The sequence below is a fragment of the Rhinopithecus roxellana genome, chromosome 2, assembly GCF_007565055.1.
Source record: "Rhinopithecus roxellana isolate Shanxi Qingling chromosome 2, ASM756505v1, whole genome shotgun sequence".
Lineage (NCBI taxonomy): Eukaryota > Metazoa > Chordata > Mammalia > Primates > Cercopithecidae > Rhinopithecus > Rhinopithecus roxellana.
This window is the reverse complement of record NC_044550.1, coordinates 45,374,370-45,662,727: the sequence shown is the minus strand read 5'-3', so window position 1 is coordinate 45,662,727 and position 288,358 is coordinate 45,374,370. Positions and strand designations below refer to the sequence as shown.

The 288,358-nt window shown below is 41.5% G+C and overlaps 2 protein-coding genes and 2 pseudogenes across 9 annotated transcripts; 2 read left to right on the top strand and 2 right to left on the bottom strand.

Annotated features, from left to right (window-relative positions):
* Window positions 1-44,934: 44,934 nt before the first annotated feature.
* LOC115893935 lies at window positions 44,935-45,311 on the bottom strand (annotated as a pseudogene). The gene has a single exon (XR_004053968.1). The product of XR_004053968.1 is annotated as a 40S ribosomal protein S15a pseudogene (transcript).
* A 4,994-nt stretch (window positions 45,312-50,305) lies between these two features.
* CCKAR (cholecystokinin A receptor) lies at window positions 50,306-59,395 on the top strand. The gene is made up of 5 exons (XM_010367996.2): window positions 50,306-50,647; window positions 51,320-51,571; window positions 54,890-55,151; window positions 57,501-57,628; window positions 58,619-59,395. Exons 1-5 carry the CDS (start codon window positions 50,536-50,538, stop codon window positions 59,149-59,151), a joined length of 1,287 nt encoding a protein of 428 aa, XP_010366298.1. The 5' UTR covers window positions 50,306-50,535; the 3' UTR covers window positions 59,152-59,395.
* A 44,874-nt stretch (window positions 59,396-104,269) lies between these two features.
* On the bottom strand, window positions 104,270-211,533 carry RBPJ (recombination signal binding protein for immunoglobulin kappa J region). Of its 4 annotated transcripts, XM_030915917.1 has the most exons (12): window positions 211,190-211,431; window positions 175,747-175,929; window positions 151,450-151,488; window positions 132,670-132,765; window positions 123,045-123,210; window positions 118,521-118,695; window positions 114,694-114,831; window positions 114,431-114,543; window positions 110,307-110,447; window positions 109,117-109,272; window positions 108,652-108,755; window positions 104,270-108,483 (listed from the first exon to the last, which is right to left on the bottom strand). In XM_030915917.1, exons 2-12 carry the CDS (start codon window positions 175,761-175,763, stop codon window positions 108,168-108,170), a joined length of 1,461 nt encoding a protein of 486 aa, XP_030771777.1. In that variant the 5' UTR covers window positions 175,764-175,929; window positions 211,190-211,431; the 3' UTR covers window positions 104,270-108,167. The 4 variants fall into 4 exon arrangements, with proteins under 4 accessions (XP_030771777.1, XP_030771764.1, XP_030771774.1 ...); XM_030915904.1 differs by lacking the exon at window positions 175,747-175,929 and having other exon boundaries at window positions 211,423-211,533; XM_030915914.1 differs by lacking the exon at window positions 175,747-175,929 and having other exon boundaries at window positions 211,190-211,432.
* Window positions 211,345-220,132, top strand: LOC104666020 (annotated as a pseudogene). 3 transcript variants are annotated; one of them, XR_004052927.1, is made up of 2 exons: window positions 211,345-211,527; window positions 219,605-220,132. The product of XR_004052927.1 is annotated as a non-histone chromosomal protein HMG-17 pseudogene, transcript variant X2 (transcript). The 3 variants fall into 3 exon arrangements; XR_004052926.1 differs by lacking the exon at window positions 211,345-211,527 and adding an exon at window positions 218,359-218,415 and having other exon boundaries at window positions 219,601-220,132; XR_748490.2 differs by lacking the exon at window positions 211,345-211,527 and adding an exon at window positions 218,394-218,415.
* The last annotated feature ends 68,226 nt before the right edge of the window (window positions 220,133-288,358 follow it).

Genomic DNA, 288,358 nt, shown 5'->3' with positions numbered 1-288,358 from the left:
TGGCTTTGGATCCTGTTTTGAGCGAGATGAGAAGCGACTAGAGAGTAATGGCAGAAAGACCATTTAGGAGACTTTTGCAATGATACTGCTGAGAGGCAGTGAAGGCTTAGATGATGTGGAAAGCGGCAGAGGTGGAGGGAATGATCAGACTGTGGGTAATTTTGAAGGAAGAGCTGACAAAATCTCCTGACAGACTAGATATGGAGTATGGAGAAAGCAAGGGGTCAAGAATGATTCAAATCGTTTTGGCCTGAGTAACTGAAAAAATGAGTTAAGAGTTACAGAGACAAAGAGGAACAATTTCGAGGTTGGGGTTAGGGTAGGGTGAATAATCAAGAGTTTGGTTTCGGCCGGGCGCGGTGGCTCAAGCCTGTAATCCCAGCACTTTGGGAGGCCAAGACGGGCGGATCACGAGGTCAGGAGATCGAGACCATCCTGGCTAACACGGTGAAACCCCGTCTCTACTAAAAAAATATAAAAAACTAGCCGGGCGAGGTGGTGGGCGCCTGTAGTCCCAGCTACTCGGGAGGCTGAGGCAGGAGAATGGCGGGAACCCGGGAGGCGGAGCTTGCAGTGAGCTGAGATCCGGCCACTGCACTCCAGTCCCGGCGACAGAGCGAGACTCCGTCTCAAAAAAAAAAAAAGAGTTTGGTTTCAACATATCAGGCAGGGCCAGGATCGGGGTAAAGCCAGTGAGGTACTCGCCTTAGACACAAAATACAAGAGGCCACCCAAAACTCAGTAACCGACATAAGTAATATTTGAATGTAATAGTTTTAAAAATCAAAGTTAATGTAAAAAAATTGATGTTGCACAAACTATGAAAATTTAAAATAAAGAAAGACTAGGGTTGGTTTGTTTTATGACTCTCTATTATTGCACAACAGGAACAATCATTTCTATCAGCTTGAGCTTCCTGGGCCGTGAGGTCATGAGATCTCCTCAATCTTTTGTGAGAATTGACCACGACATGTCAATAGGTTAGGCAATACAAGGCTTTACATATAGTCTTTACTTTTTTTTTTAATGTAGAGCTTTATTGCCTTTTTCCACCTGGTTTCAAATACCTGAGGATATTAGGATAAGGGAATATAGGAGCTCACATGCCTTCTTTTGTCTCTGGCTCCAATATAGCCCAGAAGGGCACTGCGTCCAAGCAGGATTGTTGAATTTGGATAGAGTGTGGAGCGCAGGAGAAAAGTTGGAACAGGAGAGAGAAGGCAGGAGCGTGGGCACATAAATGTGGTATTTAAGACCTGGTTGAGATCAGATGGAGGCAAAGCATGAGGACAGAGGAGATAAGAGGTCTGAAAAGAAAACCCTTGGGAGGAACATGAAGACTAAGGAGAAACCAGCAGATGTGATGAAGGAGCAGCCAGGAGAGAAAACCCAAGAGAGGGATGTCACAGAACTCAAGAGACAAGAGTATTTTAAGAAGTGAGTATAAAACTAGAGTTGACCCTTGAACCATACGGGCATTAGGGACGCCGCCGCACTGCACGGTAGAAAATCCTCATATAACCTTTGACTCCCCCCCAAATTAATTACTAATAGCCTACTATAGATCGGAAGTGTTACTGATAACATAAACAGTCAATTAACTCATATTTTGCATATTTATTATATACTGTATTTTTATAATAAAGTAAGCTAGAGGAAAGAAAATGTTATGAAGAAAATCATAAGGAAGAGAAAATATATTTACTCTTTATTAAGTGGGAGTAGATCATCATGAAGGTCTTCATCCTCACAGACTTCATGTTAAGAAGGCTGGGGAGGAGGAGGAAGAGGACAGCTTGGTCCTGCTGTCTCAGGAGTGGCAGAGGCAGAAGAGAATTTGAGTGTAAGTGGACTCATGCAGTTCAAACCTATTGTTCAAGGGTCAACTGTATACAGAGATACCATCTTTGAGTTTTAAGATTAGTAAAGATCTTTAAAAGTTTTAATAAGCTTGCAGGGTGTTGAATGGTGGGCTCCCACAAAGATATGTCCATGTCCTAATCCCCAGAACATGTGAATGTTATCTTATAAGAATCTTGAGGCCAGGCATGTAATTTCAGCATTTTGGGAGGCTGAGACAGAAGGACTGCTTGAAACTAGGACTTTAAGACCAGCCTGGGCAGCATAGCGAGATCCTGTCTTTATGAAAACTTTAAAAATTAGCTGAGCCTGGTGGCTGAGGTGGAAAAATCCCCCGAGCCCGGGAGTCTGAGGCTGCAGTGGGCCCTCAGTCCAATGACCAGTGTCCTCCTTAGAGTGCACAGAGGGAGATTACACAGGAGAGGGCACAGCCATGTGAAGACAGAGACAGAGATTGGAGTGACAGAGCCGCAAGCCCAAGAAGCCCAGGAATGATGACGGCTGCCAGGAGCTGGAAGGGGCAAAGAAAGATTCCCCCTAGAATATCCAGTGTGAGTGCAGCCCTGCTCGCACCTTAGTTTTGGACTTCTGGCCTCCAGAACTGTGAGAGAATCACTTTCTATTGTTTGAGGCCACCAATTTGTGGTAACTTGTTACAGCAGTCTCAGCAAACTAATATAAAACTCTATGATGAGAGTGTGGGGAAACCAATTCTCTCACACACAACCACAGGGTGCTGAATTGGAGGGCAACCTCATGGAAGGCAATGTGGCAATAATAATCAAAATTTCACACAAGACATATCATTTGAACCAGCAGTTCCAATTTCAGGAATGTATACAGTTATACTCAACATGCCTATAAAAATAAAAATATGTATATTCAAGATTATTCACTGAAGCATTATTTATAACAAAAAAACTGGAAGCAATCGAAACATGCTAACCTTTATGTTACATGAGCTTGATTCTATAGGGTGCCATAAAAACGTTATTTTTCCTCTCATTGTGGAGCCAGCTCTTTTCTGTCCTGGATAAAAGTGTAAGCTACTCTCATAATTTTTTCTCCAGACGTTTAAGGTAATAAAAAGCTTTTGGTCATTTTAATTACAAGATTGATCTTATTGTACTAGCCCAAATATCTAACCCAGAGTAATATTAAAATTGTCATATTCTTATTTTAATTAAGCTCTCTCCTCCTCACAACCTCACTGGAAATCTGCCTTGGGGGAGGGGGCATGGCTAGTTGCTGCTTCTTTTCTCTGCTAGTTCTTCTTCTGCAGGCCCCACACAGTCTACCTCTGACTTCTCCATGATTGGAGGGCTAGGTCTAAGGAGCAGCAAAGGCTTTAGCTGTTTGTCACAGATGGAATCTGACAATGGTAGGTGTCAGAGTATATTAATCAGATTCACACTAATGTAATAACAATAACCCCAAATTAGAGTGACTTCACAGTGAAAGTTTATTCTCACCCTTGTCACAGGCAACATGCATCAGTCTTTGAGTGGGAAAGAGGACACAGGACTCAGCTACACTCATTCAAAACCCAGCCTGTGGTGTCTTCCTGCTCTACTGTTGGTGGGGAAAGAGAAAAGGCATGGAGGATCCTGTAGAATGATCTACTTGAAGGCCAGGCCAGGTAGGAAGGCACCTGTCATCTCACTTCCACCCATCCCCCATTGGCTGTCACTCAGTTATGTAGGCCCACCGAACTGCAAGGGCACCTGGAAAATGTGGACTTTGTGTCTGGGATTTGGAATGCATAGCATTGTCTCCACTGTATGGAGATTCCCAAAGCTGATTCTTTCTTTTGTTAGGGTGCTTTCGGGGATTCTCCGAATACGCCCCTTGTGATTGCAGCTTCCTTAATGTGGAGAATTCCCCACTCTGGCTGGCTACTTATAATTCCTCCAAAGCCTGTAGGCATCTGACCATCCACTCCTTCTGTTGGGGTCCATTACCCTTCCAGAGAGTCAAGTGGAGTTCAGGCTGACCCCAAGCTGAATTCTCCTAATTTGTCTCCCAGGAGGCTCCCATCAGTGAGGTACAGCTTGCTGCCAGTATGGGCCTTTCTACTTTAACCACATCTGGCTACTTCATCCAGCCACCTGCCTGCAGAATTTTTCAGAAGTGGAACAAATATAAATCCCTGTGTTTCTTTTACTCCATAGGGTACATGCCAAACTCTCACATTTGGCTTGAGGTGGGAAGGCAGTCCTCTCCTCCCCATCATCGTGGAAGGAAGACGGATGCAAACATATGTGACTCTCTCTAAAGATCTTCAATCTCGACTCTGCAAATCATTCACTGTGATGTCACATAACAGGTTTTTTGAAGTATCCTTTGTAAGTCTTGCATAGATGGTCTAGCACCTCATGTTGAAATGTGGAGATTCTGGACACGTTGTTTTACTTAAGGTGTTTTGTAAAGTTTTTTGTATCTTTTAAAAATGTAGTCCAATATGTCATTCTTTTGAAGGGGTTAAAAAATTTTCTTATTTTAGGCTGGGCACAGTGGCTCATGCCTGTAATCCTAGCACATTGGGAGGTTGAGGCAGGTGGATCACTTGAGGTCAAGAGTTCGAGACCAGCCTGGCCAACATGGTGAAACCCCCCCTCTCTACTAAAAATACAAAAATTAGCCAGGTGTGGGCCAGGCGCAGTGGCTCACGCCTGTAATCCTAGCACTTTGGGAGGCCAAGGCCGATGGACCACGAGGTCAGGAGATCGAGACCATCCTGGGTAACATGGTGAAACCCCGTCTCTACTAAAAATACAAAAAATGAGCTGGGCATGGTGGCTTGTGCCTGTAGTCCCAGTTACTTGGATGGCTGAGGCAGAAGAATGGCATGAACCCAGGAGGGGGAGCTTGCAGTGAGTCGAGATCACACCACTGCACTCCAGCCAGGGTGACAGAGCGAGACTCCATCTCAAAAAAAAAAATTTTTTTTAAATTAGCCAGGTGTGGTGGCAGGTGCCTGTAATCTCAGCTACCTGGGAGGCTGAGGCAAGAGAATTGTTTGAACCCAAGAGGTGGAGGTTGCAGTGAGCTGAGATCGCACCACTGCGCTCCAACCTGGGTGAAAGAGTGAGACTCCGTCTCAAAAAAAAAAAAAAAAAAAAAAAAAAAATTCTTATTTTACTCCTGGTCTTAGAAACTTTGAGTCTCCTTCCAGTTCTCCCATTCCTAACTGGGCAGCTGTGGGCAGGTTACATAATAAGTTTGAGCCTCAGTTTCTTTATCAGTAAAATGAAGTAAGACTATGCAATTCACAGAGTTATTGTGGGAGTTCAGTGGAACATTATTTATGAAAGCACCTGGCATAGCACCATGCACAGACAGTTTAAAATGTTCCGTAAGAAAGATCTGCCTTCATTTCTATTCTAGAACAGAGATGTTCAACTTGTTTCCAAACTGCAAATGAAGAAATAAAGTAACAGTTTTAAATTTATGTTTGCAATTAACAAATGACTTTAAAGAGTAGCTTGAAAAGAAGATGAATTTGCTGGAAATCTAGCCCAATCTTTCCCTTTCATGTTCTGTGTTGGATGCTTTTACTGTGTAGGCAGCATATCACTTATTTAAGGTAAACTAAGAGCCAGGAACAAAAGTGAGATTTAGATTTTACTTCATTTCAGCCACTTCCAAATCCAGTCCTGTATAAACATAACCAAAATGTAAACGTTGCCTACAGCTTTCTGGGAAGATCCTTCTGAATATAAAGTATCCTGGGTAGACTGATAATACATTCTGAAATAAAACAAAGAAAATATACCCAGCTTGCAACAGGCAATCATCTTCCGTGTCATTGTTTGGATAATACTTTGCCCTGACATAACCAGGGAGCCCTGTCAAGTCTGCATACTCGAGGACAGTAAAACAGGTGGTCCTGATGTGCTAAGCCAAACCCTGGTATATGCAGTTAATATAACAAAAATCCTAAGCCAAGCCTGAATGATGACTGGGACCTAGTGAGTGGTTTCTTTCACACTCTTTTCCGTACAAAGCATGTCTTTTTGCTGGGAAACTGGATGTGTTTGAAAAATGGGCAGCTCAGATAATGTCAGGGATGGGAATTTCAGCTGTTTCAGATTCCAGTGGCTTTTATCAGCTCCTGTCCTGTGTCAGGGTACTAAAGTTCTGAACTAATTGAGAAATGAGACAAAAGGGCCAGGTGCGGGGGTTTACGCCTGTAATCCCAACAATTTGGGAGGTGAAGGCGGGCAGATCACTTGAAGTCAGGAGTTTGAGACCAAACTGACCATATTGTGAAAGCCTGTCTCTACTAAAAATACAAAAACTAGCTGGGCATGGTGGCGGTTTTACAGAATCCCAGCTACTCCAGAGACTGAGGTAGGAGAATCGCTTGAACCCAGGAGGCAGAGATTGCAGTGAGGCGAGATTGCACCACTGCCCTCCAACTTGGGTGACAGACTGAGACTCTGTCTCAAAAAATAATAGAATAGAATAGAATAGAATAGAATAGAATAGAATAGAATAGAATAGAATAGAATAGAATAGACAAAGGAGACAGGCAGATTGAGCCCAAGTACAGCCTTTATTGCTGATAAACACTAGCAACTGATGAGCATGGTGGCTCATGCCTGTACTCCCAGCACTTTGGGAGGCCCAGGAGGTCAGATCACCTGAACCCAGGAGTTCAAGACCAGCCTAGGCTGCATGGCAAGACCACCCCTGTCTCTACAAAAAAAATTTTTAAATTAGCCAGGCATGGTGTTACACACCTCTAGTTTCAGCTACTCAGGAGGCTAAGGCGGGAGAATCACCTGAACCCGAGAAGTTGGGACTGCAATGAGCCGTGATCATGCCCAGGTGACAGAGTGAAACCCTGTCTCAAAAAAAAAAACAAAAAAAACTAGCAACATGTCTGCAGGTAGGTGGATTTCCTAATTCTGAACCACAGAATTAGATACACCTCCTCAGCCCTAGATGTCCCGAGACCACCACCTGCCTTCCCACTTAAGGGAGAAAGCCAATAAAATGAAGGTGTGGCGTAGCAGAGGGAGTGGGAGGAGCTCAGCAGAGCAAGCACAGTTAATTGTTCCCAGTTTACTAATCTGAGGCGTGCTTCTCTGGGGTGGAGAGAGGCCAGTTTCCTCAATCAGGGGAGGGAAACAGCAAGGGCGAGAAAGAAGCCTTGAGAGCACTGTGGTAGAACAAGAGATGACATAAGTAAAGTATGTGAGCAGACACTCCAGCCATCCACCCCTGCCTCCCAGGCCAGCCAAGGACTAAGATTAGTAACAGGTCTCAGCTCCAGAATCCTCAGGCAACTGCTACCAGTCTCCTGGAGCTGTCTGGTGAAGAGGAGCCTCTTTCTACCCTGGTGCTGGCTGCTTCCACTTACACAATCTCATTCGATCTTCCTAGCAACCTTACAGGGACAATATAAGGAGTTTTCTTTAGCTACCATTTAGCTAGTGAGGAAAAAGAAACTCAGGCAGTTTATAATAAACAACACGTATTCCTTCCCTGAAAACTGACCAGTGTCCCTGGAGGTGGTCTCCAAGTGCCAGTTCCTTCACACTATTTAAAGTTTTGAACCCAGAACACCAAGTAAGAGTGATTGGAACTGAGTCATATTAATGGTGATTCTCTAGAAAAAAGAACCCCAAATATTCAAGGGTAATGGCTGAATCACAACGTTCCTCAAGTTGCCTTGGATCCTGCCTTTCCAAAGTATTAGATGTTGATCTCTTCACCGGATTATATGAGCCAGCCATTATCTCTTTTTTTTTTTTTTTGAGATGGAGTCTTGCTCTGTCGCCCAGGCTGGAGTGCAGCACCATATTAGCCAGGATGGTCTCGATCTCCTGACCTCGTGATCCGCCCGTCTCGGCCTCCCAAAGTGCTGGGATTACAGGCTTGAGCCACCGCGCCCGGCCCAGCCATTATCTCTTAATTATCCTGCTTACTTAAGGAGGATAATGGAGTTGCTTAAGGATGTTTGAGTTGCACTTCTGTTGCTGGCCACAAGAAGACACTGATGAAAAGAGAGGCTGTTTACTCAAAGCTACATTCACTCAATGATACAATCGAGATATGAAGCCAAGTGCTCTGTTTCCAAGCCTTGATGCACTTTGCGCCATATCCACTGCCACTCAGCATGAAGGTCATAGCCTGCGGTTACCCATTTACTGATCTTCGGCAACCCTCTTCTCACCCCAATCCCCAACACCACCATGCTGGACTGTGTCTCACAGTGATAAGCCCGTGGTCCTCAGAGTCAGCCACAACTGGGTATGGATCCTGCTTGGCCATGTGTTAGCTGTACATCTTGATAATGTCATTTAGCCTACTTAAGATTCAGTATCTTCATAGATAAAATGGTGATGACGAAGCAGGAAAGATTCCCTGACTCCTTTGTGGCCAGAACTGGAGTCCATGGACACTAGAACTAGCCGGCTGCTTCAGCGATGGCAGGGGTGGACTCCACTCACTCAGTCCCACTGCATTCCACCCTTCGCAGGAGGAGAAGCACGGGTGAGTGGGTACAGGAGGCAGGGCAAGCACTTTTGGGTGCTGGCAGGAGCAAAGCTCTGTGTGGCCACATGGCAGCATCTATTTGGGTGCATGCAACCCCTGGAAGCCTCAGAAAGAGTGTAATAGTCAGCACTCTTTTAGTTTGCTGTCCATGAACAGCTTAAGTGTTAACAACTCAGTGTGACAGTCTTTTGCTCCTGCACCTGAGTTCTTGTCTGGTGTCCAGGAGAAATGAGGTTGCATGAACAAATTGAAGATGCTAAATGTGGGGGATTTTATTATTGATGAAAGTGGCACTCAGCAGGAAGGGGAGCTGAAAAGGAAATGGAGTAGAAAGATAATCTTCCCCTGGAGTCTGTCCATCTCCAGCCGGACTCCTCACTGAAGCTATGCTGTCAGGCTATCCCTCTGAAGTCAAGCTACTTCTCTCTGAAGTCCAACCATAGTCTCCCATGTCCTACTGCCTCTGCTCTTCTCCTCTCCTCTTCTCTCTGCTGGCAGAGCCTAGGGTTTTTATGGCCACAGGATGGGGTGGGGCAGGCCATAGGTAGCTTTGGAAAAGGCAACATTCAGCAGGGAAACAGGAATGTATGTTTTCACTTTGTGGTGTGGTTCCAGGCTTGAGGATAGGGCCCTCACCAGGGACTCGTCCTAGTCTGCCTAGAATTTCCCTGTCCTCTGTCCCTATCAATGACAATAGCACTTCCCTAATGGGGTTATTGTAAAGGTTTAAGGAGCAAATGTGCATGAAATACTTGACATAGCACTTACCCTATAGAAAGTGTGAAATAAATCTTAGCACAAATCGTATGCAGTGGATCTTTATTATTTGCAGATTTCTTATTTATGAGTTTACATACTCCCTAAAATTTATTTGTAATCCCAAAATAGTACTCCCAGTGCTTTTGAAGTCATCCATGGACACACACAGAGTGGCAAAATATTGGTGTCACTCCATGTGCACATTCACAGTTGAGGTGGAACAAAGCAATGCTCTGCCTTCTAGTTTCAGCTCTCATGCTGATATGAACAGGAAAAGGGAAATACTGGGTAAAGGAGAGTGGTTTCCCAGTAAAGGCCCCGCCCTCAAGCCTGGAACCACAGCTCTAAATGAGTACGGTTATCCCTGTTATCCTGTCCAAGCGTTACTTTTTTGGCCTACCACACTCCCCAATCCTGTGCCCATATAAACCCCAGACCCCAGCTGGCAGAGAGACAAGCAGTTGAACACTGAGAGGAGAAGAAGCAACTGAGTATCGGAGTCTATGGATAGACACAGCTTAATTTTAGACGGCCCGGCTTTGAAGAGGAACACAGCTGTAGACAGCCTGGCTTAGGGAAAGATCACCTTCTTTCCGCACCATCCCCTTTCCTGCTCCCCTTCCTCTGAGAGCCACTTCTACTGCTTCATAAAATCCTCCACTTTCATTATCTTTGAAACTGTTCATGTGACCTAATTCTTCCTGGACACCGGACAAGAATTCAGGATGCACTGTGTGCAGGAATCCAAAAAGGCTGTCACACTGACTCTTCACTAAGCTGTTTAACACTTAAGCTGTCTACGGACAGCAAAGCTAAAAGAGCATTAATTGTAACACACCCCTAAACGCTGCTGTGGGGCCAGAGCCCAAAAGTGCTCACCCTGGTTCCTGCACCCACTCAACCGTCTGCTCCCCCTCCCACAAGGAGCCAAATAAACAAGCTACACATCTATTGCAAGTCCTGCAACAGAGTCAAGAGAACTCTCCCGTCTCAATACTGTAGACAACAGTCCTTTTCATGATCTGTTTAACACCGCATTATTCCACATTTTTGTGCGTGTTTTTTGTTGTTAATTTTGCTCTTTACACTGTCCCCCATGCATAGTGCTGAAATCTTCCTCAGCACAAGAAGGCTGTGATATGCGTTGTGGAGAAAGAAACATATGTCTTTGGGAGGCCGAGACAGGTGGATCACGAGGTCAGGAGATGGAGACCATCCTGGCTAACACGGTGAAACCCGTCTCTACCAAAAAAAAATATGAAAAAGCTAGCCGGGCGAGGTGGCGGGTGCCTGTAGTCCCAGCTACCCGGGAGGCTGAGGCAGGAGAATGGTGTAAACCCGGGAGGTGGAGCTTGCAGTGAGCTGAGATCCGGCCACTGCACTCCAGCCTGGGTGACAGAGCGAGACTCCATCTCAAAAAAAAAAAAAAAAAAGAAAAAGAAAAAAACATATGTTAGCTGAGTTTCATTCAGGCATGAGTTCTACTGCTGTTGACTGTGAGTTGAATGTTAATGGATCAACAATATATATTATATAAGGCATCTTTAAACACAAACACACGTAAAAAAAGGTTGTATATTGATCAATTGATGAAATTGTTGTGACCAGAGGCCTGCAGGAACCTAACCTTGTAGTTCTCCTAAAAATAGCAGTTCAGGATTTGCTAATTCAGTGTTCATGGGAATTTTATAGAACACAACGATGGTGAATAATGAGAATCAACTGTAATAATAGTAATAATAATATGACAATAGTTATTTTGTATTATTAATGATATAGCAATCAGAACAATTATTATTATTATTATTGTTATTAAGGCAGGACAATTTGATTAGGATCATTGGCTTCCAGGCCCCAGGTCTTGTGATATAGAAGTTAAAGCTGCCTCTGGGTAAGAGTTGCAGCCATACCTGAAGGTGTGGATAAAGATGGAGCCATCGCCACAGGCTTCCAGGGTCCTTTTTGGTCATTATGCCTTATGCTGTCCTTTCTCAGATACAAGTGATCCGGCAAGCTTTTATTTCAGACTGTCAAAATGTCTATTGCAAAGTGTAGTTAACCTGCTTTGATGGAAGTCAGTGAGAAATAATTTTTTTTTTTCATAAATAGTGGGGTTGCCAATGGGAAATGTTAACATGATGAAAGGGTTGAAACGCCTCTAGGAGAAAAGACCAACAAAATTGGTGTTATTTTCCTCAAGGAAATAGAAAGAAACATGAAAATAGCCTTCCAATAAGTGAATGGACTGTCTTTGGTTGAGCTGTTGGTATAGCAAAGATTATTACCGGAGTTGAGATTTCTGGAGGAGTCCATGAATTCCAAGTTAATATTGAGTCAATTACATCACTTTTCTTTAAATGACTATATTATTTCTATTGACAGTAAGAACAACACATGTCCTTGTCTTTTATTTTAAAAAGGTAGAAAAGTATAAAGAAAAAAGTTAAGCTTGCCTGTCAACCCATCACTCAGAGACGACAACTGCTACTTTTAGAACTATAAGGTTAGGTTCCTGCAGGCCTCTGGTCACAACAATTTCACCAATTGGTCGATATACAACCTTGTTTTATGTGTGTTTGTATTTAAAGATGACTTATGTAACATATATTGTTGATCCATTTTGGATTATTGATTCAATATTTTGATGAATTTTTTTCTGGAACTTTTTATCTATACATTTCCTCTTATGGGGAAATTCTTGAGACAAATCCTCAGATTGCATCTGATACTTTGGCCTGAGAATCTAATACTGGTTTCTTCTCACAGAAACAGATGAGCAAGGTATGCCAGCCCAAGTCACTGCCTCTTTTTCTTTAATGAAAGAAAACTAGTATCAACCACAAATCTCTAGTTGAGAGTTCTTGTTTAGCAAGCCTGTTTATTTGTTCTTCTGAGGGGTATGTGTCTCCTTAAATTAGGGAGGAATGTATTTCTTTTCATCCGAATGGGAAAAAGGAGGTTTTAAGGAGATTTCTGCATGGCTGCACAGTTGCTGTCCTGGGACAGAATTCCCTCTCCACTTGTTGGAGGCAACTTGACCATTGTAGGGAGAAGAGACCCTGCCTCTCATTTCCAATCCAAACCAAGAATACCAGCACCATACTGTGGGATAATGAGATAACTGATAAAAAAAAAATAGTTTCCCATCATCAGGCAGGGAATGAAACAGTGCAGGGAACATAATCACAAGAGTGAATACTTGTGTAGCATTTACTGTGTGCTGGGTACCGCCCTAAGAACTTTAGGCATTGACTCATTGAAACCTATCAGCAAACCAAAGAGGTTAAAAGCCTTATTCCCATTTAACAGATGAAGAAAACAGAGGCATGGAAGGTTTAAGGAACAAGGAACTTGCCCAGTCTTACAAAGCTAGCAAGTGATGGGGCAGAGCTTTGCACCGAAGTAGTCTGGCTCCAGAGTCCAGACACACAACCATTAAGCAGATCCTCAAACAGCATCTAAATATATACATATATAGATGTATATGTATGTGTGTGTGTGTGTGTGTGTGTGTGTGTGTGTATCTATTTTTATTTATTTATTTTTGAGAAGGAATTTCGCTCTTGTTACCCAGGCTGGAGTGCAATGGCACGATCTCAGCTCACTGCAACCTCCGCCTCCTGGGTTCAAGCGATTCTCCTGCCTCAGCTCCCGATTAGCTGGGATCACAGGCATGCACCACCACGCCTGGCTAATTTTTTGTATTTTTCGTAGAGACGGGGTTTCTTCATGTTGATCAGACTAGTCTCAAACTCCCAACCTCAGGTGATCCACCAGCCTCGACCATCCGAAGTGCTGAGATTACAGGCATGAGCCACCGCGTCTGGCCACATCTAAATATTATTTGGGCATTGCGTTTATAGAGAATGAGAGGCTTGAGAAACCCAGGTATATAAGGTATGTGAAACCCTTGTTTAGGTCTTGAAGATTGATTATCTGAAAAGTAAAGGATGAGAAGGAGCACAGGGTACAAGGCAAGGTGGAAAGAATTCAAGCACTGGCATTAGAGGGACCTGGGTGTGAATCTCAGTGCTGCCACCTCTAAGTTGCCGTGCTTTGGAAACAGCACTTCACATGTCTAAGCCTCAATTTGCTCATCTGTCAAATGAGCATAGCAATGCCTGTCTTGGAGGGTTGCTGGCAGGATGGAACATGACATAGATGTCTGTGCCCTGTGCTTTGCCTTCTTGTCCTTTGGTCCCCGTGTAACCATGTGCAGTCACTGTGTCCACTTGCCCTCCATTCACCCATATTTTAGTCACTTCTTAGTGATCACTTTTTAGTTTTCCCCAAAGAATACACTTGCTCAGAAGCATCTGTAAGTGATATAGACTATACTGAGAATTGTGTAGAGGAGATGAGGAGGAATTTTACCTATCCTCTGCCACAGCAATGACTTAGTGTTTCTTTCCCCAACTCCCCTTCTCTGCTAACCTGCTACAGAAGGGGATGGAGTGAGTGGGCACTTGAAACTCAAAATCGATTTCTTTTTCTTTCTCTCCCTTAACTTTCCCCCAACTCTACACACTCTCAGCTTTCAGACTCCTCCTTTTCCCCCCAAGATTTTTCACCCCAAGCAACTCCATCAAACCATATTGCTTTGGCTCTAAGCCTGCTCTGAATTCTACGCTCATATATGCATATTTGACACACTACTTAGCAAACAAAGGGTCCTCCAGTTATTCTGTCGAAGCCCACTACCTTGGTTACTACTGCTCCATTTAAAACAAAAACAAAAACAACAACAAAAAACAAAAAAACACACACCACAAAATGTAGGGGCTTCACCTAACAAGAAACCTTTATTTTCTTTCTCACAGTTCCTTGGGTGGGCTGGGTTCAGCCTGGTGGTTCCTCGGTTGCACATGGGGTAAGCTGGTGTTACAGTCATTGGGAAGCTGGAATGTCCGAGATGGCTGACTCGCACGGCTGGCAGTTGGAGCTGGTTCTCTGCTGCAAGCTGAACGGGAGCAACTTAGTTCTCCAGGTGGCCTCTCCACTTGGTTGGGCTTTTCATAGCTCGGCAACTGGGTTCCTTGAGGGAGCATTCCAAGCACTTGAAAACAGAAGTTGCTGCTCTCTTAAGGCCCAGGGTTGAAAGTTCTACAGTAAAAAATTTCCACCACTTTGTATTGGTCAAAGCAAAGACCAGCTTAAATTTAAGAGGAAGAAGGGTAAAGTATTTGCACTATCTTCAATCCACCACACCCATCATCTTGAAAAAGGGGCTCATACCTATAATCCTAGTGACCCAGAAGGCTGAGGCAGGACGATTGCTTAAACCCAGGAGTTCGAGACCAGCCTAGGCAAAAGCAAGATCCCATCTCTAAAGAAAAGAAAAGAAAGGGTTATAAATAACAGAATTATTTTTCTGTTACCCATCAAAGTACTTGACATAAATGCAATAATGAGATTTTCTGACTTTTACTGTTTTGTGGGTTGAAACATGAACACTGAAAGGTTTACAGCGATGAGAAGGCAAAGAATGGAAAGTACAGGTTAAAAATAGACTTTAATTTTCATATCTGCTTACAAGTGCTCTCTTTGGCTAAATTCTAAATCACAAACCCCAAAACAATTAAGATAATGTTTTTCAGACAGCGCTTCTTTATCTGCTCGCCTTCCACGGCCTATTTCTCCTCCCTTCACTCACCCTGGAGTGAGCCAGAGCAGGGATGCACCCGAGTCTGCACCGCTCACTGGCTCAGTGCCCCCAGCATCATACTCATCAGCTCATCTCTGTACCAAGACCCTGATTTGCTCTTCTTCTTTTCTACATTTTCTTTGCAGATTCAGCTTATTATTAGCTGAGGGATGCATTTAAAATGTGACAGGAAATCAAAAAGCAATATATTTTGTGTTGCCAGTGAAGAGCAATTGTCAGACCCTAGCTAGCCATAAGAAGCAAACTCAAACATTCTCCAGTAGCTGTAATGAAAAGGAATAAAGAGGATTCTTTTTAACTGCCCTGCGTCTGCACCCACTTTAGCAATAAAACATTCAGCAATAACCTTGTAAACAGAGCTGAGGGAGCTGGGGGGTGGGGGAATCTACTTTGTGACCCAAATCATTCCTCTTTCTAATTAAAAGAATCTCATAAGTCTAGACATGGATTAACTTAAGTTCCTCTAAAAGACAGAAAGTAATTTGGACAATAAAAATAATTAAACTTTCCAAATATGTAAGAGCAATTCTTAAGAGACTGGGAAAAACAAAAAGCTTCTTCCTTTGAAATATAAATACTCTTCTGGAGTAGATCAGAGCTGAGTTTTAGGCAATTTTGAGAGAACTGAAATCCTGTCATTTTGGACTCAAATTTGTGATCCCTGATGACCTTCCAAGCAGATTTTATTCCATTGACTTTGGCCTTGTATGTGCAGATTTTAAAGGGGGCAAACGACACCAGAGGGTGATCAGTCACACTGTACATGGTTTGCTTGATGGAAGGAGGATTGGTCTTTCAAGTAGTCAAATCTATGGATCTGTTGCATTGTGATTACTTCTATTGCTTTTATGCTCAGAAAGTCCTTCCTCATCCCAGGATTGATTCAATATTCACCCACATCTTGTTCTAGTCCGTTTAGGTTTCCCTTTCATACAGCTAATTCTTTAACTCTTCAATGGCTAGAATATATTTTAAAGTATTGTAATGAACATGTATTACCTTTTTGGTGGGCTAACAACTTTGATACATCCTTCGTGTGTATGTGTGTGTGTGTGTGTGTGCGCGTGTGTGTGTGCCTGTGTGTGTGTCATAGAGGATGTCCTCACTTTATTGGTTTGTACTTAACTCCACAGTAGATGCCAGAAACTGGATGTCCCAGCTGCCTTTGCATAGAGGGCACAGGCCTGTGACCAAGGCTCCACCAATCAGATAGTCCCATGTGAAATTTTAATTTAGAAACCAGTGATGAGCAGAAGCAAGGGCCTCCAGAAATCCATTCTGTGGAGGGTGGTGGCACAGGTCTCCAGATTTCAGACACAATCATAGCAGTAGTTTCATGGCACCACCCTTTGCCTGGCTACAAGAGTGAGTGGAGGCTGGTATTTAGAAGGGAAGCTTTAATATTTCCACTACAGCTGACCTGTTCTATAATTTGGGCTTTGTTCCTGCCTGCACAGTCCTCGGATCCAATTGCTGTCTTTCCTAGAGAGTTTCAGGGCTACCCTATCCTTTAGTAATTTAATCATTTCCTTTTTCACTTACAGTAGCTAGGGAGGTTTCTGTTGTCTGCAGCTAAGAACACTGATTCAAGCGCACATGAGATAAGAACTTATGTTTTTCCAATTGATTATGATAGCTAATCAATTGCCCCTACATGACTCATTGAAAAATAATAATAATAATCTATTTTTCCCACAACTAACTTGAAATGCCATCGTATTCTCTTAAACACACAAGGGTCAGTTTCTGGGCTCTTGGTCATGTTTGATTGATTAACAGTCAGTTAAATTGTCTGGAAAAGGAAGGAGGGCAGACGACTACAAACCTTGTTCTGAGCTGCGACAGTCAATCTCTGCTTTCTGATTCCAACCACAGATAATTGTGTTCTTGCCTTGACTGCTATTCGTATCGTTTAAAGTAATGTGATTTTTACATTCTGAGTCATTACTCTAATGTTTGTCTTTAAACAAAGCCAACTGTGGAGATGTCTAATCTTCTCCATACCTGTGCCAAGCAAACATCTTGATTATAGTTGGAGAATTCTATTATTTAGCAATTTGAGGCTAGCAAATAAAAATTTGGGTGATGAATACAGTTTTTCTATTTCATTGAATAGAACCGGTGGTGTAGACAGCTCTCTCTCTCTTCCTTGTAGGAAGGGTGGAAATTAAGGAACAAGTATATTTAACCAGTAACCCTGTGATAAAGGGGATAATGGTCTCGGTTGATTTCCAGCAAGGGGTTCTTTGCTCCCAGCTGTCCCATTCTCTTCTTTAATCAGGTGTTCCCATGTAAACTTGCTCTTGCAAGCCTCAAGCTCAAGAGGTAGGAAAAAGGGTCTTAATTTGTGCATCATAAGAACCAGGTTCAAATCCCAGTTCTACCACTCACTGACTGTGCAACCTTAGGCAGCAGGCTCTGTATATGAAACAAGAGCCATAGCAAGGTCTTGAGGGGTACATTAGTGTCCTAGATGCTGCCATAACAAATGACCACATCTGGGTGACTTGAAACAATAGAAATGTATTCTATCGCAGTTTTGGAGGCTAGGAATCTGAAATCAAGGTGTTGGCAGGATTGGTTTCTTCTGAAGGTTCCGAGGGAGAATCTATTCCATGCCTCTCTCCTTAGCTTCTAGTGGTGGCCGGCAATCTTTGGCACTCCAGTCTCTGCTGCATCTTCACATCACCTTCTTCTCTGTGTCTCTGTGTCCTGTCCAGTTCTCATGAGGACATCAGTCATTGGATGTAGGGTGCACCCTAATTTTCCAGGATGATCTTGTCTCAAGATTCTTAATTACATCTGTAAAGACTCTGTTTCTAAATAAAGTCACAGTTTGAGGTTCTGAATGGACATAAATTTTGGAGGGACACTATTCAATCCATTACAATGAGCAAGGACAAATCTAAGACTAGAGCCTGGCTGAAGTCAATGCCTCATCCCCCCATTTTCGTCTGGATTCCTGGAAGGCAAAACAAGCTATGGGTCAGACCAGAGAGTTAAATCAGGTGAGCAAGAAATCCAGCTCATCACAGAGGAATAAGGCAAGAGGGAGATGTTGGGAGCTCTGCAAGACCAACAGAGGGGCAGGGATCCTTGGAGAAGTATGAATATAACCAGAGGAGCAAGAGAGTTCGAGCAGAGGAGAGAGTTTGCTGCGCTAGCTACCTGCAACTCTCCTCCCACTTCCATGAGAATTATTACTGAATCAACTGGATCAGTTCCCAACCTCTTTGACTCCAGAGAAGCCAAGTCTCTCACTCCCTTGCAGCCTCTGAGTTGATGCTGACCAGACAGTCAGCTCACACCCACCGGCAGCTGGAGTCTGGAACTGGTTTGGCGAAACAGGTATCTGTTGTGCCTGGGAAAGCTCTGACTCACCAGGCCAGCTTCTGGTCCAAAAGCCCCCTCTGTTTGCTCCATTCTCGGGTCCCTTCCGCATTACCTCCTTGATTTTTACTGTGGTTTCCCCTTGGAACTAAACCCTGGCGCATCTGCTGAGCTAGCCTCTCTTGTCTCTATGTTACTCCATCACTGGATTTTCCAGACAATAGTGATGTAGTTAAGACAAGTAACTCTAGTCGGTCACATCTCAGTGACTTAACAACAACAAGTTTATTTCTAGCACATAAAAACTCCGACATTGGTCAGATGACACTACATGGCAGTGTGCTTTCAGCAGTGACTCAGGCTCCAAGCTCTTCCCATCATGTGACTCCATCACCTTTGGAGATCTTTGCCATGTAGATGGAGAACAAAACAGTATGGAGAATGGCAACACGCATTAGGGTTCTCCAGAGACACAGAACCAATAGGATGTATGTATAGAGAGAAACAAAAAGATTTATTTTAAGGAGTTGGGTCATGTGATTACAGAAGCCGGCAAGTCCAAAATCTGCAGGATGGGCCAGCAAGGTGGAGTCCAAGGAGGAGCCAATGCTGCAATACAAGTCTGAAGACTGTTTGCTGGCACAATTCTTGCTTGTGGGAGGCCAGTCTTGTTTCAACCAGGCCTTTAATGGATGAGGCCCACCCACATTATGAAAGGTAATCTATCTGAGTCCCCTGATTTTAAGGTTAATCTCATCCAAAAGCTCCCTCATGGAAACATCCGTAATAATATTTGGCCACCTTTCTGGGTGCCACGGCACAGCCAAGTTGACACATAAAATTAATCATCACACGTGGTATACTTTATTGTCAGTCCTGAAATTGGCAGATATTACTTCTGACCACATTCCACTGGCTAAAACTCATCACAAGGCCATGGTCTGTCCACAAGCAAGCTAGGTATATAATCTTCACATGTGTTTAGGAAGAGGAAATTAGGTTGCTGAACACCAGCTAGTGAATTTTCAACACGAAGAATCCTGATCTGGGAAGGAACCACCCCAGAAGTGCTGGAACTGAGTGAGGAGGATGCCCAACAAATCGCCAAAGAGAACAGAGGGTGGCAGACGTAGGGGGAGCTGGGAACTCGGAGCAGAGGGCAAACCAAGGTCACACTGAACAAACCTGTTGCCGGGAATCTAATTTCTAAAATTCAGTAGAATTACAATAATTTCAAGTTTTGACCAACAGCCTACACAGTATATTCTTTTTGGATGACACAGTTGTGAAAATCACCAGAGTAGAAAATATATTACTATGTTTTAGGGTTTGTTTTTCCCAAATTCTTAGAGTATGGGAAGTTCCTTTTGAGAACCAACTATGAAACAGGCATCCTTCCTCAGCATGGAAGCCAGGGAGTTAAGAGAGCATCAAAAGCGATGGTTTCTGGGTAGTAAGAATATGATGGTTAGAAAATGTAAGAAACTGAGTCACAAATTACCACTATTGCCTAGTGCTTGTTATTTAAGGAGAGAATAATATAATGAAAAGAGCACATGTCTTGTAATGAGTCAAATAGAACTTAGAAGCATGGTTCCACCCCATCACACATCAGGCAAGTTAGTTAATATTTCTGAATCTTATTTATTATCTTTTTGAAATGGAGATTAAAAAACAAAAATGGCTGGGCACGGTGGCTCATGCTTGTAATCCCAGCACTTCGGGAGGCCAAGGTGGGAGGATCACCTGACGTCGGGAGTTCGAGACCAGCCTGACCAACATGGAGAAACCCTGTCTCTAATAAAAATACAAAATTATCCAGGCCTGGTGGCATGGATATTCCAGCCATGCCTGGAATCCCAGCTACTCGGGAGGTTGAGACAGGAGAATTGCTTGAACCTGGGAGACAGAGGTTGCAGTGAGCCGAGATCGTGCCTTTGCCCTCCAGCCTGGTCAAGAAGAGTGAAACTCCATCTCAAAAAAAAAAAAAAAAAAAAAAAAAACCCACAAGCAAAGTGTGTGACGCATGGTAAGTGCACAGACTTGAAGTTACGTAGGAATGCACCAGTTAGAATGAGCCAGGTCGTCTATCAAATGCTCAGCATGTCTTATTTCACTGAACCATCACAACAGCATTATGAGACTGGTACCATTGTTGTCTTCATTTTCCAGATGAGAGAAATAAGCTCAAGGAAGATTTAATGACTTGCCCAAAATCACACAGCTAAGAAGTGTTATGACTGCGATTTTTACCCAGGCAGTCTGATTCCAGAGCTTGTGCTTTCAACCGTACGGTACCTGTAAGATGTAAGGTAGAGCAAACATGTATTGCAATGCTGGTTTGGATGCACAAATATATTATTGTTGGAAAGAACAGGGAATCCAGAAGTGAAATAAAGACAGGTTTAGGAAATATGATAAAGGTGGTATTTCAGCTTAGAAGAAAAAGGATGAACTTGCTATTGAATACATTTTCTTGGGAGGTATTAGCTACCAGTTAGAAAATTAAAATTTAGTTCCTACTTTACATCATATAAAGAAAAGTAGCTAGTCGCAGTGGCTCACGCCTGTAATCACAGCACTTTGGGAGGCGAGGTGGGTGGATCATTTGAGGTCAGGAGTTCGAGACCAGCCTGGCCAACATAGTAAATACTAAAGATACAAAAAATTCCCCGGGCGTGGTGGCGGGCACCTATAATCCCAGCTACTCGGGAGGCTGAGGTGGGAGAATCGCTTGAACCCAGGAGGTGAAGGTTGCGGTGAGCCAAGATCACGCCACAGCACTCCAGCCTGGGTGACAGAGCAAGACTCTGTCTCAAAAAAAAAAAAAAAAAAAAAAAGAAAAGTAAAGTAAACTAAAAAGTATTTAAAATGTATGGGAGAAAACTCAATTATTACCTGGAGAAGATTTTCCTAATCATGAAGTGAAATCAAGAAGATCTCTGTATAAGGAAAAACTAACAAACCCTACTACATAAATGTGGAGAGAAATCTTCTATTTGGTCAATTAGAGTTAAATGAATTACCACAGTATATATAACAATATAAAGAATTTCTACAAAATCAATAAGAAACATTCAAACAAACTGATTGAAATATGGTCAAATGCTATGTTAAGACAATTCACAGAAAAAATATTTTTGGCTGATGAGTAGTAAAAAGGAGCGAACTCTTCATAATAGTGAAAAGAAAGGACTTAAAATAGCAACGAGATTCCCTTTTCCACCTGTTGTCTGGTAAAAATCTTTAAAAAATGGACTACCTCCAGTGTTGGCAAAAACGTTGAGAAACACGCACTTTTTCTTTTTCTTTTTTTTTTTCTTTTTTTGAGACGAAGTTTCACTCTTGTTGCCGAGGCTGGAGTGCAGTGGCACAATCTCGGCTCGCTTCAACCTCTGCCTCCTGGGTTCAAGTGATTATCTTGCCTCAGCCTTCCGAGTAGCTGGAATTACAGGCGTCTGCCACCATGCCCAGCCAATTTTTTGTATTTTTAGTAGAGATGGGATTTCACCATGTTGGCCAAGGTGGTCTCAAACTCCTGACCTTAGGTGATCCACAGGCCTCCGCCTCCCAAATTGATGGGATTACAGGCATGAGCCACCGCACAGGCATGAGCCACCGCACCTGGACGAAACAGGCACTTTTCTACACTTTCAGTAGTATAAACTGATACAGCCTTTTTGAGCATTATTTGACAATATCAATAAAAAAAAAAAATGTGTATTTGTATCCTATGACCCAGAAGTGCCACTTTTGGAAATTGAATCTTCAGAAATACTAATGCCAGCATGTAAAGATATGTGTATGAGGATATTTATTGCTGTATTGTTTATAATCATAGAAAATAAGCACAATTTAAGTAACCATCATTGGAGAATGGATAAATAAATAATGGTATAACTGACTATAAAACTATTATGCAGCCTTTGGAAAGAATGAGGCAGAGCTATATATGTGGACCTGAAAAGTGTTTATCACATGCTTTTAAGTAAAAACAAACTATTGCAGAACAATATAAAAATAGTCCCAATGACTACCCTAAGGTAGAAACATTGAGTAAGGGTGGAGGAAATATTTTCTTTATACATATATACCGGTTTTTTTCCCCAAAAAGTATGTTTGAAATGCTTTTGAAATTATCTAGAAAGATTCCATTGTAATTTGTTAACAGTGATTATTTCTGGAGAATTGGGCCAAAAAGAGTGGGTTAATGGGAGGTAGGATTCTGTTTTTAATTTTATGTTCTTTATTGTTCAAAATAATTTACAGTAAGTATGTATTAATTTTATGATAGTAAAAGCATAGAGAAAAAATAGAAAACAAAAAGCAAAAGAAATAGACAAAAAATATCATCTCTAAGGTCAGTAGCTTTTACTGTTTTTTCTTTCATCTCTGTCTCTCCAAATAGAGAGGATGGCTGAGAGTATGTAAAAGCTGAACCTACTCTGATCAACCAGGCTTGATGGTATTTATTCTAAGGTACTCAGGGAATGAGAAGATATTACTGCAAAGCCATTAACTATTATTTTTCAGTTCTTTGGAAGAATAAAGGAAGCCCTCAAAAAATGAGAAAAGGTCACCATTCTACTGGAAATGAAAAAAAAAAAGTGGGGGTGACCTTGGTTCTTACAGGCTGGACATTTTTTACCCTGTTTTTAATCACTGGAAAGATACCAGAGAGATCCTTAAACAAGTAAAAATGCAAGTGCTAGGAGAAACATGAAGTTCTTGGGGGAGGGGAAGGGGTAATATCGTAATGAGATGTGCCCTTAGTCTTTCTTTCTTTTTTTCAATAGGTTTGGAAATACGTGGGGTTTGGTTACATGAATAAGTTATTTAGTGGTAATTTCTGAGATTTTTTTGTTCTCATCACCTGAGCAGTGCACATTGTACCCAATGTCTAGTCTTTCATCCCTGTCTTTCTTATCACACTCAGACAGGTGGAGTTGCTGGCCTTTTGAAGGTGGCTCTGAGCAGAGTCAAACACCCCAGTCCTGGAGTCTGGTGAGCTGGGCGACATCCTCTCTGCTGCTTTTGAGAATGTGGGGGATGATTAGGGCTCGGTGGTAGAAACCCAGTTTGTCTGGCGAAAGCCAGAAAGGAAATGTTTTGGCTTTCTCTGGTGAAACTCCCAGCCTGATCCAGATTCTGACACGATAACTTTGTATAAGCTCTGCATTCTTTTGCAACAACTCCATCTTCACTCTTCTCCTGTGGCCCGTCCTCAAGCTTCACATCCAGCTTTGTATAAGCTCTGCATTCTTTTGCAACAACTCCATCTTCACTCTTCTCCTGTGGCCCCTCCTCAAGCTTCACATCCAGTAGAAAGACAGCCCTTCTCCAGATCCTTGTCAAGATGTACTGTGACTGGCTCTGATGGGAAGTGGTCACTGAATGATTTTCACTGGTGGTGTATTACTCTAATATCCACTTCTGTAACCAGTGGTTGGCTCAACTTCACAAGGACCTCACATATCGAGAGTAGAGAAATTGACACTAATAAATATTGAGATGGTACCAGCAATAGGGGGGATGGATGCAATAAGTATATACAACAAGTATATACAATAAGTGTAATAGACACAATAAGTGTCTTCTACAATCACATGGGACAAATTCCCAAAAATACCTGAGTCTCTGTTTTCTCATCTGTATAGTGGGGGTAAAATGCATATCTCATGGAATTACTGAGAAGACGACAGTAATGTAAATGAGATCACTGTAATTCAGAAGGCACTACCCAAGTAGAAGATATTAATATCACTATTGACCTTGAATGATAGGAAGCAAAATCCAAATACACAAAGGAAAAAATAGAAAGACAGGGAAATGAATCCAGAAAAAACCTATGTCATTCCAAAAGAAATGAACATGGCAGTGGAAATAAATTAACCTGGGCCACAAATTTAAAACTGAAGGGATAAAAAGGCAAAACTATGGAGGCAGTAAAACCATCAGTGGTTGCCGGGGGTTATAGAAGGAGTGAGGGATGAATAGGTGGAGCACAGAGGGTTTGCATGGCAGTGAAAACAGTGGTGGAAACGTCATTTCACATTTGTCTAAACCCATAGAATATACAATACCAAGAGTCAACTCTAAGGTGAACTATGTACTTTGGGTGATAATGATGTGTGAAGTAGGTTCATCAATTATAACAAATGTACCACTTTGGTGGGGGAATGTTGATAATGGGGGAATAGATGAAGGGTTAGAATGACAATTTGCTGAGGAATTATTCCTGACATTGGCATAGGAAATGTCTATCTGGAACCAAGAACCAGGGAAGTCTCAGTATGGTGAGAATGAGGGGAGCACTCAGTTTTGGCAGCCATAGATTAGAAACAGCACTAGCAGCAAACAGCAGCAGGAACGCAAAATGACTTCTAAAGACAAATGTTAGTGTTACTCTGTAGGCAAGAAAAATGCTGAACTCTCTTCTCCAACTGTAAATAAAGACTTACGCAGCCTGCCTCTGTTCCCTGGCTCCCCGAATAGCCTTGGGTTGGCTCTACGTACATTTGGAACGATAAAGGCATTAAGGTTTGTTTTATGAAAAGCAAACATTTGTCCGACATTTACCTTGTTAAGGGCTGCGTGGACAGGGCCATTAGATAATACTTATTTCTCCAGAGGCAATCAACCTTTTTCACTCCAGTGATAGAATGGAGCTTCCATTAGGAGTAGCAGCTTGGAAGACCAACTTCTGGTTTAAATCCCGCCTCCATCAAGACCTTGGCAAGTGCTCCAAAACCATCTCTGGGCTTCATTTTCCTCATCTATACAATGGGGGTAATGCATATATTCACTTTATAGGTGTGGTATGAGAATTAAATGAATTCACACCTGAAAACTCCAAAGTACAAGCGAAAATATTAGCTAAGATCATTATTACTACAACAAATCAATATCATTTCAACTATGAGGAATTGCCCATCTAAAATCAGGATTGCAATGAGACTAAACTGGGCTTTTCTATTGCATTATTTTCTACACTGAAAAGCTTCCTGAGATTAAGAAAAGGAAAATTTAAAAAGTTACTCTTTATTAAGACCCATAAGGACCAGGACTATGCCTTTCTTAGTTATTCCTTCGTTCTTACCACACAGAATAGTGACAGACACATATTAGCTGTTCAGTGTGCTGTGTGTCAAGCAATTCTAGCTGCATTGCTTCATTTAATTGTTACAATACTGGAAGGTAGCTGTTATAGCCATTTAACACATAACCCAAATAAAAGAAAGACACCTTAAACACAAATCACAATATGAAAAAATGCTCAATATCATTAATCGTCAGGGAAATGCAAATCGAAACCACAATCAGGTATCACTTCATCCCGGTCTGAAAAGCTACCATCAAAAAGACAAAAAATAACAAATACCAGTGAGGATGCAGAGAAAGGGAGACTTTAATACAGTGTTTGTGATAAAGTACATTAGAATAACCTCTATGGAAAATAGTATGGAGGTTTCTCAGAAAGCTAAAAATAGAACTACCACACAATCCAACAATCCCACTACTGGATATTTACCCAGATGAAAGGAAATCAGCATACAGAAGCCATCTGGACCCCATATTTATGGCAGCACTGTTCACAACAATGAAGAAATGGAATCAAGCTAAGTGCCTATCAACAGATGATTACAGAAAATGTGATGTGTACAAAAACAAGGGAATACTATTCAGCCATAAAAAAGAAATCCTGTCGTTCATGGTAACATGAATGGAACTAGAAGACATTATGTTAAGTAAAACACGTCAGGTACAGAAAGATAAGTACTGCATATTCTCACTCATATGTGGGAACTAACAAAGTGAGCCCCTAGAAGTAGAGAGTACAATTATGATTATTAGAGGCTGGAAAGGGAAAGGTGGAGGGGAGGATGGGGAGAAGTTGATTAAGGGATACAAAATGACTAGATAGGAGGCATAAGTACTAGGGTTCTGTAGCACTGCAGCATGATTATAGTTAACAATGATTTATTATATATGTCCAAAAAGCTAAAAGAGAAGATTTTGAATGCTCCCAAAACAAAGAAATAATAAATGTTTGAGGTGATGGGTATTCTAATTGCTCTGACCTGATCATTAAGCATTGTATGCATGTATCGAAATATCATTCTGTACCCTATAAAAATGTAAAATTATTATATGTAAATAAAAAATAAATATATATTTTTTTAAAAAAAAAAGAAGAAGAAGAGCCGGGCGTGGTGGCTCACACCTGTAATCCCAGCACTTTGGGAGGCTGAGGCAGGCATATCACGAGGTCAGGAGATCGAGACCACCCTGGCTAACATGGTGAAACCCTGTATCTACTAAAAATACAAAAAATTAGCCAGGCGAGGTGGCGGGCGCCTGTAGTCCCAGCTACTCGGGAGGCTGAGGCAGGAGAATGGCGTGAACCCGGGAGGTAGAGCTTGCAGTGAGCCGAGATCACGCCACTGCACTCCAGCCTGGGCGACAGAGCGAGACTCTATCTCAAAACAAAAAAAGAAGAAGAAGAAGAAGAAGAAGAAGAAGAAGCACAAATTAGACTTCATGGCACTTAACATAACATAAATCTTTATGGAAGGTTGTACTGGGGTGGGAGCAGGATGAGAAGGTTGAGTAGATGATGGGAAAGAGGGAACTACCTCGCAGAACCCACCCAGACCCTCTTTCCATGACTCAAGATTCCACTCATCAAGGAGCTACCCAGCTCATCTCTCCTCCCTCTTCACATTGCCAAACTTTCTCAGCCACCTAAAATTCTGTCTCTCTCTCTCTCTTCTCCACTCCCAAGTCTTTTTTTCCCTGTGGAAGTCAAATATCTTCCCTCTTTGCTCTGCTCCCAGCCAGTGACAGCGTGATGGGGCTACCAGAACCCAACCATTTCTGTTCATAAGCCTGCGTTTGGTCTGGGCGCAGCCTTTGGTCTGGGCGCCCCAACAGCCTAACTGACTTCCTCAGAGCTGCACCGTAGCCTGAAGCTCTTCTTGTCCAGTCCTCCTTCCTTCTCACTCTTTCTTCACAGATATCAAACTCCCCTCCTGCTCCTCCTGTTCCCTCGTCCTTTCAACCTACAGATACTTCCCCCAATAAATCTTTGTTCTCCTAATTCCATCTTGGCATCTGCTTCTTGAAAGATCAAAAATGACACGTCTTCTAAGGCCTAGCTTCATGATCCCATGTCCTTGTATTTTTCAAGGAAAGGAGGCTCCCACTTGCTCCTGTCTGCCTTATCACCTCCCTCTATATTTTTCTTAAATAGTACAATCCAGCCTCTCTTGGTCTATTTAATTCTCCTCTTCACCTCTCTCACCCTGATGAAACCCAGCCAAACTCCAATAAATGATCAAGCAGGCAAAGAATCCTTGCTCATGGTAAGTGTGTTCTATTGTAGTGTGTGTGTGTGTGTGTGTGTGTGTTTAGAAAACTGCAAGTATTCATAATCTCATATCTTTTCTTCTTTCTCTGTCACACGAAGATAAAGGACCTAAGACTCCAAAGGGTCAGATAACTTGTCCAAGGTCACACACTAAGCACATGATGAAGCCACTTTCAGTTCCAGATCTGGCTGACCAAAAAGCCCATGATATTTTAACAAAACCATGCACACCCTGTGTATGCAAGTGTGTTTTTTGGGACATCAATTGGTGTTTAGGATTCAGATGCATCTAGAGGAGTAATGGGGAGAATCAGACCATGACCTTATTTGCATAAAGAACTGAGGATTCTCCTGGGACAAAATGTATCCCATGTTAGAGTCAAGTGCACAGGTATGATCCAAATGTAGCTGGATTAGCACTGAGGAAAAGTTTGAGTCCTGCAGGGGGTTCCATAGTCACTTTCACAATCTGACCTTTGACCTAGCCTTTAAAGACTCCTATGAACCTGAGTCCTAGGAAGAATGAATTCTAATAACAAGCCACTTTTCCATATATTAACAATTATGAAAATTGTTCAGTATTAGCACAACTAGTTTTAATAAGGCAGAAGAAAACCATCCCAAGCACAGATACAGTGTGGAAAATATTAATCACGAATACAAGTTCCTCTCAGTCTAGCCAGAAGCAAGAGCAGGCTGGGATAGTCTGAGGAGCCGGTGCCTTTAAGTAAGGGAAATTGCCAGTGAGACAGGAACTGGAGGAGGGCAAAGAGGATAGCAAGGTAAATATTCTGGAGATCAGCTGCCCACATCCCCTGTGGTGCCAACAATACTGAGGATACGCTCAGAATATTCAGTGCCCTATAAAATGTTCTCCATGTGGCCAGACACAGTGGCTCACACCTATAATCCCAACACTGAGAGCCTGAGGCAGGAGAATCACTTAAGCCCAGGAGTTCAAGACCAGCCTGGACAACAAAGTGAGACCCTGTCTCTACAGGAAAAAAAAAAAAAATTAGCTGGGTGCAGTGGCTCACACCTTCAGTCCCAGCTACTTGGGAAGCTGACGTGGGAGGTTCACTTGAGCCTGGAAGTCTAGTCTACAGTGAGCTGAATCACACCACTGCACTCCAGCCTGGGCAACACAGCAAGACCCTGTCTCAAAAAAACAAAACAAACAACAAAAAAAAGGTGTTCTCCATGATCTACAAGCAACAAAGAGCATTCTCTGTCAGTGATTTCCTCCTTTTTTTGTTTTTCTCATTTAAAAGGGAGGTGGTGGCCGGGCGCGGTGGCTCACACCTGTAATCCCAGCACTTTGGGAGGCCGAGGTGGGTGGATCATGAGGTCAGGAGATCGAGACCATCCTGGCTAACACGGTGAAACCTCGTCTCTACTAAAAATACAAAAAATTAGCCAGGTATGGTGGCGGGCGCCTGTAGTCCCAGCTACTCGGAAGGCTGAGGCAGGAGAATGGTGTGAACCCAGGAGGCAGAGCTTGCAGTGAGCCAAGATCACGCCACTGCACTCCAGCCTGTGTGACAGAGCGAGATTCCATCTCAAAAAAAGAATAATAAAATAAAATAAAATAAAAATAAATAAATAAAAGGGAGGTGGTACTTCCTAGCTTTTGAGAGCCTTGTCTTTGAATTCAATCCCCAGCTTAGCACAGTCCTGGCACGTGGATGGTATTTAGTAAATGAATGAGAGCTAGTCTGTTTAATATAAAAGAAGCCCATGCATACTCTAAACAATTTGGAAATTAAAGGAAAGAAGAGAACACCTGTACCCCCTTCCCCAAGCTCCTAAGCTAAAGGAAAGTGTAACATTTTTTCAGTCGGTCTGAAAACCTGTGCATATGCTTTTGTTATTCCCTGGCTAGGGTCATCCTCCGGATTCCATGTTGATTGGTAAGAACAGCAGGCAGTTGGCATCACTGAAGTAGGAACAACTCCAGAGAGAGGCCCGAGCCCTTTCCCTGGTCCTCAGTTTATAGAAGTCATTCAGAAGGGCTGGGGATTTAAAGCGTACTGTAAATTCTGAGACCTCCATTCCCCTCACTCCACCCTCCCACAATAGAATGCTTACATGGTAGCCCCATCAGACTCACCAACCCTAGAAATACACTCATCCCGCCCGTAGTCCTCCTTCTTCACTGCTCTCTCTAATCTACAAGCCCCAGGGGAAAGGTGCTGAGGCCCAGCTCTGGGAGAAAGGGAGCTTCCTGTGTGACTACCGCCCGGTTAAGGCAAGAGAGACTGACATGGACTCTCTGAGCTGTAAGCCTGCAAGCAATTTACTTCTTGAAATGAGAAAATTCCAGCAGGCCAGTTGGGGAGGAACAGTCCAGCCAGAAGGGAGGAGGGGACAGAGAGCATCAGTGACGTGGTTTTCCTGAAATACCACCTCCAGCAGGAAACGCCAGCGGGCCCCAGGCCACAAGTCCCTCCCGGCTTTACCCAGATTGAGGACTTGGGTGGGCTTTGCTGACGGATCACACCACTGCTGAGCTGGCTAAAGGCTGTTAGAAAGACGTGGATCTGCATTGTGTCAAGATTCCACAGAGAGAAAGACAAAAAGAGCCTTTTCTTCTTATCCCTTGCATTTGGGAAGTTTGTCAAGAATGAAGCAACTCAAATAACATCATGAATTGTGGCTACAAAGTCTGGCATAACCACATTTCATTGACAGAGCTGTGTTTAAAATCACAGATAAAAGGAAGAGCATGAGGCTTGAAATATTATACATAGATTATTCTAAGAGGCAGTGTGCCTCTTCCAAAGTTGCAGAGGGGTGGGCAAGAAAAGTGTCTAGCCTGGTTCTCTGTACACACAACAGCATGCCAGCTTGGATGAAAGGAGCCAGTGGTACCATGTTCATCATGGTGAAATGAGAAGATCATTGGTAGAAGTGTAGGAGGAAAGAAGGGAAGAGAGAGGATCACCCTGACGCATTACTAACAGTCGGAGTATAAGTGAGCAAAGCGGCGCCAGGACATAGACAAACAGGGTTAGGTGCCCTCTGTTTTTTCTTTCAGGGCCTCTGTTCCTAAGTCCCTCCGGATGGCCAACTCCCTACTGGTTGTTCTACTTCCTATACCCCAGTCTATACTCCAATGGCCTTAAATGTGGTTTAGTCTAAGTAGAATATGTAAGAGCCCAATATGTTCTCAGTCCCTACCATCTGCTGTTTGTTTGTTTGTTTTGAGACTGAGTTTCACTCTTGCTGCCAGGCTGGAGGGCAATAGAATAATCTTGGCTCACTGCAACCTCCGCCTCCTGAGTTCAAGTGATTCTCCTGCCTTAGCCTCCTGAGTAGCTGTGATTACAGGCATGCACCACTGCGCCCAGCTAACTTTTTGTATTCTTAGTAGAGGTGGGGTTTCTCCATGAAGGTTAGGCTGGTCTTGAACTCCCGACCTCAGGTGATCCACCCGCCTCGGCCTCCCAAAGTGCTGGGATTACAGGCATGAGCCACCTCGCCCAGCCAGTCCCTACAATGTGTTTTTTAATACGGTGGAAAGAAGGAATCTGGTGCTGTGGAAGAGAGGCCATTCTGAAGTCAGGAGGGAAAGACCTGGAGGGGGTGTGCCTTGCAGTACCCCCTGACACATACCGTGATTGATAGCTGTCTTCTTGGTTCTGGAGGTCAGGGAACCACTTGGCACTATAAAGGGTGCAGGGAGGGGAGTTAGATGAAGGGAAGCCTGGGAAAGGGATCCTGTCTCAAGAGAGAAAAAAGAGAAGAGGGTTTTTTAAATAGGGTCCATAGTATCAAGGTTAGCATGCTTCATATGGCCTTGCTGGAAACCAGTTTGACAACTCCTTGAAAAGTTAAGCATACACTTATCATGAGACCCAGAAATTCTACTCTTTGGACTATCCTAGAGAAATTAAGGCTTAGCTTCTTACAAAAACCTGTACAAGATTGTTCATAGAAGCTCTAATTCATACTTGCTCACAACTGGAAACAGCCCAAATTGTCTTCTATAGGGGAATGGATAAAGGCTCCGGGGTACATCACCCACGGGAATACAGCTCAGTGATAAAAAAGAAGCTGTGGACACACACAACAACAGGGGTGGATCTCAAATGCATTATGCTAAGTAAAAGAAGCCATTCTTAAAAGTCCACATATTGTTTGGTTCCATATAAGACATTCTTGAAAGACAAAGAGAGAGTGATGAAAGGCTGGCCACAGTGGCTTGTGCTTGTAATCCCAGTGCTTTAGGAGGCCTACTTGAGGCTAGAAGTTTGAGACTAGCCCAGGCCCAAACATAGCAAGACCCCATCTCTATAAAAATTAAAATAAAAAACATTAGCTGAGCATGGTGGTGTGCCTGTAGTTCTAGCTACTTGGGATGCTGAGGAAGGAGGGTCGCTTGAGCCCAGAGGTTCGAGGCTGCAGTGAGCTGTGATTACGGCTGGGTGATCCACTCCAGCCTGGGTGACAGAACGGTGCCCTGTCTCCAAAAATAAATAAATAAAATATATTGATGGAGAACAAACAGGTGGTTGCAGGGGTTGGGGTAAGAGAGGGTGTGACTCTAAAGGGTAACATTAGGAAGTTTTTGTGATGATGGAACAGTTCTGTATCTTGATTGTGGAGGTGATTACATGAATCTATGTGTGTGTTAAAATTCATAGAACTCTACAAACACACTTCCCAAAGTCTATTTTCCTGTATGATGATTTGAAACATTATTTTAAAATTTTGACTACATCTGAAAAAGGAGTTCTTGATATGGTTTATGGAGACCCGGATACCATTTCTTACCAGATATGGTTTTGACTAAGTTTACCCATCCATCCACTCATCCATCCATCTATCCACCCACCCTTCTTCCCTCCATCATCCATCCCTCCATCTTTCTCACATGCATCCATGCATCCATCCCTCCCTCTTCCATTGATTTATCCATCCATCCATCCATCCATCCATCCATCCCTCCATCCATCCATCCCTCCATCCCTCCATACTTCTTCCATCCATCCATTCTTCTCTCCATGCATTCATACTAGGCAGGCGTTAAGGATGCAAAGACAAAACTTAAGGCTTCTGCTCACAAGGAACTCATGTAATAGAGGAGACCAAGACATATACACACGACTTGAGCATGGTTTGATAGAGGTTTATATATGGTGGGATGGATGCTTCTACAAGGAGACCCCATTCAGATGGGGAAGGTCAAGAATGTCGTTGCCCTCAGAGCCTCTGTTTCCTCAATTGAAAGTTTGGAGGAAATAGTTTTTCTTGCCCTCACCTGTTCTGGAGGCTTTTGGGGAGAATCAAGTTCATAAGGAAGGTCTGTGACCTAGAGAGCATGGTTGGTTACATAGGCTTATGATCATTCCAAATCAGAAGCTGTTTGGCCTCTCAGAACAAATGGGTGTCTTTCAGAACAATGATTTGGTAGGCAATGTTACAGGGGGAAGAAGAGGACAGAATGTTTCTCCATCTCCCCAGGCTGAGGCCATTATGAAAAAAAAATGAGACGGAGTCTCGCTCTGTCGCCCAGGCTGGAGTGCAGTGGCGCGATCTCAGCTCACTGCAAGCTCCGCCTCCCGAGTTCACGCCATTCTCCTGCCTCAGCCTCCCCAGTAGCTGGGACTACAGGCGTCCGCCCACCTCGCCTGGCTAATTTTTTGTATTTTTTTAGTAGAGACAGGGTTTCACTGTGTTAGCCAGGATGGTCTCCATCTCCTGACCTCGTGATCCGCCCGTCTCGGCCTCCCAAAGTGCTGGGATTACAGGTTTGAGCCACCGCGCCCAGCCCCTATGAAAAATATTTCTATAAATTTGCTTTAAAAGTTTTTTTGAATGAAAACAGAATTTTACTTCTATTCAGGCTTTCCCCTGGTGTCCTAACAATTTGGTTTCTATAAATTTGGCTGCAAATGAAAATAAAACAGGTCTATTGTAGAAGTTATAAACTAAAATCAGATGTGATCTTTTTCTACTATTTATCCTAAAAGATCTCTCGAACTTTCATTTTTGTTTCCCTGTAGAAAATAGATCTATAACCAACAGATAGGAGTTATTTTGGCTTATACATGGAAAAATCTTCTAAAAATTAGCAATGAAGAATAATAATGACCTTTAAACACTTATTATATGTCAGGCACTGGGTTGAACACTTTATAATCATTGTCTCATTTAATCCTAACAACAACCCTAAAGGTAGATACTGTTACTACTTCCACATTGTGAAAAAGGACTCTAAGGCTCAGAGTGGTATTTATGCAAGTCATCTAGAATGTCAATGTTAGTGCCAGAATTCCAGTCTAGGTGTGTAACTTACAAGGACAAGGGATAGACGGAGAGAAAATATTTGTAATATAGCTAGTAAATATTTGGTCAGAATATAATAAATAGTGCACTCATAAATCAATAATGAAAAGAAAATGCTCAGAAAAAAATGAGCAAAAGAAATAAGCAAGTAATTCACCAAATAAAAAATACAAATGATCAATAAAATACAAAAAATGCTCAACCTCACTAGTAACCAAAGAATGCAAACTAAAGTAATGAGATATCATTTTTTATCCATCAGTTTGGAGAAAAGTTGAAAAGATTGATAAAAGTCATGGTTTAACATGCATAAATTGTGAGTTTTAGGCATTGTTAGAGAAAATACAGGTCGGCACCACTGTTTTTAACAAAAGTTTGGTACATTTACGTTTTTTAAAATGCACATATTCAATGTCCCAGCAATTCCAGTGCTTTGGTGGTTCTTCTGGAGAAACACCTGCTTAAGTACTGGAGAAGGGTGTACAGAAGTGTTCACCGTGGCTTTGTTTGTGAGATCAAAAAGCTATTAGGTTGATGCAAAAGCAATTGTGGTTTTCACCATTACTTCCATTAAAACTAATGGCAAAACCCGCAACTGCTTTTGCACCAACTTGATAAAAACAACTTAAAGTCGTTTAGTAAGAAAACGATAATAGTGTGGTGCATCTATATTATGGAATACTACACAGTAGCTTAAAAAGGATATGGAAGATCTATATAGGCTGAAAACCTCTAAAATGATTCTTAAGTGAAAAAATGAAAGTTGCAGGGGAAAAAAAGATGTAATGAAATATCATTTGCGTAAACTCCTCATTAACACACAACCACAGCAAATAATGTCTGTGGATACAAAATTAGATCTTTAATGTATAGAAAAAGAATATAAAATGAAGTGGTAACAATGGTTACTTCTAGGAAGGCATCTGGAAATCATTGGTCAAAAGAAATTTAGACATTGATTTAATGTTTGAATTTTAACTAGAGAAGATGTAGTCCTCTATTACTTATAACTAACAACAAGTACTTTTCTTTTTTCTTTAAATTGTGACAGAGTCTTACTCTGTCACCCAGGCTGGAGTGGCAGTGGCGCGATCTTGGCTCACTGCAACCTCCACCTCCCAGGTTCAAGAGATTCTCCTGCCTCAACCTCCCAAGTAACTGGCAGGCACCTGTCACCAAGCCTGGCTAATTTTTTTAATTTAGTGGAGACGGTTTCATCATGTTGGCCAGGCTGGTTTCAAACTCTTGACCTTGGGTAATCCACTCCCCTCAGCCCCGGCCCCCTCCCCGTCCATGTCGCCCCCCACCCCAAAGCGCCCCCCACACCCAAGCCTCCCAAAGTGCTGAGATTACAGGCATGAGCCACAACGCCCAGCCAATATTTTTTTAAAAAGAGAAAGAAACAAGGTGTGGCTGACTCCAGAGCCTAAGTATGTTGTTATATTGATTCTTAACCTGTAGTTTATGGTTTATGGTTAGGTTTTTAGCAAGTTCATGAACTTATAAAATTGTGCACACATTGAATATATGTTGGGGTACAAATATCTTTTCTTAGATTTCCTTTGGAATATTGGATTCCAAAGGAAATCTGTCTTAGTCAACTTGGGTTGCTATAACAAAATACCACAGACTGGATGGCTTATAAACAACAAACGTTTATTTCTCACAGTTCTGGAGACCAGGAAGTCCAAGATCAAGGTGCTGGCCGACTCGGGTCTGGTGAGGGCTGCTTCCTGAATCATAGATGACTGCCATCTTGCTGAGTCCTCATGTAGCAGAAGCAGCAAGAAAGCTCCGTGGGGTCTCTTTTATAAGGGAACTAATCCCAGTCAAGAGGACTCCAGCCTTATGATTTAATCACCTCCCAAAGGCCCCACCAGCAAATACCATCACCTTGGGGGTTAGGATTTAACATGAATACTGGACAACGTAAATGTTCACTCTATAGCAGGATCCAAGACCCTAAAAAGGTCAAGGACAATTTTGGTGGCAAATGTTCCTGTTCTGTTGTGGCCTTAGGAAAGCTACTCAGCCTCTCTGGAAAAAGAGGATCATAATAGTATTTACCTCATGGGGTCAGTGTGAGGATTAAGTGCGTCAGTGTATATAAAGCATGCAAAATAGAAGTTCATAAATATTAGCTATTATTATTCCTTTTGTTGTTGCTGCTATTTTAAATAGCTTGGAAAGAACATGACATTCAAGAGACTTGAATTCTTGAAATGGTTATATCATAAGTAAAATGGAGGGATAACTCTATCCAGTTTGAAAAATCCTACAATTTCAGACTCTTACATTTTCTTCCATATATAAAAATGATAAAATGACATTAAATGACATCAGTCCACCCATTTGCTCATTCTTTTACCCCACAAACATTTAGCAAATGCTTACATGCACTATTGCAGAAATAAATGGAGATACAATTACAGCAAATGTGGTTGACAGGGCACTGCTCTCAAGGAGCTCAGGGTCCATCGTGGTGACAGATCGACCCTGCAGGCACAATGACATCACTGCATAGTAGGCTCTGAGACTGTGTGCTTGGGGCTATAACTACTCTGTGATCTGTAAATGCCTGTCTAAGACCAGTTACTTTCAAATCCAAGCTTTTATTATTGACAGGAGTAGAAATAATGTTTTCCTGACATTTCTCCTTTAATTGACTGGTTCATGAAAGGGTTGAAATCAAGTGTTCCATTCTGGCTCTCCCTTCCCAGTAATCAGGCCAGATAAGCATTATGGTGTTTAAGCATTTCAAGGCACTTGTGTTTCCAATTGCTTTCACTTTTAAACCAGTTAATGGATTTGGTAGCTGTTACAATCCCAAAATAGCAAGTAGACTTGTGGGTGGATCAGATGCCACTGGGCACAACTCTAAATGGTTCCTGTAAAAGCCACGAAGTTTGTTCCCCACGCCTCTGAGGAATGTGATCCTCAGGGTTTTAGTGATCCAGTGGTGCCTAGCAGCCTCCTCCTGACATGATGGGAACATAATAACAGTGGTATAGTGGGGCATTGGGCTGGCTGAGCTGGGACATAGACCTCCCACCACCCCAAGAAGACTCATCCATCTCTTTGCATCCTCTGATATTCCTGGGGGCTTTTATCTCTTAATTTCCAGGGGGAAAAAGGGTTTGGATGGGGCAGTGCAGCAGGATAGCAGAGAGATGGAGGGCCACGGTGGGCCTTGGACTAGATTTGAGGGCTGGAGTTGATGGGACTGTTTTCCCAGGAGGCTTTCTAGGGTCTAACGCAGTGGGGCTCCTTGGGTGCTCAGTCCCCACTGCTGCACACTGGTGTGGGAGGATGAGCCACTGCAGGACAGTTTCCTTTCATGAGAATACATGAAAGGTAGAGACAGTGTCCTTCCCATGGTTCATGGCGTTCTCATGATGAGATTCCAGTGGTTCAAGGTAGAAGTTTTCCGCAGTGGGATCCAGGGCAGGGGATAAAGTCATGGGTGGCATGAGGTAGCAATAGTTAAGAGGGTGACTTGCAGGTGTGTACATGAGGCCTGCCTTGAGGACTCCCACAGATAAGTGGAGGATGCCTCATACTGGGGCAGCACACTGTTGTGTGAGAAATAAGACATCTGATGGAGTGTTTGTGCCCAAAAAATGGTACTTTTTTCCCTCATCTCTCTAGAACTCAGATGGAACTTTCCCTCACATGCACCATCTCATGGGTTCCTAATGCAACCCTGTGAGGTTAATATTATGATCTGCACTTTGTGGAGGAGGAACTGGAAATGCAAAGGGATGAAGGTCAATGGTAGAGCCCAACTGAGGTCAGGTCAGTGAAGACGGCCCAATAAAGTGGCACACTGGAGTTCCATGTGCTCACTGCATAGCAGTGCCTCTTGGCTTCCTTCTCTGAGTGGTCCCGGAGAGCCTAAGAAAGGGTGAGAAAATTCTAAGCTAATTCTATATTGGCTTTGTGTTGACTCCCAAGTTAAGAGAACCTCCAAATACCTCCCCGAGGGTCTGCCATATATTGTGAAATTTTATTCAGAGATTCATGTCCTTGAATCTTAAAGACTCACAAGCCTCCTCCTCAATTGTGCTGAAGACCAGATCAGAGTGGGAACCAGTTTTTGGCCTCCGTTCCCAACCGACTCTGGAGTTTATTATGGTGATACTTTGTGCTGTTGGAGTTGGCATCAAGCCTACTTGGGTCTGAGTGCTGATTCTGCTATTATCATCTCTTTGAGACTCATTTTCCTCATGTGCAAGAAGAAATTATACTACCTTCTTTCTAGTGGCTTGGGGAGGAATACTAACTGACACTTACATTGAGGAGTTACTGTAGTGACATGCAAAGTACAGCTCCTGTCTTCATGGAGCTTCTAGTGTGCAGACAGGTGAGCCAACAATCACACAAATTGTAATGGTGAATACTGAGTGTCAACTTGACTGGATTGAAGGATACAAAGTATTGATCCTGTGTGTGTCTATGAGGGTGTTGCCAAAGGAGATTAACATTTGAGTCAGTGGACTGGGAAAGGGAGACCCACCCTTAATCTAGGTAGGTACCATCTAATCAGCTGCCAGCACGGCTAGAATGTAAACAGGCAGAAAAATGTGAAAAGGTTAGACTGGCCTAGCCTCCCAGGCTTCATCTTTCTTTTTTTTTTTTTTTGAGGCGGAGTCTCGCTCTATCGCCCGGACTGGAGTGCAGTGGCCAGATCTCAGCTCACTGCAAGCTCCGCCCACCGGGTTTACGCCATTCTCCTGCCTCAGCCTCCCGAGTAGCTGGGACTACAGGCGCCTGCCACCTCGCCCGGGTAGTTTTTGTATTTTTAGTAGAGACGGGGTTTCACCGTGTTAGCCAGGATGGTCTCGATCTCCTGACCTCGTGATCCGCCCGTCTCGGCCTCCCAAAGTGCTGGAATTACAGGCTTGAGCCACCGCGCCCGGCCTAGCCTTCATCTTTCTCTGGTGCTGGATTCTTCCTGCCCTCAAACATCAGACTCCAAGTTCTTCAGTTTTGGAACTTGAACTTGCAATCCTTGCTCCTCAGCCTGCAGATGGCCTATTGTGGGACCTTGTGATCACGTGAGTTAATACTTAATAAACTTCTATATATATATACACACACATATATATACATATATATATACACACACATATATATGTATATATATTCCATTAGTTCTATCCCTCTAGAGAACCCTGACTAATACACAAATACACAAATCAATATTACAAACCACAGTAAGTACTGCTAAAGAAAAGACCAGGTACCTGTGTGGGCAGCCAATGGGGAAACTTGTTTTAGTCTAAGTCCAAAGACAGATTTCCCTGGGGAAGGGCATTGGTGGGTGGGAATTCATGAGGGTAGGGCAGTCCAGACAGAGAGAAAACATGTGTGACGATTCCAGGCGAGAGGAAGGGAGTGCGCTAAGAGCATGGCACGGGGGAGAAGCAAGTCTATAGCACACACAGAAAGGAAATGGGATGGGGAAGGGTGTAAGGTGAGGCCACAGAGGGAGGCAGGGGACATCCAGGTCATTGAGGGACTCACCGGAAGTGTCTGCAAAGTCAAGTGGGGAATAACATTCTGGCTTCTATTTTGAAAACACCACACAGGCTACTGCATGGAGGAGGGGTTGGAGGAGTCATAGGGAAAGCAGGGAGCTCCAGCAATTCCCCCTGGGAGAGGTGAGGGTCACGTGCACTAGGACAACAGCAGCAGAGATAGATAAAAGTGGAAAAATGAGGCAGAAATTTATCTTCAACCCATGAAAGGACGAGACCACTTGATTAAGTCCCAATGAGTGGAATTCATGGTAAGGGCTGTGGAGGTTGAGAGAAAAAACCCAGCAATGAGGGCTGTAAACCGGAGAAGGCTGCTGGGAGGTAGATTGGAGTTGGGTCTTAAAGAATAGTAGACTCTGGGCCGGGTGCAGTGACTCATGCCTATAATCCCAGCACTTTGGGAGACCAAAGCGGATGAATCACTTGAGGTCAGGGGTTTGAAACCAGCCCGGCTAACATGATGAAACCCCATCTCTACTAAAAATACAAAAATTAGCTGGGAGTGGTGGCACGTGTCTGCAATCCCAGCTACTCAGGAGGCTGGGCCAGGAAAATCACTTGAACCCAGGAGGTGGAGGCTGTAGTGAGTAGACTCTGGGCCAGGTGCAGTGACTCACATCTGTAATCCCAGCACTTTGGGAGGCCGAGGTGAGAGGATCACTTGAGGCCTGGAGTCCAAGACCAGCCTGGGCAACATGATGAGATCTTATCTCTACAAAAACAAAATTTAAAAAGGAATAACAGACTCGGATGAGGTGGTAAGGAATCAGACAGGCACACTGGGAGTTGGGGAAATATCACCAGTGTTCCAACCAATGGAAATATCACCAGTGTTGATGCGAAAGCTACGGTGATGTATCTGGACTATATTAATGGCTATGGAGTAGTGTGAGGAAAAAAAGACTAGAAACTAAAATTTGCAGACTCTCATTTACAGTGTTTCTGTTCAAATTAGGCTGAGAGTGGCAGAAAATCCATAACAGCATTGGTTTTTTTTGAATAAAATCCATTTTTCTTTCTTACATAAATGAAGTTTAAAGATAAGCAGTTCAGGTCTAGCTAATATACCAATTCTAAGATCGTCAGGGCTGGACGCGGTGGCTCACGCCCATAATCCCAGCACTTTGGGAGGCCAAGGCAGGTGGATCTCTTGAGGTCAGGAGTTCAAGACTAGCCTGGCCAACATGGTGAAATCCTGTCTCTACTAAAAATACAAAAAAATGAGCTGGGCAAGGTGGTATGTGCCTGTAATCTCAGCTACTCAGGAGGCTAAGGCACGAGAATCACTTGAACCCAGGAGGTGAAGGTTGCAGTGAGCCGAGATCACGTCACTGCACTCCAGCAGTGAGACCCTGTCTCAATAAATAAATAAATAAATAAATAAATAAATAAATAAATAAATAAGATTGTCAGGAATTCAGGCTCCTCAAGTGTCTTGTTTCGTTACATCCAACACAGGCACCCACCTCATGGTACAAGACAGCATCTCCAGCTCCAGCACTCACATCTTCATTCCAGTCAGAGGAAAGATGAAAAGGAAAGAAAAGGACATGCTCCCTCTTTGTAAAGATGCTTTCCAGAAGCTGCACGTTCCTTTCTGCCTGCTTGTCAGTGATCAGAACTTAGTCACATGGCCCTATCTAGCTGCAAAGCAGGCAGGAAAATATTATTCATGCTAGGCAGTTGTGTACCCAATTAAAAATGGGAGACCCGGCCGGGCGCGGTGGCTCAAGCCTGTAATCCCAGCACTTTGGGAGGCCGAGACGGGCGGATCACGAGGTCAGGAGGTCGAGACCATCCTGGCTAACACGGTAAAACCCCGTCTCTACTAAAAAAAATACAAAAAACTAGCCAGGCGAGGTGGCAGGCGCCTGTAGTCCCAGCTACTCGGGAGGCTGAGGCAGGAGAATGGCGTAAACCTGGGAGGTGGAGCTTGCAGTGAGCTGAGATCCGGCCACTGCACTCCAGCCTGGGCGACAGAGCGAGACTCCGTCTCAAAAAAAAAAAAAAAAAAAAAAATGAGAGACCCTATTACTATGTAAAAAGAGAAGGGAAAGAGTTTCTGCCACACACACACACTGCAGTTTATGACAGTGATTTGCAAATTAAACATCATTCTCAGCTTTTTAGAGCTCATACCAGGTGATGAGAAAAACGTTAAGACCACAATAACTGCCCTATCTGGAATGGTCTTCTCCCAGACTGTCCTGAGACTCTTTGCCTCAGAAAGGCCTTCCTAATGACCCATCACTGTCTATCCCCAAACCTGCTTTGTTTCCCTTCACAGCCCTTTACACTCTGACATAAAACTCTATTCAGTTATTTGTTTATTGCATGTGCCTCACAGAATGAGAGCTCGGTAAAGGAAGGGAATTTGTTTTGTTCACCACTGTGAACAGCACCTGCCCCAGTTCCTGCTACAGAGCAGATGTTCAATAAATATTTGTTGATGGTATAAAGAAATGAGCAAAGCACAGAATTCCTAAAAGATGCTCTGGCTTACCTTAGGTTTTGGTAAAGAAGAAATACAACTAGTAAACAAAGGTGGGAAATAGTGAGCATCTTTGATCATAAAAGACCTGCACATTGGCCTTGCACGGTGGCTCACGCCTGTAATCCCAGCACTTTGGGAGGTCAAGGCGGGCAGATCACATGAGGTCAGGAGTTCAAGACCAGTCTGGCCAAGATGGCGAAACCCTGTCTCTACTAAAAATACCAAAAAAAAATTAGCTGAGCATGGTGGTGCACGCCTGTAGTTCCAGCTACTCTGGAGGCTGAGGCCGGAAAATCACTTGAACTCGGGAGGCAGAGGTTGCAGTGAGCCGAGATCATGCCACTGCATTCTAGCCTAGTGATAGCAAGACTCCGTCTCAAAAACAACAACAACAACAACAACAAAAATTAACCAGACGTGATGGTGGGTGCCTATAATTCCCACTATTCGGGAGGCTGAGGCAGGACAATCACTTGAACCTGGGAGGTGGAGGTTGCAGTGAGCCGAGATCCTGCCACTGCACTCCAGCCTGGGTGACAGAGCAGGACTCTGTCTCAAAAAAAAAAAAAAAAAAAAAAAAAAAGGACCTGTGCAAATTAAAGCAATCATGAGTACCTTTTTCAATTATTAACAAAATGAAAATGTTAAATTTGGATATAAGTGTTAAAATGTCCAGTGCTGACGAGAGTATAATAAACTAGCCAGGTACAGTGGCTCATGCCTGTAATCCCAGCTATTAGGGAGGCTCAGGCAGGAGGATCACTTGAGGCCACGAGTTTGAGACCAGTCTTCAAAACCCTGTCTCCAAAAACATTTTTTAAAAGTCGCCAGGTGCATGCCTGTAATTCTAGCTACTCAGGAGGCTCAGCCAGGAGGAGAACTTGAGACCAGAAGTTTAAGGCTACAGTGAGCTATGAATGCACTACTGCCTTCCAGCCCGGGGAACAGAAGGAGACCTCATCTCTAAAAAAATGAAATAAAGTGGGCCAGGCACAGTGACTCATGCCTGTAATCCCAGCACTTTGGGAGGCCGAGGCAGGTGGATCACTTGAGGTCAGGAGTTCAAGACCAGCCTGACCAACATGGTGAAACCCCATTTCTACTAAAAACACAAAAATTAGCCGGGCATGGTGGCAGATGCCTGCAGTCCCAGCTACTCAGGAGGCTGAGGCAGGAGAATCTCTTGAACCTGGGAGGCAGAGGTTGCAGTGAGCCAAGATCACACCACTGCACTCCAGCACTCTAGCTTATATAACAAGGTGAGACTCCGTCTCAAAAAAAAAAACAAAAAAAAAAAAAAAAAAGGAAATAAAGCAGTACTATTAAATAGCAGCCTTATAAAATAATATGATTTTTTTGGAAAGCAATTGCCCAGGCCTGCCAGGTGACCAGCTCCAGGGGATCATGCACCTTGCGTGGACAACTTTATGAGGTTACATTTGCATTGCATTCAGTGTGAATGCTGTGATTGTGCTGATGGCAGCCCTGAAGTTACCAATGTACATCAAATGTCACAAAAACATGTGTGCATGTGTTCACTTATGAAAATAAAAAGCTAACAATAAAACCTAAATATCGGCCGGGCGCAGTGGCTCATGCCTGTAATCCCAGCACTTTGGGAGGCCAAGGCAAATGGATCACGAGGTCAGGAGATCAAGACCATCCTGGCCAACATGGTGAAACCCCATCTCTACTAAAAATACAAAAATTAGCTGGGTATGGTGGCACGAACTTGTAGTCCCAGTTACTCAGGAGGCCGAGGCAGGAGAATCGCTTGAACCTGGGAGGCAGAAGTTGCAGTGAGCTGAGATGGCACCACTACACTCCAGCTTGGGTGACATAGTGAGACTCTGTCTCAAAAAAAAAAAAAAAAAAAAAAACCAAAAAGCAAATAAAAAACCATAATCATGGAATAATGTTAAGTGAAGAAAAGACATATGCAAAATAAATATACAAAATAGGATGTATATAAAATGTTTTTTAAAATTCTCCAGATAATGGGGTTATAGATGTTTTTACCTTCTTGTCTATCTAAATATTTTTTTAAAAATACGTTTTTCCATTATGCTGCAAAAACCGTATTTCTCATTTTGAGAGAAATTTTATCTTAAAATTACATTTTCAAAAAGTGGTAAGTAGAATAATTATGGTATATAGAGTATTATACCAATTATCTCTTTTTTAAAGAATGTATGTAGAGGAAAAGGCTGAATGGATAACCACCAAACCATTAACAAAGGTTATCTTGAGACAGTGGTATCAGGGTTGGTTTTAATGTTCCTATGAATATATTTTTTGCTTGTTATTATCATTTACTGAGCCCCTATGACATGCAAAGTGCTCTCCTGGGTGCTTTACACACATTGTGACAAGTAAGGTCCCAACAGCCTCTGAGGTGTGCATTATCGCTGCGAATCCATTTTACAGGTGAGGAAATGGAGACTCAGAGGCAAAGCTGCTTGCCCAAAGCCCATCTCCAGTTTGCTAAGTGACATCTTCAAGCAGACACAATACACTGGCTTTCCTCTGTTCAAGCAGAAGGGATCTATTCATCAGCAAAGGTCCACTGTGCTTTTTCCAAGGAGGGCAGCCTTGGGGGAAGAACTTGAGAGGGTGGTTGCAAGCTGCCTTCTGCGGGCACCAGGGATGTGCGAGAGCCTCAGAGCAGGAACTCTTCCCACAGTAGCCCAGCTCGGCCAGCGTGCAATGAGGAAGAGAAGTCCCGGTCAGCCAGTGGCAGAAGGCTGAGAAGGCCAGAGGGAGGAAAATAGAAAAACCCTAGCAAACGGCACTCTGAGTGAGTCTGGGACTACAGTGAGGAATGAGGAATTCAGGGAATGACAATCTGAGCAGCAGAGTGTAGGGAGAAACGGCAGAGGCAAGAAGATTTTAAGAAATGTCAGGCTGCCCTATGAATTGAGTCTCCCAGAATATGAAATTGCCTGTTCACTACCTCTGAGTGTCTGAGTTTCTCTGAAAGTGGCACCACATTGAGAATGAATCATGCAGGGCCCCCAAATGTATTTGTGTTATATTTATACCGATCTATTTTTCTTTATTATTTATTTGTTTATTTGAGACAGAGTTTCACTCTTTTTTTTTTTTTGGAAGCACCAGAGTCCATGAGGCATTTTATTTGTAAATGTATGTATTACATCCCTAGAAAAAGAATCCCAGGATTTTCCCTCCTGTGTGTTTTCGTCTTGCTTCTTCATGGTCCATGATGCCAGCTGAGGTTGTCAGTACAATGAAACCAAGCTGGCGGGATGGAAGCAGGTTATTCTGCCATTTTTCTAGATCTTTGAGTTGCACATCAAATCTGGGGCTGATCACTCCACACTTGTTTAGCCTGCCATGCTTCATCATCACAGTGAGAAACCGGACGATGACTTTGGAGCACGGCCTAATAAGCACCTGGTGTTTGCCTCTCTTTTCGGCATTGTTGATGCTCTTGAGAGCATCAGCCAGGACATTCATGCGCACTGTTGTGGCTTAGATTGCAGGATTGCGCCCATGGCAGACGGATGAAATTGGAGCTCTCCTGGAGTTTCACTCTTGTTGCCAGACTGGAGTGCAATGGCGCCATCTTGGCTCACCGCAACTTTTGCCTCCGGGGTGCAAACGATTCTCCTGCCTCAGCCTCTCAAGTAGCTGGGATTACAGGCATGCACTACCACACCCGACTAATGTTGTATTTTTAGTAGAGACAGGGTTTCTCCATGTTGGTCAGGCCGGTCTCCAACACCCGACTTCAGGTGATCCACCCGCCTCGGCCTCCCAAAGTGCTGGGATTACAGGTGTGAGCCACTGCACCCAGCCTATATTTTTCTTTATTTTTTAAAAATGTGCAATAAGCGTATGATTAATGTCATAATGGGGTGGGGGAATCCATATAAATCCTTTAGGTGTTTTAGAAGAATTGTTTCTTAACACAGAGAATAGCTTGGAGAACAGTTAATAGTTTTATCAACCAGGAACCCATGGAGATTGCTCATGTCTTTTCCTTCCAGGGCAGGGTTTGACAGAGAAGAGAGTCCCCAGTACTGAAAGGGTTTTGTGAACTGCAGGAGGCACTTAGGCTTATGCCCTGTGTGTCTGTGTGTGTCTCAGAAAGAGGAGAGGCATGTATGCCATTCCAATTCAATTTAGTCCATTTGTATCAATTCACCTGGCACTGTGCCTAATCACAGGTTAGGTCTCCAAGGTGAAAAGGCATTTCCACTTTGCCCAGGTTACTCATCTTCTGTGTCCCACAGAGGACAGCAATTTCATGAGGACAGAAATTCCATCCACTTGGCTCACAAAATCCCTAGCACCAAAATACAGCACCTGGCACGTATGAGACGCTCACTATCACGTATGTTGAAGAATGAAACAAGGGCTGACACTCTGGAAATGCATCAGCTTTTCCCTTGAAAGCACATTGGAATCTTTCATTGCAATTCTCTTTTGTTAGTTGAACTCTTAGGTAATACGAGGTTTTAGTCTGTTTTCATGCTGCTAATAAAGACATACCCAAGTCTGGGTAATTTAAAAAGGAAAGAGGTTTAATGGACTCACAGTTCCACATGGCGGGGGAGACCTCACAATCATGGTGCAAGGCGAATGAGGAGCAAAGTCACACCTTACATGGTGGCAGGCAAGAGAGCATGTGCAAGGGAACTCCCCTTTATAAAAACATCAGCTCTCATGAGACTTACTCACTATCACAAGAACAGCAAGGGAAAGACCCATTCTCATGATTCAATTATCTCCCATCCAGTCCCTCCCACCACATGTGGGAATTATGGGAGCTACAATTCAAGATGAGATTTGGGTGGGGACACACCCAAACCATATCACATGGGCTCACAAATTCAAAGTAAAAAATCCAGAGATGGCCAGAAAAGGAATCAATGTAATAGAATTATCAATGGGTGTAATAAGCAATGAAATATTGGCTCCTCTAATTTTTGCTGTTTATTCATTCATATTTACCAAGCACACACTATATGCCAGATATTGTGCTAGGGTATGGAAGATATTAATACAAGCCCTTAATCTGGCCATGATAATGGGATAAATAGAGCATCCCTAGAATTAATCTTACCCATTAATAATAACAGATAGTATCCAGCACTATGTTCCAGGCATTGTTCTGAGTTGTCTCCATGTATTGTTTTATTTATAGTAACATTATTTTATCTCTATTTTACAGACGAGCAAGCTGAGATTCAGAAAGGTTAAGTAATTTCTTTGTTCATGCTTCCCAACCAGCCAGGGATGAAGATCAGGCTTCAACTTCTGCCTTCTGATAGCTCCCCTCACCCTCTTAACAGTTCCCAGGGAGTTTTCCCACAAGTGATCCTGAGATCACAGGTCTCCAAATCCCCAGGGATGCTGGATAAAAATGCAGATTTCCAGGCTCAGGGCTGAGGAATCAGAATCTCCAGGAGGAAAGTCTGGAAATCACCACTAATCCAGGTGATTCAGTTATGCAGTAAAGTTTGTACAAAATAGAACTCAAATATGCTGCCATCCCCCCAACGTGAGTTCACAAAATCGCTAGCATCGACCACATCTCCCACTCCCACTTCCTACCAAACAATGAGCAGGAGGAAGAAACAGAATAGGAAGAAGGGAAAGGGAAGGGAAGGGAAAGGAGGAACTTGCCCCAAATTGGGCTCCATTTTGGTTTAGGGCAGATCGATGCTCAGTCCTCTGCTCTTCTGGTTCTTGGACTTACAGAACTACTGTCCCCCCAGCTTTAGAAGCAGCTGCTGATGGGCCTGACAAGCCTCAGCAGGAGGCACCCTGAATGGCTGGTGACATCTGCCCAGCTGGAGCAGCTGAAGCAGCAGCCGAAACCCTAGATGCTCATCCCTTCTCACGTCGGAACACAGCTGCTCTGGGTCATCGCCCAGTGAGCAGGGTCCATCATCTGTAGTCAGGGAGGATTCAGCCAAAAGGACTCATGGAAGGAAGGGGGAGTAGAGACGACAGCCCTGGCTCCAAACAGGCTACGTGATGCTAGAATGGGGATGCAAAGCTCCATGCCATGGGAAGTGGTGTGAGGATAGGGTCTGCAAGGCCCTCAAGGGGAAATCCACCACTGGTTCTCACCAGCAAAGCATGTGGCCACTGTGAGCCCCAGCCTTCTCATTTGTAAAAGGAAAATAGCCATTATTGTAGGAAGCTATGAATACTGCTGCCTGTGATTTATTGAACATTTTTTGTATGTCAGACACTGTCTTGAGTCAATCGTTCAATCTTCATAACAAATATCTATTAAATCATTCTGATCCCCATTTGACAGATGGAAATGAGTCTTAGGTTAAGAAACTTGCCCAGGCTGGGTGCAGTGACTCACACTTGTAATCCCAGCACTTTGGGAGGCCGAGGCGGTTGGATCACTTGAGTTCAGGAATTTGAGACCAGACGGTCCAACTTGGTGAAACCCATCTCTACTAAAAATGCAAAAATTAGCTGGGTGTGGTGGTGCACGCCTGTAATTCCAGCTACTTGGGAGGCTGAGTCATGACAATTGCTTGTGACTGGGAGGTAGAGTTTGCAGTGAGCCTAGATCATGCCACTGCACTCCAGCCTGGGCAACAGAGCAAGACTCTGTCTCAAAAAGAAAGGAAAGGAAAGGGAAGGGAAGGGAAGGGAAGGGAAGGGAAGGGAAGGAAAAAGAGGGAGGGAGGAAAGGAAGGAAGGAAGGGAGGAAGGGGGGGAGAGAGAGAGAGAGAAAGAAAAGAAAAGAAAAGAAAAGAGAGAGAAAGAAACTTGCCCAATATTTCCTAGCAGGTAACCAGTGAAGACAGGATTTGATCCCAAGTCTGTCTGAGGCCAAAGCCTGTCCTCCTAATAACATCCACAGCTTCTCTAGTGTCCCTTCCCCTTCTTGTTTCTGTGACTAAATGCCCTGAACCATGTGGTCTTCATGGTTTCAAGGAAAAGAGGCATCACTGTCTTTCCAGCCCCACATTGACAGTAAAAATGCATTAGTTCCTCTGTGTCTGGCAGAGACTCAGCAAGATGTAGCATGCAACCAGCGGAAGCGCTGTCAGTACACAAGGAGCCCCATGGGTATCTAGCAAACAGACCAAGTCTCAGCACGGCCAAGTAGCACGTCAGAAACGTTTGTCTGCTTTCCAAAGGGTCTGAACTGAGGAGATAATCTGTGCAATGGAGGCTGAAGGGCTTTCCAGCACCACAGAGCTTCATGGAACACCCAGGCCCCTGAGTTGGTCCCCCACTCTGATCTCATGTCCTGCTGTTTGCCCCTCACTCACTCCTGCTTCTATCTATTTGTACCTCAATGGGGCCACCCTCATTCCCACCTCAGGGCCTTTGCACTTGCTGTTACCTCTGCTAAAAATACTCCTCCTTTTGCCTTGGAGAAGCTGTCCCTGGATCTTCACAAGACTTTGTCCTTCTTGTGGTTCAGGTCTCAGATCACAGTCCCCTCCTTGAGAGACCTCTCCTGACTACCCCTTCTAAATTAGCAGCCCCAGGCCAGGTGCAGTGGCTCACAACTGTAATCCCAACACTGGGAGGCCAAGGCAGGAGGATTGCTTGAGCTCAGGAGCTTGAGACCAGCCTGGGCAACATAGCGAGACCTCCTCTCTTCTAAAACTAAAAAAATCAACTAGGCTTAGTGGTGTGTGCCTGTAGTCCCAGCTACTCAGGAGGCTTGCTTGAGCCAGGGAGATGAAGGCTGCAGTGAGCCATGATCGCACCACTCCACTGCAGCCTGTGGGACAGAGCAAGACCCTGTCCCCGCCCCCCAAAAAATCAGCCCCTAATCTGTTTGTATACATCATGTCTCCCTGCTTTACTTCCTTCGTAGTACTTACTACCTGAAATAATTCTGTTCATTATTTGCTGACATGATAGAAAAGTGCCTGGCAAATGATTGACTCTCAATGAAGATGTGCTGAACACAAGACTTCATGAATGATGAGGAAATCTTACTAACATCTTTTGTAATAAGGACCCAGGTACCTATGTTCAAAAGTACCTCAATCCTTCTAGTTAACAAGGGCAGAGACCACGAGAAACAACACTGTGTTTAGTAGCAACTTAACAACCAGCCAGCAGTTCTATCCACAGACACACACCACCGGGCATGGTTCCAAAACTAAAAAGGCACTAATTGCTTTTCTATAAGGAGGTAGAACACAGTCCCTCCGTGTTCTTTAGGCCTGATGGTCTGCATTATCGGATCTGTTACCGTGTTAATTGTTCCCGTCTCATACAGCCAGTTTGGGCTTTCTTCTGCATATGTCTGGGATGGTGACCGGTTCCTATATAGAGGAGTACTGGGGAAGCCTGTGTGTGTGTGTGTGTGTGTGTCTGTGCATGTGTACACATGTGTGTATAAAAGCAGCCACACTCTGAGAATGGTTAATGGGCAGCCAGGCTGTCTGTGCTCAGGGCCCTAAGACTGGCCCAGGAAAGGGCCAGGGGGGTGGGGGGTGAAGGTGGAGCAGGCTTCACTTGCGCTCACTGCCTTTTCCACAACAGGAGTGCAAATGCTTGCCCAGCTGGAGTGAGTGTGGTGAACTCAAGTCGCCTTTAGGAATGGCTGAAAAAGCCCACACACACCTGGAAATCACTCCCTCCCTGCTCCTCCCCGGCAGGTTGCATTTGGGAGACGCTTCAGTCATTAGAGAAATGAGCCGGGAGTGAGCAATTCACCAGCTCTCCAGCACTTGGTGGAAAGCAGCAGGCGAGGATGGATGTGGTTGACAGCCTTCTTGTGAATGGAAGCAACATCACTCCTCCCTGCGAACTCGGGCTCGAAAATGAGACGCTTTTCTGCTTGGATCAGCCTCGTCCCTCCAAAGGTAAGTGTCGGAAGCTGTTATTTTAATCCAGGAAACTACTGAGTTGTGGGAGAAATCAGCAAAGGCAAGGCTGATAAAAAAATATACATAACCAAGTCATTGTGAGACAAGGCTGGATAAAGTCATATGTTCAGAAGTTTGCAGAAGAGATTAAAAAGCAGAATAGAGTCCAATATTCTTATTGTCTCCCATGGGAGAGTTGGGCATTCATGAATAGGACTTGAGGGAACAAAAGCAGGGGAGGAAAAGCTGAGTGAAGCAAGAGAGAGTACAAGTGTCAAAGCCTGAACTTACAAGCACAGCAGAAAAGGTGTTGTCACCATGCAGCCGTTTTCTTTTCTTGGGGGGAAACCAGCATGAAGTGGTTACAGTGAAATCATGCTTAGCAGCCAGGAAAGAAAGTGATCACTATTCACTTGAGGAGCTTTGTTCTTAAGAAAAAGTGGTTCCCTGAGTGATCCTTTAACAAACCAACCTTCTAAAAACAAAATAATTCAGTCTCTGCTTTCCTCAGTTTGTTCCTGCAAAATGTTGTCGGGACAGGAATGGTGGGTCCAGTGATGTACATCCCGGTAAGGGGGGAAATCGGCAGGAAATCACCCTTGGCTTCGGGCTTAGCATTCTGTTCTCATCACCTCCATCCCTCCCTCTTGCTCCTATTACTGTCTGCAGAGTGGCAGCCAGTGGTGCAGATTCTCTTGTACTCCTTGATATTCCTGCTCAGCGTGCTGGGAAACACGCTGGTCATCACCGTGCTGATTCGGAACAAGCGGATGCGGACGGTCACCAACATCTTCCTCCTCTCCCTGGCTGTCAGCGACCTCATGCTCTGCCTCTTCTGCATGCCGTTCAACCTCATCCCTAATCTGCTCAAGGATTTCATCTTCGGGAGCGCTGTCTGCAAGACCACCACCTACTTCATGGGTAAGTTGCTGCTGGTGACTCTTTCTGGAGCTTGCCCCAGACCCCACTCAGCCCCAGACCTTCCCAAACCTCTGACAATCACAGCAGAAGAGCTCTGCTGAGGGCTGAATCACAGAACATTAGGCTGTGCACGGCTGTGTGCAAGGACATTGGTGCTGACTTGACGGTCATCCTTATACGTTCCCCGTAAGTCGGTCCCCATCATCCATGTTGGAGGTCTGTTTCTAAGAGTGAAATAAATTGATAGGAAAACACAGGGGCAGTTAATTTTGCTTGATTCTATTTGAAGGGAAGAGGGACTTGCTTCCTTATGTTTGAAGTCAAAAGTGACTTTAAGCTGCTCTATCCCTTTCAGGAAGCTGTTGACTGTGTCCTGAGCTATACCCAACTTGAGTCCTGGCTTCTAGGGAGGGTAAGGATTATGGAGGAGGGTTCTTTGCCATTGTTCCTCTTGTTTTCTTAGGGAACAGGGGCTATTTGAAAACCAGTTCTATCACAGTTCCAGATTCTCCTGTCAGGATTCACTTCTCAGCCTGTTCTCCCCAAAGCTGGGACCATCTCTGGCAGAGAGAGAGAGAGAGGTCTCTGCCCCTAGATGAGGAGTTGAATTTGCTCCTGGGGGCTGTGGGGTCGCTAAACTGACCCTGATTGGCTGAGATATGTAGCTGTTTCCCTATGCCAAACAAAAATGATGATAATGAAAATCATAAGAGCTAAATTTTTTGTGCTTTTATGCACCCCATGTGGTACTAAGTGCTTTGACTTCCATGATCTTACCTTATCTCCCAACCACCCTATGAAGTAAATGCAATGATTCTTCCTTGTCTCACTAAGGAAGAAACAGAGGCACAGAGAGGTTTATAATGTGCCTAAAGCCACACAGATGGTAAGCAACGGAGCTGAGATTTGAGTCCAGATTAGTAGCCACACAGTGGAGAGCATGCTACCTCTGTTTGCCAACTGCTGTGGTTCTCCTGGAGTTGAACAAAAACACATTTCTTGGTCCTCTCTGGGTGCCAGATTGCCTAGTCCCTTGCCTTTTCTGAGAATTAGTTGGGAGAGGGGCAGAGGTGGGAAATAAGTAGGGAGTTATTTTTGTTCTGACCCAAGCCTTGAAGAATATGCAGAAGTGAGTTGGGCTAGGGTAGTCTTCAATGACCGGAAAGCTTTAAAAGTCTTTGTTTTTCCCAGTTGAGGAAGTGGGATTCCGCACTGACAAAATGATGATGAATTTCTGACCCTCGTGCCACCAAAAACCAAGAATGTGTCAATCCGTGTCCAAGTCCTCTGGGAAAAAAAAAAGACGAAACTTACAAAGGAAAAAGATCATTGTTAAATAATGAAGCAATAATAATAACTAGTGCTGTAGACGTCCGAGGCCCATCCATATATATCTTATGGTAATGCTGTTTGGGAACCTTAACCAGAGAATGTGAACCAAGGTTTAAAACGAGTGTTTTCATGGTGGCAAAACACTCTGAGTGCCACAGAGTTGTTCAGTTTGAAATGTTTAATTTTATGTTATGTAAATTTCAACAGCAGAAAAACAATTTTATTGGCCAAAAGAAAAGCAACATCATTCTGAAAGTATTTGCAATACCATAATAATTTTGTTGGATTTTTAATTCCAATAATTTAGGTTCTTCTCTTAATTTTGCAGTCTCCTCAATACTAATAATTAACATTGATTAGCTCCTAATTTGTAGCAAAAAGAAAAAGAATGCTTGCCTGCCAGTGAGTTTATAGTTACTGAGGATCCATTACACAGAACTGACTCTTAGAGAGTTTTGGGCTATACTCTCGACTCTAAATGTCATCAACTCTTTAGGGTAAAATCCAGTAAAACACAGCAAATCCTATCCTCAGAACATAAGTTTTTAGTTAATGGTTTGGGGATCATAGACTTCTTTAAGACTCTAAGGAAAGCTAGAGCTAGGCTCCCCAGAAAAATGACGTTTTTGGGTATAGTTTCAGAGAATTAGTTTATACCCATAAGAATAATGAGAAGCTAAGGACCTCAGTTTCAGGACCTCTGCTCCCAAATTTATATTAATTCTGAGGTTTAAGAAATCTTGGTAAGAGATATTCAGAAGAATTGACAGAATTTATAGCAGAAGGACTCTCCAGGGAATTTTAAGGGAATAATAGGACATTTTAATAAGTATGCATATACAAATACAAAAATAATGGAAATTCAGCTTTTTGGACAATGTTGAAGCACATATTTTTATTTATTTTTTATTTTAATTTTTATTTTTTCCATAGGCCATCTAAGACCAAGAAGTACATGATTTATTTTATTTTATTTTTGAGACAGAGTGCCTCTCTGTCACCCAGGCTGAGATGCCATGGTGCGATCTCAGCTCACTGCAACCTTGGCCTCCCAGGTTCCAGCGATTCTTCTGCCTCAGCCTTCCAAGTACCTGGGATTACAGGCACATGCAGCCATGCCTGGCTAATTTTTGTACTTTTAGTAGAGACAGGGTTTCACCATGTTGGCCAGGCTGGTCTCAAACTCTTGATCTCAAGTGAGCTGCCTGCCTCGGACTCCCAAAGTGCTGGTATTACCAGCATGAGCCACCACACCCAGAAAAGAAATACATTATTTTAAATGAGGTGTGTTTGATATCTTTCTCACTGTAATGGTGATGCTTGCTCATTCTACAAAATACAGAAAAACAAAAACAACGAGACAGGAGACTTTATAGTCCCCCACCCAGAGAAACCTTTAGTTACCATATGGGGCATTTTCGCTTGTCTTTTTACTACTTACTTTTTTCAATGAGCTGCATTTTGAAATATAGATTGTTTCACTATTAAGAACAGTATGTACTCAAAATTTTTAGAAAAAGCCTTCATGCCTCCAGCTCAGGTCACAATGACCTTTCAGGGTCACAGAACCCTTGAGAATCTTGGGTTTTTAAAGTCAACTTAACTATGCAGACCATACTCAAAATTAGAGCTTTTCTTCAGATTTTAGAGAAACCTCTTCTGTGGGGGCAAGAACAAATTTCATCCCCTTGGTTATTAATTAATGAGCCTAAACAGGTGTTAGGTGATAATCAAAGCTCAATAAACTTATTAAAAATTGGCAATGAGATGTATTTACAAATCCATTTCTTTAACTGCCTTAAACCCTTTCTGGAACAAAGCTGAGAATAAATCGTCTTTTAAAAATATACATACACAATATTTCTTTACCTTCTAAGAGTTTTCCTTTGATATCAAACCTGTGCGGATCAGATATATTCAAGCTAATGTGCAAATAAACTTTGGATTTCAGAGTCAACATAACCGGCTTCTTTGTTCCTTTCCCAGGCACCTCTGTGAGTGTATCTACCTTTAATCTGGTAGCCATATCTCTAGAGAGATATGGTGCGATTTGCAAACCTTTACAGTCCCGGGTCTGGCAAACAAAATCCCACGCTTTGAAGGTGATTGCTGCTACCTGGTGCCTTTCCTTTACCATCATGACTCCGTACCCCATTTATAGCAACTTGGTGCCTTTTACCAAAAATAACAACCAGACCGCGAATATGTGCCGCTTTCTACTGCCAAATGATGTTATGCAGCAGTCCTGGTAAGGTTGCATTGTTTATTTTTAAAAATACAGCTTGATGTAATTTTGCAATATTATGAAAAACTGAGATGCCTTGTCCAGAGTGGTTGGGGGATCAGTTTCCTGGAGACTTTTTGAGGAATTCATTCTAGCCTTGTTCTAGGATAATCACGATAGCAAACACTTAGCTGGGGAGCCCTGTTATAAATGCCATGAGTATGTTAATTCAATCAATCCTTTGAAAAAACTCTAAGATAGGTATTACTGTTACTGTGCCCATTTTGCAGTTGAGGAAACTGAGACTTGGAAAGCTTAAGTTTCCCAATTCACAAACCTAAGGAAGAGGCAGAGCCTCTGTGTTCACCATTATGTAGTATGCTTTTAAATGCTGTAGTGGAGGGTTAAGCTAGATTAATTGTAGAGCTATGATTTTTTTTTTTTTTTTTTTTTTTTTTTTTTTGAGATGGAGTTATGCTCTTGTTGCCCAGGCTGGAGTGCAATGGTGTGATCTTGACTCACCACAGCCTCTGCCTCCCGGGTTCAAGCAATTCTCCTGCCTCAGCCTCCAGAGTAGCTGGGATTACAGGCATGCACCACTATGAATGCCCGGCTAATTTTTTTTTTATTTTTAGTAGAGACAGGGTTTCTCCATGTTGGTCAGGCTGGTCTCGAACTCCTGACCTCGGGTTATCCACCCGCCTTGACCTCCCAAGTACTGGGATTACAGGCGTGAGCCACTGCGCCTAGCCTTCTTTTATTTAATAAAATTTTTACTTTAAAATAGAGATTGGGTCTCACTATATTGCCTAGGCTGGTCTTGAATTCTTAGGCTCAAGTGATCCTCCCGCCTTGGCCTCCCAAAAAGCTGGAATTACAGGCATGAGCTACTGCACCTGGCAATGATTTTCTAAAGAATTAAGACAGAGCAGGGAATGAGTCCCAAATCCCACATGGTTTTTCTTAGAGTTGCAACAGCTCCAGTACTTACCCAGAGCATTTCACCAGAAATAAAAAGACAAGATTGTAATACTGGTTCCTTAGCTTACTAACTGGGGACCTTGGGCAAGTTTACATAAGCTCTCTGAACGTCAGGTTCCTTATCTCTATAAGGAGTTTAAAATGTGGATATTTAAAAAATCTCCCTCATTGGGTGGCTGTAAGATACAAAGGAGAATGTGTGCATAAAAATATCATGATAAAAAAAGGCTACACAAATTGCAGGGTATTATATTTACCAATTCCAAGGACGTTTTAGAAGCAGGGAACTAGACATTGAGTAACAGCCCCAAACTGAGATCATCTCTGCTTTTTTTTGCTTTCCTCCTTTCATTTCAACCAAGTAGCACACACACAAAGGAATTACGTTGCAAATGAGAGGAATATTTCCAAGGCTTGAAAAGGAATCTTATCAAAACATGTCAAATTGAAATGAGAAATGGCCCAGCCACCATGAGCCTCTGACAATTTTATGGCCTAATCGTGTAACCTCACACATGCCAGATTGCAGAAGTGATTTAGGGGCCAGACTCATAAAGAAGGAGGCTGTGATTCCTCAGGAATCAATGTTTAGAGAAAGCATAGCTCTACCCAGCCAGGCACTAGAATGATGATGCCACTGTGCCAGCCTCACGGGGTCATGGAGAATGGACACCCATGTAAATGTTTGAGCTGCTTACGGGTCAGAAACAGCCAGAATGGCATGTTTTGTAAGACTCAGAAGGTTTTCCATTGTCTCTGCCTAAGCACTTGATTACTCTGTTGTTTGGCAAATGGTATACTGTGATGCTTAAAAAGCATACCTTCTAGGTTCTGGAATCATATTTTGGGGATTCAAATTCTACCTCTGCTACCAGCTGTGTGACTTTGGACAAATTATTTAAGCTCTTTAAGTCTCAGTTTCCTCCTCTCTACTATAGGTATTAAGACAATAGCACCTACCTCAATGGTTATTATGAGAGTTAAATGTAATGATGTGTGTAAAATGCTTCGCCTATATGTAGCACATAGAAATCCTCGATGTATGTAACTTTTAAAGGTTTTTAAAACAGCTTTATTGAAATGCTATTCACATACTCTCATTTTTTAAAGCTTACATTCTTTTTAATACATAGACTTCTTTCAAGCACAGAATTACACCAAACTTTTCCAATTAAACTAGTCCTTCATCAGAGACTTCATCTAAAAAAAGAAAAGAAGTAAACAACGTATAATGACTGAATCGCCAGACATGAAGTTGCCAAGGATATTAAATACTAGTAATTAATGCGTTTGCTCAGGCCAGTAAAATAAACATAAACCCTATTCATTCCTTCCCATTTGAGTTTGAAGGCCTAAAGTTGCTGGTTATTGGATTTCTTCTGATTTCATTAGGCACACGTTCCTGTTACTCATCCTCTTTCTTATTCCTGGAATTGTGATGATGGTGGCATATGGATTAATCTCTTTGGAACTCTACCAGGGAATAAAATTTGAGGCTAGCCAGAAGAAATCTGCTAAAGGTAACTATCTTGTAGCTGTGCGTTTATGCCAAATGAGCACAAAAGCTTGTTTTCTATCATTTAAATAGAAATACCCGAGTTTATGTAAAGTTTGTTGGAAAATGTTTAAAGTATTCTTATGAGACTCTGTGTCAAGAAGCATAGTCATGAGGCCCAGTGTCTCCATTTTCTCATCTGTAGAATGGGGAAATCATTCCTTTCAAAAGCGTTCTGAGTGGAATAAAGTAACACACACATAACCCAATAACAAGCCGAGGCCTCTTCTGTGCCAGAAGTTCTGTAGTGCTGTATTCAAACAGTGCCCCTTCCGCAACCAAAGCTACTTGTAATTCCAGCCTCTTTTGTGTCTCTCCAAAGGCACTGGAAGGGATTTGATTCTTAACCCACAGCCGGCTTTTTGTTGTCTCCTTCTCCTCATCCTCTCTCCTCCTTTTTATTCTCACCCTGCAGTGGCCACAAAGCCTCGCTCCTTCTCCATTCATTACAATCCACTGTCCATGAAAACTGACCTCGACACCCTTGTTGACATAGCTTTTCCCTTCTCACTCCATGCCCTAACTCAGCTCTCTACTGCGTAGATAGCTGAGTCTCTCTAGCTTCTTTGGTTTTCATGGGTTTTTTTCTTCTTATCCAAATTCCTCATAATAAAAGCAATCTGGAATCTTACCCAGCAAGCCCGAAGCTTCCCTCTGGGGAGCTAATGAAGGGAAGGAGAAGAGTGTGAATATTCATTCTTTAATAATTTTTTTCTTGTAAGCTACATGCGTAAGATACTGTTTTTATCATATATTTTACTCATTTTAAGCAGCTTTTCATTGAAGGGAAGAACTAGTATAGATCAGTGCTTACCCATGTCAGTGTAAGGCCAGGTTGTCTGCCATTTTTCAGTTTCTTTTTGGTTTGGCCTTCTTCATGGAGGGGAGTGGGGGCTCCATGCCTTCTACCGGGCATGACCCATCCCCAACAATGAGTGGTCTCTTGCCCACCCAGAAAGGAAACCCAGCACCACCAGCAGCGGCAAATATGAGGACAGTGATGGGTGTTATCTGCAGAAGTCCAGGGCCCCGAGGAAGCTGGAGCTCCGGCAGCTGTCCACCGGCGGCAGCAGCAGGGCCCACCGCATCCGGAGCAGCAGCTCCGCGGCCAACCTGATGGCCAAGAAGCGGGTGATCCGCATGCTCATCGTCATCGTGGTCCTCTTCTTCCTGTGCTGGATGCCCATCTTCAGCGCCAACGCCTGGCGGGCCTACGACACCGCCTCTGCGGAGCGCCGCCTCTCAGGGACCCCCATTTCCTTCATCCTCCTCCTGTCCTACACCTCCTCCTGCGTCAACCCCATCATCTACTGCTTCATGAACAAACGCTTCCGCCTCGGCTTCATGGCCACCTTCCCCTGCTGCCCCAATCCTGGTCCTCCAGGGGCGAGGGGAGAGGTGGGGGAGGAGGAGGAAGGCAGGACCATAGGAGCCTCTCTGTCCAGGTTCTCATACAGCCATATGAGTGCCTCGGCGCCACCCCAGTGAGCTGTCCCCTGACCCTCCACTGCAGAAGGAAGGAGGCGAGGAGGCAGAGGAGGAAGAACAGAAGAAGAGATCAGGAAGAGAAGGAAGCAGGGGTGATGGAGAAGGAAGGCTCCATCTCCAGTGGGAACTCTTCAAGGTCTGCTTTTCATCCTTCATCTGGATTCCAGAGTACTGCTTCAGTGGGGCCATGACTTGGTTTCTAGGCAGTTCAAAGCACGAAATGTTAAGTAACACTCACCATCAGAAAAACCTCAGCAGGCCAGGGACAGGAGTCCACAGGGCTCATACTGCAAATGGAGTTGCTAAGCACATGTTCAAAATGGAGATGTGGGGCCTACTGAGCTTTCAAACTTTCTAGAACATCCAAGGTGGGCTCTCACTCCTCCTGTGACACATTTTCATGCTCTGCTTTTTCTGCTCATGCAGAATTGTGACGGTTGCTCTGCCTGCAGGGAGCCCGTCACCCTCTCATATATCCGCTGTAGCCTTCCACCACATTGTGACCACAAAGGGAACATGAAGCAAACCCTCTCTGGCCATTTTGTCCTGGGTATGACAGCAACCTGATTTCTTCATCTTGAGGTTGGCCAAGAACATTCAGAGTCATAAGCTAGTTTTCATCAGAATAGCATAAGCAATGTCTGAAAGATGGAATTTTGAACTTATTTCTTTTCTTTCTTATTTTTTTTGAGACTGGGTCTGGCTCTGTCACCCAGGCTGAAATGCAGTTGTGCCATCTCAGCTTATTGCAAACTCTGCCTCCTGGGCTCAGATGATCCTCCCACCTCAGCCTCCATAGTAGCTGGGACTACTGGGATTATAGGCATGAGCCACCACGCCCAGCCTTGAATTTAGCATTTTTAAAAAGAAAAGAGTATAAGGCAAATAGCTGGATGGAATTCTATCTTACTTTAAGGAATGTTAAGTGGCAGAAGGTGCATGGGAGTATTTTTTCTATTTTAATGATATATATTACTTAATTTCTCCTTTATGTGGTGATATTAAACCTTACGACTTCTTTGCCTCCACTCAATTTCTCATATTCATCTACACTTCCTTTTTCCCAGAAAAGATCTCCAGGAACAAAGGAGCATTGTAAGTTACATGTACCTGGCCAAAGGTAGAAACACATATAATCAGGCCCAGAATTAAATCTGGCATACTTGGACTCAGTTAACAAATAGCTTTTGAATGTCAGAACTGTCTATGCCTTTAAATGCAATCTATATGCTTGCTAATAATTGGCTAATTTTATGTATATGTGTAAACCAAGCATAAATTATGTCCTTTACATATAAATATACTCTTTGGTGTTCTTTAAAAAAAAAGGATAGTTATTGGATATAGGAATTCAGCTAGTATTATAATTTTACATTCCTTCATGACCAAGTTTCATGTGAACTTCATTTCTTAGCAGAATTAGTGTTGAAATATCTCTCCTCTGACTTAGAAATCTTAAATAAGATACAAGCTGTACATTCAGATACCAGGAAGTGCATTTCTAGAATAGTATGTATCAGTTCAGTCTACCAACACTTCTTACTTTTTTTTTAGAGCAACATTGTCCTGTCCACTTACACAAATTAACATGAACATATTTGACAGAAGCAAGTTTGCCTGCTACTGTGGGAAGCAAACAGGAAACAAACAAATAAACAACAACAACAACAACAAAAAACCATCGTTCATTGTTTCATGCCTCTAGGCATCTGAGAAGTGAGCTTTGCTTTTTCTTGTTTCCATGGGGTTATGGCCATCCGTTGATCCAGGTCTGATGCTCTGTGTGGCACACAAGGATTTCAATTCTCAAAAAAATTCAATCTGGAAAGGGGAAAAGGAAAGACAGTGACAAGAAGTGATGATGAATAGCGTAACAGATGTGTAATGGGACAAGATGTGAGTGTCACATTTTTGGAGAAGGGAATTGTCACGTGCTAACAGAAGAAATTATTGAGTGCGTGACTAGTACAGGGGACCTCTCAAGCCAAACTTCCTCAGACTGAAATCTAATTTTACTATCTGTCACTAGCCACCTCAGTCAAAGATTACAAGGTAAAAATTCAACCGACTCAAACACGCACTGCTAAAATGGTGACAATAAAGGGTGTAAGAAATGAAAATCTCTCCAATATTTGAGTAGGTCCTACATTATCTACAATTTTCCTGCCAGAAGAAAAAGTCCTCCTTTCTGGCAGTGTTAGCATATAAATGAAGATAAATTAGGCCCCCCATTATTGGGAAGCTCTGGAAGTTCCAAAGGCCCGTTAACCTAAAAATAGCTGCTAAATTCTAACTTCAGATTAGCAATGAATAGCTTTTAGGATGACCACGTCTCATGCACTAAAATACATCCTGTATTTTATCTGGCAACCCTACTTAAAAATATTTTTAAAGCACATAAAAAAAGTTTAAAAAAATTTTAAAGTACATAAAAATAAAAACAATTTCCCAAATATAGAGTAGTAAAATGCCTCTGTTCACTAAATTTATTGGAAAGTCTTTCACATATGGAAGCTTGTTTTAAAAAGAATTTTAAAAGGCATTAACTTTTAGAATCTTTGTCCTTTAAGAAGGTCTGATTTTACTCTTTTTTAAAAAATTGACATAATTCTATTCTAGTACTTTGTTAACTGCCTTTATATCATGCTAAAGTAGAATGCTAATTTGAGTTTGAAATACAGTGGCTAATAGAGCTAAGAAAACACATTCATCATCATTCTCTGGTATTTTCTAGTGTCTTCTGGTAGCTCCCACTCATCCCCAGAGTACCCAGGTAGAACTTGAACCCTGGAATGGAGACTTGTATCTTTGCTCTTCAGTTAAGCTGCATGTCTCAGTGGCTTCTTGTACCCCAGTTCCTGTGGGAATCTTGTATCATAAGCGTGTAGTAGTGAAAAAGCATGTATGTATTTTTGTGGCTTGTTTACACACATCTGTGTATGTTTAACCGGTGTTCCCACGGTTCAGATCAAATGTAACCTTCATGAGGCTGACAACAGTTGTTGAACCTCCACTGTATTTCCTTCCAGTGTTTTGCCCAGTACTCTGCACTTCGTGTGTTCAATAAACGCTGTTACTGACTTCCACTGTGCACCTGTGCTTCCGGCGCCCTCTCTGTCCACAGTTGTGATTCCCAACAAGGAAAGGCACATTCTTGGGGAGGTGGAGGGGCATGGCAGAAGAATTTCTAGAACACTTTTTCCAACTCTGGTGTATCCCCATCCAAGATTCTAGGTGTAAGCATTTGCTGCCCCCCCTTTTCTCTCCTCCTTGATGTGTGTGTGGGGAGAGGGTGAATGTAATCAAAGTGATGCCATTGGGCTGGACGAGGTCTCCAAATGCCAGTGGGACCTGGACCCCAGCTTGTGTCCAGGCTGTTGACACCATCACAAGAAGGAATTCAAGGACAAGTCAAAAAATAGTGAGAGTATAGAGATTTATTGCAAAGGGAAAAGTACACACTCAAGAAAAGGGGGTGTGGGTATACTCAAGAGAGAGACACACAGTGGAGTTTGGGGTTGCTACCTCTACTCTATGGGTTTCTTTTTTTCTTTCTTTCTTTCTTTTTTTGAGACATAGTTTCATTCTTGTAGCCCAGGCTGGAGTGCAGTGGTACTATCTCAGCTCACTGCAACCTCTGCCTCCTGGGTTCAAGCCATTCTCCTGCCTCAGCCTCCCAAGTAGCTGGAACTACAGGTGCACGCCACCACACCTAGCTAATTTTGGTATTCTTAGTTGAGACAAGGTTTCACCATGTTGGCCCAGCTGGTCTTGAACTCCTGACCTCAGGTGATCCGCCCTCCTCAGCCTCCCAAAGTGCTGAGATTACAGGTGTGAGCCACCACGCCTGGCCAAGTCTATGGATTTCTTTAACCAAGGGGTAGAATATTCATGAAGATTCCTGGAAAAAAGGTGGAGATCTCTCAAAGCTGTGATGCCACCCATTTTTACACCAAATATGGGTGGTCTCAGAGCTGTCATGGCACTGGTGGGTATGTGTTTAGTATGTTAATGAGTGAATAATGAGGTCCTAGGTGAAATCTAGTCAGATCCAGCACCATGTTGGATGCAGTCAGTCTTAGCCAGCTTGGTCCACACCCTAGTTTTCAGGGTCTTATCAGCCCACAGCCTCTGTGGCTATTTCAACAGTTTCCTTTTGCTAGTCATGTGAAACTGCTGCCTGGAATTTTCTGTTCTCCTGAGACCACCCTGTATTAATCCTGTCTCAAAAGATGTCACAATGGGAGGGTGTTGTACCTGTGCATGATGTGAAGCCACCGATGGAAGAGGGCTGGGAGCCTGTGGTCTCTCGTATCCCTCAGCTTAGAGCCTCCTGCCCTCATTCCCTTTAAGGAGAACAGTCAAAAACCATCAACACGTGTCTAATCCATACTAAAGTATCCAGTTCACTCATTAGCAGTGATAAATGTTGTCAAAGCCACATGGCTCGCTTGGCCCTTCCCTCCCATCCATCTGCTCTCCCGCAGGGCCTCTCTGGGGACCGCTGGGAGACTTTCTGGGCCACCTGAACCCATGCTACATCTGCCGACTCCCGGTGGCTGACTCTGCTCCAAGCATGGCACTCCCCTCCCTCTGCCTCCTTTAATTGGATGTTTCTGACTTCTCTGGCTTCCTGGCCCCCCTCAAGTATAACACAGAGCCTCCTGGTTTCCTAAACCTGATGCCACAGCCCAGGGCCAGCCTCACAACTCCAAGACGCACCTCAGGTCTTAGAAACCCAGCCCAGGTGGAATTTCAGATCCTCCTTCTTGCCTAGGAAGAGAAGTCAGAAAAGTATACATTATTCAGCACTTAGCATTGTTCACAGAACATAGCTCAATACACATTTCAGGGAATGAGTAGATGAGTGAATCAACCAATACACTTGAATGGCGTTGTTCCTTGGTGCCGGTTCTTTCCCGGTGTCTTCGGGAAGGGCATACCTTCCCAACCAAGAGGCCTTTCGTGCGGAGGGTGCAGCAGTGCATGATAAAGGAGGCAGTTGATTGGGCAATTGTGTTTCCAGTCGTCCTCGCTGTATGTTATGTCTGGTAAATTTTGCTTTTGAATTCACTGACCATAAAAGCCACTTCTATGAGAAAAGAGGATATACTCTGGATTGGAAATTCTAAAGTCTGTATCCCAATCTCAGCATCTATCACTAACTTACAGTGTGGCTCCAAGCAAGTCAGGCACCTCCCTGGGTATCAATTTCCTCTTATACATAATGAGGGATGAGGGGTTGTGGATCTGATCCTGTGTGACTCAGTGGGTCAGAATGTGCTACCCTTGGTTGGGTGCAGTGGCTCATGCCTGTAATCTCAGCACTTCGGGAGGCCAAGGTAGGAGGCTCACCTGAGGCCAAGAGTTCAAGAACAGCCTGGGCAACATAACAAGACCCCGTCTCTATGAAAAAATACAAAAATTAGCCAGGCCTGTGGCATGCACCTGTAGTCCCAGCTACTTGAGAAACCGAGGTGGGAAGATTGCTTGAGCCTAGGAGGTTGATACAGCAGTGAGCGAAGTTCATGCCACTGCACTCCAGCCTGGATGACAGAGCGAGACCTCACCTAAAAAAAAAAAAAAAAAAAAAAGTATGCTACTCTTTTACTATTCCACACCCTCCCTTAATTACATTCGCTTCCCATTGACTTTGCAATCAGGGGAGCTCCTTGACACCCAAGCACAGAACCAAGGCTTCCAGGACAAGAGATCAAGAGGAGGGGCCTCAGGAGGAGTTTCCAGGCTCCCAGTCCCTTCTAGGTCACAGCTTCCCAGTGCCACCAGTAAGAGGCTCATCTCTGGAACACCAGCCTCATCCAATTAAGATGTAGGCATAAAAATCCACTACAGGCAGGGCACGGTGGCTCACGCCTGTAATCCCAGCACTTTGGGAGGCCAAAGCATGCAGATCATCTGAGGTTGGGAGTTCGAGACCAGCCTGACCAACATGGAGAAACCCTGTCTCTACTAAAAATACAAAGTTAGCCCGGCATGGTGGCGCAGGCCTGTGATCCCAGCTACTCAGGAAGGCTGAGGCAGGAGAATTGCTTGAACCTGGGAGGCAGAGGTTAGGGTGAGCCGAGATCGCGCCATTTCACTCCAGCCTGGGCAACAAGAGCAAAACTCAAAAAAAAAAAAAAAAAAAAAAAAAAAAAAAGTCCACTCCAAAATCAAATGTGGCCTAGGATTGACAGGGGTACCAACATCTATTAAAGCCTGCCCTATATAGGCACTGTGAGAGTCACAAGTGACAGCAGGTGACAATGAACAGTGGCAGGAGGGAGGAATGAATGTCTGTTACATGTGGTCTCTTATTTAATTCTCCAAACAACATGTGTGAGGCGTCATTTTCCACATTTCACAGGTGAAGGGATTGAGGCGCTGAGGGGTGGTAATACGTCCCATACGTCCCAGGTCAGACAGCTAGTGAATGACAGAGGCAGGGGTGAGCCCCGTCCTCATTCCACCAGGCTGCTGTGGGATTAGCTGGCATCCACCAGCTAAGGAACCAAGAGCTGCCTATTTAGCTTCCTGTAAGGCTTTATAGTTCTGAGGCCATGTGCTGTAATGGCCCTAAGGAAGAGAAATCCCCAGACTTGTTCTCTTTTCTTCCCTCCCCATGTGGACATCTGGGCCTCTCTCTGAGCTCCCTGAATGTGGAGGATTTGAAAGCTGAATTTTGCGCTTGTGTCCTGGATGCTTCCATCTCTATGCTTATTTTTAATGTGTGTGTGTGTGTGTGTGTGTGTGTGTGTGACAGGGTATCACTCTATCATCCAGGCTGGAGTGCAATGGCGTGATCTTGGCTCACTATAATTTTGAACTCCTGGATTCAAGCAGTCCTTCCCATCTCAGCCTCCTCAGTAGCACTACAAGTGTGTGCCACCATGCCCCTCTAATTTTTAAATTGTTTGTAGAGACGGGGTCTCATGATGCTGCTGAGGCCCATCTTGAACTCCTGGTCCCAAGTGATCCTCCTGCCTTGGCCTCCCAAAGCACTGGGATCACAGGCATGAACCACCACACCCAGGCCCCTGTGTTTATCTTTAGAAGGAAGATAATATACTTTGCCATCTCATGGAAGCCAAGTGATAGTAACAGTAAATGAACTTTCAGCAAATTATCAGCATTATTAAGGTGATCTGTTTTCTCAGAATCATCAGAAAGGAGACAAATACAGTCCAACTGACAAATACAGTCCAAGCTGAGGCTTATTGCATCAGCCTGCAATAAAAAGCTTTCTGGCTTTCCCCTTCACTTGTCACCTTTTGAGCAAGTCCGCCCTTCCCTAGTGAAACATGCAAGTTACTGTTACCCACAGGGCGTCGCCGGGGTGTTCAATGTCCCCCACAACTTCAAACTCACCATATCTAAAATGGAGCTAATTGTCATATCCCATATCACTTCTCTTCCTGATTCACTCTAACTGTTAATGGTACCCCAGCTTCCCAGGTTCGTAGACTCAAACTCTAGCTCATCTTTTGAAAGATGGTATTAGGAAGGGGTAAAGAACTTCATCTTTGGAGTCAGAAAGACTGGAATTCATTTCCTGGGCCCGGCTATGTATGAAATAGTGGGCAAATGACTCAGCCCCCAAGTCTTAGATTCTTCATCCATAGTACTCACCTTACAGGGTTTTTAAATTTTTATTTTATTGTGTTTCCAACTTTTATTTTAGATTCAGGAGGTACACATGCAGGTTTGTTACTGGGTATATCGCATGTTGCTGAGGTTTAGGGTATGAATGATCCCATCACCCAGGTACTGAGCATAGTACCTAATGGTCAGTTTTCCACCTTCGTCCCCTTCTCTCCCTCCCCCTTCCAGTAGTCCCCAGTGACTCATGTTGTCATCTTTATGTCCACAAGTACACAACGTTTAGCTCCTACTTATAAGTGAAAACACGCATTACTTGGTGTTCTGTTCCTGCATTAATTTGCTTAGGATAATGGCCTCTAGCTGCATCTATGTTACTATAAAGGATATTATTTCATCCTTTTTTATGGATGCATAATATTCCATGATGTATATGTGCCACATTTTCTTCATCCAATCTACCTTTGATGGGCACCTAGGTTGATTCCATGTCTTTGCTATTTTGAATAGTGCTACAATGAACATGTGAGTACCTGTCTTTTTGGTAGAACAATTTATTTTCTTTTGGATTTATACCCAGCAAGGGGATTACTGGGTTGAATGGCAGTTCTGTTTTAAGTTCTTTGAGAAATCTTCAAACTGCTTTCCACAGTAGCTGAACTGTTTACATTCTCACCGACAGTGTATAAACATTCCTTGTAGGGTTTTTGTGAGAATTAAGTGATATTAAATAATATTAAAAGATTATAATGATATTAAATTTAAAAGGGATACTGAAGGGGTTCTAGACTCAGGTTGCGACTATAGACAGAGAATGACAAGTTGTCCAACGTTCCAAAGAGTGGGATGACATGTGAGTCCATGATTTGCTAAGAGATCATGAAATTTGTCTTTCAACATGTACCCCTTCACCTTTCTCCTGCCCCTACAAATATAAAGGGGAGAAAGAGAGAGAATTTCTTTGACAAGGTGGTCAACTGAATGGCCAGGGAATTCTGCACCATTTTCCTTTTCCCTCACCATGAAACCACACCTTTCAAACCTTGCATCTAGAAACATTTGCAGAGGGTGCTGTTTTTGTCACAGGGAAAATGGATCCTTCCTCTCATGGGACCTCAATTTGGGAACACAGTTCCAAGGGAACTTGCGTCTCCTGGATTCAGGGTTTGTTTCTGGTGTCTGGTGTTGCGAAGTGTTAAGAAAGAGCCTGACTGGAGCCAGGTTTCCAAGGATAGAGAGTATCTTAGTTAATTAGGGTTTCTATAACAAAAATATAGACTGGGGGGCTCAAACATTAGAAATTTATTCCTCGCAGTTCTGAAGACTGGGACATCCAAGAGCAAGCTGCCAGCCAAATCAGTGCCTGGCGAGGCCCCTCTTCCTGGCTTGCAAAAGGATGGCTTCTTGCTGTGTCTTCACATGGTGGAGAGAGGGATCATCTCTCTAGTGTCTCTTCTTATAAGGGCACTGGTCCCATTCATGGGGACCCCACCCTCATGATTCAATTACCTTTGAAAGGCCTCCAGATACCATGACATTGTGGTTTAGGGTTTCAACATACGAATTTGGGAGCGGACACAGGCATTCAGTTCACAGAAGAGAGGCAAAGAGGGATGGCTCCATGGACCCAGGAGACATCACAGGAAGTAGCCAGGCCTGGTCACCCTGGGGCAGAAGGAAGTCATGTGGGCTATTCCACCAGAGAAGGAGCTGACCAGAGAATGTATATTTGCACCAGAACATGATGCAGTATTGGAGGTCCTCACACAATGTGTGTGCATGGGAGAGTGGTCTCTGAAAAACCACAAAGTTGCCCCAAAAGAGAAGGGCTCAGCATTTGCCAAAGGTCCTTTGACCATTGAAGAATTACAAATGACACCACTTTTGCCCCTTTACCACTGACCTCTCCTTCCATCCTCAAGAGGAAGAAATAGAACATGGAAGAGAGGAAGAGAGAGAGAGAGAGGGGAAAAAAAAGACCACCAGCTTCTTCTCACTGCAGACGTCTTGCCTGGGACCTGTCTGATTTAGAGGAAAAGAGAGAGACTTCAAACTGAATGTGAGATGAAATTTTGGATTTGTATCATACTAAATACCTGAAGATGAAGTTGTCCTAATGAAGAGATGAAATAAGCAGGAAAGATGTGGGGAAAGCTATCGGTTGAGCAGAGATATCATGGCCGGGGCAGAATATCTAACAGACAGGGAGTGAAGACAGAGGTAGAAGAAAAACAAAGCTGTTTCTTGATTGCTCCACACTTTTCAGTAAACTAATTACATGTGAAGAGTGTCTGACACAGTAGGTGCTTAATGAGTGATAGCTATTATAAGTGATGTCTAAGACACTAATTTCAGTTATTAACCTGGTCCATTTGGTCTTTTCTATTTTTATTGAGAGCATTCTAAGTCAGAATTAACTTTGTTACTGATAACCCAAAATGTCACAGTTGCTGACCGATTGGCCTGTCCCCCTCCCAGTTCTCTGTCTCCTCCACTTGACCCCACTCTCTGGTAAGAGACTGGCCTTACCAATATAAGGTTTGGATCATTTTTCTCCCTGCCCAGTGGCTCCCCAGTGCTTAGTGGTTCAACTTCCTTAGCCTGGTATCCAGGTCCCCAGCAAGCAAGAGTCAATCTCCCTTCCCTATCAGTCAATCTCCTCTTCTTTTCAGAACAGAATGATTTGCTGTTCCCAAGCACTTCTTTGCGTGCATGCCTCCCTCAATTTGGGGCAGTCTCCTTTCTTTAGCACTTCCTGATAAAATCTTATCATTCTTCATAGCTCTGCTCACCTGTTAACTTCCCCATAAAACCTCCAAAATTCTCTATCAGAAAAGATTTCTCTTTTTTCTGAGCTCTCATAATGCTATCTTTGTATATTTCTTGTCATCTAACAACAGCTCAGTCCCCCCACCCTACTCTTTATTGCTTGCTCATGAACTCCATAATGGTACAGTACAGGTATTGACAGTTGCTATGCTTTGAATGTGTTCCCCAAAAAGCATGTGTTGAAAATGTAATCTTCAATGCTACAGTGTTCGTAGGTGGGCCTAATATGAGTGGTTGGGTCATGGGAGCACTGCCCTCACAAATGGATTAGTGCCATTATTTCAGGAGTGGGCTCCTTATAAAAGGACAAATTTGGCCCCCTCTTGCTTGCTCTCTCTCTCACCCTCTCTTTGCCCTTCTGCCAAGTTATGACTCAGCAAGAAGGCCCTTACCAGATGCAGGCCCCTCGGTATTAGACTTCCCAGTCTCCAAAATTGTAAGCCAATACATTTTTGTTTATTATAAATTACCTAGTCTCAGGTATGCTGTTATAGCAGTACAATATAGACTGAGACAATGGCATTATGTTCAGAGAAAAAGAGCCCATGTCCAGGAGATAAATCATGATAAATCTGTGCCAGACATGATAATCTTATTCCCTTTTGCTAGTTATTGGTTTAGGGGTAGGTTTGTGTCCCAGTCTGGCCAGGGATGTTTAACAACTTGCCCTCCGATTGAAAAAGAAAAAAAATTTCTAATCTATAGCCAGTTTGCTGATTTCTATTGCATAAATACGATCACAGACAGTTTCAAGTCACCAGCATGGCCTCATTGAACAGGGATCTGGGAGAGATGTGCTGCAACACATCACTTTATAGTATTTCCACCACGCAGATGCAAGAAACATAAATAACAAGAGCATAGATAATAGCTACCTGTAGTAAAATAATTAAAAAGTGATGCTGATACACTTTGGATATTTGTCCCCGCCCAAATCTCATGTTGAAATGTAATCCTCAATGCTGGAAGTGGGGCCTGTGGGAGAGGTGATTGGATTATGGGTAAAGATTTCTTATAAACGGTTTAGCACCATCCCCTTGGTACTATCCTCATGATAGTGAGTGAATTCTCACAAGATCTGTTCATTTAAAAGTGTGAGGCACCTACTTCTGCTCTCTCTCTCTTGCTCCTATTTTGCCTGTACAGCCTGCAGAACTGTGAACCAATTAAAACTCTTTTCGTTATAAATTACCCAGTCTCATATATTCCTTTATAGAAATGCAAGAATGGCCTAATAAGGATGCATTTTGAGTATCAACTACCATGTTTTCTGGAAATTTAACAACTGGCCCTTGCAAGTCAATACAAGCCAACCCTAACACACCGTTGGCTCTGGCCAATGAAATGTAAGAACTCTGCTTGAGGTTTCTGGGTTTATTCATCAGTGTTTGTTGCCTTGTGCTTCAATAGAAAGCAACCCCCAAATCTAGCACAGAACGTCATACATGAAGGTGTCATGATGGCCTCATGCACACCCATGCACAAAGAGACAATCATGTGAACAGGCAGCAAGAAGGTGGCCAACTGCAAGCCAAGGAGAGGGCTCTTACCAGAAACCAACCTTGCTGACACCTTGATCTTGGACTTCCAGCCTCCAGAACTGTGAGATAATACATTTCTGTTGTTTAAGCCACCCACCAATGTGCCTCCACTCCCTAAAGGGTGCAGGGTTCAAAAGTCTGCTCATTCCAAAGGCCCAGAACCAGCCCAACATGGTCAGAGAAGATGGAACCTTAATAATGCCCCTTACATGGTACTAGCAGGAACTGCTGAAAACTTGAGCCAAGTCCTCACATCTGTTCTTTGACTTCTTCTTCATCAACTGCTTCTGTCTTTCTCTCCTGTTTTCTAATTTCAATGACTTTTCTTAAGCACAGAGGCAGCAGTTGCAACAAGAACACAGTCAGTTGAGGCAAATATAAAAGGTGGGCAAGAGAGAACACAAATGGCTAAGGGGCTTTTAGTCCAGCTGAAAAATTCTCCAGGGGTGGAGCAAACAGATCCCAAGACCTAATTCTGCAGGTGTTTTCTTGGGCACCTTCCAGGTGTAAGGTTGCCAGATAAAATACAAAACGCCATTTCAACTTGAATTTCAGATAAATGGTGAATAATGTCTTAGTATAAGCATGTCTTGGGCAATGTTGTATTTTTATTTGCATACTCGGGCAACCCTAACCAGAGGCTGTCAATGGGGTACGTGTAGGCAGCAGAGAAGAAAGATGGAGATATGAGAAATTACATATGAATGAGGGCTGCACTACAGCTGCGCAGGCAGAGGACATGACGAGGGTGGTCATATAACAGGCACTGCACCCATCTGGAAGGAAAGAAAGGAGTGCCTCTGGGCAATGGGTCTCTGTCAGCTTCCCAGACTTCTGGCCCTCATGTGGAGTCAAGTCCAAGAATCCTAGCTGTGGCATTCTCTTATGGCTGCTGTAGCAAATGACCACAAACTTAGTGGCTTAAAACAGATTCGTGATCTTATAGTTCAGAAGTCTGAAATGGGTCCCAGTGGGCTAACCTCAGGATGCCAGCAGGACTGCATTTCTTCTAGGAAGTCTAGGGGAGAATCCATTTCTTACCTTTCTCAGTTTCCTGAGGCTTCCTGCAGGATCCTTGACTTGTGATCTCTTCTTTCATCTTCAAGGCCAGCATCAGCACAGCATCTTCAAATCTCTCTCTCTCCCTCCTCCTTCCTTCCCATTCCTCTCCCTCCTACCCCCCTTCTCCTCCCCCCTTCTCCTCCACACATTTCTCCTCCTCTTTCTCTTTTCTTTTTCTTTTCTTTCTTTCTTCTTTCTTTTTCTTTTCTTTTTCTTCTTTCTTTTCTTTCTTTCTCCTCCTCCTTCTTCTTCCTCTTCTTCTCCTTCTTCTTCTTCTCTCTCCCCATCCCTTCCCTCCTCCTCCTCCTCTTGCTCCATCTTCTTCTTTTCCTCCTCCTCCTCCTTTCTTCTCCTTCCTCCTCCTCCTCCTCTTCTTCTTCGTCTTTGTCTTCTTCTCCTCCTCTCCTCCTCCTCCTCTCCTCCCCTTCCTTCCTTCCTTCCTTCCTTCCTTCCTTCCTTCCTTCCTTCCTTCCTTCCTTCTTTTCTCTCTCTCTCTGTGCTTCCACCTACCTGTCTGCCTCTCTGACTCTGACTCTCCTGCCTCCCTTCTATAAGGACCCTTTGATTGGTGACATTGGCCTGCCTGGAGAATGGTAACAGTAGTAGGTTCCGGGGATTAGGGTGTGGTGATCTTTAGCAGGGGGTGCATTATTCTATCTTCCAGCATTGTTTCTCTCCTGTGACATTTTCCTCCTATCAAAGCTACTGTTAGGGAAAAATAGTTTGACCAGGGTCCGTCACTCCTAGATATATACAAGCACAGTGCCAGCAAATCCAGGTTCTGAGTTTGGTGAGTATTGTTAACCTCATTTTATAGTTGAGACTTTAAGAGATCAAGAAGCCTGCCCAGAGTCACATCCCTGGTGAGGGCAGAGCAGGAATGTTTACCTTTGGAACACAGGTATTCATTGTGCCCAGCCCCAGAAGAGGGAAAAGTGAGCAAGGCTCAGGACTGGGACTCACCAAAGGGTATACCCTTGCAGGGACCTGAGTCCCCTCTAAGGAACTGAGCAGGTACCCGGGTCTAGAATGTTCTGGCAAATTCTTTGAAGTGCAAGAAACACTGCCAGCCAGGGAACAATTTACTGTGGAGTGGGCACGTGGGAAGCCTGAGTGAATGCAGCCTCCAACTGCACCTATAGGCAGAAAGTGCGGTCCTCAGCCCCACACCCACAGACACATGGCTTGGCATTCGCCATTCTTAACTCCCAGATGCCCCACCACCCTGCCGATGAAAATGAAGGTCTTTTTAATTAGAAAAATAGCACTACTTCCCCAGACCAAAGCAATATTGCAAGGACTCCCTAGTAAAAGTTACAAAAGAAGACTAGCATTCTCAAATGTGCACGGAGAGCACGGGAAGGGTTTCACTGAAATTCAGATTGCTGGGCCTCATCCCTAGGGCCTGGTGTGGGGCTGAGGAACATGCATGATTAGCAAGCTTCCGGCTGACATGGATGACGGGTGGTTCATGGGTGCACTTTCAGAATTCCTGTTCTGGAACTTCCTGCTTCTCAGCAGTTTTTTGTTTGCTTGTTTTTTGTTTGTTTCTGAGACGGAGTCTCACTCTGTTGCCCAGGCTGGAGTGCAGTGGCGCGATCTCAGCTCACTGCAGGCTCTGCCTCCTGGGGTCAAGCAATTCTCCTGCCTCAGCCTCTCGAGTAGCTGGGATTACAGGCGCCCACCACCACGCCTGGCTTTTTGCATTTTTGATAGAGACAGGGTTTCACCATGTTGGCCAGGCTAGTCTCGAACTCCTGGCTTCAGGTCATCCACCTGCCTCGGCCTCCCAAAGTGCTTGGATTACAGGCATGAGCCACTGCGCCCCTCCTCTTCAGCAGTTTAGACTCTCTGTTTCCCAAGAGGAGGGTTTATGGGGCTGTGGATCTCACTACCGCCCCCCACTGCCTGTGAGCCACTGGAGGGGCCCCCGAGTCACAGACTGAGATTGACCCAGGACTGCAGTGGTCCAAGGGCAGGGAAAGAGTATCAGCCTTCCTAGTCCATAAACATTAGGGGACAGATGAGGAATGCTGGCATTGCTGGGGAGACTGGTGTCATGGATTTGGGGAGACACAAGGTGTAGATCATCCACATTCTCAGCACCAGCCTCTGACTCTCCCTCTCAGGCTGGACTCAAGAGGCCCATCGCCAAACCACCAAAACCTGCATAGTAATGGCGGGGTGGCTGGGGAGAGCCCACCACAAGCTGAGGCCCTATCCTCGCTAATTTAGAGAATGTTCCTGTGGTGAAAAGGGGACAGGTAGCATCACAAGGAGGACTCCAGAGCCAGACTACCAGGTTTACTCCTAGATTCTTACCCTTGCTGGCTGTGAGCCCTTGGATAAGTTAATAACCTCTCTGTGTCTCCATTTGATTGTCTATGAAGTGCGGGGAGGAGAGCAGTGTCTATTTCAAAGGGAATTGCAGAGAATGAATGAGGTCATCTTTTCAAAAAGGACTTATCATATCAAAGGTGCCCAAAAATGTTAGCTAACAGGCCAGGCACAGTGGTTCATGAGTCTCTACTAAAAATACAAAAATTAGCCAGGTGTGGTGGTGCACACCTGTAATCCCAGCTACTCGGGAGGCTGAGGCAAGAGAATCACTTGAACCCAGGAGGCAGAGGTTGCAGTGAACTGAGATCACTCCACTGCACTCCAGCCTGGGCAACAGCGTGAGATTCTGTCTCAAAAAATATAAATAAATAAATAAATAAATAAATAAATAAATAAATAAATAAATAAAAGAAGTTAGCTAACTAAAATTACTAATCAATGAGACAAGACATGGTGGGATGGTTGGAATTATCAATTTCGCTTCTGGCAAGCCCATAGAGGAACATGGCACAGAGGAGATCCTCAATAAATATTTTTTGAATTTTGCAGAGAGTGTTGGTAGAGTTTTGCAGTAGGATTTGCACCTGTGCCCCGCTGGTCTGCGTGTTTGTAAACCTTCCTTGCATGTTCTTCCTGTCTCCCTGCTTAGGTCCAAAGCTGGAAGAGCAAGTTCAGTGCCCTTTGATCTTCTCCATGGTCCTCAGCCCAGTGTTTGCCCAAGGTGAGTCCCAATGTCACGGACCAGCTCCCCAGACATCACTGGAACAAAAGCCAGATAGAGGCAGATCCCATAAGACGGTTACTTCATTTCCCCTAAACCTTCCTCTCCTACTTTGAAAGTGGGCTCCCAGGGTTTCCCTCCCTATAAAAGTGGAAACTCAGTGTTGCTAACTCCTCACTCGGAGACTCCTTCACTACCTAAAACACTCTACTTGTAAACACATGGGGCCCTCCCCTCCTTTCTCACCCAGTCCTCAAAGGGCACCAGGCTGGATCTGCTGTTGGAGAAGAAGGGAGGTGACAGGAAGCCTGTTCCTGCTTCTCACAGGAATTGGGCAGGGCAGGTATCCATGCCGCCCAAGTCTCTCCCACTGAGTGAATTTGCACAACATGAGCTGGGTCCTGCTGATTCACTGGGGGCAAGGACTGCTCTTGCCCACTGTAATCGGGAGTCAACACCAGCTGGGGAAGCAGAAAGCTGCTGCCATGCTTCACAGCCCTTTAGGATTCCCATTCCTCCTGTTTACCTAAGTGGGTGCCTGTGAACCCAGCTGCCTGCAAATTGCAAGATCAAAGCCAAAGGTGAGAGGCACTGCGCATGTGCGCTGCAGGGCAAACAGGAAAATGTGTTTAGGTTTTGCTGTTGTCAGTTTTGATATGTCAATTTCTGATTTTTAGCTTGGCAGTAACAAAATACACTTATTAACTACGAAAATAACCTTTCTATTCAATTTCCTGCAGAGAAAGGAAAATCTCACTAAGGTGAGTCTGAAACTCTAGTTCCCAGGTCCCTGAACCCTTGTTTGTTTAAGGGGACTTTTGAAAAATTCCAGTATACTGAGCAATAGCTAGGTTTTCTATGGGGGTAGGGGGTGGCCCTCAGTATTCAAACCAAGAATATAAAGGTCCAGAGAGGGAAAAGGAATCTGAACCTTTTTAGGCCAAGGAAGTACAGTAAGCAGAGCCTGATGTCCTAGAGTTCAAAGTGAGTGGTGGAAACAGAGGAGCATTTAGGAGAGAGGAGTTATTTGCAGAATAAAATTACAGTGCATTGACCGCGTGGCGGGGCAACATGATGTAAATACCCTCGACCTTAGTTAAGGTTCAATGTCCTAATTCTGTGAGGACCCAAGGAAAACTAAAAGGGATGAACGCAATGCAAGATACATTGTGAGGTTGGTAAAGGTGGCCTTTGACATGCAGGCTGCCTGTGGAGAATTAAATTATTCCTCAGCGAACATCACCACTAGCACCTCCATGGGAGGCATACACTTCCCTGTTCCAGTGATATTGGGATTGACTGTGTGACTTGCTTTGGCCAAAAGAATGGGGGTTCAGAGTGACAGTGGGCAAGTTTTAAGCCTAGGACAGCAGAGACTTGAGTGTTTCCACTCATTCCTCAGTATGAAGCTGGTCCAAGAAGGACAAGAGAGACCCAAGGCCAGATCAAGTTCTTATGTGCAGCTTGGAGCCAAGCATAAAACAGATCAGCTGAACCCAAGTTGACCAATGGCCACGTGAGGAAGAAATAAATGCTCAATAGATGTCACAGAGTCTGGATGTTTTTGTTACACAGCACTACTGTAGTGGTAGCTGACTGATACACTGTCCTTTCTTTATTTCCTTCCACCTCTGTCTATGTGTCTCCCAATCTTTCTCGTCTGCCTTCTCCCTACCAACACTTTTCAACCTAAAAGTCTGGGGTTGAGCTTTCACTTCTTAGACTGAATTTCAGTTACAGACTTTCTCCTCCCAAACATATGTGCTTTCAAGTCTTGTCTCTTTGCAAAAAGAAAGACTTTGTTATTAGGATTTGAGAAATCAGCAGTCTCATGAGAACAACATTTACAAGCTGAGGACATTTTCTTTGAGTCTCCTGGTTTCGTACTCCTAGCAGCCTAGAGTGAGGCCGACTCCAGAATAGAGCTAATTTTTCAGGAAGTCTCAAAATCCTGCAAGAAGGGGCTTAGCAAAAGCCATGCATCTGTCTCATTCTATCATTTGCTCAGGGAAAGTTGAAGCCTGTTGGCAATTCTAGCTGGGCGTATAAGGACTTCTCTTCCTCTTCACCCCTCCCTCAAAGTTTGGCCAGATCCCCAGTCCACATGGCAGTATGTATTCAAGAAGATGATTAATGTGAGCAGAAGGCTCCAGGAAATCTCTCAGAGCCCTTCTGTTTATTAAATATAAAAACTCATGTTTAAATATAATGTCAAAGGTATGACACGCAACAACACGATCCAAGACAGACTGTTGGCTTTAACATTCAATAACTAGAGGTTCTTCAAGTTTTGACTTCCGAGCTTAAAGTCTCTTAAAGATTTTCCAGGAAGGCTCAAACTACTCAAGGAAGAAGTCAGCAGAGGTCAGTGGAGTCCATCCATTTGTTTCCATCATCTGTTCTGAATGGCAGAAGCTGTGGCTTTTGGGTTGGGGTACAGTGTCTAATTGAGTCAATGTCATGCACTGTATCAGGAAGCCATTCCCTGACAGCCTAGCCTGAGCTAGAGAACACAACTGCATTCTCTCATAGCACCCCAACTTCTCATGTCTGTTCACTCATTCCTGTAGGACATAGTTCTTGAGAACCTGCTGTATACCAGACCCAGCTCCAGGAACTGGAAATGCATGGGATACAAGACAATGCCCAGGTCTCCTGGTTTAGATTCTAGAGGTGGAGAGACAGACAACACACAAATAAACACACAGGTAGTTCGATCACAAGGACTATGAAGAAAATATAACAGTGTGATGTGGTACACTTGAATGGAAGGGGGTGTGCCGCAGGTAGGCAGGGTTGGTAGGGAATAACAGAGGAAGAAGTTTCTATGTTGCTTATGCTTTGGCACACACCATTCTAAGAACTTCATGTATATTAACTCATTTAATCCTCACAGCAACCCTATGGAGTAGAAGCTGTTACCGCCCCTTTTCCAGATAAGAAAAGTGATACCCAGAGAAGTGAAGTAACTTGCCCTGCTTCACACAGCTGAAAAGCAGAAGAGCTGGAAGGCAGGCCTAGGTATTGGCACCACAAGTCACACTGTCACCCGCTACCCCACACACTGCCTCAGGGAGCAGGTGAGGTTGGGGTGCAGGAATGGGCCAGTCTCATAAAGAGCTGGGGAAGAGTATTCTAGACAAAAAAGCAAGAAAATCATTGCAGTCCTTTAGGCAAGGGATGAGGGAGGCAAGGACCAGACAGCAGCAATGGACACAGTGAGAAGTGGACAGCTTCAGATCTGTTTTTGCTCTGTGGTGGCATTTCTTATTTAAATGCCCACCTTTCCTGATAAGCTGGTAGCTCCACAAGCACCAATGCCTCATCTGTTTTGCTCACCTTATGTCCCCAACGCCTGGTACAGCATTTAGTTAATTTTTTTTTTTATAGAGATGGGGTCTTGCTATGTTGGCCAGGTTGATGCTTGAACTCCTGACCTCAAGCAATCTTCCGACCTTGGCCTCCCAAATTGTTGGGATTACAGGCATGAGCCGCCCCCAACACAACCTATAGATTTTAAAATAATTCTGTGTTGAGTAAGTAATTAGATAAGTAAGTAATTAATGAGCATTAGGCCAGCCTGATGTTGGTTCTAATCCCAAATCCTTCACCTGTTTACTGTTCGACTCAGGCAAGTTACTTAAGTTATCTGATCCTCCTCTGATTGTATCTACAATGGGGATAATAAGGCAATCACAGGGTTGGGTGTGGAGAGGATTAAACGAGATAGTTTTTGTAAAGGGTCAACGGCAAGGCAGTGACTACAGAAATGTTGGCATCCAACTTTCTTTCCCTACTATTTAGAAAACCAGAGTCATTTCAGTCATTCAGTCATTCAGACATGCATCCGTTGTAGAATTGAGAGCTGAAAGGGACTGAAAGCCACTATTACTCAGTATGGTCCAAGGACCAGCCCCATGAGCATCCTGTGGGAGCTGTTAGAAATAAAGAAACTCAGAGGCCCGGTACAGTGGCTCACACCTGTAATCCCAGCACTTCGGGAGGCCGAGGCAGGCAGATGACATGAGGCCAGGAGTTCGAGACCAGCCCGGGGAACATGGCAAAACCCCATCTCTACTAAAAATACAAAAATTAACTGGGTATGGTGGTGTGTGCCTGCAATCCCAGCTACTCAGAAGGCTGAGGCAGGAGAATCCCTTGAATCTGAGAGGTGGAGGTGGAGGTTACAGTGAGCCAAGATCGTGACACTGCTGTCCAGCCTGGACAACAGAGTGTGACCCTGTCTCAAAGGGAAAGAATAAATAAAAAGAAAGAAAGAAAGAAACTCAGGCTCTACCCCAGACCACCAAAGCAGAACTTCTGGGGGAAAGGCCTTTTTATCTGTATATGTAATCAGCGCTGCCACCTCTCCCGGGGATTATTTTATTTATTTATTTATTTTTGAGATGGAGTCTCCCTCTGTCACCCAGGTTGCAGTGCAACGGCACGATCTTGGCCCACTGCAACCTCTGCCTCCAGGGTTCAAGTCATTCTCCTGCTTCAGCCTCCCAAGTAGCTAGGACTACAGGCATGCACCACCATGCCTGGCTAATTTTTGTATTTTCAGTAGAGACGGGGTGTCACCATGTTGGCCAGGCTGTTCTCGAACTCCTGTCCTCATGATTCACCCACCTTGGCCTCCCAAAGTGCTGGGATTACAAACGTGAGTCATTGTGTCCGGCCTCCCCCAGGGGATTCTTATCAAGGAGAAAGTCGGAATAGGTTAAGCCTGCTGCAGTCGAGAGTCTCATGTCCTTCGTACTGTCCTGAACACTTTAACCCCAACCCTCTCCCTCCCTGGGGCTTGGTGCCTGGGCATCCACACTTTGCTGCCAATCCATCTGCTGTGCTTCAGACACCTGCCACTCCGAGCTGGCCTTCCAGTGAATTGAAAGCAGCCCCGTCAGACCCCCACCCTGGACTAATCAGCTGGGGCTAGGAGGTTCCAGTAGCATCATGCACAAGGCGAACCTGAGCCTGGCTGGCTTGGCCACCAGCGTCATGGCATCCCGGGAGAGGTGCCTTCTGTCGTTGGCAATCCTCCTGGACCACCTGCTGTACCTGAAACACACAGCAGAGTATGACTCTGACTGTGGAAGGCGTCTCCCTTTCTGAATTATCCACCCCATAAACAAGCCCTAGAGACAGAAGAACAAGAGGACACATTCTTCCAAGCCTCTGAAACATTATCCAGACCTGTCTGTGCCGATTCATCAACTCTGAGCTCAAGGAAGCATAAACGTTTGTTTTTTCATATCTAAGAGATGATCCAACCTTCTGGAAACTAAACTTTCTTCTCTTAGTTCATGCAGAAGTCATTTTAGTGAGCCACAGGATCTGCTTTTCATTCTTGATGACTGTACCCATTTGGGATTGTGGGGAGAGCCAATAAATAACGTTTTTAAAAACCTTTCTGTAACATCTTCGCTTGGCACCTCAATACACCTACTTCGAAAGGTCATTTAGAGACCATTTGCATTGGGATGATAAATGAAGTGATTGTACTAAAATGTAACTTTCATAATGGCAACAATCCTGTGTGCCACAACCACCCCTCTTGGGACAAAGTGGGCCTTCAGTACAGATTTCTTAATAATGCCATAAAGTATAGAGGTGCAAGCGGACTTTACAAAGATGCTCATTATGATCATAATTGGTGGTCACGTTTCAGTTCACGTTTTTGTCAAAAGTTGTTTACCTTTAAGCCTATGCTATGCTCAGGCTGACTTGTGTGCTCTGTTACCTCAAACTACAGAAAAGCCATTTCCCAGATCAAGTTCAAACTTACTGCCATCTACTGGCCAACACTTAAAATGATCCTTACCGGCATATGTTTAAAATTTAACTACTTGCGTAAAATGGCAAACATTTGCAGAAAATTGTGGAAACATAATCTACTACAAAGACTTGAGGCTGGGCACGGTGGCTCATGCCTGTAATCCCAGCATTTTGGGAGTCCGAGGCAGGTGGATCACCTGAGGTCAGGAGTTCAAGACCAGCACAGCCAAGATGGCGAAACCCCATCTCTATTAAAAAAAAAAATTACCTGGGAGTCGTGGTGCATGCCTGTAATCTCAGTTACTCAGGAGGCTGAGGCAGGAGAATCACTTGAACTCGGGAGGCGGAGGTTGCAGTGAGCCAAGATCGCGCCACCGCACTCCAGTCTGGGCAACAGAGCGAGACTTTGTGTCAAAAAGAAGAAGAAGAAAAAAAAAAAAGACTTGACAATAGTATTCCATTTTCAAAAGAATGAACAGAAACTACTGTTTTGCATCAATAGTGTTTTATATATATAATCTAACCTTTAAAATATATATGTCTCCCCAAAGCATTCCTGCAAAAACAAAAACAAAAACAAACAAACAAACAAAAAGCTTAGGCGCTCAATGAAATTTCTAACCAATAAATTATGTGACAGCCTCCTTTGAGAGATGTGCTGTTTTTGCTGAGTTTGATGCTACTCCTTCATAGACAGCGAGTCTGAGAAGAAGTAAATTGAGGTTGAAGATGCTCAGACCTGGAATGTGGAGATTCAAAAAAGCCTGGCAGGTGGAGCTGCCCACTCAAGAGCATATGCCAGAAGTCCCCCTACTCCACTACCCACCAAAAAAACGTGTGTGTGCGCGTACACACGCACACACACACACGTGCTTCCTATGCTTTTTAAATATCTGCAACTGACATGGAGGGGAATTTGCAGAGAACAACAGCTCCCTTCACACTGCCCCCTACCCCACGCTGCATATTTAAAAGAAAGTCTAGTCCAACTTTCCTCTGAGTGCAGAAGAAGGAAAACACACAGAGACCGCAGCAGAGAAAACCACACAGACACATAAGCAAACAGACAGCTTCAATTTCAAAGATTCTTGCCACACCCAGTGTGGCTCAGGAACGGCCATCAAGAAGCTGATGGTTCTGGAATGGGCCCTGATGTTTATACACTCAAGGCCTGGATGCTGGTTTTTTTAGACTGACCAGAGTGGCCACTGCCTCACAGAAGCACTAAAAGCTCACTCTGCCAAGGGCAGGCAGGCAGACTCTGTTGTAGTCCAGAAAATGTCCTCTTTCCTTGAAAGAAGATTTAAACTTTCTGAGAATTAAAGTTTGTCCCTAGGAACAGGTGTGTGTGTATGTGTGTGTATGTATGTGTGTTTAATGGTTGCCCCTTGGACAACTTCTCACCGGTAGGGAACACAAACCCGTCATCCCCTCAACCGAAGTGACCTGCTGGGAAGTCCCCGTAGAACTTCATTTATTCTATAAATTCATCCAGTAAATATATCTGGGGCCTTTACAGACACTGTTCTTGGCTCTGGGAATACAGTAGTGGAGACAGATGTTTCCATTCTCTTGGTCTCTGCTGTCTGGTGGGTGAGAAAGACAAAAAACAAGGACACAAATGCAGGAGCCGCAAGGGCTACACAGAAAATAAAGCAGGGGATAAGAGAAGAGTGAATGAGCTAGGGGGCTGGGGGACAGAGAATTCTTAGGCTGGTTGTCTTTGAGAGGTGACACCTGAATGAAGTGAGGAAGTCCACCATGAGAAGAATCCGGGAAGAGCAATTCAAGCAAAAGGAAAAGTGGGCATGAAGGCTCGGGGGGTGGGGGCCCCTTGGCATGTTCAAGGAACCAGAGAAAAGTGCTTCTTCATCTATGATCTCAATATATCTTCGCAAAGATACTAAGAAGTACTGCTATGATCTTCATGTTAAAGATGAAGAAATTGAGGCTCAGAGAGGTTAGGTAACCTGTCCAAGATCATCAGCTGGCAAATGGCAGAACCAGCAAAGAACCCAGGCAGTGTGGCTGTGGAGTCCGGGCTGTTAAAGAATTTGCCTGGATATAGTAAGAAACCAGTGCTACCTATCACCTGCAAGAGTTGGGTGGGAGGGACTGAGTAGGAGGTAGAAAGTGGATCCCAGGACCAAACCAGTCTTTGTGGATGAAGGATGGAGTTTCCTTCCAACTATGGGGCTCATGGAAAATAATCTTTCAGAAGAGCATGTACTAGCTGATGAGGAAGGAAAACGAGGGCCTACAATGTGTCTACATGGGTCCCCAGTGAAGTGCGTGTGTGTTTCCTTGGATGATGGCGACAGTCATACTGAGTACATCACTTTAAATTCCTCCCCCCTGGAGGCACACGAGCTCTCATTATCCAGCCCCTCTGTAGAGTTTTGCAGCCCCACGGGGCATCCTCTCCCCACATCCCTGACTCCCTCGAGCTGGTGACAAGGTGGCAGCATAGGTCAAGGAGGCTGTTTCTAGAGATTCTAGAGAGTGAAGAGATGTCATTCTGACATCTTTTGCAAAATGGAAAATGTGGGGGAGTTAGCCCACGGGAATCCCTCAGCCAAAGGAGGACAAATCTAGTGGGTAAATGCCACCCCCTTTCATTCCTCCAGGAGGCAATTCTAGTTGCATTACACATGTCTCCCAAGGTGGTTCCCTGTGGAGTCAACCTCAGTGGCCCATAGTAGTGATCAGCTGGATAATGGACCTTTATGTGGCCTCTCTTTATTATTTTTATTTTTTAACACTATTCCCTGTCTCCCACTACTGTTTCTTACGAGCATGTCCAAAATAAACTGCCTGCTAGCTGTTGTCTCAGGCTCTGATTTTTGAGGGAAGCGAGGCTAAGACCATTGGGACCAGAAGGGTTCTAAAAAGCACTGGGACCGGAAGGGTTCTAAATGCTGGCCAGGTGCGGTGGCTCACACTTGTAATCCCAGCACTTTGGGAGGCCAAGGTAGGTGGATGACCTGAGGTCAGGGGTTCGAGACCAGCCTGGCCAACATAGTGAAACCCCCATCTCTACTAAAAATACAAAAATTAGCTGGGCGCAGTGGTGCATGCCTATAATCCCAGCTACTCAGGAGGCTGAGGCAGGAGAATCGCTTGAACCCAGGAGGCAGAGGTTGTGGTGAGCCGACACCATGCCATTGCACTCCAGCCTGGGTGACAAGAGTGAAAACTCCGTCCCCCCCCCAAAAAAAATTAAAAAATAAAAATAAAAAGTAGATGCTGTGGATGAGATTATGGAACCTCGGTGACAGGTTGATTTCTCCAGATCTCTTTTTCCCTGGAAGAGGTTGCAATTTGCCATTTCTGGAATTGACGTCTGTATCAGATATAAGCTTGCTTTCCCGGCCAACAGTACCCTTGCTGGCAGCACCACCCACCAGGACGTGGGATCCTGCCTATGATTGCTTCAGATCAAGAGATCTATTTATGGCCAAGAGGCATGACAGTGGGTGCCCAAACATGGGATCCACTGGCCCTACCATAACACTGCATCACCTGGAAGCAGCTCCTCTAATAGAATGATGGCATGGACTGATAGTGGTTGAGCTAAAATGCCAGTTTAAGCACCTGCCCTATGGGGCTGGGGAGCTGTCCTTTAGGAGGTGACACAAGCTCTGAGTCAAAGGTCACAATGTGCCACTGTATTCCCAAGAGCTAGAATACTCAGGTCCAGGATCCAAAGGACGGAAGTAGGATTTTCCCCTCTCCCCATCACTCCCAGACACCCAATTGCAGAATTTTGATTTCTGTTTCGCAAACTGGAGGCTTTGCCCAGTGCCTCAAAAGACTCAGTTAGAGACTATGGAACCAAGAGAGCCCACCATTTAAATCCTTTTGGAAAGATGATAGATCCAGGGCTGGCAAAACAGGAGAGAAATAACAAAGAGAGAGAAAAAGAGAGAGAGTGAATGAGAATGAATGAGATGGATGTTTCTTCTGGAGGTGTCTACAAGGGTGGTGGGTATTGGCCATACAGGTGGAAGTCAGCATCCAGAGACCCAAAAGAAGTGGCCACAGCCATGCACAAAGGTCACACACACACACCCCAACCCCAAAGTCTAGGGCAAAACTGAAGCATACGGGAGCTGCTTGAGAAGGAACCGTGAACATGAAGCTGCTGGTCTGAGACAAATCAGCAGGGGAAGGGGGCCCAGGGCCCAGGTCTCCAGCCTCCTAGTTTTTAGGTAGCCATCCAGGTGAGGCCACTAAGGTTTGACTGAAGGCAGGTATCTCCAAGGTACGGGGCATCCAACAGGAGTCCTTGGCCATAACTGACAGGTCCTCTAGCAAGGGACTGTGACAGGGTGGGGTTACAGGGTGGTCAGCCTAGCTCTCCCCTTCACAGGAGGCTACAATGTAGGCCTTTGATACTACTTCCAAATAAGGATATAAGCCATCATTGTTTTTAAACTGGGTGTGATGAAAATGTTGATTTGCAAAAAGTAAACATTTAAAACATACCATGGTTATAAGAACCCTGTTTTGGCATTCCTTCTCTTTAAAAAAATAGATTTATTGAGGAATCATTCACAATTGAGGTATCATTTAAGTACAATTAAATTAAGTACAATTAAATTGTTTTAAGTACAATTAATTGAGGTATCATTTAAGTACAGGTGCATAATTCTATGCATTTGACAAACACATGTAGTTGTATAACCATGGCCATATTGAAGATATGGAGTATTTCCCTTACTGCTAAAAGTTCCCTGGAGCCCCTTTATACTCAATCCTCTCTTCTCCCCTGTCACTGAAAACCATTGCTCTGATATCTGACCCTCAAGTTTTGCCTTTCCTGGGTCATATGATGGAATCAGAGTTCACGGCCTTTTGCGTGTGGCTTCTTTCACTTAGCACAGTACACTTGAGATCAGTGCGACTGTTGCATGTCTCAGTCATTTCTTCTTCTAATTGTTGAGTTGCATTACATTGTAGATGCATTACCACACAGTTGGTGGCTTAAAACAACAGAAATTTATTATCTCACAGTTTTGGAGGCCAGAAGGTGGAAGTCCAGGTGCCAGCTCCAAGAAGTCCAGGGCTGTGCTCTCTCCAGAGGTCCTAGAGAGAATTTCAGTTTCCTGTCTCTTCCAGCTTCTGATGGCTCCAGGAGGCTCTTGGCTTGTGGCTGCACCACTCCAGTCTCTGCCTCCGTTGTCACATGGTCTTCTCCTCTTCTCCCCTTGTGGGCCTCTTACAAGGACACTTGTCATTGGATCTGGGGCCCACTCAGATAATCCAAGATAGTCTCATCTCAAGAGCCTTAATTACATCTGCAAAGACCCCTTCTCCAAAAAAGGTCACATTTACAGCTTCCAGAAATTAGCATGCAGATATAACTTTGGGGAGAGCTGCCACTCCACCCACCACACACAGATAAGACACAGTTTGATTATTCTTTTGCCAGTTGATGGGCATCTGGGTTATTTCCAGTTTGGGGACATTATAAATACAGCTCCTCTAAACATCCACTGTTCCTTGCTGGAACCCATGTTTTCATTTCTCTTGGCTGTGGGATTAGGAGGCATTCCTTCACTCTGTAACATATAAGGAAGGTGCTGCAAAAAAATGGAAGTGAAAAGTCAGGCATGGTGGCACATGCCTGTAATCCCAGCTACTCAGGAGGCCGAGGTACGAGTATTGCTTGAACCTGGGAGGTGGAGCTTGCAGTGAGCCGAGATTACACCACTGCACTCCAGCCTGCGCAAGAGCAAGACTCCGTCTCAAAAAAGAAAAAAAAAAAGGAAGTAGCCCGTCTCTCTCTGCCCATCCCAAGTGGCCTTGCCCTGGGGCTTTGGTTCCTCAGCTCGTAGCACACTTCTTCCCTACCCTGGCTGCAGGCATGTTCAGGTCCAGTTGCCTGCCCTGCTGCCCCTGCTCCTGCCCACACACCCCTGCACATCCACAGTCCAGCACCGTCCATTTACATAAATGGGCTTCTACAGAGGAGGGGCTGGACAATCTCATTTCCTGGGCCTGCTTCCTCGTGTACCAGGGTTCCGGCTCAGATGTGGCAGGTTCTTTTTGTCACAAGCCTTGACTCATGAGACCTCAGTGGCCTCGGGAAGCAACAGGTACAGGGGTATCATGCTGCTGTGTGGGCCTCTGGCAGCCCCCCTGTGACCACAACCAGGCTGACCCAGACAGACTAATGGGAGATTAAACAAAAAAACAAGGCATACTGCTGAGATGCAATTTCCTAATCAGCCTGTAACTTGATTATCTCAAAAATACATGAACAATCAATACCAATACCGCTAAGCTCAGCATACTCCCCTGCTGAGACAGGGAACTTGAGCCTGGCTTGTGTTTGGCTACCCATGTCCCTCCTGTTGGCTCAAAGGAGTCTTCTGTTTAATGTCAACATTTGCTTTTGTACCTTTTTATGTATTTTCATTATTTGCTTCTGCTTGTCCTTGCTCTGCGTGAGAAAAACCCAGTGCAGGGGCCCTTCTACTCTAGCTGGTTCCGCATTTGTGAGATCCTGCACACCTGTGTGACCCTCAAACTCTGACTTGTCTCACGCTGATTAGGACACATTCAGGGGAGGAAGGAGTCAGTGAGCTTGTTTTCAAACACGGCTTGCTGATGATGACATCTGTTCCCCAGGGAAAGCTGCCTCCTAATGGGCAGGTGAGAAGGCTGGTGGTGGGAGGAGGGGCAATAAGCCGTGTTGCATCCTCTATTCCGGTTCCATTATTGACTCAGGGCTCTTAAAATTCTATGTCCTTGACTTTCTGACTGCATCACCAGCAGTAATTCAGCCTGTCTGTGCTGTATATCGTGGAAGGCTCCACTTCACCATTTCCCCCCAGGATTCATTCCCTCTACTAAAAACCCCCCTCCCTAGCCCTTTATGGCTTGAAATGCCTAGGTGTTTTGCAGGGATTCAAACTCCTAGCACAATCTCCCTCGAGCAGAGCGTCTGTTTCTACAGCAGAGGCAGAGAAATCTATCCTAACTTCCTCCCAGCTCAACTTTTATATTCTCGGCTACCCCAGGAGCTTCCCGAATGTTATGCAGCTTAATTCATGATGATAAACACGGGTTCTGGGAGGCTGAGAACAGGGATCATTCACCCTTCTTATTAGAGAATACAGAGGGCCGCTCAGACATGGGTGAAGCCCCCTCACCTCCTCCACCAAGGGATAAGTCTTGGTGGGGTGAAAATTCAGCCGCCTTCCTTCCCATGTGCAGGTCTGCCTTCCATCCCAAAACACAGCTGAGTTTCCACACTGCCCAGATCAAACCTAGAACTAGCTGAAGGTAAACTTCATGCCAGGTACTTTTCATATTCCATTTTTTATGTTTATCAGCAACCTCAATGAGGCAGATAACATTACCCCACTTTACAGGAGGAAACTGAGGGTTAGAGAAATATAATAAAGTGGGCTGTCCAAAACCACAGAGCCGGGAGTGATGAAGCTTGAATCTGATAAAGTCCAAAAATGTGTGCCTCTCGGGTTCATGTTCCTTTCCCATACCATGCTCCAGCTGCCCCTACAACTCCCCAGCTCTCACATCATTGACACTGTGCCCTTAGTCACATCATTTATCTTCTCTGTGCCTCAGTTTCCTCATCTATGAAATGGGTATAAGAAGTCCTGCTCTCCGGAGTTGCTGCTAGTTTTAGAAATGCAATCAGGCAGATAAAGTATTTAGCACACTTTCTGGTACCTAGGTGTTTAGCAAGTAGCAATGATGATTATTTTCTAGTAGCAGCATTGAAGCTTTTGATGGTAGTCATAGATCATAGAAACTTCCAGACAGAAGTCACCTTTGAGCCCATGTATCACAATCTTCCCCTTTACAGAAGAAACAGAGGCCAGAGAGTCTAGCTGACCTTCCTAAGCTTAGGGGGTCAGGGGCTGAAATGCAGGCCTGACTTGGGAAAAATAAAATAAAAATATAAAATATAAATATAAAGTAAAAAATAAAACAAAAAATCTGTTACGCCTGTCCCCTGAGCTGCCTAGCTATATTCTGGGTCGCTTGGTCTTTTTTTTTTTTTTTTTTTTTTTTTCCTTTTGGTGTATGGGCTGGTGGGCTGGGAGGTAAGGGCAGGAAGATACAAATCACAATTGAAAAGAAAGTGGCAAAGGAAAGGTAGTTACAGGCTAACACCCCTAGACTGCTGGGTCTCTGAATTTGCATCAGCATCACCTGAAACTTCTTAAACAGTTTCTTGGGCTCGAATCCAGACATCCTGAATGAGAAACCCTGAGGGAGGGTAATCTGAATTTTAACCCTCAGGTGATTCTGTTGCAGGGTCAAGTTTGAGAACCATCACCCTAAGGCCAAGGATGGAAAATAATTGGTGTTTGTGTGGAGTGTCTCCATCTCACACACCAGGCATCACTGCTCGCAATGCCCTTTAGTTAACCACAGATGCAGCCTCTGAATCCTTCTGTTTTTATTTTATTTTACTTTAAGTTCTGGGATACATGTGCAGAGCGTGCATGTTTGTTACATAGGTAAACATGTGCCATGGTGGTTTGCTGCACCTATCAACCCATCATTTAGGTTTTAAGCCCCACATGCATTAGGTATTTGTCCTAATGGTCTCCCTCCCCTTGCCTCTGACCCCTGACAGGCCCTGTTGTATGATGTTCCCCGCCCTGTGTCCACGTGTTCTCATTGTTCAATTCCCACTTATAAGTAAGAACACGCGATGTTTGGTTTTCTGCTCCTGTGTTAGTTTGCTGAGAATGGTCCCTCTTGACACACAGCGCTCCTGACGACTATCACCACTATGGGTGACGGGGAGGCACTGGAGCTAGTCATGTGTTAATCCACACAGAGAAACAGTCACCTCCCTGGACTCAATTGTCCATTTCGGGAGCAGCTCCTGACATTTCTGCAGTCATGTTCGAGCCTAGAACCTGGTACAGATCTGGGCCTGTTTCGAGAACTCTGTTTTCTCAACTGTCCCGTCTCCTTGGGTACTGGGCTTCCCTTGCTAAAGAAGGAGCAAAACTAAAACAAACATGGAATGGAGAGCAGTTCAACTTGGCAAGGCTGGGTTTGATCAGCAGCGGGGCTGTGGACCAGCTCAGAGGCCCTAGGCGAGTCTCCAGCCTCATTCAACTTGTAGTTCCCCCTGTAACAATGAAAACCTGTGAGGTGTAAGGGGAGCAACACAGGCTTTTGGAATCAAATTTCAGCTTCTATCCCAGTTCTGTTGTTTTTGGGCTGTGGAATCTAAGGTAAGTCACTTAAGGGATCATTTTCTTACCTGTAAAACAGAAATAATAACACCTGCTTCTCAGTTGTTTGGAAGATTAAATAAGATGATATATGTAGAGCCCCTGACTCAGTGCCTAGTTTACGGGACAAAAAATGATACATTTACTCCAGGAGGAAGCCTCTGACTTTTGTCCTCCACACCTCAGTCAGGATCTTGAGTCAGTGAGTGGAAAAAAAAAAAAAAAAAAAAAATCAGCTACAGTGGAATATTCATAAAAACAAGAAATAGTGTAAGTTTTAAACATATACATATTGTTTGATCTTTGATATAGGGCTAAGGCCTTTTCTTTGAGAATGTGCCCAGTAATTTACATTCTCCATGATTTTTCTTGCAAAAATCTCATCCCCAATCTGTGACTTCTGGTTTGGGTTTATTATTATTTTTTATTTCAATAGCTTTTGGGATACAAGTCGTTTTTGGTTACATGGATGAATTGTGTAATGGTGAAGTCTGAGATTAGTGCACTAATCACCTGAGTAGTATATATTATACTCAATATGTAGTTTTTAGCCCTCACCCTCTTCCTAGCCTTCCTGCTTCTGTCTCCAATGTCCATTTTACCACTCTGTCTGCCTTTGCATACCCATAGCATAGCTCCCACTTACAGGTCAGAACATACAGTATTTGATTTTCCATTCCTGATTTATTTTACTTCGAATAATGGCCTCCATCTCCATCCAAGTTGCTGCAAAAGACATTATTTTACTCTTTTTTATGGCTGAGTAGTAGTCCATGGTGTATATATATCACATAATCCATTCATTGGGCAATGGGCACTTAGATTGGTTCCTTATCTTTGCAACTATGAATTGTGATGTGATAAACATATGTGTGTGGGTGTCTTTTGAATATAATGACTTCTTTGGGTAGATACCCAGTAGTGGGATTGCTGGATCAAATGGTAGTTCTACTTTTCGTTTTTAAAGAAATCTCCACTGTTTTTCATAGAGGCTGCACTAATTTACATTCCCACCAACAGTGGGTAAGTGTTCCCTTTTCACCACATGCACACCAACATCTATGTTTTTTTTTTTTTTTCTTTCAATTTTTAAAATAATGGTCATTCTGGCTGGGGTAAGGTGGTATCTCACTGTGGTTTCAATGTGCATTTCCCTGATTTTGATGTTGAATATTTTTTCACAGTCGTTGGCTATTTGTATTATCTTCTTTTGAGAAATGTCTACTCATGTCATTTGCCCACTTTTTGATGAGATTTCTTTTTCCTGTTCATTTGAGTTCCTTGTAGACTCTGTGTTGGGAATAGGCCCCCAAAATCTGGCCATAAACTGGCCATAAACAAAATCTCTTCAGCACTGTGACATGCTCGTGATGGCCATGATGTCCACACTGAAAGGCTGTGGGTTTATGAGAATGAGGGCAAGGAACACCTGGCCCACCCAGGGTGGAAAACCGCTTAAAGGCATTCTTAAACCACAAACAATAGCATGAGCGATCTGTGCCTTAAGGACATGCTCCTGCTGCAGATAACTAGCCAAACCCATCCCTTTATTTTGGCCCATCCCTTTGTTTCCCATAAGGAATACTTTTAATCTATAATCCATAGAAACAATGCATATCACTGGCTTGCTGTTAATAAATACGGGGGTAAATCTCTGTTCAAGGCTCTCAGCTCTGAAGGCTGTGAGACCCCTGATTTCCCACTCCACACCTCTGTATTTCTGTGTGTATGTCTTTAATTCCTCTAGCGCCGCTGGGTTAGGGTCTCCCCAGATGCCCACGCTGGAAGGCTGTGGGTTTACCGGAATGAGAGCAAGGAACACCTGACCCACCCAGGGTGGAAAACTGCTTAAAGGCATTCTTTGAATGTGTGGTAGAATTCAGCTGTGAATCCATCTGGTCCTGGGCTTTTTTATTGTTGTTGGCAATTTTTTAATTACTGATTCAATCTCACTGCTTGTTATTGGTCTGTTCAGTATTTCTGTTACTTCCAGATTCAATCTAAGTGGGTTGTATGTTTCCAGGAATTTCTCGGTTTTTTTTGTTGTTGTTGTTGATGTTTTTAGTTTGTGTGCATAGAGGTGTTCATAGTAGTCTTGAATCATCTTTTGTATTTCTGTGGTGTTGGTTGTAACTTTTCCTTGACATCTGAATTGTATTTGAATCTTCTCTTGGTTAATCTAGCTAATGGTCTATTGATTTTTTTTCAAAGAACCAACTTTTCATTTTATTGGTCTTCTGTACTTTTTTGTTGTTTCAGTTTCATGTAGTTCTGCTCTGGTATTGTTATTCCTTCTCTTCTGCTAGCTCTGGGTTTGTTCTCATTTCTCTGGGTCCTTAAGGCATGACATTATTAGATTGTCAATTCGTGATCTTTCAGACTTTTTGATGTAGGCATTTCATGCTATAAATTTTCCTCTTAGCACTGCTTTTGCTGTATCCCAGAGGTTTTGATAATTTATCACTATCATTTAATTTTTAAATTTCCATCTTGATTTAATTTTTAACCCAGAAATCATTCCTGAGTAGACTAATTCCCATGTATTTGTGTAGTTTTGAGGATTCCTTTTAGAGTTGATTTCTATTTCACTGTGATCTGAGAAGATACTTGATATGATTTCTATTTAAAATTTATTGAGACATGTTTTGTGTCATATCATATGGTCTATCTTAGAGAATGTTCCATTTGCTGTTGAGAAGAATGTATATTCTGCAGTTCTTGGATAGAATGTTCTGTAAATATCTGTTAGGTCCATTGTTGTAGAATGTAGTTTACGTTCAGTGTTTCTTTTTTGACTTTATCTCGATGATCTGTCTACTGCTGTCAGTGGAGAGTTGAAGTCTCCCACTATTAATGTGTTGCTGTCTATATCCCCCCCCCCTTTTTTTTTTTTTTTTTTTTTTCCAGGAGACAGAGTTTTGCTCGTTGCCCAGGCTGGAGTGCAATGACTAGATGTCAGTTCACCACAACCTCTGCCTCCTGGGTTCAAGTTATTCTCCTGCCTCAGCCTCTTGAGTAGCTGGGATTACCGGCATGCACCACCACTCCCGGCTCATTTTGTATTTTTAGTAGAGATGAGGTTTTTCCATGTTGGTCAGGCTGGTCTCAAACTCCCAACCTTAGGGGATCCACCTGCCTCAGCCTCCCAAAAGTGGTGGGATTACAGGCACGAGCCACATGCCTGGCTGTTTTCTTAGGTCTAGAAGTAATTGTTTTATAAATCTGGGAGCTCTAGAGTTAGGTGCATATATATTTAGGATTGTAATCTATTCTTGTTGGGTTGACCCTTTTATCATTATATAATGACCTTCTTTGTCATATTTTACTTTTTTTGCCTTAAAGTCAGATATTAGGTAAGATATAAAAATAGTTTCTCTTGCTCACCTTTAGTTTCCATTTGCCTGGAATATCATTTTTCACCCCTTTACCTTGAGTCTATAATATACCTTAGGTATTAGGTGACTCTCTTGAACATGGCAGATATTTGATTTGTGATTTCTTTTTTTACGCTTTCTGCCAATCTGTATTAAGTGGAGCATTTAGACCGTTTACATTCAATGTTAATACTGAGATGTGAGGTGCCATTCCAGTCATCGTGTTGTTACCTACTTTGTTTTCCTCATTATGTTATTGTTTTATAGGCCTTGTGAATTTCATGCTTTCAAGAGGTTCTATTCTGGTGCATATCAACCTTTTGTTTCAAGATTTAGAACTCCATTTAACATTTCTTGTAGGGCTGGCCTGGTAGTGACAAACTCCCTCAGCATTTGCTTGTCTGAAGAAGGCGATTTCTCCTTCATGTATGAAATTTAGTTTTGCTGGAGACAAAATTCTTGGCTGATGACTATTCTGTTTAAGAGGCTAAAAATAGGACCTCAATCCCTTCTGGCATGTAAGGTTTGTGCTGAGAAGTCTGCTAGTAGTCTGATAGGTTCTCTTTTACAGGTTATGTGATACTTTTGTCTCACTGCTCTTAGAATTCTTTCCTTCACATTGACTTTAGATAGTCTGATGACAGCTGGGCACAGTGGCTCACGCCTGAATCCCAGCACTTTGGGAGGCCAAGGCAGGCGGATCATGAGGTCAGGAGACCGAGAGCATCCTGGCTAACATGGTGAAACCCCATCTCTACTAAAAATACAAAAAATTAGCCGGGCGTGGTGGTGGGCACCTGTGGTCCCAGCTACTTGGGAGGCTGAGGTAGGAGAAGGGCATGAACCCAGGAGACGGAGCCTGCAGTGAGCCAAGACTGCGCCACCGCAACCAGCCTGGATGACAGAGCGAGACTCCGTCTCAACAACAACAACAACAACAACAACAACAACAACAAAAAAGATAGTCTGCTGAGTATATGTTTTGATGATGTCCTCTGCAATGAATCTCAGGTTTGGGTTTATTTAAAATGTAATTAAGAAGTTCAGAGAAGGGTGTGGTGAGGAGGGCATGAACATATAGTTGCCAACAGAGATTAAGTGAAGGTAACTGATTCTTTCCTTGACCAAATGCTAGTCAGGCTCCTCTCACCCCTTTCTCCAATAGATCTCAACCTTGGCCTATAAAGATTTGCACACACACGAACACAGTTTCTAACAGCTCAAGATCACATCTCTAGGATGACCACAGCCTCCCTTAAAGTGCCTGCCTGAGAAAACTCAAGGCTTCCAAACGAACTTAGTTTATGCTAGTCAACACCCAAAAATAGGGTCCCATCTCTCAGTCTCTGTCCAATGCCAGCTGGCAAGCCCAGATGCGTTTCTCATGGACCAATTCTCCCCCAAACCCTCCATACGTTTTGAAAAAAATGGGAGCCAAAACGAAAAAGGGAGAGCTAAAAGGAAAATTAAAGGAAAACTCTCTGAATATGGGAAGAAAGAGTAAAGAGATAGAAAACAGATGATAAAAGATAAGACAATTAAAGAATTAATCCAGAGTGGTAGGGTTGTCTGACTGGTAGAACTTCTAGAAAGAAAAGACAGAGACAATGGAAGGGAAGAAACTTTCAAAGAAACAACACTAGAAAACTCCACTGAAGTTCACAAGTATCCACTTTGAAAAACCCTAGTCAGCACATACATATCAGTGCGAAATTTTAGAAACCAGGGATTTTTTTTTTCTTTAAATCCTAAAATCTTCTGGAGAGTAAAAAAACAAATAGAACCAAATAAGTACACTGTAAGGGAACAGATATAAAGGAAAAAGCCCACAGAACAAATGGTAGTAAAGCAGAGGTCTCTGGAAGGAAGATTTTTAAGATAAAAAAAAAATTAATGATTATTTGATATGTCCAAGTATTTGGAAAATAACTGATAGGAATTTAACCATGAGGGCAGAGATTTTGTAATTTGTTCAGTGCTGATCTCTAGTGCCAGGAACAGTGCCTGGTGGATACTGGAAACTTAGAATTAATGAAACTGATGGACCATTCAAAAATAAAGAGAGACTAGGTGCATAGAAAACTGAGTAGGGGAAGATGATGAACTAATTAATTCCAAGAAAAACAAACTGTTGTACAAACTCTCAAGAATGAACCATAAAACGTAAGCATAATGTAAGCATTCATCAATAATTTAAGTGAAAACTATCTTGTATCTACAAGTATATTTGGAGGAAAGGAAGAGAGGAATAGACAAGGTACAGGCAAGCAAAATCTTCATCTGTCATAGCAGTAAGATGACAGATTTTTTACAATCCCATATTCTTGGGATTTTTACAATCTCAAGAATCTCTTCGATCCTGATGTTTCTGTTGTCTCTGTGTTGGATCTCTGGTTTTGGGTAGTTGCTGTCACTTCTAGACACTTCTGTCACTGCCGTGTTCTAGGGTATGTTGTTCTTTATCAAGCTTCTGAATTAAAGCAGGGATCTGGATTGTCAAGATAGATTGGCCACACCATCCTGGAAACAGTCATCCATTTGGCAAATATTTATTGAGCATCTAACATGTGCTAGGCACTGTGCTAGGGTCTGGGGACACAGTCAAGAACAAAGTCCCTAGTCTCAAGGAGTTTTCATGCTGGTAGGAGGAGGCAGAAATAAACAAGTGGCCAAGTGATTCCACAAAATGTCAAGTGGTAAGTGCTGTGAAGAAAAACAAAGCAGGTCAAGGGTAAATTAAGTGATGGGAGTAGAAATGTAATTTTGCACATCTATGTAAACAACCTTCAGGAAGGACAGATGAAAAAGTGTTCCAGGCATAAGGTACACCAAGTGCTAAGGCCTTGAGGTGAGAGCAAGGTGAGAGAGTTTAATGAGTTAAATCAGTGTGTTGGCAGTACAGTGAACCCAGGGAGGGGGGCAAAAGAGGAGGACTGAGAAGTAGGAAGGCAGAGGTAAGAGGCATGAGGATGATCTTGGTGAGCAAGACAGAAAGTCTATAGAGGCCTTTATGCAGCAAAGGGACATATTTTCAGATAATTGGTCTGAATAGACTAAGATGGGAAGAGATGAAGTTGCAGGAGCGGTTTTGGACCAGTGCCAGTTAGCAAGCCCAGATGGGTTTCTCATGGACCAATTCTCCCATCTTAGCAACTATTCAGACCAATTCTCTGAAAATTCTTAGAAAGATACTGTAATAATCAATGTGAGACCGTGGTGGCTTGGCCCACAGTGGTAGTGGTGGAGGTGATGAGAAGTAGCTGGGGTCTGTTTTGAAGGACTCAATGGCTGGATGTGGGATATGAGAGAGAGAACCAAATCAAGGCTGCCTTCATAGTTCTCCTCTGAACAATTGGAAGAATGAGGCATTATTTACCCAAGGGGAAGGCTGGCTGGGTATGGTGGGATGAGGTGGAGGCAAGGGGAAGAAAATAATGAGTTAGTTTTAGATTGGAATTCCTATAGCCTTCAGATGTCAAACAAGCAGTTATATCTACATTTCTGGAGTTCAAGTGAGAAGTCGGGGCAGGAACTATGCATTATGAAGTCATTTCCATATAGCTGGTGTTTCAATGTGAGACGGGGAGAGGTCGCCATGGGAGGGGCCTAGTTGGGAAGCACCATCGCTTTGGTGATTTTGTTATTAGGTTAAAGGAAGTAGGTAGGACTTCCCAGTAACTGGAAGGATAGATGGTCCATTTCCTAATTCATTTTAGATAATTTCCATCAATATGGAAAGGGGGTGGGATTTGTAATACTTTCAGAGAAGAAAATCACATAGCATTATTTTGTGTTTACAGAAGTCAGGGGATGGGACTTGGTTGGGGAACTGCCCAAGATGCAGAGGTTGGGGAGGTGAGAAGGAACCAGCAAGGCGGACTGAGAAAGAGCAGCCTGAAAGATTGGTGTCCAGGAAGCCAAGTGAAAAGAGTTTCAAACATGAGAGAGTGATCAGCTGTGTCCAGTGAGTTAAAGCCTAGGATGTGCAATATTTCAGGCAACACTATAACGAAGTGACCTGCACCTAGTTAACAAATGTGAGTTTGCATTTTTTTTTACCTCTCAGAAAACAAAGTATTTCATATGCCCTAACATGCTACTTTCAATCTTTTAAAATATCTCCATGTTTATTACAAATGTTAAAACAAACACAAAAAAACAAAAGCAAAGCCCCAAGTTTGCCTGGGCTCTGGCGCCTACAAAGTCGTCTTTCTCTCCACTTGTCCACGATGAGTCAAACTCCAGTAACTGTGCCCGAAGCTCTGCTCTTTGCACACCTTTGGCTGGTGTTCAAATCACATGACAGAAAATGTTAAGCATCACATTCCAAAAAGACTCCTTGGTTTTGTTGAAACATTTTCAGAGAAGGAGATTTGCAGTGCGTAGTGGTAGTGGGGATGCACACCCACACACGTGTGTGTTCCAGCTCTCATTAGTGAGGGGAGTGCACATCTCAATTCTCTTCTGACAGTCCGTCTTTGGTACCTCCACATTTCTGGGATCTCTCCCTCTACTTTGCTTCTCTCTGCTCACCTTGCATCTACGATCCCCTCCCTAGAAGGCACCCGTGTCTTTGTTGGTGTCATTTAGATCTCAAATCACAGTGTGGAAAAGAAGGTACGGCCCTTCCAGAGCCAGGCCACAGGAAGGCTTCTCTGTAGATACGCCTGGCCAGACTGAGGAGACACAGCTATGAGGACTATCTCCGTCTGTGAATCTCAGCAGATGCCTCTTTAGGTTTTTGAGATAATTTAGCCTCTGAATTTGCAGAACTGCTCTCATGAGTAGGGGAACCCAATTAAAACTGAGGTGTTTCTTTCCCCCCAAACCAAAGGTTTTTTAAACTCGGGAGTTGCCCAACAGTCCTCTAACTTCTGCATACAGCAATTTCACCTGGGATGTCAAAAGGCTCTGAGGTTTATGTGCACGGTTAGGTAATGCAGGCCTCTGTATCGTGACTACAGTTGCATGTGAACATTTTGGCTTTTGGATGGGACACATTATCACATTATCTGACTAGCCCACTTGTAATTTGTTATATGGGCCTTCTCAAGTATAAGGAGAAATTTTAACTATGTTTTTTTTTTTAAATGACTGTCAACAGTTATTTGGAAAACAGTAACAATCACTAAAAGTAATTACTTTCATGGAGCAAAGCCACTCTTTCACTTCTTGTCAATCACTCTCACTTCTGTCTGGGGACATACTAAGCTCCTTTTGACCAGCAGCATCGGTGTCACCTGGGAGCTTGCTGGAAAATGCAGAATTTTGGGAGTCACACTGAAGACCTGAGAGTCAGACTTGGTATCTCACACCCTCCCGTGGGGCTCCCCTCTTCTCCCTATACCCCTCCCTTAGTGATCTCATCAGGATGATGGCTTCAAATATCATGTCCAAGTGACTGACTCCTAAATGTTCCCATCCAGCACAGACGTCGCCCCAAACTCCAGACATGGAGATCCAACTGCCTACTTGTCATTTTAACAGGCATCTACTTGAAGTCTAACAGGCATCTCAAAATGAGCATAGCGAAAACTCTTGATTTCCTCTCCCACCCCCCAGCTTGCTCCTCCTTCCACCTACCTCCCGCTTCAGACTTCCCTGCTACTCATCTAGTTGCATTCTGTGGTGGACACAGGTCACTGCTGAATCAAACCAAGAGTGACAGTGAGGCTCCTTCCTCAGCCCATCTGCGAGTTCCCTTGCCTTTCGTCAGCCTGGTTCCTCTGTCCCTGCCTCTAACTTGTCTGACTGCTCTAAGGTGGGGTTCTCTATCAGGAAACTCCTTGGAGATCCTGCAAGTAGCGCCTTCTTGGCATAGAGGAATCCCAGAGTCACAGTTGGCTGTGTCAGTGTCTGGTGGGCTTTCCTTTTCTCTTACTCCTCTCTTGATCCCTACACTTCACAGGGGTCATTCTACCCTGATGAATGGTATACCCAGGGGTTAGTTACCTCAGGGTGGCTGAAACACACCCAGAGAGACAGCTGGGCCAAACTTAAGTTACTTAACCAGCTTCACCTTATTGTGATGTGTGCACAGCACCCCCACTGCAATAAACAGTGACATCAGAGGTATGCTGCACATCACATATCAATTCCTTTAGGACATAATTCTCGCCCTGGATGCTGCTAAGGTCCTTTGATGGTCAGATTCTATCTATCTCTGAGCCCTCTGATAGGTAAACATGCATCCATACTGTTTCTTGCCCCTCTCCACTAGAAGGAAAGCTCCATGTAGCAGGCCTTTATTTGCCACATCCACAGTTTCTGGCTGTGGAGGAGCTAAATTAACTAATTCAGCAAAGAGTTATTAATACCTTGTCAAAGACAGAGGCTAACAACCCAGGCGTGGTGGCTCACACCTATAATCCCAGCACTTTGGGAGACCGAGGTAGGCAGATTGCTTGAGCCTAGGAATTCAAGACCAGCCTGGGCAACATGGAGAAACCCTCTCTCTACAAAAGATACAAAACAATTAGTCAGGTATGGTGAGGCACACCTGTGGTCCCAGCTATTCAGGTGGGAGAGGTGGGAGGGTCTCTTGGGCCCAGGAGGTTGAGCCTGCAGTGAGCCATGTTTGTGCCAGATGTGCACTCTAGCCTGGGCAACAGAGTAAGACCCTGTCTCAAAACAACAAAGAAAAGGCTGAGTGCAGTGGCTCATGCCTATAGTCCCGGCACTTTGGGAGTCCAAGGCAGGCAGATCACTTGAGGTCAGGAGTTTGAGACCAGCCTGGTCAACATGACAAAACCCTATCTCTACTAAAAAAAATACAAAAATTAGCCAGGCGTGGTGGCACATACCTGTAATTCCCCAGCTCTTGGGATGCTGAGGCAGAAGAATCACTTGAACCTGGGGGGCAGAGGTTGCAGTGAGCCGCGATTATGCCACTGCACTCCAACCTGGGTGACAGGGTGAGACTATGTCTCAAAAACAATAACAACAAAAAGGCAGAGGCCAAGTATCTTAGCAAATGTCAATGGAAGGTTCCTCCACGAGGAAGGAAAGACAGTGGAGTCTCAGAAGGAATTGGCGCTGGGAATGCTCCCACTTCTTGCGGAGTGTCTCCATTCTCCTCCTCGCAAATCAGTTCACTTTGATCCTCCGTTCACATGGCCAAACAAGGCCAATGGGAGCTTGCAAGTTTGTTCTCTGCCCAGTGGCCAGCGGAGCCTGCCAGAAGTCTCTCAGCAACCCGGAGTCTATCAGTCACAGTGGGAAGAAAAGCAGCAACGCCTACCCGTGGAAGGGACATTTCTAGAGAAGACTGCAAGCTAAAGATGGGAGGGGCTTTGTGCCTCAGGACCTGGGCATCCTTTCCAAAAGCTTCCCAGTGTATTATTAGCTAATCAGAATTTGAGGAGTAAGAAATATTTCATATAAAGCCCTCAGCAAATAGAAGACAGTTTATTATTTATTATTGAACTTATTGCTTGTAGTCCTCTAGAACAGCTGTCTGGTATCTCTTCTCCCATCCTAGCAACCTCCAGGCCTCTCACCAGAGAAACTAAACAGCTTCTAGAGGTTCCTTTTAACTGATGTTTCAAAGTGTACAGGGAGAGGCAAGTGACCCAGGCTCGCATGACCAGTTATTCTCACCTGCAAAATGGAATCCTGATCAGGTATTTAAAGATAGAAAAGAGGGAACGCATTCCAGTCCCGTAGATAAGCCACTCCTATGATAAAAGATTTCCAAACTGCAGGACAAAACTAAGATGGAAAATATTTTGAAGTGTCCAATAACAGCTATCATAGTGAAGGTCTACATTTTTAAACCTCTGAAGTATTAAATGCGAAACAACCATTATCACTGTTTTCTTGAAAGAACAAGCAAAAACCAGGCCTCAGCACTGAGCTCCTGTTGCTCCTGGAAAAACCAAGACAAAATGATCTCTAAACCTGAGGACAGCCAAAGCAGATACTTGTGCGTTGAAGCTAAACTAGGGCTGGATGGGCAGGACAGAAAGGAGCTTTTTGTGTCCTCTCCTAACTATGCATCATTTCCCCCCACTTAAATGAAACAAATTAGCAATGGAGAGCTGCAGAATCAGCCACCAGATGATAATCAATGGCAGGATGGTGTTTATGATTTGAGCATAAATCTCTGCCATGATTTCATACTCTGGTCCTCTGAGTTTGGGTCTTCCTAAAGCCAATGTGAGGTCCAGAAACATGAGGTCTAACCTGAAGTTAGAAATGACTATTAGTTCTATTTATAGATGAAGATCCATTACCTTCAAGATGAAAAAATGCTTTAAGACAGGAGTGTCCAATCTTTAGGCCTTCCTGGACCACACTGCAAGAATTGTCTTGGGCCATACACAGAATACATTAATGCTAATGATAGTTCAAAAAAAAAAAAAAAAAAACGCAAAAAAATCTCAAGTTTTAATAAAGTTGACAAATTTGTGTTGGGCCACATTCAAAGCCATCCTGGGCCGCGGGTTGGACAAGCTTGCTTTAAGGTATCCATGATCACTCTCCCTAGCTTTGTGTAATCTAGCGCATATTCAAGTGTGAGGCTTGGCCAGGGGAACTAAGAATGTTAGCAAAGGAGTCATATTTTTCCCCCAGACTTTTCCTTGTATCATCTAAATATAAATATCTGACCACCACAATAAGAACTCAGTCATGAAGGTTTAATGAGCAGAAGAAAACCAGAAGCCCTGATTTTTGAGTTGTGTGGTGAGGAAGAATAAAGGGGAGGGCAGCCTAGAAGGGAGGAAAAAGTTCTGGGAGAAAAGAAAAGCTGCCAGAGCCAGCTCCAGGCCACTACAGGAGTAACCTAGTCACACTCCTTACTCCTTTATATGATGAAGGTGGGGGAGTGTTTCTAGATAGTCTGAAATGCAAGTAAATATGAGCACCCCGCCTCTGCCCAGCACCGGTAAAAATTATCAAACAGGTAAAGAAGCAAGAAACTGACTGACCTATATGCTCACATGCACTGAATGACAGTACAGTGGACTGGAAGGAGATGAAAAGCTTAATGGTAGATATACCTACACCTCATACTTACCTTTTTAAAAAATTTCCACAGAACATCAGAATTTAAAGCGCCTCCCTCAAAGCAAAACAGCATGTAAATTCCAATAGTTATAAAATAACCCATTTGCATTTAGTATGCTTCTTATAAGAAACTAGTTACAACCTTTTCACTTTTCTGTATTAAAGAGTATTTACCTGCATTTTCTATAAACCAAGATTAGTCCTGAGTTCTATACAGGTGAACGTTTCAGCTTCATCTAACTCTGTTGAATACCTATGTGCCAGGCATATGGACAGCCTTACTCTGAACACAAAAAACCATGGGCATAACCATCCAGTCTTACAGGTCCTTACAGGGCTTTAGGCTTACAGCTCGACCTCTTTGATGAAATGGTCTCATTTGTACTTTATATACAACAGCTTCATCTGTCTTCCTTAAATGTTTTCTAGTATCAAACTTTCTGTGAGGGTTTCCTTTTTAGTGTATCTTTCCAGTTTGTTGCTGCTGTTGTTACTTTAGAGGGGAAACTTCATTCTGCGCTGACTCACTAGATTTGGAAACTAAATTGGCTTGCACATCATCATAACTGGTGGCCATCTAGGGGTTCAATGACCCAAAAAAACCAATATATTTAATGTTATTTTTTGTAAGATTAAAGTAACCATGCAGTACTTACAGCAAGAAATACAAGATTATTCTAAATTCTAAATCAAGTGACTCACTATCAATCTCAACCTCTGGAGGCCTCACAATTCAAATCCCAACTAAATGTTTGTTTCTAACTTAACAATGAGTATATAGCAAGATGTCTTTTGCAAAATCCTCATAACTTAGATTCTTTCTTTGGGCAGGTCAATAACAACTGAACTTGCTATGATTTAAAAATTATGGGCTGGGCATAGTGGCTCATGCCTATAATCTCAGCACTTTGGGAGGCAGGCGGATCACCTGAGGTCAGGAGTTCAAGACTAGCCTGGTCAACATGGTGAAACCCTGTCTCTACTAAAAATACAAAAATTAGCCAGCTGCAGTGACGCATGCCTGTAATCCCACCTCCTGGGGTGGTTGAGGCAGAAGAATCACTTGAACTCGGGAGGCAGAGGTTGCAGTGAGCCAAGACTGTGCCACTGCACTCCAGCTCAGGGGCGACAGAGCAAGACTCCGTCCAAAAAAAAAAAAAACTTTACGTAACTTCCCCATTTACCTTTGTTTCATATTAAAGAATACTATCCCCACTTCTAGGACCCCCTCCCCATCCCCCAAAAGATAAACTATTATGTGTTCCTTCTTGAATACCTTACTGACCATCTTATATTGGAAAATGACCATCTTATATTGGAAAAGCAAGTTATTGCTAAGTAATATTCTCCAATTTTGTTGAAATCAGCTTTAAATGATTCTGATTCGAGAGAGATGCCCCTTGAGTGACAAAGCCCATTTCACCATTTACATGGGGGAAAAAATCTCTTTAAAGCACTACATAGTTAAAAACATTGACATGGAAATTAAATTAGTAGAGCTATCACTTTGATGTGATATACATGGTAAGATTGTAAATACACCAACTATAATATAGAATTTAAATTTATCTTTATGAAGTATTCTGAAATCAAAGACGATAATACATGCATCAGGCACATTCGACAGAAGACTTTTACAATGGTTTACATTTCCTTTTTATTTATTCCTTGAAACTGCTCATATTGCAAGTTTTTCATGGATGAAATATGGAACTGAGCAGATTCTTTTTTTTCTACAAAATTATGGTATAAACTTGCTCAATTTTCTATCTTATTGCTAATAAACCTTACAGGCGCACAGTTTGTAAGATAAACCCCTTAAGGACTGAATGCGTAGAGCATGCTGCAAGGTACAAGAAATAAGCTAAAAATGAGCATATAAACCTACATCTGGACCAACACAGTACTGAATGCTGGCAAACATTTATCACGACACAGGGGGAAATTAACAAAAGGAGATACATTTCAGTCCTGAAAGGGTTAAACAGAAACCCTAATATATTATTGTTTCTAACCATCCATCCCACATTGCAGTGCTTGAAAACAAAGTGTAAGTCTGGCACAGAAAATTACACACATTTGTTCAGTACTCATCAGAAACACAGCTGCTTTTGAAATCAAAGTAACTTGGTTACTAACTGAACAGCATTTTGTTTCAAAAGGAACCTCCTCCCCAGTGGATTTTCTGGTTAGCATGACTAGTTAGGTTAGTTCTCAAAAACGGCATTGGAAGTTTTTTGTGAAAGCACAGATGGTACCAGTTTCATTAAAAACAACAAAACAAAAAAAAACTAACCAGTTATGATTGCAGATAAGTCTGTGCAGTAAAAGTGACAAACATTTCACGATTAAGTCATGTATAAGGATGCCTTTAATTGCCACAGTTTAAAGAAATGAGCAGCAAATTTAGATAGTATACTAGTGTTCAACTCTGAAATCACTCAAAATATAAAGGGCATTTTTAAAGCTTTTAGCTTGCCTTCTCAATCTATGTGATAAATTAAATGGAACAAATAAAAACATATTGGATCAGAGACTCAGCTTCTATGTGTATGTTTAGAAATTGCATAAAGTCATAAGAGCATAAGATACATTTCTAAAACAGAATTTTTAAAAATTCAAACATACTATAACTGAAGCACTCACCATTCTAAGAAGAGAATCTTTTTGCGGGTAAATGATCAGCATGTCTAATAATGCCATCACTGGAGGAGGGGACACAGTCTACTATAACCAGAGGACAAGGTTCCTATAAATTACCTACCGAAAATGATTCACAAAACCATGAAAGAAAAAATTTAAGCAGCTGACAAAATAACTACTGATAAACAATAAGCTACAACGGACAAATCATTTCACTTTTTAGTCTGTGGTATAAGAATGGCCAAAAATAGGTGGGGAAAAATGCCTGTATAAGTAGATTCTTGGACTTTTCAAAAAAAGAGAGAGAGAGAGAAAAGGGTTTACAGTATAATATTTCAATTATCCTATGTAAAGAAACAATCAAAATAAAACAAACGTTTTTGTTAAAAAAGCACAAGTTCATTTTAACAAAGTCATGAACTTGAAAAATTATTTTTGAGCTACAAAAATGGGTAAGGAATAGTTCTTCAAAAGTATCTCTTTTGTTATTGGTTAATTTAATATGATTCCTTAACTAAATACCAAACCTAGGAAGTGGAGGAAACTTGTGGCCGTTAAAGCAAAGCAGCACTAGGAACATGTCCATGCTCTGAACAAAAGCACTGTGTAATGACTCCTGCCATGACTCCACAGAGAGGAGTAACTACTCCTCAGAAATAAGCGGTCTGTAAGAAAGAGACGGTGAACAGTTACAACAAAGAAAGATAAGGCCACAATGAGTTCTGCCCTTGATCACTGAAACAGATTTAAGGTGTGAGGCAGGATTAGCTTATAAGAGAGAAGTGAGTGACTGGAGTAGATTTGAAGAAAAAAGGCGATACAGAATAAAATGCAGCCTGGGGGTGATTAAAAAGGCTTGCAGTAAGAGAAAACTGCAATAACTGATTTAATCACCTAATGTGCTTTACAAATGACTTTCCCCTTGAAAACCGAGGACAAGGCGATTTAAAGATGTTAGGAAGAATATTTACAGTGGCATAGTCTGAGCACAGAGTGAGTGATGAAGACAGCGAAGCTGAAAAAAAAAATGCTACTAATAATAATTTCTAAAAAGTCTATTAATGGAAACTTTTTCAAAACAGCCCAGGACACCAGAAAGACAATGTTCTGTAGGGAAACACTGTAGGAAGTTACAGTTTTGCATTCATAAGGTACTGTGGCTCCTGTTTTATGGGACAGTAAAAGCTTACCACAATCTAGAGGTAGTTTTTACTCTAAGAGGGATGATTGTATTACTAGACTGTGTCGTATAACATTACACACGTGGTTCCTGTACTAAATGTAGCCCAATCAGTCTGCTGCAATTTCGAAGAAACCAAACAAAAGCATAACCAAAGTTCAGGAATGAAAGCAAGGTAAAACTGGCCTTAGCAGGCAAGGCCAACATACAACCCTGAATGCAACCAAATCTCAACTGAAAAGAAAAGAAACATTTTCTGAGTTAGGAGACGTTTGTGGAGATGCTCAGTACTGGAAAAGAGAAAACAAACAAAAAAGGCAGAGAAAAAAAATGAAAACATAAGTTACATTTGCATTTATAATCTTACAACTATCTGTTTCTAAAGTACTGTCTTCCAGCTATTTTAGTTGATCATCTAATAAAAGCATCTTATGTTTTAAGATTACAATGATGTTCTGGCTAGCTACCCCCTCCAACCCCCCCAAAAAAGTAAAGATAATAAAACATGCTTTTGCTGACATTTTCCTCATTCTACCATAAGGGCACCATCTACCAACTGGTAGCAAATACTTCCCATATATTTTGTCACTTGCCAACAAGGCAGAAAATACCCTGCTGAATGAAATCACTGGGAACATTCCAAGTTCAAAATAAAATGTTTAACTTACACATAATACAAGTTATGTACAAGATTAGGAGGGGGGAAAAACCTGAACAAATCCTGGAACACACATTATGTATTTACGTTACGGGAAAAGGGGAGAGAACACTTCAAATATCAACATGTTCTGTGCCATTAACTCATTAATGGCTAAATGGCCACACCAAATTGCATGTGAATGTTAGAACCTCTCGGATAACCACTGTAAGTTCATTAAAAAAAAAAAAAAAAAAAGGAAAACACAAAAATTACTACCAACAGTGTCTGAGAAGAGAGACTAAGTTAACATACATTGCATGTATTGCAGGCAAGGCAGAGGCATTTTTTTTAAAGCTTTTGCACAGACTTCATATAATCTTAAAAAAAAATACATAGGCCTTTACAAGATTTGACTTGCTGAAATCCAAACAATTTTGACTCACGAAAAGTCATAAGACTTCAGCTGAAAATAAAAGAAAAAAGTTCCAGCCTAGACCAAAAAAAAAAAAAAAAACCTGGAAGAGTATGACAATTAGATTAAACAAGCATGGTCAGGCTTGGAACCTGAATGTATTTTAGAGCAAAAGCTCAAAGGTAGGTGGGGAAGAGAACAACCTATTTGGTAACAAGGTGTACTATAATACCGTGATATAAAAAAAGGTATGGTGAAAATGTACCTTTTACTAAAGCTTATACAATATACAAGTTCCTTGGTCCATAAAAACTGTGTTAGATTTGTGTCTTCTAGTTTGTTCAACTTGTATTCCAGCCACATTATTTACTTCTTGCCCATTTAAACAAAACCAAACAAAAACCAACCAACCAACCAACCAAACAGCTGAAAAACTTGATTTCCAATAGTTTGTACATTTTGACTTTTTTTTTTTTTTTTAAACTGTGGCTTCTGCATTTCAAATCAGCACTTGCAGAGAGATAACGGGGTTTTTGAATATATCACCTGGTATGAAAAGTTTTCCCAAGAAACCACAAAAGATTGTTCATTTTTTCTCCTTTTTTGACTTTTTGCCACACTCAAGTCAGTTTAAGTCCTAGCAAAAAGACGGTAGTTAGGATACCACGGTGGCTGTAGATGATGTGACACTGGTTGAATTTGTGCTGGCATTTGTGTAACTTCCCTCGCTGTTTGTGTTTGATTCATTAGGGGGCACCTGGCTTGAATTGGCTCGAAGGATTGCTCCTGCTGCACTGCAATGTGGCCGCGGCCCTGGTTCTGGTGTGTAGGTAAAGGTAAGGCTGGTGGAATAAATGATTCCATCATTTCGGACCAAAGTTACTGGAACCTGGACTGGTTGCCGGACCCATCTCCAACCTTCTCGGAATGCAGAAATGTCTGGGACGACACAGAGCATACTCTCTCCACACCTGAGGAGGAAATATAAATCACTTAAAAGCACTTTAAAAAGCAAAGTACATGTTAAAAATGAGACTTAAGACAAGGTTGTTTAATACATTACAATCAATGCCAGGAAAGAATCTCCTGTACCCACACCCCTCACAACCTCTGGATGATGAAAAAGTTTTATCAAGTACCTGTACATAGTTTCAGCTTCTACATCCCCAAACCACACTCGTAAATTTGGAGTGAAATTCTGTCCTGTAAGTTCAAGCATTGCTACGTCCCCACCGCCATTCAACTGCAATTCACAGAAAATCACAACACTGAGAAAACTTTTCATTTTTCATTAAAGTACACAAATTAGATTCTCATTCAACTTTCATTTGTTTAAAAAAAGGGCAATTAAAATGTTTTTTTATTACAAAGCTAGCTAAAAACATTTCAAGATAACATACAAGTTTATTTAAATTTAAATTTTCTGGCAAGTACGCTCCTCCTAATTTTGTTTTTTTTTTTTTAATCAACAAATGGTGAATATAAAAACCCCCAAATCAGACAATTGGAGAAAAATCAAAACTCCCATGAAATGAAATGATGCCAAGTCAGAGCTGAGAGTAGCTGCAAAGAGCTAAAGGCCAACTTGGACTAGGTAGTCTCACCTGAAGGCTCTCTACGACAGGCACAGGCGTGACTGGGGCAAGGACAGGGCCCATTCCCTCGTAAAATGTATACTCTGCCTTATCTGTGCTAATGATTGTCCAGGAAGCGCCATCATTTATCATCTCTTTATTTGGTTCTTTTGGACATGGAGTGGCCTAATAAAGAAAGAAGTTTAGAAACTAAGTTTTATACAGTTTGTATTAAGAGTATAAGAAGATTTTACCAGAGTAACCCTCAGACAAGAGTTAAGAAGAGAATTCAGTAAAAACTTATAAACTTTCTAAAGCATGGTGCTTTGCCCATCCCTACATAAACACAAACAGAATACTAATACAGAAACCCCATAGACAGCAGTTTTTCTTATAATACAAACTATTTCAGTGACATATTAAATAATAATAACTTTCACAGCAACCATGAGTACACCAATGCAGGTACAAATTTCATTAATAGCAGATTAATATCTGTGATGTAAATGGCTGTTTAAAACTCTTCGGGGACTCCTAAGAAAGAGAATGGGGGTCCTCATGTTTAGGCAACAGCTAGAAGCTTATGCACATTCCATAGGAGGGAATCAAGATGGGAAGGCAAAGCACCTACCCCTTCCTTAACACACCTAGACCAGGGACTCAGCATGCCCATCAGTGTGTGTGTGGCCATCTCTCTGGAAAGGAGTTTCACATGAAACTGTAACTATCTTATTAAATCATCTGCCCATGTCATAACCTCATGAAAGCCTTCTGAGAAAATGTAAAACATTAGCTTTTAAAGCATGTCATCATTACTATCTTGGGAAACCACAATGTAAATCTGATGAGATTTTGAGCCTTCACCCAGAAAAATGCTTCATCTATACAATGTTTGCACACAATTTCAGAGGATTCAATGAGCACTGAAAATCTATTTTTGGATATCCTGAGGGGCTCTTTGTTCTTCAATTAAGAACCCTAGAACTAGATGTTAACTGTTTCTCTGAGAATGTTTTCATAATTTTGAGTTCTTCCTTGAGGAAGGATTGCTTGCATGTCTGAGGATTGTGTGTTAAGGATGCTCATACCTGAGATCCCTATCTGTGTATAGCTTCATGTATTTGTATATAATTAACAGCAAGTGAAAATTTCATATTTTTGCAAGCTGCTAACCTCACAGTTTGTATATTTCAGATTTCACCAGTAATTTAAAAACATACCTGAAATTGAATTATTCTTTCTTGAGAAAGGCACAAGTACATTCTTTCTGTATCCTTAAGGTAAAATGCACATTTATGGAGTTGTGACACAGGATCATCTGCATCCAATAATGCGGTCTGCTTATCAACTTTCCTAATTATCTATATTTAACAATTAAGAAATAAAAGGTCATCAACACATGGAAAGGATTCTCCTTGTGTACAACATCAAAAGTACATAGAAGTTATATACTGTATAATAATACATCACAGTTATTTGTCATATGCCTACATATATAAAAACATTCACAAACAAAAAGACTAGGAATAAAAAACACTTTTAGATTGCAAGCAGGTCAGAATATAGAAATTGTTACCCTCTTCCCTGAACATCTAAAAAAAAAAAAAATCAGGCAGGCAGGCACTTGTTTTCTAGGTCAGTACTTTTCAAACATAAATGCGCACTCAGATGAGCTGGGGTTCTTGTGAAAAACACAGGTTCTGATCTAGCAGGACCCTTGTGGGGTCTGATATTCTGCATTTCTAACAAAATCCCAGGCGATGTTAATACTGCTGGCCTACAGACCATATTTTGAATAGCAAGTTCTGATGATATTTTCCAATAATATGCATAAAATGACAAATATTCCAACATCAAACAGAAAAATCTCTAGAAGGCTACTGTCAGTGCAAACATCTTATATCCATTATCCAAAACTTACGTATTTAAAAACATAACAAAATTAAACTCATTTTATAGATTACAAAATGGGCTTAGAAAGGTCAGATAAATTGCTAAAAATTACCAGTTTAGTAGCTGAAGGATCAGAATATGTCCTGATCCCAGGGCTGGCTGCCTGTCCAAATGATCTCTAAATCTTATAATCCAACTAGTCCACAAAACACATGAATATCTGAAAGATAATACTATCAAACCCTATATGACACTTGACACCTAGAATTAATGGCTAAGGAGATGATGATGATGAATAGCAAGATTTGACACAGAACTTTTACTCGTAGTTTCCTTTTCTATCCATCACTTCCAACAACATACAAACATAACTATCGCTCATCTCAAAATCAAAAGTAAAGAAAACCCTGACTACATGCCTGTCCCTCCCTCTCACTACCTGTTTCTCTGCAAACGCCTCTTCCTCACTGTCCAATCTCCTACAATCTCTCCCCTTTTATCTCAAAGACTCCATTACAACTGCTTTTCAAAGCCACCAAGGATTTCCAGACAGATGCATCTCATGACACTTTTCTGTCCACATTTTACTTCATTTTCTCAGAAGCTCTCAACACATTTTGCCTTCAGAACCACACCTGATCCAACTGACCTTTAGAATGCCCAGAGGCGAGTTCTCAGCCCTCTTTTTCGCTCTTTATAATATATACTGTTTAAAATTTAAAGGTTGACAACTTCTAAATTTATTATCTCCAGACTTATCTTCTCTCCTGCATTCAACTTGTATGTACACTTAACTACCTATTCAACATTTCCATTTATGATGTCTAACAGGCATCTCAAGGTTACCATATCAAAAACAGATTTTTTGATTTCCTCCTAAACTTGATCCTTCCCCAACTCATCTAGATCAATAAATGGCACCAACATTCACTCAATCCAAAAACCTTAAGTTATCCTTAATGCCTTGCTTTCTCTCATATCCAACCATCCAGTCTCCCAGTAAATTCCATCAGATCCACTTTCAAACAAATCTGTCACCCCTCAACACTTTACTACTATGATCCTAGGTCTAAGATACTATCAACTCCTGCCTCAATTACAACAACAATCCAAGCACCTGTCTCCCTGCTTCCACGGCCACATCGCTATGCTCTCTTCTCCACCCAGCAGCCAGACGTATGCTTCTAAACAAAAATGGGCCATTACGTTTAAAACCCTCCAGTGGCCTTCTAACATAGAGAGATAATATGAAGTCTTAACCCTAGATACAGAGAGGGATCCTGTAAGATCTTGCCCAGTACTAATCTTACAGCTTCAGTTCTTGCCACTTGACCTCTCCTCCCTCCGCTCCAGCTCCATTGGTTTCTTTACTAGTCATCACACATCCCCTGCCTTCAGTTCTGTACTTGTTCTGTTTGCCTGAAATGCTCCTCCCTCAGTTGGCAGTTCTTTCACTTCATTCTGGTCTCTTCAAATACTGCGCCTTCAAAAAGACTTCCCTGACCTCTCTAAGTGCTCTTCCAATTCTCTATCCCTTTATTATCTTGTTTTGTCTTCTCATCACTACATAAATCCTTTACATGGGTATTTGGTTTATCACCCTACCAAAATGTAAACTCGATGAGGAGAGGCACTCGACTTTGCATGTCAGAATTCCTCAGTCATGAAACCCCTAGAAAGATTTATTTATCAGCATCTTAATAATGGTACTGCAACTTTTTCTAGTAAGTTAATGTTTTATTGCAACATTTTTATATAAAGCCATACAGTTTTGAGTGTAAAAACTTCAATTAATGACGACTTTCAAGTAAGGCAGACTACTGGTACTTTACAAACAACTATAAATGAAAACACTGTTTTAAATTTGGGTCTGTCTTCTAAGTGGTTTGTATTATAAAGTATTGGTGATCAGAATCATCCTCCTAAATTGTGCTTCTGCAGTACAAGCATTTAACACTAAAGCAAACAAACATCATTTTTGGAACAGAGAAAGTGAATGAGAAGAGAAAAAAATGAATAAATGCTGATTCAGATTTTGTGCTTGCTTCTGTCTCCTGCTCTGTTTTTCATGCCCTTCATTCCCTAATGTTACCCTTTTTATTATAATCTGTCTCAACTGCAAAGCTTTACAGATTACTATTACTATACTTCATGTCTTTAGCTTATTGCATTGACATGGGAAATAAAATCACCTTGTACAATTACGACAGAGGGCAAAAAGAAATAACAGTAACAAAGAAATGAAAAACTGGCTTAGAAAACTGTAGATCAACCCGGCCTCTGCTGAAATGGCCCCAGAAAATAAAAGCCAGTGGAATATTGCACCAAAAAAATAAATTGAAGGCATGCTTAGGAACATTAATACTAAATGTTCTTCTACTCACCCAACCTCTTCAGTCTGACCTTGAATGAAACTTACTCATAAATCCCCTTCATCTTGAATATAAATAAATTGTATTGTTTCAGAAAAGGAAAGGGAAAATTGGGAGGGGGTGGCACTATAGAGGACTTTTGGTTTCATTTTACTAACAAAAGCAGTTTTTACAGTTTAAGATCTCCTTTTTTGTGGTTGTTGAGATAGGATCTCACTCTGTTGCCCAGGCTAAAGTTCAGTAGTACGATCACCGCTCACTGTAGCCTTGACCTCCCAAGCTCAAGTGATCCTCCCACTTCCGCTTGAGACTACAGGTGTACACCACCACGCCTGGCTAAATTTTTTGGGGGGGGGGTGGGGTGGGGGGAGGGCAAGGTAAAGACAGGGTCTGACCATGTTGCCAGGGCTAGTCTCGAACTCCTGAGCTCAAGTGATGCCAGGGCTAGTCACCTCTCCTTCTCCTGCCTTCACCTGTTGAAGTGCTGGGATTGCAGGTATGAGCCACCATGCGTGGCTGAGTTTCAATGTCTTCTACTGAACAAAAGCCCTAAATCCTATGTCCCTCTCCCAAAGTTAGAAACACCAATTTTATTTAAGTTTTAATAAATCTATCTTCTTGTGAGACAGTAAGCTAACAAAAACTATGCTTATATTTTAAAAGAAATAAGAATTTCTTCTTTATGAAAACTTGGTCCTACACTGGGATATGGCAGGTACCACAAAAAAATGAATACATTATCTGAATTAGTAAAGAAAAGAAATGTAATTTATAGTGCCCTCTACTGAACATCTTCAGATAAACAGCTAAAAAGCAAATTGCCACCAAAATATATTGGAAATCATTTAAGAAAAAATCATTAAGAATGTACTTGTAAAAACTGGTTAATTACCTTAAAGCATTTCTGAAATAAGGTACAGTATAACTGTCAATTATAAACAGCTCTGATTACTAACACACCTTTTAAAATTAAAAAGCATAAAATTGAGGTGTGTTTTTCCATTTGAATGTTGTGACTTTGCTGTTTAAAGAATTAATTTTTACTTCACGTTATCACTAAAGCAAAAGTAGAGCCATACCAATCTTGGTAGTGCCATGCCAGTAACTGAGCACACAAGTTTGACTGTTTGTCCATAATGGATGTAGCCATCTCGGACTGTGAATTCTTCTCCTTCTGATTCATCATCATCCACTACAGTAGGTGGAAAAAGAAATCAAATTGTTACCTTTTTGAATTCATTTTATGATTAGCAAATGACAAAACTTAACATAGCCATATATCTCATCAAAAGAATTTAACGATTTCACACTAAAAACATTCATTGCACATTTTTATACTCACAGAGATGAATAAAAAATGCTCCCCACTGCTGTGAACTGGCATGAAAATTACCTCCTTCTACATGCAAGTATCTGGTACTAACTGTCTGGGATCGTAGTCGATTAAACAGAGCCACCTTTGTTCCTGAGGCAATGCATACTGCAAAGAAAAAAGAGCTCTTATTTATGTGACTGGAGCAAAAGGTGGGGAGGGAGCAAAAGAAGGAAATTCTGCTTGGCAGTGTATAATTATTCTTTCTTATCATTTAACAGTTTGACAAATATTTTCACTTTCCAAGACAGTATAGATGACACCAAAAAAAGAAGTCAAGGTAACTGTTATTAATAATGTCAAGCTAATGATATCAAATGTCCATAAAAATAATTTTAAAGTGAAAGCTACACAGTATGTTTAATGTGGTGCTGATTATTACAGAAAAACTTACTTTTAAAATAATGAATGTTAGACAGTAGAAATTTAAATGATGACCTATTTAAAGGATATGTATCTAAATATACTGGTAAGAAAATATTTTCCTGGAATATCACTGAATGGAAAAGCAGACTATAAAATACTCTGTAAGCTGTGGTTCCACTAGGCAAATGTATATATTTTTAATACACAGAATACACGCATAGAAATTATTATACAGAATACATGCATAGAAATGTATGTATCCAATTACACAGAATACACACATAGAAAAGGGACTAGAAGGATGTTTATCAGAGTTGATGGTAAATGCCTCTGCATACTGCGATTTTAGAAAATTCTACTTTCTTCTAAATACCTTAAAGTACTGTATGAAATTTCTTGAAAATAAATCTATGTAAGCAGAAAAATATTCTGAAAGTGAAATATGTTCTCTGTCATCAAGAAACTAATATTCAGTACAAACACAAAGTTAAAGCAGTTATATAAAACCATGTAATTTGAAATGCAAATAGCCTGAATACAAACATAATATACCTCCTAGTGCAGGAGAACACACCACCACCTTTGAAGTAGGTATTGCCTTCCAGCAAGAAAACAAGAAACAAACGACAACAAACTTAAATCCGATCACGATTCTAGACTAAACTCTCCTTGACCAAACTTTTAAGCAGGCTGCTCTGAGCATTCAACTAGTATTCGTCCTTGAGCCCTGTCATCAGTCTGTTTAGCTCAGTTGTAGCAAGAATCCTCCTAAATTATCCCCCACTCTGGATCTATGATCATCTTGGCCTGCCTTTAGCACAAATCCTAAGTCAGGTCAGAAAGAAACCTTCTACCTTTGATGTCTCCTTTTAGTAAGTTTCCATCCATTGACCCTCTCACTCTGCTTCATCCCCACTTATCTTTGTTGTATTCTGAAATGGAACTTGGTTCTATTTTCCCCCGTTGCAACAGTACTGAATGAAATCTATCTTTCCAACTAGTGCCCACGCTCTATTTCTTTTTGACTCTACCAATTTTACAGAAAATATATTAAACTACACCAAATAAATGAAATTAGCAAAATCCAGTATGTGGAAATCTCTAGTGGCCAAATGTCTCAACTTACTTAAATAAATTGCAAGAGTTGGTGTGTATGTGTGGCGCGGGGCGGTGGGGGATTGTTCATAGATTATACTCAAGGACATGTCACAATATAAACTGTACTATGTGGTAGATCTGAATTTTGATTCAAGCAATCTGATTTTTAAAATAACACTTTAGACCATTTTACATTTGAACATTGATTGAATATCCATCAAACTAAAATAGGGGCAGAAGAAAGTGGGCCTGGAGTACAGGTATAGATGAAGATAAGGTTGGTTGAATTTAAGATCACTGTTGAAGTTAGAGAATGAACATAAGAGGTTTCATTTTATGATGCAACTCTGTCTACTTGAGTGTGTTTGAAATTTTTCCATAATAAAAACTAAGTGATATTAGTGGACTGAGTGGACTAAAATACAACCAATACAAAAAAACAAAACAAAACAAAAAAAAAACCCATGAGCTCGTAATAAAATGAAAAGAAAGCAAACAAAACAAAAACTCTGAAACCCCACTGGTCTCTTTCAAGGAATGTTATCATTGTTCTGCAAATGAGTAAACAAGCAACTAATCCTGCCTTTTCATTACATACTACAATTGAAGCAAATAGCTGATATGGCAAAGTTACTCTTTGTAGAAAAAACTCCAGCTAACAAATGCAGAAGTTATGAATTTAAAAAATTAGAATATTACCACTTTGCAGCATTTAATGAAATAGATTTAAACATCATCAATGGCTATTAAAACCATTAGGTTAAAGTTTGCTGAGGAACTTTATGAGTAGAATAGACTAACAACAGCTGAACTACTATAATCAATCCTAACACGAAAAAAGGGATAATTAGATATTATGACTTCCAAAGGAAATGAATGTATATTTTACCAACTAGTTCTGAAAGACTTTATGTCTAACCACCAGTTCATGGAAAATGAGAGAGACAAAGAAACAGGTAATCAGTCAAACTCAGAATATGGAATTCCACAACAGAAAAATGATCCAGTTTCTTCAACAAATAAATGACACAGAAGGAAAACAAAGGTGTGACAGGGTGAGAAGAAACTATTACAGACTAAAATGTGTAGACCTTGTCTGAACCCGTGTTTGAACAAACCACTGTAAAACAAAACAAAGCAAAAAAACTATAAAAAGACATTCTGGGTCAATCTGATAAATCTGTACATGAAATAGGATATTAGATGACACTGAAGAGCTGCTGTCAACTGTTAGGTATAACGATGTTTCAAAAAAAAAAGGCATGTATTAGTCATTATTGCAGAAATTTTGGTTGAAACAATAGGGTAAGATTTACATTAAAATACTTCAGCAATTAGAAGACGAAGAGGTGTTGGTGGTGATGGAGATAATGAAACAGAATGATAAAACCTGTTGAGGTTGGGTAGCTGGTTTCTCCCTTTTATATAAATTTGAAAATCTCAGCCAGGTGCGGTGGCTCACACCTATAATCCCAACACTTTGGGAGGCTGCGGCAGGTGGATCACCTGAGGTCAGGAGTTCAAGACGAGCCTGGCCAACATGGTGAAACCTCGTCTCTACTAAAAAATACAAAATCAGTTGGGCGTGATGGTGGGCACCTATAATCCCAGCTACTCAGGAGGCTGAGGCAGGGAGGACTGGTTGAACCTGGGAGGTGAAGGCTGCAGTGAGCTGAGATCCTGCCAATGCACTCCAGCCTGGGCAACAGAGTGAGAGTCCGTCTCAAAAAAAAAAAAAAAAAAAAAAGTCTCCATAATAAAAAGTTAAAAAAAGAAAAATGGGTGTGAAGGTTAAATTTATAGTTCACACAGACTACACTTCTTTGGTAGTCTAAAAATAGGCTGATGAGACAGCAGTCTCTGCCAGAGCAACCACATTAAAAATTTTGTTTAGATTCTCAGGAAGGCCTGCCAAAAAGCCCATTTAATTAATAGCGTTTTTCAAAGGGGTGCTTTTTGACACTGTGGGTAGATCAATTCTTTGTGGAATCAGAACTACCTTGGACACTGCAGGACATTCAATTCAGCATCATAGGCTCAAGATACCCAAAGCCAACAACATCACCCCCTCCAGTCACCATAACAACAGAAGGAGAAAACCTCCCATTTCCCCAAAATGTCCCTGGGAGCACTAAGGAACCAACTCTGGTTAAGAACTGCTTCATTAGACCACATACTGTCGATTTACGATTAAAAAAAGAGAGACAATAAACAGGGCCACAAAAATAGTAAAGAATTAATTGGCTATTGAAAAGGCCATTTTTAATTTAACAAAGAGTCTGTCTTATTAAATCACGGTAGGAATTGGGGACAAATAAGAAAAGCATACATACAGTCAGCATTTTTCAATGACTGCTTCTTTTTGGAAGGTTTGGAGATGACTTTTATCCGCTTGCTGAGGAACACACCAATGTCATCACTGTTGCCATAGAACATCTTTACAGACAACATGAAGTGCTTTCGCTTGTCTGAATCAGATATGTACAATGTTTTGGCTGTGCAATAGTTCTGTGAAAGAAAAGTAAAGTTTTAATAGCAGCAAAACCTTGTTTGTTTATGTAGTACCTACAACTCAGAATGGCCATAGTTTAAGTAATAATAAGAAAAACAATTCCAATGGATAGCTGATAAAACCAACTACAAAAATTAACTGTAAAAATTACTGAAATTGATTTCTGAAAAGTACAAAATCTTCCTTATAAAGTCTATAAAACACAAACATTGTCATCTATGGTATCCTCTTTAAAAAAAGACCGTTTAAAAAAACAGTATTTTCTTGTTTTACACAGCTCTACAACTGTGTCATGGAATTATCACTCAATGTTACAGCAGTAACTTTTAAAATAATTTTTACAGTTAAAAAAATCAATGACTATCTTAAAAAAAAAGCCATCAAAATTCAACAAATTATGTAAAAGATTTTAGCAGTTCTTCTCAAAATAGTGCATAGAATGTTTTTCTTTATATAGCTGAACACTAGAGTAATCACTTATAAGTTTGAGGAAAACAACGCAAGACAAACTGGATGATTATAAAATGTCTTAACCAGAAAGAGATTATATAAGCATTACCTTAAAGAACTATTTTTAAAATGGTTAACTGCACAAAAGGGCGATTCATATGTATCACTAAAAGAACTGAATTTAAAGGTACTAGAGAAAATGCTCAAGGCATTATGTCAGTTTACCAGAATTTAAATTCTGATAACTGAAAAGATTAAGAGATACAGCACTTGACAAAGAGCAAAGACACTTCAAAATGCTACTGCTTATATTATATATGACAATTCTAAAATCTTTCCTATTCTCTTGATCCCTGTGAATCAGAGAGGGATCTAAACTATTGTCCTTTTCCAGATAAGATAAATAATGCTGAAACACAGTATAAATATCTAAAGTATCTGAATTATATTTTTTTAAAGATCAACATTCCACTTTAAAATTAAGCTAAACAAGTTTTTTCAACTATCCCTTCTGTATCTTCCTTTTAAAAAGCAGAGCAAATGCTCCTCAGGAAACAGTTAATGACTTCTAGGTTTTTATTTTTAAAATTTTACTCACAGACAGCCTTGGTAGCAGACAAAACTACTGCAATCGTTTATTGTACTTCTCATAGCAAAGCTATATAAGAAAATTTAGGTGCCATCTTGAAGATTACACATTCAATTAAGTTTTTAAAAATCAAAAGTTCCGTAAAAGCTTTGAGAGGTTTTGCTCTGTAGAAGACAAAAATAAGATAAAGCTAATCATAGTAATAAGAAAAATAAAAACAGGCCAGGCTGGTGGCTCATGCCTGTAATCCCAGCACTTTGGGAGGCCGAGGTGGGCAGAGTGCTTAAGTCCAGAAGTTTGAGACCAGCCTGAGCAACATGGTGAAACCCATCTCTACAAAAAACACAAAAATTATCCAGACATGGTGGTGCATGACCATAGTCCCAGCTACTCAGGAGGCTGAGGTGGGAGAGTCTCTTGAGCCCAGGAGGCAGAGGTTGTAATGAGCCGTGATCCCACCACTGCACTCCAGCCTGGGCGACAGGGCGGCACCCTGTCTCAAAATGAATAAAGATAAAGAAACAAGAAAACAACAGTACTTTGCAGTCACATCACTCCTTGCACCCAAGATCTCCAACACACTCAGAGATGGCATCTGTGAGCCTCTATGCCCACAGTCTGCCATACTCTTAAAAATGACAGCAATGAAGGTCAAATTAAGCTTAACAATGAAATTCTTCTGCAACATAAGGTGAGGTCTGTGAAAATGGGTATCAATGTACTAAAGCAGACAGTCATGGGAAGCAAAAATGAAATGTATATCTAAATGAAGGCAATTACATTCTAATGGGAAAGCTTAAAAATGTTGAGATCGCTTAATTTTGAGGGTTAAAATTAAAAGGTAAGATCCATTTGAGAAAGAGAAAATACTGAAATCCAGCATAAATAACACATACTGGCAAACAAGAAAGGAAAAGAAGAACCAAGAAGGTTGGATCATAAGACCTACACAAAAAGAACTGCATTTTGTTCAGAAAAAACAAACACACATATATCTCCTTGGAAAGAAAGGAAATATATCCCTAATTACAATGAGTACTTTGAATCCACAAAAATCATAACCAAGATAATTTTATGGGAACTATTTTTAAAAAACTGTAAGGCCACTGACCACAAACTACTCAAATTCCATTAAGAAAAAAGGAATCAGGCCTGTAATCCCAGCACTTTGGGAGGCCGAGACGGGCGGATCACAAGGTCAGGAGTTCGAGACCATCTTGGCTAACACGGTGAAACCCCGTCTCTACTAAAAAATACAAAAACTAGCCGGGCGATGTGGCGGGCGCCTGTAGTCCCAGCTACTCGGGAGGCTGAGGCAGGAGAATGGCGCAAACCCGGGAGGTGGAGCTTGCAGTGAGCTGAGATCCAGCTACTGCACTCCAGCCTGAGCGGCAGAGCGAGACTCCATCTCAAAAAAAAAAAAAAAAAAAAAAGAAAAAAAGGAAAAAGTCACTAACTCATAGAAAATAAGCAAATAAAACCAAAATTACATTTGCCTTGCTATTCTAAAAGGTTAAATTAGCTAATGGAATTCTAGAAGAGAAAATGGTATATAATCATCTCTCTAGAAATACTCTTTGAAAACAAGATCTTTAGGCAATAAAGACATTTCCCTGAAAGGAAGAAGAAATACCAAGTCTAATGCTGCAAAGTGATACTTGCGAAAGACAAGCAGTGATACTATTGGTTGGTTTATTTGGTATTACCTCACTTAAAATTACTGGAAGCTGGAACTGGTTAAAATGAGCTATGAAGTAGGATTAAAGTTATATACACAGGTAGCTAGAATCTCTGGCCTCTCACTACCTATCTGATCCACTCATTCATAGTACTGAATGTCTACATGTGAAGCCTGGAGGCATATAACTCTGAGATTTCCTAGGTAACAAGAAAACAGATGAGACAAGACGAAGATCTATTAGATGGACCCACCACTTAAATATATTCGTTATTTTAGCTCAGGGGTCATAATTTAGAAACAGTTTGACTGGTTTAAGATGAAACAACCTTTATTGTAATAAGTATCCCAAATCTAATCTAAAATACATAGTCAACAAACCTTACTTACAAAAACTATAAAGATATAATGACATACAAATAGCTAAATTTGAAGGAGGCTGATATTAAGACCTGTAGCACTATCTGTAAAATCACTAAAATTGAATTTGAGAGCACATATCCCCTACCTCACCTCCATCAACACTACTCCCAACCCATATCTCTAGTGCCAACTACAACACAGCAAACACTAAAATATTCAACAAAGATGCATCGAATGAAACAGCTGTTTATGCACTATTTTAGAAGACGTTTAGTCATTGAGATCAGAACTAACCATTTTCCAAAGTAGAGTAGCAAGCAAAAATAAAATCATAGCTAAATCCCAAGTGAATAAAAAACTATCTTTCAATACTAAAAGTATAGATTGGCTGGACACGGTGGCACACACCCATAATCCCAGCACTTTGGGAGGCTGAGGTGGGTGGATTGCTTGAGCTCAGGAGTTCAAGACCAGCCTAGCTAACATGGCGAAACTCCGTCTCTACAAAAAAATACAAAAAAGTTAGCTGGACATGGTGACGCACACCTACGGTCCTACTACTTGAGAGGTGAAGGCTGCAGTCAGCCAAGATTGCACCATTGCATTTCAACCTGGGTGACAGAGTAAAAATCCCGTCCAGGGAAAGAAAAAAAAAAGATCCAGATTGACTGCTTTCTAAATTCATACAATTAGTAAAACTAGTTGATAAATTGTTTTCTCTAGAAAACTAATTAAAGAACCCCTGCTATGCACTAAAATTTGAGTATAACCAACTGTGGCTGTTCTTATCTATAGTATCTCTGATGTCAAGTAAACATTTATGATCTTTAAAACCCAGATAAATGCTTTCCACAATGTATATATCATCGTGTCTAGTATAAAACTAAGATTAAAACAGCAGAGTAAAACATTACTGAACAATGTATTTTTGTTGAGATTTGAGTATCAAACCTCTGTCAAACAGAAGATGAGCAATCAGCCTCCTAAATTTATTACTGGCGTCCAGTAGAAATCTGATTTGCTAAAACTGCTTGCAAGCTGGGGAAGCTTACTGCATGCCATCTTCCAATGTCAGTAGCATAAGCTTCATGAATGACTAGACCAAAGCGATCTGAGAGGCATATTTTTTGGTCCTAGTTTATATATTCCAGAAATTGTTACTAACAGTTATTAAAGAAAAAAATCTCCACCACACAAAATGAATATGAAAACTATATTCTGGTACCATGGTGCCCCTTTCTGGTGAACTAGCAGTCTTGATTTACCTTTCCTTCCAAGTTTAGCTGCTGCATTTCTTGGTCACTATTTCCTATCCCAATAAATGCACACGGTTGAGACTCTTGTTCAGAACAACCATCGCGTTCCATTTGTTCTTTTTTTTTCTTCCATCCACTGCCCATAAGATACACACAAGGAGGAGGGCAAAAAAACCTGAAGAATAATGGGGGGAAAAAAAACAAAAAGCTCAAATCAATTAGATTAAAGAAAGCATTTCCTTTTCTTGAACATTATGAATACAAAATCATATTGAAATGCACCTATTTCCCAAAGAAAAATTTTGGTGAAGCCTTTTGTAATGCAAATAATCATGCCCACAAGACAGAAATCAGGACTTCCACAACAACTAAATCTGTTCAGGTAAAATACTGGAACTATGCGTACAGTTAGATTAAATACTTTTTAGAGTACAGAACTTCTCTTTGTATTTTCACATGGCTCAGAGTTCTAAACTACTGGAGTTCAGCAAATTCAGTGCACTCTAACATATTACAAAACATGATAAACCACCACAAAATCTGTAATTACTAATTAAGGCCTATTCAAAATGACACAATCATTAATGAGTGACATTATTGTTATGGATACTGCATTTAACTTAATGTGGTAAATTAACTTAATGGGATAAATTAACCTAGAAAATTGTATTATCGAGTATTGTCCATAGTAGAAATACCCAAAATATTAATAAAAGCAAAAGAGTCAAAAATAAATGGATCTCCTGATTATGAGCAGTGTTGTGTTTTGCATATCTTTGAATTTTAAATATACTTGGAACACCTGGTGCACTGTAGATATCTGAGAAATATTTCATGCTCAAAGAACAATACACTATATTCTTTCAACTCACAGAACACCATAAGTTTGTTTTGCTTGTTGTCAAAAACCACCCTCACAAGTTCTTCTGAGAATGACTTTCTTATAATCTTTTCTTTAGCAATTAAAAATATTATCTATTGCAAAGCCTAGCTCAAGGCTCATATTTTACATAGTTCAGACCATAAATCCAGTCCTTATATAGGGTATAAATTCAGCTTTGCTCAATTATAATGCTGACTTGTACATACTTTAAAACATCTATGCCATATCTCTCTAGAGGGCCTGAAAACTCAAATTAACTATAGTAGCCACATAAGTCATATAAATGGGTGAACGGTGTATATAATAAACAGGAATATCCAGGCTGGGCACAGTGGCTCATGCCTGTAATCTTAACACTTTGGGAGGCAGAGGCAGGTGGACTGCTTGAGCCCAGGAGTTTGAGACCAGCCTGGGCAACATGGCTAAACCTCGTGTCTATAAAAAATAAAAAATTAGTGGGCATGGTGGCAGGCACCTATAGTCCCAGCTACTCCGGTGGCTAAGGTGGGAGGACTACCTGAGCCTGGGAGCTTAAGGCTGCGGTGAGCTGTCATAGTGCACCTGCACTCCAGCCTGGGTGAGAGTGAGACTGTCTTTAAAAAAAAAAAAAAAAAAAAAAAAAATTAGGAATATCCTTTAGTTTCCCAAAGAAGTAGTTTCCTTCCCTTCTTTCTTGAAACACACAGCCTCCGTTGTCATTCTAACTTTTTGTACTGTTATTAGTACAGAAAATTTTTTACTTTTCTTAATCCTAGTATAAGAAAACCCAGATCTTAAATGCAATGATAATCGGCCACTGGTGTGTATATATCCACTCACACTCACGTGGCTGTACTATGGGCATGCAGGTCTAGTGTTGGTCCCGTCCTCCAATTGTTCAATAGATGCCTGAAATCAAATTTTATGTGAAATAGTTTTTTTTTTAATTTGGCAACTAATTTACACTTATTAACACTCTGTAGGCCAACAACGTGCAGACTAAAAGAAAAAAAACTTTATGTGCATATATGTACACACATGCAGACACCAGCAGGCTGGATTTGTGCTTAGGTCTTCTTGAAGGTGGTAATATCTACTTCTTATTTGCTTCCCCCTCAGCCTCTACAATATTATCTACTGAATTGACTCAAAATATATTAATAGAACCTACTTTTTGCTCAACCCTAACCAGACTACTTTAGAGGCAATTTACATATGACTTACAAGAAGTAAGCTGGGTTTATTTAATATTCATTAATTCTCCAAATTATTTATTATATTCTGAGTGTGTAACAGATACTGGGGATATAGCAGTAAAAATAACCAAAAAAATGAAACAAAATTCCTGTTCTCATGGAACTTACACTCTAATAGGAGAGAGATAATAAAAACAGATAAATGAGTGAAATAACATGCACATGTACTCCGTTAGCTGGTGTACTCCGTTAGCTGGGGAGAAAAAAATAAAGCAGGCAAGGGGTACTTGAAATGGGGACAGCCCAAGGTGGCCAGGAAAAGTTTCCTTAAGAAGGTGACTTTGAGTCATGACCTAAAGCCATGTGGACACCTGGGGCAAGAGCATTTCCACAGAGGAAAGAGCCAGTGCAAAGGCTCTGAGGTAGGAAGGACTGTGACCAAGAGTGCGGAAACAACCAACAGACCAGAGTGGCTGGAGCGGAGGGCAGAAGGGGGATTAACAGGCAGCAAAGGCAGAGGTAGTGGACAAGTAGACCAAGGAGGCCCTAAGGATTTAACTGAGTGAGGAGGGAAGTCTCTGTAGTCCTCTCACATTTATCTAATCCAATAGAAAAGAGCAGTTTTCATGCCTGTATACTTACACTGAGGCCAAGGATATAAAGGTCACAGCCAAGGTAGTGGGCCCAGTTCCAGGTCACTCTAAGTTTGGAGGGAAGCCTGGATTAACTGGGCTAGTTTTGGAGTGGGTTCAGTTCAAGTCTACAAAGGGGAGCTTTCTGGCTTCTAATGCTGGGAGTTACTCAATGCTTACTATGGCACAGAATCAAATACCTAGGCTGGCACACTCTCAGGAGGTTGAGAAGGCATCAGTTTTGGAAACACAACTCCTGTTAGTTTTTTATTGAACACTGATGTTAGGACTCCTTAGTAAATTGGTGTATCAGCTATAAAACTCAAAGAGCTGTGTTTTAGTACAGGTTGTGTATTCCTTATCTAAAATGCTTGGGACCAATAGTGTTTTGAATTTTTTTTTTCCAGATCTTGGATTGTTTGCATTTATTCTTAGCAGTTGAATATCCCAAATCTAAAATGCTCCAGGCTGGGTGCAGTGACTCATGCCTGTAATTCCAGCACTTTGGGAGGCCAAGGCGGGCGGATCACTTGAGGCCAGGAGTTCAAGACCAGACTGGCCAACATGGCAAAACACTGTCTCTACTAAAAATACAAAAATTAGCCAGGCATGGTAGTGCATGCCTGTAGTCCTAGTTACTCAGGAGGCGGAGGCACGAGAATTGCTTGAACCCGGTAGGTAGGGGTTGCAGCGAGCCAAGATAGTGCCACTCTATTCCGGCCTAGATGACAGAGGAAGACTCTTACAGGGTCATGTGGGCACTCAGGGTTTTCAGATTTTGGAGCACTTCGAATTTTTGGATTGGGAATGCACAACCTGTATGCCAAATACAGTAGTCAAATCTCAATGAGTTATCATAAATGGTACTTCTTAATTTCACATCTGAAAAATATAAAGAGAGCTAAAATGATAAAAGAATGAGTAGTGCTAGTTTTCTCAAAAGTAGTGTGACAAAATGCATGAAACGGTAAAAATCAGGTTGATAAAAAATTCTCTATTCAAAACAATGACCAAGGGTCTATCTTGAAAGTGCTTTCCAATCATGTAATAAATATAAGAAAAATGAAGACTTTTCAATAGTCTCTGAGTCTTAAAAAAAAACAAACTCAAGTCTAAATTATTTTAAAAAGGCATAATGGAAGAAAGTAGCAAATCCAATATAATCTAAACATTGAAATTATTTCTATATTGCTGATAAAATCATAACTTAAACATCCCAATATCATCATCCCCTAAAATACGGCAAACAAATCAAGTTGTTGCCCAGACTTCAGTAACAATACAGTGATTGAATAAAAGTCAGCATATATACAAAAAAAGGGCAAGAATACAAGCAAAAGAAACCAAAGAGAATGGGGTAAAAATAAAAGGCCACCAAATTAACAGAAGAAAACTCAAATACATCTTTATTTTATTTATTTACTTACTTATTTATTTAATTTTAAAGACAGAGTCAGACTTTCACTATGTTGCCCAGGTTGGTCTTGAACTCCTGGTCTCAAGGGATTCTCCTGTCTTGGTCTCTCAAAGTGTTGGGATTACAGGCACAAGCCACTGCACCTGGCCTAAAATATATCTTACCTGGTGTATTTTAGGCCAGGTGTGTGAAACTGACGATTTTTTAAAAATTTGGGCAGTTGGTCAATATGTATCAAACACTCAGTGAAAAGTCTGACCAGTAAGTGGTTAGCCTACAGAGTTTAACTGCTGCTACAAAAAGATATCCTATAAAACACGTTGCCTCTATTTTCTCATCTTTCCCAGCAGCTCTATCAACTATGACAAACAATACTTTCTCTGCCACTTGGTGGCGATATGCACACATTTAAAATTTTATTCCTGTCATAAGTTGTCTTTATTTTCAGAGACTGTTTCAACACCTATTTCCTCAAATCTTGAGATGATGTCTGAAAACTGCCTTACAGATTCAAAGAAGGCTTTTTATCCATCCCAATATATAAATTCGGTTAAACAGAATCCAAACTCATGACATTTGCATTATCTTGCTACCTTTGCAGAATCATTACTAACCTTTGATGATTATTCAGTTCACAAGGACCGTATTTAGGAACTTTTTGCATACCACAATTGGCCAATTAACACAAATCTCAATATGACTTCAGAATCAGTCTAAATGGCTTTACTGTTAATTGTTTCAACAGCATCATACTGCTGCTTAATTACTGCCTTCAAGAAAGCTGAATGTTAATGTCAAATGACATATTAACATTTCCTCTAGATAAAATAATCTTTTAAAAAGTTTATTTTTTAACCTCAGACCTTACTTAATGAGAAACTCATCACTAATATAAATGGGGTACTAGATGTGCCATGCAAATAAATATTAGTTATTAGGCACCATATTTAACATTAAGAACAATTTAAAATTTGGGGATAAAATTTCCTAACCAAGTATTTTTAAGCATCACTCACTGGAGTTATTTTGTATGCCAAAAAGACACAGCCAAGAGGACTGTGATCATGCCCTCAGGTTACCTCACGCCTTGTGCCTTTGCAACTCTTCAAAAAGGCCTGAACCTGGATCAGCAAGAAAGAAGGCAGATCTTCCTCTTCCCACTATGCACTCCACCACCAAGTAAGAGCCCAGAACTCTTTTCTGAATCCAGGGGAGTTTGCTAGACATCCAGAGGGCTAGACTAGCATTAGTCCTAACTAACACTAACACCTGTTTTTTTAAAAATCAAGTAAATTTAATGGGTTTCCCCTTTATTATAAAGTAATGCGTGTCTACTTTGAAATTTTTAACAATACAAATCAGTAAAAATATAGGAAAGTAGTACTCTGGCCTTCTCATCATTTTTATTCATTTTTTAGAGGACTTCAAAGTTTAGATTGTTCAAGCTTTCTTTTGACTGGGGTTTTAGACCAACTAGGCCATGCCCAAACAATACAGAGAAATTGAAAACAGGACGGGCGCGGTGGCTCACGCCTGTAATCCCAGTACTTTGGGAGGCAGAGGCGGGCAGATCACAAGCTCAAGAGTTCGAGACCAGCCTGGTCAACATGGTAAAAGCCCGTCTCTACTAAAAATACAAAAAGTAGCCGGGCGCGGTGGCTCAAGCCTGTAATCCCAGACTTTGGGAGGCTGAGACGGGCGGATCACGAGGTCAGGAAATCGAGACCATCCTGGCTAACACGGTGAAACCCCGTCTCTACTAAAAAATACCAAAAAACTAGCCAGGCGAGGTGGCGGGCGCCTGTAGTCCCAGCTACTCGGGAGGCTGAGGCAGGAGAATGGCATAAACCCGGGAGGCGGAGCTTGCAGTGAGCTGAGATCCAGCCACTGCACTCCAGCCCGGGCAACAGAGCAAGACTCCGTCTCAAAAAAAAAAAAAAAAAAATACAAAAAGTAACTGCGCGTGGTGGTGGGTGCCTGTAATCCCAGCTACTCAGGAGGCTGAGGCAGGAGGATTGTTTGAACCTGGGAGGCAGAGGTTGCAGTGAGCCAAGATTGTGCCATTGTACTCCAGTCTGGGCAACAAGGTGAGTCAAAAAAAAAAAAAAGAAAAAAAGAAGAAAAAAAATAAAAGCTACTACAATAAAAGATAAGGCTAAATTTTCCATTTTAACTCCATAAACCACTACAGCTCTATACGCATGTTTGTTTGTTTGTTTGTTTGTTTGTTTTGAGACAGAGTCTCACTCTGCCGCCCAGGCTGGAGTGCAGTGGCACTATCTCAGATCAGTGCAACCTCCGCCTCCTAGGTTCAAGCGATTCTCCTGCCTCAGCCTCCACAGTAGCTAGGATTACAGGTGCCTGCCACCACACCTGGCTAATGTTTGTATTTTTAGTAGAGATGGGGTTTCACCATGTTGGCCAGGCTGGTCTCGAACTCCTAACCTCAGGTGATCCTCTCACCTTAGCCTCCCAAAGTGCTGGGATTACAGGCGTGAGCCACTGCACCCAGCCGTATTTTTTAACAGTAACTAACAAACAGGAACCTTATCTGGATTTTAACGTAATTTTCTAAATAGCTCTTCCCCTTTTGTTATCTCCATTGGGCCTCAGTTATACATCCTGGTATTAAATGACATAGTGTCTTTTAAAACTCCTAGTAAAGGTCCTTTTGCATAAAACCTGGCACATAATAGCCAAATAGCCAATCAGAAATAAAGAATAAGTGAATTCAATTGTACTAAAATGCATCTTCAAAACTCCAGAGAAAAGAAAAGCAGCTTGCCCAAGTCTGAAGCTATATGATAAACATGCATCTATTCACAATTCAATTAGAGCTAGTCCAGTCTCACCCAGGTAATGGTAAAAGAGTTAGTCCTAGGCAAAGGTAAGTTTACAAAGTTTAAGTACTCAAAGGATCTTTTCCTCCTTAGTCCCTGCTCTAGATAACACAACACTCAAACGCAAATGGAATGGTATGGCAATTAGGGTAGTAAAAAGGGTAAATATTTAAAATTAGGCCCTCAAGAGTTCCAACCCTAGCTCCACAGATTCCTAACTAATGTCAACCTGGACACATTTAAAATCTCTGATTTTTAGATTCTTTGCCCACAGAATTTGGATCATAACATGACTACTTCACAAAATTATTATGAGGATTACAACTTTAAAATATTTATAAAGCACTTTCAGAACAATGTCTGGCTCATGATCGGAGCCGATATGAAACTGTTTCTACCTCAGATTCACTATGAGGTGCACAGCTGGCCTTTTAGATTCTTCTTCCATAATGACGGGTGTTGACTTCTTCTGTTTTGCTTAAAAAGCAGAAAACTTGCTATAAACACACACTAAATTTCATTAATGAAAAAGAAATACTGAATTTCTAGTATCAACTTCATGGGGAAAAAAAGGACCACTAATTTGAGTTGGTACGCTATGTCCCAAACTACAGATACCAACTTCTTCCCATATTGAACCCTAAATCAGTGTTTAAGTTGTGTTAGTAAAGTAAGATAAAATAATCATAAATTTAGTAAGCCTGAATAACAATACCTGGCAGTATGAATCTTAAAAATTGTTTTCACTTGTTCATCTTTGAGGATTAAAACTACCAATTAAATAGCTTTACCTTCTTGGCCAAGCACGGTGTCTCATGCCTCTAATCCTCTGGGAGGCAGAGGAGGGCGGATCACTTGAGCCCAGGAGTTTGGGATCACCCTGGACAGCATAGTGAAACCCTGTCTCTATAAAAAATACAAAAATTAGCTGGCCATGGTGGTGAGTGCCTGTAGTCCCAGCTACTCAGGTGGCTGAGGTGGGAGGATCACCTAAGCCCAGTAAGCAAAAATCATACCACTGCACTCCAGTCAGGGCAACACAGTGAGACCCTGTCTCAAAAAAAAAAAAAAAAAAGCTTTACCCTTCTTTTCAGCTCAGATCTAGTCAGCTTCCAGGAACTTCCTAAAAAGGGACTTCCTAATTCTCTTTTAACATGTAAATTAATTTAATCACATACATATTACATTTCCCTTCTCTTAAGCATAAGCTGAGGTTTCCTTTATGTCACAATCTCTAAGAATTCTACTCATTCCTTTCACAACAACCCCAAAACCTTAGCTTTCATTCCTTCTCTCTTCGGTCGGGGTACCTTTCTAGCCAATTAAAAACCTTTGATCTTTCTCCATAAGCAGGCTTTTTCCATGAAATGCTTAACCAAAAAATGCTGTTTGAAAGACAGACTCAAGAAACTATTCACAAGAAAATTCCAGGAACCAAGTGAAGAAACAATGAAAGTCCCCAATTAAACATAAAAAATGCTGAAATTTATAGGATACCATGAGAAATATTTTAAAATCACCTTGTTGTAATTTAATTTTGGTTAATCTACTTTATAGATAATTTCTGTTGAGTCCACATTCAACCAGTATGAGAGTATGAACCCAGTTTTGCTGCTTTTTCTTAATAGCAACCCAAACAAGAATAGGATCAAGAGAGAGAGCCAGCAGTTTTCTTTATAATCACTCTATAGCTCAATTAACCTAAGCTCAAGACAGTTTTAGGATCAAGAGCTTGTTTAGCCTTTTCCTTTTCAAAATGGTACTTTTGGGGTCACATTTGTGTAAAAAACTACATTTTCCACCAAAGAGAAAGCTTCGCTGTGAATGACCTAATGTATCACATAAGTATTTGGGAAATATTATGTAGCCCAAAAGAAAAATTGTGGATTATTTGATTTTGTAAGATCAGGGATTTATTAACAAGATGACCTTTATCAAATTCTCCTTCCAGCTTGAGTATGTGTATAAAGTAGAAAAGTTCCTCTTCAAAGCTCGTCTTGGTTTAAAAATAAAATAATAGACACTAGAAATAATAGCTTCTTACTCTAAAGCCTCCTATCAACTATTAGTTCTTACACTTTACCCCAATTAGTCGCTTTGGTTTACTTAGGCATGTCTGGGCAGGCCCAGACAAGTCTTAGCTCATAGCTTTATGCCTCTTCCTTATTTGGAAATGTTATTGCTTTCTTAAACCTTTTGTAAGCAACTTCCTCTCTTCTTTGTTCTCCCCTGTACTTACCTATTTAGGAAAGTTTTATGTTATTAGTAAATCGGGTATCAATTTAAGACTGTGAGGTCCAGCTCCAGCCAACGGATGCAGGACACAGAGGTAAGGATGACCCAAATGCATAAGGGACAAATATGTCTGCTTTTCCTTTGTTAAGTGTGCTCTCTCCATTATTCCATCTGCAAGGAGCACCCTTTCTGCAGAAAGTAAAGATTGCCTTGCTGAGAGATCCTCTGTCTCCATGCTGACTTTTCTTCATGGCACCAGTTATCTATTCCTAACAGTATACTACAATTCACTTTGTTTCTCCCCTTCAGGAGACAAATCGCCTATTTTTTATTTTGTACTAGCAAATGAACCCAGTAATAGAAACCATCCTCTGACACATATATTAATACATAATTGGCAAATTCATGTGGTAACTACAATTAACTATCCACCAGAAAAACAATAATCTTACCTTTTTTCATTTCCATATGACTTCTGTGCAACTTTTGCATGAAGAATAAGTACTGTTTGATCCCCTCGCTCTTTTAAATAATTTCGCATAGCTTCCCTAAAATCAAATATAAATATTACTGTTACAGAGGTGAAATTCGTGATGAAATCTTCCTTCATTACTATGCTCTGTAATGAGAGGAATGCTTATAAATATTTTTTAAATAAGCAAACCTTAAAAACAAAAACAATAAAGCAAAGTAAATCCATAAATTAAACTGGAAGATTATACAATGATACTAAACACTGCTCATTTTCAATTCTATTCCTTGTTCTTTAAAAATAAGAAACTGTCTAGCATTCTTTGGAATTTATGATGTAACTCAAACCACAATTACACCTTCCAGAATAACTAGAATCAACATATACACTGCTAATGTGGCTTTAAAATATTATAAAGTTAATAAAATGCAGTAATTTTGTAGTTTAATAATGTAGTTCCCCTCCTCAGTTTCCCTACCCCAGCTATCAGAAGCAATGTTTTTCACTGAATACAAAAGCTGTAACAAATCCTTAAGTCATCCAAATTTATTATTACATGATCCTAAAATGACAATGCTATAAGGACCAAGAAAGGCCTATCATTCACATACGAATACATAATTATCTCAAGGATATTAAATAAATAAAATTTAATAAAGGCTAATTGAAATCAGTGAAAATCTGAATTTTGAAAAAAATACAATGTTAATTCTTTCAAGTAAAAACAACTCTACATATTTATTGGGCAAATGGTCGATACAAAGTTCAATATCTTAAATGTATTTATATACTCAATTGTTTTGCTAAGCAATATTATATAGTAAAAAGAAAGCAAGTGCTACACAGATGAAACTAACAATTCTGAATAAGCAGAATCCCAATTCTTGAGATGTCTTACACAGCCCAAACTTAAATGTTATTCTACTCATACTATAAAGACAAATATCAGGTATAAGAGGGTAGCTATAGGGTAGTAGTAAGTTATTAAATATTAGGACTTCTAGGTTTACAGCACTTACATACTAAGTAGCCTGGGGCAAATCATTTAACCTCAACCAGCCTCTGATTCCCTAACTGAAAACGGAAGATAATAACAACTCCCTACCACAGGGTGGCTGAGGGGATTAAATGAGATAACCTAGATAACAGCATTTATTTTTACCAACTGAAAAAACCTGTTAGCTCCAAGGCAGGGCAGTAATACCAGGATATAAATAGACTGAGAACTAATCCCTACCACTGCAAAGGAACTCAAAGTCCAAATTGTAATGAAATGCAATAATCCAAGTAGCAATATGTACAAAAAGCACCAATAAGGGAATGCCTATGTAAAGACAAGGGTGGATGGTAAAGGACTACAAGCTGGGAAAAGTTTTTAGAAGCCCTAATCCTGAGACAGAAGTAGACACAGGAAGTGGGAGGAGGAAAGCATAAGGTGTTCCAGGGCCTGAAAATAGTGTGAACAAAGGCATCGATAACTGCACATTCAGGCTAAGGAGTAAGGCAGCCACAACAGTAAAACAAGAGCAGCTAATGTTTCTTGAGTGTTTCCTATGTGCCAGGCCTTGAACTAAGCACTTCAACTCCATTATTTTATTTAATCCTCATAATCCAAAAAGTTAAGTACTGATATACTGCTAACACCATTTTGATTGTCATGCCCAAGTTCTTTTTTTTTTTTTTTTTTTTGTATTTTTAGTAGAGACGGGGTTTCACGGTGTTAGCTAGGATGGTCTCGATCTCCTGACCTCGTGATCCGCCCGTCTCGGCCTCCCAAAGTGCTGGGATTACAGGCTTGAGCCACCGCGCCCGGCCTTCATGCCCAAGTTCTTATAGAGAATAGTGGCAGTCCGGAATTCAAACAAATTTGTGAGATTCTAAGGTGAGCTGTGGCAGTGAATAAGGTTGACAATGACAGAGTCAACTATAAAGGCTTTGAAAATTGGACATTTGTATACTTAAATACTAAGTATAAAAGTTTACACTATTTCAAATATTACCCCGTAATAGGTGATGATAAAAGTGGTAATACGTCTCTGCATAGCAAAAGAAACTATCAATGGAGTAAACAGACAACCTACAGAATGGGGAGGAAATACGTGCAAACTATGCTTCTGATAAAGGTCTAATATCCAGCATCTATAAGGAACAAACAAATTTACAGGGAGAAAAAAAGCCCGCTAAAAAGTAGGCAAAGAATATGAACACTTTTACAAAGAAGACATACGTGTGGTCAACAAGCATATGAAAAAAAGCTCAATATCACTGATCATTGGAGAAATGCAAATCAAAATTACAATGAGACACCATCTCACATCAGTCAGAATGGCTATTATTAAAAAGCCAAAAAATAGCAGATGCTGGAGAGGTTGCAGAGAAAAGGGAACATTTATACACTGTTGGTAGTAGTATAATTTAGTTCAACTGTTGTAGAAAGTTGTATGGCAATTCCTCAAAGAGCTAAAAACAGAACTACCATTCCACCCAGCAATCCCATTACTGGATATATACCCAGAGGAATATAAATCATTCTACCATAAAGTCACATGCACATGAATGTTCATTGTAACACTATTCACAATAGCAATGACATGGAATCAGCATAAACACCCATCAGTGACAGACTGGATAAAGTGTGGTACATACACACCATGGAATATTATGCAGCCATAAAAAAGAATGAGATCATGTCTTCTGTGGGAACATAAATGAAGCTGGGGGCAATCTTCCTTAGCAAACTAACACAGGAACAGAAAACCAAATACCGCATGTTCTCACTTACAAGTGGGAACTAAATGATGAGAACTTATGAAGACAAAGAAGGAAACGACAGACGCTGGAATCTATCTGAGGGTGGGGCTTGGGAGGGGGGAAAGGAGCAGAAAAAATAACTATTGGGTACTGGGCTTAATACCAGGGTGATGAAATAATCAATAAACCCCCATGGCACGAGTTTACCTATGTAACAACTCTTCACATGTAACCCTGAACCTAAAATCAAAGTTTTTAAAAAAAAACTCTTGGAAAATTATTTGAAGTACTTTTAGGGGAAGTATTGTTACATGGTTATTCATCATGACTGAATTATGATTAAACCTTTAAGTATAAAAAAAGTGGTAGGATGTAGTAAGATCCAGAGAAAAACGCAAAATGAAAAAAAAAAAAATCCATCCCTTTGTGAACTGGGACAAGATCACCAGTCAATTTTCTCTCCAGCCCATTATAGAAAATCAATACTGTAGAAACTGAATTTTCAATCTAAACTAAAGGCAGTGAGAGATCTTATTAAGGTTTTTTAAAAATACATAATTAATTTTACTTTTTAGTTATTTCTAGAGAAAGGATTCAAAAGCAGAGGGACAAGACAAACATAAAAAGGCTCTCACACTAAGAAGGTAACAGAAGACAGTAGGGAACAGGAAAAATAACTATTTTTTTTTGTTTTGGGAGAAGTGGGTATATATTATTATTAGGTTCTGCTGACAAAAGTCAACTCTGAAGTGCCCCTGGGACCTCCGAGTTGAAAGTATTCAGTAGGTTGTTGGAAGTATCTATGCATAGTTCAAGAGAGAGGTCTGGGCTGAAAAGGTGGGGTTCACTAGTATGTAACTGGCAAACAAAACCATGGAAGTAAATGGACTCCCCCAGAACAAAAACGCATTGACAGGAGAGTCAAGAAGAAATGTATTAAAGGAAACTGAGAACTGATAACAGGAAGAACTGAAACCAGCCTCAGGTGCTGTAGAAAGACACAACCTCGAAAGAAGGGAGCAATCAAAGGTGAGATGTTGCAGAAGTCAAGGTCACTTTAATTTCAGCAAGAAGTCTAACAGATGCCAGCTGGGCGAAGGACATAAGCAGGAGTTAAGTCTGAAAGTCTCTATTTTATTCGTAAAATGAGAGGCCATCATGTTGTCTAATGGATAAGAAAACAGCTGTAAATACTGGAAATACCTTCCAGGGTATGGAAAAGGAAGCTAACTACGGACAAATAAAACAACTGAAGGGCCGGGCGCGGTGGCTCAACCCTGTAATCCCAGCACTTTGGGAGGCCGAGACGGGCGGATCACGAGGTCAGGAGATCGAGACCATCCTGGCTAACATGGTGAAACCCCGTCTCTACTAAAAACTACAAAAAACTAGCCGGGCGAGGTGGCAGCGCCTGTAGTCCCAGCTACTCGGGGGGCTGAGGCAGGAGAATGGCGTGAACCCGGGAGGCGGAGCTTGCAGTGAGCTGGGATCTGGCCACAGCACTCCAGCCTGGGTGACAGAGCGAGACTCTGTCTCAAAAAAAAAAAACAACTGAAGATTGGTATCAAAGGAGCACCTAATGTTGGAATCCAAAAATAATGGTGTCAATTCCCACTAACATTCCAAGGAAGGGAATAGGGAGACCATACTCTCAAACTTGCTGGGTACTAGAGATGCAGCCTGGAGAGGGTAACAATGATGAGGGATTTGAGGTGCTACAAAGTCAGGTGACTGAACATAGAGTTCAGGGTGAATAAGAAAACAAAAGCAGGTTGGGTGCAGTGGCTCACGCCTGTAATCCCAGCACTTTGGAAGGCTGAGGCGGGCAGATCACCTGAGGTTGGGAATTTAAGACCAGCCTGACCAACATGGAGACACCCTGTCTCTACTAAAAATACAAAATTAGCCAGGCACGGTGGTGCATGCCTGTAATCCCAGCTACTAGGGAGGCTGAGGCAGGAGAATTGTTTGAACCCAGAAGGCAGAGGATGCAGTGAGCCGAGATTGCACCATTGCACTCCAGCCTGGGCAACGAGAGTGAAACTCCGTCTCAAAAAAAAAAAAAAAAAAAAAAAAAAAGCAAAGCCAAGAGAAGGCCAATATCCTGACAAAACCAGCACAAAATTTCTCAGCACAAAACGTGAAGGGCTACTATATATTTGAATAATTTTAAGCCATTAAGTGTATTTCTGGATACTAAATTCGATTTGCATTTGTAGTCTCTATTACATTATTTAGCAGTAACTGCATTGTGTTTGTCAGGTTTCATGTTTATTTTTGTTGTCTTCCCAATAGACTACAAAGTCTTTAAGGGTAAGAGTCATACTTTACATTTCCATCCCTTTCATGACAACTCAGGTAAAACAGGACACAAACTTAGTATTTGATAATATCCGAGGCAGTCACAAATGCTTTTTACAAAGATTTTAATTATAATCATTAAACGAGCTAAAATTAAGCAATCACTCTACCAGTACTCTTCTAAGCATGTATTAACATAACCAACAACCTCGAGGGTAACACACTATTACGTACATTTCAGAAACTGGGTAGAGGTTAAGTCACTTTCCCAAGATGATACTGAAGAGCGAGGATTCAAATCTAGGTAGTCTAGCTTGTGAGGACAAAATTATACTATTAGTGGTGAGGGGTATAGCTCTGGTATGAAATAGATGAGGGTCTGTTACTAAGGGTCTGTCTCACTAAGCCTGAGTTTTCTCACCTGTAAGATAAAGACAGTAATACCTCATATTGGGAGTGAGGGGGACACTTTAAAGTAAGTTAGTCCCACAAACTGACAGAAAGCAAGTGTCAGTAGCCTCTAGCTATTAATATTATTTCCTTAGAAAGAAGACTTCAACCTTCAATAGTACACAAAGTGCAGAGCGAGGGAAAATGGGACTTGCACTGAGGCTTTGAGAGCAAAGTTGAAAATGACCTAGGAATGAATGATCAGGCATCTTAACCAATGTGCAAAACACAAATTTTGCAAGTATACCAGGTAAACTGCACAACTATCCATCTTCCCACTGAAGATTTATTGAAAGCCCACTGTATTCTAGGCACTGGGCATTCTGCTGGCTTCTACTACTGGATGTAACTGTTCATAGTTCTAAGAACTCACGATGCTTATGATGAATGCAAGGTGACAGCTCTGGTTTTCCTTGTCTTTTCCCTCATATTTAGAATACCAATTCCTGAAAAAGTAACTAGAGCCTCAAGATAATCATGAGCAATAGTTGTCTTGTAAGAGTAATTTGCCAAATAGCTTCTTTCAACAGTAAAAATAAATTTTGCTTTATTAAACAGAATATTAAACATTAAAAATTATGTTCTCTGGCAATTAAAACTTGATCATTGACTTTCTGTACCTTAAGGAGCCATAAAAAAAGACGGTATACTTTAAAAAAGCACAATAAATAGTAAAGCCTGTCAAATAATAGCCCATATGCTTTTCATCCAAATAGAGTAAGGCTGTGTCAATAAATAGGATTTCTATCTCAGCACTGCTGACATCCTGGGCAGAATCATTTTCTGCTGTGGAAAGACTGCGCTGTGCATTGTAGGAATATGTAGCAGCATCACTAGCTTTTACCCTGCAGGTGCCAGTAGCGCCCTTCCTTGAATTATGACAACCAAAAATGTCTCCAGATGGTGCCAAATGTCAAGAAAGAGGATGGAGTGAGATGGTCACATGGATTGAAAACTACTGGGATAAACCCCAAAAAATTTCAGTAGTAAGATATCACAATCATCCAGGTTTTTCTTTTTAAATAAAAAAATACTGAAAAATTTATTACTGGAAAAACATATTATGGGTGCTAAAGAATCCTTGACCATACAATTATGATGTTTTAAATGAACTTTTTTGAATACTTTGAAACATAATGTAAATTTTGAAGTCTATTGTTTACTAATTTCATTTAATGATTCCACATAAAATTTTCATTCTAAGTGAAAACCAATTGGATCACGCCTGTAATTGCAGCACTTTGGGAGGCTGAGGTGGGCGAATTACTTGAGGGCAGGAGTTTGAGGCCAGCCTGGCCAACATAGTGAAACCACATCTCTACAAAAAATACAAAAATCAGCCAGGCATGGTGGCACATGTCTGTAGTCTCAGCTACTTGGGAGGCAGGGAATTGCTTGCAGAGATCGCAGTGAGCCAAGACTGCACCACCTAGGTGACAGAGCGAGACTCCGTCTCAAACCAAAAACAAAAAAAAAGGAGATTTTATTTTTATCAACATTTACTAACATTAAATTATGACATTATGGCAAATGCCATTCTGGTTCAACATGTTTAATCTGTGATTACCTTCGTCAATTTTTTTACTGTGGTTGGCTTTATAAAATTCAAACTTTTTTTACATAGCAAAAAAGAAAAGAAAAGAAAAGAAAAGAAAAGAAAAGAAAAGAAAAGAAAAAAAAAAGAAAAGAAAAGAAAAGAAAGAAACCACAAAGAGAATGCTAAATTGAAACATCCATGAATAGTAAGATAAGCTCATGTGCTGCTGTTTCCAATGGATCTGCTTTTACTAGTTATGCCAATGGAGGCAATGGGAGTCTGCAAATAATGAGAAAAACCTGGTCCTGTGTAAAGGTAAAAGAGAACTTCAGTTAAGGGAACATAATCAATGGTATTAAATATTACAGAATAGTCAAGAAAGATAAAGATTAGAAACTCTTCATAAATTTGATAGTTCATAAATGGAACAGCTTAATTACAAGTTTCTCAGTGAGTTGGTGGTGAGGCAATATCACTGAAGTAAGCTACAAAATGAAAGGGAGGGAAGGAACCACAACCAACATAGTCATGCTTCTTGGCTATTAAGGAAAAGGGGTGGTGGTGGGAATAACTAAGGTTATGGCAGAAAAGTTTTGTCTCTTTACAGGATTTTTAAAATTTTGGATACAAAGGGAAGTTTTTAATTACTAAGTCTGTTAAAACAAAAAAAGCCAAGAAGAAAATGTAAAGATGCACTGCAAAAAAACCTAGTATCTATAAACTGAATACTTCTAAGTAGTTGAAGTATACAACACACAGAATTCTGAAAGACGGGCTGGGCGAGGTGGCTCCCCGCCTGTAATCCCAGTACTTTGAGAGGCTGAGGCAGGCGGATCATGAGATCAGGAGATTGAGACCATCCTGGCTAACACAGTGAAACCCCGTCTCTACTAAAAATACGAAAAATTAGCTGGGCATGGTAGCACACGCCTGTAATCCCAGCTACTCAGGAGGCTGAGGCAGGAGAATCGCTTGAACCTGGGAGGTGGAGGTTGCAATGAACCGAGATCATGCCACTGCACTCCAGCCTGGGTGACAGAGCGAGACTCTGTCTCAAAAAACAACAACATAAAAAAAAGAGTTATAAAACAGAGACTAATAATATGCAGCAGAGACAGTATGTGGCCCTCAAAGCCTAAAATATATACTATTCGATGCTACAGAAAATGCTTGTTGATCCCTGCAGACAATTTTTAAAAGTAAAGTTTTTAAAGAAAAGTTCCAAAACAGAATTCTGATTAAATCAATTAAGTATACTACATGGCTGACATTCAATCAAGATTTTTTATAAAATTCTTCCTCAAAACTGGACTTACGGACAACTGACAGTTCAGAAAGCTCAGCTCAACTCTTCTCACATCTACTTCGGGATGCTGCCAAAAGGCATCCAGATTTATACGCACCCCCACAAAACCTTGAAGAACTGCCCTATTTTTGTCAGATTCTGGCAGTCTCGCCTTTTACACTGTTTCAGACACTTCTTCTCAAAGTGAGCTCCACAATAGTTATGGTTTACAAAGAAGCGTGTCTCAATCAAAGATGCTTCAGTGAAATCAGATAAAATAAAGTGAAACCAATTAATGGCAGGACTACTCAGAACCGTAAGCAAAATCTTCAAGAGAGGGATATTTGTAGGCTTTGTTTTCCAAGCTGTTAGACCTGACTAAGATCTCCTTGTTTTTCCCCCAAGGAAGCTTTCTGAGAAATACTGTTTGCCTGAGGGCCAGTTTTGAAAATGATAATCTAGGGATACTATCAATAGTCAACAAATTCCTGGTGCCCTTGTAATACACTAAAACATTGAGGCTGCTATACTAAGTGTCTACATCTATCAGTGACCAAAGCCAAACAACAGTACAGGTCCCGTTCCTAGGGAAACACCTGCAAATCTCACTTCAATCCTCTCTTTTTATGATAGAAGTAAAAATGTCCCAAAATTCCACAGTTTTTTATAGATAAGTAGGTAAATTGCTTCGAATCCTGTCACACAGCTATGAGACACATCCTTTCAAATTCTGACCAGTTCTTGGTTTTCTCCTCCCCACCTCCCACTCCCATATAGGCATAGGCCATTACATTAACAGCAATGGGTCATCAACACATCTGTGTTCTATTAGCTTAAAAGGTTATTGTACAAATAAGCCATTTTGCTACTTAAGGTTTTACATCTCATGTACAGAAAAATTTGGGACTAGAGGAATTTGAGAACATAAAACAGTATGGGGTTTTGAGAACATAGAACAGTATGGGGTGTTGACAATCAAAGGCAGGTAACCATCTTGGTTCTCCTATTTCTAATCCTGGTTGATACTATCTAAAAGATGACCGTCACAACAGGATGCTTTTTCAATATTGCTTAATTTGGAGTAAGAATAGTGTATAACAGATTTCAAATATTTTTTTTAAAGGAATAAAATCTGCCCGATTTTGAACTCTCTACACATCAATGGAGAGAAAAAATGTTAAAATATTTTTCATCAAATAAAATGAGATACTAAAATTTTCCTAACTTGAATATTCTTTAAAGGAGAAATGGAGAAAAAACCATTTTAAAAAGCATTCTCAAGGCAAGGCGTGGTGGCTCTTGCCTGTAATCTCAGCACTTTGGGAGGCCGAGGCAGGGGGATCACTTGAGCTTAGGAGTTCAAGGCTAGCCTGGACAACATGGGGAAATTCTGTCTCTACAAAAAATATACAAATTAGCCTGGCATGGTCGTGTGCACCTGTAGTCCCGGCTACTCAGGAGCCTGAGGTGGGAGGCTGGCTTGAACCCGGGACGCAGAGGTTGCAGTGAGCCAAGATCACACCACTGTGCTCCAGCCTGGTTGATAAAGCCAAACTTTGTCTCTCAAAACAAAACAAAAAAAAGGCCAGATGGTACCTAAAATTATATTATCAAAAGGGAAAATTTCTGATTTCCAAGTTTGTGCTTAACAAAATAAAATTTTATCACAGATTTGGTCACTGATTTTACATTTCCATTTGTTGTTATACAAACTTTTTGCTAAATTTGCCTTATTTTAGCTTCAATAATAAACAATATAAATCTGTAGTTTGCTGTCTTTCAGAGATTTAAAAAGAAATAAAACTTACCTGAAGCCAAGTGTGGTGGCTCACACCTATAATCCCAGCCCTTTGGGAAGCCAAGGCAGGCGGATCACTTGAGGTCAGGAGTTCGAGATCAGCCTGGCCAACACGGTGAAACCCCATCTCTACTAAAAATTAAAAATTAGCTGGGCATGGTGGCAGGCACCTGTACTCTAGCCTCGGCGACAGAGCAAGACTCCATCTCAAACAAAACAAAACAATAAACAAAAAAAACTTACCTGAATTTTCCCAAGAAGGTACACTAATCCCTTTCAGAATATTTTAGAATATTTTTCAAGTATAAAAGCTTCTAAGTTTTTAACAGCTTTATTGAGATTTAATCGAAATACAATAAAATGCACTTATTTTAAAGTGTGCAATGTGACAAGTTTTGGCATGTGTATACACACCATCACCAAAATCAAAATAAAGGTATCCACAATTGTGAGTTTCCTTCCTGTCTTTTTGTAATCTTTCCTCCTGCCTCCCTCTATCCCCAGGAAACCACTGATCAACTGTTTGTCACTACAGATCAGTTACCATTTTCTATAATTCTATGTAAGTGGAATCATGCAGTACATATTCTTTTTTCCTGACATACTTAGAAAATTGAGTATAATTATTTTAAGATCCATCTATGCTATTGCATGTATCGAGTTCCTTTTTTACTGCTTAATAGAAATTCACTGTAGAATACACTACAATTTGTTGATCCACTCACCTGTTGCTGGATATTGGGTTGTGTCTGTGTGACTATTACAACTAAAGCTAACATGAACATTTGTGTTCAGGGCTTTGTATTCAGGTGTTTTCATTTTTCTTGATTAAATATGTAGGAATGGAATAACTAGGCCATATGGTAGAGGCTTAACATTTTAAGAAAGTGCTAAATTATTTTCCAAAATTATTATACCACTTTATTTACCCACTGCCAATGTATGAAAGTACTAGCTGTTCCCATGATGAGTCCTGTAAATTTCAGACATTGTAACAGGTATATAGTATTAATAGTATCTAACTGCTAGAAAGTGTATGTGTCCCCTAAAATTCCTATGTTGAAATCTAATCAGAAATGCCATGGTAGTAGGAGGTGGGGCATCTGGGAGGTGATGAGGTCATGAGGATGGAGCCTTCAAGAATAGGATCAGTGCCCTTGTCCCTCCTGCCACATGAGGACACAAAGACGACAGCCATCTATCAACCAGGTAGCATCTTCCAACAGACATCAAACACACTGGCGTCTTAATCTTAGACTTCCCAGTCTCCAGAATTATAAGAAATACATTTGTGGTTTATGAGCCACCCAGTTAATGGTACACTTTATAGCAAACCAGTGGGACTAACACACTCACTGTAGTCTTAATTTGCACCTCCCTAATGGGTATTTGTTATACTCATACATTCTTTGGATTAGTATCTGTTCAGACCATTTCCGTCCTTTAAAAATGGATTATTTCCTTATTATTTACTTTTCAGAGTCATTTTCATCTTTGTTCTGTATTTTGATGAAGTAAAATTTATCAATTTCTTCCATAGATTGTGTTTTAGTATCTAAGAAATGTTTGCCTAATAAACAACATTTTCTCCCATGTTTTCTTCTAAAAGCTGTATAAAGTTTTACATTTAGGTCTACATTGAGCTATTTTTTTAATAGGGTACTATATATAGACTATAGTTACTTTGTGTTTTGGGGGCAGGTTGAAGGAGCAATGGATATCCAATTGTTCCACAATCAACTGTTAGAAAGACTATCATTTTAAAAAATCTAGCTAAATTGCCTTTGCACCTTGACTGGAAAGCAACTGACCATATATCTGAAGAACTATTTCTGGCTACTAATCTGCCACAATGGTCTACTTAGCTATCTTTATGCCAATACAATACTTTAAACTACCACAGCTTTGTAATAAGTTTTGAAACCAAGTTCTTTTTGCTTTTTTTTCCAAGGTTGTTTGCATTTCTATATAAATTTTAGAAGCAGCTTGTCAGCTGTTACAAAAAAGCCTGCTGAGACTTTGACTGTGATTGTGTTAAATCCATAGGATCAATTGGAGAAGAACTGACATTTTAACCATATGTATTTATTTGAGACAGGGTCTCGCTCTGTCATCTAGGCTGGAGTGCAGGGGCGCAAACATGGATCACTGCAGCCTTAACCTCCTGGGCTCAGGCAATCCTCCTGCCTCAGCTTCCCAATGTAGCTGGGACCACAGGCACACGCCACCATGCCCAGCTAATTTTTTTATTATTTGTAGAGACGAGGTCTCACTTTGTTGCCCAAGTTGGTTTTAAACTCCTAGTCTTAAGTGATCCTCACACCTTGGCCTTTCAATGTGCTGGGATTATAGGCGTGAACCATTGCACCTGGCCCATTTCAACAATATTAGGTCTTCTACCTGAAGAACATTTAATTAGGACTTCAAATTCTCTCAGTGGTGTTTGGTAGTCTTCAGTGTAGAGTTTTTGCACCTTTTGTCAGACTTTTCCCATGGAATTACATATATTTTTATACTACTGTGTAAACTGTATTGCCTTCAAATTTCAATTTCCCATTGCTCATTAGTATAAAGAAATACAATTTAGTTGTGTATGTTAATCATGTATCCTACTACCTTGCTAAACTCACTTATTAGTTCTAGTAGCAAGATTCCGCAGAATTTTCTATATAGATGATCATGACATCTGCAAATAAAGACAGTTTCACTTCTTTCTTTCCCATCTAGATGTCTTTCACTTCTTTTTCTGGCCTTATAGTACATCAAAATACAATGTTAAATGAAATCTGTGAAAGCAGACATCCCTGTGTTGTTCCTGATGTTGAAGGAAAAACATTCAGTGTTTCACCAAACAGCATGTTGTTAAATGTAGTTATTTCATAGGAACCCTATGATGAGGAAATTCTGTTTTATTCCAAGTTTGCTGAGAATTTCTATTAAGAATGGATGTCAAAAGCTTTTTCTAAATCCCCTGAGATAACCATATGATTTTCCTTTTTTGTTCTATTAATATATTGAATTACATGAACTGTTTTCCATTCCTGAGATAAAGCTCAGTAGGTCAAGATGTATCATCCCCTTAATATATCGTTGGATTCCATTTGAAAATTTGTGAAGACTTTTTTTTTTTTTTTGAGACGGAGTCTGGCTCTGTCGCCCAGGCTGGAGTGCGGTGGCTGGATCTCAGCTCACTGCAAGCTCCGCCTCCCAGGTTCACGCCATTCTCCTGCCTCCGCCTCCCAAGTAGCTGGGACTACAGGCGCCCGCCTCGTCGCCCGGCTAGTTTTTTGTATTCTTTAGTAGAGACGGGGATTCACCGTATTAGCCAGGATGGTCTCGATCTCCTGACCTTGTGATCCGCCCGTCTCGGCCTCCCAAAGTGCTGGGATTACAGGCTTGAGCCACCGCGCCCGGCCATGAAGACTTTTTATAACTATGTTCACAAGGAATACTGGACTGTAATTTCATTTTCTTGTAATGTCTTGCCTACTTTTCGCAACAGGGTAATGCTATGCTCACAGAATGAACTGATAAGTATGTCCTGCTCTCCAATTTTCTGAAAGGGTATGTATGGAACCGAGATAATTTTTTTCTTAAACATATAGTAGAATTTCAACAGTGAAGCCATCTGGACCTGCAGTTTTGTCAGAAGGTTTATAAGTTCAATTTCTTTAACTTTAACTGAATAGGACTATTCGGGTTACCTGTTTCTTCTTGAGTAAGCTCTGGTAGTTTGCTAGTTTCAAAAAATTTGTGCATTTCTTCAAAAGGTGAATATTATTGGCAAAAAGTTAATTATTATATTTGCTTATTATCCTTCAAATATCTGTACTCTGTAGTGATGTCACCTTTTTTGTTCTTGATATTGGTAATTTGTACAGAATCGGATTTCTTTCTAGTATGATCATCCTTCTGCTTGAAGAATTTCTTTTAACACTGTAGCTAAGGCCTATTTGCAATAAATTCTTTCCATTTTTACTACGCCTAAAATGGTATATATCTACTGGGTATAGAATTCTAGGTTGACAAGTATAGGTCCCCCTTGAGCATTTCAAAGCACTTGCTCTGTCTTATCCATAGCAAGGTTTCAGATGAAAAACCTGCTGTCATCCTCTCTTTGTTCCTTTGTGCATAATTTGTCTTTTGTTTTCTGTTGTTTTTTTATCACTGACTTTAATCAATTTGATTATAGAGTACTTCCGGGTAGTTTCTGTACTCAGGATTAACTGATTTTTTTTTTTTTTTTTTTTTTTTTTTTTTTTTTTTGAGATGGGTTCTCACTCCGTCACCCAGGATGGAATGCAGTGGTGTGATCTTGGCTCACTGCAACCTCCATCTCCTGGGCTCAAGTGATCCTCCCACCTCAGTCTCCCAAGGAGCTGGGACTACAGGCACGTGCCACAACTCCTGGCTAACTTTTTTTTTTTTAACTTTCTGGTACAGATACGGTTTCACCATGTTGCCCATGCTGATCTTGAACTCCTAAATTCAAGAGATCTACCCGCCTCGGCTTCCCAAAGTGCTGGGATTACAGGCGTGAACAATAGCACCCGGCTTAGATCTGTGGTTTTACAATTTTCACTAATTTTCCAGTTAGAACATTTTTGCCATGATTTCTTCATATATTGTTTTAATCATACTCTCCCTACAATGACTAACTACATATATATTAAGTCACCTGACAATAAACCATGGCTCACTAATGCTCACCACTTTTTTTCAGACTTTTTCTTTGTGTGCTTCATTTTAGACAGTATCTATTTCCCTGTCTTCGTGTTTACTAATCTACTCTTTGTCCATTCTGAAATTAATCCCAAGTGTATTTTTCCACCTTAAATATTGTAGTTTTCATCTTTAGAGATTTGAGTGTGTGCATGCGTGTGTGTGTGTGTGTGTGTGTGTGTGTGTGTGTGTGTGTGTGTGTAATCTATGTCTCTAACCTCTCCTCTAGCTCAGGTATCTACTAATTACAGCCTGTAGGCCAAATCCTACCCACCATCCATTTTACAAATAAAGCTATACTTCACTGTACAGACACTCTAATTATTTACACATGGTCTACTGTTGCTTGGTAGTATGATAGAGGTTATATGGGCAACAAAACCTAAAATATACACCATCTGACCCTTCAAAGAAAAATTTTCCCAGCTCTTGATCTTGGCATCTTGGACATACAGAACACAAATATGATAACTATTTTAGGCTGGGTACCGTGGATCACACCTGTAATCCCAGCACTTTGGGAGGCCAAGGAAGCAGAAGGACTGCTTGAAGCCAAGAGTTCAAGACGAGTCTGGGCAACATAGTGAGACCCTGTCTCTACAAAAAAACAAAAAAATTACTGTTTTAATGTTCTTATCCAATAATTATATCATGCATGTCATTTCTGGGTTGGTTTTGCTTTACTGATTTTTCTTGTTATGGATAGTTTCTTGCTCCTTTGTATGACTGGTATGTTTTGATTTTGCCTTTCTTAGTGCTGGATATTTTTCTATTTCTATATTCTTGAGCTTTGTTCTGGTACACAATTAAGTTTGATCTTTTCAATCCTTCTTTTAAGTTTGCCAGGTGAAAACAGAGCATCATGCCTGGACCCAATTTTATATCACTACTGAAACAAAACCCTTCTGAGCAGTCTAGCGAATGCCCCATAAATTATGATATTTTCCACTCTGGCTACTGTTAACAGGCACAATTCATAGTCCTAAGTGAACTTTAGAAATTGTTTCCTCTAATTTTTTGGGATTTTTTCCCCAATCCCCATGACGGAGTAGTTTCCTTACACACGCATGCTGATCAGTATGTAGCTGAAGACTGAAAGGAAACCTCTGTGATAGATCTCTGAATCTATTTATACAGTTAATTCCTCTCCACTTTGCAGCCCTGCTGTCTTGCCCTCTGTGGACTCCCAGTTTCTCAGTAATCACTTATCCTTCTATACCTGATGTTCAATACCTGGAAAACTGTTGTTTTACATATTTTGTCCAGGTTTTTGTTCCAAGCCAGAGAGTAATTCTACTCCATGTTACTCTATCTTGGCCAGAGGCAAAAGTCTTAAAAGCTACTCAAGTTTTCCAAAGAGGGGAAACTGCTTAAAGGGCAAACAATGGAAAATAATGATAAACTAAATGGGACTTATTGTATCTATTTGGGGGAAAGAAAGGCACATTTCCTTATGAGGTTTATTATCATTGTACTGATTGTTATTTTTAGAGAAAGTTATTTTACATTAACTTACTCATCAAAATATATCATTAGCAGTCACTCTAACTGCTGCTGGTAATGAAACAAAAATGTTAAATTTTAAATTTCAAAATGCCTAGACATATGAATACAGCAATTCCACTCACCAGAACTGACTCAATGGAATATATATATATGAAAAAAAGTAACTGAAAATATATTTACATGGCCTTGTGAGACAAGCTATATTTTCCCAGTTTACTTAACCTAGAATTTATGTAATGCTTTTTCCAAAAAAAATTTAAATTTAAAAATAATATTGAGATTACAGAAATGTTGTAATAGTACAAGTAGTACAAAGAATTCCTAGTCTCCTTTCACTCAGACCTCCATAATGTTAACATTTTACACCTTATTTGCATATTGTTATTTAAATCATTTAAGAGCAAATTGCAGATATAGTACTACTTCACCCAAAATATTTCAGTGTTTATTTCCTAACAAGGACATTCTTTTATACAACTTTCGCCGATTCAATACTAATGCCTAATCTACAGATTTGATTCAAATTTTGCCAGCTGTCCTACGGAAGTCCTTTATGAGGGTCCCCTGGTGGGTGGAGTAGGTATTCTGAGAAACTACTACTGCCCTCAGGTCAAATCAGGAGGGTCACCAGTTTTTGTAAACAAAATAAAGTTGTACTGGAACACAGATATGTCATTCTTTTAGATACTGTCTATGGCTGATTTGGAGACACAAGGACAGAGTCGAGAAGTCCTAACACACTTAGTGAGGCCCTCTAAACAACATGTTTATTATCTGATCCATTACAGAAAACATTTGGCCACTTCAGCTTTACAGCAAAAGAAAAAAAAATTTTTTTCCTGTTCAGGATTTGCTTAAATATAGCTTTGTCTCTTTGGTCTCCTCTAATCTAGAAGAGTTTCGCAGTGTTTCGTGTTTTATAATCTTAAAATTTAGGAAAAGCACGTAACAATTTATTTTCTAGAATGTCCCTCAATTTGTTTCTGTCTGAGGTTTCCTTATTCTTGGATGTAGCTTATGCATTTTTGGCAAAAATACCACAAAAGTGATATGATATGTCTTTCTTGGGATGCACATGATACCTATCTGTTCATTACTGGTGATAATAATTTACATAATTAAGGTGATGTCTGACAGGTTTCTCCACTATCATGTTATTACTTTTCCCTATTATCATTAAATACATATGTTGTAAGTATATACTTTGAGATCTGTAAATATGGTGTTTGTCATCAAACATTAATCCAGTAGTGTAAGCATCCACTGATGATTTTTGCCTATTGAGGTTGTCAAAGCCTAATTTCCTAATGCCACCATTCCTTCTACATTTATTAGGCAACATGTGTCTATAAGGAAAAGCTATCCTCTTTGCCCTGTTTACTGATTATAAATAATTTTTATTTGTATAAATAAATAATATTTACCCTGAGATTAATTATCTCCGTATAGACTTTTAGGCTGCTGTTTTATTACATAGGTTTTAATCCGTTACTCTCATTATTTATCTTGATAATCAAAGCGTCCCAAATTTCCCCTTCGAACTGTCCTTTGTATCCTTCTGTGGGTCCCCATCATTCTTTAAGTGTAACAGCTTTTTAAAACAATAGCAATAATTTGGAAATAACCTAAATGGTCATCAATGTGCAATATTAAAAGTGGTATGAAAACAATGAAAAACCATGGAGCCATTAAGGGGAAATATCAAGGTAGAAGATGTACTGTTAAGTGGCATTAAAAGGTGTAGAACAATGATAAGAGTGTGATCTCAGTTGAGTTTATGAAGAAGGACAGACATATACATATATACATACAATTTTCTTGAAAGTCTCCAAAAATAAACGGCTAATAAGGCAAGGTTTGCACTGACTCTAGGACATGGCTATAGAACTAGGTCTCTTTATTTTACAACTCTGGCTGCTGGAAATCTTAAAAATCATTCAAGATTAATACTTTTAACATTCATAACTAAAATGTAAATTGTACAACTTACTTATACTCATTAAAAATAGATAAAACTTGTGTTTTCTTAAAATGGGTAGAAATTGTTTTTCTTAAAACTCTTTCCTAAAAGCATTTACTTTCAAATCTCACCTGCAATCAACAAATTGTGATGGGTTAACCATAGCTAGATATAGAAAGCTATCTGCACTGCCATCCATGTTGTATTCACTACATTAGACTCAAGACTAATTCTAAGAAAGGTTTCACTTTCCCTTTTCAACTATTCCTTTTATTCCCGTTTTTGGTGAGGGAGGGGAGGAGAGATGAGGGAAAGGAAGGATGAGAATAAGTTTATGCTCTAGATAGTAATATTTGAATGACTTCAAGGGTAACCAGCATAATATCTAAAACAATAGGATTTATACTTTCATAAATGTGTGTATGAAAAGCTGACTAATATAATACTCACCTAGTAAGTCGTTTAGGTGGAGGCCGCTCACCAAATTTCCTGGAAAAAAAAAAAAGAAAGAAAATAAACTTCAGTAAGCCATATGACACACTCTACAGAAAGCTTTTCAGGCATCATAAAATCTCCTTTATGATTTACACTTCAACCTCACTGAAGAACAATGGAGAGAGAAATCCTCTGGTAAGTATTTGTATCCCAAAATTACAAAACACACATTTAAACATGATTCTTAAACACAAACAACATGCCCTCAGCCTTACAAACCCACTCTGAACAAGTAACACACTGATTAGATGGGGAGGACAGTATCTTTTAGAGACAACTTACCGGCTAGTATAAAACAACTAGCCAACGACCCTCACAAAGTTCATCATGTCTCAGGCACTATGCTATACATTTGCTATACACCCTATGTAATCATTAAAAAATAATTCTATTAGCCTGGTGTGGTGCTGCATGCCTGTAGCCACAGCTGCTCAGGAAGCTAAAGTGGGAGAAGAGACTGAGCCCAAGGGTTCAAGGCTGCAGTGAGTCATGATTGCACCACTGCACTCCAGCCTGGGTGACACAGCAAGACTCTGTCTCAAAAAAAAAAAAAAAAAAAGAAAAAGAAAATTCTGTTGGGTATACATAGGCTTCACTGTAAATATGTAAAAAGCAGTAAGCCCAATATCACAAAGTAATTAAGCATTAGGCAGAGATGAGACTTCCTAGATTTTAACTATTTAATTTGCCTATTTTTAAAATGTCCTAACATAGAAGCATTTCAACTGGTTGGGAGAGGGCAAAGAGAAAAACAAGAGCAAAGGCAAGAAAGCACAATTCAGGCTAGAACTGGAGTACAACGTGACCATTAAGAGCAAGACTAGAGTAAGACTGGCTGGGTTCAAATCCATGATTCAGTATTTACTTGCTGTGTAACCCTGAAGTTACTCGACTTTTCTAGACCTGTTTCCTCATCTGTAAAAATGACACAGTGACTGTGCTTACCTGAAAGAGTTGTTGAGGGAACTAAACATATTAATTAATATACAGAAAACACATAAGGCTGGGTGCAATGGCTCACGCCTGTAATCCCAGCACTTTGGGAAGCCGAGGTGGGTGGATTACCTGAGGTCAGGAGTTCGAGACCAGCCTGGCCAACATGGTGAAACCCTGTCTCTACTAAAAATACAAAAATTAGCTGGGTGTGGTGGCATACACCTGTAATCCCAGCTACTTGGGAGGCTGAGGCAGGAGAATCGCTTGAATGTGGGAAGCAATGGGTGCAGTGAGCCAAGATCGCACCTTTGCGCCACTGCACTCTAGCATGAGAGACAGAGTGGGACTCCGTCAAGAAGAGGAAAGAGGAGAGGAAAGGAAAAGGGGGAGGAAAGGAAAGTGGGGAGGAGAGGGGAGGGGAGAGGGGAGAGGGGAAAAGGGAGAGAGGAGAGCAGAGAGGGGAGAGAGGAGAGCGCAGAGGAGAGGGGAGAGGAGAGGAGAGGGGAGAGGAGAGGGAATAGTGCCTGAAACACAGTAAATACTCAATAATAGCTAGTAATTATTATCATTTTTAGCTATAAGCAGTTAAGCCAAAATAACTAAAGGAACTAAATATGATTTTAATAGAGATAAATAAGTATATGAAGAAGAAACTGTGGTTTCTATGTGACAACCTGTTATTTCCTTTGAAATAGGAAGTGTAAACTTCTGAAAGAAACAGTGAAGGCACAGCGCTTGAAAAAGACCAAGAGAAGTTGTTTTTCATTTTGAAGCAAGACTACAGTTATAAATAGTTAAGTAACTTGTTCATAAACACAGTTACAGGGTATTAAGTCTTATTTGACTTAAAGACTTCTCTAGTGTACTTGTAATGTTCCACAAGATTATTAACTTTTGTGATAAAAGTCATAGGATCCCATTTAGTTCATTTTGTTCATTTGTCCTAAGATACTGTTTATGACTTCATAATTCATAAGCAATAATTATCTGTGACTGGAATATTTTAATATTTTCATTAAACCTGAAATATTGAAAAACGGCTTTAATTGAAATAGCACAAAAAATGGGCAAATAACCCAAGTTTTTGAAATAAGAATTACTTATAATTAGTTCTGTTTGATTTTATCCCACATGATACTCAATTTCTAAAATCAAGAAACAAGGCAAGGCATGGTAGCTCATGCCTGTAATCCTAGCACTTTGGGAGGCCAAGGTGGGTGGATTGTTTTGAGTTCAGGAATCTGAGATACGGCGAAACCCTGTCTCCACAAAAAGTACAAAAATTAGCCCGGCATGGTGGCGTGAGCCCCTAATCCCAGGTACTTAGGAGGCTGAGGTGGGAGGATCACTTAAGTGAAGGAAGTCGAGGCTGCAGTGAGCCAAGATCACACCACTCCACTCTAGCCTGGGTGACAGAGCAAGACCCCATCTCAAAAACAAAGAAAGAAACAAAACACAATGTTTTACTGGTAACACCAGCAAGGTGGCTGAAGAACACAGATTTCAAAACACTGAACTACTGATCAACCCAGCTATGGAATTCCAGCTATGGAATTAAATGCAAAAATCTGAATCTTTTTCTACAAAAAAATTTTCTACACTGATTAAATGTACCACTGTAGCATATGATTACAATAAAACTGCATTAATAGGTTATATATAGTTTACAAAAGCCAAACAGTTTAAGATACTCTTTAAAATACTTCTTTAGATACAAATATTTATACATATGTGAATATGCAGTGTTATACTTTATAAAGAGAGGCAAAGTGAGGTATGACCAAATTCTACCTAAGGGCTTAAAATGGTAAAAATTTTAGAGACACACAGTTAACAAATGAGATAAAGCATTTTAATGATGCTGCCACCCATCACACCAGCTACAAATACTACATATGTAACCAGCCAGTGCCCCTTTGGATGTATGTCACACAGGATCTAACACAGGTTTATTACATGACTAGTAAGAGATTCATCGCACTCAAAATTCAACTGTAAATTTTGCTCCTTGATGCTCTGAAATTCTGTCAATATTAGATTAACAAGTAAATATTAATTAAAATATCTAAGTCCTTTTTTGGAAACGCCCATTAGATCAAGTCGACACTTACAAAACATGCCTATGCAATTAACACTCCAGCCCCACAGAAAATATATGCAAAAGAACTCAATATATTTGCCTGTTGAGTATGGACAGCATTTTACACAAAATGATACATCCTTCTAGGAGCCATCCTAAGGCTAGAAATCTCATAAATGTTACTAAGATCAAATTGCTCCTTCTATATATAATAAAACATTTCTATTAATTGCATGCAATCCTGATCTTTCTAATGCATATGCAATCACATTCCTATTTATCTCATTAAAGCTAATGGTTACTGTATATATTGGAGTAGGGAAATAATAAGAAAATGAATTGTTTGAAAAAACTCAAAAGGAATGAGGCAGGTTGACAACGCATAATTCTGGCTGGGTGCAAGAGCTCACGCCTGTAATCCCAACATTGTGGAGGGCCAAGGTGGGTGGATTGCTTCAGTGCAGGAGTTCAAGACCAGCCTGGATAACATAGCAAAACCCTGTCTCTTCTAAAAATACAAAAAATAGCCGGGTGTAGCAGCTGGAGTCTGTAGTCCCAGCTACTTGGAGGCTGAAGTGAGAGAATCACCTGAGCCTGTGAATGGAGGCTGCAATGAGTTTTGATTGAGCCACTGCACTCCAGCCTGGGCAACAGGATTGAGACCCTATCTCAAATAAAACAAAATAAAACAAAAAAAGACAATGCATAATTCTGAGTTCACAATCACACTAAATTCTAATTATTTAATAAATCTCCATAGGAATACGCATTAAAAACTGTCAAGTTATATACTAAGGTACTACATACATCCTGCACTTACCAAAGTCCACTTCCACTACTAATTTGATTAAACAAAATTCACAATGTAATATTTATTTTATGCAACCAAAATAATCACTTCTCAGCAGAATGACAGCAGTCAGCTATCAACTACTCACGGATTGATTATAATTTAATGAATTACAAATCAATAACTGATTATACTGTCTCTCATCTTGCAATAGGGACACTGGGAAAGGAGGTACACATTTTTATCTTTATTTGCACTCTGTTTTAAAAATAAGGTGCCTACTGACATAATCTGTGTTGAGAATCAAACCAGAAGTAAGTTGGACCAACCATGTTTAGACAATTATTATGTGAAACATTTCTGATAATAAGTATATGGTGCATTTAACAATGGGGAAAAAAATCAATCCTTAGGCATCTAGAGGCCCTTTTAACTTCACAAAATAATGAGTTAATTACTCATTGTAACAAAGAATCATTGCTACTACTCAATTTATCTTTTTGCTAAGTATAGATTGTCAATATCTCATTTGCATGAGTAGGATTCTCAAATTTTCTGCATACTACGTAAAATCTAGTTTCAATTAAATGTAATAATCCTGGCATACATTTAAAGGAAAAAAGTTATGATTCTGGGCTTTAACAACAACAACAAAAAAAAAGCAAAAATGAGCCAGGATATAGTTGATTTGTAACATGCCCTTTCCTTCTTGCTTTATGTTCTGTATACTTTTCCCTCAGACTGACAGCGACAAAAAAGAAAACATTTGCTTACCATCACCACCCAGTAAGGCTCATATAACACTATGGCTCAAGAAAATTTACATTCTTCACCATATATATGTCATAAGTAAAATTTAAAACTAGGAAATTCATTTTACTTTAATTTCAGTAGCTTTCCTCCTCTAAGAAAACAATGATTTTATATTCAAAGGAAGAACTTCTGGGGAAAATGCCAGTTGCTGTAGGTTAATCTGATTTCATACACCTGGAAGTATGAGACCTTTTTTTTTTAAGTTGCAATCTATCATTAAACATAGTGCTTCCTACCTGTAAACAGTATTGAGGTTCCCACATATCCTCCAATCCATTCAAATTTTGAAGTAAGTAAAAACCCTGCATACATAATAATATATATATACTTCTGTTTTGCTCACGGAGGAGGTATTGTTTTCTCCCAAACCACATACATTTGCTTCTACATACTTCCCTAATAGATAGGTGAATATGACCACAAATGTATTGAGGACAAATGTGATAAAAGTTATCAAAACTACACCATCTTAACACCTTTTCTGGCTAACAGATGCTTCACCTAAGAAAACCAACTCAAATATCACAAAGAAAAGGAAAAAAGAAAAAGAAAAAACTTTTTTGAATACAGAAAAATATAGTGATTACACTGCTCCAAAAAAAAAAAAAAAAAAAAAAGCAAAAATCTATCTAGAATGCTGTCTAGTAACAGTACTACAACTTTGATTTGAAAAACATAGCTGGCTTAAAAAACAAGCTCACAGGGACACCCTACTTGCGCTTGGGCTGTGAAACTAGAAGTTATTTATTTTTCTCTATTTCACAAATCTTCTCTGTAACACACAAAATGAGATAAAATAATGGGATTAACATTAATTAAGACAAGAAACATGGTGAGGTATGTGCTGGAGAGAAGTTTTAAAAAAGCATCAGCAATCCAAACTCGTAATTAAACCAAACTTTACACCAATCTGCTGTAAACAGTATATAAATTTTAGGCAGCTCAAAAGTACTGGGATTTCTGAACCATGAAGCAGTATTTGATTGGAGAAAAAATAGGCCACCTGATCCATTACGCAAGGCAAATATGAACCAGAAGAAGAAAACAAATAGGTGATATACATTACTACTATATTCTGCGATAACAAATAGTATGAAAAGTTAAATGATACTAAGAAACTGTTTAGTTTTACACACACAAAAAAATACATAACAGGCTCATTAGTAAGACTACTATTGCTCCTTGTGTCCAGATCTGTTCATTCACCAAACAGTATTGAGCACCTTGAGTAGGGGGACAATTATAGGTGTTCATCTATATAATTCATAAAAACAAAACATTCAGAAACTACTTAAATATTGTACCTACTGAATATGATTGAAGAGGTTAATATTTGAAAATACATTTTTAAATAAATATGTAATTTTACTTTTAAAAGTTTACTCATTCTCCACCTACAGGTGCAGAAAGTAGCTTAAGTCACACAAGAATAAGACACGATGTCAGCCTTTGTCCTACTTCAATTTCTAGTTTTGAAACTGCTCTTATCTTAAAAGCCACATTTAATGGCAATGCTGCTCAAAACCTGGCTAGCTATAACCAGTTGTCCTTGGCCACAGTAACAAAGGTGATCAAAGCAAGATGTGTTCTCCTGGACAATCTCATCTACTAAACATTTTTATGAAGAAACATCCTATGAGATGTTTCTCTCTTAGGCACTGTGGCTCACACCCATAATCTCAGAACTTTGGGAAGCCAAGTCAGGAGTATCACTTGAAGTCAAGAGTTCAAGACCAGCCTTGGGCAATAAAGACCCCATCTCTACAAAAATATTAAAAATTACGCAGGTGTGGTGGTTGATACGGTTTGGCTCTGTGTCCTTACCCAAATCTCATCTTGAATTTTAATTCCCATAATCTCCATGTTTCGAGGGAGGAACCTGGTAGCAGGTGATCATGGGGGTAGTTTCCCCCAAGCTGTTCTCATGATAGTGAGTGGGTTCTCATGAGATCTGATGATTTTGTGTTTGACTGTTCCTCCTCCACACATGCTCTTTTTCCTGCCGCTTTGTGAAGAAGGTACCTATCTCTCCTTTGCCTTCTGCCATGCTTGTAAGTTTCCTGAGGCCTCCTCAGCCATGCAGAACTGAGGCATTTAAGCCTCTTTTCTTTAAACATTATCCAGTCTCAAGCAGTTCTTTATAGCAGTGTGAGAACAAACTAATACAGTGTTGCATCCCTGTGGTCCCAGCTACTTACGAGGCTGAGGTGGGAGGATTGCTTGAGCCCAGGAGTACCAGGCTGCAGTGAACTATGATCCCACCACTGTACTCCAGCCTGGGCAACAGAATGAGACCGGGTCACAGAAAAAACAAAACAAAATAAAACAAAAAACCCCCACATCCTATGGGGTACATTTCAAAGACAGGCCATGCAGCTGGCCACTTCAGGTGAAGAAATGTACTTTCTTCTCATTATGTTTGCTGTACAGAAACATCTGAAAAGCACCACTTTCTTATTTTATTTTATTTATTTATTTTATTGAGATGGAGAGTCTTGCTCTGTTGCCCAGGCTGGAGTGCAATGGCACGATCTTGGCTCACTGCAGTGTCCACCTCCTGGGTTCAAGCAATTCTCCCACCTCAGACTCTTGAGTACCTGGGATTACAGGCACCCACCATTATGCCCAGCTAATTTTTGTATTTTTATAGAGATAAGGTTTCACCATGTTGGCCAGGCTGGTCTTGAACTCCTGACCTCAAGTGATCCACCTGCCTCAGCCTCCCAAAGGGTTGGGATTACAGGCCTGAGCCACCGCACTCAGTCTCTTTTACTTAATTTTTAAAAGTCCTTTTATTCTACTTTTTTCAATTAAAAAAAAACAAACACCAATGAACTTCTCTTTATAACATTCTGCCAGCAGTTTACGTAAAGAAGCAGGAAGAATGAAAAGATCTAAATGAGGGTAAATGAACAGCATCAACTGCAGCCACCCTCAGCATCTGGATTTTTGGGTTCCTCCAATATTGTTCCCAGGTTTGGTTCATGTCTTTCCAAATATCCATACCTGGAGAGGGATTCCCCTGGGTTAAATCTCTAACAGCCATAAGCCCCACTATCCAGACACCACAACTAAGCTGTGAGAATACGGGTCTCCATTAATATCTTATATGAAGGCCTTAAATGAAAAGTATGGCCTCAAAAAGAAATTTTTTAAATCTATGGCCTCAAAAAAAGAGGGGCAATCAGACTCTGGGCAAACTACTCCACATTTCATATATCAAGACTGAATGAGACAAACTGACATCAAATGCCTCCTGATATAGTACATTAAGAAGACACCGTCACTTCTCTGATACTCTATTACTGCCAAAAACACAGAACCAGAATCTAAATGTAAGGAACAAAGCCAAATTGAGGAACAAATCCCAATTGTGGAACAGCTGACAAAATGAAACAAAAAACAGGCCCATTTTAAAGGAGACTAAGGACACACAGCAACTGAAAGGGACCTACAGTCCAGAATTTACTTTTGCTATAAAAGGCATTACACTGGCCGGGCGCGGTGGCTCACACCTGTAATCCCAGCACTTTGGGAGGCTGAGACGGGCGGATCACGAGGTCAGGAGATCGAGACCATCCTGGCTAACACGGTGAAACCCCGTCTCTACTAAAAACACAAAAATTAGCCGGGCGAGGTGGCAGGCGCCTGTAGTCCCAGCTACTCGGGAGGCTGAGGCAGGAGAATGGCGTGAACCCGGGAGGCGGAGCTTGCAGTGAGCTGAGATCCGGCCACTGCACTCCAGCCTGGGCGACAGAGCGAGACTCCGTCTCAAAAAAAAAAAAGACATTACACTGACAACTGGCAAAATCTGTACAAAATCTGTAAATTACATGATAGGATTTTAGCAATTTTAATTTCCAGATTTTGATAACTGTACAGTGGTTATGGAAGAGAACATCCTTACTTTTAGAACCACACACTGTGGTATTTAAGAAGAATGGGGTATAACGTCTACTTACCTTCAAATGGTTTAAGCAGGGAAAACAGTTTGCATGCGTGTGGGTATGTGTATGCATATGTGTACGTACAGATATACACAAGGATAAGGTAAATGTAAAATGTTAACACTGAGGTATCTGGGGGAACTTCCTTCTAATATTTGTGCAACTTTTCTGCAAGCTGAAATATCAGAACAAAGAAGTTACACCTAGAGAAGCACTCATCTCTTAATCAAGATGCCGGCCTATCTCTGCTTGCTACAGAACCTAGTAGTGACAAGCCTATCCAAAAAACATTCATCGGAGGTGACATGTAAGAGATTCTGGCCAGCTTCCTGGCCTAATTTCTATGTTATTAAGACAATTACTGAAGAATTTCTTGCTGCAGATTTAAAGTTTGATAATACCCAGTGTCAGTGTGCAAGTGGAGACAAAAGAACTTGCACACACTGTCAGGAGTTTAAATTTGTGCACCCTTTTAACATGTTGCCAATGTCTATTATAATTCAAGATGTGCATTCCTTTGACCTAACCATGTCAATTCTGGAAATTTATTATACAGGTAGATAATCTGTTACTGTGCCAAAACATGGATACAAAGATGTCCAATAAAGCAACATTTGTAGTAACAAAAACATTTTAAATCCACGTGTACAATGAGGAATAAATTGCTAGTTAACACAGTACCTCCCAGTTATGCCTATATACTCACACAAAAAGTCACCCAGTTAGTAACATCAATATTGAAAGAGAAATGAGATCTACATTTCTCATCTCCCCTTCCACAGTGTATACATAAAACACACACACCCTACACGTGATTACTAGTGACAACGGGCAGCGACAAAAATTGCATTTTGCTTTAAAATGCATTATATAATTTGACAAAGAAGTTTTGTTTTGTCTTACCAATTAAGTTTGGCTTAAACTACAAGATACAAGATAAAACTGCATTCTCTACACATCAACTGATAGCCACTCAAGCACCAACTCTAGAATATAAGCGGCTTAAAATAAAAACAGAGAAAGGCAAATAAGTAAAGAATTTACAGGAAAAAAAATGTCTCAGTAAGCGAATTTCACTAGGGAAACCATTTTAGAAAATATATGCCTGACTCAAACAAAGAATCACATCAAACCTAAGGGTTTGCCACAAAGAGAAATACAATGAAACTTTAAAGAGGTTCCAAGTGTTTATTCAGTTGTTACTAATAACTCCTTCAGATGCCTCACTTCATCTTATGAACTGCCTTTAAAATGGCACACATGCCTTTATGAATTTCAGTCACAGTTCCCTGATGATTTTGTCTGCCTTCTAGTTTGGCCACTGGAAAAAGTAAGATAAATCTTTGACAGAGGGAAAGCAGTGTTTAAGACCTGAAAAGTGTCACTTGATGAGAGCACATACACAGTTTCTCATACCGGCTATGTGCATGGACTCAGGAACTAGGTTGCTTAAACTGAAATCCTGGCTTTATTGCAAACTAGTGGTGTGACCTAGAGCAAGAAATTTACTCAAACTCTGTGTGCCTCAGTTACTTCAACGGAAAACACAGATAAATGTACTTGTAATCAAAAAGGTTAATATATATAAAGCACTATAATAGTGTCCAGCACTAAGTAAGTCCACTACTACTCTTTCAAGGCTGGATTACTGAATGATATCTAATCTAATGAATACTGTGAAACTGAAATGGTCCCTTCAAAACAAGTATATATTTATATTGCCTTAAAAATACATATAATCAAATATCGATACAGGATTTTATAAAGAACTCCTACAGCTCAACAACAAAGAAACTTGGTTTATAAATGAGCAAAGGAATAGACATTTCTCTAAGGAAGATACACAAGTAGCCAATAAGCACATGAAAAGATGCTCAACCTCACTAATTAGCGAAATGCAAATCAAAACCGTGAGATACCACTTTATACCCATTAGGATGGCTCTGATTTAAAACAAAAAACAATAACAATAAAGTAACAAGGGTTGGCAAGGATATGAGGGAAACTGGAAACTTTCATGCATAGCTAGTGAGAATGCAAAATGGTACAGCCACTATGGAAAACAGTATGGTTCCTCAAAATAACAAACACAGAATTACCATATGATCTATCAGTTCCACTTCTGAGCATATACTCAGAAAAAAATGAAAGCTGGAATTAAAAGACAGTTGTACACTAATATTCACAGTACCATTATTCACAATAGCCAAAAGGTGGAAAACAACTCAAATGTACACTGACAGTGAACAAATGGATAACAAAAATGTGGTACATACATACATATGATGGGATATGATTCAGCCTGAAAAGAAATTCTGATACATGTTACAACACAACATGAATAAACCTTGAAGACATGCTAAGTGAAGTAAGCCAAACACAAAAGGACACATATGATGTAATTCCACTTATATGAGGTACCTAGTAGTCAAATTCATGGAGACAGAAAAATTGGTGGCTACCAGGGACCTGGGGGAGAAGGGAGAATGGAGAGTTATTGTTAAATGAGTACAGAGTTTCAGTTTGGGAGGATGAAAAGTTCTGGAGATGGATGCTGGTGATGGTTAAGTACATTCACAATAACATCAATGTACTTAATGCCACTGGACTGCAGACTTAAAATTGGCTAAAATGGTTAATTTCACATTATGTATATTTTACCACAAAAAAAAAAAATATTTAGTTTGTCCTTAAACTATGGCTTAGAAAGGGATAACTAAGCTCAGTTGTGAGGGGTCCTATGTTACTGCCAGGTCAGGTGGATCCAGCTGCCCAGTAACAGAAAAAACAGACAAGTAGGTGTCAAAACTAGCAATAAAAAAGAAATAAAAAGGAACCTGAGGAGTATATGTATGAATATAAATTGTTCCTATTACCATCAAGGTAAGGATACAAAAGGAGAGAGAAGCATAGTGAAGTCTGTTCTAGAATCCACACCTCCCTAGGAAGGGCAGCCAGACAGCACACAGCAAGCATCCCTTTCCCCTGACTTGCTACATGATGGGCTTCGTGTGTGCTTTGTGTGCATCCCAACGAAGACTGCTGGGGACTGAAGGTCTTCCATGGAAAATCCACAATGTGATTATGGAAAACTGGCTTGTACATACAAGATGTCACACAGTTTTCTTCCTTGCACTTTCTCTCTTATTTCTCACCCTCACTTCAAATTGTTAAAGTAGTGAAATTCTTTTGCCTATTTCACCTAAAACTGAGACGAAGAGGAATGAGGGAGAATGGTAATAATTAACTGTTCTCCTAGATTCTGGTTCCTTTTCCCTTTCACTATTCAACACCCATTAGGTGTTAGGTACCACACTAGACACTTGGAACAGATAGCAGCAAATAAGAAACACGGTGCCTATCCATATGAAGTACATTACAAGAGCAGCTACTGGAGGGCAGGCACTATGCTACATACTTTGTATGCATATTTCACATCATACCCACATTCTTTTTTTTTTTTTTTTTTTTTTTTTTAGACAGGGTGTCGCTCTGTCGCCCAGGCAGGAGTGCAGTGATGTAATCTTGGCTCACTGCAACCTCCACAGGCTGAAGTGATCCTACTCCCCAGTAGCTGGGACCACAGGTGTGAGGCACCATACCCAGTTAATTTTTGTATTTTTTTGTAGAAACAGGGTTTCACCATGTTGCCCAGGCTGGTCTCGAACTCCTGAGCTCCAGTGATCCCCTTGCCTCAGCCTCCCAAAGTGCTGGGATTACATGCATGAGCCACCACGCCCAGCCCCCACATCAATCTTACCAGGTAGGTATTATTATCCTCATCATACAGATGAGGAAATCAGCTTAGAAACTACCTTGTGCAAGTTCATATACTGGTAAATTCTGCTCAAAAATGTTAACTAGATTATAATGTTCATGATTTTCCACGTACTCTGCATTAGGACAGAATTTAATTGCATTCCAATTATGGACACTACAATGTGAAAGGGTGACAGGGGCCAGGTATATTGGCTCACGCCTGTAATCCCAGCACTTTGGGAGACAGGTGGATCACGAGGTCAAGAGATTGACACCATCCTGGCCAACATGGTGAAACCCTGTCTCTACTAAAAATACAAAAATTAACTGGGCATGGTGGTGCATGCCTGTAGTCCCAGCTACTCGGGAGGCTGAGGCAGGAGAACTGCTTGAACCCTGGGGGTCGGAGGTTGCAGTGAGTGGAGATTGTGCCATTGCACTCCAGCCTGGGTGACACAGTGAGACTCCATCTAGGAAAAAAAAAGAAAAGAAAAAAAAGGGTGACAGGATATGAATTTTTATGACAGAACTGTAAAGTGCATTAACTGACCTAAAACCTTCTATGATATAGCACTGATTTGGTGTGAGTGAGGAGGGCAACAAAAAATCTGAAAGGAAACTCATTACCTTCCCAATCCTTCAGTTACTGACTAAATTTTACAAGGGTACAGAGTAAATTTTTCCCTGATTACTAGAAGTAAGAAAATGTTTTCTAAAGCTATAAACATGGCAGAGCGCAGTGGCTCACACCCGTAATCCTAACACTTTGGAAGGCTGAGGCGAGTGGATCGCCTGAGGTCAGGAGTTCGAGACCAGCCTGGCCAACATGATGAAACTCCATCTCTACTAAAAATACAAAAAATTAGCTGGATGTAGCGGTGGGCACCTGTAATCCCAGCTACTGAGGATGCTGAAGCAAGAGAAACGCTTGAACCTAGGAGGCAGAGGCTGCAGTGAGCCGAGATCGTGCCACTGCACTCCAGCCTGGGTGACAGAGCAAGATTCCATCTCTTTAAAAAAAAAAAAAAAAAAGGTAACATAAAGCTGTAAACACAAAATTCAGGAAATCTAAAGACATCTGTTATGGGTGTCACACTTTGACTACATATATACACACAAAGACACTTGGGTGTGCACATATATGTCATAAATCTGATTCTGAAACAATTTATCTTGCATTTTTCCTGCACAAGAGCACTATGTTACAATTGCAGTAGAGACTGTGACAGTCTTCTGAATGTATGGCTTACACTATCAATCGGAATTCTGCAAGGAACGCTTTTTTTCTAAATTGAAAAAGAACATGAATCTACATATAGTTCCATTTAACGAAGAGGTTTTGTGTTCTTTTTTCTGTTGGTAGAAATTACACAGACACAGTACCAGCTCAGCCTCCATCAAACCATGTTTGGCCAATTTCTTAGCAGCCAAGCCTTTGACACACAGTTTGGTATTTTCATGTACTTGAATTCAGCAGTGCATCTTTCCTTTTCAATAACACAGACCAGAGCATTTATGGAGCCCTTCGAAATAAGGTCTAATGCACAAAGACAAGACCATGAGTCAGGTTTATAATGGGTTGAGCTATTTCAGAGAAGCCTGCCCCTAAGGAAAAAATTAAATATGGCAATTGCCACTTTTAAACACATATAAAATAGGACATTGTAGATATTTTATATATGAGTTTAAAAATAACACAATAAACTAAAATAAAATGATGGGAATCAAAATTCCTATGTTCAGAATGGGGGAGAAGAGATTTCCAAAACATTTTATGTAACACCACTACCTGAAAAAGGAAATGCCTTTCTTGCTTGAGTATTAATACGAAACAATACATTTCTTCTTTTGAATTGTAACTTATATTTCTTCTTTTCAATTGTAACTTACATTATAATGATCAAACCTACATTTGTGGTAAAAATGAAAACCACTCTGAAGAAGCAGTCTTAACCACAATTCAAAGCTTAAAGAATGGCTTTCTGCCAAAGTGTATCTGAGCCATTAAGCTGTCATGTTGCCTTCCTGCATTGCTAGGACCAAAACAGCAGGCCCACCAGCTAGTATCTGCTCACTCAAGCCTCACGGGAGGCCATGAGGCTCTGAAAGGGAAATAAACAGCACAGAAGCACAGGGCTCGACGGTGCAAGATCTAACTGCAAGTTGCTTTGCCTTGGGAAATACTACAGGCTGATTAATGCTTCTACAAACATCTGACGATGTTTGCCTCTATTCAACACACACAAAGGAAAGGCTTGGAATTGAGACTGGACAGATCACCAAGCACTGAATAATGTATGCATCATCAGTAACTTATGGAAACACTAGTATAGGAGGGAAAGCCTTAAGAGAGTGAGTTGGGATGGCAATGCAGAAGACAAGAACAAGGCCCCTAGAAAGTGAACATGATTTTCAGAGTTTTGAGTCATTCATGTTATGTATTTACTTGGTACTTTGCTATGTACGAACTTAAATTGTACAAGCTGCAAAGGTGTTGTGTTACAGAGTTAATTTATTAGTTTACTGTCTAGTCAATGTCCCTACGTCAAATCGCTTAATTAAGAAACAGGAGACTAGTTTTGCTTTAAAGACGAGCTCCACTGTAGCTATTTAATTCTTAATATTCCTTCTCTCACCAACTTCTGTACAGGCATGTTTCCTAAAGTCACGCAGAATGTCTACTGTCTACAGCACTAGTACTACTGACCTCCTCCATCATCTTGCCTTCCAGCACAGGTAGTTCACTGACAAATTCCATCAACTGGATTTCCAAATTATCTTCTCTATCTCCATTCTCTAAATCCGTAAGATTAGATGAAGCTCTCATTGCCACTTATACCTGTAGCTTCCTCAACTGGCTTCATATAGCAAAGTGAACGAGACAGCAATAGACAGAATACATCTCCTTTAGCAAAGTGAACGAGACAGCAATAGACAGAATACATCTCCTTATGTGTATTCTCATTTAAGTCTGATTAACAATCCTGAGAGGTCAGCATTATTTCTAATTTAAAAAGGAAAAACGAAGGCGGGAAAGCCACAAGGTGAGGCTTTCCCTCATTTCTGACTCCACAAGATCAACGAAGGTTAAAGATAATGAGCCCCACATACAAAACAAATAAGGAAACCATATTCTGTTCCATAAACTTGTATTCTTTGCCTTTCCAAAATAATGACTTTATCCCAATTCACTGGTAACATTCATTCTCTTTTCCCAGTAAACAAGCCATCTATCATTATTTAATGTTTCAAAGAAATCACTTCTTAATCTGTAATTGATTTCTCAGCAAACCAAAACTGTTGAATCCCAAGGATGAAATACTGTAACATTCCAATTTGAGAATATGAAGCAATACCATAAAGTGAAATAAACCAGGGACATCTGTGTTAACAGCTGTAGGGATCAGTCAAATTCAGACTCCTAAAAAATTATAACTAAGTAACCTAGCAATGAAGAAAATGCCATACCACTGTATTAGTGCTGAGAAAAATTCAAAAATGCCAACTAGTTTCCAAACAAACTGGAAATGCACACTAAATATTTTAGGCTATAACTTTTAATGCTGGCCAGTATTTTTTCTTAATAGCACACACACCCATTAGAGAAATATGGCCAAAGTTAGAAGCTTGTATTATTCACATTCAAGATGACTCAAGCGTGTACAATATCGAGTTCTCAAATACAAATCTGTACGCAGTAAATGCTCACTATATGAATAAACTATAACAGCAAGTCATCTGTTAAAACACATGCAACCAAAACAAAAAGATTATTATGGAATCTTATCTATTAAACTACATTATTATTTAGATCAATTACAATTTATCAATGATTAAAGCACAGTTTAAAAATGATTTTTAAAAAACTGATCTGTAATTTTTTTTTTTTTTTTTTGAGACAGAGTCTTGCTCTGTTGCCCAGGCTGGAGTGCAGTGACCGGATCTCAGCTCACTGCAAGCTCCGCCTCCCGGGTTTACGCCATTCTCCTGCCTCAGCCTCCGAGTAGCTGGGACTACATGCGCCCGCCACCTCGCCTGGTTTTTTTTTTTTTTTGTATTTTTTAGTAGAGACGGGGGTTTCACCGTGTTAGCCAGGATGGTCTCGATCTCCTGACCTCGTGATCCGCCCATCTCGGCCTCCCAAAGTCCTGGGATTACAGGCTTGAGCCACCGCGCCCGGCAGATCTGTAATGTTTAAGTTAATTTCCACAATGGAGAAAAAAATTGTAAGTTGACATTCACTTTTCAATTTTTTTTTTTTATTTTTTTTTTGAGACGGAGTCTCGCTCTGTCACCCAGGCTGGAGTGATCTTGGCTCACTGCAAGCTCCACCTCCCAGGTTCACGCTATTCTCCTGCCTCAGCCTCCAGAGTAGCTGGGACTACAGGCACCTGCCACTATGCCCGGCTAATTTCTTGTATTTTTAGTAGAGACGAGGTTTCACCATGTTAGCCAGGATGGTCTCGATCTCCTGACCTCATGATCCGCCAGCCTCCGCCTCCCAAAGTGCTGGGATTACAGGGGTGAGCCAGCGTGCCCGGCCCCTAACTTTTCAAGTTTTACAATGGAGAGAAAAGGGAACTATTTAACCAAATTCAGGTAGCTAAAATTGATAGAACTATTTTTCACATGGAGAATGCCCTACAAAGATACAACACTATAGGTTACTATTACTTGCTCCACAAGCGATGTTCTTTCATGAAGCATGTTGCCACTTCAAAAAAGTGATAATTCACATTTTTGACAGATTCTATAAAGAAGTGGTATCAAGATCTAAATGGGAGTCTCTCAATACACCTTACAAATTCCTTCATGTAGTTTTGTTGAGTCTAAAACTAATTGATCGGAAAATGTGATAAACCATGTTCAGGTCGCCAGCAGTTACACCCAGGCAATTCTTTACTGTAGTAACAATATTATACCACTGTGTTTAAGATAATAATGGCAATATTATTAGTCATAATGTTATTAGTTAACAGATTGATTACCTGTGCTTTTAAAATGTTAGCAGTTCAAGATATAAAGGAGAATTTCAGATTGCAAAGAAAACCTTAATTCTAAGTAAAAATTTGAACTTTGGAACAAAAATCCAGTTAAAGGGGAGTAATTCTAACTGTTAATTTTTTCTACTATCTATCAATGTTTTGGTTTGGTTCTAGTATTTCTCTAAAATTAAAACCACTGGTCCAGTCATTATATTCGACAAGGTCTTTATTCTGAAAAAGAATTACTACTCGTCCTGGATCAGCTCTCTCCTTTTTGAACCATCTCCTAAGATCTAAGATTTATGCTATTTCACAGCATCCTCCTGACTGGATCCTTGTTGGTCAGATCACTTCTCACTTGACCTGCCCCGTTCTCTGACTCAAAGCAACGTTCACGTATTATTCTTTTACAGGCAGAATGTACAGCAAACTCTTGTTTGTTCAGGCTGCATGTAAATGAGGAATGGGAGAAGAGAGAGAAAGGGGCTGGAAGGTTGGAAGAGAGAGGGAGGAAAGCAGAGGACACTGGAGTACAAAAGAGCAGTGAAAAAAAAGAGAGAAAGAAAAGACTGAGGGAGTGTCACAGCCACCAAGTTGAAGAGAATAAAAGAGAGCAATGGAGTATCTAGTGGCCATAAAAGGGCAACTGTCCACCTCCTAACAAACCAAATCTGGTCAGTCCCAAATATGGAAATGTTTTAGTTGAAATACAGAGCTTTTCTTCTGTGGAATACGAGCACAGATCACAATCAAATAATCTCACACTTGGATATCCACCACTGTGAGAAAAATCTGGTGAATTATTACATAAACTCTTTCTACATTTTGCTTCCTCAAAATCCAGGTCTTTCTAACAAAAACAAACAAACAAAAAATCCCAACACTTTTATAGTTACTCTACAGCTTCCATCTCTGTAAAATAGGAATGTTAATTGTTAGCAATCTGCAGAGCTGTTGTGAAGACGGGGTAAATCATTTGGTAAAGGAAATCTTTTAAGTGAAATATTGATTCAATGTTAGCATAACACACTCAGATTTTCTTGGCCTTCAGATGTACCAATCCCCAACTCACAAGAGTTCAGTGATGACAAATTTCTAGAAATTGAAATCATTTCAAAATAAGATTACCTTCTTATGTATCTAGTTATTCTCTCAGTTTAAGTTAAGAAGTTGGTAAATAAGAGTATGACCTGTTCTGCCATGACAGGATAGATGCATGTCTTAAAAACCTAGTATTATCAAAAGTTCATTCATTTGACTAATATTTGCTGAATACCTGTTATGACTATTCACTGTCCCAGGGGATGGAGATACAGGAGTCAACAAAATAAGCAAAATCTGTTAATGAGGGTGGGGGAAAGAATAGATTTAGAAAGTAGACCAAGGATTGAAAATTGGCTCCCTACAGAGATAGTGACTGTTTATATCAAATATGAATGCTTTCAGTGTGTTCTGCTTGCACCCAGTCACCCCCATTTTATAAGCATATTTGTGTTCCTTATCTCTGGCCTATCCCTGCCCCAGGGCTAGAATTTCCCACTCAAGTTAGTTTTTCCACTGAAAATTCAACAATAAAGGAGTTTATTTAAAGTTAAATTTCATGCACATTTGATTAATCTAGCTGCTTAGCTGCTGCCAACAACACTTCTATAGGCATTTTTAATCCCCTCATCACCCCTGGGTGCCATCTCTGGCTACTGATCTCAGTTTGGGGCCAACTAAACTAGAATGCAGTTTAGTTTCCTTCTAAAGTACACTCTAGGAGGAGAAATTCACCAAAAAAAAAGAATACAAGCTGCTAACATGCATGATGACAACCAAAGGAAAAAGACAAAGCTTTGAAGAAACAAATTCCACAGAGAGACAACACGAAACCTTGTGCTTCCAACAGGATAAGCTGCATGAGGTGGAAAGCGGTGAGACTGAAGTGACTAAACATAACGGGGAAAAAAACCAATCCTCTCATATATCGCCAAAAAGCCAAACCAATGCTATGGAAAAGACTAGGAAGAGTTGGATAATCTGGGAGAAGACAAGGGGTTAATGCGGAATAGGGAGAATCTGGTGAAACAAAGCAATAGAAAAAAATAAATTCAACTCTTCCATACTCTGAATCCATATGTTTTCATTTACTGCCTCCACCACTGAAGATGTATGCCTGCACACATCTGTACAAAGACAAGCAACCATCATCAGGGTAGTTAACACACTGATTGGGAGAGGTTATTTATCTTCTGTAATTTCAAAACATGATTTCTGAAGAGCATATCATGCCCAATTCAGAGAACTGAACTATGTACTTTGACTCAATTTCCAAGAACTTGCAGAAAAAGATGAATTATGCGTATTATCTTTTGTCCTCCTCTTTTGGCAAATAATTCTTCCATTTTTCAACTCCCAAGTGTAGAAAACTAATGTACAATTCCACCACTATGAAACAATTTACCAGAAGTCTTCATCCTCTTACTGTTTTCTAAGAAGAAACTATATTTTAGACAATCTTAAAATATACATATGCTGATACCACCCTGCTTTGAAGCCTTATTTATTTTAAAATATTCACCAAAAACTCTGTGATCATCCTCAATAAATCTATAAAGCAAACATCTGCTGTTATGAGGACACTGCAGTAGGCACAGGAACTAATCCAAGAAAAATAAAATTTTAAATGCTATCGAAATCTTCACAAAAACAGAAGGTTTAACATTTGAACATTTAACTGCCTTCAATATCTGTAATGTATTTGATTTATGCTTAATTTTTTGCAACTTTAAATTTATATTTGCCTTCTGAATTAAAGAAGCACCTATTATACAAACAAGCCCTAACATATAAAAAATGAAAAGTGAATTGAGAGGTTTTATTTTTAATTTTTATTTTTCTAAGACAAGAGTCTTGTTTTGTTGCCCAGGCTGGAGTGTAGTGCCATGATCTTGGCTCACTGCAACCTCTGTATCCTGGATTCCAGTAATTCTCCTGCCTCAGCCTCCCAAGTAGCTGAGATTAACCGCATCTGGTTAATTTTTGGATTTCTAGTAGAGATGGGATTTTGCCACGTTGGCCAGGCTGGTCTTGAACTCTTGACCCCAGGTGATCCGCCCACCTCAGCCTCCCAAAGTGCTGGGATTACAGGTGTGAACCACCACGCTCAGCTTGAACTGACAGGTTTTAGTATGCATCATCATTTTATTTGTATTTTCTTTTTTATTTTACTTATTTATTCATTTTTTTGAAACAGAGTCTCACACTGTCACCCAGGCTGGAGTGCAATGGCGTCATCTCAGCTCACTGCAACCTCCACCTCCTGGGTTAAGAGATTCTCCTGCCTCAGCCTCCCAAATAGCTGGGACTAGAGGCGCCCGCAGTCATGCCTGGCTAACTTTTGTATTTTTAGTAGAGATGGGGTTTCACCATCTTGGCCAGGCTAGTCTCAAACTCGAGACCTTGTGATCCACCTGCCTCAGCCTCTCAAAGTGTTGGGATTACAAGCGTGAGCCACGGCGCCCAGCCTATTTGTATTTTTTTTTTTTTTTTTTTTTTTTGAGACGGAGTCTCGCTGTCGCCCAGGCTGGAGTGCAGTGGCCGGTTCTCAGCTCACTGCAAGCTCCGCCTCCCGGGTTTACGCCATTCTCCTGCCTCAGCCTCCGAGTAGCTGGGACTACAGGCGCCCGCCACCTCGCCCGGCTAGTTTTTTGTATTTTTTAGTAGAGACGGGGTTTCACCGTGTTAGCCAGGATGGTCTCGATCTCCTGACCTCGTGATCCGCCCGTCTCGGCCTCCCAAAGTGCTGGGATTACAGGCTTGAGCCACCGCGCCCGGCCAAACAGAAGTTTTAAGAAATACATTCTTTTCTATATTCAATGCACTGATATTTTATTTTCTATTCTAATACATGCTTTAATGCTGGTCATAACCCACTGAATTTTTCTTTACCCACTCATGAATGTGCTGAAGCCTGCAATTTGAAAAACACAGCTTTAGAAAACACAGAAATCAACCCAGCAGGATAAGATGATCATGGATAAAGTAGCAGATTCCAGTGGCCACCTTCTTTCACTGATGAGAAAAAGCCCAAAGAACTGAAAACATCAGTCAAATAGTGATGGCTTATTTTACTCTAGGAATAGCATAGAAGAGTACAAGACTCAGTCAGGATAAGAAAAATGTAATAGCGCACCCTCTACAAAAAGAAATTCTAATCTATTCTACCTTGGAACTTGATTAGATCACTGTCATTATGGACTAGAGTTTAATATAAAGCAGTTTCATTTTACTTTAACAAGTAAATTCCATTAAGAATATAACTGCTAACATACCAAAAGGATTTTAACGTTAAGGTAGACCAACTGACAAAAATCATGGACTATACCAGTGTACTTCATTTAATAATCAACACTTAATCTGACACTGGCTTCCTACATGCCTAAACCTGTACTGTGTGTATATGTACAATTATCTATATATAAATCATACTATACAATTATATAACAATATGCTGTTTTAAAAATATAGAAATGTATGGGTTTTTTCAAGTCACTCTTAGAACCTGTCACAATAACAAGGGAAGGGTTAGGTTTGAAATGCAGGTGAAGTGACCCCAGGATCTAAGTAAGCTTTTAACCACAAAGCTATAAAGACTTCCAGGCTAGGCACGGTGGCTCACACCTATAATCCCAGCACTTTGGGAGGCCAAGATGGGCAGATCATGAGGTCAGGAGTTCGAGACCAGCCTGGTCAACATACTGAAACTCTGTCTCTACTAAAAATACAAAAAATTAGTTGGGCATGGTGGCTCACGCCTGTATTCCCAGCTACTGGGGAGGCTGAGGCAGGAGAATTGCTTGAACCGGGAGGTGGAGGTTGCAGTGAGCCAAGATCACACCACTGCACTCCAGCCTGGGCAACAGAGCAAGACTCCATTTCAGAAAGGGGGGAAAAAAAAGTCTTCCAAAGAGAACCGGACTTCCCAACTCTAGCTGTACATCATAAACCTCTGTGGAGTTAAAACAAAACAAATGGATTCTCAAGTGCTACCCCAAAAAGAAATGTGAAAGTTGAGATCGCAAGTATTATCAAGAAACAATTTTGTAAACAACACATTGAACACTATCTTGAAACCATTATGTCCAAGAATATCTTTTTGGAGGGTGGATACTATTCTGTCCCAACAGACATAAAATTCCTGATTGAACTGATTGATTGCCTTGGCTAATAAGCAGATTATTCTACCTTGTAACTTGATTAGATCACTGTCATTATGGACTAGAGTTTAATATAAAGCAGTTTCATCTTACTTTAACAAGTAAATTCCATTAAGAATATAACTGCTAACATAACAAAAGGATTTTAACATTAAGGTAGACTAACTGACAAAAATCATGGACTATACCAGTATTTATAGTCCACTTGTTTCTATTTCTATTACACTTATCTATCCATGATTGATTTAAACTTGTCTTCCCAATATTGTTTCTTCTATTACCTAAAAGAGAGTTCTGAATCTGATGTAACATTAATGAATTCAGCATTCTTCATTCACTTCTATCACTCTTTAAAAAGAGCATTTAATACCAAACACAGAGTACAAAAATCAGGTTTCCAAGATTTCATATAATTAAGAAACTTATTACATCACTCAAAATTTTACAAAAATAAAAACTTTAAAGGTTTTTGATGGTTAAGTGGGTATTATAAAGACTAGAATTACTATACTAGTAACCACAAGAGCAAAACTATATACCACAAACACATGAATAACTGCATACATACATTGTTAAATAAACAATAATCACAATATTAATTTTTTAAATTACTCATTTTTGGCCAGGCGTGGTGGCTCACACCTGTAATCCCAGCACTTTGGGAGGCTGAGGCGGGCAGATCACCTGAGGTCAGAAGATCAAGACCAGCCTGACAAATACGGTGAAACCCCATCTCTACTAAAAATACAAAAATGAGCCGGGCATGGTGGCAGGCGCCTGTAGTCCCAGCTACTCGGTAGACTGAGACAGGAGAATTGCTTGAATCCAGGAGGCAGAGATTGCAGTGAGCTGAGATCGTGCCACTGCACTCTAGCCTGGACAACAGAGCAAGACTCTGTCTCAACAAAAAAATAAATAAATAATAGGCTGGGTGTGTTGGCTCACGCCTGTAATCCCAGCACTTTCGGAAGCCGAAGCAGGTGGATCATAAGGTCAGGAGTTCGAGACCAGCCTGGCCAATATGGTGAAACCCCGTCTCTACTAAAAATACAAAAATTAGCCAGGTGTGGTGATGCGTTCCTGTAGTCCCAGCTACTCAGGAAGCTAAGGCAGAAGAATTGGTTGAACCCGGGAGGCGGAGGGTGCAGTGATCCGAAATCGCACTACTGTACTCCAGCTTAGACAACAGAACAAGACTCCATCTCAAAAACAAATAAATAAAAATTATAAATAAATAAATAACTCATTTTCCTTTAAGTGAAAATTCTTTGTAAAAGAAAAAAACTGTACTAAATGGCCCAAACAGAAATTGTTTTGTTTGGTCAAATTAGTACCCAAACTGAAGACTTCATCCAACTATTTCCTATTCAGGCTACCATAAAATGACAGTTCTGTAGAGAACTAGTCTATGATGTAAAAGATAATTACAGAGTAATACATGAATAATCCCTAAACTATTTGTTGAATGAAATTACAGCCCATTACTATAAAAACTTAGGGAAAATATTTACCACAGTATCTTCCATAACCATGTATCATAAAGGAAAAAGAAAATCCATGGGTTTTTGTCACAAAAAATACTACCATAAATCCATAACCACATCTATAATCAAAAGTTATATATCTTAAATATGCAGTAACTAAATACAGAATATCTTAAATATGCAATAACTAAATACAGAATCATGAGTGTTCATTCTATCCATGACCTTGGGGTCACTGGGAGATTTCTAAAGCATACCTTTTAATCCACGCCATGGTACTTCAAGAACATGTTAAGGTAAGTCACAGCTCGGAACACTTCGATGCACCTCAAAACACCTCAGCCAGTGTATCTGTATCATTCTCCTTTCGTTTTGAGATCATAATGGTTCCGAAGAACTATAATGCTTCCATTTGAATGATAGTCTCATAATTTCAATGACTTAAAAACAAAAACAAAAAACAAGGCCTTAAGCGTTGGTATGTTAAACCACTAGTGCACTGTGTTAACTGCTGCCATGACTAAGAAAAACAAAAAAGCTGCTGCTACCACTGTGTAACACTGTCATTTTTAATGTGAACCCTCATATGAATGAGGGGTAGAGCGACAGTCCTTGCTTTATCGAGATCTTTCTAGTAAAACCCCACAAATCTCTTTGCCCCAATTGTTTCTTCAATTTTCTTCTCAAGGAATAAAAATTACTTAAAACACTGGTCTGAAGACTTGCTACATGCTAGGTCCACTTCTCAACTACCACTACTCTATTCTGTGAATGAGGGCCAGAAATCACCTATACACCTGTCTAAAAGGAAACTGATTAATAGACCAGGTAGGGGATTCTTCAAACAATGCTCCTCCTGATGCTGATATTAATGAATCAGGTTAACTCCATGGATGTCATTAAACTGAAAACAGCTCCAGTTTCTAAAGCTTACTTCTATAATAGCATTCATAAAAATGAACAGACAGACGGCTAACCATCAAGTTTTACTGCCATTCTGGGATTGACTTGGCAGGTATCTGTTCCTTTCCTCCTCACCCCACCCCACCTTTCTTACATAAAAACATAAAAAATATTTCATTTTTAGAAATGGTATAGTAAGAAGTATATGTATCACATTTTAAATCTACTAAGAATTCACACTGCTTTTACCACAAGTGTGGCATCATGTAGCTACAAGAAAGAACACTCAAGCTACACAAAGTAAAACTAACTGATAACTGATCAATAAATACATTCATTTACTGTCATAAAGCAATTTAAATTACTTTAGGATGACCGATAAGGCAAAATTTTAATACAGGCAAGCCATAAAGAGCTTCCTAGGAGAGAAGTAGATGAGAAAGGTTCTGTTATACTCTAGGCACGTGGAACAGCTTGTGTAAAGAATGGAAGATGAAAGTTTCCCAGCTAGGGCTAAAAAGTATGTGCTAAGGAGAAAATGAAACTATTTCCTGGTTGAAAGAGCAGATGTAACTGATGAAAATCTTTCAATCCACTGTCAGAAAAAATTGCATATTTTTAAGATTTAGATTTACTGTAGATTGTGGGGAATGCAGACTACAAAATGTAGGTCACTCTTCAGAAAGCTGATAATGGTGGTGACAGAATTACATATAGGAAAGAACTCTACCACAGTAGGTGGGAAGAAACTAATGAAGAACAGAAACAAGGGACCCGAACTAATGAAATCTCTGCCTGCAGCCACAACCATCTTTTCAAACTGATTATTTTAGTACATTAGTCCATCCCTCTGGCCCCTTCCCGTTCCTACTTAAAACAACTTAATGGCTCTGAATGTGACACACACACACACACACACACACACACACACTCACACACACACACTCCTGAAAGGATATCACATTGTTTCCTACACTCTGCTCCTCCAGACAAATGAATCCTACACAGAACTACAAATCTTTATTTTATCTTTAGTTGCACTCTATTTTTATCTTCAGTAATGTGTATTTAAAACCCTGTGAGGCTGGGAGCAGTGGCTCACGCCTATAATCCCAGCACTCTGGGAGGCCAAGGTGGATGAATCACCTGAGATGGGGAGTTTGAGACCGGCCTGGCCAAAATGGTGAAACCACGCCTCTACTAAAAATACACACACATACACACACAAAATTAGCTGGTCATGGTGGCGCACACTGGTAGTCCCAGCTACTCAGGAGGCTGAGGCAGGACCTGGGAAGTGGAGGTTGCAGTGAGCCAAGATCATACAACTGCACTCCAGTCTGGGTGACACAGTGAGACTGTGTCTCAAAAAAAAAAAAAAAAAAACACCTATGAAACTGTCTAGAAAACATTCTACTTCTGTGCTAGTTATTACAGTCTCCTTCCTTTACTATGCTGTGAGGTCCAAAGGGTGTAACTTTTGTCTTTCATCTCTGTGAACCTATCATCACTTAACCACCAAAGCCTGCAACACAGCAGGCACTAGAAACTACTAAATATGTGAAAATACTATAAACTCTACTTTGAATATATGATTGATAAGCTAAATATAGAAAGTTCATAATGGCAGGTATACCTGATATGCCATTAAATACAGTAGGCACACAAATATTTGTTGAATGAATGGAAGAAAATATTTAGGAATGGCGCTTCCAGGCAGAATAGCGAAAAACACACATTCACTGCTAAATGATAATAAGAATCTAAAATGATTTTTGGTATATCCAATTTTCCATTTTAAAATTAACTTACTTGGTGGTGTATATTAATATTTTGAGAATTGTATTTACATCAAAATTCACATTTATAATTCAAAACTTTGTATGTATTAATACACTAAAAATACACTGTGATGCCAGTATCAAGGAGAGCAAAGACTTTGAAAGTGGAAAAATTAAATTAATATAAATAAGGCCCACTTTTTTGATGACTAAATTCTCATTGTTTTGGTTTTGACTACTGAATTTACAACACACAATGTTTATGAAATTATGAGATCAAATAACTACTAGCAAACTACTGCTAAAACATAAACTTCAGGAAAGTAGTTAGAAACAGATGCCAATAACTAATGTTTTCATAAACAGCCTCATATACTAATCTGAAACGACAATGATGAAGGTGTTATAACAGTCATTGCAATATGATTATTAAGAAAGGCTTGGGTATTTCTTTCCAACACAGGGGAATGGTTAAATTATGACACATCCATACAATGGAAACGTTTGTTAAATAATACTGGAATAACATGGTAATATGTTAATTACATATGATTACCTAACTATATATAGTATTTTCCTACATTACATATTTTTGTATGTCTATTTATACATTTTAATCAGGACAGAAATTTTAAAATACGTTTAATAAATATAAATGTGTATGTTCCATGAGATCAAGAAAAATTTTGCCCGGCACTGTGGCTCACACCTGTAATCCCAGTACTTTGGGAGGCCGAGGCAGGCCAGACCACGAGGTCAAGAGATCGAGACCATCCTGGCTAACATGGTGAAACCCCATCTCTACTAAAAATGCAAAAAATTAGCCTGACATGGTGGCAGGCACCTGTAGTCCCAGCTACTCGGGAGGCTGAGGCAGGAGAATGGCATGAACTCAGGAGGCGGAGCTTGCAGAGATCCGAGATCGTGCCACTGCACTCCAGCCTGGGTGACAGAGCGAGACTCTATCTCAAAAAAAAAAAAAAAAAAGAAAAAGAAAAGAAAAGAAAAAGAAGAAAGAAAAAATTTCAGATGTGTACATTTCTGTACTTCCAGCACTTATGACAGCACCTTGACAAAGGTGTTAAGAGTGGCAGCAAAGCTTAAGAGAAGATTGTCTGGGTCTGATTCCTCGATCCACTACTCACTAGCTATGAGACTTCAGGCAAGTTACTTAACTTCTAGATGACTTACTTTCTCGTTTTGAAAAATTGGGGTAAAAATAATGGAGGGGGGAAAAGACTTAATACATGTAAGGCACTTAGAACAATATCTGGAACATAGTGATGACACAATGAACTGGGAAAGTGGGGAGCAGTAGTGAACCCATTGCCTCAAACCTGAATAAATGAATGGACTTTTTTTTTTTTTTTTTTTTTTAAGAGACGGGATCTTGCTTTGTTACCCAGGCTGTAGTGCAGTGGCGCGATTATGGCTCACTGCAGCCTCAACCTCCTGGGCTCAAGTAATTCTCATGCCCCAGCCTCCTGAGTAGCTGCAACTATATAGGCATGCACCACATACCCCGCTAACTTTTTTTTTTTCTTTTTTTTTTGCAGAGATGGGGTCTCACTATGCTGCCAAGCTGGTCTCAAACTCCTGGCTTCAAGTGATCCTCCTGCCTTGGCCTCCCAAAGTGCTGGGCTTATAGGCATGAGGCACTGCACCTGGACTGAGTGGACTGTTTTTAAAATACAGAAAGAAATGTTAGTAAAGTCACCTGTGTGGGAACTCAAAGACTAGCACGTATATTACACCTTCACTGTTTTGGACACTTCAAAGTGTAAGTAATTTTGTACCTATTACACTTCCTTATGATAATCCAATCATCATATATTAAGAATCCCAGGTCTTTTATTAACTTTATACTAAACCTTTGACCATTATGGTACTTAGTACTAGTAGGATACATATTTTATGCTATTTTTCCAGTGGTCATGATATATTTTCACAGTACAATGTATGGTCTTCTGTAATCGTCATTTTGGAAAACAACACTATTTTGTAACAACAGATCTATGTAAGAGTGCAGTGGTTTGTAGAGTTTTATCAAACTCAATTTTATTATATTCACTCTTTAATAACTAAGCAATTCACTCTGATCATTTATATATATATATACACACACACACACAAAGAATACCCCCTCAAAAACATACAAAAAACATCTGAGCATAAGTAACCCAAGTGTCTACCTACCAATGAGTGGATTTTAAATGTGGTATATGCATACAGTGGAATACTATTCTGCTTTAAAAAGAAACAAAATTCTGACAATGCTACATGGATGAACCTTTAAGACATTATGGTAAGTGAAGTAAGCCAGTTGCAAAAAGACAAATACTACATGATTCCACTTACATGAAGTACTTAGAGTAGTCAAACTCATAGAGACAAAAAGAATGGTGGTTGCCAGGGACCTGGGGGGCAATGGGGAGTTATTATTTAATGGGTTTGGAGCTTCAGTTTGGGCAGATGAAAACAGCTGTGGAGATGGATGGTAGTGATGGTTGCACAGCACCGAGAATGTACTTAACTACCACTAAACTGTACAGTTTAAAACTGTTTAAATAGTAAATTTTATTTATGTATATTTTGCCACAATAAATAAACTGAACACACCTGATGAGATACATAAATAATGGATAGTAACTTACTTTCTTCCTTATATTTTGATAAATTTTCTAAATATTTCCCTTATTTTACAAATCGAACGCATTTCTCCTATTTCTTTTTTATTTTTATTTTTTTGAGACGGAGTCTCACTCTGTCGCCCAGGCTGGAGTGCAGTGGCACAATCTCCGGATCTCTGCAAGCTCCGCCTCCCGGATTCACACCATTCTCCTGCCTCAGCCTCCCGAGTAGCTGGGACTACAGGCGCCCGCCACCACGCCAGGCTAATTTTTTTGTATTTTTAGTAGAGACGGGGTTTCACCATGTTAGCCAGGATGGTCTCGATCTCCTGACCTCGTGATCCGCCCACCTTGGCCTCCCGAAATGCTGGGATTACAGGTGTGAGCCATCGCACACAGCCCATCTATTTCTCCTATTTCTATCTTCGTTAAGTGGCACTACTCATCCTCCCAGACAGCCACGACATTTAACCATTTTCCTTCCCATCCTAAGCTAAGTCTTACAAACTGATTTTAACTCTGTAACACTACTTGAATCTGATGCCTTTCTTTTATTTCTAATGCCTTGGCCTTCATTAAGTTCTTCCTTACAGCACAGGATCACTGTAACAGTCCTATAGTCAATCACCTATCCTCAAAAGCCTAGCCTTCACAATTATTACTAGCTATTTTCTTGAAATAAAGCTCTTGTTTTAAAATCTTTACAAAGGGCTCCACTGTTTCTTCAAATTTAAAGTTCCAAGCAAAACACTGAAAAATACTTTTTTGTCTGATCTAACCTACTCTTTTGGACTCACCTTCACAAGGCCCTTCTGCTTCCCATACTCTATAGCAAATTCTTTACTCCCTTTCTCACCATCCCCACTAGGCTCTGCTACCTCCATGCTTGTATGCACACTTCTCTATGTGGAATCCTCTTCCTTCCAACTCCGAATTGTATCCATTCGATTCTCAGACACTGCTACATGATAAAAGCAATGTAAGAACAATTTGGCAGTATCTTATCAAAAGTGTAACTGCACATATCCTTGTAACTAGCCATTTCACTTCTAAGTATCTGTCCTACAAAAATACTCAAACATACGAGACACAAAGATATTCACTACAGTGTTGTTTCTAAAAGAGAAAAACATCTAGCTGGGCACCAAATGGGAACTTGCTAAACATACTGTTACAACTATATTATAGATATGGAATACTACACAAAATTATGAGGGGGGCAACCCTAAATATACGCTGATAAGAAAAGAACTAAAGAAGAATTATAAATTTTAAAAGTAAAGACAAAGAAAACCCAAACTGTATTTATATACTTTTATGTATTTTTAAGTACCCAAAGAATTTAGGAGAATATATTCAAATTTGTAACAGTGGTTATCTCTGGGGAAGGATCCTAATGGAATTTGTGCAACATTTCAAATGGTAACAGACAGGAAGAAGCCACACAGATTCACTCTCCTACTTTCTCACTCCCAATCTAGGAGCCTGATCTAGCTCCTACTCTACTTAGCTACTGTTACAGAACTTAAGCTGAATGGCACTAGCTACACAGAGCCCAAGTGCATGTGCAGCCTGTCTTGGCAGACTTACGTTGGCCACAAGCTCCCTAGCTAAAAGTACTCATAGCTGCCAGTGACACACTCTGCAGGTCCAGCTCTAGCAGAGGTGAGAAAATAGCAAATTTTCATTCTTACTGGGACTCCACTCAGGCTTACCTTTCTACTGATATTCTGTTTTCTTCCAGTTAAAGGAATGTTTACCAACACTGGGCACTTGTGGTTTTTGAACAAATTCATCTCTAACAAGAACCACATCCTGAATTGGCAGGAGGGTCAGAGGAAGTCAGTACTCAGGTATTCCTTAACAAAATCTCTTGCCCCCACATTTCTAGAATTCATCTTCCTCTAACTTAGTTAAAAAGTTTAAAACTGAGAAGTAGAAGAAGAAATCCCTTCCTGAAGCTTTCACTGGAATCCCTAGTCTGAATTAACCATTCCCTCTTCTTGTATACCTCAACACTCCTTGGGAAATGCCTGCTATGTGAGCTATGGTGTTCTTCCTTATAGTTTATGTAAGTGTACCTGGAGTCCCCAAGGAGGCACAAACTATCAATGGCCAGGCTGTCTTCACTTATCTTTTATATAACCACTATATGTCACAGGCAAAGTAGAAAAGTATAAAAATTTTTAATGGCATCTAAATAGAAAACAGTCCATCTCTTTTTGTACCCAAAGGAAAAAAGCCCATATCCCCTTTACATCACAAGAATCTAAATACAATTACAGTTTCTGTATATTGTAATTATTTGATCAGTTTCCCATGTAAAATCTCTTTGCCGGCCAGGCACGGTGGCTCAGGCCTGTAATGGCAGCACTTTGGGAGGCCAAGGCGACCCGATCATTTGAGGTCAGGAGTTCGTGACCAGCCTGACCAACATAGAGAAACCCCGTTTCTATTAAAAATACAAAAATTATCTGGCCATGGTGACATGAACCTGTAGTCCCCAGCTACTTGGGAGGCTGAAGCAGGAGAATCGCTTGAACTCAGGAAGTCGAGGTGGCAATAAGCTGAGATCGCACCACTGCACTGCCTGGGTGACAGAGCAAGATCCGTCTCCAAAAAAAAAAAAAAATTTTTTTTGCCAATAAATAAAAATACAAATTTCTAATTTACCACATTTTGCATGTTTTCCTTGTGATCTATATTTCATGGTAAAACAAAAATCCTGCCTTCTAGTAAATATTTTGTATTTAAATAAAATACGGATATAAAAATAACATGAAAACATTAAGCTTGCTGAAAACAGTCCCTGGTGGCCATATATATTACATCATGATCTAAAGAATACTGTGCTGTGGCAGGGCGCAGTAGCTCACACCTATAATCCCAGCACTTTGGGAGGCCAAGGCAGGCAGATCACCTGAGGTCCAGGAGTTCGAGACCAGACTGACCAACATGGTGAAATCCCGTCTCTACTAAAAATACAAGAAATTAGCCAGGCGTGGTGGTGGGTGCCTATAATCCCAGCTACTCGGGAGGCTGAGGCAGGAGAATCGCTTGAACCCAGGAGGCAGAGGTTGCAGTGTGCCAAGATCGCACCACTATACACCAGCCTGGGCTCAACAGAGCAAGACTCCGTCTCAAAAAAAAAAAAAAAAAAAAGAATACTGGGAATTACAAGAACAATTGCAAATAAGATTTATTAGTATATGTGAAGTATACAAAGGATGTCTAATATTTTAAATGTATTATCTAACTTATTTACTACCAAACCTATGAGATAGGCATAATAATTCCATTTTATAGACACAGAAACTGAGGTTAAGGAAGTCAAGTAACTTGCAGGAAGAGACATTTAAGTGGCAGAACCAGAATTTAAAGCCTGGTCTCTCTGATTCCAAAACAAATACCTGCCACTGCATGCATGTAACAAATCAAATCAAAATAAAAAGTTTGTTCTGATATAATGTATGTTTCCTTGCTGTGATCTACTGCATAGGCAGCTAGTAATAGGGGAATGAGGATGACATAAATGAAAATCTTATTACTTCTTAGACAATTTTTTCCTAGCATATTAATGTTTTGAAGCAACTGGAAATAAACTTTTCATGATTAAAGGAAAAAACCTGAGCAACAGATGAATATTTTAAGAAAAAAGACTGAAAATATACAAATGCCTTTCTTTGTTGCAAATAGTAGCTGATGTAGTAGCTTCAGGAATTGCTACACTTTCCACCCGGTTTTGCTATACTTTCCTTTCCATTGGGTTTTTTAGGAATTGCTACACTTTCCACTATTTAACAAAGCTACTAGTACATAAGAAGCTGGAAAACAAAAACAAACCTTACTAAAACAATGGATTAATGATTAAGGCTACATACTGGATTAGATTTTAATTTTAATGAAAATAGTCTCTAAGAAGCAATGTCCTCCCAGAACTTACATGGCACCATAACAGACTTCTGCATGCATTAGACAAAACAAGCCCTATGAACCTTCAGTACCCATGGTCCTACCAGAATGCCCCGGATAGTTTTTGTTTGGTTTTGTTTGAGGTTTTTGTTGTTGCTGCTGCTGCTGTTGTTGTTGTTTGAGACACAGTCTCACTCTGTGGCCCAGGCTGAAGTGCAATGGCGCGATCTGGGCTCACTGCAACCTCCGCCTCCCAGGTTCAAGTCTCTCCCTCCTTGGTCTCAAGCTGCTGACCTCAGGTGATCCACCCACCTCAGCCTCCCAAAGTGCTGGGATTATAGGTGTGAGTCACCATGCCCAGCCTTGTTTGAGTTTTTTAATGAGTTGAGTGCTATGGTCTGAATATTTGTGTGCCCCTGAAAGAGGTATGTTGAAATCCTAAGCCCTAATGTCACAACATCAGGAGGAAAGGACTTTTGGGAGGTGATTAGGTCATAAGGGCATAGCTCTCATGAATGGGATTAGTGTCCTTAGAAAAGTGGCTTGAGAGAGATCCTTCCTCCTCTATTCCACCATGTGTAGATACAGCTAGAAGACACCATCTATGAACCACAGGAGGGACCTTCACCAGGCACTGAACCTTCAGCACCTTAGTCTTGGACTGTGAGAAATAAATTCTATTGTTCATAAGCTACCTAGTTTATGGTATTCTGTTATAGCAGCCCAAACAGACAAAGACAGTAAGGTAAACTCCCATTATATAGAGAAAATAATGCTAAAACTGCTACCATTAGGACAAGGATGCAGGAATACACATTAATGCTACTCTGAATTGAAAACAATTTAAATACACAAAGATCACAATGTCAATTCACTGTGATTCCAAAGAAAGTATGAAAAAGAACTCCCCACCATAACCACACACCTCCCCCCAAAGACCCAAAGCAGCTCTTAGCACACATTGTTTCTTAATAGAACACCTAGAAGTTAATAGCCTGTAATCCCAGCTACCTGGGAGGCTGAGGCAGGAGAATCACTTGAAACCGGGAGGAAGGGGTTGCAGTCAGCCAAGATGGCACCATTGTACTCCAGCCTGGGCAACAGCCAAACAGAAAGAAAAGAAAGAAAAGAAAGAAAAGAAAGAAAAAGAAAGAAAGGAAGGAAGGAAGGAAGGAAGGAAGGAAGGAAGGAAGGAAGGAAGGAAGGAAGGAAGGAAGGAAGGAAGGAAGGAAGGAAGGAAAAGAAAGAAAGAAGAAAGAAAGAGAGAGAGAGAGAGAGAGAGAGAGAGAAAGAAAGAAAGAAAGAAAGAAAGAAAGAAAGAAAGAAAGAAAGAAAGAAAGAAAGAAAGAGCAGATGTAGATTCTAAAAGATAATCGAATTGGTACATGTCCTCTTGGTCACAGAATTACTGAATGTGTGCCACTTTCAGTAACACCCTTTTAATTCAGGCTTTCCATTAACACATGAGAAGCAGCACAAGGTTACAGAAAAGGCAGCAATAGGAGTTACCAATAAAACTTTCATATCTTCCCTCTTTGTGTGTTCCTTCCAATTAGCATCTAAACATATCAAGCCTATTCCATCTTCAAAGCTCTACCTTAACACCTATGGTTCCACTCCCACTCTCCGTGTTCAAAGCCACTGCTCTTGAAAGAGTTGCATACTTCCTCACCTCCAACTCAACTACAGTAAGATCTCACCAGTTCACTCAAACTGTTCTTGCCATGGTCTCTGAAATCCTAAATCCAATGAACATTTAAACTTACCTCACCCTCACTGCAGCATTTGACACCACTGACCAGTGTACTTCCTTCTAGAACTGTCTTCATTGTTGTAACTAACGCTCTACTATTGAGGCTTTTATTCTACCTTGTTTGCTAACAGTTTTCTTTTAACTGCTTCTATACCTCTACCCATTCCTTAAATTTTGGTGCTTGCCAAGTCTGTCTCTGCTTAACTCTATCAAAGAGATATTGCCCACTCCCAAGGTTCTAATTAGTATCTATGGGTGTTCAAGTGCACATTTCCGACCCTGACCTCTCTCGAGCTCCAGGAATCGCCACATATAACTGGCCACTGGATATCTTCATCTAGCTTTCTCACAAGAACCTCAAAGCTGACATGTTCAGAACCAAAATCTTCTCCCCAAACTAACTCAACTCCTCTACTGTGCCTTTTACCTCAGGACCACCTCATTTCAACAAATGCTGCCACTGTTCTCCTGGCAACACATGTAAAGCACCAGAATTTTTTTCCTTATTGAAAAATCTTTATTTACTATTATTTTTTATTTTTTATTTTTATTTTTATTTTTTGAGATCGAGTCTTGCTCTGTCGTCCAGGCTGGAGTGCAGTGGCACAATCTCAGTTCACTGCAACCTCCACCTCCCGGGTTCAAGTGATTCTCCTGCCTCAGCCGCCCAATGCCCAGCTAATTTTTGTATTTTTAGTAGAGATGGGGTTTCACCACATTGGCCAGGCTGGTCTCAAACTCCCGACCTCAGGTGATCCACCCGCCTCGGCCTCCCAAAGTGCTGAGATTACAGAAGTGAGCCACAGCATCCGGCCAATACAACCTGTTTTTAAAATCCTAATGATAAAGGAGTTAAGAAGATATTACTTAGGCAGACAGTGAGGGTACAGAAGTCCTCAGTAAGGTTTTCCTTTTAATGAAAAGCAGCCCCAAACCATTTTCCTTTCTCACAAAGAGCAGCCTGTAAAATCAAGCTACAGATATAGATGCCAGCAGTTGTGCCAACCATGTTCAAGATAGCGGCTCCATCTTCCCTTCTCTTTGTCAGCCATGTGTACAGTAAGGAGTAGATAAGATGGCACCTGCCAAGGGGAAAGTTTACCTGCATAATAAGATTAGGGTGGGATAGCCAGCCTCCCCCGCTGTAAACGTCATACCTGATCAAACCAATCTGTGAGCCCTATGTAAATCAGACATCCCCTCCTCCAACCTGACTATAAAATCCAGTGCATCCGCAGTTGGCCGGTGTTTTCCTCTCCGAAGTCCCCTCTCTCTCACTAGAGAGAAAGCTCTTTTCCTTTCTCTTTCTTTTGCCTGTTAAATCTCCACTCCTGAACTCCTTGCACGTGTCTATGTCCTAAATTTTCCGGGCGTGAGACGATGAACCCCCAACTATTTACTCCGACAACGTGGCTACTTCACTAATACTTGACTATTTTTGAAATTTCACTAGTATAAATATAGATGTAGATTCCCAATTTGTGTTTGTGTTTTAATTTCCAATGGGAGAAGGAAAACAGACATTTTAAAAAGAGAAAGATTACTAACAAGTGAAATCTCCAAAAAAGCTTAATTATAGAGCTTACAAAAGATGTGATTTTGTCATTTTAAGCCCCGGCATCACTGTATTCTCTGAAAATCTTCCCCATACACAATGGAATCCTATCCTTAATTCTAACAAAAACCTACCAGTGCCTCAAAGTACAGAATGGGGTAGTCATCTGACTAAGCAGAAATGAAAATAGCATGTAGATGACAGAGTTAATGAGAGTTAAAAAGTAGAAGTAGCAGCTTGGGAATCCCTGAGAGTACAACTGAGGCAGAAAGATAAGAAAAGGGGACTTGTGATAAGAAAAGTAAAGTACTAGCTACCAGGCGATTTATCTCATTGGAACAGACTACTCTCCCCAGAGATGTAGGAACTATATACACTTAACAATTTTGGAAGCTCTCCAGTTAACCAAGTCATATTAATATTTACATCATATTCTGTTACCAGGTGTGATTTTTCAAAAGTATACTAAGTTGGTGTGATTAGGAAATCATCCAGCATAAACACGAACCTCAGTAGGCGCTTTTGGGGACCAATACTAGGAAAGCCATCTGTTTGCTGGAAATAATATTTCTACTTTCCTAGTGACTACAGCTAAAAAGAAATTTTAACTGCCTCAACACTTTAATTATTCATATAAGCTGTCCAAGAAATTAAACATACACAAAGGGATCTGTAGCCCCCTAATATTTTTGGCTAATTATTCCACTGGTAGTCTACATCCGCTCTGCTAAAATTTGGTTATGAATCAGAAGTAACTCACTGGAAAACTTTAATGTCTTTTTAAAAGTGACTATGAATAATAACTACAATTCACAAAAATGGTTATTTTTAATGTGCACAAAAATCCTCAGGAAAACATGTCCCACACAAAAGAACAGCTGTTAACTGTCAAAGTTTAAGCTCTTTTGTAGGAAGAATGAGACTAAATTTTTTTTTTTTTTTTTTTTTTGAGACGGAGTCTCGCTCTGTCGCCCAGGCTGGAGTGCAGTGGCCGGATCTCAGCTCACTGCAAGCTCCGCCTCCCGGGTTTACGCCATTCTCCTGCCTCAGCCTCCCAAGTAGCTGGGACTACAGGCGCCCGCCACCTCGCCCGGCTACTTTTTTGTATTTTTTAGTAGAGACGGGGTTTCACCGTGTTAGCCAGGATGGTCTCGATCTCCTGACCTCGTGATCCGCTCGTCTCAGCCTCCCAAAGTGCTAGGATTACAGGCTTGAGCCACCGCGCCCGGCCAGAATGAGACTAAATTTAACAAAATTTTCCAAATGTTTAAAAATAAAGCAGCAGCTAATTTTAAGCAGCATATTCAACCTGTATTTTTTTAAAACCTTCAATATCAACATTTTATGATCAGGAAACATGTTAAGCACTGCCTTTAAGAAGAATGTGAATCTATTATGATGAGATTCATACATACAAATAGTTCAGAGATCTGCAAATACACACTCTAACACCAGAAATACTAACCACAACCCCACATATATAGTGGAGCTTTGGGGTGGGGTGGGGAGCAGGATTCCTCATTTGTTTCAATTGCTGCTATTCCACCCTTCCTTTTTTCTCTTCTGCTTTAAAAGAAACACACATTTCCCAGGATTATTTTGAGAAATTTATCTTCTAGGTATATTTTGATTAAAAATTTACCACATCTCCCTTATTATTTTTAGGTCAGATCCACGTGATGTCTTTCAGAGTAATACCACTTTTAATAATTATAGTTCACTATATGTCTCAATAACATATTAAAACCATATTCCTGGCTACGTGTGGTGGTTCATACCTGTAATCCCAGCACTTTGGGAGGTCAAGGCAGGTGGATCACTTGAGGTTAGGATTTCGAGACCAGCCTGGCCAACATGGTAAAACTCTGTCCCTACTAAAAATACAAAAATTAGCCGGGCATGGTGGCAGGCACCTGTAATCCCAGCTAGTTGGGAGGCTGAGGCAGAAGAATCACTTGAGCCTGGGAGGCAGAGGTTGCAGTAAGCCGAGACCACACCATTGCACTCTAGTGTGGGCAAGAAGAGCAAACCTCTGTCACAAAAAAAAAAGAAGAAGAAGAAGAAAGAAACAAGTACAAAAAAATTAGCCAGGCATGGTGACACACACCTGTAATCCCAACTACTCGGGAGGCTGAGGACAAGAATCATTTGAACCCGGGAGGTGGAAGTTGCAATGAGCTGAGATCGCACCACAACACCCCAGCCTGGGCAACAGCGCGAGATTCTGTCTCAAAAAAAACAATAAACAACCAACCAACCAACCAACCCACCAACCCATTATTTTTCTGAAATAAAAGTGGGTACATACACTATGCCTAAAACTATTCATATGTATAAGCTGGAAATAAGTAGCTTCAAATAACCCAACATTTATATCTTTAGACAGTAACTAGAAGTAAAGCATCATCTATAAATGCTATTATACATAGTAGTTACTGTGAGCAAAAATATTTGATGACAGAAACCATGTCTATAACGTATCTTACAATTTACCTTCCCACATATCCAAATAATATGTTTAGAGATTCATTACAATAGTCAAGCAAAATATTCCAAATTCCTTAAAGTCATAAGAAGTAAAGATTACCAGAATAGAAACTCTCAGTTTGTACCATCCTAACTCACCCTGCTGAAAAAAGTCACCCTTAGGGATTCACAATAACACACACAGAATTCATTGCAAGTGTGGCTACAATTTGTAAGCAGCCTTTCATTGCTCCACAAAGGCTCATCATTGTAGATACTCATCAGTTTTTAAGCCACATCCACAGCTGCTGTCTTAGAAAAAAACAAAATTTGACAGCAGAGACTTTAAAATGACATTTATACAACAGTTTTACATAAAACAAAAGTACTCCAGTATAATAGAAAGAATGAATGGCACGTAGAATACCGAAAAACATGAGAATCTTTAGTCATTGTTAATAGCAATACCTGTCATTTATATAATGCTAGAACCATTTTCCTAAGCTCCCTAGCATGTCAGAGATATTATTACACTGAAGAAAAGTGAAGCAGAGATACTACTCAAATTAATTAGTGGTGAACAGAATGTGTTTCATGACTAGCAACCTGTGTTTTTTGCACAAACCCTTCTTCCAAAATTGTATAGTGAAATGGGGAGACAAAAAAAATTCCACATAAACCTATTCCCTGTTCAACTCTACTTTTCTGCCTCAGATCTATAATCTGCCTGGACTGAGAGGTTTGTCTGGTTAGTGAGCACACTCAATCATGTATTGCCAGATGACTAAGTTAACCATGCATGGAAGAAAGGAATGAGGAGGGGAAATGTTAGTAGGATCACCATATACTAAATTACACTATCACTAGCAGATGTTCATACTACAAAGTGGCAGAGGAAATGAAATCTGGAGATATGGGTTTGAATTCCAATTCTCCCACCAACTAGCAGGTAAACTTGGTTAAGTTTCTGTAAAACAAGATAATACTACCTCCCTCACCAAACTATGGCAAGGTCTAATGCAATCAGAGACCTCCTGTTCCTTTTTTTTTTTTTGGACAACCCAGGTGTTCAGCATTTGTACTAATGTATATACTCATCTTTTCTGTCTTCCCTCCTTTTGATACAGAGCAGTGGTTCTCAAAATGAGATTTCTGGACCAGGAGCAATAGAATCATCCGAGAACTTACTAGAAATGCAAATTCTTGGGGTTCCACTGCAGACCTTTTGTGTCAGAAACTCTGGAGATGGGGTCCAACCATCTGTGCTTCAGCAAGCCCTCCAGATGACTCTGATGCCTGCTGAATTCTGCAAACCACTGTGAGAACTCGTGCTTTGGGCAGCCTAGTTTTGCACTATGTCCCATCCCTTCTTAGCTATTTTAGGATGTTGGACTAGCCAGCCACCCTTTCTTTCTTCTCTCGTCTCAATTTTTACCTTTCTACTGAAACATTCTTGACAACATACAAACGTGCTGGTATTTCTCCTTTGGACCCCACAATCCCTTCTAATTCCCTGTTTCTTTGCGTCCTTTTACAACAGACCTCTGAAGGGTTCTTTCTGTCTCCAATTACTCCCCCACTCCATTTAGGTTTTTGTCTCCATCACTTCAACAAAACTTACCAGTTCCCTCCACACAGCTAACTGTAGTGGTCAGTTTTGTTTGGTTTTGTTTTCGTTTTGTTTGGTTTTGCTTTCTTTTTTTTTTTTTTTTTGAGACCTTGTCTCGCTCTGTCACCCAGGCTGGAGCGTGGTGGCGCAATCTCAGCTCACTGCAACCTCCACCTCCAGGTTCAGGTGATTCTTCTGTCTCAGCCTCTCGAGTAGCTCAGATTACAGGCATATGCCACCACGCCCAGCTAATTTTTGTGTTTTTAGTAGAGACAGGGTTTCACTATGTTGACAGGCTGGTCTCGAACTCCTAACCTCAAGTGATCTGCCTCTCAGCCTCCCAAAGTGCTGGGATTGCAGGCACGAGCCACCGCAGCCAGCCAGTGGTCAGTTGTCCTTTACCACATGTTATCTGACTTGACTTACCTGATTAGCAGCATTTGATATCTTGGATCACTCCCTTCTTGTTGAGACATTTTCTTTATTTGACTTCTAGGATACTACACTCCTGTTTTTCTTCCTACCTCACTGACACCTCTTTCTCAGTCTCCTTTCTAGTATTTTCTCATTTCACCACATTTAAACTTTGGAGTGCCCAAAACATAGCCCCTGAGTTTTAGCATTACGTTGCCACCAACACAGACCTTGATGATTATGGCTTTAACTACTATGCTGATGACTCCCAAATTTTTATTCCCAGCCTTGACCTCTTTTCTAAACTCTAGACTTTATATCCAGCTGTCTCAAAAGACATTTCCTCTTGGGTGTCTAAAAAACATTCCAAACTAGCACATCTAAAATGATTTTTTTCCTTTACGACAGTATTTTTTCAAGGTTTTCACACGCTACATCCATTTTTTTTGAGACGGAGTCTCACTCTGTTATCAGGCTGGAGTGCAGTGGTGCAATCTCAGCTCACTGCAACCTCCGCTTCCTGGGTTCAAGCAATTCTCCTGCCTCAGCCTCCCGAGAAGCTGGGATTACAGGTGCCCGCCACCATGCCCAGCTAATTTTTTTATATTTTTAGTAGAGATGGGTTTCACCATGTTGGCCAGGATGGTCTCAGTCTTTTGACCTCATTATCCACCCATCTCGGCCTCCCAAAGTGCTGGGATTACAGGCGTGAGCCAGCCTGCCCGGCCCCCTATGCTACATTTCTTACTATCAGCATCATCTTTACCTTGAATTGTTACAGGATCCTCTTAACTTTTCTTCAGGTCTGTTCTTGTTCTTAGTAACGTTGCTTGAGAGATCCTTCACAAGATCCTGCAGTAGCTACCCATCTCAAAATAAAAACTAACTTCCTCCTTGTCTAAGACCTTGTACACTTTGGACCACCATTTTATACTTGACTTCAGCTCTTAACAGTTCTTCCTCTTACTACTCTGCTCCATCCTGACAGTTGCTATTCCTTTTGTGTGGAATGTTGTTCTCTCACATACCCACAGGAATCTCTTCCTCCCTCCAGATCTTTCTCAGATATCACCTCTGTGAGGCCTTCCTTGACCGTCTTGCCTGCTTTTTATTCCACCTTTTATACTCTTTCCTTGTTTTATTTTTCTCAGTTGCAATGCATCACCTTCTAACATAATGTTAATTACTTTTAAAATTCTGTCTTTACTACTAGCATATAGCACTTGGTAAGTAGTATGTACTCAATAGGTATTTGCTGAATGGATGAATGAAATGTACTTTTTTTTTTTTAGACAGAGTCTTGCTCTGTCGCCCAGGCTGGAGTGCAATGGCATGGTCTCGGCTCACTGCAACCTCCACATTCCGGGTTCAAGCACTTCTCCTGCCTCAGCCTCCCGAGTAGCTGATATTACAGGCTACCACCATCATGCCTGGCTAATTTTTGTATTTTTGTAGACACAGGGTTTCACCATGTTGGCCAGGCTGGTCTTAAACTCCTAACCTCAGGTGATCCGCACACCTTGGCCTCCCAAAGTACTGGGATTATAGCCATGAGCCACTGCCCAACCAGAAGTGTTCTAATGTAACTTTCTGAATGCTCTTTTTCTCACTGATTTGGAGTGTTACTTTTACACACTGTATGTCACAAAGTTTTTTTTTTTGTTTGTTTTTTGAGACCTGGAGTCTAACTTTGTCACCCAGGCTGGAGTGCAGTGTCACGATCTCAGCTCACTGCAACCTCCGCCTCCCAGGTTCAAGTGATTCTCCTGCCTCAGCCTCCCAAGTAGCTGGGATTACAGGCAGCTGCCACCACACCCAGCTAATTTTTGTATTTTTAGTAGAGACAGGGTTTCACCATGTTGGCCAGGCTAGTCTCGAACTCCTAATCTCAAATGATCCGCTCGCCTTGGCCTCCCAAAGTGCTGGGATTACGCACATGAGCCACTGAGCCCCAGCCTAAACTGAAATCTGGAGACACGAATTTGAATTCCTATTCTCCTACCAACTAGCAGGTAAACTTGGTTAAGTTTCTGTAAAACAAGGTAACACTACCTCCCTCACCAAACTATGGCAAGGTCTGAATGCAATTCGAGACCTCCTGGGTACTAACCATCACATTCAAGTAACATTATATTTGAAAGACACTATAGGCTGGTACAGTGGCTTGCACCTGTAATCCCAGCCTTTTGGGAGGCCAAGGTGGGCAGATGGCTTGAGACCAGGAGTTCGAGACCAGCCTGGTCAACATGGCAAAACCCCATCTCTAAAAAAAATACAAAAAATTAGCCAGGCATGGTGGCGCACAGCTGTAGTTCGAGCTACTCCGGAGGTTGAGGCTGCAGTGAGCTGAGACTGAGACAGAGTGAGATCCTGTCTCCAAACACATACACATACACATACACATACACATACACATACACATACACATACACACACACACACACACACACACACACACACACACACAAACTTTGCCGGGCCTCATGTCTGTAATTCCAGCACTTTGGGGCAGGAGGACCATGACGTCAGGAGTTCAAGACCAGCTTGGCCAAGACGGTGAAACCCCATCTCTACTAAAAATACAAAAATTAGCCAGGCATGGTGGCGGGCACGTGCAATCCCAGCTACTCAGGAGGTTGAAGCAGAGAACTATTTAAACCTGGGAGGCAGAGGTTGCAGCGAGCCAAGATCGTGCCACTGCACTCCAGCTTGGGAGGCAGAGTGAGACCCTGTCTCAAAAAAAAAGGTCAGAGCCTACGTTATGTAACACACACCAAAACAAACAAAAAAGTCAAACTCCCAAAAAAGTCAAACTCCCAGAAGGGTTAAGGAGATACATCAATTTTTGAACTATAAAAGAGCACATAGAAGAAAAATACATGTAAGAGGCCGGGCGCGGTGGCTCACACCTGTAATCCCAGCACTTTAGGAGGCCGAGGTAGGCGGATCACAAGGTCAAGAGATCGAGACCATCCTAGCCAACATGGTGAAACCCCATCTCTACTAAAAATACAAGAATTAGCTGGGCATGGTGGCGCGCACCTGTAGTCCCAGCTACTCAGGAGGCTGAGACAGGAGAACTGCTTGAATCCAGGAGGCGGAGGTTGCAGTGAGCCAAGATCGCACCACTGCACTCCAGCCTACCAATAGGGTGAGATTCCGTCTCAAAAAAAGAAAAAAAAAAAAAGAAGAAAAATACATATAAGAATGTTTCCGGGCCGGGCGCGGTGGCTCACGCCTGTAATCCTAGCACTTTGGGAGGCCAAGACGGACGGATCACCAGGTCAGGAGATCGAGACCATCCTGGCTAACATGGTGAAACCCCGTCTCCACTTAAAATACAAAAAATAAGCCGGGTACGGTGGCGGGCGCCTGTAGTTCCAGCTACACCGGAGGCTGAGGCAGGAGAAAGGCGTGAACCCAGGAGGCGGAGCCTTGCAGTGAGCCGAGATTGTGCCAATGCACTCCAGCCTGGGCGACAGAGCGAGACGCCGTCTCAAAAAAAAAAAAAAAAAAGAGTGTTTCCATAATGTTAGGATGAGGAAGATTAAAGAAACACAAAGCCAAAGGAAAAACTACAAATCTGACTACCTAAAAAATTTAACTCCTGTATGACAAAAAATTTAAAAAAATGAATGACAAATGAAAAACAAGGGGAAAAAAACCATAGAATTGACAAAAGTAATATGTGGAAAATAAAAGTTCTTATATACAAAATGAGAAAAGACATAAATGAATAGACAGCCTGGGCAACGTGGTGAGTTGCTGTCTCTACCAAAAGCTTAAAAATTAGCCAGCTGTGGTGGCACATGCTTGTGGTCTCAGCTACTGGGGAGGCTGAGGCAGGAGGACTGCCTGAGCCCATGAAGTTGAGGCTGCAGTGAGCTATGACTGTAGCAGTGCACTCCCGCCTGGGTGACAGAGTAAGATCCTGTCCTTCAAAAAAAAAAAAAAGAAAGAAAAAAAGAAAGGATAAAAAATTATAAGTACATATTTCACATGGAAAATACAAATGGCCAATAACCTCATGGAAAAACCAGTGATTCCACTTAAAGGTATCAAGATACCAGTTAACTTCACACATGCACAGATATGTTTGTGGTAGCAATGTAAAAAAATAAAAAGTTGGAAATAACCTCAAAGCAGCCAGTAAGCACGGGGAGCCACACCTACCAATAGCCAGAGGTACAAAAGAGATACTGTTCAACCACCCAAGCAAGAAGAACAATATGCTGCTGAATTGGTATAATTCAATTAATGTAGAGGAAAGGAAGACCAATAGAAGGACAGATAGAAGAATAAGATTAAAAAAGATGACATACGCATTTACATGCATTCAATACCCATGTAAAAAATGCTACACATCAAACACTAAACAGGCTGGATGTGGTGGCTCACATCTGTAATCCCAGCACTTTGGGAGGCCGAGGCAGGCAGATGTCCTGAGTTCAGAAGTACAAGACCACCCTGGCCAAAAGGGTGAAACTCCGTCTTTATTTTTAAAAAATAAAATAAAATAAAATACAAAAATTAGCTGGTCATGGTGGCTGGCGCCTGTAATCCCAGCTACCCAGGAGGCTGAGGTGGGAGAATCGCTTGAACCCAGGAGATGGAGGTTACAGTGAGCCGAGATCGTGCATGGGCAACAAAGCGAGACTCAGTCTCAAAAAACAAAAAAACGCTGAACAAAGACCATCTGGGGCAGAAGCAAGGAAGCATTACACTACCATTTAGGCTTTTTTACAATATATTTATAATTACTTTGGGGAGGTGGTAAAAGTTATTTTTAACTTCGAAAGGATAACTACACCTTAAAATGTTGTGTTTTGGTAGAATTATGTTTTTTTCTTTTTATATTTTGTTATTTTTGTTATTAGGAGAAAAAAACTATATATACGGTATTTTAAAGAGAAAACCCTACCCATATCCTTTAACGTATGTGAAAACACCAAAAGCTTACTTAAATTTCTAAAGAATTTTTTTTTTTGGGGGGTAAAGAAACAAGGTCTTGCTCTACCACCCATGCTAGAGTGCAGTGATATAATCATAGCTCACTGCAATCTCAAACTCCTGGGCTCAAGTGATCCTCCAGCCTCAACCTCACACGCAACACCTGTTTTGTTTTGTTTTTTAAGAGATGGGGTCTTCCTATGTTGCCCAGACTGGTCTCCAACTCCTACCCTCCAGGTATCCTTCCACCTAAGCCTCCAAATCCACCATCCAGCAATCCTTCCACCTCAGCCTCTGTGATGGCTGGGATTACAAACCACAATGCATAGATATCTAAATAATCTTTCACAGAAGTAGTAACCATAATTCTTCCTTTCTCAAAGAAAGAAACAGACATGAGCATGTCAAGAAAAGAACTAATTTAGAGTTCGGAAGGAAATTTACCCCACTGTAAACATGCATGTGTATCTCTGGGGACTGGGATCTAGTGAACTGTTACTCACTTTGCATCGATTTAGCCTACAATTAATATGTATTTGTCTGATGATATTTAGACGGGATCTTAGGGTAACATTGGCAGCAGCATAGCTTTCCAATCTCTCCCACATAAAAGAGCCATAACTAAGATAGCAAAATCAAAATCTGTGGGCACCATTTACAACAAAATTAGGTGACCAGATCCCCCAACAAACCCCCAAATACTCACATGCAGGACAAACACCAACAACTACAGACTAAAGAAGTAAGCATATGGGGGGCTGGGGAAGTTGACATGGCTGTGACAATAGTCTAACTACAAGATGAAGCAGCTTGGAGAGGAAGGCAACGGCAGTGAGCAAAGAGAAGAGAACGCAGAATATCTGATAAGAAATAATGGCTACAGGGCTGGGCCCGGTGGCTCATGCCTATCATCCCAGCACTTTGCAAGGCTGAGGTGGGTGGATTACCTGAGGTCAGGAGTTTGAGACCAGCCTGACCAACATGGAGAAACCCCGTCTTTACTAAAAATACAAAATTAGCAGGGCATAGTAGCACATGCCTATAATCCCAGCTACTCGGGAGGCTGAGGCAGGAGAATCGCTTGAACCTGGGAGGTGGAGGTGGCATTGAGCCGAGATGCGCCACTGCACTCCACCCTGGATGACAGAGCAAGACTCCGTTTCAAAAACAATAAGAAGAAGAAAATAAGAAAAACTGATAGTGGGAGGAAATAAGGAAGTTACTGAAGTTAATGTTTACCTGTGGCAGCCAGATGGACAACAGCACTATAACAGATATCAAGCATATTTTATAAGATGGTATCACAGATACAGGTGGTAAAAAGAACAAGTTGTTTTGGAAAAGCCAAGTTTAATGAGCCTGCAGAACAACCAGTAGGAATTTTTTTAATGTGGATCTAAACATCCGCACTAATGACACAGACATAAAGTGAAAGAATAAATACAGCAAAAGGAAGACAAAAACTGCAAATCACAATACTTAAGACTGGAAGAAAAGTAAGTAGCAAAGAGAAGATGGAATAATCAAGAAGTGGAGATGGTAGCTTGTTAGTCAAGAATAAGGACAAAATATAACATAAGATGCAGGAAAATGAAATAGGCTGATGACTGAAATGAGGTTTGGGGATCTGGTAAAAGGAGGTTATTTACCTCCTTTTTTTTACGTCCATTTACATTCATTAGCTTGTTTACATCCATTTACCTACGATGGCCTAGGGTGAAAATCAGATTTTAATATGTAAGCATAAGGGAAAATAAAAACAAGAGGAAGTCAAGAGATGAATAAAAGACATGGCAGTAGCTTGAGTGAGAGGTAAGAAAGGAAATGGACGTTAAGCAATTCTTATAGACCAGGCCTAGTCTTGCAGCCCCTTTGCATACACACATTTGATCCTCAGAAGAATTCTGATGTATGCTCTCCTTTGTACAAAAGAGGAAACTTAAGTTTTAATGCAATTAAGTAGCTTGCCCAAGGCCACAGAGGATGTATGCAGAATTTAAAAACCTAAAAATCGGTCTGTAGGCAAAAAAGGAATATTAGAAAAAAAAAAAAACAAAGCAGAAAAGTTGAGCCAGTCATGGTGACTCACACCTGTAATCCCAGCACTTTGGGAGGCCAACGCGGGCAGACCACTGAGGTCAGGAGTTCGAAACTAACCTGGCCAACATGGTGAAACCCCATCTTCACTAAAAATACAAAAATTAGCTGGGCGTTGTGGCAGGTGACTATAACACCAGCTACTTAGGAGGCTGAGGCAGAAGAATTGCTTGAACCTGGAAGGCAGAGGTTGCAGTGAGCCAGGATAGCATCACTGCACTCCAGCCTGGGCGACAGAGCAAGACTCCATCAAAAAAAAAAAAAGGGGGGGGGGGCAGAAAATTTGGATTAACTGGTAGAACGACATCCCAGGGATGCCCTGACAAAATTATTTTTAAAATTATGCCCAAGTCATGTGCAGTGGCTCACAACTATAATTCCAGCACTTTGGGAGGTCAAGGCAGAAGGATCACTTGGGCCCTCGTGTTTGAGACCCTGTCTCTACAATAAAAATAAAAAATTAGCCAGGCATGGTGGTGCAAGCCTGTAGTCCCAGCTACTTGGCAGGCTGAGGCAGGAGGATCACTTGAGCCTGGGAGGTCCAGGCTGCAGTGAGCCATGATTTTGCCACTATATTCCAGCCTGGGTGGCAGAGTAAGATCCTATCCCAAGAAATAAATAAACTTAAGCCAGGCACAGTGATACATGTCCATAATCTCAGGTACTCAGGAGGCTGAGGCAGGAAGAACGCTTGAGTCCAAAATTTCAAAGTCTGCCTGGGTAACAGAGTGAGACCCCCATCTCAAAAAAAAATTTTAATTAAAAAACATTTTAAAAATGAAATAGAACATTTTTACCTAAAGCTATATTATGCTACTTCAGAGAAACTTTGAGCCCAAAGACTAGTCTAATCAAGTGTAACTTTAAAAATAAGTTTATTTCCTGGAAATTCATTTAAAGTAATCTAATAGATAGAGATACCACTACCCTCACATTGTAGCTGAGGACTGAATAGATACTCAACAAAGTGTTAGCTCCCTGGCCCCTTTAATATTATGTTTACGAAACTATTGAAATTTTTAAAATAAAATAGAATGGCAGCACTTCCATTTCTTTAAATTGAGAAATATACAGTTTTTCCTTGGTATCTGCAGGGGATTGCTTGCAGGATCCTCCCATATATCAAAATCCACACATACTCAAGACCAGCAATCAGCTCTCCATACACACTATTCTTGCATCCCATGAATACTGTATTTTCCATTCAAGTTTGGAGAAAAAAATCCACATATAAGTGGACCCATTCAGTTCAAATCTGTGTTGTTCACAGGTCAAAGGTACTCCCAATTGTTAACAGTGATTATTTCCTGGTATAAGACTACATGGCTCACTTTAGACAATATACTTTACTTTTGAGGCCAGGCACGGTGGCTCATGCCGGTAATCCCAGCGTTTTGGGAGGCCAAAGTGGGAGGATCACCTGAGACCAGCAGTTTGAAACCAGCCTGGGCATCATCGTGAGAGACTCCGTCTCTACAAAAAATACAAAAATTAGCCAAGAGTGGTGGCGAGTGTCTGTAGCCGTAGCTACCTGGGAGGCTGACATGCAAGGATCAAGGCCAGGAGTTTCAGGCTTCAGTGGGCTATGATGGCACCACTGCACTCCAGCCTGAGTAGCAAAGCGAGACCCTGTCTCAAGAAGTAAATAAATAACTTTTGAATTTCTTATAACAAACATTACTTTTTCAACAAGAAAAATAATCAAGATGATTATTTTATACAGATGTGAAATCAATTCCTAAGAAAAATTTCCATATCAAGATGGTCATTTCCCTGAAATAACTATGAAAACAAGCCAAAAATTAAATAAATGTCTTTTAAATTACATTAGAATTTAAACAAAAATGTATATGGTAGCTTAGGTGGATAGTTGATTTATTTGTATTTAATTATTTAAGCAACTGACAATTTCCAGGAGTTAGGGTACCTAAGAAACTAAGTTTAAGTAAATGACATGTCAGTAAATCCTGTGTGCAAAGTGTACATATCACATTGAATACATGGGAGGAAGGCCAGGACAAAGAATGGCTTACTTACCAATAATTATGAAATAAGCTCTGAAAAGTCTTTTTTTTTTACCATTACAATAGTGACATGGCAACTCCCATTAATTCAGTAATATCCATTTAATCAAATAATGACACTCATTATTATAAGCTGTAAGTAAATTACCATATACTATCACTACTATCTTTGGAATGCTGAAATTAATTCACTTCCTTGACATGTGGATAAAAGCAAGGATGACAGATACAACACTTAATGAATTCCATAATCAAGAGAATAATATTGCCTTGGCATATACACTGAAAAAATTCACTATACACATCATCATCATGTTCATAAACTAGGTCATCTTTTGGTATAAAATTTCAAGTTGTAGCCTCTCTTCCCCGTATGACAGCCTTCTTTCTTTTCACTCTCCTCTGTCCGTCCATCTTCCCTTCCAGAGGCTATGGAAACAGCCAGCTGCAATTTATTGCAGGTGGCATAACTAAGAAGCTAGAGAGAAAAGAGGTAGAGACTGGAGTAAGCCGGGGGTAATTGCATCCAGCCAATTCTCAAGTAGGAGCAACTGAGGCAGAGTGGATAAGGAGGTGTGCAGTGAGGACAACTATGTTCCTAAAGAGGCCATCTGGTCAGTTATTACAAGATAAAGATCATAAGCAGCACCAAAAACAGGAACACAGCAAATGAGGAAAGAACAGGCAGGCTCAGAGCTAACCATTTAATGAAGCAACACTGGCCGCGGCACTCTACCCATCAAGGTTTGGGAGCTGAGGGATTTGCAGTCTTGCTCTAAGTCTGCACATATGAGAAAAAAGGGCTATTTTTTTTTAAATGAATGTAATGTTAAAAGGCAGCTGAGTGAGATAAATAGAAAGGTATGGGGAGGAAAAAAAAAAACAAACATAAGGTGGGGTACAATGGTTCACACTTGTAATCCCAGCACTTTGGAAGGCTGAGGCCGGCAGATCGCTTGAGCACTTGAGCCCAGAAGTTTAAGATCAGCCTAGGCAACATGGCAAAATCCTGTCTCTACAAAAATTAGCTAGGCATGGTGGCATGCAACTAGTCCCAACTACTCAGGAAGCTCAAGTGGGAAGATTACGAGCCCAGGAAACTGAGGCTGCAGTAAGCCATGATAGCACCACTGCATTCTAGCCTAGGTGACAGCAAACCCTGTTTCAAAAAAACCGACTAACATAGGCCTTCCCCTCCCTCTAAAACAAACCAGAAACTAGCTCAGTCACTGAATGTGTCCCAGGCATTATCTAACCTGTGTAAATGAATGGGTACTTTTAGAATACATGATTAGAAAGGTCTTCTCCGGCTCTAAAATTTCCTGAATCTAATGGATTTAATAATATATATCACACGTGTCACACAGGATGTAGTTACCTTTCTATGTTACATAAGTTACCATTAGATGGTATGTTACTCCTCAACAGGGAGAGTACAATATAAATAAGAGCACAGAGAATCACAGCCCAGCATCAATACACATCACACTTCATCATCGTTCATCAAATCCTCTTAAGAAACAAATCCTCACAATATCTTCCTTTAAAGGAAGTCATAACAACAAAAAACAATGCCTGAAATCAAACCATCATGCTTTACTTTAAGCACATTGAGAGATGGGGAATGTGCTTTGTTCACTTGTGAATTTGACTGTGCTTCCATTGTGCTTCTTTCTACAGGACATATTCTAATGGCATTATACTTTTCTAATTTTCAACAGTCTAAATGAGTTTTCTAAATATGTGTTTCATATTCCACTTCAAACAATATAGGTACAGAAAAGGCAGAAAAGTGAAAATAATCCAGGGAGGGGGTCAGTTTCTACACAGAAAAACCTAGCTATGCTGAATGTCAGCCTTATCACTTAGACTAAGAGCCACCTAGTGGCAGTGTTATATATTACCAAATCTGCTCAAGCCATATTCATCCAGCAAATAACATTCTGGCAGATGGTAGGTGCTCCACAATTGTGCAAGGTAAGTAAAATAATTGCTCCTTTTCTTATGAAGCTCACTGACAGATTAGACAATCAATTACAGATAAATGTATGTAATTGCAGAACAATGTTAAGTGTAACAGAAGTATGCAAAAATATGCATCCAGCATTTATTAAAGACCTACAATAAGCACAACACCATGTTAAGAAGGTTCTCTTAAATCTGTTCACCTTACTCAGAACTTTTCCTTTTCTGATTTTTTTTATCACCCAGGTTTTAATTTCAGGTTTTTTCCTATCCTCCCTTCTGATGTGGGTGTACCCCACTCCCATCTTACCCTTTAAATTCTACACTTCAGAAAAGGGGTAAGGAGAACCTATTTATTGAGCACCTACTATTACCAAAACTAAGCTAGGCATTTTCTATCTCTTATCTTATTAATCCTCACATCGATACCATGAAGTATTATTTTCTTCCATTTTTTTAGACAAATGAAAAGACCTAGCTTAAGTGAAATGCTCATAGCCACAAACTTATTTTAGTGACTTACAGTACAATTATTCCAAAGCTCCCTATATTACCCTGCCTCAAAAAGAGCTTCTTGGCCTATTCATTCCTAGTCCCACCACCAAAATCAGATTTTGATTATATTTATCTTATGGTGTCCACCAATTCCAATCTATTTTACAATGTTTACATCCAGCCTGACCTCATCTTAAAACCTTCAATGCCACCAGGAACAGTGGCTCACACCTGTAATTCTAGCACTTTGGGAGTCTGAGGCGTGTGGATCACCTGAGATCAGGAGTTCGAGACCAGCCTGACCAACATGGAGAAACCCCATCTCTACTGAAAATATAAAATTAGCCAAACGTGGTAGCGCACGCCTGTAACCCCAGCTACTCGGGACGCTGAGGCAGGAGAATCACTCGAACCCGGGAGGCAGGGGTTGCGGTGAGCCGAGATCGCGCCATTGGCCATTGCACTCCAGCCTCGGCAACAGAGCAAAACTCCGTCAAAAAACAAAACAAAAAAAAACCAAAAAAAAAAAACCTCAATACCCTATCCCGTCCTCTGCATCCCTGATTAATATTCAAATAATCACCTTAGGCCATCCGTAATGACACCACATTGGGAAACCAAGGCAGAAGGATCACTTGAGCCCAGGAGTTCCGGACCAGCCTGGAAAACACAGCAAGGCTGTCTCTACAAAAAAAATGTTTTAAATTAGCTGGGGTTGCTGGCGCACACCTGGGTATGGTGGCGCACACTTATAGACCTAGCAATTGGGGAGGCTGAGGCAAGAGGATCCCTTGAGCCCCAGATGTTGAGGCTGCAGTGAAGTATGACTGTGCCACTGTATTCCAGGCTGAGCAACAGAGTGATGAGACAGTCTCTAAAAAACACCAACCAACCAAAAAAAACAATGTTTAGCACTCAAAGTCTTCCAAGAGGCTCCCAATCACTCTTCCAGTTTAATTTCCCATCACTGCCTATCAACTCTCACCTTTTCTATGAACTCCCCTCCAACTGAAGATAATCATTCACATCTGTGTTCCCACCAACACTAAATATCTGTTACAGCACTTGTCATAATCTCCCTCACACAATAATTGCCTGTATACTCTCTACCAAGTCATGAGCTTCACCAAACCATTTCTTAGCCATCTTTATAAGACCAGCACAAACAGTGTCTTATACCTAGTAAGTGTTCAACTGCTTATTTAATAAATATGTTGTTTTTAAAACAATACTAAAAGGAGAGCCACTAAAACATGGTTATACTATTAACATTTTCCTTAACACCGTTCCTACATGTCTTAGGACCCAAATGTTTCTGCTTACTCCAAATGGTGTATGGATTAGGAGCTTTGTACAGAACTAGGTAATTTTTTGCATGAAAAATTTTATCACTCAAATTTTAAAAAAAATTTTTAAAAAGAGATGTGAAAAAATATGCTGGCAAAATCAGGCACAATCTTAGCAGATCTGCAGTTTTCCAAAAGGGAACATATACCTTTGTTCTATTTATGCAAACCAGTCTAAAGTTAGTATGTGCTGGAAGGAATTAAGCTATTCCATAATAAGCTGTTCACATTATTTTTGAAAAAATCTACATTACATTGTATTTCATAAAGCAATACTGTACTTCTGTAACAAAATCTTTATCATACTTATAAAAAAGTTTTATAGAGTGAAAAATTTTTCTTCTTTTGGGACAGGGTCTTGCTCTGTCACCCAGGCTGGAGTGCAGTGGCATGATCACCATTCACTGCAGCCTCAAACTCCTGGGCTCAGGCAATCCTCCTGCCTCAGCCTCCAAAAGTGCTGGGATTACAGGCCTGAGCTACTTCGCCCAACATTAAATATTTTTTCTCTTGTTATGTAACCTTTTTATGAGAAACTATTCTTATTCACTTACAACTCTGATTATCATCTCATTAACAATGCATTAGCTCTTATGCTAAGACTACTGAATACAAAAAAAAAAAACAAAACTCCAGGGTTGATTTTCTAGCGTATTCCGTTTCACATCAAATAGATGCAGCTTTCACTGCAAAGCTCTTGCAACTCAGAATGCCTAAAAAAAAAATGTGTCTTCTAGCCGGGCGCGGTGGCTCAAGCCTGTAATCCCAGCACTTTGAGAGGCCGAGACAGGCGGATCACGAGGTCAGGAGATCGAGACCATCCTGGCTAACACGGTGAAACCCCGTCTCTACTAAAAATACAAAAAACTAGCCAGGCGAGGTGGCGGGCGCCTGTAGTCCCAGCTACTCCGGAGGCTGAGGCAGGAGAATGGCGTGAACCCGGGAGGCGGAGCTTGCAGTGAGCTGAGATCTGGCCACAGCACTCCAGCCTGGGTGACAGAGCGAGACTCCATCTCAAAAAATAAATAAATAAATAAATAAATAATATTCCCTTAGTCTTGAGAAATAACCTACTAAGGGCCATTACTTTTCATACACAAGAAGGTGTTAAGCCCCTGGGCTCATGCAGAATATACTTAAATATGACTGGAGCACTGATTATGGAGAGAAAATGGCAAACAACTCAGCTGGAGAAGATTAAAATGAAATAGTTATGGAGGATCCTATGTGCCACATTAGCTAACATCTTTTGAGCACTTGCTATGTGCCAGGAATTCTGCTAAATGCTTTCATACATTATTTCATTTAATCTTCACAACAACTTTCTGAGTTAGGAATAATTATCTTGCAACTGATAAAGAGATTAACTTGCCAATGTTACAGGAGTTTAAGTGGCAGGGGTTTTAAGTGCCAGAGTCAGAACTGGAACCCAATTCAGATTAAATACTAAATGTGAGCTCAGAACCCTCCACTCTGTTGCCTCTCTTAATGAAGGCTGCTAGGGGGAGCCATTGAAAGGTTTTTAGATTAAGTAGTGATCAGATTTGCTCTTTAGAAAAACTGCTCTGCTACATGTGGAAGCTGGATAAAGGTGGTGACTCGAGAAGCAGAAAGAGGCTGTCAGTACGTGGCAGTAAACCAGGTGAGAAATGACAGCATGAACTGTGGCAGTGAGGATAAGGGAAACAGATACAAGAGATTTTTTAGAAGGAAAAATGATCAGTTCCCAGTAATTAAATGTAAAGGTTGGTGAGAGAGTAATCAGGAATCGTGGCTTTGGGAATCAAACGGCATATGGTATCATCTACCAAGAACAGAGAAGTAACAGGCTTCATTCAGTCAATAAGTATCTATAGAGTGATCCTCAAATGCAAAACACTTTTCTAAGGCCAAGAGTCAAATCTGAAATTATAGTCATGGTTATTAGAAATTATTAAGAGCAAATGACAAAGCACTAGCAAATATAAGGCATATTTAAAATTAATCACTGCTATTAACAGACTTAGCTTAGAGTCCAGTGAAAGCATGTTATACTACCATTTGTTAAATATTACTACATGCAGGCCAGGCATGGTGGCTCACCCTGTAATCCCAGCATTTTGCGAGGCCAAGGTGGCCAGATCCCTTGAGGTCAGGAGTTTGAGATCAGCCTGGCCAACATGGCGAAACCCCATATCTACTAAAAACACAAAAATTAGCCAGGTGTGATGGTGCACGCTTGTAATCCCAGCTACTCAGGAGGCTGAGGCAAGAGGATCACTTGAACCCAAGAGGTGGAGGTTGCAGTGAGCTAAGATTGCGCCACTGAACTCCAGCCTGATGACAGAATGAGACCCTGTCTCAAAAAAATAAAATAAAATAAATAAATAAGATACTGCTACATGCAGAAAACAAAAGACGAAAGCATACCATAACTTTATGTTATTACATTTGAGTTTGACAGAACTTCAATGTTTCACACCACACACATACACACACACACACACACATGCGCGCGACACATCACCCTGTAATTTGTTTTACTTGTCTCTCTCCCTATAAGTTTATGGGGGGCAGGAATAAAGGTATCTGTTTTATTACCCATACTATAATACATATTTGGGATTTTTAAAAAATCCCACTATTGCTACTGTGTCTTGCCAATAATTTAAAAACCTTCTATTTGACTTCCTATAAAATATGACCTACTTCACATTAGCTTATTTCAGTAACAATTCGTAGACCTTCCCCACAGTTTTCATCCAAGGATGCTCTCTGCGAACCTTAAGGCACAGCAATCCTGTGCAGATGTGGCAAGTTATTATAATTCCCATTTTACTACACAGTTAGGAAACTGGCCCAGGGGAAGTAGAGTAACTTGGAAATAATCACAAAGCCAGATGCCAAAAATAACAACTTGTAGTCAAACCATGAGAAAATACTGCCCCTAGTTGAAATAACATGAAATTTAGTATTAGGAGGAAGCAAAACGCAAAATAATGTTTTAAAGCCAAGTCCTGGGTTTTATTTCTAAAAATGAACAGAAGAATGAGATGTGTAAGAACTTAAAAAACAAAACAATTTTTTCCTAATGCCTTACCCATCAAGGGTGCCAAAGGTTATTTAATGAATTACATCTGGCAAGAATGGCCTTTCAACCAAACCAATTTTGATCTTACCCACTTAAAAAAAAAAATTGATAGAAATCCATTGGTATAGGACAATAGGCAATTTTTAAACAAACCTAACTGCTTAAGATCTAAAGCCTACAAGTGTATATTTTGAACACTACAGATTTGAAAATACTGCAAGTCTCTTGTTTTCTGAAAATATAATCACAGATCCATCAGCAATATGCATGGATAATAAAATTTAAAGTTTTAATAGTTAATACTCAGAATGAAAGTTCTCCAGCCACAACTCATCCAGATTTCGAAATATGCTGCTGTTATAATTTAATTAAAAGCAGTTTTATTTCACCACAAAGTAAAAGTCTTACACGATTTAGAAAGAAAAACGCAACTCAAATGGTGAAAGCGCTTTTATCATGTCTGTGTAATCATTCTACAGGTACAAGTCAGAGCAAAATACCTTCCATTATTACATAGTATTTACACTTTGCTCCCAGTCAGAAAACCAGTGAGCTCAAGATTTTACCTTCAAAAGAATCATTATGTACAAGAACAAGTAAGGGAGACTAAGATTATTGGTAAAACCCACTCATGCGACCCAGACTGCAGATTTTCACAAAAAAACTTAAGTATCAATCATGAAACCATGGTTTTCCATTAATTAGAACTCAAACTACTAATTCTAATCACAGCCAGAAAAAAAATACTTTCCAATGCTCCAATACTCGTTAGAGGAGATCTCATATGTCCTCTATAAACAACACTTTACTATTGTAGAACTTCAGTTTGTAAATGAAATGACACTCCAAATGATTTTATGTGTAACATACCTTCTAAAAGTAGAGACCAACTAGTAGAAACAAACTCTTGAAGAATACATTCAGCATAGTAATCCTGATAAATATAATAACTCTTATTCCTAGCACCAGAATAACTCATTAAAATACATCACACCACACCCCCCACCCCCATTCACACAACCCCAAGCTTTTAGCATTACCAAAACAGTAAGAACACCTCAAGGGTCCTTTAACACTAGAAGTGTCTTTAAAACAATCTCACTACAGGCTATTACATATATATAATATACATCTTATACGTATACTTTTTACTGCATTTGATTAATATATTCCACAAAGATCCTAGAAGCAGTATTCATCAATCAGAAACTGCACTCCTCCGTGCTGTCCTCATTTCAACCCCAGTGATGGGACAGAAGGGTTGTCACGCATCTACAGAGCAGCAAAACGCACATAAGTGTAAACCATCTAATGATTAAGAAAAAGTAAAACATTTATATAAAATTCCCAAGCAGAATGCCTCTCCTTTTCCTTATGAGGCAGGAGTTTCTGATAAATTCTAAATCCAGGTTTCTAGAAAATGCTGAAATTCTCCGCCCCAACACAAGTTTTTAACATGGAAATTCACTCAACTCCTACTCACACGCCAAATGAATATCCATTGTGGATATCTGAAACTATTCTCAAACACTAACAGAAAAACACATATATACATCTTGAGCCTCCTTCTAACTGTCCTACGATACCCTCCAATCATCCTCAGGCAACCTAGATGCAAAGCTTCGACAGACAGCTGCCCTTGGCCTAGGCCGTCAGGAACCAGGAGGGGGGCGGGGGCCGGGGGCCGCAAGAACCACCAAGAGACCAGACCTTTCCCCAGGGCTACTGTTTCCAAGCAAAACAACCCACAGCACTAAAGAGACGGCGATGAAAATTGGAGACGCTTTAATCCCGAAAGAAAGGGGTGGCGATGGGGGGGCGGGGGGTGCAAGAAATCCCGAGAAAAAGGGGTGCGGAGGAGGAAACTAAGTATCCCATGCATCTTTCAGACCCACAAAACAACAACAAACCGTAGAGTCTGTGTGCACTTAGAAGCAGCAGATGGAGTCCCCGGGGCTGAGACAGTTCAGCAGACGTACACCGGGGGTAGTGGATAAATCAACCGATGACGGGAGAGGAAGGGGGTGCCGGAGAATAAGCCCATGGATGGGGGAGACAACGCCTCGGGGGAGGGGAGATCCAGGACCATAGAGAAAGGTGAGAGGACCCACAGGAGAAAGACAATGGAAGAACAATTAAGGCAGGAATCTAGTGCCCGGGCTGTGGCAGGTCACTGGGCTACCGACAAGAGTGGGGCACAACAAAGGGGCACGGGAGGAAGGACAGCGGAGGGGAGGAGATGGAAAGGGGATGCGGGGCGTCACGGGTCGGACAAAGCGCCCAAGGCGGCGAAACAAAGGGCCGGGGGTAGAGAGTCGCGGGGGGCAGCGGGGAAAGACAAAGCGCCCGGGGCCGGGGGCACTAGCGGGGCGAGGCGGCGACAACGGCCGCGAGGAACAAAGCTGCACCGGGCCCCCAGGCAGGGCCCGCTGGAGGCGCGCGGGAGGCACGGCGCCCGAGGGCCCCGCGCGCCCGGCCCCACTCACGCCCGCACCCGCCGGCCTCGCCGCCGCCTCCCGCCCTCACGCGCCGGAGCCCGAGCCACGGCAGCGCAGAGAGGCAGCGCACGGTCACACGCCACAGCCGCCGCCGCGCTCGGCGCACGCGACGCCGCCCCCGCGGGCCCCCGGACGCCAAGCGCGCTGCGGCCCCGGAATCCGCCGCCCGCCACGGGCTGCCAGACGCCCGCAACTTTCCCGGTTCCCAGCGCTCCGATTCCCTCAGACTTACCCTGTCACAACAGGCGCCATCTTCCACAAACTCTCGCCAAAACTCCAACCCTCGCGAGATTCCCCCCGACGCCTTCCCTGGTCCCTCTCCCCCGCCCCTTCCCTTTTTCCTCACTCCTCGATTCCACCCAGCCCCCGCGCTCCCTTTCCCCTCGCCGCCGCCGCGAAGAGCCAGACGCCTCGCGCCGCCCGCAGAGTAGGGGATCCTGCTCGCTGCCTCCCCTGGAAACCTACCCAAGCGATGGAGCATGCGCAGGCAGCTCCTCCGCGGGCGAGCCCTCCGTGTGGTCCATGGGGAGCGCTCCGGTTATCCAGGTTTTGGGACGCGCCTTGAGGAACGTACGTGGAGACTGAGGAAAACCGGAGGGGATTACTACGGGGACGGGGAATAGAGGGGTCAGGAGGCGGGGCCGAGGAGAAGGGAGGAGGGGTCCTGGGAAAATGGGCCGCGTTTCACAGGCCTAGATGAAACACCTCCTCAATGGGTGTTTTCCAAGCGGCTTCCCGCTCACTCTGGGTTCCCAGCTCCTTTCATTCATTCAAACGTTCCCTGGGCGCCTCCTTTATGCTAATCTCGGGGTTAGGTGCAGGATGGTCAGAGGTGCCTGGGGTTCGGGCAAGTGACACGTCGGGAACTGTCTTCATTCATTACACCCCCCCCATGCTAATGAGGAGGCCCTTCCAGAGCTCCGCAAACGGAAAACTTTTGCAGTTGATCTCTCTCGCCTTAGCGTTCTCCTTGGGTGTGAAATGAGGTCAAGCCAAGGCCTCTGGCAAAGACACCCCTAATGGCCACCTCGCAGACACACGCCAGGGCGCAGAGTAGTTCTCTCCAGAAGGGAAAACTGCCTTGGAATTGAGAGCCACATTCTCCCACCTCCGAGTCGGGCCAGAGGCCCTGATCAAAGCTCTTGCAGCTCGCGTGCCACATGGCCTAAGACTCCATCGCACCCGCCACCGTGTGTGAGCCCAGGTGTGTGTTGAGGGCACTACTGCACAGGGAACCGGGCCACCCGAGGGCCTGGCACAGCCGAAGACGCTGCCGGCTGCCCGAATCGCTCTTCAGGCGGCCTGATCCTGGAAGCCCCCGGGCGAACCTGGCCCAGCCGGGCGTTGAACAGTAAGGTGCAGAGTCCGAACCGCGCCCCCTCCTCCTACCTGCAGCCCCCCATTTTCCCCCTCCTTTGCCCTTTCCTTTTCCTAGAGATTCCCAATCCAGCACTGACTCCTGCAGGGAGCCCCAAAACCCGGAGAACTGGAATTCGCCACCGGGAAACCTGCTGAAGGCGCTGCAGGATTGGCGCGGCCCGCGCGAGCGGCACTGCGCATGCACCCAATGCGGGCAGTCGAGTCTCACGCTACACCTCCTTCCCACCGCCTTCCACTACTCGGCTCAGACACAACACGGCCGTGGGAAATTTCCTAAACCTCGCGAGAACGTGCCCCCTGTTGCCTAGGCTTTCGCCCCAAATCTCGCGGAGCCAAGGCAGGACAGGTGTTTGTTTAGAGCAGCTCCGGGCGCCGTTCGTGCCGCGCGTGCCCGGGAGGCGGGCGGCGGGAGGTGGGAGGCGGGCGGCGGGCGGCGGGCGCGATGGGAAGGGAGCGGCTAGCCGCGGAGGCGGGGCGGGAAGGCGCGTGGCTGGGAGCATGGGGCGGAGGGCGGCGGGGAAGGAGACGCGACGTCTCGCACACACGCACACGCCCTCAGACGCTGGGTGGAAGACGAGGGGTGGGGAGCCTCGAAGGGAAGAAGGGGAAGCCAGGAGGTTGGAAGTTGCTCCCGGTACGGAGAGTGAGAGGTCAGGCTCTAGGGCAGGAGGAGCCCCAGGCCGATCTCCCGGGGAGGTTTCCTGTCGCCCTCCACAAGCCGGGTACTTTCCTAAAACGTGTTAGACGCCGCGCCCCCCGCCTCCGGGAGCTGAGAGACAGCCCCCAGAGTCGGGTTTGAGTCATGCCTTGAGTCACCTAGTCTGGCCACCACTTCACTTATTTTGAAACAAGTTCTGATTCCTTAGCTACTCTACTTTAGCAATTAGTTGTTTTCTTTCTAATCTACCCGCTGGCCCTGTGAGCTGGGTAGAAAAATAAACAAACAGCTCTGCGCTCTCGCATTGTTGCCTGGTATAGATTCTTGCTCCCGTTTAAGGACACGATTTTTTAAATTTCTTCTCAATCTCTTCTTAACCCTTTGAAGTAATCTTACAAATCAGTTTCTGTTCTGTTTTTTCCTCCCACTAATACGGCTTTTTTGCTTTCCTTCACCTTTCCGTATTTTTGTTGCAGTTTCCCATTTTACATATTGCTGCGGCAGGTGCTATAGTAACTGCCGTTTTAAATGCATCCCTTACTTTTGGATCATTTATCCAGTGAGTTCCTGATTACATTCTTCAATCAGCCACGTTTCAGATTGGCCCTGATGTGGTTTCTGTACCAGCCTTAGCCTGGCATTATCTAGGAACCAGTGTCTTCCTGCTGATGTCACAGACCCGCAAATGTAGAGTTGAATTGAATTTTGGTATTTGGAGGACAGTGAGTTCTCTAGTAGGAGGAAACCCAGCTTTTTAAGTTGTTTTCAAGGTTTTAGGGGTGTGTGTGTGTGTTTGCCTATTCTTTTGATTATATTCATGCAGAAAACAGATTTAAAAGCATTTAGTGCAATATCTCAGTGCAGGTCTGGTTTGGAACAGGATAGCTCAGGAGGAGGAGAAAGCCTTTGGTGCACATATTCCTTGGAGCTGGCATCCCAAGAAGGTATTTCAGTCATGGCCTAGTCCAGATCACTGATCTAATTTGAAATCATGACCTTCTGAGAGCCCCAGCGACCTTGGGAAGCCATGGTAACCGCAAGTGTAATAACAGCTCCCCGTTTTTGCCCTAAAACATGCTCCATCCGCAGCCCTCCCCCATCTCAGGGAAGGACAACTCCATTCTTCCACCGATGTCAAGAACCTTGGAGTCCTTGCCTCCTTTCTCACTCACACCCAAGATACGACTGGACGGAAAATCATACTGGCTCCACCTTCAGAATATACTCACAGTCATAAATACTGTCACACCTCTTTGGCTACTAGACTAGTCTAACCTATCTTATTTCCCACCAGGGTTAAGGAAGTTCCCTAACTGGTCCTCCCTTCTTCCATTCTTGCTTTCCCTCAGTCTGTGCTAATAGAGCATTCTCAGTAGTCCTCTAGAACTCCTCCATGACTTTCCCATTTCACTATGAGGACCTAGACAATGTTCCCTACTGCCAAACCCCCCTGACCTCTCTGCCTTCACCTCCTCCTCTACCCCTCACTCCGTGGGCTCTCACTGGCTGCCTTCCTTACTGTTCCTGGAATGCCCCAGGCACACACTCAGCTCCAAACCTTTGCTTTTTCCACTACCTGGAATGCTCTTCCCGCATATAGCTTATTCCCTCACCCCTTTCTTGTCTTTGCCTGATGTCATCTCCTCAGGGAGGCCTTCCCTGACACCCTTCCCAAGAGGGACCCCCATACTCCTTATCCCCCTTTCTGCTTGATTTTGTCCATGGAACCTATCATTAACTAACATAACATACATAACATTTATCATACTTGTGTGTTGTCTTTACTATCTGCCTCCTTCCATCGTAATGTAATCTTTTTTTTTTTTTTTTTTTTGAGACAGAGTCTCGCTCTGTCGCCCAGGCTGGAGTGCAGTGGCGGGATCTCAGCTCACTGCAAGCTCCACCTCCCGGGTTCCCGCTATTCTCCTGCCTCAGCCTCCCAAGTAGCTGGGACTACAGGCACCCGCCACCTCGCCCGGCTAGTTTTTTTGTATTTTTAGTAGAGACGGGGTTTCACCATGTTAGCCAGGATGGTCTCGATCTCCTGACCTCGTGATCCGCCCGTCTCAGCCTCCCAAAGTGCTGGGATTACAGGCTTGAGCCACCGCGCCCGGCCGTAATGTAATCTTAATGAGGGTAAGGACTTTTGTCTATTTAGTTCATTATTCAAGCTTTAGTTTCTGGAACAATGCCTGGTGCATTGTATTTGTAAAATGAATGGGGTGTCTTCCACTTTAGGGCAGAGTAAAAATAATTCTAAAGACTAAGCCTCCTACGGTTCAAAACAATATTGGGACTAGGCTAGCAATGAGTACCCCAGTACCAGCCTGCCTAGGGAGGAGAAAAAGGCTTATGGAGCAACCACCTGTGTTGGTTTTTTGGAAACAAACAAACAAAAAAAAAAACTTCTGGGTTAGACCAGTAGATGAGACTGTACCTAACTTTAAGAGTTTCCTTTACTCTCCATTTTAGAACTTCAGAGAAAAAACAACAACAAAAACACCATTAGCCAGCTATATATGTGTGTGTGTGTGTATATGTGCGCGTATATATATATATATATATATATATATATATAGCGGGAAGTCGGGGAGCCCAAACGGAGGGACCAGCTGGAGCTGCAGCAGAGGAACATAAATTTTGAAGATTTCATGGACATTTATCACTTCCCTAATAATACTCTTGTAATTTCTTATGCCTGTCTTACTTTAATCTCTTAATCCTGTTATCTTCATGAGGATGTACGTCACCTCAGGACCACTATTGCACAAATTGATTGTAAAATGTGTGTTTGAAAAATGTGAAATCATTGCACCTTGAAAAAAAACAGAATAACAGCGATTTTAGCGATTTTTAGCGATTTAGGGAAGACAACTATAAGTTCTGACTGCCTGCGGGGTCGAGCAAAAAGAGCCATATTTTTCTTCTTGCAGAGAGCCTATACATGGACGTACAAGTAGGAGAGCTGTCGCTAAATTCTTTTCCTAGCAAGGAATATTGATAATTAATACTCTGGGAAAAGAATTGCATTCCTCGGGGGAGGTCTATAAATGGCCACTCTGGGAATGTCTGTCTTATGCGGTTGAGATAAAGACTGAAATACGCCCTACTCTCTTGCGGTACCTCAGGCTTATTAGGGTGGGGAAAAAATCTAGCCCTGGTAAATTTGAGGTCCCACCGGTTCTCTGCTCTTGAACCCTGTTTTCTGTTATTTAAGATGTTTGTCTTAAATAGACAATACATGCACAGCTGAGCATAGACCCTTATCAGTAATTCTAATTTTGCCCTTTGCCTTGTGATCTTTGCTTTTGTCCTTGTCCTGTTCTCTTGTGATCTTTGTTCTCCTTTTTGCCCTTTGAAGTATGTGATCTTTGTGATCTACTCCCTGTTCATACACCCCCTCCCCTTTTGAAATCCTTAATAAAAACTTGCTGGTTTTGCAGCTCAGGTGGGGCATCACGGACCTACCAATATGTGATGTCACCCCTGGCAGCCCAGCTGTACAATTCCTGTCTTTGTACTCTTTCTCTTTTTCTCAGATTGGCCAACACTTAGGGAAAATAGAAAGAACCTATGTTGAAATACTGGGGACGGGTTCCCCTGATATTTATATATATATATATATATATATATATATTTTTTTTTTTTTTTTTTTTTTTTTTTGAGACAGAGTCTTGCTCTGTCACACAGGCTGGAGTGCAGTGGTGTGATCTCAGTGCACTGCAACCTCCCCCTCCCGGGTTCAAGCAGTTCTCCTGCCTCAGCCTCCTGAGTAGCTGGGATTACAGGCACCCACCACCACACCTGGCTAATTTTTGTATTTTTAGTAGAGATGGGGTTTCACCATGTTGGCCAGCGTGGTCTCAAACTCCTGACCTTGTGATCTGCCCTCCTCGACCTCCCAAAGTGCTGGGATTACAGGTGTGAGCCACCGCTCCTGGCATAAATAGATATCTTCATGAGTTGCTAGTGGGAGTGAAAATGGATGTAATGTCTGTGGAAACTATATTAGTCTGTTTTTGCACTGCTGTAAAGAGATACCTGCCAGGTGTGGTGGCTCACGCCTGTAATCCCAGTACTTTGGGAGGCCGAGGTGGGCAGATCATGAGATCAGGAGATCAAGACCATCCTGCCTAACACAGTGAAACCCCATCTCTACTAAAAACACAAAAAATTAGCCAGGTATGGTGATGGGCGCCTGTAGTCCCAGATACTTGGGAGGCTGAGGCAGGAGAATGGTGTGAACCGGGAGGTGGAGCTTGCAGTGAGCCAAGACCCTGCCACTCTGTTGCACTCCAGCCTGGGCAACGGAGTGAGACTCCGTCTTGAGAAAAAAAATATAGGGATACCTAAGACTGGGTAATAAAGAAAAGAGGTTTCATTGGCTCACAGTTCTGCGGGCTATACAGGAAGCATGACAGCATCTGCTTCTGGGGAGGCTTCAGGGAGCTTTTACTCATGGCAGACAGCAAAGCAGGAACAGGTGACTTAGATGGGAGGAGCAGGACCAAGGCAGGGAGGGGAGGTGCCACATACTTTTAAATGACCAGATCTCATGAGACCTCACTCACTATCTGGAAAACATCACCAAGAAGAAAATCCACCCCCACGATCCAATCACCTCCCACCAGGCCCCACCTCCAACATTGGGGATTGCAGTTGGACCTAAGATTTGGGTGGAGACAGATCCAAAGCATATCGGAAACCATTTAGCAAAATTTGTCACTACCTGTTCATCCTACAATTCCATTTTTAGAAGTTTATCCTATGAATATGTCCACACATGTAAAATGACCTATATTTTGCAGCATCATTGATGGTGAAAAAAAAATACTGATAACAAACATCAAGAGATGTCTTTTTTTAAATTATATATTCATAGAATGAAAGAGTGTATTTATTAATAAGCAGAGAGAGGCTGCTTTTTATGTACTTTTGTGGAAAGATCACAAAGTTTAAAAAACTGCAAAACAGTGATATATATATATACTTATTTGCTTATATGTGTCTAAAATGTCTCTGGAAGGACACACTAGAAATTGTAAGAATGACTGCCTTCCTATAAGGGACTCTACAGTTGGATGATGTAGGTGAGAGAGTGGCTTTCCTCACAGTCTACTATCTTGGATCCTTTGAATTTTGTACCATGTAGATATATTTCCTATAAATATAAAACAAAAAGGCGGGAAAAGAAAGAAATGGAATAAATGTACAAGAAGACAAAACGTTACCAAATAAAATTGTTTCCTTCTACTTTAGTAGAATTATTATTTTTTATTTATTTATTTATTTATTTATTGGGACAAAGTTTTACTCTTGTTGCCCAGGCTGGAGTGCATTGGCGCAATCTTGGCTCACCACAACCTCCGCCTCCCAGGTTCAAGCTTCTACCTCGGCCTCCCGAGTAGCTGGGATTACAGGTACATGCCACCATGCTCTGTTAATTGTGTGTGTGTGTGTGTGTGTGTGTGTATGTGTGTGTGTGTGTATTTTTAGTAGAGACGAGGTTTCCCCCTTTTGGTCAGGCTGATCTCAAACTCCCGACCTCAGGTGATCCGCCTGCCTCGCCCTCCCAAAATGCTAGGATTACAGGTATGAGCCACCGCACCAGGCCTAGAATTATTTTCTAAAAGAAGTTATGGTTCCGGCTTGGTGGCTCATGCTTGTAATCCCAACATTTTGGAGGCTAAGACAGGCAGATCACTTGAGCCCAGGAGTTCAAGACCAGCCTGGACAATATAGTAAGACTCTGTCTCAACAAAAAATACAAAAATTAGCTGGGCATGTTGGCATATGCCTCTAGTCCCAGCTACTCAGGAGGCTGAGATGGGAAGATGCTTGAGCCCCTGAAGTTGAGGCTGCAATGAGCTGTGATTACACCACTGCACTCCAGCCTGGGAGACAGAGAGAGAGAGAGAGAGACCCTGTCACCTGTCATACACACACAGAAAAAGTTATGTATGTTACCTATCATCTTGGTAGAATTAAAACAGCAGAACTGCCTCATGGTTCATTCAAAGAGCATGTTTAGAGTACCTACCACCACAGGTCAGGCATCATCTTGGTATTTTACAAAAATAAACAACACAAAGAACCTAACCTCTAAGGACTCCCTGTCTAAAAGAATACACAGACCAGTTGCAGTGGAATTCTATGATAGGAAAGAGATAAAAGAGTTTAACAGCTTAGGGGTACAATGAAGGAAGACCTAACTCTTGCCTCATGGGCCCAGTCTTTGCAGAGATGACTTGGGAGCTGACTTACTACAGTGGGAGTTCAGAAGACAAGAATAGGAGGAAGCATGACAAGCACAGGAAACAGCATGTTCAGGCTCTGAGGTGTGAAAGAGCATCTGCTATTCAGGGGACCTCCAGGTGGGGGGTTGATGCACATAGAATAGGGAAAGGCATTCTAAGCAGGGTCATAAGAAGGGCCTGGTAGAGCTGCGGCCCTCAGAACTCAGTGGGCATCAAATTCAGGACCTCCCTAAGATGCTAAATGAGTAAATCTGGACTGAAGCATTTATAGCAGGGTGCTCAGAGATTCTGATGCAAATTGTCCGTGAACCGAGCTTTAATAATTTTTTTTTTTTTGTTTTTTGAAAGACAGGGTCTTGAGCAGTGTGAAGAAGAAGAGGTGAGAACGACCCCCGGACCGACCAAAGCCCGCGCGCGCTTGATCCCGCGTCCAGCACCTACGTCCCGCGGCCGTCGCCACCATGCCCAAGAGAAAGGCTGAAGGGAATGCTAAAGGAGATAAAGCCAAGGTGAAGGACGAACCACAGAGAAGATCCGCGAGGTTGTCTGCTAAACCTGCTCCTCCAAAGCCAGAGCCCAAGCCTAAAAAGGCCCCTGCAAAGAAGAGAGAGAAGGTACCCAAAGGGAAAAAGGGAAAAGCTGATGCTGGCAAGGAGGGGAATAACCCTGCAGAAAACGGAGATGCCAAAACAGACCAGGCACAGAAAGCTGAAGGTGCTGGAGATGCCAAGTGAAGTGTGTGCATTTTTGATAACTGTGTATTTCTGGTGACTGTACAGTTTGAAATACTATTTTTTATCAAGTTTTATAAAAATGCAGAATTTTGTTTTACTTTTTTTTTTTTTTTTTTTTTTTTTTTTAAAGCTATGTTGTTAGCACACAGAACACTTCATTGTTGTTTTTGGGGGAAGGGGCATATGTCACTAATAGAATGTCTCCAAAGCTGGATTGATGTGGGGAAAACACCTTTCCCTTCTAGTTTTGAGAGACTTCCTCTTGGTTCCCAGGAGGAGGGATTCCCTACTTTGACACACATGGCCACCTTGGCACAAAAGCCTTGTGGTATGGAAAAACAAATTTGTTTTTATGTTCTCTTCTCCCTTTCCATCTTTCAGCATAGACTTAACTCCCTTAAGCCCAGACATCTGTTGGGACCTGACCCCTAGTCAGTGGTTACCAGTGTGTCAGGCAATCTGGACTTTCCAGTGATGCCACTGAGATGGCACCTGTCAAAACAGCATGGTTCCATTTCTAGATTGTGGATCTTAAGATAAATTCTGCCATTTTCATTTCACTTCCTGAAAGTCAGGGTCGGCTTGTGAAAAGTTGTTAAACAACATGCTAAATGTGAAATGTCAACCCTTACTCTAAACTTTCCCTGTTCAGAGCATCAGATGAAGACTTCATTGGGTTTTATAGTGCTTTCTGATTTTTGGTAGTCCATTGAAGAAGGGAGTTTGAAAGTTGTTGTATACTGTTAACGATTGTCTGCCCATGCCCTGCCTGAAATACCATGATTGTTTATGGAAAGTATCTTTAATAAAGCTGGATACAGTTTGAAAAAAAAAAAAAAAAAAGAAAGACAGGGTCTTGCTCTGTTGCTCAGGCTGTAGTGCAGTAGTGCAATCAAAGCTCATTGCAGCTTTGAACTCCTGGGCTCAAGAGATCCTCCTTGGCCTCCCAAAATGCTAGGTTTATAGGTGTGAGTCACCACACCCAGGGAGAATCATTCTTTGATACAGAACTTGGGTATAACCTTTCTCAGGGACTTTCTCACTAAAGGGAGTAATGGCACATAGTTTCTTTTTAAAAAATCAATTAAAGAAATATTTAAATAGTAAAAGGGATGTGTTTGGGAGCCCCTGGGTGTGTATCCAAAGGCATGTGAAGCAGCTAGTGGCTCATGAGAGGTGGACATTACAGTTTGCTGTGGTGGTTTAAACACAGTGACACTTTTTTTTTTTTTTTTGAGACAGAGTCTCTCTCTATCACCCAGGCTGGGGTGCAGTATCACAATCTCGGCTCAGTGCAACCTCCGCCTCCTGGGTTCAAGCAATTCTCCTGCCTTAGCCTCCCAAGTAGCTGGGATTACAGCTGCCTGCCACCATGCCTGGCTAATTTTTTTGTATTTTTAGTAGAGATAGGAATTCATCATGTTGGCCAGGCTGGTTTCCAACTCCTGACCTCAAGTGATCCTCCCACCTCAGCCTCCCAAAGTGCTAGGATTACAGGTGTGAGCCACTGCACCTGGCCCCACAGTGATGCATTTCAACATTGCTAGCTGTGTGATCTTAGATAAGTTTTTTAACTTGTCGGTGCCTCAGTTTCTTCACCTATAAAATGGAGATTGTAGCTTCTAATTCATAGGATCTTCACAATTCAAAATATTACTGTTTTAAGTATATAGAACAGTGCTGTAACACAATCATTATAGTAGTATTAGTTTTTATCATTATTCAACAAGTCTATAACTTGGATTCATCTCATCAAAATTCTTGGAAAGCATGTCAAAATGGCCATACTTCAAAAATCAATGTCAGTCAGGCACAGTGGCTCACGCCTGTAATCCCAGCACTTCGGGACGCTGAGGCAGGCGGATCACATGAGGTCAGGAGTTCAAGCAGCCTTGCCAACATGGGGAAACCCTGTCTCTACTAAAAATACAAAAATTAACTGGGCACATTGGCAGCGCCTGTAATCCCAGCTACTCAGGAGGCTGAGGCAGGAGAATCACTTGAGCCCAGGAGGCAGAGCCAAGATCATGGCATTGCACTCCAACCTGGGTGACAGAGCAAGACTCTCTGTCTCAAAAAAAAAGAAAAGAAAAATGTTAAAACAGGCAAATATAGTCATGATTTTATCTTGATTGGTGTTAATTCATTTTTTTCTCATATCCCACTCAGAAATGACAATATTATTATTGTTATTTAATTTCCAAGAGGATCATATGTACAAAATGTTTGGGAAACCCTCTGCAGATAGCCGATAGGAGCCTCTGAGGATACAAAGCAGGGTTTCTTGTTATCAGATTGTGCAGGTGCTCTGTGCCTAAGACAGCCCTACTGATAGCTTATGTTAGAAACTAGGAGCTATTCACTCTACAAATGTTTAACTCATGTTTTTTTGTTCATCTTTATGCTTCTCTTATATTCATAACATTATCCCTATCATTTTCTACCATGTGTTCACCAAGGTTAATAAAATGTACAGGAGATTGAAAGAGTGCCAAGGATTCCATCAGACTCTGCAATTCTATACAGAAAATAAGCTCGAACTCCAGAATTAAAAGAAATAGAACACTGAAAATGAATCACGGCTTCAGGAGAACTTGAGAAACAAAAATAAATATTCACCATTTTCTGTCCAATTGTGTTTAATTTTTCACAGGATTCTTTGGTCCTGGCAATTTGAGATTTTTGCAGACCTGGGTTAAGTTTTGCTTAGCTTGTTAATATGCGCAGCAGTTCAAGAAGGTAAAGCAAGAAAATGAATAGGCCATTTACTCTAGTGATGTGGAACATGAATGGAATCAAATGCACATTTGGTGAAAAGAATGTGTACAAATCTAATAATTTGTCAGAAGTTTTTGTAGCTAATGTAATTGGAGGAAAATGTTTCCATGTGTGATTGATAGATTTTGTTCTTTTTATAACATGAACAAGTTAAAGCCAGTTAACACTACCTACACAAGAAATGACAAGGCCATAGGAATAATAAAATCCCAGTTATCTGTTTATAAGGGAATATACTTACATTTTTATTTCCTAAACCTTCCCCGTTTGTCATGCATCACATATTGCAGTGGTTTTGGGTTCTGTATTAAGCCAGTGTTAAACATCATAGTTTTTAAAAAGCAGCTGGTTTTTAAAAAGCATAAAAAGTATGAATGAAAGAACATTGAACTAGCTTCACCACTAGTACTTCCACCACTAACCAAATGCCCAACTTTGAGCAAGTTTATTTTTCCTCACCTGCAAAAGGGGAATATGAAACCTATTGCACAGGGTTGCTTTGATAATTAATTGAGGTATTACACAAAATAACTGGGTACATAGTAGGCACTCGATACATTTCTTTTTTTTTTCTTTTTTTTTTTGAGGTGGAGTCTCACTCTGTTGCCCGGGCTGGAGTGCAGTGGTCGGATCTCAGCTCACTGCAAGCTCCGCCTTCCGGGTTCACGCCATTCTCCTGCCTCAGCCTCCTGAGTAGCTGGAACTACAGGCGCCCGCCACCTCGCCCGGCTAGTTTTTGTATTTTTTTTTAGTAGAGACAGGGATTCACCGTGTTAGCCAGGATGGTCTCGATCTCCTGACCTCGTGATCCGCCTGTCTCGGCCTCCCAAAGTGCTGGGATTACAGGCTTGAGCCACCGCGCCCGGCCAGTTTTTTGTATTTTTTAGCAGAGACGGGGTTTCACCATGTTAGCCAGGATGGTCTCGGTCTGTTGACCTCGTGATCCGCTCGTCTCGGCCTCCCAAAGTGCTGGGATTACAGGCTTGAGCCACCGCGCCCGGCCAGGCACTCGATAAATTTCTTAGGAAATTATTTAACCCATACCCATGTTCAGTTTTCTTATCTATTAGATGGACTAATAATACCTGCATTAGAGGTTTGTTGCATGAATCAAATTAGATAATCACAGGGCACAGTGGCTCACGCCTGTAATCCCAGCTCTTTGGGAGGCCAAGACAGGAGGATCGCTTGTGCCCAGGAGTTTGAGACCAGCCTGGGCAACATATGACAACCCCATCTCTACAAAGAAATACAAAAATTAGCTGGGAGTAGTGGCATGCGCCTGTAGTCCCAGCTACTCAAGAGGCTAAGCCCAGGAGGCCAAGGCTGCGAGTGAGCCATGATTACGCCACTGCACTCCAGCCTGGGTGACAGCACAAGACTCTGTCTCAAAAAAAAAAAAAAAATTAGATAATTATGGGGATAATAAATTGAAAGAATCCTAAATACAATCATGGTATTTAATTTTGGTTGGCATATTTCTTTTTAAAAATTTGACTGTGGTTACATAGGAAATCAATAGAACAGAAAAAAAGATCCCTTTATTTTCTTCTCTGGCCTGTGTTACTATTAACCTTGAACACAGATGGCCTTTATCGCTTTTTCAAAGAAAGCCTACCAGAAAGTTTTCACTCTTTGCATCTCTGTTGCTTGGTGTCAGAGATAGTGTAATGATAAGAAACAACTTGTAGATACAACCTTTGTGGCTAGCACCCTTGTCCAGACCACACTAAGGACTAAGAAGACCTACTTTGGAACCTGTTTATTTAAGCATTGACAAATAGTAATATATCAAACAATTCACATCTTGTTAAGTACGTAGCTTTGTGAAAGATAGCTAACTGATAATCCCTTTGAACATCAAAAGCAAAGTTGTACATTGTCTTTTTCAATAGTTGCTGCTATAATTAGGTTAATATTTTTTATTTTAATTAGTTTTTTAAAATGTTGTTGTCATTATCTCAACATGTGGGAATTTAAAAGAAGCAACTTGTGAAATTACTGCAAGAAAAAAGTTTCTAAGATTATTTCTAATCATGCTATTGATAAATATTGAGTACATACTTTGTTTTATACAATAGGTCTGTCTGAAAAGTTTTATCTCAATCTAATAATGATGTATTTCATTTGTAAAATGCATTAGAGAAACACTATGTTTTCTTTTTTTTTTTTTTTTTTGAGGTGGAGTCCTGCTTCGTGGCCCAGGCGGGAGTGCAGTGGCGCGATCTCGGTTCACTGCAAGCTCCGCCTCCCGGGTTCACGCCATTCTCCTGCCTCCGCCTCCCGAGTTGCTGGGGCTACAGGCGCCCGCCACCATTCCTGACTAATTTTTTGTATTTTTAGTAGAGACGGGGTTTCACCGTGTTAGCCAGGTTGATCTCCATCTCCTGACCTCATGATCTGTCTGCCTCGGCCTCCCAAAGTGCTAGGATTGCAAGCGTAAGCCACAGCGCCTGGCCTAGAGAAACTCTATTTAAAGGAATGTTCGACTCCATGTTAAATACTATAACTCTTATTACCCTGTGCTTTTGCTACTTAAATTATTTTCATGACTAAATTCTGTCATGATTAGCATCCTGTAGAAGGATGGTTAATAAATTATATTAAGGTGTTATTAATATTTCACTAATGGATAAAAACATTTCTTAAGATCTTAACTACAAATCATTTTTCATCTAAGTACTTTGGAAAAATTTAGAAATTGATGCATGGTGTTTTTTTTTTTTTTCTTCCAGCTTTCCAAACACGTGGCCTAGATTTTACCCTCAGAATAACTTTTGACTTCAGTAAGAGTTATAAACTATCGTCTGGGAGAAGCATTTGGCTTCTGCTTTTCTCAAGCCTAAAGTTCTCCAGAAATGTTCTTCTGAAATGCAAATCTGATTCTCATCAAGCAGTTTCACCTACGTAGCATCATATTTTCCTTCACCAGCAAACACTGAGTATTTTATTTTTAACTAGCATAGCTATATCCGTATTTGCGTGATACTTTCCAACTTTCCGAAATAAGCAATGAAGCGCAGAATCTAGGCAAAAGAAAAAAAGATAATTTAGGTACTGAAAAATAACTTCTGAGAAAGAGATCACATACAGAAGTATTTAGTTTTATGCAATAGAGGGTTTTCAAAAGGTTGTATGCCCGTCTAACATGCAACAGCTTTCTAGTTAAAGGGATGCTGTGATGTATAATTTCCAAAGTGACAGTAACTATGAGTCTGCACTGTCTCAAGCCCTCTCACAGACATCAATGATTTCAATTAGTCCTCAGGACAATGCTGCTGGTCGGTAATTTTATTCCTGTTTTTACAGATGTGCCTTGGAGGGTATGATTTACACAAGTCATATTCCTAGAAGTGGGATTTATGATTGTCAGTGAGTTCTTTATTTTTTTGGCTATAACAATTTAAATTATTTTTATTATTATAAACTGATAGAGAATATTTTATGTGAAGTACCCAGAGTACAAATTATGATTGTAATAAACTATTTAAAGTTACAAAAATGATTTACAAAGTATAAAATGATGAGAAATGCAACAAGATTTATTTTAAAATATATTTTAAATAGTTGATATACTTAAGTTTTAAAATATCCTACAAACAAGTAACAGTGAGTGGCTGAGAATGGGTGACCAAGACAGGGGCTACTGAATTTTAACCTATTTGAATTTTCTGACACATTTATTATTTAAAAAATAATTATCCAGGCTGGGCGCGGTGGCTCAAGCCTGTAATCCCAGCGCTTTGGGAGGCCGAGACGGGCGGATCACGAGGTCAGGAGATCAAGACCATCCTGGCTAACACGGTGAAACCCCGTCTCTACTAAAACTACAAAAAATTAGCCAGGCGAGGTGGCGGGCGCCTGTGGTCCCAGCTACTCAGGAGGCTGAGGTGGGAGAATGGCGAGTACCCGGGAGGCGGCGGTTGCAGTGAGCTGAGATCCGGCCACTGCACTCCAGCCTGGGCGACAGAGCAAGACTCTGTCTCAAAAAATAATAATCATCATCATCATCCAAAAAAATGATAAGAAAACTACAGACCAGTGCCTCTTTTAATATAGACACAAAATCCTCAATAAAATACTGGCAAACACTCGACAAGGTAGAAATGGAAGGGAACTTTCTTAACCTGATAAAAGTCATTCATAGGAAACCCACAGCCAACATCATAAGGATTTCCACTCTCACCAATTCTATTCAACATGGTATTGAAGGTTCTAGCCAGGACAATTAGGCAAGATTATGAAGTCAAAGACATCAGATTGGAAAGAAAGAAAGAAAAGTGTATCTTCAGATGATATAATCTTGTATGTTGACATGATCTTATGCATAGAAAATTTTAAGAACTCGCCCAGGTGCAGTGGCTCACACCTGTAATCCCAGCACTTTGGGAGGCTGAGGTGGGTGGATCACCTGAGCTCAGGAGTTCGAGACCAGCCTGGCCAAAATGGTGAAACCCCATGGTAGTGGCACATGCCTGTAGTCCCAGCTGCTCGGGAGGCTGAGGCAGTTGAATCACTTGAACCCAGGAGGCGGAGGTTGCAGTGAGCTGAGATCATGCCATTGCCCTCCAGGCTGCGTGACAAGAGTGAAACTCAGTCTCAAAAAAAAAAAAAAAAAAGAGAAGAAAAGAAAATTCTGCCGGGCGTGGTGGCTTAAGCCACCAGCACTTTGGGAGGCCGAGACGGGCGGATCACGAGGTCAGGAAATCGAGACCATCCTGGCTAACACGGTGAAACCCCGTCTCTACTAAAAATACAAAAACTAGCCGGGCGAGGTGGCGGGCGCCTGTAGTCCCAGCTACTCGGGAGGCTGAGGCAGGAGAATGGCGTAAACCCGGGAGGCGGAGCTTGCAGTGAGCTGAGATCCGGCCACTGCACTCCAGGCCGGGCGACAGAGCGAGACTCCGCCTCAAAAAAAAAAAAAAAAAAAAAAAAGAAAAGAAAATTCTAAGAACTCCACTAAAAAATTATTACCTGTACCACTAATACATGTATTCAGCAAAGTTGCAGAAGACAAGATTAATATAAAAAAATTGTATTCTATATATTTTCAATGAACCATCTGAAAATGAAACTAAGAAAACAATCCCATTTCCAATAGCATGAGTATCAAATATCCAGAGTATCAAATTAAATAAATAAAGTACTTAGGAATAAATTTTTAGAAAGAAGTGCAAGCTTTATGCTCTGAAATCTACAAAACATTTTTGAAAGAAATTTTAAAGGATCTAAATAAATGGAAAAACATCCCATGTTTATGGATCAAAAGATATTATTATTAAGATGGCAACACACCAAATTATTCCACAGATTCAATGCAATCACTATCAAAATTCCAGTTGGTCACTTTGTAGAAACTGACAAAGAGAGCCACAATTTTATGGAACCCAGCATAGCCAAACAATCTTGAAAAAGAAGAACAGAGTTGGAGGACTGACATTTCCCCCATTTCAAACTTACTACAGAGCTACAGTAAGCAAGAATGTGTGGTGGTGGATAAGGATAGACTTACAGATCAAATGGATAGAACTAAGAGTCCAGAAATAAGCCCTCACATTTAGGTCATTTGATTTTTGACGACTGTCAAAAGAATTCAGTAGGAAAAGGAACAGTCTTTGCAACAAATGATGCTGGGACAACTGGATATCTACATGCAAAAGAATGAAGTTGGGCCTGTTATTCACAACATATTAAAAAATTACCTTAGATCACTGCCCTAAATCTAAAAACAAAAACTATAAAACTCATAGAAGAAAGTATAGGGGTAAATCTTCATAACCTTGGATTAGCAATGATTTCTTAGCTACGACACAAAAACCCAAGCAGCAAATGAAAAAAATAGATAAATTGGACTTCCTCAAATTTTAAAACTTGTGCTTCAAAGGACACTATCAAGAAAGTTAAAAAAAAAAATACAGAATAGGAGAAAATATTTGTAAATCAAATATATCTGAAATGGGTCTAGTGTCCAGAATATATAAAGAATTCTTTTTTTTTTTTTTTTTTTTTTTTTTTTTTGAGACAGTCTCGCTCTGTAGCCCAAACTGGAGTACAGTGGCCGGATCTCAGCTCACTGCAAGCTCCGCCTTTCGGGTTCACGCCATTCTCCTGCCTCAGCCTCCCAAGTACCTGGGACTATAGGCACCCACCACCTCGCCCGGCTGGTTTTTTTTTTTTTTTTTTTTTTTTTTTTTTTTTTTTTTGAGGCAGAGTCTCGCTCTGTCGCCCGGGCTGGAGTACAGTGGCCTGATCTCAGCTCACTGCAAGCTCCGCCTCCCGGGTTTACGCCATTCTCCTGCTTCAGCTTCCCGAGTAGCTGGGACTACAGGCGCCCGCCACCTCGCCCGGCTAGTTTTTGTATTTTTAGTAGAGACGGGGTTTCACCGTGTTAGCCAGGATGGTCTCGATCTCCTGACCTCGTGATCCGCCCGTCTCGGCCTCCCAAAGTGCTGGGATCACAGGCTTGAGCCACCGTGCCCGGCCGGTTTTTTGTATTTTTTAGTAGAGACAGGGTTTCACCGGGTTAGCCAGGATGGTCTTGATCTCCTGACCTCGTGATCCGCCCGTCTCGGCCTCCCAAAGTGCTGAGATTACAGGCTTGAGCCACCGTGCCTGGCCAAATAATTCTTAAAACTGAATAATAGGCTGGGTGCAGTGGCTCATGCCTGTAATCCCAGCACTTTGGGAGGCTGAGGCAGGCAGATCACGAGGTCAGGAGATTGAGACCGTCCTGGCTAACATGGTGAAACCCCGTCTCTACTAAAAATACAAAAAATTAGCCAGGCGTGGTGGCAGATGCCTGCAGTCCCAGATGCTCGGGAGGCTGAGGCAGGAGAATGGCATGAACCTGGCAGGCGGAGCTTGCAGCGAACCGAGATTGTGCCACTGCACTCCAGCCTGGGTGACAGAGTGAGACTCCATCTCAAAAACAAAACCAAAAAAGCTGGATAATAAAAAGACAAATCGTTCAATTAAAAATGGGCAAAAGATCTGAATACACATTTATCCAAAGATTTCTCCAAAGCAAATGACTATTTAACACTTGAGAAAATATTCAGTATAATTAGCCATCGTGGAAAAAGCAAATCAAAACCATAGTGAGATACCATTTCACACCAGCTAGTGTGGCAATAAGCAAAAAGACAGAAAATGACAAGTATTGACAAAGATGTGGAAAATTGAAATCCTCATACATTGATGGTGGGAATGTAAAATGATGCAACCATTTCAAAAAGCAACCTAACAGTTCCCCAAAGGGTAACAATAGAGTTACTATATGACCCAACAATTCTACTCTTAGTACACCTAAGAGTACACCTAACTTAAGAGAACCGAAAACATGTCCATACCAAAACATAAATGTTCATGGCGCCATTATTCATAGTAGAAGCAATGCAAATGTCCATCAACTGATGAAGAAATAAAATGTGATATATCTAGAAAATAGGATACTATTAGTTTTTAAAGACATAAAGTATGAAACACACTATAACACGGATGTACCTTGAAAACGTGCTAAATCAAAGAAACGAATCATGAAAGATCTTATATTGTGGGATTCTAAAATGTCCAGAAAAGGCAAATCTATAGAGACAGAGATTAATGGCTGTCTAGGACCAGGCAGTGTGTATGTGGGGATAACTGTGAAAGGATATAAGACTTCATTTGAAGTGATAAAAGTCTTCAAAGTTGATTATGTTGGTGGCTGCACAACTCTGAATATACTATAAACCACTGAATTTGCACTTTAGGTGAGTGAATTATATGGTATGTGAAGTGTATCTCAATGAAGCTGTTTAGCAAAGAGAGGAGAGAGAGCAGAAAAAATTAATTTAACTTCATTCAATTACATGCTTTGCTTTTCATAGAGTATTTTAAAAAATAGAGACAGGCATCTCACAATGTTGCCCAGGCTGGTCTCCAACTCCTGGGCTCAAGCAATCCTCCCGCCTTGGCCTCACAAAGTGCTGGGATTACAGGCATAAGCCACCACGCCCAGCCTAGATGCTTTAAAAATCAAATTGATATGATTATAAACTTCATATTAGTAAGTCATATACTTCTATAAATGTTCAAGTGGGGGCAACTAAATGATAAACTCTACAGAAAATTAGCGAACAATCATTACTTTGCTAGTTTGACTGACCTTCTAGCTTCATAGTAAGTTTGAGATTGTATTTCGTTATATTCCTTTTTTCTTTTTTTTTTTTTTTCAGGTTGGAGTGCAGTGGCACAATCACAGCTCACTGCAGCCTTGAACTCCTGGGCTCAAGAAATCCTCTGGCCTCAGCTTCCTGGGATTACAGATGTAGGCCACTGCACTCGACTCTGAGATTATATATATGTATTTCATATAGATTATATGTATATACATATATTATTTATTTATTTATTTATTGGACAGGGTTGCAGTCTGTCACCAGGCTGGAGTGCAGTGGTGCGATCTCAGCTCACTGCAACCTCCACCTCTCAGATTCAAGCGATTCTCTTTCCTCAGCCTCCAGAGTAGCTGGGACTACAGGCGTGTGTCACCACGCCCAGCTAACTTTTGTATTGTTAGTAGAGACAGGGTAATACTGTGTTGGTCAGGCTGGTCTCAAACCCCTGGCCTCAAGTGATCTGCCTACCTCAATCTCTCAAAAGTGCTGGGATTGGCCGGGCGCGGTGGCTCAAGCCTGTAATCCCAGCACTTTGGAAGGCCGAGATGGGCAGATCACAAGGTCAGGAGATGGAGACCATCCTGGCTCACCTGGTGAAACCCCGTCTCTACTAAAAAATACAAAAAACTAGCCGGGTGAGGTGGCGGGCGCCTGTAGTCTCAGCTACTCAGGAGGCTGAGGCAGGAGAATGGCGTGAACCCAGGAGATGGAGCTTGCAGTGAGCCAAGATCGTGCCACTGCACTCCAGCCTGGGCAACAGAGTGAGACTCCGTCTCAAAAAAAAAAAAAAAAAAGTGCTGGGATTACAGATGTAGGCCACTGCGCCCAGCCAGATTATATTTCTGACAAGAATAAGGTTCCTCAACCTTTCAGATGTAGAATGATCTTAGTTTAAGATAAAAATAACAGCTGGAATCATTGAACGCCAACTTACTTAAACCAAGAGACTTCAAATGGAGATGATCTCATTTGATCCTTCCACACCCCTGAATAGGACTTCTACTCCCCTTTTTATAGCTAAGGAAGCTGTGGCCTGGAAAAATGAAGAAACTTTCCCTAGCTCATACTCATAGTTACCGACATTGCTAGAATGCGAACGCTGGATACTCCTCTGACATTTCTTTATAACTAGCCCTATGCTAGGCCTGCTGGGTCACTTCCTCCCTTATTACCATTGTGAATTAGAACTCCAAGGCTGGGGAGACTTGAAGGGTAATAAGCATGCTAATGTTATCTTGAGGACCTAAGATCTAGTACATTACTTCTCGGCCATTCTGGAGAGCTGGAGAAACCAGATTGGGGAGAGGGGAAAGAATGGAGTTGGAAATAAAAAGTCCTTGTTTTCAAATGTAGAAGAAAGTATGAAGAAATAGAAAAGAATCCCTTAAAGATTCCTTCCAGCTCTAAAGTTCAGTCAATTTAAGGCTCCATCTTAATGGAGCTGAAGACACCCTACAATTCAGAGAACTTCCTTTTCTGACTTAGCCTTGTCCTGGGACCCATGATTGAGGTCTCTCCTTGAGAGCTCCAATGGCTATGGTTCCATCAGGAAGTGTACCTTCAGACTTTCCCCTCATTGTTGTACTCTTCTAACAATCTGGGCAAATTTTATCCTTTTATACTTTTTTTTTTTTTTTTTTTTTTTTTTTGAGACGGAGTCTCGCTCTGTCACCCAGGCTGGAGTGCTGTGGCCGGATCTCAGCTCACTGCAAGCTCCGCCTCCTGGGTTCACGCCATTCTCCTGTCTCAGCCTCCCGGGTAGCTGGGACTACAGGCGCCGCCACGTCGCCCGGCTAGTTTTTTTTTTTTTTTGTAGTTTTTAGTAGAGACAGGGTTTCACCGTGTTAGCCAGGATGGTCTCGATCTCCTGACCTCGTGATCCGCCCATCTCGGCCTCCCAAAGTGCTGGGATTACAGGCTTGAGCCACTGCGCCCGGCCTCCTTTTATACTTATTTTTAAAAGTTATCCTGGCAGGGCTCAGTGGCTCTTGCCTGTAATCTCAGTACTTTGGGAGGCTGAGGCAGGTGGATCATTTGAGGTCAGGAGTTCAAGACCAACCTGGCCAACATGGCAAAACCCCATCTCTACTAAAATACAAAAAAATAGCTGGGCGTGGTAGCATGCACCTATAATCCCAGCTACAGGGGAGGCTGCGGCAAGAGAATGACTTGAACTCACAAGGTGGAGGTTGCAGTGAGCCAAAATGGTGCATTCCAGCCTGGGCAACAGAGTGAGATATGGTCTCAAATAAATAAATAAATAAATAGAAATTATCCTTAGGCTTCATATTTAGCTTCAGCCTATATCACGTCTACTTCCAGTGATTAGGCCAAATTGCCTCTAAAAATGTGACAAATTGCAAAACTGCTTTATATTGAAAATTTCTATTATTTTAAAAATGGGCAATACATGCACATTGAACAAAAATTAAATTTTTTTTTTTTTTTTTTGATGGAGTCTCACTCTGTCGCCCTGGCTGGAGTGCAGTGGGTGATCTCGGCTCACTGTGAGCTCCACCTCCTGGGTTCATGCCATTCTCCTGCCTCAGCCTCCGGAGTAGCTGGGACTACAGGCACCCGTCACCAAGCCCGGCTAATTTTTTGTATTTTTAGTAGAGATGAGGTTTCACCGTGTTAGCCAGGATGGTCTCCATCTCCTGACCTCATGATATGCCCACTTTGGCCTCCCAAAGTGCTAGGATTACAGGGGTGAGCCACTGCGCCCAGTCAATTTAAAATTTGTAGAAGGAAATGCATATAGAGTTTCTAGATTTAGCAAATAAACGTTAAGGACATACAGTTATATTTGAATTTCATATAAACTACAAATATATTTATAGTATACATTTGTCCCATGCAGTATTTGGGACATATTTATGCTAAAAATTGTGTGTTCATCTGAAACTATAATAAAATTTAAGTGGACATGCTATATTTTATCTGGCAACCTGAAATGCACAGAGAAGTAAGACTCTCCCTAGCCAGGATCTCCCAGGGACCTGTTTGCCCTTTCAGAAGGAAATCCTATTACCATTTTCTCGAGTATCTTTCCAGGATAGTCTATAAACAACCTTCTTTTGCAGCAAAGTTGTTAGCCCCAGCACAAAATAGACTCTGAAAAAAAGGATTTAATATAAGGCTATCTGTGATTTTGTTTTTTTGTTTGTTTGTTTGTTTGTTTGTTTTTGAGATGGAGTCTCGCCCTGTCGCCCAGACTGGAGTGCAGTGGCGTGATCTCAGCTCACTGCAAGCTCCACCTCCTGGGTTCACACCATTCTCCTGCCTCAGCCTCCTGAGTAGCTGGGACTACAGGAGCCCGCCACCACGCCCGGCTAATTTTTGTACTTTTAGTAGAGACGGGGTTTCACCGTCTTAGCCAGGATGGTCTTGATCTCCTGATCTCGTGATCTGCCCGCCTCGGCCTCTCAAAGTGCTAGGATTATAGGCGTAAGCCACCGCGCCCAGCTGTGTTTTTTATCTGGACCTAGAACAGTTATGAAAGGAATTTAAACAGAGGCCACGTGGTGCAGGAGGAGGAGTCAGATCTTAGTTCATAACAACTGGGAATCCTTGGGTATGTTCCTTAACTTCTGGGATCATTTGCAAACTGAGGATAAAAGTACTCATCTTATCCATTTGTAGTTAATAATAAGTAACACATGTAACATACATTGCAAAATGCCTGGCACAAAGTAGTCATTGGATCAGCAGTCCCCTCCTTGTTTGGATGTTTTAGGGTGTTCATCTGTAACTTTCCTAAGAAGTTAACTGTGAAGAATTCTGTCTAGAACCACAGGTCAGATGAACAGTGTGTCAGTGTAATCTAAATTTGCCATCAGGTAATTCAGTTATTTCTTTAAAGCTTCTACCCTATCAAATATTTAATACTTATATGACTCAAGCTCTGATGGCTTTGTTTATCCTATTCCACTTTCATCTTTTTGAATCTTCATCTGTCATCGGTTGATTCAAAAAGAAGTATTTCCTGAACACCCTCTATGAGCCAGGGGCTGTTACTATGCACTGGAGAGACAGGTCAAGGCCATTAGGGGACTTGCATTCAAGTATTTGAGTATAGAGACACAGATAATAAAAGAGTAAACAAGTCAGACATTTTAAATGATGAAAAAGATTATGCCAGAAAATTAAACAGGAGTGATCAGTGCTAGAGAGGGAGGGCGGCGTACTTCTATTCAGGTCAACCACCCTCTGAATAGTAAATTCCTTTTGCTTAGTAGTAAATTCCACCTTCTTAAGCTGCCCAGAGTGCTTTAAGTCTGCATTTCATGAAGGAAGGTTTCAAACAATACAGCAACATTTACAATTTTAAGTTTGCTGTTTAGGCTCTAGCACTATGTAGATACAAAGGTCTTTCAGGAGTATAGACTTGGATATTTCTTCCTTCCTTTAGTTAAAGTCTAGATTGGAAAAGAAAAGTGATGAGCATTCAAATTCTGAGTGCCGGTTATAAAAGGGCAAAGCCTCCTGCCAACTATTAACATTTATCATCAATGCCACCCACCCCCACCCTGCCCATACCCACACCTCCAGCTCTGCAAGCTGGATGCTTTTATCCCATTTTAAAGCAGGAAGAAATGAGGCTCCCAAAATTCAAGTGATTTGGCCAAGGACACTCTGGTCAGAAGTGGGCAGATCAGATGTGGTGCCATCTTTCTGTTTCCAAGTCAAGAATCTTTTAATTTATATCTGTTAACCAACAGTTTCATGCCATTTCCACTCCTCCAAAAACCTTGCTTCTTCATTAACAGGTTTGTGTTAAAAACAACAACTGGGCCAGGTGCAGTGGCTCACGCCTGTAATCCCAGCACTTTGGGAGGCGGAGACGGGTGGATCACCTGAGATAAGGAGACCAGCTTTGCTAACATGGTGAAACTCCGTCTCTACTAAATACACACACACACAAAAAATTAGCCGGGCGTGGTGGCGGGCATCTGTAATCCCAGCTACTCAGAAGGCTAAGGCAGGAGAATCGCTTGAACCCGGAAGGCAGAGGTTGCAGCGCGCCAAGATCTCACCACTTCACTCCAGCCTGGGCAACATGAGTGAAACTCTGTCTCAGAAAAACAAAAACAAAAACAAACCAAAAAGAAACACAGTCTAAACTATCTTTTCTTAAACTCTGCTTGTTATTTGCCAGGATAAAGCAATTCCTGTTTGTGTATTATAAACTTAATACAATTTATATGCAGAAAATCTCTTTCCTTTGTTTCTCCCAGTCAAATGATGCATTTTTATGATGATTAAGAGGAAAACAGCCTAAAATGCTATATTAGGTCACACAAATTTCTCAGAATGGTGTATGAAAACTGAAACTGAAACATTACAGAGGTGGTGAAATCTACTTACATTCAATTACTTATGGGCAGAAAAATATTAGCTACCATATCTGTGGCTACAGATCTACATTCTGTGTTAATACTGATATTAAAAATAAGCATGAAGTTTGGGTAAATCTTCTAGATAAGGATGTTCTTCTAAACAGGTTTAGAAAAGTTGATGAATTTATAAACCATTAAAATTAACTGAGGGATAAAACGAGAAACGCATAGGATATTATCATGTTAAACTTTCCTAAGAAAGTAAGAATCACTTTGAAATGTGATTGGTTTCCATCTTCTTAGTTGGCTCTGCCCTGACTCCAACTCCTTTATTTTTTTGAGGTAGAAAGTATGTCCTTGCTACATTCCTTTTTTGGAGTTCTTTTCTTTCATTCTTTTGGAATGGGAGAGAAACAAGTTGCTTCCCCAGGAAAGCCTGCATTTTCCAAGGTACGAATTCAGCTTTCTCTGACCTACCTTTTCTCTTTGAAGCGTAGATTTTAAATGTGCCTTCAATGGTTAGTTTTAATTCTTAAATTGATTTCACAGGTTTACTTTTTCATTTCAAAAGCACTTTTTCAGAATATTATTTTGTATGTTGGTAACTCCTCTGGTCCTCCTGCCTCTAAAGTTTGGATTTTCCTGGCTTGATGACATAAGTTTTGGCGTTGGCCTTTGTCCTTTCCACATCCCCCCCCACAACCCGCCCTGAATCAGTCTCCACTGTTAATAATACCAAACTAATGTGCTAAAGAACAGGCTTGTCAAGCACACTGCTTTGATCTTGAGTTTATAGGAATTTGTAAGCCAGAATGTTTTCTCCAATTATGGTTATAATGAACAAATACTAGGTTTTAAAAAGATCCTTTTAATACTTCTTCCTCTTCACTTACTGTAAAGAGTTTAGGTTCTCTGGGAGGCACACAACTAATTTAACTTTGCCCATCTCATGCAAATTCCCCATGGAGTTCGTAAAACTGCAACCCATAATCTCCTCTTCAAAAAACACACTGATTATTTGTGCTATGCTAGTTCCAAATATTACAATACTTTCTGGATTTTTGCCACATTCCTCTCTAGATGGTCATTTGGGAGACTTTGTTTATAATGTGTGTTTTGAATGAAATTTTAAAACTCCAAGACCACAGGATGTGAGACTCAATTGTGAGTTAAACTTAATTTTACATTTTTTCAAAGAGGTCCTACTTAGGTTACAACAATAGCAAACATTGAATAGAAAATGAGAGAAGGTATTTTTTTCCCCCCAAGGATTAGGGTTTGAAAAAAATATGAAGGAAAGCATGCTATTTTCAAGGATTAGTGAATGTTTTCAAAATGGCCTATAGCATTCAGTTGGTGGTTCAGGTGAATTAAAACATTAATCTGTTTCATGGAAATCGGAAGGAGCATTTTTATCAGTGATTGTGCTAATTGTCATTTTAAAATTAGAGACAAAACCCGGAATTTTAAAATAGTACCTCCTTTTTGAAAAAGAAAAGTTAATGGAGATGAACAGTATAATAGTGTTTTTTTAAAAAAATTAAGGCAACATTAAAGAGCCCCCCGGGCGTTTTTCCTCCTAATCAATTCTGGGTGGTGTTTTTTTTTTTTTTCTTTTTCTCATATTCTTTGTTTATTTTAGAAGCTGCTGCTCATTAAACGACTGGCAGAGATTTAGGACAAAATGAATTGTTTTTAAAAAATAAATTGTAATTTTCTTTTTTCTTTTTTTCTTTGATAAATTATAATTTTCTTGCATCTGATTTCAACTTCAACTTTTTCTTTCTTTCTTTCTTTTTTTTTTTTTTTTTTTTTTTTTTTTTGAGACGGAGTCTCACTCTGTCGCCCAGGCTGGAGTGCAGTGTGCAGTGGCGCGATCTCGGCTCACTGCAAGCTGCGCCTGCCGGGTTTACGCCATTCTCCTGCCTCAGCCTCCCGAATAACTGGGACTACAGGCGCCCGCCACCTCGCCCGGCTAGCTTTTGTATTTTTTTTTAGTAGAGACGGGGTTTCACCATGTAGCCAGGATGATCTCGATCTCCTGACCTCGTGATCCGCTCGTCTCGGCTTCCCAGAGTGCTGGGATTACATTACAGGCTTGAGCCACCACGCCCGGCAACTTCAATTTTTTCAACTTCATAAATGATAGACTAAACCAGGGTGTCTGACTTTAGCTGTTTTATGATCTGTCTCTTTAGCCAGTTGCCACTTGGACATATTATTTTTCCCTCTGCTACTTATAAAAAAGGTAACAGGTAATGAACACAGGAACACAATAACACGTGGAAGCGAAGGCCAGTATCTTCCCCAAAGACATTCTCAGTCACGATTGGATTTCTCCTCAAGATATTTCTGTTTACATTCTCCCTATACATCCCCCCATACACCATCTCTCTCTGTCTCTCTCTCTCTTCTCTCGTACACACACACACACACATACACACGCACACACAAAGTGTTTTTTTTTATTTTATTTGTTTATTTATCTTTGAGACAGGGTCTCACTCTGTTGCCCAGGCTAGAGTGCTGAGTGCTGTGGTATGCTCCTGCTCACTGCAGCCTTGACCTCCCAGGTTCAAGTGATCCTCCCGCCTCAGCCTCCCAAGGAGCTGAGACTACAGGTGTCTGCCACTACGACTGGCTAATTTTTAAAATTTTTCATAGAAACGGGGTCTCGCTGTGTTGCCTAGGCTGGTCTGAAATTGCTGGGCTCAAGCGATCCTCCTGCCTTGGCCTCCTAAAATGGTGGAATTACAGACATGAACCACCATGCCCAGTCCACAAGTGATTTACATGACACAACCTTTCTGGAATTCTACAAACGCAGGGTATGCAACACGGGTTAACCACTTGTCTTGGAAAGAAAACAAGCAGAGAGTTGCCCACAGAACACATCTTAACATTTGGGCTTCTATGTATGCCAAGAAAGTGATCATTTTGAGTCTTTTCCTGAATAATACCAGGACCTTGAAAGCGCAATTGCTATTTTAAATGGATGTTGCTTGTTAACAGAATGCAGAATAAATTATGGCCTCTGAATTAAGCTCTTTTATTGTTGACCTTGCTCTTCAGAGAGGGTGTGGTAGGTAACCAACTACAAATATGTAGCGTATATTAGGTACAAAGGAAACTATTCTACTTGGGCAAAAATAGAATATAAACATGAAAGAAACTAATTAAAATAAAACTATTTGTTATTCATCAAAGGAAAGAATAAGATATTTAATAGTTCATATATGCCAACCTCCTTAAAACTTGTATGAAATAGAGTGGCGAATAAATCAGTAAATAAATGCCCTAAGTATTGTCCTTTGCTAAACCATTTCATTGACATTGAACCTGATTAATATTGCCTTAACTTAAAGACACCATCCACTGTCCATAAAGCTACATTCTGCTGTTGAATGTAGCTTTATGCTCAGCAGCTACATTCAACAGCAGAGTTTTAAGCTCAAGTCTTCTCCCAGCTACCTAATGCTAAAAAAAGAGCATTGTTAGAGGTGGGCTAGGTAGGGATGTGACTAACAGCCTTGTGTTCCTGTAATTATAGCTGGAGATTGCTGTGCCAAATATTAGGAACTTTTCTGTTCTACAGAAGAAATTACATCGGGAGGCTCAGCAACTACTGGTAATTACAGAAATTGCCAGTTCAAGGAATCCAATAGTCCCTCTAAACTCCACTTAAGACAGGCCCAAAGGAAAGACATTCAGTGGAGGTAGAGGAAGTGCTTTCTCTCCATTCACATTTATGAACTCATTTGGGCTCACTAATGCAGGTGCTCTTATAACAGTTCTAAATGGGAGGAATCTGTTTTCTCAATTACTGATATCAAATGAGCATTGCAGGAGTGAAGTGATTTACTGTGGTTATATAATTCTATCCTTCCTCTAATTTCACCCGAGGGGTTAACTACAGCATCAAAATCTGAGAGTGGATTCAGCAGAGGGGCTCAGATTGTAGAGGCAGGAAATCCCTAACTATCCTTGAATCGTATGATTATTGGACCACAGCCACTCAGCCACAATGAGTGGTGGAAGATCCACAATGAACACCCCTCATCCAAGTCCCAAATCAGCCTTGAGCCTGATGTCTTGATGCCACAGGGTTATGGGGAAGGAGGTGACCTCCAGAAAACCTGCTCACTTTACAGGACCAATTCTGAGAATTGAGTATAGTTGGGTAGAGTGTGCCTTTGAAATCTCTACCAATTCTTTCATCTCTTCTACTGCCATTAGTATCTTCCTTCCACTCACAACTCATCAAGGTTTTGGTCCTACACTCCATCACATTAGTGCCCAACTCTCTGCTTCCTAGAAAGCAGACTACTACTTTTTTAAGAAGCAGAGAGTTGGGCACTGATATGTCTACTACTACTACTACTAGCATTCACTACTTATAATGAGATAAAACAATTCGTGCATCTCTCTCCCTCACGCATATGTGCATGTGTGGAAGACGCACACACACCCATGCGCACCCCTCCCCCCCGCGCACACACACACTGATGCACCCTTTCTTCCTGGACGATGGCCACACTTGTCATTTCATTGCACAAAGTCATTCTCATGGAGGAAATGTAAGCCTAGTGGAGGGGAGAAAAATGTAATGTCCCTGCTGAATTGTTTTCAGTGATTTACAGATCTTTGTTCCAAAGCCCAAAACCCGTTAATCCAGAGGAACTGTCCAGAGGGCAAAGCCTGGGGAACAGAGCAATCCCTCCAGGGGTTCATGGTTTATCCCTGATTCCTCTTTCCATCATCAGCGCTATCCAACCCAGTGGCAAGTCTTGTTAGTCCTATCGTTAAACTATGCCCACATCTAATAATTTTTTTTTTTTTTTTTGAGACGGAGTCTTGCTGTGTCTCCCAGGCTGGAGTGCAATGGAGCGATCTCAGCTCACTGCAACCTTTGCCTCCCGGGTTCAAGTGATTTTCGTGCCTCAGTCTCCCCAGTAGCTAGGATTACAGGCACACACCACCATGCCCAGCTAATTTTTTTGTATTTTTAGTAGAGACAGGGTTTCACCATGTCGGCCAGGCTGGTTTTGGACTCCTGGCCTCAAGTGATTCACCCACCTCGACCTCCCAAAATGCTGAGATTACAGGCGTGAGCTATTGCACCCAGCCTACATCTAAAAATTTTGACCATCTTCCCTCTATGCCCTAGTCTGGGGCACCATCACCTCTTTCTAGGTACCTGTGTTACCTTCCCCGCTTCTCCCGACTTCTACTCCACTCCCATCCCCTACAATCCACTCTCTACAGGAAATCTGGAGTACTTTTAAAAATGTAAATCAGATCATCTTACTCCTGGAATTTAAAACTTCCTGGACGGTCGTGGTAGCTCATGCCTGTAATCCCAGCACTTTGGGAGGCCAAGGCGGGTGGATCACGAGGTCAGGAGTTCAAGACTAGCCTGGCCAAGATGGTGAAATCTGGTCTCTACTAAAACTACAAAAATTAGCCAGGCACGGTGGGAAGTGCCTGTAATCCAAGCTACTTGGGAGGCTGAGGCAGGAGAATCACTTGAACCCGGGCGACAGAGGTTGCAGTGAGCTGAGATGGCGCCATTGCACTCCAATCTGGGCGACAGAGTGAGACTCCATCTCAAAAAAACAAAAACAAAAACAAAAACAAAGACTTCCTGGCCAGGTGCCATGGCTCATGCCAGTAATCCGAGCACTTTGGGAGGTCGAGGTGAGTGGATTACCTGAGGTCAGGAGTTCGAGACCAGCCTGGCCAAGATGGTGAAACCCTGTCTCTACCAAAAACACAAAAATTATCTGGGTGTGGTGGCACGTGCCTGTATTCTCAGCTACTGGGGAAGCTGAGGCAGGAGAATCGCTTGAACCCAGGAGGCAGAGGTTGCAGTGAGCAGAGATCATGCCACTGCACTCCAGCCTTGGTGACAAAGTGAGACTCCATCTCAAAAAGAAAAAAAAAAAAAAACCTTCTCGTATACATGTCTATTATTTTTGTCATTCCTCAATTGTTTTGCCATCATAATTAGCATTGAAAAATCTTTTAATATAAAGACTCTGTACTTGCTTTTCTTTTCTTTTGGAGACAGGGTCTCACTCTGTCATCCAGGCTGGAGTACTGTGGCACGATCACAGCTCACTGCAGCCCCGGACTCCTGGGTTCAAGCAAACCTTCTGCCTCAGCTTCCCAAGTAGCTGAGACTTTAAGCATGTGCCACCACACTTGGCTAATTTAAAAAAATTTTGTAAAGACCGGATCTCACTATGTTGCCCAGGCTGCTCTTGAACCGTTGGGCTCAAGCAATCCTCCTGCCTCAGCCTCCCAAAGTGCTGGGATTACAGGTGTGAGCCATCATGCCAAGCTGACTCTGTGCTGTCTTGCAATAAACAAAATAAAAAAAGATGGAAGCTGAGAGCACCACTTTCCAGATGCAAGAGATGGGGTGAGTGGTAACACCTCGTAAAGAGGGGAAACCTAGCAAAGCCCTGAGGCCTGCAACTGAGGAAGAAAAGGGAATGCTAAGAGCCTACTTGGGTCTTAGGAGGAACCTGGGTTATGCAGTAGAAGGACGCCAACTGACCTAAGAGCCCCTTCAGAGTGTGGCTTCTGCTCACCTTTTCAGCCTACTCTCCCATTCTCACTCCCCTCCTTGTACCTTGTGGTCCAGCTATACCCAAGTGTCCATAGTATACAGATCCAAATATGCTACCTACCCTAATAAACCAGCAGTCCCATTTCTGGGTATAACATCAGAAGGAAACCATATATCAAAGTGATATCTGCATGCCCATGTTCATTGGAGCATTATTCACAGTAGCCAAGACATGGAAACAACCTAAGTGTCCACTGATGGATAAATGGATTAAAAAATTGTGACACACATATATATACACACACACACCATATATATACACACACACACCATATACACACACACACACCATATATATACACACACACACCTCACACATACACACACACCACAATTTTTTCACACACACACAATAGAATATTCTTCTGTTAGGATTTTGGCCAGGCTCAGTGGCTCACACCTGTAATCCCAGCAATTTGGGAGGCCAAGGCAGGTGGCTCACTTGAGGTCAGGAGTTCGAGACCAGCCTGGCCAACATGGTGAAACCCTGTCTCTACTAAAAATACAAAAATTAACCAGGCATGGTGACGCATGCCTGTAATCCCACTTACTCAGGAGGCTGAGGCAGGAGAATCCCTTGAACCCGGGAGGCAGAGGTTGCAGTGAGCACAGATTGCGCCACCGCACTCCAGCCTGGGTGACAGAGTGAGACTCCATCTCAAAAAAAAAATAAATAAATAAATAAAAACTCATTCATACCTGCTTGTCTTGTCACTCATTTCCTTTGCTTAGAAGGACCTTCCCCACCTTTTCTTATTAGTGAGTATTTATTCTACAACTCCCCAGAATAGATTTCCCACATGACAATTTAATGTCTTTATTTCCTGCCCTTACTCTGAAGCTTGTACAATTGTTAAGACTGTTCTTGGACTCTAAATGACAACTTTGTGATAACATCCTTCAGTAGTTTCCCAACTTTTGAAGTTTTCTCTATGGCATGAAAATTAATATTTGTATTTCTGTTTGATGCAAAAAGGTTATACTGAACAATGTCCTGTTGTGAATAGACCTCAATGATGCAGATGTTAGCCCATAACCCAGAAGAGAATCTTAATATACTAGTCATTCCAACAAGTGGCTTCTCCCCCTACTTGCCCTTTCTCTGGACTCTGGATTGTTCCACAAAGATTAACACTCATTTTCTCTGCTGTTTTTCCATGCACATTAATTTTGTCTCTCTACAACACTTCTGAAGCAGGTATTATAGAAATATGGATCACAAACAGAGAGCAAAGCCTTCTAAGTGAATACCTATTTGCTCACAGCCAATAAACAGTGTTCAAGGAGAATGATTTCTATTTTTTAAAATGAAGGATTATTTGCTTTAGCATATCTACTTTCTTAGAGGAAGATCAGCTGGTTTAAGAAAGAAATAAAGGCTATGAATCTTTATGTATTTCATTTACGATTCTCTTCTAGAAGGAGGAGACCCATTGATAGAAACATTTGTAAGTCACTAAGTTATCTAACTTTAGAGGAATATTTAGGGTGTAATTTTCAGCCAACTGGAAAGAACCTAACAAAACTCACGTGCTTGAAAGAAGGCATATTATCACTGAAATTACACTTGATTTCTTTTTTTTTTTTTTTTTTTTTTTTGAGACGGAGTCTTGCTCTGTCGCCCAGGCTAGAGTGCAGTGGCTGGATCTCAGCTCACTGCAAGCTCCGCCTTCCCGGGTTTACACCATTCTCCTGCCTCAGCCTCTGGAGTAGCTGGGACTACAGGCGCCCGCCACCTCGCCCGGCTAGTTTTTTGTATTTTTAGTAGAGACGGGGTTTCACCATGTTAGCCAGGATGGTCTCGATCTCCTGACCTTGTGATCCGCCCGTCTCGGCCTCCCAAAGTGCTGGGATTACAGGCTTGAGCCACCGCGCCCGGCCAACACTTGATTTCTTTTACGGCAGAACTGGACAGCTGCTCGCACCTGCCTTAACTTTTTTTTTTTCTTCAGCCTAAAGTTATCTATTCCAGGATTCTATGTCATATGGTATAAAGCTGTGGTTTCAATCAGTCACTAACATAGAAGCTTGGATATATTTGGAATTCCTTTTGGGGGAAAAAAATTGGCTAAAGCTTTTGATAGCTTTGCTTCTCACACCCAGGCCAAACTGGGCTGGCTCTCTACTGGGACAAGAATGCATATTGGCATCTCATCCTTAAAGCCACAGAGTCACAGCATACTGGTCCAAAAAGGGATATTAGAGTTCATGTGGTCTAACTTTTTTTACTTTTTTTTTTTTTTTTTTTTTTTTGAGACAGGATCTCATTCTGCCACCCAGACTGGAGTGCAGTGGTACAATCAGCTCACTGCAGCCTCAAACTCCTGAGCTCAAGTGAGCCTCCTGTCACAGTCTTCTGAGTAGCTAGGACTACAGGCACATACCACCATGCCCAGCTAAGTTTTTTAAGTTACATGTAGAGATGGGAGGTGGGGTCTTGCTGTTTTGCCCAGGCTGGTTTCGAACTCCTGGCCTCAAGCAACCCTTCCACCGTGGCCTCCCAAAGTGCTGGGATTTCAGACATGAGCCACCACCATGCCCAGCCTAACTTATTTATTTTATATTTTTCTTTAACTTTATATATCTCTTTTAGCACAGTCCTTAATTAATTGACAATATAGAATATTTATATTATAGGTAGGTACCTGTTACAAGATGCCAAGACAAATTAACAAGATTTAGTAGCTCATTCAAGCACTCTCACAACTCTGATACTTGAGAGACAGTCCACTGGACAGATCAACCCTCAATTCCTGTATATTCTCCAAGTTCTATGCCTTAATTTGGTAAAGGCATTAGAGAGCAAGGTACCTGGGCCATATTTCCTCAGTTTCTTGCTCAAATATATTAACCAACTTACAAGTGAGGTGTGTCCTCTGTTTACATTCAGAGTTAATATGAGTACATCTTTTGCAAGAAGAGATTGAAGATATTGACCACAATGTTAAGCAGTATTAACTCTACACAGCTCCACGTGATAAAGTCCTCGAATTTAGCTTCAGGCAATGATAGCATACATGCTCACTCTTGTCAGAAAGTGAAATCCCTGCAGCCTATCACGCTTCTCTTTTCACCTCTGCTGCCAGAAAGATCTAAACCAAATTTATTGCCAAGTGTTGTAATATGATCATTTCTGATGCCTAGAAGTATTTACTCCTTTTTCTCTTTTCTTTTTTTTTTTTTTTTTGAGACCGAGTGTCACTCTGTCGCTCAGGCTGGAGTGCAGTGGTGTGACCTGCACACCAGTCCCGGGTTCAAGTGATTCTCCCACCTCAGCCTCCCAAGTAGCTGAGATCACAGGCACCTGCCAATAAGTCCGGCTAATTTTTGTATTTTTAGTAGAGACGAGGTTTCACTATGTTGGCCAGGCTGGTCTCGAACTCCTGACCTCAAGTGATCCACCTCCCTCGGCCTCCCAAAGTGCTGGGATTACAGGCATGAGCCACTGGGCCCAGTCATACTCCTCTTTCTTTCTTAAATATTTTATTTGTAAACTGCTTCAAGTAATTTTGGAAGTATGTAAGTTGAACATAAAAAAATTTAATAAAATAGGTAAAAACAATTGGTAGGAAGTAAGGAATAGTCAGTCTTCCTAATGAAACTTCTCTGTGCAAAGGCCTTCATGCCAAGTTTCTCTTTTGAAGGATGGTGAAGAGGCCTTATGCTTTGTGCTGGGCTTAATCCTCAGCTATATAACTTACTTGTTAAATAACTGTACAAAAGTGACCTCACTTCCATTTCCTCATATTTAAGTGGGGATATTAATGCTGTTGTTCCACTGGGTGGTTGTGACAATCCAATGAGAAAACATGGGGAAATACTTTCTAAACAGTGACTCACTCTAGAAATGTTGGTTGTTTTAACTTCCCTAACTGTCTTGCAGGGCTGAGCCACTCTAATTTAAGGAATATGTATTTGTAAGGGCTTTTAAAATAAACTCACAAATAAATTTGCAAGTTCTTTGATACCCCTACTTTCAAGAAGTGGAGCCTAATTCTCTCCTAGAGTGTGTTCTGTAGCCAGTAACTGCTTTTTAGCGAATTCAATGTGGCAGCAGTGACAATGTGCAACCTGTGAGAAAAAGTCATTACATGCATTGTGATTTCCTCCTTGCTCTTGCTCTTAGATCACCCATGGCAGGAGAAGCCAACTGCCATGCCAGAGGGGCACTCAAACAGCTCTGCAAAGGAAGTCCCTGTGATAAGCAATTGAAGCCTCTGCCATCGGCCATGAGAGCGCCATCTTGGAAACAGATTCTTCAGCCTCAGTCAAATTTTCAGAAGACTATACGTCCAGCCAACTTCTTGACTACAATCCCTTTATAGATCCCAAGCTAGAACCTCCTAGCTAAGCCACTCCTGGATTCCTGACCCTCAGAAACCCTGTAAGAGAATAAATGCTTATTCTTGCCTTAAGCTCCTAAATTTGGGGGTAATTTGTTACTCAGTGATATGTAATTATAAAATGTCTATAGTTATCTACCCATCCTTTTGGAGAGCACTACTGAGGACTAATGTCAGACTTTACTCTTCCCAGATGTTATTATTGAAGGATATTCAAGTACTCAAATATCTTAGAATCATTGAGTGGGAAATCACCTCAGAGTCATGATCAATTTCCTCATTTTGCAGATGCAAATACAGAGAAGCAGAGAGAGTTCAATGAGATGCTCAAAGACATGTAAATAAATGACAAAATTAGGCCTAGAGTCTGACTTGGTAATTGGGTTGGAAGTAGCAAGAAAAGAAAAAGAAAGAAAGAAGGAAGGAAGGAAGGAATGAAGGGAAGGAAGGAAGGAAGGAACGGAAGGAAGGAGGAAGGAAGGAAGAAGGAAGGAGGAAGGAGGAAGATGGAGGTCCGAAAGAGTAGAGAGGTCAGCTGGAGAGGGATGGGAGTTGGGGAGAGGGTAGGCGGTTAGGGATCGGAGGGCTAGAAGACAGATAACTCCACCCCAGGAAGGCTCATTTTTTCTTTCTTTCGTTTATGGCTGGCTGTCTCGGCTATCTCTCTCCCTCAATCCTCCTCTTTTCCTTCCTTCCTGCTTCCTTTCTCTCTCTCTTTCTCCTTCCTTCCTTTCTCTCTTTCTTTCTTTCTTTCTTTCTTTCTTTCTTTCTTTCTTTCTTTCTTTCTTTCTTTCTTTCTTTCTTTCTTTCTTTCTTTCTTCTTTCTTTCTTTCTCTCTCTCTCTCTCTTTCTTTCTTCTTTCTCTTTTTGAGGCAGGGTCTCACTTTGCCACCCAAGCTGGAGTACAGCAGCATGATTACAACTTACTGTAGCCAACATCTCTGTAGCTCAAGCGATCTTCCCACCCGAGCCTTCGGAGTAACTGGGACTACAGGAGCCTGCCACCATGCCTGGCTCATTTTTATTATAGTTTTCACTTTCTTTGCTAGAGATGGGGTCTTGCTATGCTGCCCAGGCTGGTCTCAAACTCCTGGCTTCAAGTGATTCTCTTACCGTGGCCTCTTAAAATGCTGGGATTACAGGCATGAACCACTGTGCCCAATCTTTTCTTTCTTTCTTTTTTCTTTTTTCAATGACCTAAAATACTCCTTTATTTTTGAGCACAGATCTCAGAACAGTGACATGGTTTAAAATCAATACTCCGTTTTTACCATACCATGCTACCTCTTTCCTTTGTCTTTCTCACCTGAAAATGTGCCAACCTAAAGCTTTTAGTTTAGGTCAGGTGTGGTGGCTCATGCCTGTAATCCCAGCACTTTGGGAGGCAGAGGTGGGCGGATCACCTGAGGTAAGGAGTTCGAGACCAACCTGGCCAAGATGGAGAAACCCTGTCTATACTAAAAATACAAAAATTAGCCAGGCGTGGTGGTGCATCCCTGTGATCCCAGCTACTTGGGAGGCTGAGGCAGGAGAATCACTTGAACCCAGGAAGTGGAGGCTGCAGTGAACAGAGATAGTGACCACTGCACTCCAGCCTGGGTGATGGAGGGAGACTCCATCTCAAAAAAAAGAAAAAGCTTTTTCTTTACAACATCATTTCACAAAAGAAAGGGTGCCCCTCAGATTAAGAAATTGTACATAATTAATATATAGTGACATGAACACCTGCTGTTTTGTAAGATGCTGTAGGAATCAAGAAAGTTTAAGCCTAAATTCTGGTCGTGAAGTTCTCCCAATCTGGTAAGAATGGGATGTTCTATGTGCAGTCAGAACAATGAATTATAGGATATTGAAGGACAAAGAGATCACATGTGAGATTCAAAGCTTTAAGCCAAGAGCTTAAAGTACATGAATTATTTTGTCTCTTTTTTTTTTTTTTTTGAAGCAAGATCTTGGTTTTTCACCCAGGCTGGAGGGCAGTGGTGCAACCACAGCTCACGGGAGCCTTTATTTCCTTGGCTCATGTGATCCTTCCACTTCAGCCTCCCAAGTAGGTGGGACCACAGGTGCTCACCACCACGCATCTGGCTAATTTTTTATTTTTATAGAGACCAAGTCTCACTGTGTTGCCCTGGCTGCTCTCAAACTCCTGGACTCAAGTCATCCTTCCATCCTGGCCACCCAAAATGTCGAGATTACAGGCGCCAGCCATCATGCCCAGCCCACAGTACATGTTCTATAACTACCGTCCCACATGATATTTAAAGCCGGTCTTCCAAATTAATATGGTAGGATGAAAAAATGTTTTAAAGGTTTTTAGCCTAAGCTTTTAAGAAAATTTCTTTTTTAAAGACAGGGTCTCACTCTGCGGCCCAGACTGGAGTGTAGCGGTACCATCACAGCGCACTGCAGCCTTGAATTTCTGGGCTCAAGCAAGTGTCCTGAGTAGCTAGGACCACAGGCATACGCCACCAAGCCCAGCTATTTTTTTTTTTTTTTTTTTTTTTTGGAGACAGAGTCTCACTCTGTTGCCCAAGCTGGAGTGCAGTGGCACAATCTTGGCTCACTGCAAGCTCCACCTCCCAGGTTCACGCCATTCTCCTGCCTCAGTCTCCCAAGTAGCTGGGACTACAGGTGCCTGCCACTATCCCGGGCTAATGTTTTGTGTTTTTAGTAGAGACGGGGTTTCACCGTGTTAGGCAGGATGGTCTTGATCTCCTGACCTCGTGATCCACCCGCCTCAGCCTCCCAAACTGCTGGGATTACAGGTGTGAGCCACTGCGCCTAGCTAGCCTGGCTAATTTTTATTTTTATTTATTTTTTATTTTTTTATTTTTTTTTTTTTATTTTTTTTTTTGAGACGGAGTCTCACTCTGTCGCCGGGGCTGGAGTGCAGTGGCCGGATCTCAGCTCACTGCAAGCTCCGCCTCCCGGGTTCACGCCATTCTCCTGCCTCAGCCTCCCGAGTAGCTGGGACTACAGGCGCCCGCCACCTCGCCCGGCTAGTTTTTTGTATTTTTTAGTAGAGACGGGGTTTCACCGTGTTAGCCAGGATGGTCTCGATCTCCTGACCTTGTGATCCGCCCGTCTCGGCCTCCCAAAGTGCTGGGATTACAGGCTTGAGCCACCGCGCCCGGCCGCTAATTTTTAAAAATAATTTTTTGTAGTGATGGGGTCTCCCTATGTTGCCCAGGCTGGTCTGGACTAAACTTTTAAATGGTCTCTTAGTGGGTTATTTTACTCATATATCCAACAATTTGCTGTTAGGCTTTGGGTATATACATAGTAATTTATATTCAAACAAGATGGCTCAAGAATTTCTGCTTAAGATTGAATAGCATTCAGGATAGTATTCTGGTTGGAAGATGCTTCAGGGAACTGGTCTGGAATGTATTTGATAACATGCCACTTTTTTTTTTTTTTAACATGTCGGTATCATTAAGCAGGTAACATGCCATTTTTGCGTAAGGGTTTTGGTGTGAGGTGTAGAGTTGATGGCAGTCACTATTGATACCAATGTTTTGTCTCCCTTCTCTCACATTCTATTTTTTTCAAACTGTAACATTCATTTATTAAAATTTTGAGGCAGAAAGATGTTGGCGGAGACTCTTTGAAATGACCATAGGGGTTTTACCAGCACCGGATGTAGATACAGTTGTTCTTGTACTAGAGATGGCAGGAATGAAGTGGGGTAGGGATAATAAGCGTTTAGTTTTAAACTGCTGTGTTTTGGGGTAACTTGTTACGCCATAATAGATAACTGAATGGAGGTGGCAGATGCTACTAGTTCCATAACACCGGGGCCCAGGTATCACCATGGTAATGGGGGGTGGAATGGCGGAGGGGTGGGAGTTTAGAATATCTATCTGAGACTGGGCCTGCTATACAGAAATGCCTTTCCAGAGTCTGGATACTGAGGTATATGTTTGAAGAAAAAGTGAAGTTTGGCTGGGTGCGGTGGCTCACCACTGTAATCCCAGCACTTTGGGAGGCCGAGGTGGGCGGATCACAAGGTCAGGTTTTCGAGATCAGCCTGGCCAATATGGTGAAACCCTGTTTCTACTAAAAATACAAAAATTGGCCGGACGTGGTGGCTCACACCTGTAATCCCAGCACTTTGGGAGGCCGAGGCAGGCAGATCACGAGGTCAGGAAATCGAGACCATCCTGGCTAACACAGTGAAACCCCGTCTCTACTAAAATTACAAAAAATTAGCCAGGTGTGGTGGCGGGCGCCTGTAGTCCCACCTACTCGGGAGGCTGAGGCAGGAGAATGGCGTGAACCCGGGAGGCGGAGCTTGCAGTGAACCGAGATCGCACCACTGCGCTTCAGCCTGGGCGACAGAGCAAGCCTCGGTCTCAAAAAAAAAAAAAAAAAAAAAAAAAAAAAAAAATTAAAAAATTAGCGGGGGGAGGCTGAGTCAGGAAAATCGCTTGAACCCGGGAGGTGGAGCTTGCAGTGAGCTGAGATTGTGCCACTGCACTCCAGCCTGGGTGACAGAGTGAGACTCCGTTCCAAAAAAAAAAAAGTTAAGTTTAAGTTAAGTGGCACAATCTTGTTCTGGGAATGGAGGACACACAATAGACTGGTTGTTGTTGTTGTTGTTTTTAATCTTAAACAAAAGATTTTAAAAAGAGTTCAGCCGGGGGCGCAGTGACTCACATCTGTAATCCCCGCACTTTGGGAGGCGGAGGTGGACGAACTTGAGGTCAGGAGTTGGAGGCCAGCCTGGGCAACATGGCGAAGCCTGTCTCTACTAAAAATACAAAAATTAGCTGGGCGTAGTGGCACATGCTTGTGATCCCAGCTACTCAGGAGACTGAGGCAGGAGAATCGCTTGAATCCAGGAGGCGGAGGTTGCAGTGAGCTGAGATCACCCCACAGCACTTTAGCCTTAGTGACAGAGCGAGACTCAGTCTCAAAAACTAAAATAAAAATTAAAATAGAGTTCATATGGACCAGAAAAGATGCTTTGCAGACACACTCAACTTGGTGATGTCAATTTCTTACCAATAATAATTGCAAAACCAAAATTGTTTTCACTAAGTATGAAGTTGGAGGCTGAAGAATCTCAATCGTGGGAGAGTTGGTAAGTGGAAGACAACCTTTAAAAATGCAACAACGAAGCTGTTAAGGAAATACATTACAGCATGTTCAGATGAAACAGGGTGTGATGGCAGCAGTCCTTTATTTCCTAGCCTTTATTCTCTTCACAACTTATTTCTCACTTTTGGATTTTGTAGTCAGGTGGTATAACATATAACAATAACATAAATACTATTAAGAAGGACTTTGCAACTTGAGAGGTGCTTTCAATAACCATTACCATATTTAATCCTGTATTTTGGATATTGTAAGAAAATGGAAACTTGTGGGTTAGGTGATCTACCCAATAGCATTTGCCTCTAACTTAAATATGCGGGACACCTTCTAAACCATAAAAATCATTGTATTAAAATCACTGTAGTTAAATGGGCCAGGTGTGGTGGCTCATGCCTGTAATCCCAGCACTTTGGGAGGCCGAGGCAGATGGATCATGAGGTCAAAAGATAAAGACCATCCTGGCCAACATTGTGAAACTCTGTCTCTACTAAAAGTACAAAATTAGCTGGGCATGGTGACGCACGCCTGTAGTCCTAGCTACTCGGGAGGCTGAGGCAGGAGAATCTCTTGAACGTGGGAGGCGGAGGTTGCAGTGAGCTGAGATCATGCCACTGCACTCCAGTCTGTGTGACAGAGCAAGACACTGTCTCAAAAAAAAAAAAGTTTAGTTAAATGTATTCAGCAGGAAAGAAGAGAAAATCGGTAGCCTCAGGCCCCTTTTGCTTTAGAAAATCCTATATCTTTATTTTATCTTATTTTATTTTATTGTTTTGAAACAGAGTCTCACTCTGTAGCCCAGGCTGGAGTGCAGAGGCGTCATCTCAGCCCACTTCAACCTCTTCCTCCTGGGTTCAAGTGATTCTTCTGCCTCAGCCTCCAGAGCAGCTAGGATTACAGGCACTTGCCACCGCTCCTGGCTAATTTTTGTACTTTTAGTAGAGACGGGGTTTGGCCATCTTGGCCAGGCTGGCCTTGAACTCCTGACCTCAGGTGATCCACCCACCTCGGCCTCCCAAAGTGCTGGTATTACAGGTGTGAGCCACTGCACCGGGCCCAGAAAATCCTGTATCTTTAATTTAAAAATAAGAATCTACACTTAAAACACAAATTGGGCCAGGCGCGGTGGCTCAATCCTGTAATCCCAGCACTTTGGGAGGCCGAGGCGGGCGGATCACAAGGTCAGGAGGTCGAGACCATCCTGGCTAACACAGTGAAACCCCGTCTCCACTCAAAAAATACAAAAAATTAGCCGGGCGAGATGGCGGGCGCCTGTAGTCCCAGCTACTCGGGAGGCTGAGGCAGGAGAATGGCGTGGACCCGGGAGGCAGAGCTTGCAGTGAGCTGAGATCCGGCCACTGCACTCCAGCCTGGGCGACAGAGCGAGACTCCGTCTCAAAAAAAAAAAAAACAAAAAAAAACAAAAAAAAACAAATTGACAGTATTTTCCTGGACTCCATATTTCCTTCTATTGTTATATAATGTAAAGTTATTATGAAATACATGAAGCTCCACCAGGTGTGGTGGCTCATGCCTGTAATCCCAGCACTTTAGGAGGCCAAGGCAGGTGGATCACCTGAGGTCAGGAGTAATAGACAAGCCTGGCCAACATGGAGAAACCCCGTCTCTACTGAAAATACAAAAATTAGCCAGGAGTGGTGGCATGCGCCTGTAATCTCAGCTACTCAGGAGGCTGAGGCAGGAGAATTGCTTGAACCCTGGAGGCGGAGGTTGCGGTGAGCTGAGATCACGCCGTTGCACTTCAGCCTGGGCAACAATAGTGAAATTCCATCTCAAAAAAAAAAAAAAAAAAAAAAGAAGGAAATACATGAAGCTCATTTGATTTGTTGTAATTTAAATTTCTTAGATCTTTATTCGAGTATGAACTGTGTCATTCAACTGTTATGTGGGTGCACCAGTTTATTTTTTATCAGACCATTTTGTTTTTTTAATTTTCATGTTCCCATATTTAATACTAAACTGGAAATTAAGATTCAAGGGTAGTTTCATAATAGCTTGGGGATTTTGACATGATGTTGGCACTTTATCCCAGAAAAAAATAAATGCACCAGAAGTGGACATTTTTTTTCAAGGATTTATTTTGCTTGGTGACATGATCCTATTATCAATAGCAAAATTCCTTTTTAGATGATTCACAGGCAAGATTTACATTAGCAAAAAAAAAAAAAAAAAAAAAAAAAGAGAGAGAGAGAGAGGATTACCAATGAAGGCAATTATTTACATTCTGTAGAATCCCCTGAAAAACTATGACCCTCTCCCTAGATAAACACATACATACACAAATACACATAAATAGTTTGCATGAAAATCTGACAGGGGAGGTTGCCCCTGGTGTAGATAATTTGGAAAGAATGAAGCACTTTATTTGAGAGAGCTCTATACTTCAAATAGGAGTGTTATATTAAAACAAAATAGTTTTAAGAAATAATTTTGTAAGACTAAAACTAAGAACTGTTAACTTAGCATAACTCTTCTGTCCAGACATCTTCAAGGAATTAGAACTCCAATGGCTGTGATTATTTATGTGTAGCTTGTTGTGAATGGGGGAAAGGCTTGCAGGACAATTCCACCTTTTTGCTTTGCCTACTCTGAAGATTAATACACAGCTTGCTTTGCTTATATTATTTTTTTCATTGGCTACTAAAAGCGACTGCAAAGAATATAAATCTTTCCAAACACCAAACATTTTATAATTACAATAATAAGTCAGGGAGAATTTTAAAGGTCGTGTCTCAGAGTGGTGGGCGCGGTGGCTCATGTCTATAATCCTGACACTTTGGGAGGCTTAAGCTAGTGGATTGCCTGAGGTCAGGAGTTCGAGACCAGCCTGGCCAACATAGTGAAACCCCGTGTCTACTAAAAATACAAAAAATTAGCTGGGTGTGGTGGTGGGCACCTGTAATCCCAGCTACTAGGGAGGCTGAGGCAGGAGAATCACTTGAACCCAGGAGGTGGAGGTTGCAGTGAGCTGAGTTTGTTTTGTGCCATTGCACTCCAGCCTGGGCAACAAGAGTGAAATTGTCTCAAAAACACACACACAAAAAAACAAACAAAAAAACCAAAAAAAACTGCAGAGGGATTCTCAGTGTCCTAAAATACAACAAATTTAAATAAGATTTTTAGATACTACCCGTTAAGCCTGCAAAACTGTGAGTCAATTACACCTCCTTTTTTCATAAAAATAAATAAAAAATAAGTAAAATGAGATTTTTAGTATTAATTGTTTTTATATGGTGAAATTAAGACAACTCCTTATTATAATGTCATTCAAACAAGACTGTTTTTGTTTAACACAAACGTTTACAAATTGAACTCAATGGAAAACAGTTACAGCCTCATCATCTGATTTGTTTCTGTATTTAGTTTCGGTTACACAATATATAAGAAAATTCTTGTTTGGATAGAAATATAGTTACAAATAGTAACAGTTTTTAAAGAGTTACCTTTCAATTTCAAAATATTCTTCAAGTAAACAAAGATGAAAAATAAAGTTTTATCCAGAAGTCTGCATAAACTGGATAGCACATGGGAAGTCTCCAATTTATTAAAATGTAGCACATTTTAATGCATCTGTGTATATTTGCTTTAATTTTTTTTATATTGTGGCAAAATATTTATAACATAAAATCTGCCATTTTAACCATGCTTCAGTGTACAATTCAAGGGCATTAAGTACATTCACAATGTGCAACCATCACTCTTGTCCATTTCCAGAACTTTTTCATTATTCCAAATCATTTGCTTTTAATAATAAATTTGTAAATAGTTAAAATTGAGATTTGAATAAAATGTTTGCAAAGCTCCTAAGGTATTTTCATAGAACAGTTTAAAACGTATGGTCTCCTTAAGTTATCTGAGACACAGAAAATTAACTGGCTGGAACAAGCACCATTGTCCAGGGATGGAATGGGGCTCGCTCTCTCTCTCTCTCTCTTTTTTTTTTTTTTTTTTTTTTTGAGATGAAGTGTTGCTCTGTCGCCCAGGCTGGAGTGCAATGTCGCGATCTCGGCTCACTGCAACCTCTGCCTCCTGGGTTCAAGCGAGTCTCCTGCCTCAGCCTCCCGAGCAGCTGGGATTATAGGTGCCTGCCACCATGCCTGACTAATTTTTTGTATTTTTAGTAGAGTTGGGGTTTCACCATGTTAGCCAGGCTGGTCTCCAACTCATGACCTCATGTGATCCACCCACCTCGGCCTCCCAAAGTGCTGGGATTACAGGCGTGAGCTATCGCGCCCAGCCGGGGCTCTCTCTTAAAAGACAATTTTGGTCGGGCATGGTGGCTCATGCCTGTAATCCCAGCACTTTGGGAGGTCAGGGTGGGTAGATATCTTAAGATCAGGAGTTACAGACCAGCCCGGGCAACGTGGCAAAACCTGTCTCTGCAAAAAATGCAAAAATTAGCCAGTTGTCATGGCATACACCTGTGGTCCCAGCTTCTTGGGAGGCTGAGATGGGGGGATCGGTTGAGCCCAAGAAGTCGAGGCTGCAGGGAGCCTTGTTCAATACACTGCACTCCAGCCTGGGCGACAAAGCAAGACCTTGTTTCAAAAAAAAAAAAAAAAAAAAAAAAAAAGACAATTTCAACTTCACTCACAAAAACCATTTTACCTCCCTCCACCTGAAATGAGAAGTTTAAATTGTGGCATGCAAAAACCTGCCATCTTCTTAGGAAGTTTTACTGAAATTTATCACCGCTTGTCTGGACAGGTCTTAGAATCATCCTACATTAAAAGCAAATGTAAGCAACCATGGGAATTGGTGTAAACACTGAAAATATCAAACAGGCCAGGCGTGGTGGCTCACGCCTATAATCCCAGCACTTTGGGGGCCGAGGCAGTTGGATCACGAGGTCAAGAGATTGAGGCCATCCTGGCCAACATGATGAAAGCCCATCTCTAAAAATACAAAAATTAGCTAGGGGTGGTGGGGCGCACTTGTAGTCCCAGCTACTTGGGAGGCTGAGACAGGAGAATTGCTTGAACCTGGGAGGCAGAGGTTGCAGTGAGCTTGCGCCACTGCACTCCAGCTTGGCTATAGAGCAAGACTCCGTCTCCAAAAAAAAAAAAAAAAAAAAAAACAAACAAAAAAAAAGAAAGAAAATTCAAACAGCAACCAGTGCAGCAAAACTTGCCCTCTTCTATAGTGGCTAGACTCAGAGCATCATTCTCTCTTCTGCCCAACCGGGTTGAATTTACTGATACTCATTAGAAACTACTACGTTTGGCTGGGCGCGGTGGCTCAAGCCTGTAATCCCAGCACTTTGGGAGGCCGAGACGGGCGGATCACGAGGTCAGGAGATCGAGACCATCCTGGCTAACACGGTGAAACCCCGTCTCTACTAAAAAAATACAAAAAAAAAAAAAAAACTAGCCGGGCGAGGTGGTGGGCGCCTGTAGTCCCAGCTACTCCGGAGGCTGAGGCAGGAGAATGGCGTGAACCTGGAGGCGGAGCTTGCAGTGAGCAGAGATCCAGCCACTGCACTCCAGCCTGGGCGACAGAGCAAGACTCCGTCTCAAAAAAAAAAAAAAAAGAAAAAAAAAAAGAAACTACTACGTTTAACAGGCATTTTCTTCAAACAGTTAACATTTATTGAGTACATACTGTGGGTCAGGCACTGTGCTGGGCGCTTCATGTGTATTATCTTATTTAGTTCTCAACATGATCCTATGAAATAGTTACTGTTATTTTCTCCACTTTAGAAAGGAGGAAATTGTGCAGAGAAAGCTAAGGTCATACAGGAGCACAACCACCTGGCTCCCATGGCAGCACTCTTAGCCACCAGGCACTGTGGCCTCCTTAGAATTTTATACATCCATCCCATAGCCAAATTTCCTGATGTCTGCCAGATGTCATGTAAGTGGAGCTCCCACCAAAGGCTATTTTAAAAATGGACTAATCATTGTTACTTCAAACCTGCTAGAAACTGACAAGAGTTGAGCTTAATTTTCTCCCTGTAAAGCCCTTGTCAGGAAAATTATAAAGACTTGGAAAGGGGCAAAAGAGATTCTTCAGTATTATTTCAGTAGAGACCCTGAGTGTTTTAGCAGATTGTCTGGTAATTATCTGCTTCTATAGGAATAGAAACTTTTGATTATCTTGGATTGATTAGTCTATTTCATAATCCTATAGGTATGGAAGTTAAGTTGTAGAAAATTGATATCAGTGCAGATATGTCCTGTTCATAGTTATTCAAATGATTCTTGTTTTGAAAATGCACATCAATTTTATCTGATAGTAATGCAATTAATTTCTACCCAGTAGATGACCCAAAACACTACATATTTTTCTTCTATCAGATACCAGCCAATGTTGTACCTATTAGTAAATTCATTGCAACATTCCAGATTGCCTCCATATGTATCTGTTCTTCAAATTGTCCTTTGAATTGGTTTTAACAGTTTTTTCTGGATCCCTCATAAATTAATAAATTAAAATCTTTGGCACATGTTCACTTTATATTTGCATGACAGACATGACTTTACTTTTTAAAAAATGTTATGTAGCACCCTATCTTTAGATGAAAAATTGAAGATGAATATGAAGTATATGTGATAAAGTAACTAGGAAGCAAAGGCAGCACAGAGAAGGTAAAGGAGCAGAATCAGTGAAGAGCTCCTAATTAGAATGTCAGTGCCGGACGGGCGCGGTGGCTCAAGCCTGTAATCCCGACACTTTGGGAGGCCGAGACGGGCGGATCACGAGGTCAGGAGATCGAGACCATCCTGGCTAACACGGTGAAACCCCGTCTCTACTAAAAATACAAAAAAATTAGCCGGGCGAGGTGGCGGGCGCCTGTAGTCCCAGCTACTCGGGAGGCTGAGGCAGGAGAATGGCGTGAACCTGGGAGGCGGAGCTTGCAGTGAGCTGAGATCCGGCCACAGCACTCCAGCCTGGGCGGCAGAGGGAGACTCCGTCTCAAAAAAAAAAAAAAAAAAAAAAAAAAAAAAAAAAAAAAAAAAAAGAATGTCAGTGCCATGGCATTTGCATTTATACTGCTATATACTGTCCTTGGCACATAATAGGTGTTCAATAAATACTCAGCAAAGGAGCTAGATTAGAAGGCAAGGCACACACACAAACACACACACATACATGAGGAATAAGCAGCAACTTGGAAAAAGAGCATTAACACAGGTGAAAATAACTTGTTAAGATTAGACGGACACTGAATCGAATTTTTAAAGACCTGATAGAAACCTATGGGGAAGAGCAATACATTTTAAAACACTAATCATGCTTGCAAAATTCTTTCTCTGGACTTTTGGGGCTAGAGAGGGTCAGGAGAGCATTTCTCTCATGAAAAAATTCGAGCCCATCTGAGCATACTAAGTCTCTCCCTCTGACTAACACTTGCCATCTGTTCCCCCATCACTGCCATCTTAGTTTTAAATCCTGCAAAGGAAATGAATAGGCCCCTGCCACTCCTTCGGGATTGTGTGCCCTACACACTATGCACTCCCAAATCAGGGCTTTCCTGGGCACCTATAGCTTGGCCAGACTGGCACTTTCCCTACACAGCTTCTCAGGATAACTCACCAAGGCCGTGCATTGAAGAACCCAGTCCTGTGGCACTCAGGCTTGCAGCCTCGTCCTGGTCCCAAGAGAAGAGAGAGGCTTGTATCTGGTGGGGGTGGGGAGCCAGGTGGAGATTCCTAAATCATAAAGGAAGGAATTCCACAAATGCTGAATTTTTCACGAGTGCTAGCATTACAGAGAGGGATCAGAACCAAATTTTTTCAAGTTCAGCTTTTTTGACTTTTTTCTTTTTTTTTTAAACAGACAGGGTCTTGCTTTGTCACCCAGGCTGAAATGCAGTGGTGTGATCACAGCTCACTGAAGCCTTGAACTCATGCACTCAAGCATCTTCCTACTTCAGACTTCTAAGTCTTCACACCAGCATGTCTGGCTAATTTTAATTCTTTTTTTTTGTAGAAATGGGGTCTCACTATGTTGCCCAGACTGGTCACCAACTTCTGGCCTCAAGCAATCCTCCCACCTCAGCTTCCAAAAGCTCTGGGATTATAGGCAAGCATGATTCTCCTGCACCCAGCCAGGTTTTTCACTTATAGAAAACTCTATGACTAGTTTATTCTGTGCTAACAAAGAGAATATCATCTAGCCAAAATAAATAAACAAATAAATTTAAATCTAATTTCACAGGTTGAAGAAGAAAGGTAGTTTTTGACTCTGCCCTTGCTACAAAGGAAACAGAAGAGAAGAATTTCTTCAAAGATACAATTTGAGTTTGCTTATTTAAGGTGGCTGTCTTAACAGAGTATGTGCTCAGTTAACATCAGACAGAGTCACTACTGTAGCTCTAATGTCATGGTGAAGCAAAGAGGAGGATTTTTTTCTTTCTCATTTAAATATTCAAAGTGTTTTATATATATATAGCATTATATATATATATATAGCTACATATATATACATATATATAGCATTTAATCAGCAAGCCCATGGAAACAGAAAAGTAATCAACAGGGACAGAATTTCACTGTGTTGACAGCAATGGAAGAACAAGCGTGGGGCCCAAGGCCGTGTTAGATTTTCCATAAATTGCATTTCAATAGATTTCTGTGGATCATGTTCTTTCAAGGAGGTGATTTTATTGGGACATGTAGCATGCAACTTCACAACCACCAAGCCTTGCCCAAGCAGAAACCCAGATCTCATCTAACATCCACAATTTCTAAAGCTTTCTTTTAGTTACCATAGGGAAGTGTTTTTTAAATCAGAGAACTTAAAAGTAGAAACTTAAAATTTACAACAGCTTTATGTATTTATTTTATGTATTTTTTTTTTTTGAGATGGAGTCTTGCTCTGAGCTGGAGTACGTGGCACGATCTTGGCTCACTGCAACCTCTGCCTACTGGGTTCAAGCGATTCTCCTGCCACAGCCTCCCAAATAGCTGGGACTACAGGCATGTCCCAGCATGCTCGGCTAATTTTTATATTTTTAGTAGAGATGGAATTTCACCATGTTGGCCAGGCTGGTCTCAAACTCCTGACCTCAAGTAATCCACCCAGCTAGGCCTCCCAAAGTGCTGGAACTACAGGCGTGAGCCACCACACCCAGCCTACAACAGCTTTAAAGTTAGCATGTCACTCAGTATATTTTTCAGCCATAAAAACTATGATTTGGGCTGGTTGTGGTGGCTCACGCCTGTGATCTCAGCACTTGGGGAGGCTGAGGTGGGCAAAGAGGTCAAGAGATACAGACCATCCTGGCCAACATGGTAAAACCCCGTCTCTACTAAAAACACAAAAAATTAGCTGGGTGTGGTGGTGCGCACCTGTAGTCCCAGCTACTCGCAAGGCTGAGGCAGGAAAATCACTTGAACCCAAGAGGCGGAGGTTGCAGTGAGCCGAGATCGCGCCACTGCACTCCAGCCTGGCAACAGTGTGAGACTCCGTCTCAAAAAACAAAACAAAACAAAAAAACCCTATGATTTGGAGAGAAGGTGAAAATTGGGTTATGTCAAGATACCTCTTTCCTGGATGTTTTTTCTCCAAAGACTGACTTAACATATTGCTTAGCCACACCCGAGTCGCACAGTCTCCCTGGGTTTTAATTTTTTTTTCCGGTATTAGTAATACTTGTTCCCTTCCTGCCCCACTGGAGTGTTGGGAGGCGTAAGTGGAATCATAGCATGCTAGGTCCTCCCTTTTCATTATCTTCCTAGGAAAACAGTTACCCATACGAGCCCAGAACCTTGCCTAGAGTCACCCTGCCAGCAAGTGGCAGAGCTGGGATTCGAATGTGGGGCTTATGCATCTGATTCTGCTGAGGATGTCAAATTACAAGGCTTTGTGGTCTAAACATAAGTCAGGGGACAGCAGTGGAAAGACCATGGTTCCACACCTTGATGCCGTCTGTCACTTTCTCTCTGTGTGACCTTGGGTAAGTTATGCAAATGCTCTGTGCCTCAGTTGCTTCATTTGTGAAATAGGGATGATGACATCTCATTAATTTATCACAAATATTAGTTGACAACGTGATCATCTCCCTATCCCATGAATGCTGTCTTCCTTTATGGCTTCTAATCCCCTCCTCTAGCCCTGATACTTTAGAAACATTTTTCCTTTCTTTTTTCTTTCTTTTTTTTTTTTTTTTTTGAGACGGAGTCTCGCCCTGTCGCCCAGGCTGGAATCATACAGAGGCGTGATCTCAGCTCACTGCAACCTCCACTTCCTGGGTTCAAGCAATTCTCCTGCTTTAACCTTCCGAATAGCTGGGATCAAAAACGTGCACCACCACCCCCGGCTAATGTTTGTATATTCAATAGACGAGGTTTTGCCATGTTGAGCAGGCTGGTCTCCAACTCCTGGGCTCATGTGATCCACCAGCCCTAGCCTCCCAAAGTGCTGGGATTACAGATGTGAGCCACTGTGCCCAGCCTTCTTCTTCTTCTTTTTTTTTTTTTTTTTGAGACACAGGGTCTAGCTCTATCACCCAGGCTGGAAAGCAGTGGCATGACCACGGCTTACTGCCACCTCAAACTTCTAGGCTCAAGGGATCCTCCCATTTCAGCCTACTGAGTAGCTGAGAACATAGGCACATGCCACTGTGCCAGGCTAATTTTTAAAAAGTTTTATGTAGAGACAGGGTTTTGCCATGTTGCCCATGCTGGTCTTGAACTCCGGGGATCACGCGATCCTCCTGCCTCAGCCTCGTGGAGTGCTGTGATTACAAGGGTAAGCCACCGTGTCTGGCCAGAAACATTTTTCTTACTCAAAAATCATACCTTCTCATATCTTTCTTAGGGTTTCAGAAAGTCTCAAATCCATTCGTTATTTAACAAATACTTATCGAGCGCCTACTATGTACGTGGCACTGTTCTGGGTGCTCGGGATGCAGGGTGTGGGTGTGAGCATGGGGCAGATGGCAGAAGATAGGCAGAAAATCAAATGAAACAGTAAAATATAACACATGTACAAAGTATTTTAGGAGGTGAGAAGTGTTACGGAGAACAATAAAGCCGAGAAGTAGAAGAGCACATATCTGGGTTTGGGGCCACACCTGTGGTTGGGAAAGGCTTCTCTGAAAAGGTGACATCTGAGCAAAGACCCACAGGCAGCAGGAGAATGGAAAAAGAACAAACTTTTTTTCCTCAACACCAGAGAAGACACAGACACCTCCAGGAGAAGTAAATCCGGGCCTAATCGGATTCCCAGGAAGACGCAAATGGCGATGACTGTGTCTTGGCTCCGTTCAGCATTAAAGAAGAAGGAAGAACCGTTGGCATACCAAGCCCTGAAAGGGTGGCGGCAAGGGGCACCGGGAATGGCTGTGGTTACCACTGATGCAAACAGACCTCCCACTTCCCCACTTCTCCCTGAAAGCGGAGGAGGGGAGGGAGGCAGTTGAGTGAAGAACTCCCAGGCCCCGCTGCTAGGTTTTTCTGCAGAAAGATTAGTATCCATAGGTGCAAGGCTACAGAGTGGTTCTTCCCCAGGCCACTGGAATCTGTGCCCTCCTTCTCTTAGATTCCAGAATGGCCTCGGACATCGATACTGCTCTCTGCTGCCAGTTTCCTTCCAGCCAGCCAAAGCTGGAAAGATCTTCATCCTAGCTGCCTGCCAAGGCCGGGAGGCCCGCTCCACGCTCGCTCGGAGGCATCTCGCCCTCTGGGAGGTCGCCAGGCAGACAGCTTTGGAAAACTAGGAGCTTGGAAAAAAGTCACTTGAATTTTATAAAGTGGTAACTACTGTGGGGCTTTATGTAATAAAACCTAAATGCCATTTTCCTCCTAAAGCTCTTGGGTGAGGTAACAGTTCTCTTTAATGTCAACTCAGGAAGTTTTACCCAAGAAAAAGGAGGTGGGGGGAGTGGTGTTTGCCAAATCAGGAAATGTGCCTTAACTGACTAGGAACTTAAAAAAGAGGCTGAGGCAATGAGAGGAAGGGAAGTGGGAGAGAGCAAAAGGTAGTCCTGCAAATGAGTAAACTTGGGACACACAGGCCAATTTTTATTTCAAGTCAATTCTGTTGGTTGAAACTTCGTTTTTATGGCGGGTTGTTTTGAAAAACTTGGAGGGAAAGAAAATCCCAAACTTAATACAGTTTTCATGAAAAAAAAGCACCTAAGGTATTAACAGGGATTCCAGCCTCTATAATGTAAACACTCACCTTAGGCATGGAAACTGTTGCCTGAGAGTTGCAGAGTTCCCTGTTTCACACCACAAATCTAACCAGAGCTTTCTGCGCAATGTATGGTTTTAAACAATGAGTACATTATGCAGATCCAATAGGACTTTCCTCCATCCCATCACCCCTTCCCTGGTATTAGACCAACCTCATGGTTTCAAATATGGTTGGCACACCCCAAGGACACAGAAAAGTAAGCCCTATTTTTAAGCAGGTGTTCAAGAACCAGGAAGAATGAATCACTTTGGAAAAAATGAAGACAAAGTGCACGTTCATCTACAACCAAATCTGTAGTTTTATTTTTTATTTTTATTTATTTATTTATTGTAGAGATAGACAGGGTCTTGCTCTGTCACCCAGGCTGGAGTGAAGTGGCATGATCATAGCTCACTGCAGCCTTGAACTTCTGGTCTCAAGTGATCCTCCTCCTTCTGCCTCCCAAGTAGCTGGGACTGCAAGCATGTGCCACCACACCTGACTAATTAAAAAAAAAAATTTTTTTTTTTACAGATGGGGTCTCACTATGTTGCCCAGGCTGGTCTCCAACTCCCAGCCTAAAGTGATCCTCTTGCCTTGACCTCCCAAATGTTGGGCTTATAGGCATGAGCCACAATGCCTGGCCTGTAGTGAGTTTTAGAAAATAAAATTAACCTCTTCATTTTTTCTTTCTTGCAAATATCTCAGTTTTATCTAGAAGAACTTTTTCTTTCCTGCACGTATCTAGGTTTTATCTAGACCTTTGACTTCTGTCAAAGTTGTGAAATTTAAACCTTTGGAATTTTATCCAAAGCATTTTTGCATTAAAAGCTTTTTTCCCAGCCAGGCGCGGTGGCTCACGCCTGTAATCCCAGCACTTTGGGAAGCCGAGGTGGGCGGATCATGAGGTCAGGAGATCGAGACCATCCTGGCTAACATGGTGAAACCCCGTCTCTACTAAAAATACAAAAAAAATTAGCCGGGCGTGGTGGCGGGTGCCTGTAGTCCCAGCTACTCAGGAGGCTGAGGCAGGAGAATGGCGTGAACCCGGGAGATGGAGCTTGCAGTGAGCCAAGATCATGCCACTGCACTCCAGCCTGGGCGACAGAGTGAGACTCTGTCTCAAAAAAAAAAAAAAAAGCTTTTTTCCCTATCGATTCTTCTACCTAATATTCCCAACCCAATCCTGGTTAGGGCTGCCCTAGTCAGGAGACATTTTTAAGAGACAAGGCAAGTGACCCAAGGCACTGGCCCTACAGAAATCTGGAAGCTGGTCCAAGCACGTATGCACCCATGTGCCCATGTACCTGTGCCCACTGTGCACATGCTCATGCAAGCACGTGTCTCTGTATGTGGTTGCTCACACGTGTGCATGCACGTGTGTGTGGCAGTGACACTGTGCAGAATGAACAAAAGGACATCATAGTTTGTTGGAGACTCATGAGTCTTTCAAAGTTGATAAATCCAACTTTTACATAGAAGGCCAGGTCTTAGATGAAGACAAAGAAATTCAGGAAATATCATCCCCCAAAATGACACTTTGGTATGCTGATTACTTTGAACTGAGGACACCTGGGACATAGCATATGCAGGCAGAGGCTTTCTCAGGACTCCCTGCCTATTGATGGATCCTCTAAAGAGAACTCAGTTGTCATGAATCCCCTCTTGGGGAATTTCATCAAGCAGAGAAGATTAACTCAGATCACAGGAGAGGAGATTGGAGTTTGACACCATACCCAGACAGACTTTGTCACAGGCTGTCACCTATTCTTCTGAGGTCCCGTTCATCTTTTCCCCAAATCAATTACTCTCTCCTGAGTTGCCTACACCTCTCCTCCCCTCTCCTCTATGAAGAGGGTATATAAGATTCTAGATCCACCAGATTATGAGGTACAGTAGTCCCCCCTTTATCCATGGGGGATAAGTCCCAAGCCCTCCAGTGGATGCCTGAAATCAAAGACGGCACCAAACCTTATACATAGTCTGATGTTTCCTATACATGCATACCTACGATAAAGTTTTACTTATAAATTAGGCTGGGCAAGGTGGCATGCATCTGTAGTTCCAGCTACTTAGGAGGCTGGGCCAGGAGAAGCGCTTGAGCCTGGGAGTTTGAGACCAGCCTGGGAAACATAGTGAGACCCTATCTCTAAAGCAAATTTAAAAAATAAATTAGACACAGTAAGAGATTTAATAATAATTAGTAATAAAATAGAATAATTAGAACAATATACTGTGTAAAAGTTGTGTGAATGTGGTTTTTTTCTCTCTCGAAATATCTTGTTGTACTGTACTCACCTATTTTCGAACCATGGTTGACCGTGGATGACTGAGACAGAGGAAAGCAAAACCGTGGATAAGGGCAGAGGGGGGAATTTTATTCGTGTTTCTTTCATGTGGTGCCCCTGTGCATATAATAAATTTGTGTGTCTTGTCTCTTGTCAAGTTGTCTACTGTCAGTTTACATCATAGACTCAATTATCACACCTTCAGAGGGTAGAGGGAAAGTTCTCCTTCCCCTTCCAAAAAACCCTGCACGCTAACTGGAGCTGGGTAGATCAAGGGGGATGATGAAGTGCACCCAGGAAGGACTACATGGATGGTTTTCAAGTTCTAGTGTCTGCGAAAGTTATTAAAAACTTTTGGAGGTTCCCAATCCCAAATATTCTGAGTCAGTTGTCCAGGGTGGGGACAGGAGTTGGTATTTTAACCAATGTACCACCGATTTCCCCTTCCTTCCTTCCTCTCTCTCTTTCTTTCTTTCTTTTTCTTTCTTTCTTTCTCTCTCTTTCTCCCCTCCCCTCCCCTCCCCTCCCCTTCCCTTCCTTTCCTTTTTCCTTTCCTTTCTGACAAAGTCTTGCTCTGTTGCCCAGGCTGGAGTGCAGTGGTGCGATTTCTTGGCTCACTGCAACCTCTGCCTCCCTGGTCAAGCGATTCTCTTGCCTCAGCCTCCCAAGTAGCTGGAATTACATGTGCCTGCTACCATGCCTGGCTAAGCTTTGTATTGTTAGTAGAGATGGGGTTTTGCCATGTTGCCCAGACTGGTCTTGAACTCCTTACCTCGAGTGATCCGCCTGCCTCAGCCTCCCAAAGTGCTGAGATTACAGACCTGAGTCACTGTGCCCAGCCCCATACCAGCGATTTCCCACGGCGAGAAACACCAGTTTACCCTATGAGCTAGATTCTTCCACAATATTTCATTAACTCTTTCCTAAGTGTGTTGCTTTTTACTGAGGCCTGGGTCCTCTCTAAAAATAAACGCTAGTTTTGCCTCAAAGTAATTTGGGTTGCCAGTTTTGACTCTTTCCTCAGTCATTCTACCCCTCTCCCTCTCCCTTCACTGCCTTCCCTCAAATTATCCTGCCTATACCGCTCACTGCTTCCTCCTTTTCCTTAGTTTAGTTCAAGAAGCCATTTAATGAACTTCAACTACAGCTTAAAGAGTTGAGGCTGTAAGAATGAATTGAGATAGAATCCCTGTCCTTGAGAGGGTGAAGTCTGGTTGGGGAGACAGGTAGATAAAACAGATCATTTCAGCAGGGAGAGCCACACATTAAAATAATCAAGGTGAAGCCTGGCGAGGTGGCTCACACCTTTAATCCCAGCACTTTGGGAGGCCAAGGCTGGCCAATCATTGGAGGTCAGGAGATCGAGACCAGCCTGGCCAACATGGTGAAACCCCGTCTCTACTAAAAATACAAAAATTAACCGGGCATGGTGGCGCATGCCTGTAATCCCAGCTACTGGGTAGGCTGAGGCAGGAGAATCGCTTGAACCTAGGAGGCAGAGATTGCAGTGAGCCTAGATCCCGCCACTGTATTCTAGCTTGAATGACAGAGCGAGACCCTGTCTCAAAATAAATAAATAAATAAAAATTAATAATAAAAATTAATAAAATAAAATAATAGCCAAGGTGAGGGTCTGGGCAGCAGCTACCTGAGTGAGTGGTGGGCTCAGAGGAAAGGCAATTGGAGAAAGCACTTTCAACAGCACTGTTTTCCAGTTAGCTGAAGTGGGGCTCAGTGACCAGTCTCAGTTCCAACCCCCACCAAACTAAAGCACATGCATTTGCCAGTTGCCAGTGTATCAGGAGAAGAGCCAAAGAAGCCAAATATTAGAGAAAAAGAGCAAAATTAATTCAAAGTGTTCATTATGAAATCACATAGTATTCCAAATATCCAGGGAGTAAATGTACATTTATCAAGTTAACATATGAAATTTGTTCTAACAGATTTTCTAAATTTAGATTTTTGTTTTGCCCAATTTCATAAACAGGGCATCACTTGGTGAATGACGAAGTGGACTTGGGGGATGAATATTCACCTGAACACCTTCCTCGCGCCTCTGCTGCAGTGGCCTCTCGCCCTTCAGCCCAGCTTGACCCTGGACAAGGCAGTTTCTATTTTTTAGTTTCCAAGTTGTGAGAAAGAAAAAAAAAGGTTTGCTTCCAGCTGTTTGACAATGGCGCTGAGATTTATGCACACATTCTGGCGAAATCACCTGAGTTGGCTGAACAAGCAAATAACACGTGTGCTTTTATTGAAGAGAAAAGGGAAGCAGAAGATGTACATTTCATTTCACCGTACTCCTTGCTGGCTAATTAGAAAGCAGGTTCATTAAGGGTTGGGCCTGAAGAAAAAGCCCAAAGCCTGAAAAGTGACCAAAGAGAATTACATCATTTCCTCTGTATCTTCCCAAAGGGCATCCTGGTATTGGAGGGAAGGACTCAGGCCACAGAAATGAAGCAAAAAACAGCTCATTTTCCAATACTGATTACTTTGGACCAGAACCATACATGGAAAAAGAGGACAGTTGTTTTTTGTTTTTTGAAAAAAATAAAGGAATGAGGTAAACAAAGAACATGGTTTTCTGACTTGGTTGAAAATAAAGCAAAGAGGGAAGTTTAAGCTAAATCGTAACAGAGGGTGTCCTTTTTCTTCTTCCCTTCATTTAGAAATTAAAACAACTTACAGATCCTATACAACTAATAGTTAGGAAATTTAGATTTGCTAAAATTCTTGAAATAAAAGTATTGGTTTAAAAGCTTATACCTTAAAAATTATTTTTATTTTTATAGTAATATTAGATGTAATTGGGCAGATAAATTAAGTTGGAAGATCTTTTTTTTATGACTTTGGCAAGTAGCTGTTATACTGAAATTGTGGGCCGGGCACCGTGGCTCACGCCTGTAATCCCAACACTTTGGGACGTTGAGGTGGGTGGATCACCTGAGGTCAGGAGTTCACGACCAGTCTGGCCAACATGGTGAAAACCCATCTTTACTAAAAATACAAAACTTAGGCAGGTGTGGTGGTGCGTGCCTGTAGTCCCAGCTACTCAAGAGGCTGGTGCAGGAGAATTGTTTGAACCTGGGAGGTGGAGGTTGCAGTGAGCCAAGATCGTGCCACTGCACTTCAGCCTGGGTGACAGAGAGAGACTCCATTTTAATAAATAAATAAATAAATAAAGTTTAAAAATTACATATGTGTATATATATATATATATATATACACACACACACACACATTGTGAAGTTTCCTGCCAGGTGAATACCTCATTAAATTCATTTCTTTGCCTCCAACGATAAGATACACTTAAACATCTATTGTTTTTGCTCTGGTGATGAGAGAATCCTGACTGTTATATATGACTACAAGTTGCTTCTCTCTTTCAGTTAGTCAAATATACTCAGAGGAACCCAGGAATGATCCTTGGGCAGCATCCATGGCAAATTCCTAAATTGGGAGTCTATTATTCTGGCTGCTGAATTGCATTTACTCTGGGAGGCTGGACTCTAGTCAAGCTTTGTCCCATCTCCAAGCCCCACCCCCTCCAGACTCTAAGACTCTGGAGCACACACAAGGAAATATGACTTGGAGAAAATCAAGTCCTCTCATATTTTACAGCTTGAATTTTGAAATCCATCAAACTCCACTGAGCCCCAGGAAGAAGAGGCGAAGCCAATACCGGGCTTCTGTGTAACCCCATGTTCTTCTCTACCTTGAAATCAAGAGGAGACAACTTATCAATCATCTGTATCTTTAGAAAGTGCAAGGTTTTAGGCTATTTGTGTTTTAGAAGTTAATGAAGTTAATGTTTTAGAAGAGAAGAAAAGAACCTCTATAGAACTTTTGCAATAAGGTGACAATTATGAAACTCAGATTATGGAAATAAATTTGGAAAGTCTTTTTGATAACTAACACTAATAACTTTTAATACAATTTTGCCTGGGAATTGTGGTGTTTCTAGAACTGAGGTTTTCTTAGCAGATGCCACCAGTAATATCTGCTCTTGAACCCAACTCTCTCCTAAATGTCATTTATCTATCCATCAATCCACCTGATGGGGCTTAGGACACACTACCCCCAAATACGGCACCTTGACATTTGAGAAAACAGCAGGAAGATCACTCACCCTCACCCCCACTCCTGCCCACCTTTCTTTTCTAAAGGTCATAAAAACAAAGGAGGAATTTTTCTTTATCCTGAAGCAGTTTATAACACCCCCATGTAAGAGGTGCCTTCCCTGTACCCAGTGGAAAGGAACGTCCTTATCTTTTAAGACAAAAGGCCACAGAGAAGAATCTGAACAAACAGGCCTTGCTGAGTTTCCCCCACTTTATTACCATTGGATTATACCCTTTGTGCAATCCTATTTCTCCATGACTGTCTACTTATTCATCAAACCTAGCATGTATTAATAAACACACAAGTTTAACCATTTCTTCAGGTCTCTTCATTTCCTTATGAAGATGCCCATGTCATGTAAAACATAAATTAGTAAACCTGTGTGCTTTTCTCTTATTAATCTGTCCTTTGGATGGGTAAGGAAAAGGTATTTTTTCTACCCTACACATCCATCAAGCCTCTTTTCCAGGATATAGGCTATGTGCTAACCAGCGTTTAGAGCACTACGGGGAATAGGATGTGCCAGGACAGTCTGCCAGGGAAAAAGAACCTGATACTGTTGGGACACAGAGAATGAGTCCCCAAAGTATGGAATTTAAGGGAAATTGGAAGTCTTTAAAAACTGCCTCAGAATCAAGACCTTTTTGTTTTTTTTTTTGAGACAGAGTCTTGCTCTGTTGCCCAGGTTGGAGTGCAGTAGCACGATCATGGCACAACCTCCACCTCCCGGTTTTAGGCAATTCTCTGCCTCAGCCTTCTGAGTAGCTGGTACTACAGGCGCATGCCACCAGTCCCAGCTAATTTTTGTATTTTTAGTAGAGATGGGATTTCACCATGTTGGCCAGGCTGGTCTTGAACTCCTGACCTCGTCATCCACCCGCCTCAGCCTCCCAAGTGCTGGGATTACAGACGTGAGCCACCGTGCTGGGCCAGAACTTTTTAACTTTCTTTCTTTTGTTCCCCTCCCATCCAGCACAGAGAAGGGCTTTCTCTAGACGTTCCCTTATCTGATTGATGAAAATTTCCAAAAGAAATTCAATTGCATTCCTTAGGAATCTCATGAAATAATTGGGAATGATTAACCACCAGAGAGGAAAGGGAATAGAAGTCATCACCATGGGAAATAGACTTTTCATCTATTCTTTTTTTTTCTCTCTCTTTTGAGACTGTCTCACTCCATGGCCCAGGCTGGAGTGAAGTAGCCACTGAAATCTCTGCCTCCTGGGTTCACACAATTCCTATGCCTCAGCCTCTCAAGTAGCTGGGATTACAGATGCCCACCACCATGTCCGGCTATTTTTTGTATTTTTAGCATAGACAGGGTTTCACCATATTGGCCAGGCTGGTCTTGAACTTCTGACCTCAAACGATCCACCTGCCTTGGCCTCCCAAAGTGCTGGGATTATAGGTATGAGCCACTGGCCCCAGCCTCATCTGTTCTTTTGAGGGCAGCTCTAAAAATTATCCAACTGACTTTATATGCATGGTAAGACAACCTTTGTTCACAGTGTAGTTCCACCCCTCACCTTCTGGTAACTTTTCCCATTCAGTTTCCAAAGAAAATTATTGACAAACTATTGTCTGCTCTTTGGGTTCATTCAATTCACCTGAAAATGATTTATTACCCCTCAGAATTGCCTACACCCCCTGTTTTTCTCTTCCCTATGAAGATGGTATAAGTACTTAAACCGCCTGTCCTTTCTTCGAGTCTCATATTTGCAGGACTCCTGTGTAATGTGCACGTTAATAAATGTGTATGCCTTTTCTCCTGTTAATCTGTCTATTGTCAGTTTGTTTAGGAGACTTGAACCTTCAAAAGGAGAAGGAAGTGTTCTTTGCCCCTACAGTAACTTAAGGCAAACCATAAAATGCCTGCTACAGTAGACAGAGGGTTATGGGAGCACAGTGCAGGGACACCAACATCATCTCTTGGGGCCAAGAAAGTGACAACTAAGCTGAGACTCAAGGCAATGAGCAGTTAACCAGGTCAAGGGCATGGTGCTTTTGGGGCGAGTGTCAGTGTTTCCGTGTGGCTAGATGGGGAAGAGAGGAAGACACCTAATGTGTGTGTGAGTGTATGTACCTATATGGTGAGAAGTAAGGCTGGAAAGATGAACAGGAGGGAATTACATGGCAAGAAATTCTGAGGGCAACAAAGGACCATTGAAGAGTTCGAAAGAAACTCCATTTTAAAGAAAATGGTAGGATCAAATGGACAGTTTACGAAGATCACTATGGCTACACTATGCAGGAGGCAAAGAAGAGAGATAGGGAGGTTAGTCAGAAGGCTGTTACAGTGCTCCAGACTACATATGCTGAGTTAAAAAGTATTCATTGATTAATGAATTAATAAGTATTAATAATGATTAATTACTAAGATCTGAATTATAAGTATTCATTGATTTGAATTAATAAGTATTCATTGATTAATTCAACACATATTTGTTGACGCTAACTGGGACCAGGTTGTGAACAAAAATGAATCTGTCCACCAAGCACGGTGGCTCATGCCTGTAATCCCAGCACTTTGTGAGGTCAAGTTGGGTGGATCACCTGAGTCAGGAGTTCAAGACCAGCCTACAGCCAGGCCAACATAGTGAAACCCCGTCTCTACTAAAAAACACAAAGATTAGCAGGACGTGGTGGCACACATCTGTAATCCCAGCTACTCAGGAGGCTGAGGCAGGAGAATCACTTGAACCCGGGAGGCGGAGGTTGCAGTGAGCCGAGATTGCACCACTGCTCTACAGCCTGGGCGACAGAACGAGACTCTATCTCAAAAAAAAAAAAAAAAAAAAAAGAAAGGCCGGGTGCGGTGGCCCATGCCTGTAATCCCAGCACTTTGGGAGGCTGAGGTGGGCGGATCACAAGGTCAGGAGCTCCAGACCAGCCTGGCCAATATGGTGAAACCCCATCTCTACTAAAAGTACAAAAATTAGCTGGGCATGGTGGTTGGCCCCTGTAGTCCCAGCTACTCAGGAGGCTGAGGCAGGAGAATTGTTTGAACCCAGGAAGTGGAGGTTGCAGTGAGCAGAGATTGGGCCACTGCATTCCAGCCTGGGTGACAGCGCGAGACTCCGTCTCAAAAAAAAAAAAAAAAAAAAAAAAAACAAGTCTGGGCGCAGTGGCTCACTCCTATAATTCCCGCACTTTGGGAGGTCGAGGTGGGTGGATCGCCTGAGGTCAGGAGTTCAAGACCAGCCTGGCCAACATAGTGAAACCCTGTTTCTACTAAAAATACAAAAAATTAGCTGGGCGCGGTGCCAGGTGCCTGTAATCCCAGCTGCTCCGGAGGCTGAGGTAGGAGAATTAATTTGAATCCAGGAGGCGGAGGTTGCAGTGAGCCAAGATTGTGCCATTGCACTCCAGCCTGGGCAACAAGAGCAAGACTCTGTCTTAAAAAAAAAAAAAAAAAAAAAAAACAACAACAAAAAAACACGACAACCGAAAAAAATGCATCTGTCCTCATAGAGCTTAAAATTTGTTGGAGGAAACAGACAATCATGTAATTGCACAAATAACTGGAAAAATGACAATTGTAACAAGGTGCTGTTGTGGCAGAGACTGCTTCCCCCCAAATCTGTTGTTTGCTTCTTTGCCCAGATAGACAGTTGCACTACATTTCCCAGCCTCCTTTGCGGTGGGAGATAGTCATGTGACTAATTCCTAGCCAATGTTCTCTAAGTGGAAGTGATGCACACCGGGCGCGGGACTAGGGGGAACGGAGAGGGGAACGGGAAGGGCGGGAAGTGGGTGGGTGGGGGGCTGCGTAGAGGAATAAACTGGGAGGAGCCTGGCTGTCTAAGTGTGTGGATGAAAGTGGCTCTGATAACCTGAACACTAGCTCAGGAGTGTCATGTGAACAGACAGTAACACCGAATAGATGAGCAGTTTTATATTCGGGTTTATTTGTTACATCAGCTTTGCTCGCTAAAACCAAGATATATTGTAAAAGAGAGCCATAGGGTACAATGAAAGTGCAAAACTAGGGAACTTGACATAATCTGGGGCAGGAACACTGGGAAGGTTTCACTGTGAAATTCTGGGGTGGGAGTTAACTGGGATCAATAGAAATAGACAGTTCAAGAAATATTCAACAGGTAGGCTCTGTGGAGCCAGATGACTGGACATGTAGCTGAAAGATAAATGAATGATAACATTCAGGATTCTGCTCTGGGAAGCCTGATGGATTATAAGGCTGGAGGAAGAGCACACTGGAAGATGAGCAAGTTTGGGGAAAACAATGATAAGAGCAGTTTTGGATGTGTGAGGTTTACGGTGTCTGAGGACCATAAAAGGGATGTCCCAACTGTTGGAATTATGGTTGAAAAGCTCAATAGAGAGGAATTAGGTGGCAGATATAGTCTAGGGAGTCATTAGCCTCTGAACAATAGTTGAAACAGGGAAATAGAGCAAATAGTCCAAGGATATTGTGAAATGTCAAAAAAGCAGACATTCAAGGATGGACTGTCCAGGAATCCCGACACAAGGGAAGATATAGGAAGAAGAATCTTCAAAGAAGATGTGGGAGTAGTAGTCAGGGTGGTAAGAGGAAAACTGGACAAGAAGGTTATCCTCGAAACCGAGGGAAAGACGTCACACCTCTATTTTGAGTTTTTTATTTAAATAACAGAATTAATTTTGCTCTGATGATCTTGCATTATAGGAGAGATTCTGGAGTTTAAAAACTTAGGATAAAAGCCAGGTGTGATGGTGTGTGCCTGTAGCCCGAGTTACTCAGGAGGCTAAGGTGGGAGGACTGCTTGAGCCTAGGGGTTCTAGTCCAGCTTGGGCAATATAGTGAGACTTCATTTCTTAAAACAATTTTAGGCTGTACATGGTGGCTCATGCCTGTAATCCCAGCATTTTGGGAGGCCAATGCGTGTGGATCATTTGAGTCCAGGGATTCAAGACCAGCCTGGGCATCATGGTGAAACCTCATCTCCATAAAAAGTAAAAAATTAGTGGGGTGTGGTGGTGTGCACCTGTAGTCCCACCTACTTAAGAGGCTGAGGTGGGAGGACTGCTTGAGCCCAGAAGGCCAAGGCTGCAGTGAGCCTTGATTGTACCACTGCACTCTAGGCTGGAAGACAGAGCAATATCCTGTCTAAAAACAAAAAAATAAAATTTTAAAATAAAAAATAAAACTTACAATAGTCATAAGACATTGCTAGATTAGATAGTCATTTAAAAGTTCTGGTATAAATGGCTGAGAACCTCTTTTATAATGGCAAATCAATTAAACACATGCTTTTGAAGTTTTGGCTAAAATGATCCAAACTGCACATAATTTCTGAGTCAAAGTATTGTGATATCACATAACTAGTCCTGATAGAGCACTCACTGTCTTACATCACATTAGGATAAAGCAGAAGGCAGAAGAAATTTCAAAAGTATAATAAAATATTCCACTGTAGCAAGAAAAGCATCATCTGGACTCTAAGTTCCTTTTATTGTGGTTTACTTTTTCTTCCCTTCAATTTTGCAACGTTGTCAAAAACTGATTTCATTTGGAATAATTTTAATAACCCAAAGGGGGCCTGACCACTTCCCTCTCTTCTTCCCCTTTATCCGCTATTTACTTTTCTCAGTTCTCTTACCTTTGACCAACGGATATAGCCTTCCTCATTTCTTTTCTACTTCCTAAAGCCCAAATTAGCTCTTTTGGTTGGCATAACATATTTTCTTAAGGAGATTGTAAGAATGCTTCTTTGCCTTTTTTTTAACCTCTACCTTAAAAAAAGAATTCATTCATTCATTCATCTCAACCCTCCAGCTAAGGGGTCTCTTTTCTTCCTATTCCTTCTCATTCTTTCTTTTCCTGTTCACTTTTCTTTTTGGCAATCTCATTTTACTTCTACCTTTAAGTAGTTTTTCTTTACTGTTGCATCTTGTTCTATTTTCTGCAGTTTAGGCCATCACTAATCAGTGCAATATTTTCTTCCATTCCCAAGTGATATGTTTTAATTTCCTCATGTATGAGGTTGGCATAATAATGCCTCTTCCTATGTGTCTCCCTCATTTCCTTCATACCTTTTATATGTAAGATACTGTCTTATATTGTTTAGGGAGTATAACATTGGTCGTGTTCTTTGCCATCAAGTTATTTACCATAAACAAGTAAAAATTTATGGTTTCTTAAAAGCAATTATAGCAAGCTGTATCACACATGAACAGCATAGGCAATGAGTGATGGTGAGTTCAGAGGAAGGAGGGATCAGGGTAGATTCAGAAAACCAGGGGAGCCTTCATGGAAGAGGAGAGGAAGCTTTGAGTGGGGCCTTGAGAAAATACTGATTTGCATTTTCTGGTTAGGCAGAGATGGTGGCTCCACGGGAATTACAAAGGAGTAAGAAAGTGGCATTTCAATGACAAGTACTTGAAACATACAAAATAATCTGCAACTGCACAGTATTATTATTTCCATTCCCTTAAGTCACCGTCATCAACAAAGCAAGTTCAAAAACTTCCATTGTTTGTCCATTTTGAAAGGTCAGATTTATCAAAGCCCCTGGGTTACAACAGAATAGACAGGTAACAGCTGCTTTTTTTTATATTCTCAGTCAACTAAAATTCTTGACTATAGATTCAGCAAGTAAGAGAATTGAAGATCAAGACCATTAAAATTTTATGATTCCTAATTTTGAGTATAACACAGCTAAAAGTGGAACTCTAGCCAAAGTCTATAGTGAAAGAATAGTTAGTAGTGACCCTTTATTTTTTAGTTTCTACCTTTAAGTTAATTTATTTTATCTCAGCAAGAACTTTTGTCCTGAATAGGGCCATTACATGAAACAAGATATGTATTTGTATTAGACAAGCCACACAAAGTGCCTGCCAAACTCATGGTTCCCTTCTAACCATATAGGTCCATGCATTGTTCCATAAGAGTCTTTTAAAAAATGCATACTATGAAAATGTATATTATGAAAAAGCTATGCATGGATTTCAAATCTGTTTTGCTCCAAAATAAACTTGTACTAACTTTCTATAATATGTCTGAACAAGATCTAGTTTGAGGCAGTAAGAAGGATAATATATTAGTTTGAAAAGAGCCCCTATCATGACATGAAATTCTGCTAAGATTGAAGCAAGAATAAAGATCGAACTTACAGTAGAAGAATGGTGAAATGATGGATGCTTTATGAAAACTTTGTGGGGATAATGCCCCAAGTAAATCAGCAGTTTACGAATGAATAACTCATTTCAAGAAGGAATTAAGATAATATTGAAGAAGAAATCTGCAGTGGGAGATCCTCCACATAAATTTTCAAAGAAAAAATTCATCTTGTTTGTGCCCTAATTGAAGAGGACCAATGGTTAACAGCAGAGACAATAGCCAACACCATAGACCTCTCAACTGGTTCAACTTACACAATTCTGACTACAAAATTAAGGTTGAGCAAACATTCCACTGTCTGAGTGGCACAATTGGTGCACCTAGATTGACTATGGACGATGGCGGAGCTTTCAGTGGAAATTTTAAAAAGTGGGATTGAGATCCTGCAGCATTTCTTTGAAGAATTGCTGTAGGAGTTGAAACATGGCTTTCCCATACAATCCTGAAGAAAAAGCACAATCAAAGAAATGGCTACCAAGAGGTGAAAGTGGTCCAGTCAAAGCAAAAGTTGACCAGTCAAGAGCAAAGGTCATGGTGACAGTTTTTTGGGATACTCAAGCCATTTTTTCTGGTTGACTCTTTGGAGGGTCAAGGAATGATAACATCTGTTTATTATGAGAGTGTTTTCAGAAAGTTAGCCAAAGCTCTAATGAAAAAATGCCCAGGAAAGCTTCATCAGAGTCCTTCTCCAGCACAACAGTGCTTCTACACATTCCTCTCATCAAATGAAGCCAGTTTTACAAGAGTTTTGAGGGAAAATCACTAAATATCCACCTTAAAGTCCTGCTTTGAGTCCTTCTGACTTCTTTTTGTTTCCTAATCTTAAAAAAATGTTTAGGCCAGGCACCGTGGCTTGTGCCTATAATCCCAGCACTTTGGGAGTCTGAGGTGGGCGGATCACGAGGTCAGGAGGTCGAGACCATCCTGGCCAATATGGTGAAACCCTGTCTCTACTAAAATACAAAATATTAGCTGGGCGTGGTGGCATGCACCTGTAGCCCCAGCTACTCAGGAGGCTGAGACAGGAGAATCGCTTGAATCCGGGAGGCGGAGGTTGCAGTGAGCCAAGATTGCACCAGTGCACTCCAGCCTGACAACAGAGCAAGACTGTCTCAAAATAAATAAATAAATAAATAAATAAATAAATAAATAAATAAATAAGTAAATAAATAAATGTTTAAAGGGCACAGATATTTTTCAGTTAATAATGTAAAAAAGACTGTGTCGATAGGGTTAAATTCCCCAAACCCTCAGTTCTTTAGGAATGGACTAAACAGCTAGTACTATCACTTGCGAAAGTGTCTTGAATTTGATGGAGCTTATGTTGAGAGGTAAAGTTTTTGTTTTGTTTTTATCCTTTAATTGCACTTTTCTATGAACTTTTTGAAGTCCCTTGTGTCTGTTCCTACCACCTCAGCCACAGCTAATGAACCCAGAGGTGTTCCCTGCTTCCCCAGGGGAATGGGGAGTGGAAAAGGCAGCCATCTGTAAACTTTGAGATGGACTGATGAGAGCTCTGCACAATGTACTAGATGCACCAGTACATCTATTCATGTACCCAAACAGATCCTATTTTATTAATGGAGATTTGATTGTGAGCCCTACAGAAAATACATAGATGGAACTATACAGAGGTGAAGAAGAGAGACTCAGAGCAGAGGCAGGAGAGAGAGGTAGGAGAAGAGAACAGAGAAAGGTCAGTTGGTAGTGAGCAAGTTGAGAGACAGGAAGTAAGCAGAGATGCCAAATTATAGCCAGGGAGGACTGTGAAATGACTACAGCTTCTATTGTCATCTGAAGCAAAATGAATGATGCTCTATGAGGCTTGGCTGTGCAGCCACCGAGACCATTTTCTGTGCTTTCTCACTTCCTCTGGTATTCTTACAACACATTTCCCAACTATCTGACATAATGTGAGCCTGTGCCTGCTTTTTTTCTGCAGAAATAATCTAACTCACATAGTAATTTGCAGATTATGTTCTCATACCGAGCCACCATCTGCAGAAACACACACTTTCATGGGTCATAGCCATAACCTGGTAAAGTTCAACCATTGCTGATTATCAATCAAATCTTGGTTGTCCAGGTTATTTGGGATACGGATGGCCCTGGACCCAGCTTTCTCTTCTTTTTGGTTCCTCTGTCTTTAATTGTCTCTATATCAACTTGTATTGAGAAGGTAGGGGATGCAGGGAAATGATAACTAAGTTAGCTGCTTATTTCTTTTAACTGTTTGGTGATGGAAAAGAAGAGACTAATGAGGTGATGTAGCATAGAGGGGCAGCATATGTCTTGGTTTAAGGCTTAAGGGCATGACTCCACCTTTCTCTCTTTCTTTTTTTTTTTTTTTTGAGACAGAGTTTCACTCTTGTTGCCCAGGCTCCAGTGCAATGGCGTGGTCTCAGCTCACTGCAACCTCCACCTCCCGGGTTCAAGCAATTCTCCTGCCTCAGCCTCCCGAGTAGCTGGGATTACAAGCATGCACCACCACACCCGGCAAATTTTATATTTTTAATAGAGATGGGGTTTCTCCATGTTGGTCAGGCTGGTCTCAAACTTCCAACCTCAGGTGATCCGCCTGCCCTGGCCTCCCAAAGTGCTGAGATCACAGGCATGAGCTGCCGCACCTGGCGACTCCACCTCTTTATGACTGTTTCTTCACCAGTAAAATGGGAATAATAGTACTTTATAGGATAGTTCTGAGGATTCCAATAACTTGCTAGAAATAATAGGCTTGGAGAAGTGCCTGTAACAAAATAATACGTGATAGCAATCGTGATTGTCATTATTACCTACCCCATCAGACTAGTGTGAGTATTAAACAGGTTGACACAAGTAATACATATAATGCCTGACACATATACTCAACAAACATTAGCAATGACTATAACAACAACATAACAATGAATACTATGATTCCTGAAGCAGTGTCTCAGTTAATGGACTGATCGTTTCATATTCCAGTCTACCACATGACTGGGTTGGCACATATGATTGAAAGCTGCAGGTAATTACAGGGTCTCATAAACGCGTAAAGTGATGAGAAAAGCATGGAACCGTCAACTAGGAGACCAGAGGTTTAGTTCTAAGCTCCAGTACTAATGTGACCTTCGCCTGGTCATTTGATCTTTCTGAGTTTCACTTCATCGTTAAATGAAGGTCTCAATGTTCTTCCAGCTCATAAATACTGTGATTATAAGTCTTCATGTGGTTTTAAATTTTGCAAACTTGATTTGTAAGTATGCATTTAAAATCAAATTAAAATTTGTCCTTACGTCCTTACAACTGATACTAATTTCAATTCTTCTAGCCATGGAAGAAATATCCTTTTTTATTTCCTAAGACTATTTTTCACAGGTTCTGAAATAAGGGATGATGTACGTTCAAGTGTAACATTGCTATCTGATCATCGTTATATTATTTTTAATGTATATTTCTGGAATATTATAAACTAAATGGCTAAAAGTTAAACATTTACAAGGATAGGCACTTTAGTTAGGTATGGACTAGAAATAGTCATTTAAAAATTGTCTCTGACAGTATCTACAATTTGATATCACTGTCTCCTATCATCTCCATGGGCTTTATTATGTGAAGAAACTTTATAAAGTTTTCATCAGTCCTGTCAGTTGCATCCTGATTTCTCCAGAAACATCGTGCTAGTTGGTTAAAAATCTTTTTTTTTTTTTTTTTCCAGAAGCCAGAGATTCTCCTATTCCATTTCTATTTCCAAAGGCAGGGTGGGGCTGTGGCTTGGCAGAGCAGGGTGTGGTTTCGATGGGGTTGGCTAGGCAGGGGAAAATAAACACTATAACATGTGGTTGTGATGACAGTTTAGTGTCTAGAGACCGTATATCTTTGAGAGTTCTATGTTTACGCATAAAAGATCTCCAACTGGTTTAAAACTATTCATGAATCCAGGAGAGAGCTGCTAAGTGAGAAAGGGGGAGGGGAGAGGAAATGAAAAGGAAGGGAAAAATAATACTTAAGTATGAACCATGGAAATAGAAAACAAGAAGGACATTTAAAGATCATCTAGTCCAGCTTATTGGTTATTCATAAGGAATACTGAGGCCCAAATGGATTCAGTGCTTGCCAGAGGTTTCTCCATTTCTCAATATCCAAGCCAGGACTAGAACTTAGGTGATTTCTGAAGCTGGATATTTATTCATTCCTTCAAGTAACATTATTGGAAAACATCTATGTGCCGGGGTCACATTAGACATTACATTCTAGGGCAGGATATGTTATATGTGTGACATAAGTGTTTATACAGCATGTTTAGCATTTATAACCTTTTAAAACATGCTATATAGCATGTTTAACATTTTAAACATGTTGGCCAGGTGCGGTGGCTTATGCCTGTAATCCTAGCACTTTGGGAGGCCAAGGCAGATGGATCACTTCATGTGAGGAGTTCAAGACCAGCCTGGTCTTGAGACCAGCCTGAAACCCTGTCTCTACAAAAAAAAAAAAAAAAAAAAAAAATAGGTGGGCATGGTGGCGAGCGCCTGTAGCCCCATCTCCTCTGGAGGCAAAGGAAGGAGAATCGCTTGAACTCAGGAGGCAGAATGCCACAGTGAGCCGAGATCGCACCACTGCACTCCAGCCTGGGTAACAGGGTGTGACTCTGTCTCAAAAAAAAAATAATTAAAAATAATCATGCTATGTAGCATGTTTTTATAGCATATCTAGCATCTATAACATTCACAAGCATATATAGCATTTACATAGCATAAACTAGTTACCAAATATGTGGCAAAGATAAAATCAAAGTACTGAATGCTTTAAAGAAAATAAAGTGGGGTGTTGGACACAGGGTGATGGCATGTGTGGGAGGGAAGGCTTCTCTGAGGAGTTAGCCAAGGGCCATGAAAGGAAGCAACCATGAAAGACTGTGGAACAGAACCTTCTAGGCAGAGGACATGGCAAGCCCTGAGACCCTAAAGTTGAGTGGAATGCATTTAGAGTATTTGAAGAAAGCAGGCCTGTGAAGCTGCAGCACAGTGAACAAGAGGGATAGTCGTGTACATGGAAGTAGGAGAAGGAGCTCTGGGCTCGATTAGATAGGGTTGTATAATCCATAGGTAAGGACTGAATTTTATTTTATATGCAGTAGAAGCCGTTGGAGAGTTTTCAGCAGGAAGTGATGTGATTTGATTGACAGATTGGAAAGTGCTAGAGTGGAAGCAGGAGACCAGCTGGGATGCTATTGTCCTCGTTTAGGTGCAGAATGATGTGGACCCAGGATGGTGGCAGTAGAGGGGAGAAGTGCACAGACTGATGCTCAGAGAAGATACAGTGGGACATGTTCCCAAACTTGTTACTCAGTGTTCTTATTATTAATAATGGGAAGGAAAAAATGTATGAGTAAAACAAAATCCCAAAAACTTTAAACATGATTATCATCAATTTGCACCAATGTTGTTTTAGGACTTGGAACTGCTTGACATATGCTTACTATTTGTAAACGGAGGGAGTGAAATCTCCACCCTTATTACACCCCAACTTTAGCGTAAAAATAATTTATCACAAGAAAACAAGCAGATACGAGGATTTTCATAAAATACAAAAACAAGTTTCCAGTTTATGATCTGAAGTCAATGTAGATTTAGCTCTATTTCATATACAGTGTATATATTTACATCCACATAGATATTGACGTTTCAATGATTTTATCATGACCAGGGGTGGGGAGGAAAATCAGCAAAATATCCTCTCTAAAAATGGGCTGAAAGGTTTGAGAAATATTTTCAGCATTGAGGGTTGAAATAGCAGATTAAGATATCTGATAAAATGCAGTTTATTAAAGTTTAAGAGTTTTAATTTTGTTTCGTTTGTATTTTTGCATTTTAATTTTGTTTGGTTTGTATTTTTGCCTTAGCACAGACTACTTTGATTATATGAGTAATACCGGGTTACCCGGTTTACAGTATTTTTCCAAATGTGGAAAAGGATTAAGCATGACATAAAACTCATGGAACATGCCAAAAACCTACAGCTCAAATGTCCCTGTAATATCAGTGGCTGTCATTGAATACCCCTAAGATACCCCAGATGCTTTAAATATGTCAAATATAATCCTTATAGCAAACATGTACGTTTGGTATTATTATAAATCTCTAGTGAAAAAGCAGCTGGGGTTTTTGTACAGTAGAGCCAGGTCAGGAAGCAAACCTAGCCTAGTTCCTAGGCCCAGGCTTTCTAATATGCCCATTTTTATGAATCATTTATTCTCTGACATTGGACTAGAGAAATATTTATAAATGCATTCAACTCAAATCCAAAAGCTGATGTTCTCCAGCAAAAGGCTTATTTGGCTGTTTGTACTGACATTTTCCCATAATGATGAACCTGGTCTGGAAATTCTGTGTTGAATTACCTGCTAGGTTAATGTTTTCCAGACTTGAGCAATGTAAGAAACTTTTAAATAGAGTAAAGATTTATTATTGATTTAAATCAATTTTCAAAGAATGTGGCTTTTCTTCTCTCTCTGTCTTTGAATCAATCAGCGGTCTCCCTCTGTCCTTGGGCTGGAATGCAGTGACACAATCCTGGCTCTCTGCAGCCTTGACCTCTGAGGCTCAGGTGATTCTCCTGCCTCAGCCTCCTGAGTAGCTGTGACCACAGGTGCGTGCCACCACACCCAGCAAATTTTTGTAGAGACACAGTTTTGCCATGTTGCCCAAGCTGGTCTTGAACTCCTGGGCTTCAGTAATCCACCCACCTCGGCCTCCCAAAGTGCTGGGACTACATGCATGACCCACTGCGCCCAGTCAAAGAATGTGACTTTAAAAAGTCACATAAAACATAAACTATCATGTGACTTTAAAAAGTCACACAAATCTAGCTATTGGCGGGAGGGTGGTGGATAATGAGAAATTACTTAATGGGTACAAAATGTACATCATTCAGGTGATGGATACACTAAAAGCTCAAACTTCATGCCGACATACTATATCCATTCATGCAACAAAATTGCCCTCGTACCCTTAAATTAAAAAAAAAAAATCTAGTTAAAACTTATTGTTATAGTTTTTACATATGTAATAATAGAACCCAAAACAAGTTTAAAAATGACATTCAAACAAAGCTATTAGAACATAGTAAATTTTGTGGTTCATGTCATTATATTCTTTCTGAAAGCCAGTCGATAGCCCCATTGTGAGAACGTTACTGACTTTTCCATTGTGGAGTCTTTTTTTTATTTTCCTTCTTCGTCTTTTTTTTTTCTTTTTTTGAGAAACAGTCTCACTCTGTTGTCCAGACTGGAGTGCAGTGGCATGATCGCCACTCTCATTGCAACCTCCACCTCCCAGGTTCAAGCAATTCTTATGCCTCAGCCTCCTGAGGTAGCTGGGATTATAGGAGCGCAACACTACGCCCAGCTAATTTTTGTAATGTCAGTGGAGACGGTGTTTCACCATGTTGGCCAGGCTGGTCTTGAACTCCTGGTCTCAAGTGATCCACCTGCCTCAGCCTCTCATGGTGCTGGGATTACAGGTGTGAGCCACCGCACCCTGCCTGGAGTCTTTTAATTTGGCTTTTTGCTATTGTGCTGGTCCAGTTTTGCTACCACTTTTATCTACTTAAAAAAATCTTCATTCCATGGTGCACATGATGTCATCTGGCGTGAAATTTTGGCAAACTTATTAGGTTTGCCACTACTCTTTTGTGCTACTCTTTGACTCGGGACAGTTGCAATAATAAACACAATGGCACATATGGACACCAACATTGGTTGGCAATACTTGGTTAGAAGCTGGTCATGTAGACGATCCAGACAATCCTTACAATCATATTTTAGATACCTCAAAAACGAAAGCACACAGTTTGACATTGTAAAGGAAATTTGTAGATCCACAACACTACGTCTACCCTAGGTGTCCTCAAACTCCACTTTAAGAAAACTTGCATTTGCATCATACAGTCCCAGACTCAGGAAGGATAAAGTTTACTTCCACAGAATATCATCCTCATATCCACTATGGAATACAAAGCAATTGGCTGAAAGAATGAGGTAGCTCTGTTTATACTGACTTGAAAAGATGTCCACAGTTTATTAAGTGACCAAAGCAATACATCAGAATTTAAAACAGGAACCCACACAAATACTTGCACACCAGTGTTCATAGTTATTATTCACAATAACCCAAAGGTAGAAACAACCTAAGTGTCTATGAACAGATGAATTGGGTAAACAAAATGTAGTATATACAGACAATGAAATATTATTTAAAATGGAAGGGAAGGCCGGGTGTGGTGGCTCACATCGGTTATCCCAGCACTTCAGGAGGCCGAGGCAGGTGGATCACCTGAGGTTAGGAGTTCGAGACCAGTCTGGCCAACATGGCGAAACCCTGTGTCTACTAAAAATACAAAAATCAGCCGGGCATGGTGGCACACACTTGTAATCCCTGCTACTCGGAAGGCTGAGGCAGGAGAATCACTTGAACCCAGGAGGAGGAGGTTGCAGTGAGCAGAGATCGTGCCACTGCACTACAGCCTGGGTGACAGAGTAAGACTCCATTTCAAAAAAAAAAAAAAGAAAAAAGAATGGAGTCTGATATATGCTACAATCTGAGCCTTGAAAACACTAGGCTAAGTGAAATAAGCCAGAGACAAAAGGGCAAATGTTGTATGATTCTACTTTTATGAGGGATTGAGACAAGGTAAACTCATAGGGGCAGGAAGTAGAATAGAGAGTACTAGAAGTTGGGGGTTGGGGAGAATGAGAAGCTATTGGATAATGGGTACAGAGTTTCTATTTGGGATGATGAAAAAGTTCAGAAGGCTGGGTGCGGTGGCTCATGCCTGTAATCCCAGCACTTTGGGAGGCCAAGGTGGGCGGATCACCTGAGGTCAGGAGTTCGAGACCAGCCTGACCAACATGGAGAAACCCCGGCTCTACTAAAAATATAAAAATTCTCCAGGCTTGGTGGTACATGCCTGTAATCCCAGCTACTCGGGAGGCTGAGGCAGGAGAATCGCTTGAACCTGGGAGGCAGAGGTTGCAATGAGCCAAGATCGCCCCATTGCACTACAGCCTGGGCTGGAGCAAAACTCTGTCTCAAAAAAAAGAAAAAGTTTTGAAAATAGTAGTGATGTTTGCACAACACTGTGAATGTACTTAATGCCACTGAACTGTACACTTAAAAAGTTATTAGGTTAGTGCAGCAAAAGTAATTGTGGTTTTGCCATTACTTTTTGTGTGTGTGTGTGATGGAATCTCACTCTGTCATCCAGTATGGAGTGCAGTGGCAGGATCTCGGCTCACTGCAACCTCTGCCTCCTGGGTTCAAGCAATTCTCGTGCCCTAGCCTCCAGAGTAACTGGGATTACAGGCACCCACCACCACACCTGGCTAATTTTTTGTATTTTTAGTAGAGACAGGGTTTCACAATTTGGCCAGGCTGGTCTTGAACTTCTGACCTGAGGTGATCTGCCCGCCTCAGCCTCCCAAAGTGCTGGGATTGCAGGTGTGAGCCACTATACCTGGCTGATTCCATCTCTTAATACTGTAATGTTGGAGATTAGGTTCTAACATATACATTTTGAGGGAACATGGACATTCAGACCATAGCATATAAAGTAATAATTTATGGAGCTGAGTGTTTCGTAAATTATTTATATACTTTGCTGTATGCATGTTATAATTCAATAAAATGCCTACTTAAGAGACTTCTTTAAAAAATCGTCTGTTCTGGTATTAGACTTTGCCCGCTTTTGCTTTCAAGATGCTATTACTTCTCTTTCTTCTTTTCTATTCTTTCAACAGTTATTGTACACCAACTGTGTACAAGGCACTGTGCTAGGTAAAAGACTACTACACCTGTAGGAAGATGACAATTCATATTTTGAAAGCTTGAAAAACTGTCTCTAGGAGTTGATTATCAAGACTTTCTATTAATCTTTAAGATTCTTTACTATCAGAGCTTCATATTCCCTCTTTGGCTTCTGCATGAAACTGTTTTGACATAGTGATTACCTCCCAGCTGGTGTTTTTGGCTTTCGCCCAAGAAAATCCTGCTTGCTGATTGCTAGTCTCTTGTTCTCCTCAGCTGTTTCTAATCTTTGAACTCTTAATCTGCCATCTTGGATATATCAGATTCTTAATGGCTCCTCTCTCCCAACACTTCCTTAAAAAATTTAAGGAATTAAAAATTCCTCAATTCCCTATTTCTAGCCTGTGGAGATTCAGACTTGCTGTGTTCTTAGGGAATTATTCACTGTTATATATTCTAACTATAATTATTGTATCCTAAAAGGACATAGTTTATTTTCCCTTTTTCGTATTAAAATTTGTACTGGCTACAAAATGTTCAAGAGCAAATACTCTTGACGTCAA

What these genes read in the sequence shown, in the direction of transcription:
- CCKAR (XM_010367996.2), top strand. Translation starts at nt 50,536, where the DNA reads ATGGATGTGGTTGACAGCCTTCTTGTGAATGGAAGCAACATCACTCCT. An exon ending in TCAGCCTCGTCCCTCCAAAG is followed by an intron (nt 50,648 to 51,319) that starts GTAAGTGTCGGA and finishes TACTGTCTGCAG; the next exon opens with AGTGGCAGCCAGTGGTGCAG. An exon ending in GACCACCACCTACTTCATGG is followed by an intron (nt 51,572 to 54,889) that starts GTAAGTTGCTGC and finishes TTCCTTTCCCAG; the next exon opens with GCACCTCTGTGAGTGTATCT.
- RBPJ (XM_030915904.1), bottom strand. Translation starts at nt 211,481, where the DNA reads ATGGACCACACGGAGGGCTCGCCCGCGGAGGAGCTGCCTGCGCATGCT. An exon ending in GCATGGCACTACCAAGATTG is followed by an intron (nt 110,448 to 114,430) that starts GTATGGCTCTAC and finishes TGTTAAATATAG; the next exon opens with ATAATTAGGAAAGTTGATAA. An exon ending in GAAGCTGAAACTATGTACAG is followed by an intron (nt 108,484 to 108,651) that starts GTACTTGATAAA and finishes TTTCCTCCTCAG; the next exon opens with GTGTGGAGAGAGTATGCTCT.